Source organism: Mixophyes fleayi, chromosome 3 (assembly GCF_038048845.1).
Source record: "Mixophyes fleayi isolate aMixFle1 chromosome 3, aMixFle1.hap1, whole genome shotgun sequence".
NCBI classification, from domain to species: domain Eukaryota; kingdom Metazoa; phylum Chordata; class Amphibia; order Anura; family Limnodynastidae; genus Mixophyes; species Mixophyes fleayi.
This window is the reverse complement of record NC_134404.1, coordinates 205,958,735-206,247,092: the sequence shown is the minus strand read 5'-3', so window position 1 is coordinate 206,247,092 and position 288,358 is coordinate 205,958,735. Positions and strand designations below refer to the sequence as shown.

General features: G+C 40.2%; 2 protein-coding genes, 1 long non-coding RNA gene and 1 pseudogene across 6 annotated transcripts; 2 read left to right on the top strand and 2 right to left on the bottom strand.

The window, feature by feature from the left end:
• Positions 1–159,308: 159,308 nt before the first annotated feature.
• LOC142142861 (uncharacterized) lies at positions 159,309–191,038 on the bottom strand. The gene is made up of 3 exons (XR_012689366.1): positions 190,963–191,038; positions 162,200–162,317; positions 159,309–160,139 (listed from the first exon to the last, which is right to left on the bottom strand). It is a non-coding gene; the product is annotated as an uncharacterized LOC142142861 (long non-coding RNA).
• A 26,326-nt stretch (positions 191,039–217,364) lies between these two features.
• Positions 217,365–264,974, bottom strand: TRMT11 (tRNA methyltransferase 11). 4 transcript variants are annotated; one of them, XM_075203027.1, is made up of 14 exons: positions 264,824–264,908; positions 264,188–264,293; positions 257,552–257,617; positions 252,445–252,518; positions 249,699–249,780; positions 249,526–249,618; positions 245,103–245,237; positions 243,687–243,843; positions 240,327–240,407; positions 239,556–239,720; positions 238,617–238,686; positions 237,525–237,656; positions 228,464–228,584; positions 217,365–218,799 (listed from the first exon to the last, which is right to left on the bottom strand). In XM_075203027.1, exons 4-14 carry the CDS (start codon positions 252,465–252,467, stop codon positions 218,650–218,652), a joined length of 1,209 nt encoding a protein of 402 aa, XP_075059128.1. In that variant the 5' UTR covers positions 252,468–252,518; positions 257,552–257,617; positions 264,188–264,293; positions 264,824–264,908; the 3' UTR covers positions 217,365–218,649. The 4 variants fall into 4 exon arrangements, with proteins under 4 accessions (XP_075059128.1, XP_075059126.1, XP_075059127.1 ...); XM_075203025.1 differs by lacking the exon at positions 264,188–264,293 and having other exon boundaries at positions 264,824–264,974; XM_075203026.1 differs by lacking the exons at positions 249,526–249,618; positions 264,188–264,293 and having other exon boundaries at positions 264,824–264,974.
• Positions 264,975–265,046: 72 nt separating this feature from the next.
• On the top strand, positions 265,047–278,267 carry HINT3 (histidine triad nucleotide binding protein 3). The gene is made up of 5 exons (XM_075203029.1): positions 265,047–265,154; positions 268,279–268,393; positions 268,816–268,885; positions 273,544–273,670; positions 277,597–278,267. Exons 1-5 carry the CDS (start codon positions 265,047–265,049, stop codon positions 277,642–277,644), a joined length of 468 nt encoding a protein of 155 aa, XP_075059130.1. The 3' UTR covers positions 277,645–278,267.
• Positions 277,268–277,386, top strand: LOC142146566 (5S ribosomal RNA; annotated as a pseudogene).
• Positions 278,268–288,358: the final 10,091 nt, after the last annotated feature.

The window sequence follows — 288,358 nt, the reverse complement described above, 5'->3', positions numbered from 1 at the left end:
CTCGGTGTAGTCTACTTGATTTTCTTCTGTTTGTAAACACAAATGTTCTATATCTGAGGGATTATGTAGGTCTGTTTCTGCCTGCTGTACAAAGACATAGGACGTGATTGGCTTTAAACACTTGAGTTTACTTGTGTTCTTTTTGTCGCTTTCGTTTACTAGCCTCAATTTCATATCACTTACTCATTATTATTTTCACAAAAAATTTAAATGAAATAATATTATGATTCACAATGATATAAAAGAATCCTCACTTGTTCTCAAAACCCACGCTATAATGAGAGACCGTGATCTGAACACTTGTATTGCTTCATAGCTGACTTTATAATTTGATTCTGAGTAGCTTTAAAGCCTCCATGATCTTTACTAAACTGTATGTATGCAACTGTGTAACTGTTATACAGTCATAGACTAATAAGTCACATGTTTAATGTTTCTAAGCAACTGGGCCTAGATAGTAAAATCAAGGGTTCAAGATTGAGTGCGTTCGGCACTTCCATCAATGTGTTCCTTAATTTTGGATTTGTGCTTACACACTAATTTGGCTTAGGTATTCCCCTGATTTTTAGTGTTACAAATGAAATAAAGTTAATAGTAAATTTTGAAATTTTTTTTGTCGGGAGGCCGAGGCACTTTTCTGTTGTGTTGCATACTTTCTGGCTTAGCGAGTGTATTTTTGGCACCACATTGTGTATTGTTTTTATACACAAAGACCTTCATTAGGAACATACAATTTATTTTCTATTTATTTACTCTTTATTTTGCCTCTGGCATTTATTATATTGTACTAGAGTTATCATCAACTCGTCCTACTAAGTTTGATGTGTAATATTTACATTATGTGCATCCTTATACTATGTATCCAAGTATGAACTTCAATCCTTTTATCTACCCTGGTCTCTGAACCACAACACTATGGACTCCGTTTGTGAGCATGCTCTGTCAGATAGTCTCAAACTCTATCTCTTTAGTGTCGGAATAAGCACCTTCATTCAGACCAATCGAGTGACTTTATGCTAATGGCCATAGACCCTATTGGTAAACCCAGGGCTGCCAAGAGGAATTCAGGGCCCCGGTACAACAAATTCATGGGGCCCCCCTTATAGTCGAGTTTGCTAAAAAAAAAATCAGAGGTGTGGTCATGCATTTGGGGGCGTGGCAAATGCGCAATTGCGGCGTGGCTAACACATCAAAATCACTAGGCTCTCAATTCGCCGGAGCGTCACATATGTCCAAGCACTCCTGACTTTCAGGACATCTAGCACCACAGTGTAGTATACAAAGAATGCAGTGTGTACACAAAGAGTTCAGTCTTGGCCTGCACCTTACATTGGGCACAATACTTTTTAAACTACCCTGCTCTCCCCCAACGACCGAGTACCCCCCCTTCCTGCCACCGCAAAAAAAAAATAATAGAAAAAATGTAGTTTTGAAAAAAAAATAAAAATCATCTGCACTAGGACCCGGGCCGGGCCCCCTGCCATGCCCGGTCCCGGGTAATTAGTACCCGCCTCCCCCCCCTCTCGGCGGCCCTGGGTAAACCAATATGGAGGAGTAACCTTTCAAATTGAATTTTTGTTCCTTAAATAGGACTTTCTTATTACATTTTTAATTCACTACAATTCCTGAGGAAGCCCTGTAGAGGTGAAATGTTTTGGATTGAACCACACGTACAGAGAAGCAATTCGGCCGTTTGCAAACATCTCTGCAGTAGCTAGCTCTGCATCACTGTTATTATCCACGATAAGAACTCATGCGTGCCATCCCCTAGTGTTATCTGATTCGAGAACTGCAGTGAGTAAATAACCTGACATCGTTCTCAAGCTGCAATCTACTCTTGCAGCCATCGCTTTCTCCGAGACCCGAAGGGGTGTTATATCATCAGTCCCCGCATCCATTTAGGAACGGAGCTTTTGCCCTGCCATCCGATCCGGAGAGTCTCTGAAGCATTTTCATATGCATATTGAGAATTAACCAGGGTGAGTGTATCTGCATTTATTCAAGAAACTTGTTTCTTGCTTATGATCTTGGAGCTAAGTATATCAGGGGCGCACAGAGGATTGTCGGGGGGGGGGGGGGGGTTTCCCCCCGCCGACCCAAAAAACCCCCAAAAACCCGAGAGAGGGCTGCTGCGTGCATGCGCAGCAGCTCCGTGTCGCCAGCGCTGCCCAATACAGCAGCCGCGGTGCTGTCTAAGAAGCGTCTGCGGCGGTGCTGTATACAATACAGCACCTCCGCGGACGCTTCTTTGACAGCGCCGCGGCAGCTGTATAGGACAGTGGCCACTTAGTTAGCGCAGGGGGGGTTTCTAGAGACTCGGAAACCCCCCCAGCGTGCGCCACTGTATATGGACCTTCAATTCCAAACTATATTGGGTGCCATGAATGTGCCTCAGAAACTAGCCCTATAGAGATTATACAGACTTTCGTGCTCTACCAGCACACAGGATTTATAGGCAGTTTCGGGTCATAATCCTAGGTTATGAACAGCAGTTTATTGTGGTCCGGACCATGTTATGTATATTATGGTGAATGTTTTTATTCTATATCGTACTGTTTGATTTTATGACAATATTATGTACATTTATCAACCCATCACTCATTCTGCGCCAGGGAACTATATTTTTGCTTAATAGGAGCTCTGAGCCCATATGTGAATCCAGCAGCTGCTTGTGCCACACCTTGTCCTGCTTTTTTTCCACTTGTCCCTTCTTAACGCATATCCATCCTCCTCTTCTGCCAGAGTTGAAGTGGTAGGCAGAACCAGTGCTGGTGGCTGCCAATCAAAGTGATGTGAATGAACACAGGCACAACCATGCCCAAAGTCACATATTTGTGCCTAAGGATGATAGGTACAATAGTGAACTTTTGCTATATTATGGATCTTAGTTATCATTCTCTAAATCCCATTAGTGCATGTGCTAATGGGGTTCTGAGACACTGTTTGTTATGGATTCCTCACTGGAGATTTTGCATACACGAAAAGATCAACTTATTAAAGGGTAGAAAGCTCTTTAATAAATCAATTTCGATTGCGATTCAGGGGAGGGGCTGGTGGGGCTGGTGTTAAAGCTAGGGGTAGAGCTTAAATCCCCTTAAGGTTTTGTACCTTGCACTCGGTATGGGGTCATGTGATCGCAGCAGTCACATGGTAGGCAGTGAAGGCGGGCTGCTGGAGTTCCATCACATCTTCTGTTCCTGGCATCATTCATGTGGAAAGAGGTAAGTAGGGTACTTGGCATAGGGGGGACATGTTTGATGTAAGCTGCTGAGGGGAACATGTTTGGAAGCTGCAGGGGGGACATGTTTGATGTAAACTGCAGTGGGGGACATGTTTGTAAGCTGCAGGGGGGACATGTTTGATGTAAGCTGCAGGGGGGACACATGTTTGATGGAAGCTGCTGAGGGGGACATGTTTGGAAGCTGCAGGGGGGGCATGTTTGATGGAAGCTGCAGGGGGGGGACATGTTTGATGGAAGCTGCTGAGGGGGACATGTTTGGAAGCTGCAGGGGGGACATGTTTGATGGAAGCTGCTGAGGGGGACATGTTTGGAAGCTGCAGGGGGGACATGTTTGATGGAAGCTGAAGGGGGGGACATGTTTGATGGAAGCTGCTGAGGGGGACATGTTTGATGGAAGTTGCTGAGGGGGACATGTTTGATGGAAGCTGCAGGGGGGGGACATGTTTGACGGAAGCTGCAGGGGGGGACATGTTTGACGGAAGCTGCAGGGGGGGACATGTTTGATGGAAGCTGCAGGGGGGGACATGTTTGATGGAAGCTGCAGGGGGGGACATGTTTGATGGAAGCTGCTGAGGGGGACATGTTTGATGGAAGCTGCAGGGGGGGACATGTTTGATGGAAGCTGCAGGGGGGGACATGTTTGATGGAAGCTGCAGGGGAGGACATGTTTGATGGAAGCTGCAGGGGAGGACATGTTTGATGGAAGCTGCAGGGGGGGACATGTTTGATGGAAGCTGCAGGGGGGGACATGTTTGATGGAAGCTGCAGGGGGGGACATGTTTAATGGAAGCTGCAGGGGGGGACATGTTTGATGGACGCTGCAGGGGGGGACATGTTTGATGGAAGCTGCAGGTGGGGACATGTTTGATGGAAGCTTCAGGGGGGGACATGTTTGATAGAAGCTGCAGGGGGGGACATGTTTGATGGAAGCTGCAGGGGGGGGACATGTTTGATGGAAGCTGCAGGGGGGGATATGTGTGATGGACAGGGCCCGATTAAGGGTCACAGCCGCCCTAGGCTACTACACTGGTTACCGCCCTCCCCCCCCGCACCAATGTGTGGGTAAATAAAAAATAAAAAAAAATATATATATATATAGATATAGATATAGATATATGTAAACAATATTGTAAAACATTAATTAATACATAAAACACACTTCATTATTCACTTCCTCTCTTACCTGATCTTGCAGCGTAGACTACCTGGTGTTCTCTTTTGCTTGTTCTAGGAGCGTTGTCCGTTGCCTGGCTTCTGAAAACTTGGGAGTCCTGTATTTAAAATGTGCAAAAATTGTATTATAGTGCCAAATTTTAACAAACCCTGAATGATACAAAACAACCCCCTAGTGCAGACATAGACAATAAAATATATGAAATTTATTTACACTCATATAGTAACATTTACCAGCCCTGTCTATCTAGTATTTAGTATTCTAGTGACCGCTGAAACCACAGTCAGCATCCACATCACCGCCACACAATACATAGATCCTTCCCCCACAAGCTATTTCATCACCTCCACCACCAGCTAATTCATCCCCCCTATCGACCCGCAACAGACAGTGTATGACCCCCCTATCCAATTCATTAACCCAACCTTGTAGCCAGTTCATTACCTCCCTATTGCCATTTCATTAATCCCCCCTATCCAATTCATTAATCCCCCTCTAGCCAGTTCATTACCTCCCCATTTTCACTTCATTAATCCCCTCCCCTAGCCATTTCATTAACCCGGTCCATCCAATTCATAAGCCCCCCCTATCCAATTCATAAGCACCCCCTCTAGCCAGTTAATTAATCACTATTTGCACTTCATTAATCCCCCCTAGCCATTCCATTAATCCCCCCATCCAATTCATAAGCCCCCCCTATCCAATTCATAAGCACCCCCTCTAACCAGTTCATTACCTCCCCATTTTCACTCCATTAATCCCCCCTATCCAATCCATACTAGCCAGTTCATTAATCCCCCCCATATCCAATTTATAAGACCCCCCCCCTCGTTAGCCACATTAGCCAGTTCATTAGTCCCCCCAGTCATCTCCCCCCCTCCACATCAGATGTGTCTCCCCTTCCTGATATTTAACAAGCTGCACTTACCTTGCTGTCTTCTGTTCCTCCTCTCACCAGCCGGCGCTTCTGTCATCTTCACACGCAGCTAACAGCATCCGACGCTGTTAGCTGCACTGTCACTGCGGGCGCGCTCTCTGTGATTAGTGTGGTCATGTGAGATGTGAGATCTCACGTGACCACACTAAGCAATACACTGACTAACAGCAGAAGCTAACAGCAAGAGATGCTGTTAGCTGCGTGATTGGGTATAGGAACATGCGGGTCCGCCCCCTTGTGGAAAGGGGCGGCCCCATCAGAGGAGAAAGAAGCCGATCGCCGGCATTTGAAGAAAAAAACAAAAAATAAAAAAAAACAGCTTGCTAGTGTGCCGCGCTGCGCCCCCCAGGACACAGCGCCCCAGGCTGCAGCCTGGTCAGCCTAGTGGTTGATCAGGCCCTGGTGATGGAAGCTGCAGGGGGGGGACATGTGTGATGGAAACTGCAGGGCACATGGCGGGCATGTGAGTTAGAAGTCTGTTCCCCACACGGCCCCTCCTCAGCCAACAATACCCTTACAACTCTCCCCAGATTTTCTTTGACATTCCCCATGATACGTGCTCATTAACTATTCCCTCAATTGACCCGCTGCCTCAATCCTGACACCTCTCTTACCTCAAAATAAAGAGGCACCATTTATATTAATATAATATGTGTGTGTGAGGGGCCAGTGTATGTATATTATGTGTGTGTGAGGGGCCAGTGTATGTATATTATGTGTGTGTGAGGGGCCAGTGTATTTATATTATGTGTGTGCATGAGGGGCTGTTTGTGGGAGGGAAATAGGTTTATTTTTTAAATGGTAACACTATTATTTTAATGTTGGAGCTGTTTGGAGGGAAATAGGTCTATTTATTAAATGTGTATGCTATTAATTTAATGTTTTGGTTGGAGGGAGGTCTACTTATAAAATTTGGGTGCTATATTGATTTAACACTGGGGCTGGTTGGAGTTTACTAAATTTCGTGTACCCATTTTTTTCCAAATAGGGCCTCCAACATTCCAGGATCCAGACAAGCAGCAGCTGATCTAAAGACACCAGCAGCCACAAGTCGTGAAAGTGCCGAGAACAGGTAGGAGAGAGCAGGGCAGTCTGCCAACTATCCTGAATCTGGTGGGATTTATATTATGAGGAGGTCTGACTTGTTTAAATGTTGTACTATGGGATTCATGCAGAAGACTGACATATTAACATAATTATTGCATTCCAGCATTTTTCATGTTTCTGTAGGTAGAGGGCTGCAGTCAGTAACTGTAGAGGCGGTCGGTCTGTGACGTGGTAGTGATAGGAGACTGCTGTTTTTTTATTACTGGGCTTGCTAACCATTAACTGCAGTTTCTTGACATGTTAATTATGATTAATACCTAAGTTTAGTTAAAGAAAAAGTACAATTTGTGTGAATTGAAAGGTAATCTGTGGTGGAAGTGGGGTGTATATGGTAGTAGGCCATACCGCTACTTCTCATACTGCCTTCATTGTAAAATAATAAAATTCCATTCATTTGTTTACATTCCCATTACATTTTTCATACCGCCACTTCTAAATTTCCACTTCAACCACTGAGCTTAATATTCATTGTATGGAGTATATGACCAGCATAATTCAAAATTCTGGTAGATCCTTTGACAAAATATGGGGTCCATGGTCATTATTCTTTAACTGCTGGGACCACAGTGTGACATAGTGTAATGATAAAGGAGAGCACAGTGTGATGAGAGGGACAGTAATGGGGGGCCGCATGGTGATGCAGGAAGAGCAGCGTGATGTGCGGCAGTACATAGCTTACCCTTCTACTTAACTATAGGAGTATGTGCTATGCTAAAAAAAATATAATGCTATGGATTGTTTCAGAGAGGCAGGGGGCTGGGGGGGTCGTGGGGTGGGGGTGTGCGGAGGGTTTGGGGGGGGTGTGGGGGGGGTTCTGGAGGGGGGCCCAAACCAATATCTTGCATAGGGCACCATGAGGTCTAAATCCGGCTCTGCCGCCAGGGATAATGTTGCTATTGCTGGCGGTAAGATTGTCTTTATTTGAGGAAGCCTAATTAACAAGTATTGCAACGGTACTTGTTACACTCTTATACCTGTTCTGTTATCACCATTTCAAGCATTGTTCCCACTTAACACCATTGTGTGCAGGGCTAACGGTCTACTAACCCCGTCGACTTTTTATAAACCACGTCTGCAGTGTTTTTGGACATATCTACATGAGGCCACATTAGAATTTGTTCCAGGGCCCCTTTAAATTCCCAATCCGCCCCTGCTTCCACCTCTGAGTGTAGCTCACTGTCAGATGCTGATGGACGCATATAGTATACCATCTGTACCTCAAAAAGATTTAAATCTGGGCCAGTGACATTTTAAAAGATGTGGTGCAAAAAGTCAGTGCAGCGTGTGAAGGGTCACTCTGGTGGCCACAGCTGCAATTACAGTCAGTACTTTCTGCCCCAGGCAACCAACACCAGAGGACCCTCCCCGAATACACGGGTGTTTAACACAGTCACATGTGGGCAGACTCTAGTGCAGTGCTGTGGTGCAGTGCAAATGAAATATTGGACGTCAGGCCATCTCAGTTCAAAACAGGATAAAACTTTATAACAACTCCTCTTCTCCTCCAGCACAAAAGAGCATAAAGGTAGCATATAATGGTTGTATGTCCACTTCAACTCCTCCAGCACACACTTTGCAGCAATAAAATAAAATAACTCTGGTAGTTCACACACCTCATGTTATAGGGACATCTAATACACTGCATCAGTTAGAGCCAATCATATACACAGGCAGATGGTAGGCATGGTCCAGAGGTTCTTGCACTACGCTCGTAGAAACCATCCCCTACGTCGGAGACCCTCCTTTTCAATTGTAGCCACACAGCCTTCATGCAGTGACCCCCCCCCCCCTCAAGTATGGCAATGCTATCCAAGGGGGCTTCTACTGCAGCTGTGCGGCGTAATTCCTCATTATCCAGCGACCTTCCCTGATCTCTCTGCTGAAGCTGGATTTAACTATTTGGCGGAACAAAATATTTTAGAGTTGTTGTACATCCCAGTTGTCAGGGATTTCTGCATCACCTCATCATAGTCACAAACTGGCTTGCTGACTTACAGTACTCCCCTGACTGCAGGGTCCATCAGTACTATTACACATGGCACTTTCCCTCCTGCTTAGGACACACGAATCAGTCTCACAAGGCATCTGGCCATGAAGTCTCTCCCCGTGTGCTATTACTCATGGGGACTCTATCCAGGGGCTCTCTTTCTCCCCCTGCTGCCGTACAAATGTGCTTCCAGGGTAGCTGCCACTCACTCACCCCTATCCAGGGTCTCTGGCTGCAAATCATCCATGCCTCTCTCTTCCAGGCATATTTCTCCAGCAGCGTCTCCTCCAACGGCTCTATCTTTCTGCTGGCCTGCCTTTGTAGTGGGGGACTCTCCCCCTCTTGTCCATTGTCATACCAGTGCAGCACCTCTCCATGTTCTCTCTCATTCTGCAGGGGTGCCACTTATGGGATACCCCAAATGGTGGGGATCCCCTCTGCAGTTCCATTCTTCACTATAGGGTTCTCTTACATAATTGGAGGCTTTTACCCTCTTGTTTACCACAGGGCATTGTGGGGTTCTTGCTGCCTTTGATGAGCTTTATTCTTAACTGCCCTCACTGGGCTAGCAAGTTTGGAGCATTGCCCCCCCCCCCCCCCACTCCTTACAGGGTTGCTTGCCTCTTATGCCTTTGCACTTGCCAGGGACCTAGGATCGCCTCTTAGGGGAGCCATGCCCCCTTAGTGGGTGTGGCTATAGGCACAGATGTGCCTATAGCCACACCCCTCCTGACACTGCCCACATCCTTCAACGACGAGACCGCTCATTTCATTGGGGGTGGGGTTAGTGGACGTTGTTCTTACATAGCACGCAAGTGGAAAGTGGAGATGTCTTGCTACACTGCCGCTAAGAATTTAATTCTACTTGCACTACTGCATTGCGGGAACCCTCCTACTCCAGTCCCACTGCTGCTAGCCACACTGTCACGTTTCCAAACAACATTCCAATATCCAGAGACTATTAATTACTTGGGAAGCACACTGCTGTTACTGTGCAATTAAATGGAAAGTTAACATGTATTTAGGCAGACCTCTTACAACGTCCCAATAGTGACTGTCTTTCTTGATGTTACTGTTGCACAAACACAGAGCTCTTTCTATACCTCGCAGTGGGGACTCCTTCGCTCCAGAACAGCCATGCTGTATAGTGACAGTGACTCCCCCTCACAGTATGGGGGCACTTTCCAAGAGGGTTCTCATATACAGGGGACCTTCTCTCCTAATTCAGCTCCTACTGCTAGCCATACTGTCCCTGCAGTGACCCCCATTAATGGTATGGGGGCACTCTAAAAGGGGGCTCAAAAAAGGGGGCTCATTCCTTGTGGCTTCACCCATACATACACTCATGAAACCTAGGGTCCCAGCTTCAATATATCTTCACACTCTAAAGTCAGGAAACCTGAGTCTTTAAGACTCTGGTTCCAGCTGACTTGTCTATATATCTGGCATTGGCACTTCCATGCCAAGCCACTAAGTCCAGCCCCTTTTGCAAAAATGCAACTATATTCGTCATTGTATCCAAATCTTGTAAGGCTCATACCTTGTTACTGCCAACAGCTGCCTGCTGTCACCAGGTGGGACTCAAACTGTAATGCTACAGGTATTACAGCAGTCTCACTGTCTTCCCAAATGCTGTGACTACACTCAAATAATGTTCTCTCTTTGGGGTTGTTGGCCTTAGCAAGGTCTACTAGGGGCTGACATGGAAATCCCCTGCCTGTCTCACAATAAAAAAACTGGTGATAACACACACTCACCTGGAAAAAGTCGAAAAGCCTATGGCAAATCCAATGTCAGTAATAACCAAGTTAAACACTTTGCAAGAAGGCTGGTAGCAATACAACAGTATATGTGTCATTCTTTGCATAAACCACTCAATTTAGGATGTGAATAGAGGTGTTCACAGTAGACCTACAGGCCAACACCCCTGCTTATAACTAGTAAGAAGAAGACAATAATGTAGGTCTTAGTCCCAGCAATTAAAATAATTGGTAGTGGGAACAAGGCAAACCTATGGGTAGTAGCCACTTGAAAATAATAGAAATGTGGAGAAGAGGAGTAGTCCCAGCTTTGTTAGGCAGATCTCTAGCTCAGACAGGCTGCAGTACTTGTGAATAGCCCAGTGTGTAGCGCTGTGTAGTATGCACTTGTTTACTCACTCTTGCCACAGACACTGACCAGTTCTGAAAACCTGGTGGACTCTTAAAATACAGCCCAAAAACCTGCATGGCTGCACATGGATGCCCTCTGGTCCACAGTACTGTACCTAGATTATCTCCAGGCCTCTGTATTGGACAGGAACTCCCTGTCAAGGCTTCAGTGTTCCACTGAAGTTCAGAGGCAAGTATCCGAAATTGAATGACATACTGAGCTACGGTGCGAGATCCTTGGCGTAGTCAGAGGATGCTGGAAGCTGCAGAGATAACACGACTAGGTTCGCCAAACACACTTCGAAACGTGGAAATAAACTTGGCACTATCTTGCAACAAAGGGTCATTTCTCTCCCACAGAGGGGAAGCCCATGCGAGAGCCTGTCCGGAAAACAAAGAGATGAGATAGGCCACTCTGGAACGATGAGTAGAGAAGTTATGAGGTTGAACGGAGCATTGATTAAGAAAGCCCCTACAGGTTTTGGGATCTCCATCATATTTAGAGGGAGTAGGCATGTGTAGCGTGGAAGCGATGGACACCTGGGATGGCACTGGGGAAGGAGATGGAGATACTGGAAGCTCAACGGTTGCTGCTACACTTGGGAGGCTAAAGCCTGACAAAATTGCAACAACTGTTGTTGGCGAACATCTTGTTGTTCGATTCGGGTGACCAGATATCTCTTAAGCTGTTGGTTCCGATCCTGGGTCTGTCATGGCCTGATCTTACTGTCACGGGCACTAGGAGTCTTTGCCCAGGATATCACCAGATGATGATCTTACCAGAGTAGTGTGGGTTACACAGTGGTCCTCTGGTAGCCGGGTGACTAGCGGAACATATGACTCAGCAGATGGTGAGAGGATGCAAATAGAAAAGTCAATGACTAGCAGCAATCTGGTTAATGATTAGGTAGATATGAACACGAGGATCTTGATGGACGTGAAGAAGTGCAGGAAGGTAACGGGGAAGTCAGTGGTCTGCGGACAGCAAGTTGTACCACTGCTATAGTGAGAAGACTTGTCCAGGTGTAGGTAGGTAACGGGGAAGTCAGTGGTCTGCGTACAGCAAGTTGTACCACAGCTTGTAGTGAGAGGACTTGTTACTGGTGCAGGTAGGTAACTGGGAGTCAGTGGTCTGCGTACAGCAAGTTGTACCACTGCTTGTAGTGAGAGGACTTGTTACTGGTGCAGGTAGGTAACTGGGAGTCAGTGGTCTGCGTACAGCAAGTTGTACCACTGCTATAGGTTGGGATAGGTACAGGTGTCGATGAGTGGAAACATAGAATGTAGACACTGAGAGCACAAGGAACTTGATCCCAAACAATATGCACAAGTCTATGTTGGTGTGGCAGGCGCTGCTTGACAGAGACGAATTCACTACTGGAATCCAGGCTAATAGCAGAAGGTCAATTAGCATATGTATCTCACGACTGAACAAAGAGGTAAGCTTCCCAGCAGATATGCGGAGTAATAACACAGTCTCAGGGAGATAGAGGATTCCGTGGGTAAGTGGAGAACAGTCCAAGCGGATATGCAGTAAACAAATACAGTCAATAGAAAGTAATCATACTGCGGTTCAGTTGAGCAGGCTGTCCACCAGAGGATACAGGAACAGCTAAGCGGCTGCACGCCAGCACGAGTAAAGAAACCACAGGTGAGTGGTAGCGGTAATCAGGGTCCGGGTCAGCACACAGGCAGAGAACTTGACACGGGTAGAACAACGATGAGCAATGCAGGAATCACTGGAGATAGCGAACACGAGTAGAACACTGGAGGTAATAGCGGACTGGAAGCCGCAGATGATTAGAGCAGGAATCAGCAGGGAACTGAAGACATAGTAGAACACAGGAGACCTGTAGCGGTCTGGAAACCGGCAGGAATCAGCAGGGAACTGAAGACATAGAGAAGTACACAGGAACACCTTCAGAGACTCACAGGGAATGAGACTCCAAGATCAGGCAACGAGGTAATGAACACAGGTGCTTTAAATAGGGAGCGTTGCCTGATCAAGCAATTAACTAAAAGCAAAGGTCAGAAGAGTTCTTAGGAACTGCGCATGCGCAGACCATCAGGATGGCGGGCGGCCACGGTTCAGAATAGGTGCTGGCAGGAATACTGGAGAGCCACGCACCAGTGAAGAGGCACTCACGGTCCGGTGAGTGACACTCCCTCTGAACTGGTCCTTGACTTCATCTGGACCACTGGACTCAACATTAACTCCCTCTGGATCTCCGGGCTGGGCATGGACTCCATTTGGTCCTCTTGCATCTTCCACCACCTCTGACAGCTTACTCTCTGGTCATGGCAGATTTCATTCTGGCAACAGCAGTTCCCTGTGTGATTCTAGCTCCTCTTTCTAGTAACCTGTCAGCTCTCCCAGTTTGATTTTGCAGCTCTTTCAGCAAGATTGACAGCTTTCTCTGTAATGTTGGCAGTCCTCTCTGTCAAACTTGCAGCTTTCTCTGGAAGACTTGCAACTCTCTATATGGATTTCAAAGCCTTCTCATCACCTTCAGTCTCACAATGTGGAGAGGGGAGCTGCAACGGCTGTGCCTGAGGAGAGGGAAGGAGGAAACTACTCACCTGGCCGGTGGTCCAGCGGTGAGTATCTCTCTCTTTTTCCACAGGTCCCGGTGGCAGCGGGCAAGCGAGTCAAACAGGGCTCGCTTACAGCTGCTGGCCAATCAGTGGCCGGAGAGGCGAGCCAATCCTAGCTCGCCTCCGGCCATTTAAACAATTTGCACCACCACAGGCCAATCAGGGCTCGTGGAGATGGGCGATGACGTCGGCGGGCCCGCGGCTTTATAAGCTGCCGGGCACCGCCATCTTTGGAGTCCATCAGCGGAGGAAGAAGAGGGCGCCGAGGGATGGCCAGCATGGGAGACGCCGACGGAAGCGGCAGGGAGCCTTTGTAAGGGCTGTGCTCCACCCGTAGAAAATACAGATCTTGAAGTAGAAAAGATAAAGCTTGGGGGAGATAAGTGATAACCTTTAGAGTACACATATTTGTATTTATTTATGTACTATATTAGTAACCATTTGTGACCAGTGTCATACTGGGGAAACCACCGGAGGGCCCCACCACCTGGTTGATACGCCCCTTACTGTAGGCAGTTGGGCTGCCACCATGTGCCTCCGACCTACCACCACTCCATGCCACTGGCATTTGTGCAGGAAAGGGGCCTTTTTTACCACACTACATACCCTCAGTGTAACTTACCTGGCACAGCTGCTGTCACTTTAGATGATCGACACCAATTATGTGAGCATACCTCCTCCCAGTATCAGACCTTGAAAGCCTCTTTCACTTATCAGCAGACAGTACTTCTTTATGGTGTGCAGTTTGGATGGGTAATGACAAGCAATGATCATCTGTCACTTTCAGAGGTGACCACAGAAAGAGAGATGTACCGATGTGTAAAGTAAGTGGTTTTTGCTGCAGAGTTTTTTAAAATATTATCTGTACAACATTTTGTTCTGTTTAATTTAATTTTAACTGAAGGTACCTTTAACACAAGCACTATATGATTTTAGAGTTTTAGATAATTTGTTTGCAGGCAGTAATTATATATTTATTATTATTACTAATATTTTGTTGAACAGCACTGCTTGGAACAATACAAAAACAGACATGCCTTTTTGTACAATGGACACATGTATTACCACTAGGATGTATCAAGTGCTCAATAACTGTATGGACTGTCTTACAATAGGACAACTTACACACACGCTCAGTCTCGGTGACCTTATAAAATGCAGATTGTCATGGCTTCATAACATGAGGCCTTTAGTAGATACATAAAGTGTAGGTTACTATGGTTGTATAATATGAGGACTAATGTGTTTGTATAATATGGGCTCACTGTATGCAGTATAAAATATAGCATGTGTTACAATGTTTTGCTTACATACATTACTATGCTTACATATCTGGTCTAATAACAGCCCAGAGCAGGTGGGGTCACTTATAATTTTTGGACTTTGGCCTTCTATATTGTATTGATCTGCCACCAGGGGCAGGCTGGGTTGTGGGGCATTTCCAGTCCGGGCCGGTACCATAAAGGACTACCTTAGACTGGGTCACTGGGCTGCCTGCATTTTGTTTCCCTTTAAAATAGGCTGTTGAGTAGAGTCTTGCCCCCTAGGCCAAAATTTGCCAGACCCCACCTGTCTGCCACTGATGAAAACTCTTAAAGACATGCCTGACATTCTATGTTTTTAAATTAATAAAATACATAATAGTTTTAAATGTGTACCTTATTGGTGCAATAAGTGTACAGTATACTTTTACAATTTATATTACACTAGTGCATTAATGTCACATTACTGTCATATTAATGGAACATATACTTTAATTGTGTGTGCATTATACATTCCTATTGTAACATTATCATCATCATCATAATCATTAATTTATAATTCCGCAGCGCTGTACAGAGAACGCACTCATATCAGTCCCTGCCCCATTATAACTTACAGTCTAAATTCCCTAACATACACACACACAGAAACACAGACTAGGGTTAATTTGATAGCAGCCAATTAACCTACTAGCATGTTTTTGGAGTGTGGAAGAAAACCGGAGCACCCGGAGGAAACCCACGCAAAGACGGGGAGAACATACAAACTCCACACAGATAAGGCCATGGTTGGGAATCGAACTCATGACCCCAGTGCTGTGAGGCAGAAGTGCTTACCACTAAGCAACCATGCCGCTCATATAATTAACATGTTTGCAACACCAGTTGTAGCTGACATCTATATGATGCTGCTCCTAATAAAACGCTTACATAAAATGTGTTGGCTTTATTCTATGCCGTCATCCAGACAAATTATGTGGCAAATGTTGTAATTATACTTGGTTTATTTATAAGTTTGAAGAAGTAAGATTGCTGATACCAACAATGTCTACATTGTGGGATTTTGTCTACAATGTCAGCGTTTACTTTTATTTTTCTTTCAGATCAATACAGTATGTGCATTAGCGATAGAACAGCTATTTTAGAGGTCTGTAGCTTGGTCGATGTGGTGTGGGTGCTATTCAATACCCCAATCCTTCCTGACCCAATCCTTTTATGATTTCATGACAATTCAGACGTCTTTGATTAAGTTTAATATCTAATAAGTTTGTGACCTGGCACAGAGATGGAGACACATATTTCCATTGAGTGGGTTTTGTAGCCTTAATCCTTAGAAAGTGTTACTTTGCCAAAATAAACCTGACATTTGAAGTGAAATTGCTTTTGCATGCATTATAAGGAACCTGAGATTTAAGTTACCATGTGATCTCCTTCTGGAACACAGCTACTTCTCAGTGCTAAGTTTGGATAGAATATTCCTCTATTCCCGATTAAGCTTTGTTTATAATAAGACATGTATGATGATAAGTGACAGTATTGTACTAATACACCACTATCTCAGGTAGTTGCTCTTAGGAGATGTCTGTTCAATGATAGCCCAAAATACACTAGCCTAGCCAAAATGAAGACACATTTGATACAGGAAATTGATCACAAGCAATGGACTCAGCATCAATTGAAATATATAATGAAGAAGTCATTATTCATATGAAAATTAATATTTTTCTTGCAATTTTAGTTCACATTTCATTTCCCATGGAAACAGACTGAAAGAAGAATGAAAATATTAGGGAAAGTTTACGAAGCAGCATAGTAGGCTTATGCCATTTTCAATCCGGTAATTATTTTTGCAGATCATACATCTCTTTTTTATTGGCATGAATTTGTGTGGTAAAATTGTATATGCTGCAGACTTGGCACTTTTTTGTGCTATACATGTTTCCCAAAGCAAGAGTGGAGCAGAGATGCACCACAATATGTGCATGATTCTCAAATAAATTTGTAGGTGGATATTTAAATGATCTGATAGGGGTGGGATTTTCACAGTATGTCTATATTTGGTCATTTCTAAATTTTGATATTAAAGGAACAATATTCTGAACTATTTTAAAATAATCATGTCAGCATATACTGGTTCCAAAATGGCATTTTAAATTATGAAAGTAAAGTAAACCCCCTAAAATATTTAGTCTTTTTTAAACAAAAATACAGTATTTGTAAACATATCTGATCCTCACATTTAAGCACTTAATTGCATTAGTTGACCTCATTTAACAAGTAAACCACAATAATGGCACCTTGCAATAATCTGTTCACCAGAAACAACCAAATACAATTTCCTTGAGTGAAAAACATTAGTAGATCCTGCAGTCTATTTAACAAGAATTAAATTTCACAGAATTTAGGACTTTTCTTTCTTTGTTAAATAGAACCTTCAAATTTTTAACGGCAACTCATACCTCCCAGCAATGCAAGAGGAAAAAATAAAGTAAAGACCACTTATGCCACATCCACTTTTCTTTCCTACAAAGAAAAATAAAGAAAAATCAGTGGGGATAAAGAAAAATGATTATATTGTAAAACCATTATTTAGACAAAATTAATTACATAAAGTAATGGCTCAATTGACTTCAATGATAATACTTTTCCTATAGAAAGCTGCGACTGGTATGAAAAGGCACTAGTTTTCTGGGAAAGAGTAGTTGAAACGGCAGCAATAACATGTTGATTTCATGCTATGATCAGTCTTTTCTTCATGTGATGATCCCTCCTTCTGGCACTTGTGATCATTCTGCTTACACCTAGCAATGTACACTAACGAGCTGTAATCTACAGATAAATTTTAATCCACTTCAAATTTAAGAATTAAAGTTGCTTACCATATGCAATACGACTGCTCCACAGTGAAAAAGCACTTTTGGACCCGGCATGAGTTTTAGTTTGCACTAATATTCCAGGATTTTCACTGAAGCTTATAGGTTTGCAGAGCAGAATGCAAGTGCAGATATACATATATAAATAATTTTATCTTTTAAATTGATGTTATTATATTATTAAGAAATTGTTGTGATTTGTTTCAGCTAATACTCTATAAAATGCATTACCTGGATGATTTCTGACTTTATATCATAAACCCTTTCTTGTCATAATTCGCTTAATTTAACATTACTAATAGCAAAGACACTGAGACTTGTATAAGTGACAAAGAAGATCACAGTTTATTAATATTAGATTGTGGCGAAGAAAGTGCACTGCGGGACAGCTAACAAACTCGTATCTGAACCAAGTGTGAAGGGCTAACGGCCTAACTCCTCTTAACACGGAACAAATCTTTAACTGGTTGGCCAGGGCGAAATCTGGCGTTAGGTGCCTACACCCCCTTTAGACTCACAATAGTTGGCTTTATTTACAGCAAGCCAAGGAATCCTCCCTATAAAGAATCATAATGTTTGATATTGCTTATGCAAAATTGAAATTATACAGTGTTTTATCTCTTTGTTTACTAGATTAGATTTGATTAGTGATAAAGTACCTGGTCTTGACATGTCAAGATGTTTAGCTTATGCTCTATACCAGGGTTGTCCAACACGCCTGTAAATAGGGCCCAGAAGGAGTTTTGGTTGTGGCAAAGGGGCAGCACTGTTAATGGGAAAAAAAAAATCCTGCAAAAAAATAGAAAAGAAAATACTTACCTTGCGGTCACGCGGTCACGTCAGCTGGTACTCCGGCTCCCTCCCTTGTCTCCTCCTCCGTGCGGTGCTCGCAGTGAATGTCGGGCGTGATGTCATCACGCCCCCAACATCCATTGCGGAGCACAGCACAGAGGAGTCACCCGCGCGAGAAGAACAATCAGCAGCAGAGAATTGGAGAAAAGAAGAGAAGAGGACAGGAGAACAAGCCGATTAAAAGGTAAGTTAAGGGGGATTTTTTTTATTATTTCAAGGGACGCTGACCAGTGAATAAAAGTCACCTGGTCCTGGAGCATCATGGACCTTATCTCCCGGCTACATACTTCTACTTGTAATACTAATGGGGCATTATATATTATTCTCTTTGGCCCATTATAAGTTGTTATCCCTTAACTAACATAGTGGAGTAATTAGCAAAACAGGTTACAATTTGGGGTCACAGTGATGTATATGTCAGGTACCGCAGGCCTGGTCAGGGCACCCTGATATACAATGCCTGGCTTAAATGCACTTTATTGATATTGCATCGAAACAATACAAAAAGTGATTATAGTATAATAACTAGAGAGGATTTTTTGAACAGAGCGATTGAAAGGTAAGTATAGGGGGATTTGAAAAAAAAGTGATATATATATATATATATATATATATATATATATATATATATATATATATCAATCATATATATATGTTAACTATGTTTTCTATGTTTTTTTGGATGATCAGCTATCGTTATTGTTAGTGTATCTTATGTGCGGCCCAAACCCACTCGTCGTCTTCCAATGTGGCCCAGAGAGGCTAAAAGGTTGGACACCCCTGCTCTATACAATGTTAATGTTTTTTACATTTATTCTCATATACTCTACCACATATGCTGTATCTTATACATCAGCTCAATTGACTTCCCCTTTCCTATATCATTACCCTCCAGATGCATTACCAGCATGTCAGGTGGGCCTCATTGGTCAATAAGGCGAGTCAGCTAGGGCAATAAATCGGGCCAGCAAAGCCCCCATCTACCTAACCAATAGACATCAAATGGCGTGGGGAAGTGCTGATATTGGTTGGCTTCTTCGTGTCTGGCTGCCAGAAAACGTATGAATAGCCGACGATCCAGATACATTTTGTACGAAGCAGGGAACCTGCAAAATAAATTATCCTGGGTCAGGAAACATTGCACGTTACTAGGATAACCGGTGAATTTGGTCCTTTGCACTCTGCGGAACTGCTGTAACCCTGATTCCCGGGTGTTGTGGAATGAATCAAATAATGAAAATAGCAGTAGGGGGGTTGGGGGATATTAAGAGACCTACTAATAGTGAGAAGAAACGAGGGGGGGGTAAAGATTTGTAGACCATTTGAAGGTAAAAAACTCAAAAAACCTCAGAGACACACCACTAAGCCTTGATCCAGAGAGAAAACTGGAAAAATCCCTTCATGTCCTCAAGTAACAGCGACAACCAGTGGAGCCAAGGGTTATCGGAAAGCAAGCAAAGAAAGATAATAGAATGTTAAAAGAGTGAAGAAGAGCTGCAGAAGACATTAAACCACAATGATCATACATTGGGCCTAATATATTTCATATATATGATGGATTTCCAATGCTTCAATGTTTTTATGACTTCCACAGATGACCCTGCTAAAGCTGCTGACACTGCTTCCCCGATCCTGAAGGAATGGGTGCCGTATTGGGATGGATCTAAACTAGGGATGAGCGGGCTCGGATTATCGCAATCTGAGCCCACCCTAACAGTGCGGATCCAAGCCCGATCCGAGCACTGTTCGGGTATTCCCGCCGATGGCCACAATGAAAACGAGGCTTTGATGTCCTAAGCCCGCCGTCGGATCTCGCGAGATCCGGATTCCCCGCTTGCCGCCGCCATCATTTAACGATTTACTTGCAGCCAGAGACAAACCTTGTGACTGCATTTGGAAGCTTCTATTAAGTGAGTGAGATTTCAACTTTTTGCACTATACATTTTATGCTGATTATGTAACATTTGGATGTATATTAAATATGTATTCGCCACTGATTGGTGGAGCTCAGTCACTGTGGCTACTTGAGGCTAGAATCCATCATTTGGATATGTGGCATGTCGGTGCAATGGGTGGTCTCTCACAGTTGTTCTGGGTTGCTCCATTTAACCAGAACCATAGCCTCATCTTCACTCCATGCATGGTTTCAGCAGTTTAGAGATAAGCTATTACTGTGTTACTGTAACAGGATGATATTTAAGGCCCTTTTTTCTTTTTTGCTACATCGTTGTGGTTCTCCACAGAAAGCAAATAAATACCTTCAAATCACTGCATCTTAATGTTTGTAAATATCTATTTGCTGAATACATTGCTTTGCTTTCAAGCGTTTCTAATTTGTGTAGTTACATACATAAGCAGTGTTGTTTCATAAATTAATTTATTTAAAAAAAGAAAAGTTTGTGCTTTAAAAGCAAACTGAGATTTATGTGTACATTGTGGAGTGTTCAACAACTAGCAGGATGATGTTTACTGGTGACAATTGTCATTGTCTTTTTCTGCCTATAAGTTTAAGCACCTGTAACATTAATGTACACCAGCAACGCCAATATAGTGGTGGATGATCTATGTTTAAGAGTCATAGGGGTATATTTAGGATCCGCCGCTTTGAAAATGACTTCAAAGCGCCGGGAATCGGTGGTTCTAAAGTAGCGCCACATAGTAAATATACCCCAGAGTGTTATTAAGAATTGATGAACCCCTAGTGCAAGCCAAGGTATTGATGTCAGCTGATTTCACCACAACGTGTCTAATCAACTGTCTGAAACCCGGTCAAATCCCAAAACATTTAGCCAGTTACACCTGGAGAACATAGCTAGTGTAAGCACTGAGGGATGAGCATCATAGTGGGTAACTGGAAGGACTCCACAGAGCTGCTAGCTGTTGTAGAGGGGCTTCTAATGTATGTATGTGCATATGTATGTATATATATATATATATATATATGTGTATATGTATGTGTGTGTGTGTGTGTATATATATATATATATATATATATATATATATATATATATATATATATATATGTCCGGGAGACTCCCGAAATCCGGGTCGGTCTCCCGGACTTCCGGGAGAGCAGACAAGTATGAATTATAATATATAGATTAATTTGCATATTTTGTGCATATCTTTTGTGTGTCCATGGAATATATCATCTGACCTACATTTTACCTCTGTCTTTCTAGGTTTACCTATATTTATCGTGATACTTAAGTAATAACATTGGAAGACACATGTTTAAAGGCACTGTATTCTAGTGATGAGTAGGCTCGGATTTCGCTAATCCGAGCCCACCCGAGCAGTGCGGATCTGACGGGATCCGAGCACTGTTCGGGTATTTCCGCCCGCAAAATAAGTCCAAAACGAGGCTATGACATCCAAGTCTCGCGTCGGATCTCGCGAGACTCGGGTGTCATAAATTCACCGCTCGCGGCCGCCATCTTCATTCTGGCTGCGATCACTCGTGAGGGATGTTGTAATTAGGGAGCTCCTGTTCTGCTTTTCAGTGGTTTCCTTTGAGATCCTTTGCTCAGTCCTGCTGATCAGTTTAGTGGTGCTTTGTCCAGTGCTCTGTCCTGCTGAGTCCAGTGGTGCTTTGTCCTGTGCTCTGTCCTGCTGAGTCCAGTGGTGCTGCCTGTGTCCTGTGCTCTGTTCTGCTAAGGGCATTGTTATTTCAAAATTATTAAAAATTTATAAAAAAAATAAAAAAAATAATTATAAAAAACTTATACAAAAATAATTTAAAAAAACTTATACAAAAATAATTAAAAACAAATATAAAAAAATTATAAAAAAAAGTCTCTAAAAATTTCTACTGCAATATATGAATAGGTTCACTGTTGCTGCAGACAAGAAATATTAGTACTGCAATATATAAAAATACGTTATATAGTTTATATAAACTACGTTCACTGTTGCTGCTGTACCTTAAAATAGGTACTGCTATTTCAAAGGGGGCGAGGAATCAGAGGATGAGGATGAGGACGACATCTTGCCTCAGTAGAGCCTGTTTAGTTTGTACAGGGAGAGATGCAGACGCGGGCTGGGAGAGGCGTGGCCAGGGGGCACACAGGCGGCCGCATCTCATGAAAAGGAATGCGGCCGCGTCATTGATCCCCTGTCATGTGATGCGGCCGCCTGTGCGCTGACGCGGCCGCATCTGATGCCATCAGATGCGGCCGTGGGGGAAAGAATTGTATTTTGCAGCCGGGGGGCGGCCGGTCGGCCTACCCCCCGGCCCTAATAGTGGCCTGACCGAGCGGCCCGGGGGGGCGATGCCCCCCTACCCCCCGGGCCAGGCCGCCACTGGAGAGATGAATAGCTTTTTTGGTGTGGGGGCCCAAACAAACCAACCATTTCAGCCACAGTTGTTTGGTAGGCCCTGTCGCTGAAAAACAATATTGTGAGGTCTGAGGTGTTCAGAATAGACTGGAAATGAGAGGAAATGATTGTTATTGAATGTTATTGAGGTTATTAATAGCGTAGGAGTGAAAAAAAAACAACAAACTGGATTTTAGCACTTTTTATGCTTTTTTAAAAATAAATCAGATCCCAAAACCCTAAATCAGAACCAAAACCTTTCGTCGGGTGTTTTGGCAAAACAAATCAGAACCCAAAACCTCAAGCTAATCAGAACCCAAAACCCACAACTCTAAAAGTGCCCGGTGCACACCCTTAGTCTAAACTAGAGATGGTCACTGACCCCCGTGTTTTGGTTTTGTATTCGGTTTTGGATCTGGATTACCTTCGTGTATTGGTTTTGGTTTTGTTTGGTTTGTTTTGCTATTTTCGCAAAAAATACAATTTTTTTGGTCTAAAATAACCTAATTTAGTGCTCCACCAGTTTCTTAGATAAGTGGGGTAATTCTAAAGCTAATAAATTATGAAAAAAACAGTTTAATCCCTGGTAGGCCGCCCTTAATTCGAACACTTGTCTGCAAATTATACAGACAAACCTGGTTGTCTACCTCCTCCATCTTTGATTATTGGCAATGTAGCCATCGTCTTTGGGTATATATTACACCCTACACTTGTAGTTGAATATTAAAAAAAGCAGCCTGCACAGACTGTGGAACTAGAAAGTAAAATTAAATGGACCACGGTAGTTTGGTGGCTATCTATGCTCCCCCCGCCCTCCACTTGTAGTTGAATATAAAAAAAAGCAGCCTGCACAGACCGTAGAACTAGAAATTTGAATAAACAAAGAAATGGACAAAGGCAGTTTGGTATCTGTCTGCATCAGACCCCCCCCCCCCCAATCCACTTGTAGTAAAATAGAAAAAAAAGCAGCCTGCATAGACTGTAGAACTAGAAATTCGGATATACAAAGAAATGGACAAAGGCAGTTTGGTATCTGTCTGCATCAGATCCCCTCTCCACTAGGAGTAAAATAGAAAACTATTGAGCCGTTATATAATCTAGAATAGAAATAGAAATTGAGAAAGGCAATTTGGTATCTGTCTGCATCATAATCATCAACATCCTTATTAGCGCCCTCGTCACCTCCACAAATCTACACTCGGGCTGTTCAGGTACACATCAGCAGAACTGCTGAAAGGGCCCTTCTTTATGGGTACACTAACAGAATGCTCATGATTAGACATACCACTGTTGGATGGACTCTCCACAGGGATTGGTGTCATTTGTGAATCAGAGCAAACATTATCCTCTAATGCCTTACTGTTATCTTGCAACTCGGCTTTGACGCGTAACAGTAGTTGTGCACCAATTGTAGGCTGGGTAACTTTTTGGGATCTGCCACTAATAGCCAAAGGTGAAGGCCTCATTCTCTCTTTGCCACTACGTGTGTAGAATGGCATGCTTGCAATTTTTTTTTTATCGTCACTTAACTTTTGCTCAGTTACACTTCTTTTTCGCTTCAATACAGTAAATTTTTTGGGGGGTTTTTGTTTTTTGCACTAATTTGGAAACACTCTGTTGTTTGACATCGCCTTGGCCAGATGACGTACTGGGAACACTAACATCAGGACTGGTGACAGAACCTGGTTGCTCATTCTGATCATATGTGGACTGCTTTGAATCCATTCTGAGCGCAAAGCACTGGGGAGTGCTAAAAATTATTTGGTAGATACTGCTGACAGATGTGACTTTTGACAGCCAGAAATATTTATGCACAATTATGGGGGACACCCCAAAAGCACTGAGGAGTGCTAAAAATTAGTTGGTAGATACTGCTGACAGATATGACTTTTGACAGCCAGAAATATTTATGCACAATTATGGGGGACACCCCAAAAGCACAGAGGAGTGCTAAAAATTAGTTGGTAGATACTGCTGACAGATATGACTTTTGACAGCCAGAAATATTTATGCACAATTATGGGGGACACCCCAAAAGCACAGAGGTGTGCTAAAAATTAGTTGGTAGATACTGCTGACAGATATGACTTTTGACAGCCAGAAATATTTATGCACAATTATGGGGGACACCCCAAAAGCACAGAGGAGTGCTAAAAATTAGTTGGTAGATACTGCTGACAGATATGACTTTTGACAGCCAGAAATATTTATGCACAATTATGGGGGACACCCCAAAAGCACAGAGGAGTGGTAAAAATTATTTGGTAGATACTGCTGACAGATATGACTTTTGACAGCCAGAAATATTTATGCACAATTATGGGGGACACCCCAAAAGCACAGAGGAGTGCTAAAAATTAGTTGGTAGATACTGCTGACAGATATGACTTTTGACAGCCAGAAATATTTATGCACAATTATGGGGGACACCCCAAAAGCAGTGAGGAGTGCTAAAAATTATTTTGTAGATACTGCTGACAGATATGACTTTTGACAGCCAGAAATATTTATGCACAATTATGGGGGACACCCCAAAAGAACGGAGGAGTGCTAAAAATTATTTGGTAGATACTGCTGACAGATATGACTTTTGACAGCCAGAAATATTTATGCACAATTATGGGGGACACCCCAAAAGCACTGAGGAGTGCTAACAATTAGTTGGTAGATACTGCTGACAGATATGACTTTTGACAGCCAGAAATATTTATGCACAATTATGGGGGACACCCCAAAAGCACTGGGGAGTGCCAAATATTAACAAAAAATAATAAACCTCTATCCTCCTCTCTTCTCTAGCGAATTTTGTTAGAGCAATTGCAAGAAGAATATTGGATTCTCTGTCCCTGCTCTAATCAGCCTGTGACTACACCCTGCTCTCTCCCTCTGTCAAATGGCGATGGATTGCTGTGGAGGCATGTATTTATAATGTTAAAGCATCGCGAGAACCGAGCCCCGAGATCCGACGACGTCACGATGACGTTCGGCCTCGATTTGGATTTGGAACGGGAGGGAGAGTACCGAGCTGCTCAGCTCGGTACTCGGATACCCAAAGTTTGGGTGGGTTCGGTTCTCGGGGAACCGTACCCGCCCATCTCTAGTCTAAACCCAGCACTTCTAATGTACTTTTAAATATTAAGTGAAAATTGAAACCTGGTGAGAGCTGAATTGTCTCAGTGAATTAAGAATAGTGGGGGATGAGGAGGTCTAATATTGTGTTGTGATATTGTTTTGCAAATGTCAAGGGACAAATCTCTTTGTCCACATGCGGAAGTATGTGCACCCATGAACCCCTACGGCTTGATCCATTTTGGACCTAGTAATCTTCCATAATAACTAAGAATCTTGTATAATCACGTGACGGGCTAATAGTCAAAAGGTGTTTTTTTGTTTATACTGCGGTACAAGTTCTGATATTCTAAAAGCGCCAGAAAATGCTAGTGCATAGGCTTTCCGTAATATCAATAACTCATGCCCTCTGTAACAACTTGGAGAGACTGTATTCATTTTCACAACAGCTGGATGTCTACTGGATTCTTAGTATCTTCAGGTACTTGCCTGTCACGCGCCCAACCCTTTAGGCTTTTGCTATAATGAAACTTTTTGTCACATCTGCCATTCCATACAGTCGAGCCATGAATGATATTCCCGATAACGTGGCGGCCATGGCGGTCTTAGACACTGCTGCGCTGTATCGCTCCACAAGTGAACTGTGACCTACAGATCAAGGAGGGATGGTGGCCTGGGTATGGTTAACCCAGTGCTCTTTCTTGAGACTCCTCCGCTTTGGGTCCTCTGAAATTTTGGAACATTGCCTGGCTCTCTTTGCATGGGAGACTCTATGTGAGAGGGAATCTGAGGTATAGAAGTGCCAGTGATTGTGGTTGTCCATGGGAAGAGTGTTAAGGGAAGGAAGAGATCATGGACCACTTCTTGTTGAGTGCCCCTTTAACATAGAAATTTACAGGAGAGTTTCCAGGTCCTTGGGCATCCCTTGCCTTTCGGGGCTCAGTTACCCTGAATGGGTTTATGGTGCATTCAAGGATAGGTGACGGGATTTTGATTTTGGCACCCTTTTTTTAGTTAGTTTAGTTACTAGATACTCCACTTGGAATGTTAGGTGTCAGGTTTCCATAAGACAAGAGGTCCTTCCCTGTGAAGCGGTGGTGGGTGACATTCTCCAGGAGGTGTGAAAGTTAAGGGATAAGGAGAAGCGCCGGATGACCAATGCAAACTGGTCATCCATACCTTGGCCTCCGTAGGGGGGCCAAGGTAAGGTATGTCTTCTCATCTGTGGCTGCCTATCTTTTCACCTCCCTTAGATTTTAAATGAATAATTACCGGTATTTTTATATATGGCTTTGTATACATCTAAATGTTCAGTATATTTCTTCTTTGCTTAAGAAAATTTAGAAGGTTTGTTGCGATGTTTGGTGGTTGGGGTGGTTTGAAGTGTTTCTTTGGGTGGTTTGATGTGGTTTGAAATAATGTATTATATTTGTTTTGTTTTGTTTTATTTGGTGTGGGCATCCTTCTAATTTTATGTTATTTTATACTGTTATTTATTATGGACTTATGCTGGACTTTATGGGACATTTCCCCTAATATTTATGTTCTTTTAATTTTGGGTGCCACATCGCGTGTCAGTTGGTTATGATAGGTTGCAAGTTTTAAATAAACAACATTACTAGCGCTAGCATAGTCCATGGGTGTCCTCCATTGTATTGGTTCCCAGGAAGGACAAGACAACCCGGTTTTGAGAAGACTACCGCCGGTTGAACAAGGTGACCGTGTCTGATGCCTATCCACTGCCCCAAATTGACACTCTCTTAGAATGGTTGTCTGGAGTATATTTCCACCTTTGACTTGAGCAAGAAGTATTGGCAGATTCCGCTGACCCAGAGGCTCAGGAACAGTCTGCATTCATCACCCCATTTGGCCTGTTCAAGTTTAAGTCCATGCCATTTGGGATGAAGAATGCGCCAACCACCTTCCAGCATGTGGTTGATTACCTGCTGGAAGGGTGTAAAGGCTTTGCTCAAGCTTACTTGGATGACATTGCCATTTTCAGTAAATCCTGGGAGGACCGTCTGAAACATGTAGGGCAAGTGTTGGAGAAAATACAGTGGGCAGGTCTGACCATCAGAACAGGCAAGTGTCAAATGGGGATGTCAGAGGTACAGTACCTGGGTCATTGTGTGGGGGGAGGTAGGGTTAAGCCAGAACCAGCTAAGGTAGAGGCAATCCATGCCTGGCTCTGGCTCACAATCCAAAGACAAGTACTGGCCTTTTTAGAGGCTTCAGGCTACTACAGATGTTTTGTCCCAGACTTTAGCACTGTAGCGTGGCCCCTGAAAGATCTCACTAAGAAGAGACTCCCCAAAGTAGTTGACTGGACACCCGCTTGTGAGCTGGCATTTCAGTCATTAAAGGAAGACCTGGTTTGTGCTCCAGTACTGTTGGCGCCCAATTATGACAAGTACTTTATTGTGCAAACTGAGGCGTCACAGTATGGACTGGGAGCAGTACTTAGCCGGTGGGGCAAGATTGCCAAGAGCACCCTTTAGCCAATTTCAGCAGAAAACTGCTAAACTGGGAAGGAATGTTTGGCAATTGTTTGGGCAGTGAAAAAACTTCAACCTTATTTGTATGGATGACATTTTACTGTGGTGACTGAGCATAATCCTTTAAAGTGGCTACAGCACACCTCAGGGGAAAATAGCAGATTGTTGCGCTGAAGCCTTGCCCTTCAAATTTATGACTCACATAATTCACAAGCAAGGAAAGGCTCACAGCAATGCGGATGGACTGTCTCGACCAGCAGCCAAATCGTGGGGAAATGGTCCGCTAGTGGCCCTAATGGACTAGGGGGGGAGAAGTGTGGCCGGGTCTGAGTACTCGTGCAGTGGCCATCTTGAAATGGCGCCACAAATAAGCTCTGAGCGTCACAAAGTTACTTGTTTTTTCTGCCGTACCTCTTGTTCCATCTACAAGGCTAGTCTAAGTCCTGAGTACTAGTGATGACAGTCTTGTATGCATGCTATAACCCATGTTTGCAATCAGGAGCAACTGTTTAGTAGACATTAAGAACATCCTAATAAATGTTTTTCATGAGTTTATTTTTTTTTATTTATTTTTTTACTGCTTGATCATGAATGTCTTTATTGTTAACAGGTGGCATTAAATATATACTTATTTTTTTCTGTGCATTCTTTTGCAAATGTATAATCCTCATCCTGCATCATCTATGTAGTAGAGCACAGTAGAGATATACCCAAATTCAATAGCGCATTTATATTGAGATCCATTCCTTGATGAATTTGGGTGTGTGCAAAGCCAAAATATATGCGTTTATAATGGATCAGGCCCACCACCAGAAAAAAATTACGTAGAATTCAGAATACAACCAGGCTTGATGTTTATTATGGATGCCCATTGACTACCTCTCACCACTTACCCGTAAACATTAGTCATAGCAGCACACTTTGCAGTTCAGTTTATCTGATTTTAGCATATAAGTACTTACACTGAGTGAAGTTAAATAATTGTCAGTACTATATATTTTAAAGATGAACAGTACAGTTAGAAAGAGTTAAAAATCAGTGATTAATTAAGTAGATGAAATTTGTGAGCAAAAATGTAATAAATATCTAATTTTTCACAATTGTGAATAATGTCCCCATGAACATTCTTTGTGCTATACTTTACTAAATGGGCTAAACACATTCATAAATATTATATATAGTATGACAAAAACACTGGAATAGTGTTTGCATGTAGGTATTTCTAACCTACATGTTTTACAACCACAGGGAGAGTGTTTATATTTGGGAAATGCTTACCAGAGAGATATTCAGCTTTAGGGAAAAGCTGTAAATGGGACCACGGAGTTGTAGATGGAGAGAGAAGGGTGGGCTCCATTCACAACTCTCAGTCTGGGTCTTCTGTTCTGCTGTGAGACTGGTTAATGCTGGCACATTTAAGCTGTGTTTAAAAGGCTACTAGGCAGTGGATTCAGTATCTCACTACCTTTGGAAAGGGACTGCAGAGCATCTGTAAGAGGAAGCCATAAAAGAAAGGAACTTCAGGGGAAGCAGGTTGGGCATGTAGCCCCTAGGACATCTGCGAGGGATAAGAGTATGCAATAGTGGTCTCCTCTGGGAAATCTGAACCTGGGTCTGCTGCTTCCATTTAAAAGCACTGGCACAGGGACTCAAGAAATATTACTGTGTGACGATATTGGCAGATCAGTGTTAGTGGCGGACTAGTGAGAGCATAGAGAGTCACAATGGTGTCTTATATCAGCCAAGTTTGCCAGAGTGAGTCTGCCAAAAGCGTTAAGATTCTTGGGTTTTGGGCCAGTTGGTGGGAGCTACTGGGGTCCTCTCATTTGTAGAGATTCAATCTAAGTGGAAACTACCCAATAGAGAGATCTGGCGATATCTCCAGCTTAAACATTTTCTCTCCTTTAGTCTCTCAAAACATGATATTAATAGGAATCTGACAGTCTTTGAATCCCTTTGTAGCAAACCTCACCACACCCCACACTCCTTATCGACTATCTACAAACTCTTAATCGAGTTTCGCTTTAGATCTCCCCTGAAATTCCTCTTGGAATGGGAAAGGGATCTAGGAATAGAACTACGAGAGACTGATTGGTCGAAAATTTTCCAGGCAATCCATGCTTGCTCACCTAACGTCTCAATATTAGAGACCCACTTTAAGGTTCTTACCAGGTGGTACAGATGCCCGGAACATCTTGCAAAAATGTTTCGCGGTCTGTCTAGTGCCTGCTGGAGATGTAGTTTAGGACCAGGATCTTTATTACATATCTGGTGGGATTGCCCCGTACTACAACCCTTTTGGTCGCAGGTGATAGACATCACACGGAAGATGCTTGGCCAGGCTATTCCCGATACCCCGGTGTACTGGCTCCTCAATAAAGTAGATATGCCTATTTCCTGCTTTAAAAAATCTCTGTTAAAATTTGTGATATCAGCCGCCAAGGCAGTCATACCTGTGAGATGGAAAACAACCACGCCACCAAATGTTCGGGATTGGATCAGGAGATTAGAATATTACAGGTCCATGGAAGAACTATACTTGTCAGATAGGGACTCTTTTGTAACATATTATACTATATGGAGACCTTGGTTGGATTTTATAGATTCGCCAGAGTTTGCGGCTTTGGGTACATCCGTCTGAAACATGTATCTTTAGGTTACAAGGGTGAACCAGCCGTCTGTAATGGTTGGATTAGGCTATGTTCTATATCTCCTCTGTATATGCTGTAGGCCTTTTATTATTATGATGACTTGCATCATGCTATCCCCCATTCTTTCCTTATGTTTCCTTGTTATATCCCCCCCCCCCCTGTCTGTCTCTATGTGTCAGGTCAGCTACACCCACCTTTCGTGGATGGGAATGTTCGCACTCTCTGACACATTTAGCCATCTTTGGCTTAGTGCTATGTTGTTATGATGTTATAATCTCTTTATCACTCGCCATCCAAAGCGAATACTGAGGAAAATTACATATATGTAACCTGTGTTTGTTGCTAAAAACCTCAATAAAAACTTATTTTACAAAAAAAAAAAAGATTCTTGGGTTTTGGGCTCTGTCTGGTTATCACAGGTCTGCAACCAAAAAGTTGTTTTCATAATTTTATCTGATTGTTATGTTTTTTGGTGCGCTGAATTCGAAAATGACCACCGTTTTTTCCTGGGACGTCAGATTTTTTCACAATCGAAATGCGCCTTGGTCAAACAGGTAGCTGGAAATCGCTAAATTTCAAATTCATCATACTTGGGGAAAAAAAACTGAACATGGAAAAACATATTTATTTTCACTGCCAGTGCTCCCAAAAACATGAAAATACATGTTTATTGGTCCTGATGGATATCACTGCATTGTCGAGTGTGCTTGCTAGGGCCTGCCCGGACATGTTCTTTCATGCATTAACTTGTTCTCTGATTCCTCCACAATCTTGTATTTCATTTCAGTCGTCATCCTGCTATTGTCTGTGTGGTTCAAAATTAGTGCAATGCCTCCAAAAAAGTGTGTAAATTTGCCTGACAGTTTCTGTTTCATATGTGGAGAGTTCATGGTGAAAAAGCAGCAGTTGAATATTACGGATTTTGTTAAGAAAGTTTATTTCGTTTATTTTAAATTAAAACTTGGTGACCAAGATAAACTTTGGACTCCTCATAAAGTATGTAAGTGGTGCTTCGAAGATCTTCGTAAGTGGTCAAAAGGCAAGATGAAAGCTTTTCAATTTGGAATTCCTATGATGTGGTGCGAGCAAAAGAATCATAGTGATGATTGTTATTTCTGTTCCTGTGATGTGAAGGGGTACAATTCAAAGCGGAAATTCACCATCACGTATCCCAATCTTTCTTCTGCTATTCGTCCCATTCCCCATGGTCCAGACGTCCCTGTGCCCGACCATCCTACAAACCTGGATGAAGTCAATTGGCCTGACGAGAATGGAACTGTACCTGAAGATGGATCAAGTTCTTCAGATGTTGAAGTTGACAAACCAAAACTTTTCTTACAAGAAGAACTCAATGATTTGGTGAGAGAAGTAGATCTACCTAAGCAATCTGCTGAATTACTTGGTTCTAGACTTAAAAGCAAAAATTTGTTGATGGAAGGTATATCTGTCTTACTTTTTTCATGAGGGCAATTTGGTGTTTTGCTCTGATTTAGAGGGGTTGATGGCTCCGTTCCACATTCAGTATGATTCTTCTGAATGGAGGCTTTTCATTGACTCTCCCAAAAGAATCTTAAAAGCAGTTTTACTTCACAATGGTGGTCGTTATGCGTCCATTCCTGTTGCTCATTTGGTGTACTTGAAGGAGACTTATGAGAACTTGGAGTTGGTATTCAAGAAAGTGGGTTATCAAAACCAAAACTGGTTGGTATGTGGGGATTTAAAAGTATTGTGTATGCTGCTGAGACAACAGGCTGGGTACACCAAATACCCTTGTTTTCTATGTTTATGGGACAGTAGAGACCGACAAAATCACTGGAAGCAAAAAAATTGGTCACCAAGAAGTCTAGTTGTTGGTGAAAAGAATGTTCTCAGAGATACATTGGTACCCCCTGAGAAGGTTTTATTACCACCATTCCATATAAAATTAGGATTAATGAAGCAATTTGTTAAGGCACTTCCCAAAGATAGTGAATGCTTCAAGTACTTGGGATCCAAGTTTCCAGGTTTAACGGAGGCAAAACTGAAAGAGGGGGTTTTTATTGGCCTGGATATTAGAAAGCTCATGTCCGACAAAGACTTCATCAGTTCAATGACTCCAACTCAAAAAGAAGCGTGGGTTGCCTTTACTGTGGTCATAAAAATCTTTTTGGGAAACCAAAAGGACCCAAATTACAAGGAAATGGTGGAAACAATGTTGAAAGCGTTCCACAAGCTTGGTTGCTCCATAAGCTTAAAAATCCATTTTCTCAACTCACCTTGACTATTTTCCTGAAAATTTGGGAGCAGTGAGTGAAGAGCAGGGAGAAGGTTTCCATCAAGTTATAAAAGAAATGGAAAGAAGGTATCAAGGGAAATGGAGTGTTGTGATGATGGCTGACTACTGCTGGATGTTGTACAGGGATCTTCCGGAAGCCACCTACAAGAGGAAAAGCTCAAAAAGAAGTTTAGAGTTTAAAAAAAGACGATTTCACAAGCAATCTACTTGAGTGTGGTGTTAATTTTGTCGTCACCTGTGCAAATGAATTAATATTTTTCATGTAAATAAAATATTTGTGTTAAGAGATTTTTTTAAACGATGACCATCCGTTTGTTCGAAAACGTGATGTCCCAGGACAAAACGGCTGTCATTTTTGGATTCAGCGCACCAAAAAATGTAAGAATCAGTCAACTAAACCAAAACAGCTGTCCAAAATTTTTTTTAATGCAGACCTGTGGATCAGGGAAGCAGGTAGGGTGTGAACCCTGGATATATTGGGGCCTGCGGATCAGAAGAAATTGCCTGTTGTTGTTCAGGGTCAGTGGTAAAGCAAGTATAAACTAGTTTGTACTGGCTTCTGTCTGAGCTGTGATTCCTTGCCTACACAAGGACACCTTTTTTCCCCCCAATGAGTGGTCACCCAGGTGTCTAGCTAGGTTGGGTTACCAATCACTAGTATACAGAGGGGAAATTCACCTATGTGACAGACATCTATCCTCACAGTATGTGCTAGCGTTTTCTACTGTGTAGTCTCCATCCTGATTGTGTTATACATCAACAGAAGATAATAAAATACATATTTACGTGCCTTTGGCAGTGCACACTGTGTATTTGCCATCTTTCTGTCTGCACATTATATGGCCTGAGAAGTATGTGGGATGTTGCCACTGCACTACAATAGCTACATGTGTTAGATTAATGGTGCTACTCAGAAGAATGCAGATATGCTTAATAATGCCAAAGAAATACAATTAACAGATGTTATTGGCGAGAATAATTATAAGAAGAATTTTCTATGCCATTCATCGACATGCAAGGAACACCCAGAGAAGTCACCTTTTTCACTTTGCAATAGCAAAAAACTCCATAGAATTTCCAAGAAAAGTTACAAATGAAGTGTCCATATGTTTTTTACTGCTTTGGTATGACCATATTGAAAAGATTGTCAAATTTCTATTCACATTAATTGCTGCAATAAAATGTACCACTAAATGTATTTGACCATCAGTGTTTTCTCTACCTGATTTGATTTGTGGACTAATTACTTAAACGTAACATACTATTATTTGGAGTTATCTGCGAGGAGTTTGTATATTCTCCCCGTGTTTGCGTGGGTTTCCTCCGGGTGCTCTGGTTTCCTCCCACACTCCAAATACTGATAGGTTAATTGGCTGCTAACAAATTTACCCTAATGTGTGTCTGTCTGTCTGACTTTGTCTGTGTGTGTGTGTTAGGAAATTTAGACTGTAAGCCCCAATGGACAGGGACTGATGTGAGTGAGTTCTCTGTACAGTGCTGTGGAATTAGTGGCGCTATATAAATAAATGGTGATGATGATGATTTATCAGACATTTCCTATGCTTATATGGTGACTGTATTACTATAATGTGAATGCTGTATTTGTCACTAAACAGATGACTACCTGTATTACTTGTGGTATAACCAGGGGCATAGCGTGGACAGAGGAGCAGGAACTTCTGAACTGGGCACCAGCTGCCCCTTTCGGGGTCCCACGGGTGTCAATTTATATTCCTACTCAGCATTGATTCTGACTCGTATGGGAGTGAGTATGATAGTTGCCCCATCAGATAAGATGTAACAGGAGACAGTAAATCGCTAATGTTAGGTATATTAATAGCGATCCCCTTTGTTAACATTAAAATATGCTATTTATATTGTATTTGTTTTGCTCATAAGTGTTATAATCCCCTTGTAATACAACCTTGCCTAAAGGTCTTATAATCAGTAAGCAATGAACTTTCTAAATCGCTCAATATAGTGAATGAACTCCCTAAGCTAGTACTGTAGTTAATAAGATATACAGCTTTATCAGGCCAAATATGGTAGTAAAACTGCTGAGGAAAATAATTGCCTTGACTCATAGCTTGCATTCAAATGGGTCATTGTGTCAGGCAATATAAAACCATCTTCAGTAGCCAGACATAATGGACCCAAAAACCTACATATTGAGTACTGTGCAGACAGCTGAGGGGCAGAGAGGCTGGGACACACAGGGGAAGGGGGAAGGGCAGAGAGGTTGGCACAAATGGGGGAAGGGCAGATAGGCTGGCATAGACAATAGAAGGGCAGAGAGGCTTGCACAGACAGTGGAGGGGCAGAGAGGGCAGGTGCAGACAAAGGAAGGTCAGAGAGCACAGAGGAAATGCAGAGAAAATGCCACAGACATGAAAGAAGATAAGAAAGTGAGAGAATGATACCCCATTGAAAAGTGACAGTAAGATTTGTCTATCTAGACAGACTTACTGTATTTGGTGTCAGTACCTCTTCCCTTTGCAGGGTGAGGAGGAAAGGTTTTCAAGTACTACGGTCCATTGGAGAAGTAGAGAAAGGGTCAGGGAGCCACATCAAATGTTGTAGCAGATCCCCTCCAGATGAAGAGCGCCTGACATATGGTTCCAATTCCTGTGCAGGTAAATTAATTTTTCTTTACTTTATTTTTAACATAATTTGAAACAAATGAGGCACAGTGAATGTGGAAGTGCCCCCAGCATGTTGTGTACCTGGGTAGCCTCTCAGTCATATCATGCCTCAAGACATCACTGGGTAGTGGGTGGGGCCCTTAGGCAGTTTGACGCATCATGGATTTCCTTAGTACCCCATTGCTCCAGATCAGCCCTGCTGGCAGCCGTAAGTTTTTATAAAGGCAATAAAATTGAATGTCAATATATTAACATAATAATTACCTGTTCAATCCCCAGAGGCTTCCGCAGGATATATCAACCATCTAGCATGTTTCACCAGGCACAATCTCCAGGGGAGCTCAACCAATGTATACCTTTAATTTAACTTTGTACTAGTCCAGTGATGGCTAACCTTTTCGCTTGGTGTGTCAAAAATCGGAAAAAAGTGTAGCCTTCCTCGGGTCGCGTGTCACTTCAAAAAAAAAAAGTATGTATATATATATATATATATATGTATATATATATATATATATTTGTCATTGGGCTACAGGGTGAAACCAGATACTGGCCACCAGCAATGTTATGTAGTGTTTTTATTAATAAACAAAAGACTCCATTTCTGGTGAGCCTGCAGGGTATGCAGAGCTGTGTGATTATATATAAATATTGTATTATAGAATAAAAAAGTAGAGGATTCATAGGTTCGCCATCACGGTACTAGTCCATCCTGGTCAGTATACATCCAAATCTAAATATGGCCCCAAAGACTGTTTCAATACTCCTGTTGAAACAGACACATTGCCAACATGTGAAAATAGGTCTCGTTATGAAAGGAGAAACACATCATTAATTCCTATGTTGTTTGCTTGTGCAAGTCATACCATCAAGTGTATAGAGACACGCATGGTAATGTTTGCCACAAGCAGTCCCTATTTCCCATAGAGCCCTATGTGTTCATTAGTCCTCAACAGTTCCCAGGTCCTGTGAACAATAGATTAAGTATGGACCGATGCAAACAGCAGTGGCACACGCAGGGGGGGTTTCTGAGTCTCTAGAAACCCCCCCCTGCACTAACTAAGTGGCCACTGTCCTATACAGCAGCCGCAGCGCTGTCAAAGAAGCGTCCGTGGTGGTGCTGTATTGTATACAGCACCGCCGCAGACGCTTCTTAGACAGCGCCGCGGCTGCTGTATAGGACAGCGCTGGCGAAACAGAGCTGCTGCGCATGCGCAGCAGCTCTCTCTCTAATTTTTTTTTTTTTGGAGTCGGCGGGAAGAAACCCCCCTCGACAATCCTCTGTGCGCCCCTGAACAGAATATAAGAGACTAACCCCTAAAAGCCTAAGTGAATGTTTATGACTTGGCCTACTAGGTGTAGGAAGAAAACCCTAAACTAGCAACAGTAATCAGATATGTCGAAGTCAGCAAATTGGATAAAGTCATTTTAATTAAAGTCGAGCAAACTTGGTTGTCTTTGTCTGAAAAGATGCGTACGGTACGCTACGGCGTACAAGGGCCCGCTATGGCGTGAAAGGGCGTATGCATCCACTACACATGGCAGCAACAGTAATTGGTCTTTTACCATACATTCGCACAAACACGCATACTTATAAAATAGTACACATTAATGGTAGTTGCAACACATAGTCAGTTATGACGAAATATAGTAGTATTTATATGTTATATTAGAGTTACATGCATATTAGTGAAATACACGGAACAGGTTGAAGGAATCATATCATGAGTGGTATCATAATAAACCTCTTTACATATCCTACTGTTTGGTTCACTCTGCGAGGGAATCGCAAAGTGCATACACAAGTTATGAATGATAGGGAATTATGAACTACTTAAGAGTAAGGAATCTTGGCGGGAAGAGCCGAGCATACCCCCTGGAGAGGTGACCCCCTCCTTTGGATTCCTTAGGATGAACTAGCCAATGATTGACAACCCCTTGGACCTTCCTGAGACCTGGACCAATAGATGCAAGCTATACCATCTTCATTGTGTTACTGTATTTTTGTGTGTATATAAGCAGCAGCTTCACATCTAGTGTTCAGACATCTTGTCCCCAGACTTCAGGATTGAATGCTGCACACTGGATCCAGAGCGCCTGCGATAAGTAACGGCTGTATTTATTATCACTTCGCTTGAGCATATTATTCTACTATTTGCGAATAAATCTTTGTGCGTTGGAAACACAACTCGAGGTTCGACAATCGTTATTGGTTAGCGACAATACGCACATAACAATTTGGGGGCTCGTATTTGTGCATTGGAAACACAACTCGAGGTTCGACAATCGTTATTGGTTAGCGACAATACGAACATAACAATTTGGGGGCTCGTGAGCTTTGGAGGTTTCGTTGCCGATGATACGCAAGACCAACAGATTTCGGTTCCGCAACAAAGTGTGGAGACGCGTCATATACGGGTAAGAACGCAATGTGTTCAAAACCTGAATTTTACTCTGTGTTGTGAAACCGAATGTCCGTTTTGCATTTTCTAGGGCACGCTAACTAGAACCTAGGGACAAAAGAGAAAACTGTTTCTTTTTACTGTCATTGTGCGTTTTAACTGTATTGCATTGCTTAGCGTATGTGTATTTCCTGCTGTGCGTACGCAAACTTCCGGTAGATTTGCCACGTGGTTAAACAATCGTCTTGATAGTTATTATATGTGCATAATATAATTACTTGTGAAAGCCTCTGAGATATTACTGTTGTTGAGAACTTTTGATTTTCTGCACAGAAAAGGTGTATAGTGTGTGATTTTGTAACGTAGATACACTGTTTATTATTCATTGTGCTCAGTTGCTGTCTGACGAGGCGGATTGCCCAACTGAAGGACGGTATACAGGGCAGGTATACCGAATGCGAAAACAGGGTTTTCGCAAAGCACTACCAATAGATCGCAAGGTTTGCTAATAATTACTATTGGTAGGCAGTGCGATCTAACCGCACCGTTAGTGCGAATTGGTGAAGCAGCTAGGAGGAATTATATTGGAAAAGCTGGTTGATTGTATCGACTTTGTTCTCCCAGATATAATAAACTCAACAGATTTTGTGGTTTAGCCAGGGTATCGAGGAGCTGATAGCCCTTGGGTCCCACAGTGATATTGTCTGTGTTAGGGGTCCTTGTTTAATACAAGAGGAAGTGAGTGGACGCGGCTTGAGCAAATACGTCCACGGCCAGTAAGAGATCTCTAGTGGTAGAGTGTTTGTAGCAAATTGTTGAAAGCGTTCTGCATATATTGGTGTTGTTCAACATGGGTGCTAAACATACGCTAGAGATGGTCAGTGTACTGCCTAAGGAAGGTCCTATTGGTTTAGCGAGGTTTCTCATGTGTAAGAAATATGGTGCATACGCAACTGTGTATTGTGACACGTGGGTCAAGATGACCAAAGATTGTGATAGGCCTTTCCCAACAATAGGAAGTTTTAATGCAGAGGCACTAAATACTGTAAAGGATAAAGTATGGTTGATCAAGTCAACGAAAAAGAGAAATAGACAAAATGATTGTTTAAAATTGTGGCAAATGGTAGGTAACACGTGGCAGAGCAGCGAATGCAAACCGGAAGTAGGCGTGGCGAAAAGCGCGCGCATGGCGGAAGTAGCCGTTGAGAAGCGAGGCGAACTCAGCGCAAGCGCGCCCCCACCACCTTATTTGGCGGGAGCGGTAAGTACAGCCGGTATTAAAACTGAAAAAAGAAAATTTGCTAAGTTGTATCCTGTTTTAAGCCAGTTTAAAACAAGTGTATCAGAAGATGAAGATGAACCCACTGTGATTTCGGCCATTGCCCATGTTGTTAGTGTACTAGAGGCTCAGCGCAAGTATGAGAAAATGGCTGAGATAGGTGAGAGTAGCGTGATCACTAGGAGTGAAAGCGTTCTAAATCTTGAACCAGCAAATCATGTAGTGTCCCCTGAAGTCAGTGAACCAGAGGGTGCGTACCCAGTCCGCACAATATCAGTTCCCAATGGGAAACCGGATAAGGATGGTGTAGTTCCTTTAAGAAATGTTACAATGCATTGTCCCTGGACTAGATCAGAATTATGTTCCATTATGACTGAATTCCCAGATCCTAGAAAGGAGGTAGCTAAATGTCAGAAATTTGTTAAAGACTTAGGAAATGCCCACGAACCAACCAATAAGGATTGGCGTGTAGTGTTGAGGACGTGTCTTCCTCCCAATACTAACATACAAAAATTTATTGAAGATTGTTTGTTGGAGGAAGATGACATCTTGACTGATGAGATTAACCAAAAGAATATAGAACAAATTGTCAAACACTTAGCCATCTATTTTCCAGTAGTAGTAAATTGGAGTAAGATTTTCACCATTAAACAAAAGGATAGTGAAACAGCAGCAGATTACTTCATTAGAGCTATAGCAGCGATAACACGGTTCACTGGGCTATCCAACATAGGGGAGGACCCACATCATAGGGAAGTAGCTGTAGGAGTATTAATGGATGGCCTTAGAGAAAATTTAAAATCCAGAGTACAAACCACATTACCTAATTGGAGAGGCATCACAGTAGATTCTCTTAGGGAGTCTGCTGTGGAGCACGACAAAAACCTTTTTAGACAAAAGGAGGAGAAAGGTGATAGGTTAATGACGGTGAGTATACAGGCTCTAGAGGGGATGCATACACGACCACCAGCATACAACCCACATAATAAGAAACATAGAGTGATCAGATGTTTCAATTGTAATGAAGAAGGACACATGAGGAGAGATTGTAAAAAAGACAGATACAGCCCTAGAGGTGGGACACATAGATATCCTCCAAGGAAAAATTCACATAGAATCGAAGACTCACATCTACCCGCACATATTATAACCACAAATATTGTGCGGGAAAATGATAGTCAGCGCTAGGGGTCAGGTCATACCTATAGTCTACAACCAGTGAGGTTAACTGAGAGTCAGAGTGAAGAACCAACAATGATAGTTGACATAGCTGGTAGGAAAGAAACTTTTCTTGTAGATACAGGGGCGGCCCGGTCTGTGATAACCTCTCCTTTCAATCTACAGGTGACCAGTAAAACAATTCCAGCCATCGGGGTAATGGGAAAAGTGTTGCATTATCCACTAACTAAACCAGCTGAGGTTACTATCGGGCCCCTGCATACCAAGCATTGATTTCTCTTGGCTGCGGCGGCTCCTACTAACATGCTAGGGAGAGACTTGTTATGTAAAATGGGATGTGTCATGTACTGTACTTCTGATGGTGTGTTCTAAGATATACCGGAGAAGGTCGCACATGAAGTACAGGATATATTGGACACCCCTCAAAGGTTAATGTTACACTCTCCTGTTATAGAACAAAGTCCATCTCAAGTAAAGGGGATGTTGCTGGAAATACCAGGTTCACTATGGACCAGAGATGGACAGGACACTGGACTGATGGCAAACGTAGCCCCTGTCATGGTCAATCTAAAAAGTGGTAGGATAGCTCCAAAAATCCCACAGTATCCATTAAAACCGGAGGTGGAACTAGGGGTATATCCTGTTATTGAGAGGCTGTTACAACAAGGGATTTTAATTCGTACAGCCAGTACAGCAAATAGTCCCATTTTCCCTGTGAAGAAGAATGGGGGGAGGGGCTATAGATTAGTCCAGGACTTAAGGGGAATTAATAAAGTTGTTAAGAGCCAATTCCCCGTAGTGCCGAATCCAGCTGTCATCCTCATGCAGATTCCACCATCTGCCAGTCATTTTACTGTCATTGATCTATGTTCTGCTTTCTTCTCAGTCCCTCTTCACCCTGACTGCCAATACCTTTTTGCATTCTCCTACAGGGGAGTGCAATACACATGGACCAGCCTACCCCAGGAGTTCATTGACAGCCCCAGTATTTTCTCCCAAGCCTTACATTACTGTTTGCAATCCTTTCAACCCCACAATGGGTCTGTTCTAATTCAATATGTGGACGATTTGTTGTTGTGCTCTGATTCTTTTATGTCATGTTTACATGATACTAAATTGTTGTTGCTTCATCTTTCACAAACAGAGCACAAGGTGGCAAAGGATAAATTACAGCCATGTCAGACTAAGATCAAATACTTAGTACACTGCCTCACTAAGGGGCTAAGACACCTGACAACCGACAGAATTGAGGCCATACAACACATGACTCTGCCGCAGAGCCAGAAGCAGATTCGTACTTTCTTGGGGATGTGTGGATACTGTAGATCCTGGATCCCAGGTTTTTCTATTCTGGCATTACCATTGCAGGAGCTAGTCTCTTCCTCAAAACCAGAACGTGTTGTACACACAGAAGAGTCAGAGCAAGCGTTCTTTAATCTTAAAGACAGTCTGACTAAAGCACCTGCATTGAGAATACCTGATTATGAAAAACCTTTTGAGCTATTCTGTACAGAAGCTGATGGTTGTTCAACAGGTGTCCTTGCACAGAAACATGGAGACGCTAGCAGACCAGTAGCATACTATAGTGCACAATTAGACAATGTGGCAAGATCACTCCCATTATGTCTCAGAAGTGTAGCAGCTACGGCTCTTCTGGTAAGTAAGAGCGAGGACGTAGTATTAGGACATAATTCAACTGTCTATACACCCCATGCTGTATCAGCTCTGTTAAATTCAGTCCAAACCAGACATGTTTCTTCAGCTAGATTCACAAAGTGGGAACTAGACTTGATGGCACCCTCAAACATCAACATCTAACGATGTAGCACCTTAAATCCAGCTACATACCTTCCGTATGTGTCTCTAGAGACACAAAGGGTGGGAGGTGAGGAGACCCTGGTTGATGATGAGTTAGGCAAGAATACTGACACGCATGACTGTATGGAACACCTGAATCAGACCTTTACTGCAAGGCCCGACATACGTGACACCCCCTTAGAAAATGTAGATTTTACGTTTTATACAGACGGAAGTTGTCATAGACAGACAGAGACAGGAGAGCTATGTACTGGTTACGCTGTTGTAGACGATCAGGATGTGGTAGAAGCTGAACCCCTTGGCCCACCTCACTCAGCCCAGGTGGCGGAACTAGTAGCACTAAGGAGAGCGTGTGAATTGGCAGAGGGTAAATCAGCCAATATATATACTGACTCTAGGTACGCCTTCGGGGTAGTGCATGATTTTGGGGCCCTTTGGCGTCTTAGAAACTTTACAACCGCAGCAGGTACACCAGTGGCACACTCACAACACATAAAAGGACTTCTGACAACGATACAGTTACCCAGAACAGTAGCCGTCATAAAGTGCAAAGCCCATACCTTTGAAGAAGACCCAGTGTCATTAGGCAACAACAGGGCAGACGAAGCTGCTAAATGGGCAGCAGGGCAACCTATGACTGTATCGACCGAGACTATGATGGTTTTTCAGACATTAGACAGGCAGAAATTAATTGAAATGCAAGATTTGTGTTCCCTGCAGGAAAAGGCGGTCTGGAAGGCGAAGGGATGTGGTCAAGAGTCCTCAGGACTCTGGAGGGATGGACAAGGTAAGCCTGTAGCTCTCCGAACATACTATCCAAGCCTGGCTGAAGCAGCACACGGTCTGACTCACCTGGGTAAAGAAGGTATGTGCAAACTGGTGAGAGCATACTGGTGTGCTCCCGGATTTTCCTCTCAGGCTGGTAAGAAAGCAATGTCATGTCTTACTTGTTTGAGGAAAAATGTTGGGAAAACTATTCCAACTGAGACATCCCACATCCCTCCTACAGACGGACCTTTTCAGGTAATACAAATTGACTATATCCAATTACCACCGTGCAGGAATTTAAAGTATGTGTTAGTTTGTATTGATGTGTTTTCCGGTTGGGTAGAAGCATATCCGGCAGCCACTAATACTGCTGTGTTCACTGCAAAGAAAATTGTACAAGACTTTGTGTGTAGGTTCGGTATCCCTAGAATCATTGAAAGTGATAGGGGTACCCATTTTACTGGTGATATCTTCCAAAATATGTGTAAACTCATGGGAATCGGTAGCAGACTTCACACCCCTTACCGACCACAAGCCAGTGGTAAGGTGGAGAGAGTAAACGGTACTATAAAGAACAAGCTTGGTAAGATAATGGCTGAAACTGGGTTGGCATGGCCTGAGGCTTTGCCATTGGTCCTCCATAGCATTCGGACCACTCCTAGACCTCCTCTTAATCTGTCCCCCTTTGAGATACTGTTCAGACGACAACCTCATTTGATCGTGAGTCCACAAGACGACTTGAAGTGTAATAATGAAGTGACTGTACAATATCTTATAAGAATGAGTAAACAGCTAAAACAACAACAACAAAAACTAAAAATGCTGTCACCTGGTATGCCAGAAACGAACTGTCATGATGTTGAACCTGGAGACTATGTTATCATCCGCAATTTCTTACATTCAGGTTGTTTAACAGACCGTTGGGAAGGCCTGTACCAAGTGCTGCTGACCAGTACTACATCACTGAAGGTTGCAGAGAGAGACACTTGGGTCCATTCCACCCACTGTAGGAGAGTCCATAATCCGGAGAAAGTGCAAGATAAAGCTAAGACCAACGACATAGATCTGTCACTCGTGAGTCTGTTTTGGGAGACCTAAAGCCTGCAGTCGAGACACCTGAACCAGAGACGTTGCCCCAGAACTATCTTACCAGCAATGGAGTGGCGGTTTTTGTTTTTCTTTTGTTCCAGGATTTTCCTTGTTTTTATTTTTTTTAGGACATTCTATTTTTGTGAAGGAGAATGGAGGGCGGAGGAGAGTTCTGGGAGTGATACGGATGAAATGGAGGCAGAAGAAAAGTTATTAGGATACTCAGAGCATCCCATTATCAAACTTGGTCCGGGAGTTATGAAAAGGTCTGCTAGCTCAGGAACTCGGAGGCAGTGTGAGGGGCTATTGTCTGATGAGTATTGTATCTGCAAGTTCTGCAACTCCCTAGTTGAGGAGAGATGCATCCAACGATGCCAGTCCCCCAGTACTCTGAATATAGGCGGGCATCCTTTGGAGGATTATCACTCCCTGGTGGGTAAGGTGCTAAACCAAACCGAGTGTTGGGAGTGCTCTCAAGTGCCGCAAGGGCAGCATAATATAGGACTAGTGCCATTCCCTCTAAACATATCTGAAGTACTCGAATTGAGGGGTGGGAGGCCCATAGACGGGAGGTACAATAACACTAGGTCCCCTAGTCTGACGCTTCGACAATACTCCATAAGCAGATCTTTGCTGTGCCTAAATATATCTCATGCAAAGCGCCTGGAGAATTGGGAGGCTGACCTATCAGATCAGACAATGGCTCGCCACACTCATTTTAGAGTGAGACTCACAAGGTCACTACTAGGCAGGAATGTTGATGGAAGTCACAAATTAGGGCGTATAACCAAACATAAGAAGTTATCCATTGGAAAAGTCTCTACATATAAATGTAAAAATGTCATTAATGCCGACACGTGTCTAGAGCAAATGGAGACACTAGGCATGGGTAGTTTTATCAAAACTCTGTGTGATATAATTCATGGGCATACTGTTCCTTATGTTCTCCCTGATGATGTGTATTTTGTTTGTGGGAGGAAAGCTTATTCCTGGGTGACTCCGAGTTCCAAGGGCTTGTGTTTCTAAGCTAAACTGGTTCCTGAAATCATGACTATTACTCCTGAAGAAATGGTTGGTATTCACAAGACTACATCACCACCATACATACACACACAGTATGAACACCGTGGCAAGAGAAATATGATTCCTGGTGAGGAACCCATAGCTACAAAATTGATTAGTGAAACTGCTGGTTTTCAAGTTATGGTTGCTCTAGACCTCACCAGGACCGCTCGGGGAACATTAAACTTTAAATATATCCAAGACCTAGCTAAATTAATAGATAATATCACCGAGATGTATGATGACACTTTCAGGTATACTGGAAGGGAGCTACAAGCGTACAAGAAGCAGTTGGTGCAACATAGACTGGTACTAAATTACCTCACCTCTATCACTGGTGGGTACTGTGTGACACTGGCTACCCAGTTCGGTGTCAAATGTTGCACGTATATTACAAATAATACGGATGACCCTAAAGAGGTTATAGACCAGAAGATGGATGAAATTTTGCAGCTAAAATGGGAATTTCGAAAGAGCCATAATTCTTCGTTATATGAGGTCGGGGAAAAGGTGGCGGGTTGGTTGTCGTGGTTGAACCCTGTGAAATGGTTCTCCGGTCTGGGGGAGTGGGTACAGGAAATGGTTGCTAGTGTAGGTAAGCTCCTTCTCCTTATACTGGGTGTCATCTTAGCAATCGGTTTAGTTGTCAAATGTGTTCCTACTGTGTTGAAGTGTGGAAAATGGTCTCATAGGAGTAACACTGAGAAAGAGACTGAAAGGGTGGTACCAGATACCGAGATCATGGTCTGTGAAGAAGTATTGTATAATCCTGAACTTGAAACGGTGATTGGGTGATAGTTTATTACACTATCAAAGGGTGGAGCTGTCGAAGTCAGCAAATTGGATAAAGTCATTTCAATTAAAGTCGAGCAAACTTGGTTGTCTTTGTCTGAAAAGATGCGTACGGTACGCTACAGCGTACAAGGGCACGCTACGGCGTGAAAGGGCGTACGCATCTACTACACGTGGCAGCAACAGTAATTGGTCTTTTACCATACATTCGCACAAACACTCATACTTATAAAATAGTACACATTAATGGTAGTTGCAACACATAGTCAGTTATGACGAAATATAGTAGTATGTATATGTTATATTAGAGTTACATGCATATTAGTGAAATACACGGAACAGGTTGAAGGAATCATATCATGAGTGGTATCATAATAAACCTCTTTACATATCCTACCGTTTGGTTCACTCTGCGAGGGAATCGCAGAGTGCATACACAAGTTATGAATGATAGGGAATTATGAACTACTTAAGAGTAAGGAATCTTGGCGGGAAGAGCCGAGCATACCCCCTGGAGAAGTGACCCCCTCCTTTGGATTCCTTAGGATGAACTAGCCAATGATTGACAACCCCTTGGACCTTCCTGAGACCTGGACCAATAGATGCAAGCTATACCATCTTCATTGTGTTACTGTATTTTTGTGTGTATATAAGCAGCAGCTTCACATCTAGGGGTAAATGTATCAATCTGCGGGTTCATCAACACCCGCGTGTTCAGCCTCTTCCGTGATTAAATTTCAAGCGGCGCTGCATTGTAAAGGGAAGTTAACCCTTTACAATGCAGCGCCGCTTGAAATTTAATCGCGGAAGAGGCTGAACACGCGGGTGTTGAAGAACCCGCAGATTGATACATTTACCCCCTAGTGTTCAGACATCTTGTCCCCAGACTTCAGGATTGAATGCTGCACACTGGATCCAGAGCGCCTGCAATAAGTAACGGCTGTATTTATTATCACTTCGCTTGAGCATATTATTCTACTATTTGGGAATAAATCTTTGTGCGTTGGAAACACAACTCGAGGTTCGACAATCGTTATTGGTTAGCGACAATACGCACATAACAATTTGGGGGCTCGTCTTTGTGCGTTGGAAACACAACTCGAGGTTCGACAATCGTTATTGGTTAGCGACAATACGCACGTAACAGATACAATCCAAAGTCGGGGCAGGCAGCGATCAGAATCATTGGAGTCACAAACCAGGGTGTGAGCAAGCGGCAGACAAGGTCAAACAGTAACAAGTAGAGGTCAGTACTAGTGACAGACAGGATGAATGGTAAAAAGCAGAAGTCAGTACGGGTGGCAAACAGGATAAATGGAAACAAGCTGAGATCAGTATGAGCAGCAGACAAGATAACTGGTAACAAGCAGAGACAGGAAAGAGTGGTCAAAAACAACCAGGGTCAATAAAAAGCAGACAACAATACGCTACAGAGCACAAATTTCTAGACAAGCTAACGCTATACAGGTAATGAGTGAATGGTGCTGATAGCTTAATAAACCCACCATTGACCAATCCCAACAGCAGGTCACTTCAGCCCTCTCAGTGTGATAAACAATGTCTGAGTGAGAGAATGTTATGGCAACCAATATACACAATATAAGCACACTGATAAGCAGTGGTTAACTTGAGTCTGCCATTGTTTCTATCCCAGCCTCTGTCCACAATTCTGTGATGCACCAGGAAGAAAATACATGCTTGTTGTTTTGCTGCATGTAAGTTCCTTGTTTGTATCACCACAAACTCATGTGGAAGACCCAAGTGTCGGTTTTAAATAGTTTTAAGCATGTTGAATATGTGTGTTATGTGAGAAACGTGATGGAACACACACATGCTAACTGGGTCCTGTCTGAATAACCCCTTAATGTTTTCTGCTTGTTGTAGCATTGAATATTTATAGAGTCTGACACAATGAGCAATAAATAATTCACAATGTTGTGTAATGAGTTCCAGGACTCTATGTACTAAGGTCTGTGCTCTGACACAAGACCAGTAAGTCATGCTGAAAAGACAACCAGAAAATAAATTAAAAAAACCTTAAATGGGAATTAGTCAATCATAAGTTCATCCCTTTTGATTCATTGGGCTGTGTGAACAAGAAATAATACCTCTAAATCCCAGCTCACACATGGTAATTGATTTTGCAGTTGTAATTATTACATAAACTCCTGTTTTTTTCTGTGTGCAGCAAATCAAGAGTACAAGTAGATAAATTTAAATGGACAGTGAAGACCCCCTATTTATTTTTGTGAAATTTACTCACTTAGGGACTCTGAGCCCAATTCCTTTAGGGTGGTATTGCCGCATAGAAATTAGGGATGTGCACCGGCGACTTTTGAGGTCTCGTGTTTTGTGTTTTGGATCCGGATTTTCATTATTTTTGGGGTTCGGATTTGTCTCGCAAAACACTTGACGAAAGGTCTCGGTTCGGATTTAAGGTTTTGGATTCGGATTTTTTTTGGAAAAAACATAAAAAGTTTAAAAATCAAGTTTTTGGTCTTATTTTCACTCCTATGCTATTAGTAACCTCAATAACATTCAATAACAAGCATTTCCACTAATTTACAGTGTATTCTGAACACCTCACAATATAGTTATTAGTCCAAAACGTTGCAACGAGGTATCTTTCTGGACTGCGTAGAGGAGTGGGTCACCACAATATATATAATAAGAAAACCATCAACTTGTATGATTCGCACCAATAAATGTACCTGGACTGCGTAGAGGAGTGGGTCACCACAATATATATTAAAAACCCTGAACTTGTATGATTCGCACCAATAAATGTACCTGGACTGCGTAGAGGAGTGGGTCACCACAATATATATTAAAAACCCTGAACTTGTATGATTCGCACCAATAAATGTACCTGGACTGCGTAGAGGAGTGGGTCACCACAATATATATTAAAAACCCTGAACTTTTATGATTCGCACCAATAAATGTATCTGGACTGCGTAGAGGAGTGGGTCACCACAATATATATAATAAGAAAACCATCAACTTGTATGATTCGCACCAATAAATGTACCTGGACTGCGTAGAGGAGTGGGTCACCACAATATATATTAAAAACCCTGAACTTTTATGATTCGCACCAATAAATGTACCTGGACTGCGTAGAGGAGTGGGTCACCACAATATATATTAAAAACCCTGAACTTTTATGATTCGCACCAATAAATGTATCTGGACTGCGTAGAGGAGTGGGTCACCACAATATATATAATAAGAAAACCATCCACTTGTATGATTCGCACCAATAAATGTACCTGGACTGCGTAGAGGAGTGGGTCACCACAATATATATTAAAAACCCTGAACTTTTATGATTCGCACCAATAAATGTATCTGGACTGCGTAGAGGAGTGGGCACTGGGCACCACAATAAAATATATAAAAAACCTTCAACAGGTCTGCATTACACTGCACATACGGCTGCTCCTCCATCCTCTCCATCATATACATGTGGGAGTTTTAGCGTGTGACAACCTCTTGTTTTTGATAATGTCAGTGCATTTTGAATATTTTTCAATTTGCCCCACACCACTGAATGTACTTTATCTATGATACGCATCTATCTATCTTGACTGCGTAGTGTGGTGGCCCCGGTACACAATTTGGTACCGAGGCCACAATATAATTAAAAAACCCTCCACGGGTCAGAATTCCACCAAAAAAGGGTATGGACTGCGTAGTGTGGTGGCCCCGGTACACAATTTGGTACCGAGGCCACAATATAATTAAAAAATTGGGCATCAACTGTCACCGTTGTTTAATATCTGATACACCTAAATATGGACTGCACAGTGGAGTGGCCCCGGTAGTAAATTTGGTGCCGGGGCCACAATACCTCCTCCAACTTCCAAGTGTAGTGTTTATAAAGACAGACAGCGTCGAAGTGTTATTAGTTGACTTTCTTAACCCTAAAATTGTCCCTGTTGCAAATATTCGTGCAATGGACAGTTACTTTTTTATTGAAAGACTCAAGCTTTCAAGTGTAGTGTTTATAAAATATAAACAACAATACAGTAGTTTTAGAGCACGTCAATACCTCTTGTTTTAAATTATGACAGGGCATTTTACTTTTGGTTTAATTTCTTGAATTTGTTTAAATTTGGTTTTAATTTTTGAACATGGCAAACGACTGTTGATTGGTCATATAATGCAAAAAAAAAAGTTCCAAGATGGAATTGTCCTTGGGCCCTCACACCCACCCTTATGTTGTTGAAATAGGACATGCACACTTTAACAAACCAATCATTTCAGCGACAGGGCCTACCAAACAACTTTGGCTGAAATGATTGGTTTGTTTGGGCCCCCACACCAAAAAAGCTATTCATCTCTCCCTGTACAGACTAAACAGGCTCTACTGAGGCAAGATGTCGTCCTCATCCTCAACCTCTGATTCCTCTCCCCCTACAGTGTGTACTTCCTCCTCATCACACATTATCAATTCGTCCCCGCTGGACTCCACAACCACAGGTCCCTCTGTAGTATCTGGAGGGCAGTGCTGTACTTCATTGAGGAATTGATTATTCATTTTTATAAACATCATTTTTTCAACGTTATGAGGAAGCAACCTCCTTCGCCGCTCACTGACCAGGTTCCCCGCTGCACTAAAAACTCTTTCCGAGTACACACTGGAGGGGGGACAACTCAGGTAAAATAGAGCCAGTTTGTACAGGGGCTTCCAAACTGCCTTTTTTCCTGCCAGTAACAATATGGACTGTCTGACATGTCTACTTGGATGGTGTCAGCAAAGTAATCATCCACAATTTTTTCTATTGTGACAGCATCCAATGCAGCGAGAGTAGACATGTCTGCAATGGTTGGCAGGTCCTTCAGTCCGGACCAGATGTTATCAGCATCCCCGCCAGTGCCTCTTTTGGGAAAACTGAGCTTTTTCCTCGCAGCCATAGATGTGGAAGAAAATGAGGGTGGAGCTGTTGGCATGTCACGGTCCTCTTCAGAGGACAATCTCCTGACCAGCAGGTCTTTGCACCGTTGTAGACTTGTGTCCGCCGGAAACAGAGACACAACATACGCTTTAAACCGAGGATCGAGCACGGTGGCCAGAATGTATTCCTCTGACTTTAAAAGAGTGACCACCCTCGGATCCTGGCAAAGCGTACGAAGGGCTACATCCACAAGAGCTTGGTGTAATCGCAATGGCTTACCAGCTCCTCCCTCACTTTCTCCAGCTGCTTCTGCAACAGCCTGATCAGGGGAATGACCTGACTCAAGCTGGCAGTGTCGGAACTGACTTCTCGTGTGGCAAGTTCAAATGGCTGCAGAACCTTGCACAACACGGAAATCAGTCTCCACTGCGCTTGACTGAGGCGCATCCCCACTCCTTTGCCTATGTCGTAGGTGGCTGTGTAGGCCTGAATGGCCTTTTGCTGCTCCTCCATCCTCTGCAGCATATAGAGGGTGGAGTTCCAGCGCGTCACAACCTCTTGTTTGAGGTGATGGCAGGGCAGGTTCATGCTTTTTTGATGTGCCTCTAGTCTGCGGTAGGCACTGGCTGAATGCCGAAAGTGTCCAGCAATTTTGCGCGCCACCGCAAGCATCTCCTGCACACCCCTGTCACTCTTGAGGTAATGCTGCACCACCAAATTAATGGTGTGGGCAAAACATGGGACGTGCTGGAAATTGCCCATATTTAATGCCCGCACAATGTTACTGGCATTGTCTGACACCACAAATCCCCATGAGAGTCTAAGTGGGGTAAGCCACTGGGAGATAATTTCCCTCATTTTCTCTAATATGTTGTCAGCGTTGTGCCTCTTATTAAAGCCTGTAATACACAATGTTGCCTGCCTTTGCACGAGCAGCCATTTTGTAGATGCTGCTACTGATGCAGCTGTTGCTGTTGTTGCGGAAGGGGATGCATCTACCCAGTGGGCTGTCACAGTCATATAGTCCTTCGTTTGCCCAGAACCACTTGTCCACATGTCCGTGGTTAAGTGGACAGTGGGTACAACCACATTTTTTAGAGCACTGAGGACACTTGATCGTACTTCTCTGTACATTTTTGGTATCGCCTGCCTAGTGAAGTGGAATCTCGACGGGATTTGGTACCGGGGACACAATACCTCCATCAACCCTCTAAATCCCACTCCACTGATGGCGGACACCGGGCGCACGTCTAACACCAACATTGCAGTTACAGCCGCAGTTATACGCTTTGCAATAGGGTGACTACTATCGTATTTTGTGGTCATGGCAAACGACTGTTGGACGGTCAATTGTTTTGTGAAAGACTTAGCGGTCTTACGACTTCCCCTCTGGGAAGATGACCGACTAACAGCAGCAACAGCAGCAGTGGCAGTAGTAGGCGTACCGCTGCAGGATTCCTCGGATGAATCCCGTATTGATGAGGACTCAGTCTGGCTGCTGACTTGGGCTGCAGGACTGAATCTGATGGAGATTGTGGAGGAAGTTGACGAGGAGGGTGTTGCTGGTGTGTATCCAACTGGACCACGGGATTTAGGTGTCCCTGTACCGATGAGGGTCCTAGCCCCAGTTCCTGAACTAACCACTGAACTATGAAGGTTATTCAGGTGACGTATAAGGGAGAATGTTCCTAGGTGGGCAAGATCCTTACCCCTGCTTATTTGAGCTTTACATAAGCTACATATGGCCATACATTGGTTGTCTGGATTTGGATAAAAATAACTCCAGACCGAAGAGGTGCATTTTTTGGTCTTCTGACCAGGCATGACGATGGGCTTTTTCATCCCATGGACATCAGCTGTTTCCCCCCCTGGTGCCTCATTTACAATAACCACATCACCATCCTCATCATCAAGTTCCTCCACAGCGCCAGCTACATCATCAATAGCCTCCTCCCGAGCCACCTCTTCCCGTACAGTGATGGGAAGGTCAGGCTTGACAACCACCAACATCCTTGGACTCGCCTTGTGGATTTGTGATAATTTCTCTTTAGAAGGCAGAGTTGTTTGCTGTTTTGTTGCTGACAGCATAACTCTCTTCAATTTTTTGTAGGGGGGGGAGGAGGAGGAGGGCTAAGATCCGTGGGTGAAGCTGAACCACTAGTCATGAACACGGGCCAGGGCCTAAGCCGTTCCTTGCCACTCCATGTCGTAAATGGCATATTGGCAACTTTACGTTTCTCCTCAGATGATTTTAAGTTTCTCTTTTTGCTACTTTTTCTTAACTTGGGCTTTTTGGATTTTACATGCCCGGTACTACGAGATTGGGCATCGGGCTTGGAAGACGACGTTAATGGCATTTCATCGTCTATGTCATGACTAGTGGCAGCAGCTTCAGCATTAGGAGGAAGTGGGTCTTGATCTTTCCCTACTTTATCCTCCAAATTTTTGGTCTCCATTATATGTAGCACAAGATACTGCAGAATGTGTGAACTTGGTAATATTGCAGTACCAATGGACTTATACTGCTGGATTGGTTTTGCAAATTTGGTTATAATTATATATATTTTTTTTAATTTTTTATTTTTTTTTACTTTTTTTTTATTTTTTAAAAACTTGGGAATAATGGGGAAATAACTATGCCCTTAGAAGCACAGAGCACAGGACACAGCACCACTGGACTGAACAGGACACGGCACAGGACCCAGCAGCACTACGGAACTCAGCAGGACAGAGCACAGGACACAGCACCACTGGACTGATACTGCAGAATGTGTGAACTTTGTAATATTGCAGTACCAATGGACTTATACTGCTGGATTGGTTTTGCAAATTTGGTTATAATTATATTTTTTTTTTTTAATTTTTAATTTTTTATTTTTTTTTACTTTTTTTTTATTTTTTAAAAACTTGGGAATAATGGGGAAATAACTATGCCCTTAGAAGCACAGAGCACAGGACACAGCACCACTGGACTGAACAGGACACGGCACAGGACCCAGCAGCACTACGGAACTCAGCAGGACAGAGCACAGGACACAGCACCACTGGACTGATACTGCAGAATGTGTGAACTTTGTAATATTGCAGTACCACTGGACTTTTACTGCTGAATGTGTGAACTTGGTAATATTGCAGTACCAATGGGCTTATACTGCAGGATTGGTTGTGCAAATTTTGTGGTAATTAAAAAAAATTAAATTAGTTTTTGGTATTTTTTTAAATAACTTTTTTTTATTTTTTTAAACACAGGGGAATATTGGGGAAATAACTATGCCCTTAGAAGCACAGAGCACAGGACACAGCACCACTGGACTGAACAGGACACAGCACAGGACCCAGCAGCACCACTGACCTCAGAAGGACAGAGCACAGCACACAGCACCACTGGACTGATACTGCAGAACACAGCACAGCACAGCACAGCACAGAACTAAACAGCACAGCACAGAACTAAACAGCACAGCACGAGATCTACCAGGACAGAGGACCACCTAACACACCCTCCCTCTACCCTGATCAATGCCCGAGTGAAGATGGCGGCGACTAGCGGGGAATTTATAGGATCCGAGTATCGCGAGATCCGACAACGGGATTATGAGTCAGAGCCTCAGTTTCAGATTTGAATTTGGCGCCAATACCCGGATCTGTCTCGGATCCGACTCGGATCGGCAACGTTTGGGTGGGCTCGGATTTCAGAAATCCGAGTGCGCTCATCTCTAATAGAAATGTGGGCAATTTAGAGTAGCTGTCAGGCTTTAAAGTAAATCACAGCTATGGAGCCCGGGATGGGATAAAGAATAAAGGTATTTATTGATCAAAATACAGATAAATAGTATGAACCAAATAATGCTGAAACTGCACAGGAATATCTGAGATGACTGGATACTGGTTGCAAGGAATACTGTGGATGCAGACGGAACGTGAAGTCCGAGAGCACAGGAGAACCAGGAGACAAATCATAGGGGAAGGCAACAAAACAGCAATAACCAGCACAGGAGAGGGAGAGAGGCAGGTATAATTGGGTAACACCCAGATGCAGGAGATAATTTGTGCAACAAGTTAACCCCTAGTACTAGAGATGGTCACTGACTTCTGTGTTTTGGTTTTGGATCTGGATTACCTTCGGGTTTTGGTTTAGGTTTTGGCAAAACTGCCCTTGCGTGTTTTGGTTTTGGTTTTGTTTGGTTTTGTTTTGCAATTTTGTTTAAAAATCAATATTTTTTGGCCTAAATTAACCTAATTTAGTGTTCCACCTGTTTCTTGGATAAGTAAGGTAATTCTAAAGCTAATAAATTATGAAAAAAACCAGTTTAATCCCTGGTAGACCGTCCTTAATTCTGCACACAATCCTGATTGTCTTCCTCTCCATCTTAGCCTATTGGCAATGCAGCCATCGTCTTTTGGGTGTATATTACACCCTACATTTATAGTTAAATATATAAAGAAATGGACAATGGCAGTTTGGTTTCTGTCTGCATCAGCCCCCCCTCCACTTGTAGTAAAATAGAAAAAAAAACAGCCGGTATAGACTGTACAATATAAAACGAAATGGACAAAGGTAGTTTGGTGGCTGTCTATCAGACCCCCCCCCCCCTCCGCTTGTAGTTAAATAGAAAAGAAGCTACCTGCATAGGCTGTACAATATAAAACGAAATGGAGAAAGGTAGTTTGGTGGCTGTCTATCAGACCCCCCCACCCCCTCCACTTGTAGTTAAATAGAAAAGAAGCAGCCTGCATAGGCTGTACAATATAAAACAAAATGGACAAAGGCAGTTTGGTGTCAGTCTGTATCAGAACCCCCCTCCACTTGTAGTTAATTAGAAAATAAGCAGCCTGCATAGACTGTACAATATAAATAGAAATGGGCAAAGGCAGTTTGGTGTCTGTCTGTGTATGACACCCTACCCTTATCGTGAAATTAACAAAACAGCAGCCTTTCAAGACTGTACGTGATATAGAAATGCCCCAAGTCCCTTTCCTATTTGGGGGTAGATTGCACCCTACACTTATACTTATACTTATAAGTATACTTATTTTTTTTTGGGTGTGTTTTTTTCCCTGATTTAAAAAGACTATGTACTTTTACATAGGCTTTACCAGATGACGTACAGGGAAGACTACCATCAGGACTGGTGGCAGCAGCTGCTTGCTGCTCCTGCTCACCTGTGTACTGCTGTAAATCCCTTTTAATAACACCCTACACTTTGTAGTGCAAATTCAGAGAAATACAGTGCAATGACTGCTATACTAGGATTTCCACCCTCCTATTTCTATTCTATCACTTTGCCTGCTCTATACTGTGACCTAACCCTTCTCTGTCCCTCTCTCAAACTGCGCTAGATCGCTGTGGAGGCGGGTATTTATTGATTCCAAAACTCGCGAGATCCGACAACGTCACAATGACGTTTTGCCTCATTTTGGAATCTGAATAGGCACGAGAGTACCGTGCCGACTCGGCTCGGTACTCGGTACCCCAAAGTTCGGGTGGGTTTGGTTTTAAGGAAACCGAGCCTGCCCATCTCTAGATATAATGCAATTTCCGTCTTTTTTGCTATTTTAGTCACGTCGAATAATACGCACCTGTGACATCTTAGATGTACTTTAGAGGCATTATTTCATACAATCTTTTGCGCTTTCGCCTCGTACCGTGCCAAATGTAAACAAGGTATCCCAGTTGTTATGCTTACGCATCCCAAATGGAAATCCGTAAGAGTGACTTACGAAATCTTTCTGTTTGGCAAGGCTATGTACCGCCTAAACACATCTGCTTGCTGATCCTGCTCATATGTGGACTGCTTTGAATCCATTTTAATGAGCCAAACCACTTATAGTGCTGTTAAATATGACTTTTTGCAGCCAGAAAAATTAGTGTTTCATACTGGGGAATATGGGACACCCCAAATCACTTGTAGTGCAAAATATTGAAAAAAAAATACCTCCTCTATCCTCCTCTCTTCCTGCTCTAACAATTGCTAATAGAATTGGTATCAGAATTGAAATAATAATAGAAAGAATAAGGTGTACAATTATTGCTTTGTCCCTGCTCTAATACAGCCTGTGACCTAACCCTGCTCTTTCCCTCTGTCAAATGGCAATGGATTGCTGTGTAGGTGGGTATGTATACACTTCAAATATCGCGAGAACCGAGCTCTGAGATCCGACTATGTCACAATGACGTTTTGCCTCGATTTCGAATCCGAATGGGCGGGACTGTACCGAGCCGGCTCGGCTCGGCTCGGCTCGGTACTTGGATAGGTTGGATAAGTTCGGGTGGGTTCGGTTCTCGGGGAACCGAGCCCGCCCATCTCTACCCAGTACTGACAAAGGGGAAAAGGTACAATAGTAGCACCTCTGGTGAATAGAGGTACTGCCAGATAAATATTAATGTAACAAGTACAAGGTCCTGGAGGCAGGAGCTGCCAATACAAGCAGCATGCAATGCAGAAAGCTGCATGCAGATCCTGACAGTAGACTACATCTCTAGATAAACCTCTTAGGAATAGTATAATTTGCGGCTTCTGAGTTATAATCTGCACTGGTTACCGCTAAAGCAGAGGGAAAAACAGTTAAGGTTCATTTTAAGTAAAACAGGCCAGACCAACCTGTGGTTCTCCAGGTGTTATGAAATTACAAGTCCTAGCATAAGATTTAATCATTTTCGGCTCAACACACTTGGTTGTATATTCAGCAAGCAGCGTGGTGACGTGCCAGGAAGCATTCTGTGTTCTACCGATGAGAGAAGTCGGTAGAAATTCATCGGGAAGATCCAGACTTACGAGGAAGGTACCACCTTGTGGACACGGTATTTCATGCATTTATGTTTACTTGCTATACCTGGAAGTTTGCATACATCGTACAACATCTAGTACTGTAGCATCCTGTGTATATGCTGTAAAAGCTTAGCGATTACACCTATTTTCCATCCACATGTATTCTTTCAGGTGTGGAAGGCCGGATGCAGTTATTTACAACCCAGAAGGCTGTGTATCAGTGAATTTTCCATTGCTTGAGTACTTGGACATTATGATGTGCTGAACCAAACCATTATAGATATCTAAATAAGGTTATGTAAAGAGACATTTTTATTTATAATCATTCCAAGGAGGCTACAATTTCTTATGGTATTACATCTTGATACCTATTTATGTCAGCACAAGCTAGAAAGTTTTAGCTAGAAAGTTTTATTACTGATATCATGCATGCAGTTTTCCTGTATATGGTGTTTAAATCAGCACACTGATTAATAATTTGCATTTTTAGTAGGAATGTGTTTTGTATTTAATGTTTTTAATAAAGTGTATCTAATTTTAATAGCTTCACGGATTCATACTTTGGGTTGGTGATATTGTCATGGTCCAGCGCTGTCTCCACTCTTTTACTTTTTACCTGAGAATCCACAGGTTCTGCACAGCAGCAGGTATTGAGTCACCAACCCATTATTTATTGGAGTACCTAGTTTTCCAGTGCCAGGAATATTTTTGCTTTGTTTTTTCTTACAAGTCCCAGCATATTTTGCCAGTATATAGCCAGCTGATAGCAGGGCATGCTAGAACTTGTAGGTTAACCAGGCCTGATGTAAAGACTTGTAATAACAATGGAGAAATCCAAGATTTCTTCTATTTGTTAAAAGCACAATCTTGATGCGTTTCTTCACACTATTTTATTCTATTTTGTAAGGAGAATAATGGATTTCTTGATTTAATTCCTTATTTAAAGAATCAGTAGCCAATCAGTGTGCACAATGTAATGAATTGTGTTTAAATCAAAAAAAGGAAATTTATCCAAAATGAAATATCTAAAAAAAAATTAAAAAAATATTCTGATTTGTTGTAATAATGAATTCACTATTACTTGAAATTCATGAAAAAATAATACATAAAACTTGAAAAAATAAAGATTAATCATCCACTAAATATATATTGTATGCACATTTCTCCATATGTTATTGTATGTTTCTCCTTAATATTATTATTCATAGTAATTATAACAGTTTTGTTCTGATACAATATTACAAATACTAGAAAAGATGGAAGTCCTTTGATTCCTGCAACAAGTCTTTACTTCAAAGCTGTGATTTATTAGTGATTCAAGAGTCTTGTAATCTAGGCGTATACATATCTATTTGTTATAGCCAACTGAATTTTTACAAATTTGGAATAGCAGTATTTGTTCCTATAATATGTTTATAACTATGTTTATTATAATAATTTTTAACAATATTTTAATAGATATTTGTATATATAATTTCTAATAACATTTTAATTGATATATTACGTTTAAATTGTATATATTGACATAGAAAATGTTGATTCATTCATTTAATACTATACTACGAGGCTCATTTAACGTTCGCCATATGTCTATGCATATGTCTGTGGAAAGAAATGTATGTATGGTTGGCTTGCGAATAATGAGGCGGAGCAGGGGAGAGAAAGTGTAGGTCATGTACAGTAAGGTTCTGTTTACATAATTGTGACTCAATACACGCGGACACCTTTGCAGGTACACATTTTAGTAGGTGTATCTCTTGTGGGTACTGGAGGCAGGTGCAACAAAATACAGTGGGGTCATTCCATGTCAATTCAACCAGGGTTGTCTATCACCCATCTCAGATTTCTACTAATTTTTTTTAGTTAAGAGAGGATGTCAAAACAACTATTTCTGCCAAATATCTCGACTGTGTCTGACAATTAGTTGATTAAATATTGATTTTTCAATTTATTAAATAATTTACTAATCTCGACTTCTTTATCCAGTTTATTTGAAGTATCGCGGGTGTTTATTAAGGAATCTCCACAAAATTTGGACCTCTAAGGTAACTCTTCCTCCCGAATCCAAAAATCCAAACCAAATTACTTTATCTGCCTTTTGTTTTGCGTTACGGCAAAAACGCACTTTTTTCGAATACAATTAAAAACCCTAGGTTCAATTGACATTAGGGATCCCATTTTTTATTTTTTTTTGGGGGGGGGGGTGTTTAAAAAGGTATAAATTACTACCACAAAAAAATCAGCAAGGTAGTGGAGAAAAAATAATAATGAAGTTGATGTTCGATTACTGTTGTACATCATCATCACTTGATGATGATGATGATGATGATCAGCAGCACTGTGTAGCTACTTACAATTGTCTGATTGCATATTGACCCCTCCAGCTGATCGTACTTAATTCATATATTATATGAAGTCATGCCCATTTATTCACATTGCTTTATTGATTTTTCTATTCAAAATGCTACTAACTCAGTTTTTAATAACACTGTTATGATACTATTCTCTCTTGGGTATGTGACATTTCATTAAATTAGTATATTTTGTACAAACAGGGTAATGTATCTTTAGCAATTACTACTAACTTGTACGTCTAACGTACGCCTGACGCAAATGCTACTGTGTATGAGCTGGAGACATATCGAAAGGCGTCCGACTTAACATATGCTCATAACTATGGTTATTCTGAGAATACAGACATGGAAATTTATGTTAGGCTCACAAATCTTCACCTTACTCTAAATGAGGCACTGGATATCTTTATTGTTTAGCTTTAGATTTCTGATTAAAAAAAATGCCAGTAGCTTGTGTTCCTCTGGACTGGACATGTTTTTTAATGTATAACTAATATTTTTTCTTATGTGTGCATTCACAAATAAAAGATGAGGTCCAGTTTTTGACAGCCAATATTACAAGCAATGGAGTGTAAAGTACATGTCAACCTAAAGAGACATAAATTCAGCATGATTCCTTATCTCTTATTATGATGCCCAGTTAAAATAAAAACGATAAAGTACTGATATGCATGACCAGATAGGTTACAGTTCATCTAAATATATATCACATAGTGATGAATGTTTAAACTCAATTATATACTTATTTACAAAAGTTAATTATTTGCAAGAGTTAATTTTTATAAAGCACCACTATTCATTATAACACAATACTGGCAATTTGTAAAATATTTTTTAATATTGCAATAATAGTTCTGTTTTCTGAAAATTGATTTACAAATGTTTGTTTAGAGATACAGTTGTTTTATAACACAATGTTGATCAATTTGCTTTTGATATTTACTTTTAATTTATTTTTAAATTAATTTGTTGTTAAACAGACAATTGAGACTTAATCATACTTGCCAACTCTCCCTGAATGTCAGGGAGACTCCCTGAGACAGGGGTGATCTCCCTCACTCCCTGAAGAGTCTGGCATTCTCCCTGATGCTGAGCCAGTACAAGACATGGTTGGCTTCGCTATCTGTGGCATGATGACACAGTTCAGAAATTGTGTCCCATGTATTGATGCCTATGGAGGTGGCCATTTTCATGGAGACCAATATTTAATTAAAGACTGACAGGTAAGACAACATGACTTTAGTAATGGAGACAGAAATGTAAAAGACACTTCAGTCTCTAGAGATTCATTAGCTGCTTTTCTTTAACGCATAGTTGCTTACTCTACCGGGATGTCCGGGAGACTACCGCATTTCTGTGAGACCCTCCCGGTTCTCGACCCCACAATAGATAAGTTGTAGGTGGAGCTTTATGACGCAAATATCGAGTCATCTTAGCCCCACTCTCTGTTGTAATTGGCCCAAATTGTGACAAACATTTAGGGGGGGGCAAAATGATGTGATTTGTCAAGCCCCGTCCCTTCACGCCCACTGCCCCAGGGATCTCCCTGAAGCCAACAAGGAAAAGTTGACAAGTATGGACTTACTTACTTCAATTTTGAGAAAATTAACTTTTTAATTTGTGGAAAAATTTACCAGTGGAACTAATAACAGCAATATTACTAAACATATGATAGTTTTAAGCATCAAGAAACCATTAGCAGTCATATAAAAGCAAAAAGAAAAAAAAGAGTATATGTTATAAAACCTCAATATAACTATAGCTTTAAATAATTAATGAAAATGCGATTTTCACATTTAATAATATTGTAACATAACACAAATACATGTTTTTATTGTTTGTTTAATGACTAATGCAAATGGTTATTATAACGGTATACAATGAGGTTTTATAATTTATTGTCTTGCTTTTCTTTAGGAATGATTTTATAGCTGGATTATTTATTTTGCAGTTATGCATTACAAATATTTACTTATGTGGATTATCAGCCCTCACTTACATGTAACATGAAGTCATTGATTGTCTATGATATCTGGGGCAAGCGCAAGACTGTGATGGAACTCTTATATCGCCGCTGATGATGCAACCGCGGTGGGAGGAGCTTGAGTCATGCATAATAGCCACTAGCATTTCACTGCTGTTTGCACGTTCTGAACTTATGCGCACATTAAGATATGAACTGGCTGAAAGCCAGAGCACATCAAACAAGCAGAATTACATGTGGTATTTGGTAGAGAGCATTTCAAACAAAGAAAACGTACTCACAGGACAAGAAGTCACAGCTAAGAAACACAGAGCAGTGAGTCATCATTTCTGGCAATGTCCATTTGTGGGAGGTGTGGCAGAGGTCAAAAACCCCCACCTGAAGCAATTCTGGGTGAAGGTTTATAAACAGCTGAAGCAGGCCAAACTGTCTCTTTGCTACATACACCTCTCTTCACTGGACATTACACTGCAACATTCCACTGTAGGTTTTAGCCTGTTTCTCTGTATTACCTAACTTTTACCTGCATCTTATATATTCTGCCCATCTATTTCTATTAACTTTCCTAATATTTGCTTGCATGTATTTCTATTAACTTTCCTCTGAATCTTTAACTCTAATCCTGCTATCTAACTATTTTCATAAGTGACTGTTTCTTAATCTTTACCTCTATTTATCTTATCTATTACATTTTATATACAAATTTATATACCCTGCAATTTAATTAACTTTTACAAAGGCTGGCTTTTTATCTTAATGGCATGCTTCTCACACTGCCCCTCCCCCCTCCTCAGGCAGGCTATTGTTTTCAGGCCTGTATTATCCCTTAGGCCTGACCACATATTACACACACATGCACCATGCTACCTTTCTATTTCACTCATTCATGTCTTTCTCTCTCTCATTTAATCTTTCTTTATCTCCCACTTAAACACATTTCTCTTTACACATTTAACCCATACTTGCCAACTCTCCCGGAATGTCCGGGAGACTCCCGCATTTTGTGAGAGTCTCCCGGACTCCCGGGCGAGTGTGGCAATCTCCCGAATTCTGCCCACTTCACTAGGAAGTGCCCCACTTCCTAGTGAAGTGGGCAGAATTAGATCCCAAACGCCGCGATTCCCGGTGAATCGCGGCGTTTGGCCCCGCCCCCGCTGTCAAATGACGCAATTTGCGTCATGACGTCACAGGGGGCGGGGCCGAAATGACGCGATTTCGGCCACCCCGCCCCTTCACGCCCCCCTCCACTGGCTGGCTCCCGGAAGGGAGCTGAAGAAAGTAGGTAAGTATGATTTAACCTCATACAACCATGTGCTTGCAATCTTTCTTTCTGTATCTTTCTCATTTAAAACACATACTCTTCCTATTTAAACACACACAAACATGTGCTTGCTTAAACACATTCTCTTCATACATTCTTTTCTTTTCCCCTTATTACATTCATACACCGGTGACACAAAGAGCAATGACTGATAAATACCCAAATACAATTTCTGTCTTACAGTATATATACAGCATATACACACATATATATAATATATATATATATATATATATATATATATATATATATATATATATATATATAAATTTACAAATGAGGATTGCTAAAGTATAAGGTTAATAACAGAATAGGATATTAAATGACCGCTTCTGAAATAACATCATGCCTGTTGCATCTATAATGTATTATCTGTATTGTATGTATGTATGCATGTATGCATTGTATGTTTGATTATCTTTGTAAAGTCAAAGTTTTGTACCTTTCCGCCTGTTTTGTATGTTTAGATAACAGGAATGAATAGGATGAATGGATGTTTATAAAGATAATGCAGTATAGTGAAGTAAATGGTAGATTGGTATTTATTTAGCGATTAACACATAATGGTGGGCTATCTGGCGTGGAAGTCAATAGATGTGTTTAGGCGGTATATAGCCTTGTCAAACAAATGGATCGCGTAATTCGCTCTTACGGATTTGTAGTGGGGATGCATAAGCATAACAACTGGGATATCTTGTTTATGGTTGGCATGGTACGAGGCGAAAGCTCAAAAGGTTGTGTGAAATAATGCCTCTAAAGTACATCTGAGATGTCACGGGTGCGTATTATTCGACGTGACTAAAATAGCAAAAAAAATGCAAATTGCATTATATCCCAATAATTAATGAGATTAGTTATTAATAAGACCAAAGGCATGGTATCATTATCATGGCAGCATGCAGGATCCTATTACAAAGACCATAGGTAAGTTTTCATATATAATATTAAATTTATATTACACAGGATTTCAGCACTCAATCTTGCACTCACCTATCACACAGGTTACAGATCTCACTGAATCACCCCCAAAACATTTTCTCTCATCCATACACACTTGGGGGCCTATTTAAGACCCATCGCAGATTTTGCCCATTAACTAACGTCTCTAAGATTTATAGTAATGGAGCAATTTACCAACATGCTGAATGCAGGACATCTGCTTCGATAGGCAGCTGTCCCTGTGAATGTTAAAAACCTACAGAATGTATTTCCGCACTCTACACTCTGAGCATGTGCAGAAATGATGAACTGGGGGAAGGAGGGGAAGAGAATCCAGCAGTTAGGAGGGATCAGAAGATTCCTCTCCAGCTAGGCTTTTCTATAGGGCACGAGCAGCTAATGCCATCTGAAGATGGTGTAGCTAACAGAGACAAGCTCTGAAAAGCTTAGCTTGTTAAATTGGACAAGACAGCGCAGGATATGGGGGCTGCAGCAATGAGAGATAATTTAGTGAACGCTGGAGATATCTGTGCTATCTCTGGTATTACACTGTTGTTAAATTGCCCCAAAATTAAAAATTGCCTTAATTGATTTAAGGCAAAATAAAGTTTGATAAGTAGGCCCCCTAATCTCAATAGGACCAACTGGTACACATTATGCTCCTTGTTAGCCAAAAGATTTAACAATTTACACACCAGCATTCATACGGTTTACATGGAGAAGCAATATTTCTTTTAATTTCGCTTATGGATTCGCTAGAGTATCAAGGACAAAACTTGTAAACTTGTAGATTTAATAAAAAAGATAAAGGGCAGAAATATGATGAAAGGCATACAAAAAAATAAATGCAGTACAGCCATAAAAAGGATACAATTTACAGAGAATGAACACTTAAGTATCATAATCTGCATGCCTGGGACAAGACAGAATAAGATTATCAATCCTCAATTAGATAATTTGCAAATTTCATACATGAGTTTGAAAATTTGTCCCTCTGGGAAGTCTCTAAGAGGGGTAGGGTATATGCTAAAATTTTTCAAAATTAGTCCAAAATCTTTTCCTTTCCATATTTTTCCTCTAATACCTCCCAGGGACCTGATTCAATAGGCATGTTATAATTTTATATATTATTACATATTTAATATAACATTATTATGATGTCAATAGTTCTCGTTCTGTAAGATACACAACTACTGTTGGTTCTCTAAACATTAATATTATCATTTATTTATGAGGCTCCACAGACTCTGAAGCGCTGAACAGTCAGCAATACACAAAGAGCAAAGAGAACAAACAATAACAGAAGACATACCTTTACAATCAATAGGACAAGGCCCTGCTTGTGAGTAATATTCTAGAGGGTTGAGGAAACAGGGACAATGGGGTGGTGGAAAATGAGTGGAATAGGCAGGAGGAGCATGAGGAGGGAGTTGTTTTAATATGGGACTGGGAAGGGTGAGCTACATGGAAAAGTCCTGAAGTCAGGAGTGTGAGGTGGTGATAGGAAAGGAGAAGAGGTGGAGGCCATTAGCAGAATAGAGTGGGTGTGTAGGGTTGTATTTCTTGAAAGGGTAGAAGAAGCAGGAGAAGTATTTGTTAAATAGGGCTTCATGGGTGCGAGTAAGTAGCTTGAATTATATTCTGTTTTGAATGGGGAGCCAATGGAGCGCTTGCAGAGAGCTACAACAGAAAGGGAACATCAGGAGAGGAAGATTGGACATGATGCCACATTCAGGACAGACTGCAGCAGGGACACAGTCCTCTCAGGCAGACTAGAGAAGAGGAGATTGCAATACCAATCAAGGCGGAAAATGACAAGGGTGTAGACAATAGTCTTGGTCACATCCAGGGAGAGAAAGAGTGAACCTTGGTTTTTATGTGAAGGCAATAGGATTGCATGATATGGGGAGTAAAACTGAGAATGGAGTCAATAACGACCCCTAGGCAGCATGCATGGATAACAGGGGAAAGGGTCACGTTATCAACGGGTGGAGAGTAAGTGACAATTGCAGTGGAACGATGTCAAGCTCAGTTTTGGATATGTTGAGCTTGAGGTAGCTTTCAGCCAACCAAGAGAAGATGGCAGAGAGGCATTTGGACATACAAGATAGGAGAGAGCTAGAGAGGTCAGGGGCTTAAAGGTAGATAAGAGTGTCATTGGTGTAGAGGTGATATTGCAGGCTGAAGGAGTGAATGCAATGACTAAGCTAATAGGTGAACAGGAGAAAAGCAAGGGACCAAGATCAGAACCTTGGGAAACCCCGACAGATAGTGGAAGAGGAGGAAAGTAACTGCCTGAGGAAGAGAAAAGATGCAGAAGGAGCGATCAGAGGGGTAGGATGTAAGCCATGAAAGGACTGTGCCGCAAAGGTCAAGGGAGTGAAGTGTGTGATGGAGGAGAGGTTATCAACAGTGTTGAAAACAGCAGAGAGTTCAAGGAGCAAGTGCAGGGAGAAGTGCCCCTTTAAGTTAGCCATGAGCAGATTCCCTTGGTGAGAGCAGTCTTGGTGGGATGAAGAAAGCAGAAGCCCAATTGTAAAGGATCAAGGATAGAGTGAATAGTAAGAAAGCGTGTAAAACATTTAAAAAGTAGGTAGAGGGGAGGTGTCTAGGAGGAAAGATGAGGATAAGGTTGGAGTGGTTAGAGGAGCATGCGATTGAGGGGAGGGTAGCAGTGGGAGGATGGCAGCGGGCAGATAGCGGGGGCAAGACAGAGTCAAAGGTTGGGGGAGGTGGTACCACCTCACCCTCAACACAGGAAAGAATAGAAGTGGCCGAGATGTTAGTGAGGCACAAAGCAGGGTAGTGAATGGAAGGCATAATTGGTAGTTAGGCAGGAAGGTGAAGAGAAGTGAATGGAAAGCTAAAGGTCAGTAAGGATATATATATCAATTATTTTAATAATATGCATACCACATGCATTTTTTGACCCTAATTTAGACTGCCCACCAAGATTTACCAAATCATGAAAGAAAAAAAATATGTTTCAAAGGTTTAAATGTTTTTCTATATGAACACTTAATTTGTCTAGAGTCCCTTTGTCTACACCACAGGGGAACCTTACTGAGTTACACCTCCTTGTTAATTAAATAACCTTCATATGCCAGTGTTTGCATGTTTGTACAAGACCTCTAACCTATAACATTTTTTTATTATTATTGGTAATGGAATTGGTATAAATTACTAGATCCTAATATTTGTCTCACAAATTTATTGTATTTTATTTTATATTTTATTAATTATAGGTTAAATAACACATTCATTGTATTCAATTTTATATATTTTTTATAATTATTTTGATTAATAATTTTCTTTTCTTTAATTAGACTATCATTATATTGGATGTTTTTAATCATTGGGGATATCCAGTATAATCAATACTAATATCAGAATGGTAAGACTATACCCATTTTTCTGTGTTGCTATTTTGATTGGAAGCTTCCTCTAAAGCAGGTTCACTTCTATTATGTGGTTTCTCACGGATCATTAGCTGTATTGTTGTATTTGATTAATGATTTGATGAGCGCCACAGGTTTAAATAGGACTCAGAGCACAACTGTGTCATTCCATTTTTTTGCCTCTGAAGAAGTTACATTGTAATGAAATGCGTTAGAGAGTTTCATGGGTACACAGACTTTTTATCAAAGTAAATTTTCAATCTTACACTTATTCTATTCCTGTAAAAGACTATCTGACAGCGGCATCTGCGAATCCCGCAGGCCAATACACAAGAGACATTGGGATTAACGGAACCCCTTTTTGCGTTCACTCACTCTTGGGTCTGGCCGGCCAGCACACAGGACTTTGCAGCACCCCTCCACAGACTTCGCTCTTACTTTTTCCTCAGCTGCCTCCAAATTTATGAAACGATTCCAGGATCACTAGCTGAGCAGCATAAAACTGCCTACAGGTTTGTCAGGAGTTTCTTCCATTACAGCAATTTAGATATCAGAGCAAGTAGGGTTCATCTAGACCGGATTATCAGTTTAGCAGTAGTTGTTGGACTTTAGATTCAGCCTGCATTTCTTCAAATTGGAGGTTAGTGACCTTAGAGGTTCTTTTTCGGGATCGATGCCAGGTCTGTGTCCAGGGCCGGACTGGGACTATAAATCAGCCCTGGCATTTAAAGTACCCAGGCCCACCTCAGTTCCAGCCAGAAAGAAACCATGTGCCGCTGCGTAGCGTCGGCGCCGAAAAGGGCATGACCACATTGTGTTGTAGGTGTGGCCAACATGGGGCATTGATACATACATTAAAATAAAACATTACATTTATCACGCCCTCCTAGCCACATCATGCCATACCCCCAGGCACATTATGACACCCCCAGCCCTCTGTACTTATCTATGCTTCTGGAGCTACTGACATCCATAAGGGTGGGAACTTCCTGTAGAGTGAGTAGGGTAGCTCTTTGTCTCACGAGATTACAAAATCTTGTGATACTTAGAGCTCCTCTGCTTGCTCTGCAGTCTGTGTCCTGTGCTGGAACTGGGAACAGCTATCAGTTCCCTTCCCCTAATAAGAGCTGGATTATGTTACATGGTTTTCATTTTAGACAAATGTTTAGGCTCTACTGTTAGAAGCACACAGCTCTGCCTTCACAAGCAGTACGTTGTGAAGCGGGATATACCTCCCAACTGTCCTTGCAGTCGGACCAAATCCTGACTAAGTGATACAGTCACCCAAATTCAGGACTGCCCCCCCCCAGATTTAGAACAGTTGGCAGACTGTCCTGCTCTCTCCTACCTGTCTTGGTCACTTTCACCACTTGTAGCAGCTAGTTTCTTTACCTCAGTTTCTTCTTGTCTTGATCCTGGAATATTGGATGCCCTATTTTGAAAAAGAAAATGGGTACATGAGATTTAGAAAACTCCAACCAGCCCCGGTGTTAAAACAATAGCACTCACGTTTTATAATTAGGCCTCCCTCAAGTCCCCGCGATAATAATATTCACATTTAATAAGTATATCTATTTCCCTGCAAACAGCCCCAAAATTAAATTAACAGTATACCCATTTACTCAAAACATATTTCCCTCCCTCCAAACAGTCCCAGCAATAAATTAAATAGCACTAAAGTTTAATAAATATAGTAATTTTCCACAACCATCACCGGCAATAAATAATTCATATTCACATTTAATAAATAGCCCTTCTTCCCAAAATCAGCCCCGTATTCAACTGATAGCCCTAAACCACCCCAGCATTAAAGTAAAGGTTCCTTCACCTCACCTTAAATAATAAGCCACCACCTACACTCCACCATTAAATAGTTTACCTCCCACACTATATTAAGACCCTTCCCTCACATATAATATTAAAATACTGCGCGCGCACACACACACACACACGCTACATTTAAAATACGCACACTATTAGCCACACAGACACACTATTAGCCACACAGATAAACTATTAGACACACTGTACTATAAGCCACACAGACACACTGTACTATTAGCCACACAGACACACTATTAGCCACACAGAGACACTGTACTATTAGCCACATAGACACACTGTACTATTAGCCACACAGACACACTGTACTATTAGCCACAGACACGCACATTAGCCACACACTGTACTATTAGGCGCACAGACACACACTAACAATCAACAATAGTGACCCACTGCACTAGAAAGTGGAAAAAATATCTAATATCAATGCTCACCACAATAAAAATGCTAATAAAGAACAGCAATAAACGTGAATATATAAATGTGTGAATGAACCAATCTGTACTCTCTATATTGATAAAAAAAAAGGGGTTTATAAATGAACTAAATAGGAAAAAGAGAAAGTGGATAGATCCCAAATGTCCAGCAGAAAAAATATGCAATCAATAAATGTTTCAAAAGTAATCCATGGAATGGGTTACAAGAAAGAAATATAAAAATAAAAATAAAAAATATATAAAAAATATAATAATAGAAAAACCTCAAGTAGAGTACACAAAAAAGGGTACTATAAAGTCATAAAATACAATCCCCACGATATTAACATGAACAGTATGGATGAATGTATAAAAAATACCTCAAAGAAAATGTCCCAATGATGTTTCAAAAAAGGTGCCAAAGTCAGTTGAGCCCTCCAGTGCTGCATAACCACACAGACACACACACTGTACTATTAGTCACACAGACACTATTACACACACACAGAGACACTTACCTGTTACATCCGAGCAGCAGCACCTCCTTCCTGCGCGCTGGTCAGCGGAGAGTCAGTGATTGCCGCCTATGCAAGTACGGTAATCACTTGGGACGGCACCTGTCACGTGATGCTGTCCCATGGGATTACTCACATAGGCAGCAGTCACTGACTCTCCGTCCGCCGAGCAGCGAGCAGAGTGATGCTGCTCGGCGGGCAGCGGACCAGCCCATCTGGCCATCAGCCCTTCTGGCATTTGCCAGAAGAGCCGGCCATGTCTGTGTCCATTTATATTTCAACATACCAAAAGGTGATTTGTCCTTAAATACTGTGATATATTAGTCCTACAAGTGAATGTAGCAGCATTTATTTTACCTTTATTGCCGACCAGCACGCCATCACTGGCTACAATTAGTATATATATATATATATATATATATATATATATATATATATATATATATTTATATATATTGATGCTGACTTTGTGTTTTCTAGATCTATCCGCATTTTATAAGATCCATGAATACCTATGATTTTATATTATTGATCGTTGTATTATTTTTGTGTTTTTATTTTTAGGAATTGTTCTGATATATATTAAATGTTTTATGTTTATTTATGTGGTGATCCGTGAGATACTTTAAAGTCAGACTGTTCAATTAGGTTTTTAGCGCTGTATGATTTTGCTTTTTCAGATTGTTTTTACTACAACATCACCTCATAATTACTGTGATTTCCTAACACATAGGGAGGGATTCAATTGACCGCGGTATTTTTTTTTTTTGCAGTGTTAAAAAATTTCAGTTATTGTTTATCAATTAAAGTTTTGACCTTCAGGCACGACTGTTTTTAGGTACAGCAGCTAAAAAAAATAGTGCTATTCAATTTAAAAATAGTTAACGCTGCCCCTACGCGTTAACCATTGGTGCTTGCAAATTTTTAGGGAAGTGGAGTGGAGGGTTTAACGTGGTGATCTATAATTTAAAAAAAATGCATTAGCATACATTTATATTGCATTACACAATCTTCTATTTTATAATATCTACATTCAGTACTTTTTTTTACTATACTTTTTTTTTTACTATATAATTATCTATACCATGACAAAGCACATTGGTAAATACATATTAGTACATACATGCATACATATATACATATATTAATTAGTGATTATTGTGTTTATTAATTTTATTTACATTTTTTTACATGCTTTGTAAAAAACAAATCACCTTTCCATGTTATACATTACAGAGAAACATAATTTTTCTTTTTTGTTTACATCATTACATGATTTCAATAGTTTCTTATGTTTTTAATTTTTTGTACAGCTATGAGAGGTGCAAGATAAAACTGCCGATTTGACAGTTTACTGCGCCTCGTTGAAAAAGAATTGAATAGCTTTTAATGCTTCTGCCTCCCTCCCTATACTTTGAATAGATCATCTACTTGTCCGCAATGGTATCGTTTTCGCTAACTAAATGGTGCATTAAAAATAGATCTGAATAATGGGTAAAGTTAGCGTGCTCTAGAATGAGTGAAAACCGCATTAAAAATCACTTACCACTGTGTTAAAAATATTACCGCTGAGAATTTAATTCCCCCCATAGACTCTAGTACATGCTGCCCACTTAGGCAAGTTAAAGAGTTTGCTGTGAGCAACACCAAAGGGGACATCTTTCTTAGCACAAGCAGACATGATCACCTTCTATAATTGCCAATGTAATGCCATTTTTAAAAGATGCATACAAGCAATAGGCCTCTTGGCACCAACAGGCGGTAAAGGAAGAGAAGAAGGAGCTGAAGTAGAAAGAAGTTAAGTAGCTACCATGGTGTGTGATGAGAGATATTAGAGGTTTAGTTTGGCAGATGGAACTAAAACAACTACAAATCCAACATTAGGTCAAATAGTCTAGCTGAAAATACCTCATCTCATTGCTCAAGGTTTGATCCAAGAGATAACTCTACTGGCCAGCATTGATGTGGAGGCAGGAAGAAGTTTATAAAATTTCCTCCTATATAAAGAGTCTCAATTTTCCAGAGGCCTAGCAGGTTTTTTTTGTTTTTTTTTAATACCTTCCTCATGATCAAACTTTGGCCTCCACCCAACCACCTCTCCTGCACTAGAAGTTCTCTATGTATTACAAATATATGTCATCGCATTTGTTGACATCATGTGTTGCTTTTCTACTGCATGTGATGGATAGTGTTGAGGTACTACAGACATGAAAAGTCACTGCAGCACTACAGCTGGCAAAAGAAGACAGTAATCAAGGACCGAAACCAATCCCAAAGGATCTCTTTATTTTGCACTACAGGTTTACTGAGAAGAGGTGACATAACCCTAAGGATGTTGCCTTAGTCCAAGCACTGAGTAGATGAAACAATTGTAATGCATTGTTGTGGAGAGGAGCTGCAGTTTCAGTAACCTGAAGGCATTATAGAAAAGATTTGTTCTGTCAATGCAGCGTGCTGAACAGAGAGAGATGTCATGAATTGGGTGACGATGGGGGCATGAGACACTTGGCATCTTCTGTATTTTGGTACATGATACCTGAAAGATAACCACATAAAAACACATATTCATTTCTATTGATACCTGTCAAAGAAGATTTATTCATTCAGTGAATTAAACATAGTCTTTCCTTTGCATAAAGCAAACGCAGCTTCGGAACTGGCGGCTTTTTGGCCAGATGGCAGAACTGGGTGTAGTACACTTTAACGACACTGACTAACCCGACAGTGAGTAGAACAACGTGGGAAATCCGAACACTCATACCCCGACATGGAACAAACATTGACTTAGCATTACACAGATGCACTGGTTTTACGTCCGGATACCTTCCTGACTGTTGTAAATGACGTCAATTAAAAAGGCGACTGATATTAAAGTGGCAATACACGGACCCGACTTGTAATGGTAAGGTTAACTGTAACCCTAACCCCTAACCCTTAAACCTAACCCTAATACATAACCCTAATCCCTAGCCCTAACAATAACCCTAATCCCTAAAAAATAATACTTACATTAGATGAATGACAGCTGGGTCCGTGCATCAGCTCTTTAAGAGGAGTTGCGTTTTTAATTGACCTCATTTACAACAGTCGGCAACAGATCCGGTCGTGAAATGAGTGCATCTGTGTAATGGTAAGTTGATTTTTGTTTAATGTCGGGATATGAGTGTTCGAACTTCCGACGTCGTTGTTGTCATTGTCGGGGTAGTCAGTATCGTGAAACTGACTACCACCGGCAGAACTTTTAGGGGAAAATAAGGGTAGGGGGAAGGAGTACATTTTAAAACTGATACTTTAAAACAATTGTCAGATAAACATGAGGACTTATTAAGCCCTATTTTATGTTTGTGTATTTCAACAATTTCCGGGATTAATAATCCTGTAATAAATTAAGGTTTTATTACTTAACTTAACTATATATGTCTATCGTGCCCTCTTTCGCCCCTCTGGAACAGTTTGCTGTGTTATGGGGTGGTGCTTCTAACTGTGCAGGCACTTTGTGAGCGAAAGATTGACAGGCTTTGTAGAAATACACAGTGTGGATTTGTAGAATAACCCACAGGGCCAGGGTCAGTGCTGTCATAGAAGATCAGTTAGTTTCAGCTTTTTGGCATGCATCAAATTAGAGATGAGCGCACTCGGATTTCCTGAATCCGAGCCCACCCGAACGTTGCCGATCCGAGTCGGATCCGAGACAGATCCAGGTATTGGCGCCAAATGAAAACTTGAAACCGAGGCTCGGAGTCATAATCCCGCTGTCGGATCTCGCGATACTCGGAATCTATAAATTCCCCGCTAGTCGCTGCCATCTTCACTCGGGCATTAATCAGGGTAGAAGGAGGGTGTGTTAGGTGGTCCTCTGTCCTGGTAGATCTCGTGCTGTGCTGTTTAGTTCTGTGCTGTGCTGTTTAGTTCTGTGCTGTGCTGTGCTGTGCTGTGCTGTGTTCTGCAGTATCAGTCCAGTGGTGCTGTGTGCTGTGCTCTGTCAATTTTGAGTTCAGTGGTGCAGCTGGGTCCTGTGCTGTGTCCTGTTCAGCCCAGTGGTGCTGTGTCCTGTGCTCTGTGCTTCTAAGGGCATAGTTCTTATTTCCCCAATATTTCCAAGTGTTTTAAAAATAAAAAAAAGTACAAAAAAATAATTTAAAAAAAAATTTATTACAACAAAATTTGCAAAACCAATCCTGCAGTATAAGCCCATTGGTACTGCAATATTACAAAGTTCACTGATTCAGCAGTATAAGTCCAGTGGTACTGCTATTACAAAGTTCACTGATTCAGCAGTATAAGTCCAGTGCTACTCTCCTGTGCCGCATATAATTTTTAAAGGCTTTGCCGAGTGTGTGTGGCTTAGGGGTACGCTCTCTTGTGCTACATATAATGGAAAAACAAAATTTGGAGTATAAAGTAGGGAAAGATCAAGACCCACTTCCTCCTAATGCTGAAGCTGCTGCCACTAGTCATGACATAGACGATGAAATGCCATCAACGTCGTCTGGCAAGCCCGATGCCCAATCTCCTAGTACATGGCATGTAAAATCCAAAAAGCCCAAGTTCACAAAAAATAGCAAAAAGAGAAACCTAAAATCATCTGAGGAGAAACGTAAAGTTGGCAATATGCCATTTACGACACGTAGTGGCAAGGAACGGCTTAGGCCCTGGCCCGTGTTCATGACTAGTGGTCCAGCTTCACCCAAGGATCTAAGCCCTCCTCCTCCCCCCCCTACAAAAAATTTAAGAGAGTTATGCTGTCAGCAACAACAACAAAACAGCAAAGAACTCTGCCTTCTAAACAGATGACATCACAAATCCCCAAGGCGAGTCCAAGGGTGTTGGTGGTTGTGAAGCCTGACCTTCCCATCACTGTACGGGAAGAGGTGACTCCATCCAGCATTTGCAGCACGCCCTCTGCATATGCTGGAAGGATCACCCACAGTCCAGTTACAGATTTGGCTAATGAAGGTGTGAATGTTGTACACCGGGAGGAGGATATTGATGTAGCTGGCACTGAGGAGGATGTTGATGATTATGATGCAGACAGATACCAAATTGCCTTTCTCAATTTCTATTTATATTCTAGATTATATAACGGCTGAATAGTTTTCTATTTTACTCCTAGTGGAGAGGGGATCTGATGCAGATGCCTTTGTCCATTTCTTTGTATATTTGAATTTCTAGTTCTACAGTCTATGCAGGCTGCTTTTTTTATATTCAACTACAAGTGTAGGGCGGGGGGGGGGGGGGGGGGGGCATAGATAGCCACCAAAGTAACGTGGTCCATTTAATTTCACTTTCTAGCTCCACAGTCTGTGCAGCCTGCTTTTTTTATCTTCAAAGTATTTACAAGCCTTGCAATCTAAATTAACTAGAGGTAGTGACGTGCTAGAACTCCACCCTCTATATGCTGCAGAGGATGGAGGAGCATCAAAAGGCCATTCAAGCCTACACAGCCACCTACGACATAGGAAAAGGAGTGGGGATGCGCCTGAGTCAAGCGCACTGGAGAATGATTTCCGTGTTGTGCAAGGTTCTGCAACCATTTGAACTTGCCACACGAGAAGTCAGTTCCGACACTGCCAGCTTGAGTCAGGTGATTCCCCTGATCAGGCTTTTGCAGAAGCAGCTGGAGAAAGTGAGGGAGGAGCTGGTAAACCATTGCGATTCCACCAAGCATGTAGCTCTTGTGGATGAAGCCCTTCGTACGTTTTGCCAGGATCCGAGGGTGGTCAGTCTTTTAAAGTCAGAGGAATACATTCTGCCCACCGTTCTCGATCCTTGGTTTAAAGCGTATGTTGTGTGTCTGTTTCCGGTGGACACAAGTCTACAGCGATGCAAAGACCTGCTGGTCAGGAGATTGTCCTCTGAAGAGGACCGTGACATGCCAACAGCTCCACCTTCATTTTCATCACTGTTTGTGCAGTTCCAAAAAAGAGGAACTGCCATTTCTATTGCTACCATCTTTCTTTCTCTATTTAAAAAAAAAAAAAATAACTGCCATTTCTAGTACTACATTCTTTCTTTCTATATTTTAAAAAAACAAACAAACTGCCATTTCTAGTACTACCTTCTTTCTTTCTCTATTTAAAAGAAACTAAATAACTGCCATTTCTAGTACTACCTTCTTTCTTTCTATATTTAAAAGAAAAACAAAACTGCCATTTCTAGTACTACCTTCTTTCTTTCTCTATTTAAAAGAAACTAAATAACTGCCATTTCTAGTACTACCTTCTTTCTTTCTCTATTTAAAAGAAACAAAATAACTGCCATTTCAAATACTACCTTCTTTCTTTCTATATTTAAAAGAAAAACAAAACTGCCATTTCTAGTACTACCTTCTTTCTTTCTCAATTTAAAACAAAAACAAAAACTGTCATTTCTATTACTACGTTAATTGTTTGTGCAGTCACAAAAAAGAGGAACTGCGCCCTTAACTGCTATGTTGGTTTTAGACGTCCATCCGGTGTCCGCCATTTGTTCCCTGGAATTCTGACCAGTTGAGGGTGTATTTATTATATTGTGGCCCCGGTATCAAATTGGGTACCGGGGCCACCCCAATACGCAGTCCAGAATTTTTTTTGGGGGAATTCAGACCCGTGAGGTTTTTTTTATAAATTATATTGTGGTGACCACTCCTCTACGCAGTCCAGGTACATTTTTTAGTGCGATTCATACCAGTTAATGGTTTTCTTATTATATATATTGTGGTGACCACTCCTCTACGCAGTCCAGATACATTTATTGGTGCGATTCATACAAGTTCAGGGTTTTTAATTTATATTGTGGTGAGTGACCACTCCTCTACGCAGTCCAGGTACATTTTTTGGTGCGATTCATACCAGTTGATGGTTTTCTTATTATATTTATTGTGGTGACCACTCCTCTACGCAGTCCAGATACATTTATTGGTGCGAATCATACAAGTTCAGGGTTTTTAAATTATACTGTGGTGACCACTCCTCTACGCAGTCCAGGTACATTTTTTGGTGCGATTCATACCAGTTGATGGTTTTCTTATTATATTGTGGTGACCCACTCCTCTACGCAGTCCAGATACATTTATTGGTACGAATCATACAAGTTCAGGGTTTTTAAATTATATTGTGGTGACCACTCCTCTACGCAGTCCAGGTACATTATTCGGTCCGATTCAGACCAGTTGATGGTTTTCTTATTATATTGTGGTGACCCACTCCTCTACGCAGTCCAGATACATTTATTGGTGCGAATCATACAAGTTCAGGGTTTTTAAATTATATTGTAGTGACCACTCCTCTACGCAGTCCAGGTACATTATTCGGTCCGATTCATACCAGTTGATGGTTTTCTTATTATATTGTGGTGACCACTCCTCTACGCAGTCCAGATACATTTATTGGTGCGATTCATACAAGTTCAGGATTTTTAATTTATATTGTGGTGAGTGACCACTCCTCTACGCAGTCCAGGTACATTTTTTGGTGCGATTCATACCAGTTGATGGTTTTCTTATTATATATATTGTGGTGACCACTCCTCTACGCAGTCCAGATACATTTATTGGTGCGAATCATACAAGTTCAGGGTTTTTAAATTATATTGTGGTGACCACTCCTCTACGCAGTCCAGGTACATTATTCGGTCCGATTTAGACCAGTTGATGGTTTTCTTATTATATTGTGGTGACCACTCCTCTACGCAGTCCAGATACATTTATTGGTGCGATTCATACAAGTTCAGGGTTTTTAATTTATATTGTGGTGAGTGACCACTCCTCTACGCAGTCCAGGTACATTTTTTGGTGCGATTCATACCAGTTGATGGTTTTCTTATTATATATATTGTGGTGACCACTCCTCTACGCAGTCCAGATACATTTATTGGTGCGAATCATACAAGTTCAGGGTTTTTAAATTATATTGTGGTGACCACTCCTCTACGCAGTCCAGGTACATTTTTTGGTGCGATTCATACCAGTTGATGGTTTTCTTATTATATTGTGGTGACCCACTCCTCTACGCAGTCCAGGTACATTATTCGGTCCGATTCAGACCAGTTGATGGTTTTCTTATTATATTGTGGTGACCACTCCTCTACGCAGTCCAGATACATTTATTGGTGCGAATCATACAAGTTCAGGGTTTTTAAATTATATTGTGGTGACCACTCCTCTACGCAGTCCAGGTACATTTATTGGTGCGAATCATACAAGTTTAGGGTTTTTAAATTATATTGTGGTCACCACTCCTCTACGCAGTCCAGGTACATTATTCGGTCCGATTTAGACCAGTTGATGGTTTTCTTATTATATTGTGGTGACCACTCCTCTACACAGTCCAGATACATTTATTGGTGCGATTCATACAAGTTCAGGGTTTTTAATTTATATTGTGGTGAGTGACCACTCCTCTACGCAGTCCAGGAACATTTTTTGGTGCGAATCATACCAGTTGACGGTTTTCTTATTATATATATTGTGGTGACCACTCATTCTACGCAGTCCAGATACATTTATTGGTGCGAATCATACAAGTTCAGGGTTTTTAAATTATATTGTGGTGACCACTCCTCTACGCAGTCCAGGTACATTATTCGGTCCGATTCAGACCAGTTGATGGTTTTCTTATTATATTGTGGTGACCACTCCTCTACGCAGTCCAGATACATTTATTGGTACGATTCATACAAGTTCAGGGTTTTTAATTTATATTGTGGTGAGTGACCACTCCTCTACGCAGTCCAGGTACATTTTTTGGTGCGATTCATACCAGTTGATGGTTTTCTTATTATATATATTGTGGTGACCACTCCTCTATGCAGTCCAGATACATTTATTGGTGCGAATCATACAAGTTCAGGGTTTTTAAATTATATTGTGGTGACCACTCCTCTACGCAGTCCAGGTACATTTTTTGGTGCGATTCATACCAGTTGATGGTTTTCCTATTATATTGTGGTGACCCACTCCTCTACGCAGTACAGATACATTTATTGGTGTGAATCATACAAGTTCAGGGTTTTTAATTTATATTGTGGTGACCACTCCTCTACGCAGTCCAGGTACATTTTTTGGTGCGATTCATACCAGTTGATGGTTTTCTTATTATATATATTGTGGTGACCACTCCTCTACGCAGTCCAGATACATTTATTGGTGCGATTCATACAAGTTCAGGGTTTTTAATTTATATTGTGGTGAGTGACCACTCCTCTATGCAGTCCAGGTACATTTTTTGGTGCGATTCATACCAGTTGATGGTTTTCTTATTATATATATTGTGGTGACCACTCCTCTACGCAGTCCAGATACATTTATTGGTGCGAATCATACAAGTTCAGGGTTTTTAAATTATATTGTGGTGACCACTCCTCTACGCAGTCCAGATACATTTATTGGTGCGAATCATACAAGTTTAGGGTTTTTAAATTATATTGTGGTGACCACTCCTCTACGCAGTCCAGGTACATTATTTGGTCTGATTCAGACCAGTTGATGGTTTTCTTATTATATTGCGGTGACCACTCCTCTAAGCAGTCCAGATACATTTATTGGTGCGAATCATACAAGTTCAGGGTTTTTAAATTATATTGTGGTGACCACTCCTCTACGCAGTCCAGATACATTTATTGGTGCGAATCATACAAGTTTAGGGTTTTTAAATTATATTGTGGTGACCACTCCTCTACGCAGTCCAGGTACATTATTTGGTCTGATTCAGACCAGTTGATGGTTTTCTTATTATATTGTGGTGACCCACTCCTCTACGCAGTCCAGATACATTTATTGGTGCGAATCATACAAGTTCAGGGTTTTTAATTTATATTGTGGTGAGTGACCACTCCTCTACGCAGTCCAGGTACATTTTTTGGTGCGATTCATACCATTTGATGGTTTTCTTATTATATATATTGTAGTGACCACTCCTCTACGCAGTCCAGATACATTTATTGGTGCGAATCATACAAGTTCAGGGTTTTTAAATTATATTGTGGTGACCACTCCTCTACGCAGTCCAGGTACATTTTTTGGTGCGATTAAGACCAGTTGATGGTTTTCTTATTATATTGTGGGGACCACTCCACTACTCAGTCCAGAAAGATACCTCGTTGCAACGTTTTGGACTAATAACTATATTGTGAGGTGTTCAGATTACACTGTAAATTTGTGGAAATGCTTGTTATTGAATGTTATTGAGGTTAATAATAGCGTAGGAGTGAAAACTTGATTTTTGAACTTTTTATGCTTTTTTGAAAAAAAATCCGAATCCAAAACCTTTCGGCAGGTGTTTTGCGAAACAAATCCGAACCCAAAACATCACGAAAATCTGAATCCAAAACACAAAACACGAGACACCAAAAGTCGCCGGTGCACATCCCTTCATCAAATACCATTAGGACACTGCCCTAAAGATGTTAGAGGGGCTTCTGCTGTCTATAACAGAGTATGAGGATAATGATTCCCTTTTTAACAGAGTTGCTGTGGAAAGTCAATTTATTGCTGAACAATGTATTGTCCCTTCATGGTTCACAGGAATGTGTTATAATAATATGCAAAAGACAATTGAAAGTCAGGAATTATAGAAAATTATTTATTAAACATGCTGATGGCTTATATTAGAAAATGTTAATTTTTGTACTTTTGTGGTCCTTTAAACGCTGTGAAACCTACACATTCCATTAATTTATATCTTGACACATGTTTAATAAGGTAGCAATTACTAAAATGGATTTTAACAGTTAGTAACCCCACCCCATAGTATATTTTATGGTAAGTCTAAATGTGTAATTCTACAAATCACTAGTAAATATATACTGTAATAATATATTATATATCTTCACATGTAACACATTAATAAAATTAATATTTAATAAATAAAATTTTAATTTTTCTCCTTTCTCTATGGTTGTGTTTCCTCTTGGTTTTGAGGAACCCATGCAACTGGGTACTACTATTGCTGCTCACTCTAACCCAGAAAATAGTCATAGACACTTACATTGACTATGTCTGTGTCTTTAGAAAATAAAAGTTAAGTAATTGTATGAGAAATGACTAATGTCTTTTTTTTTATTCCTGTTATGTGTCCAAAAGTCTCACCAATGAGAAGAAGCATGTATAGGTCTGGCACGGTCTACAGTTTATATACTTGAAAAAGTTACAGATTAGCAGTCATATTGCTTTTAATTGCCACAGATGGTTCCTTTTAGCTTCTCAAATCACTGTTTAATATAAATACATTCCATAATGGATACTCAGTTTATCACCGCCGTGGGGTCACATGTATGATAATTGGGTTGTTTGGTGAAGTCCGATTATTTTTGTGCCTGGCAGACAAATACTAATCTTTTGGCAAGTTTCTTTAGTAAACAAGACTTTTAGGTTTAAATTATGTTTTATGACTGTGGGCTGCAAAGTGATTTTACAAGTATCAACTAATGAAGTAGTTTCATAGGTGGATATTGTGTTTCCACAGCTATATTTCGCTATTGCAAGCGAAAATCTATCTGCACTAGGCAACGCTTTATGAACTCTGGCAAACCTTTTAGCGAGGACCTGGCCAGCAGAAACATTCTCTTGCACAGCTGGACAAGGAAAAGTGAAACAGGGATTATAATGAAGGAATTAAGAATGGTGGTTGTCCTTGAACTGGCCAAATTCACTCAAAAAATTTCAATTATTTGAGAATGTCCTTAAAACAAAATGGAGAATAGGCTGTGGAGGTAATGGAATTTAGTGATTTGTGAATGCCGGTGGCTTCACTGCTAATTCAACAATGCTAAAAGGGCAGTCAAAGAAATAACCTAACTGTCTTCTTTGTAATTCTCAATGTTGATTAATCAAAATATTAAGGTAATGCTTAATGCATAATTTAAAGCATAGAAATTATGCTTTTCTAGAGTATGCAATGCATTATTAAAGTGGTTGTTAAATGTGGTAATTCAACATGATGGAATGGAAAAATTCTTATATGCAATTGCTGCCAGGGAACACAGATGACCCACCCACAAGATCAAAGTCTTTAACAATTTATCCTGTCTTTACATATCCCTTATAATTTGATGTTTCGGCTCAGCCTCCATAGCCTCAGTCCCCCTGTTGAAGCAGTGGAAACAGCACCATTTGCCACCGATTGGATTCCTGCACTGAAAATAAAAGTGTTATGGCTGCAATCCTGTTGGATACGGAAGAATCCATAAACTGTGCTGGCTTTAATTTATCCTGAATACTCCTTGACTCAATATGTAGCATGTGTGGGTGGCATATATTTTTTGATAGCTTGCTAACATGGCTCTGTCAGCAAGTAGAAAAAAGTCTCTGCTTTGTTATTGCCTCATAACCATAAAAAAGCAAAGTAAAACAAGTAATAATAACTTGGACCTAAGCTAAGCATCTTCTCTTGTGGAACCCTTGCAGGTGATTCTCATTTATTTATTTAGACTATTAGACTTTTAGTGATCCTTCTGCCTCACTTGCATGCTTATAATCTTGGGTAGAATTGAGAACATTTGATTATGTGCTATCTCCACTGAGACTGGATGGAACACTAAGGTCATAGAAGGTGCTTTAAAAAATGAGAATAAAATCCTACTAAATAATGATCTTGTTTTATTTTGTCTGACATGATCTTCCTGCTGAGCTTAAGAAATTAAGTTACTGTCTGCACATGCAATATACAGTATCCATGTAAATAATGTAGAAAAAACAACTTGGTACAGTTTTTGTAACAACTACTGATGTGATAGTAATTTCTCTCCTCCCTCTAGAGATGAGTATTCCTCTTGCCATGTCTAAACTTTATCGGTCATTGATTTTGAGGAACACATGCATTTGGGTACTACTATTGCTGCTCACTCTAACCCAGAAAATATTCATAGACATTCAAATTGACTGTGTCTTTACTATGGCCTTCCTTCTTACTTTGGATGTTGGTTATCATGCATATTAAGTAATATGACAGGGTCATTTATGGATGGAAAACAGGCATTCTTATGCCACCACCTTGGATTTGTCCTTTTCTTTTCTGAACAGGGTCATAAAGTCAGTTAACCTCCACTCAGTCTTTCTGGGTTCAATTTTCTCATGAGACATGCCTCCATCTGTTTCTTATTCAGCTTCTGTTTTGTACTTAGCTGTTCATTGCCCTGGATTTCTGTGTGGCATCCCTTGACATCCTGTAGCTAGATGTCTGGGGTGGTGTTGCTCCTGAGCCAGTGACCAGCAGTAATATTGTCAAGGATGAGAGTAGGGTTGTGGATGTGGATGTTGTGGGCTGCTAGGCAGCTCCAGAAAGGTGGAAGCTATGGGAGGTGGAGAACAATGTGAGTCAAATGCACTAGTGAAAACAAGTGGGAATAAGGTTAGGTAAAGGGAGATTGAAACATTTTGAATGAGGTTAATAGGGAAAGAGTAGAAGAAGAGATTAAAAAATAATGAGACACATAAACAAACAAGAATTGGTATGGAGTGAAATGGGAACTTAGAGAGAGGGAGGCAGATGGGAAGGAATGGTTAACATGGAGGAAGGAATAGGAATGAATGGTAAGCAGGAAAAAGGAGAGGGAAAAAGAAAGTAGGAGATTGGGGAAAAAGAGAATGAGAGTTGAGGGTACAACACAAATGGTTACAGAGAAGAGAAAACAGTGAGTCAGGGATACTGGAATAAAAAGGGTATTAAAACCAGTTGTAGAAAAAAAAGTTGTGAATGTAATCGATAGTTGAAACATGTAATGAACATTTATGAGCTGAAATTGTCCAATAAGTATATATAATATCATAAGCGTAAGGGCTGACACCTCCCCCACAGCACCCCAATCCTTTTCCCCGAGCTTATTAAAGCTCCATAAACCAACCTGAAATAACGACACAAACACAGTTTTAGCTTTTGGCGCCCTAAGGTCACAGTTTTAATTATTAACAAAAAATGGTGGCAACGAAAAGGCGTCAAAAAGACTCCACTCCTTCTTGTCTCTGAGGCACGTTCCAACAAACGATACCCCGGGCACATAAACAAGTGACCATGAAAAGACTAGAGCGAAAGGGTGAGGCTACTGCGGCAGAACATAAACACTTGCGCCCTTGTATTAGACCGCTGACTGCACTGCTTTCCCGCTAAAGCTGATGACCCCTAGAGGCTAAAAGAAAAGGGTCTCCTTCTGCTCTAAGGCCAGTACTTTCCTCAGTAGTTCTACCTCAGGAAATAATTAAGAGGTTTGGTGTGAGGGGGTGCTCTCCCAACTTGAAATTATAACTAAAGAACACAAGTGATAACAAGTATCACCTAAGAAGAGTTGGCTAATGAGACACTCCAGTCCCTTATCTATACATAAAAACAAAATTTATTGGAATTATATTAAAATCAGACAACCAGGTATCAATAGAGTAAATACCCCTAGAGGCTGACAGCAGACCACCATAAAACCCTAGAAATCCGCAAAAAAACAAATATCCTGCCGATAAACATTTCCAGACCTACATCCGTGAGGTGTACCCCATCGGGTCTATAAAGATGAGGGTAAGTAAATTTACTATCAGGGGGTTGAATCGACAAACCACTAGAGGCCTTCAGAAATTTTCTCACACAACGATTAACCATAAGCAAACCGCCATGATCTCCAGTCCAATTTAACCTCTGAATAATGTCTGACCAACAAATCTTCATGCCAGGCCATCTCAAAGCCAAAAACCATAGGTCATCAATAGTCCTCCGTATCAGATCGATAGTCTTAACCACACCTAAATCATTACCGCCCAAATGTATAATAATAATCTCAGGGTCCTGCTTTTTATCTATCAATTCCGAAACCATTCCTTTAAAGTCGTGCCAGCACATTCCCCTCCTACCAAACCATTGAACATGTACGTGGTCACTATGTGAAGGCAGATCATAAGCAGCCGGATGCCTGGCTGCCCAATAAACGAAGGAGTGGCCGACAACCCAAACTAGAAGGGGCTTCACAAGGCGATCTGTAATACCAGATAAAATGCTAGATAAATAAACATCATATCAAACTTTAATAGAAAAACAATCTAACAGAAGTCACTGACATCATCAACAAATTGACAATCATCCCTGTGACACAAAGAACAGCTCTGGTAAGACAAAATTGAGTATGATGAAGTGTGATTGGGGAAAGAAATGGGGTAAGCGGCAACCCATATGAAGGTAAAAACCTTAAAAAACCTTGAAGGTGCTCCGTGCTATGAGGACCTTCTTTAGAGGTAAAATTAAGGAAATCCCTTCATGCCCCCACAGCCAACAGTGACGATCGACGAATCCTGGGTTGCCATGGTGGGGGAGAATTAAAATTTATTGGGTCTAATATATTTTTATAAGCTGAAGATTTCCAGCCCCCCAACTTCTTGATGCACTCCATGGAGGACCCATCTACTGCCGCGGAATTAGCTGCACCAATTCTGAAAGAATGTGTATAGAAATCGGCTGTTCCAAATTTCTTAAATATAAATTGGAATTGATATTTCGTAAGTGGCGTTCTGTCAATATGAAGAAACCACAACGAATTGCCAGAGGGTCTAACACATAAAAAAGCTCTGGTCAAGGCTACTGGGCAAACTGTCTGATCAGTGTGCCTTCTCAAAGTGACCCAACGTCCCCTACACAATTGGTCTGTTTTAGATTTATGGAGCTTGCATAACAGGGATGCCTTTCATAGTATCACATTTCTTGCCTTTAAACTCAAAAGACAACCTAGACGCTGCCACCAACTCACCGATCCTAAAAATACCAAAATACGCCATTGCAAAAACGGAGTAGAACAGCAAGGCCTCGAAGAGGTCACATTTTGTACTGCAATCATCAATTTTCGCAACATGTCAATGTTAATGGGCGGTCTATTGTCAGGTGTAACAGGATGGAACCTGGCCCACCCCGCAGCGCTTTTTTGACTAAAAAACCTTTGGTAAAGTCCTGTCCACCTTGAACTGCGCCATAAAGGTTAAGCCCGCTAAAGTATTGCTCATTTATGCTCTAGATACCCCCAGGCTAAACTTGTGCCAGAGAAATTCCAGGAGTCGATGTTGTTGATCCAAATGCTGATGTCCAGGGTCGTCGTTAATCTGTCTCCAAACGCGCCATGCGGCTCTGTAAGCTTTCAAAGTAGTCGGCGCCAGCGATTGCTCCACAAGTCCTACTATGCCGGCTCGACAATCTGCCAAACATAAGAAGGACAGGGGGTACCATCAGCGTCAGCACATGGAGCCAGCTCCCTAAATTTAGCCCATTGGAAACATGACAAGGCATCGGCCAATGAGTTCTCCACACCCGGTACGTGCCTGGCTCTAAAATTTATATTATGCTGTAAGCAGCGTAAGACAAGGCGTCTAATTAAATGGATAGCTAGAATTGATTTAGCACTCTGGTTATTCAGAGACTGCACTACCCCTAAATTGTCACACCAAAATATTAAATATTTGTTCTGTAAATGAGCTGGTCACTATAATGGGGAAAAGTTCTAAGACCAAAAGACTGCCTGTCAAACCCCGGGAAACCGAGCTTGAAGGCCATGACACTGCACACCATGAACCCCCGAGGTAGGCTCCGAAAATGGTACCACCTGCAGCATCCGTGAACAATTCCAACTCAGAACAAGGCGTGGGGGGCTGGGCCAGATTCGCATTCTATTAAAAGTGTCCAGAAAAGTAGAACAGACAGCCAAATCCTCTGCAATTTTCGGCAGAATATTTTACCTATCGGAATAATACGGCAAGCGATATCAAAGAATCCCAACAAGTATTGAACTGTCCGCAGGGAGACCTTACTCCCACGATGAACCAAAAGGATTAGCTCTTTCAATTTGTGCACCTTATTCAGAGGTAGGCGACTACAACCTGTTTCAGAATCAATCTCAATACCTAAATATGAGATGCATGTGGATGGGCCCTCGGTTTTCTCATGCGCAACTGGTACACCAAAACAATGGAAAGGGGCCTGAATGTCAAACAGCAAATTTGCACAAAGCTGTGAATTAGCGAGACCTACCATCAAAAAATCATTCAAGTAGTGTGTCTTCCCCCCTTGATTGGATCATGTCACAATGCACCAGTGCAAAAATTAAATAAAACGTTCGAAGTATGCAGAGAAGATAGAGAGTCCCCCCATAATATATATTGTGACTTGTCTGGGGACTCAATAAAGTTGAGCGCACCTGACCAAAAAGGGTGTAGCAGGGTAGGTTGTGGGTTATTCAGGTAACCTGATGTTCCCTCATTTTCTTTTGTGCATAAAAATAAAGAAAAAAAAAAGAGTTAAATAAGCAGTATTTGAAAATGACAAACAAAATATTAAAAATAAATGCAGAGACAGGCACTAAAGTGATTTGCAGTTGTCAGGGACTATTTTGAACTCAAGCAGGATTAGACCCCAGTTACTGATAACCTCTGGCACCAAGTAGCACAATACTGAGATGACACAGGTTTAAAATGCTAAAGGTTCGGGGCCTGATTCATTAAGGATCTTAACTTGAGAAACTTCTTATTTCAGACTCCTGGACAAAACCAAGTTACAATGCAAGTGGTGCAAATTAGCATTCTGTTTTGCACATAAATTAAATACTGCCTGTTTTTTCATGTAGGCATGGAAATCTGTGGCTTAGGTCATATTTGTATTTCGTTGAAACATGCCAGGAAAGTCAACCAAATGTGTAAATCCTCTTTACTCTCACGTAGCAGTGACACCCAAGCATGTGACCGGGTGACCCCTGCAATCGCCATTTGCAGCTTCCTACAAAACACTTTCTCCTTAGGTATAATAATGCAAGCAAAATTAAACTATCCCAAAAGTGACTGTATTTGTCAAACTAAAGGGACTGCGACTGCAGAGCTAGTTGAGCTAGTTGAATCAAGCAAACAAGTTTGTCAACTTTATCAGAGGTCAATCTACAGCATCCTGCTGCCATGTCTATTTCTATATTTAATGCATATATATCGGGGGAAAAGAAAAAGAGGAATGGGCAAACCTAATTCTATCGCACCAGTGATACAGAACATATTCTCATTGATTCCTAAACAAACAAGAGGGAATATATAGGGTGCACAAATGCTCTGAGTAATTATCATGCTCATGAGAAAATAATGGAACTAATATATAAAACTTAACTTTTATTGGCTGTTGGAATTCAGCGAAATATAAAACCAAATAAACCTTAAAAACAACTGTGTGCTTTAAAATCCGCTGGATGAACCATAGGCATATATTGAAATTATCATGGGGAATAAACTAAAGGTACCATTCAAGACTAGACAGATAGCTAAAATGTAATAAATTCTCAGCAAGATAAGTCTCAGATTTAAGCAATCACTAATGCTGGCTGTCAATATTAGCATAAAAGAATCCTAATTGGACAGAACGTGCATTGCTATCTGTCTATCTTATGCTTCATCTAGCTTTGGGTCTATTAGAGCAAATGCTGCATGATCGCATAAATTGATCTTATGAAATAGATATATTGTGTCTTGCTAACTACCTATCTATTGCTATTGCGGTTCCACTGGCTGTATCCATTGCCTCTCATCACCTAAAGGGAATCTTTTGAATCTGTTTGCTCCATTGGATCCAAAGCTAAATGGAGCAATAGATAGGTAGTTAGAATTTGCCACAGCCCTGCCTCTCCCTGACCCAGCTTTAAAAATTCGTGGCAGTCCCGCACAGGGTGCAGACCATGGCAGAGCGAGCAGGTGTGCCTATATTTGCAGACAGCACCTAGCGAACATGCGCCATTGTTAGAGCTGAACACTTATTTTTGGGGGGAGGTTGGCACCGTGCCTCCCCTGGACTGGAAACCTGGTTACTGCTGTAGTCTGTGGGACTGAACCAGTCGGATGAACCAAGTCCACCCTTATTTTGTTATGTGCGTATTGTCGCTAACCAATAACGATTGTCGAACCTCGATTTGTGTTTCCAACGCACAAAGATTTATTCGCAAATAGTAGAATAATATGCTCAAGCGAAGTGATAATAAATACAGCCGTTACTTATCGCAGGCGCTCTGGATCCAGTGTGCAGTCATTCAATCCTGAAGTCTGGGGACAAGATGTCTGAACACTAGATGTGAAGCTGCTGCTTATATACACACAAAAATACAGTAACACAATGAAGATGGTATAGCTTGCATCTATTGGTCCAGGTCTCAGGAAGGTCCAAGGGGTTGTCAATCATTGGCTAGTTCATCCTAAGGAATCCAAAGGAGGGGGTCACCTCTCCAGGGGGTATGCTTGGCTCTTCCCGCCAAGATTCCTTAGTCTTAAGTAGTTCATAATTCCCTATCATTCATAACTTGTGTATGCACTCTGCGATTCCCTCGCAGAGTGAACCAAACAGTAGGATATGTAAAGAGGTTTATTATGATACCACTCATGATATGATTCCTTCAACCTGTTCCGTGTATTTCACTAATATGCATGTAACTCTAATATAAAATATAAATACTACTATATTTCGACATAACTGACTATGTGTTGCAACTACCATTAATGTGTATTATTTTATTAGTATGCGTGTTTGTGCGAATGTATGGTAAAAGACCAATTACTGTTGCTGCCACGTGTAGTGGATGCGTACGCCCTTTCATGCCATAGCGTGCCCTTGTACCCCGTAGCGTACCATACACATCTTTTCAGACAAAGACAACCAAGTTTGCTCAACTTTAATTGAAATGACTTTATCCAATTTGCTGACTTCGACAGCTCCACCCTTTGATAGTGTAATAAACTATCACCCAATCACCGTTTCAAGTTCAGGATTATACAATACTTCTTCACAGACCATGATCTCGGTATCTGGTACCACCCTTTCAGTCTCTTTCTCAGTGTTACTCCTATGAGACCATTTTCCACACTTCAACACAATAGGAACACATTTGACAACTAAACCAATTGCTAAGATGACACCCAGTATAAGGAGCTTACCTACACTAGCAACCATTTCCTGTACCCACTCCCCCAGACCGGAGAACCATTTCACAGGGTTCAACCATGAGAACCAACCCGCCACCTTTTCCCCGACCTCATATAACGAAGAATTATGACTCTTTCGAAATTCCCATTTCAGCTGCAAAATTTCATCCATCTTCCGGTCTATAACCTCTTTAGGGTCATCTGTATTATTAGTAATGTACGTGCAACATTTGACACCGAACTGGGTGGCCAGTGTCACACAGTACCCACCAGTAATAGAGGTGAGATAATTTAGTACCAGTCTATGTTGCACCAACTCCTTCTTGTATGCTTGTAGCTCCCTTCCAGTATACCTGAAAGTGTCATCATACATCTCGGTGATATTATCTATTAATTTAGCTAGGTCTTGGATATATTTAAAGTTTAATGTTCCCCGAGCGGTCCTGGTGAGATCTAGAGCAACCATAACTTGGAAACCAGCAGTTTCACTAATCAATTTTGTAGCTATGGGTTCCTCACCAGGAATCATATTTCTCTTGCCACAGTGTTCATACTGTGTGTGTATGTATGGTGGTGATGTAGTCTTGTGAATACCAACCATTTCTTCATGAGTAATAGTCATGATTTCAGGAACCAGTTTAGCTAAGAAACACAAACCCTTGGAACTCAGAGTCACCCAGGAATAAGCTTTCCTTCCACAAACAAAATACACATCATCAGGGAGAACATAAGGAACAGTATGCCCATGAATTATATCACACAGAGTTTTGATAAAACTACCCATGCCTAGTGTCTCCATTTGCTCTAGACACATGTCGGCATTAATGACATTTTTACATTTATCTGTAGAGACTTTTTCAATGGATACCTTCTTATGTTTGGTTATACGCCCTAATTTGTGACTTCCATCAAAATTCCTGCCTATTAGTGACCTTGTGAGTCTCCCTCTAAAATGAGTGTGGCGAGCCATTGTCTGATCTGATGGGTCAGCCTCCCAATTCTCCAGGCGCTTTGCATGAGATATGTTTAGGCACAGCAAAGATCTGCCTATGGAGTATTGTCGAAGCGTCAGACTAGGGAACCTAGTGTTATTGTACCTCCCGTCTATGGGCCTCCCACCCCTCAATTCGAGTACTTCGGATATGTTTAGAGGGAATGGCACTAGTCCTATATTATGCTGCCCTTGCGGCACATGAGAGCACACCCAACACTCGGTCTGGTTTAGCACCTTACCCACCAGGGAGTGATAATCCTCCAAAGGATGCCCGCCTATATTCAGAGTACTGGGGGACTGGCATCGTTGGATGCATCTCTCTTCAACTAGGGAGTCGCAGAATTTGCAGATACAATACTCGTCAGACAATAGCCCCTCACACTGCCTCCGAGTTCCTGAGCTAGCAGACCTTTTCATAACCCCCGGTCCAAGTTTGATAATGGGCTGCTCTGAGTATCCTAATAACTTTTCTTCTGCCTCCATTTCATCCGTATCGCTCCCAGAACTCTCCTCCGTCCTCCATCCTCCTTCACAAAAATAGAATGTCCTAGAAAAAATAAAAACAAGGAAAATCCTGGAACAAAAGAAAAACAAAAACCGCCACTCCATCGCTGGAAAGATAGTTCTGGGGCAACGTCTCTGGTTCAGGTGTCTCGACTGCAGGCTTCAGGTCACCCGGAACAGACTCACGAGTGACAGATCTATGTCGTTGGTCTTAGCTTTATCTTGCACTTTATCCGGATTATGGATTCTCCTGCAGTGGGTGGAATGGACCCAAGTGTCTCTCTCTGCAACCTTCAGTGATGTAGTACTGGTCAGCAGCACTTGGTACGGGCCTTCCCAACGGTCTGTTAAACAACCTGAACGTAAGAAATTGCGGATCATAACATAGTCTCTAGGTTCAACATCATGACAGTTCGTTTCTGGCATACCAGGTGACAGCATTTTTAGTTTTTGTTGTTGTTGTTTCAGCTGTCTACTCATTCTTATAAGATATTGTACAGTCACTTCATTATTACACTTCAAGTCGTCTTGTGGACTCACGATCAAATGAGGTTGTCGTCCGAACAGTATCTCAAAGGAGGACAGATTAAGAGGAGGTCTAGGAGTGGTCCGAATGCTATGGAGGACCAATGGCAAAGCCTCAGGCCATGCCAACCCAGTTTCAGCCATTATCTTACCAAGCTTGTTCTTTATAGTACCGTTTACTCTCTCCACCTTACCACTGGCTTGTGGTCGGTAAGGGGTGTGAAGTCTGCTACCGATTCCTATGAGTTTACACATGTTTTGGAAGATATCCCCAGTAAAATGGGTACCCCTATCACTTTCAATGATTCTAGGGATACCGAACCTACACACAAAGTCTTGTACAATTTTCTTTGCAGTGAACACAGCAGTATTAGTGGCTGCCGGATATGCTTCTACCCAACCGGAAAACACTGCAATACACACTAACACATACTTTAGATTCCTGCACGGTGGTAATTGGATATAGTCAATTTGTATTACCTGAAAAGGTCCGTCTGTAGGAGGGATGTGGGATGGCTCAGTTGGAATAGTTTTCCCGATATTTTTCCTCAAACAAGTAAGACATGACATTGCCTTCTTACCAGCCTGAGAGGAAAATCCAGGAGCACACCAGTATGCTCTCACCAGTTTGCACATACCTTCTTTACCCAGGTGAGTCAGGCCGTGTGCTGCTTCAGCCAGGTTTGGATAGTATGTTCGGGGAGCTACAGGCTTACCTAGTCCATCCCTCCAGAGTCAGTAAATCGCTAATGTTAGGTATATTAATAGCGATCCCCTTTGTTAACATTAAAATATGCTATTTATATTGTATTTGTTTTGCTCATAAGTGTTATAATCCCCTTGTAATACAAACTTGCCTAAAGGTCTTATAATCAGTAAGCAATGAACTTTGTAAATTGCTCAATATAGTGAATGAACTCCCTAAGCTAGTACTGTAGTTAATAAGATATACAGCTTTATCAGGCCAAATATGGTAGTAAAACTGCTGATGAAAATAATTGCCTTGACTCATAGCTTGCATTCAAGTGGGTCATTGTGTCAGGCAATATAAAACCATCTTCAGTAGCCAGACATAATGGACCCAAATACCTACATATTGAGTACTGTGCAGACAGCTGAGGGGCAGAGAGGCTGGGACACACAGGGGAAGGGGGAAGGGCAGAGAGGTTGGCACAAATGGGGGAAGGGCAGATAGGCTGGCGTAGACAATAGAAGGGCAGAGAGGCTTGCACAGACAGTGGAGGTGCAGACAAAGGAAGGTCAAAGAGCACAGAGGAAAGGCAGAGAAAATGCCACAGACATGAAAGAAGATAGGAAAGTAAGAGATTGATACCCCCATTGAAAAGTGACAGTAAGATTTGTCTATCTAGACAGACTTACTGTATTTGCTGTCAGTACCTCTTCCCTTTGCAGGGTGAGGAGGAAAGGTTTTCAAGTACTACGGTCCATTGGAGAAGTAGAGAAAGGGTCAGGGAGCCACATCAAATGTTGTAGCAGATCCCCTCCAGATGAAGAGCGCCAGACATATGGTTCCGATACCTGTGCAGGTAAATTAATTTTTCTTTTCTTTATTTTTAACATAATTTGAAACAAATGAGGCACAGTGAATGTGGAAGTGCCCCCAGCATGTTGTGTACCTGGTGTTATGTGCATATTGTCGCTAACCAATAACGATTGTCGAACCTCGATTTGTGTTTCCAACGCACAAAGATTTATTCGCAAATAGTAGAATAATATGCTCAAGCGAAGTGATAATAAATACAGCCGTTACTTATCGCAGGCGCTCTGGATCCAGTGTGCAGTCATTCAATCCTGAAGTCTGGGGACAAGATGTCTGAACACTAGATGTGAAGCTGCTGCTTATATACACACAAAAATACAGTAACACAATGAAGATGGTATAGCTTGCATCTATTGGTCCAGGTCTCAGGAAGGTCCAAGGGGTTGTCAATCATTGGCTAGTTCATCCTAAGGAATCCAAAGGAGGGGGTCACCTCTCCAGGGGGTATGCTCGGCTCTTCCCGCCAAGATTCCTTAGTCTTACGTAGTTCATAATTCCCTATCATTCATAACTTGTGTATGCACCCTGCGATTCCCTCGCAGGGTGAGCCAAACAGTAGGATATGTAAAGAGGTTTATTATGATACCACTCATGATATGATTCCTTCAACCTGTTCCGTGTATTTCACTAATATGCATGTAACTCTAATATAACATATAAATACTACTATATTTCGACATAACTGACTACGTGTTGCAACTACCATTAATGTGTATTATTTTTTTAGTATGCGTGTTTGTGCGAATGTATGGTAAAAAACCAATTACTGTTGCTGCCACGTGTAGTGGATGCGTACGCCCTTTCACGCCGTAGCGTACCGTATGCATCTTTTCAGACAAAGACGACCAAGTTTGCTCAAGTTTAGTTGAAATTACTTTATCCAATTTGCTGACTTCGACAATTTCCACATCCTTGTAGCCAAATGGGATGAATGTGTGCCCGCTGACTTTGTGTCTAAAGCACTTGCTTACTCTCTCCATAAATATGGACCGTCAGATTCAACATGCAAGTTTTCAGGTGCAGATGCCACACATCAATATTAGTGTCCAGCTTGCTTTCCAGGTAAATAACTGGCTCATGCGCAGAAGCCCATAAGCCAGTTGGTAAAAGACCAATATGCGTCCTTGCGTCATTGCCTATACCGCTTGCCTCTGATGCTGTACAACTTTTTGTTTTTAGGCCCAGATTCCCCTACAACTTTTCCATAATAAACTTTCCATCGCAATTGACTTGCATATCAGCATGAATGCTCTCCTCTATTGGCTATACACCTTGTATGCTGGTATGTTATGTGATTGTGCAGGAGACAACCAAGGATCATAAAAAAGGTCATTTTACCCTAGTGAAACACAACTTAGAATAGAGTAAAGTGTATTTTAACGAATGCAACACTTTTATTGAAGAAAAAATAACTTAAAATGTCTGGCTTTATATTTACAAACAATATTAATCTTAATTTTAGAATTTATGTCAGAAATTCTGTACACAAAAATGCGGACACAAAATTGTGGTTGTACTTAAGTATTTTGAGTTGCATGTTGTATAGATAAGACCAATGCAAAGATGCAACTGTCATCATTAACAACATAAAACGCAGCCTATGCCTGGGGATGCACTAAAATAACCATCATAAAAGGTGTACCTCTAAATCAGCATCTCCATGCCTGTAGAGCCAACAACTCATACTTACATGTCCCTTTCTCACCCATCAACTTATGCTTACATGCAAACATCGTTAATATGCCTTTCCAAGTGCCAGGATACAGTCAAGTATGGCCGCATATTGGACTTACATTCAACTGTAATAGGCATGCAGCCGGGGAGGGGGGGGTCCAGATGCCTAGAAACCCCTCCTGGTCTGGGGTGTGACATGCTTCCTGGTGGCTGGCCCCTCCAACAGGACCAGCCCCTTTACCATTCGTGGCCACGGATTGTTATGGTCTGTTGCTCCCCTCTCTTCCCTGCTGTGTACCCCCACCGTTTTCTTACCCACTGCTGACATGACTCTAGTGTGCAGGCAGTAGGTGACAAGGTAAGGTGCCAGATGAAGAAGGTAAGTGTGGGGGGTAAGGCGGTTGAGGGAACTTTTCATAAAAGTGTGGGGAATTTAATGTACAAGTACAAATTCTTCCACTGTAAATATAACTTGCTGCATTTGGTTTTGTTGCGATCTCCATAAAACACTAAACTGAGAGGTAATTTTTATACTTATTTATGTACATTGCAGTTCAAAGTTATGGCTACAGAGTTATTTTATCATAGATGCTGAACCAAAAAAATATCCCATTCAACTAAGATCTTGTATTGAAAATGGACCATGACTTTTAAAGTGTGGGGGATGAGGGGGGGCTAAGGTATTTTAATGTAAGTGTAGAAGGGGGGCTCTTAATGTAATGTGTGAGGTGTGAGCTAATAATGGCATAGTAGGGTGCAAGTGGGGGCTAATAATTTAATGATGGTCTGGATTTTTAATTTATTGGTGGGGCGAATGGATATTTATTTGATAGTGGGAACTGTTTATTTTAATAGTGGGGCTATGGCAGACCTATTTATTTAGGGTGGGATGATGGGAATATCACTTCAATGCTGGGGTGGTTTGGAGGCTATTAATTGAATGTGGTGCTAAGTTTGGGGAGAAGTATCACTATTTCTTAAATGTGAATGCTGATTATTTAATATTATGGAGGGAACAAGTTTATTTATTATGTGAATAGTATAGGCCAAGGCACATAGGGTTATCCATGTTTTCCCATGTAGAAAATGTAACTGAATGGCTGAGACTGCCACCCCCCCTTTAGGTAATTTAATAGGCTTAAATTAATGTTAGCCTTAATTTTAGGTGCATTCTAATGATATTTAGTAAAATGCAAAGATATAGTAATGCACAGTTATACACTCTGTGTCCACCATATCTCCCATGCTTCATATACACATAATGGGACACAAAGACCTACACACAGGGAAGAGAGATCTGGCTTGATCATTAAAATAGTAAAATGTTTACCTGCTTATGTCATGGGATGGATGCTGAGCATGGCATGTAGTAGAAATAAACAGGAAACCTCTAGATTTTCTTCATTCTGCTAAAGGGAATAGACCTTTCCAAAGCACATAATTTTCAAGCGAATTCATTTGTATCTTATAATGTGTGTCTATTACTTACTGTGTTATATTAGGCTGCAGCAACTTAGTGGATGCAAACAACTCATCAACTTTGACTTCTGCATTAGAGACAAATTTGTATGTGACAATTGATTACCAAGTGGTGAGTACTGATGAAAAGTGCTGGTATGATGTATCGCTGCACAATCCATATATATATATATGGATTGTGGAAGTATTTAACATTACTATATACATACCTAAAGCTCTGTATTCATGAACTGAATGATATGCATGGAATAGTTGGTGTTTATACTTAGCTAAGTATGTAAATATTTCCACCAATTTGTGCAAATTTTTGAATTGACAGTGTCCTAAATATGTGAGAAGTGGCTTCAAATGTTGGTAATAGATGGGAGGAAAAACACACACATATGGTTAACCTTTTACTTTTTTAGAACTGCAGTGTAAGAATGGATAATACATTTAACCTTAATGCTACATTTATGAGAGTTTCAGTGTTTGTATTTAGTTATATTTGAAATTATGATTGTAGCATTTCATTTCTACTGTGTACATGATTTAACATACCCTTTTGCGTGTCAAGGTTATTCATGAGTCATTCTAGACAAGTGCTAATAGAGAGGAGTATAGAGCAATAATAACAAGTAAATCATTTGTATCCTACTTCCTTCCAGTGACTTACACCAGAAACAGAATACAAAAGTATATAGACTCCTTAACTCAGTGTACATATTATGTGATGACAATTTATATCTGTATTGGGACAGAAGTTTAACAAAATACTCTGGAATGTTTCAAAAATTCCATTTTACTTGCTAAATGTATATTCAATTATTATACCTAACTCCCCTGCAGTTATTTATGCTTTGTAACATCCCTTGTGAGAATTTTCGAAACTGAGAACATTATGTGGGAGAGAAGAGCTCATCCTTATCATGGACATTAAACTGTTTTTATTTAGCTCTTACTTAAAAAAAATGGACTTGTAGACACATTTTTGGATAGGTTTGGTATATGAAACAACAAAATAAAATCATGCAGCAGGTTTTACTCTTTACCCCACGCAAGGCAATAAACCATAGTAGACTGGCCTGTAGAGTAAGAGAATAGAGTTACTAAACCTAATTGTTGTTCTGTAGATAATATAAACTGATGTAACAACCTGAGAGTTATCCTGAAATTCTCACTCCCTTTTCGGAGACTTCTTTACACTTAATTATGATTTAAAGCAGTGCTGTTCAAGTTTTTTTCTGCAGTGAGCTATATATTTGTTATAGCAAAATGCATGCCAAATCCAGTTACAAAGGAGAAAACAAAAGGGAAAAAAATCATGCAACAAAGACTGTCTAATATGGCGTTCTCAAGGCGGCTAAGGGGTAAATTTATCAAGCTGCGAGATTCCTAAAGCAACCAATCGGATTCTAGCTATCATTTTTTTTAGAATGTACTACATAAATGATTACTAGAATTTGATTGGTTGCTATAGCCAACATTTCCACTTTTCAAAACTCGTAGCAGAGCAGCACTTAAAATTCTCATGCCCCCTTTAGCCCTTCTAGCCACTGGCGTTAGAAAACATGCATTTTAATTGCTTTTTTAATGCTAGTAGAATGCATGTAAATGGCTAAAACTAAAAAACATTATTTCTAATGTAACCATACCCATTACTGCTATCACTAGCATTTGATAGCATTGCCGCAGTGTTACGTTTTATGGAACACATCTTGTTTTAAACACATGAGTTACCATGGGTAAATACTTTGTAGAAGTCTGCAGTAAGCGCCAAACCCTAGTAAAAATGCTAGTAAAAATTGTATGTCAAACATATTTACCTAGCTACACAGCCACTTGTACAGTTCATCCACCAAAGGGGTATTATTCTGTTCTGCATTCATCGAATGTAATCAATCGGTCAGTTTGAAGACCAATCTGTCAGTACTCAAGGTACTAAATTCAAATAACAGACAGCTTGATGCATTTTTGGCCTATCTAGTATTTTAAGTCATTACAATGAGTACTGACAGTGTGGTCCTCAAAGTGTTCTATTGATCAATATTCTAATGTCCAGCCATGCCGCATTCACCTTCCAGGTAAAAATTATTGAAAAGCTTTGCAGATCACTAAGGTCATGGCCAAAAGTTTTAAGAATGACACAAATATAATTTTTTACAAAGTCTGCTGCCTTAGTTTTTATGATGCCAATTTGCATATGCTCCAGAATGTCATGAAGAGTGATCAGATGAATTGCAATTAATTTTAAAGTCCCTCTTTAACATGACAATGAATTTTATCCCAAAAACAACATTTCCACTGCATTTCAACCCTGCCACAAAAGGACCAGCTGACATCAGGTCAGTGATTCTCTCATTAACACAGGTGAGAGTGTTGACGAGGACAAGACTGGAGATCACTCTGTCATGCTGATTGAGTTAGAATAACAGACTGAAGCTTTAAAAGAAGGGTGGTGCTTGAAATCATTGTTCTTCCTCTGTTAACCATGGTTACCTGCAAGGAAATATGTGCAGTCATCATTGCTTTGCACAAAAATAGGACTTCACAGGCAAGGATATTGCTGCTAGTAAGATTGCACCCAAATCAACCATTTATCGGATCATCAAGATCTTCAAGGAGAGAGGTTCAATAGTTGTGAAGAAGGCTTCAGGGCACCCAAGAACATCCAGCAATCACCAGGACCATCTCCTAAAGTTGATTCAGCTGCGGGATCGGGGGACCACTAGTGCAGAGCTTGCTCAGGATTGGCAGCAGGCAGGTGTGAGTGGATCTGCATGCATAGTGAGGCAAAGACTTTTGGAGGGTGGCCTGGTGCCAAGAAGGCCAGCAAAGAAGCCACTTCTCCCCAGAATAAACATCAGGGACAGACTGATATTCTGCAAAAGAAACAGGGATTGGATTGCTGAGTACTGGGGTAAAGTCATTTTCTCTGATAAATCCCCTTTCAGATTGTTTGGGGCATCTGGAAAAACGCTTGTCCGGAGAAGGAAAGGTGAGAGCTACCATTAATCCTGTGTCATGCCGACAGTAAAGCATCCTGAGACCATTCATGTGTGGGGTTGCTTCTCAGCCAAGTGAGTGGGCTCACTCACAATTTTGCCTAAGAACACAGCTATGAATAAAGAATGGTACCAGTATATCCTCCAAGATCATCTTCGCCCAACCATCCAATAAAAGTTTGGTGACGAACAATGCCTTTTCCAGCATGATGGAGCACCTTGCCATAAGGCAAAAGTGATAACTAAGTGTCTTGGGGATCAAAACATCGAAATTTTGCATCCATGGACAGGAAACTTCCCGGACCTTAATCACACTGAGAACTTGTCCTCGAAAAGCGGGTGGACAAGCAAAAACCCACAAATTCTGACAAGCTCCAAGCATTGAGTAGGCAAGAAGAGACAGCCATCAGTCAGTATGTGGCCCATAAGTTGATTGACAGCGTGCCAGGGCGAATTGCAGAGGTCTTCAAAAAGAAGGGTCAACACTACAAATATTGACTCTTTGCATAAACTTAATGTAATAATCAATTAAAGCCTTTGACACTTATGAAATGCTTGTAATTTTTCTTCAGTATACCATAGCAACATCTGTCTAAAAACACTGAAGCAGCAAAGTATGTACATATATATATATATATATATATATATATATATACATACATACATTTGACGATCCCTCTCCAAATGTGGAAAATCCAGCTCACAAACCAGCAGTTGGTAAGTTTAATTCACATACAAACAAGTTTAGTTCACTTATGAACAAATCACAGTTTCTTCTTTCTATGGACAATTCCAGCCTCTTTCCCCAGGTAATTGGTCAGTGTCCACAGCCAGTGGCAGTAACCCACTAAATACTGTACCGCACCATACAGGAGGTTGAGCACCAGTACAATGGCCCATCTGCGCTAAAGGTCTGGCCTAAAACTGCTTAGCACTGCCAAGACTACTTCTATGCTCAATATCTATACATATTTGTGCTCATTACTATTATTATGATTACTTCCTTCATCTGCATCATCTTCTTCATATCAAGTCATTGTCATTGTTGGGACTGTTCTTCCCATCATCATGTTCCAGAGAGACAGAGACACACATTATCCTTATGCTCATATTATACAAGGACTCAGTATAACTCATTGTCTTTGTATTTCAATTACTTTAGTGGTATTCAGCACTTCATATTGCTACATCAGCTTTTTGTTAGAGTATGGGTTCACATCCAGAATTCAATTCTTTCATCCCAGTGTTTTTCCATTTCATGTTGTATCCTACAAGTCACAAGGTTACATGCTGAACCTTTGTTAAAGTTGTAAACAATGTTCATGCTGATACCTTCAATGTGTAATTACTGAATGTCATGCAATTGTGTTACTGTTTATGCTAATATTCTACCGAAAGTAAATTTATACTATTGTCTTTTATATGCAAATTATATTTAAGGGTCACAGTCACTTATCTCACTTTACCTTACCTGAGGTCAAGTTCCTTTTTGTTCATTCATTACCTATTGATTTACCGCCCCTCTAGTTGTCAGGCCATTTAAATAACATTTATTTTTATTTTTCTGGTTGCGCATTCAATTGTATACATAATTTTATCATAGAACCGCGGTTGGGTTTTTTTTCACTCTAATTTCAGTACTGAAGTCTTTATCCTGATATTTTAAGACGTGTAATATTGTCTATATAATATACACTTTTAATTTTGATATGTTACTTGATATATGTTAATATTTTGCTGACAAGTTTATATAAATATCTATTTGTACTATTGTGAGTGCCTCTCTCTACATTTCAGGAGAACCTCCGTGATATTAGGCTTTATTTTACACTTTATGCCTATTTTTCATATTTAGATCATCAGCAGCGCAACCTTCATTTTGTGTTTTTTGTGTATATGATTACTATTGGTGGCTGTTAGCAATCCACCACGGGTTTGCAGCAGCTGAGGATTCTAATTACTATTGGTTTCTCCTTTTTTATTATTTTATTATTTTTTCCCTTCACATTAAATTCTATTATTAGGTATCATCCCCAGGTGGTCTCTAGTGTGTGCCATTAACCCCTAGTGGGTTTACTGTTTCATTTAATTACCATGCCAAGTAACCTTTCCCTTTTTACCTGTTGTGTTTTTGTGAGTCATCACCATTCATTTACAGTCACTCAGAAAGGGATTTCCCAAATCAACCCCTGGTAGGCTTTGCCAATATCTGCAACCCTGTTGAGAAAAGGTGAGACTAACCTAACTGTAATATTATCCCAACATCCGCTCCAGGGGGTATATTTACTAAACTTCGGGTTTGAAAAAGTGGAGATGTTGTATATAGCACCAATCAGATTTTAGTCCTCATTTATTTAGTGCATTCTACAAAATGACAGCTAGAATCTGATTTGTTGCTCTAGGCAACAATTTCCACTTTTTCAAACTCACGGTTTAGAAAATATACCCCCAGGTATGCAACGGGACTTGGCCTGCTAGGGACTACATGTAAAAAAAAAGTTAAATTTTGTTCCACTAACTGCAGATTTGTCCGCAGTGACATAATTAACTCCACAAACATCAGGATTTTTCACTGCTACAGCTAAATAGATAATGAAGCCATATAAATGCACACACATTACATCATAACATGTATTTGCATTTTTCACTCAGATTAGATTAGAGATCATTCATCACTCAGGTCAGAAACATTTGGGCGTGAGAACATCTGAAGTCAAAAATACTTGCTTTTTATTGTCCAATGGATGCCATGGAATAGTTAAATTAAATTTGTAGTGTCTTCAGAAATATATACAATATTTTTACTGCCAAATCTTGCTCTGAAGTTTATCATCACTCTCCTGCAATACTGAAGTTCATATTTCTTGAAGGTGGATATTATTTCAAGGTCATTACAATAACCTGATAGTCATATCTTTGCCAGAAAGCATGCACATAAAAGCCAATACTGCAAGGTAATTATAAAAGCACTTCACATTTGCTAGCACAAAACAAGCAATTTCTTTACCTCCATTATAAACAGATATAAAGCATTTTTGGCAAATGGGGCCTGTAACTGTACAGACTTCACAGGAAAAAAAACGTTTGGTTTTGGGTGTCTTGGGGCCAAGAAAAAGTAATTTATAATGTTTAACTGTAACCTACAGTGTTTTCAAGTTAACAGAGAAATCAAATATGTTTACTTTACAAACCTTGAAATTAATTCTCTCAGTAATATTCCTCCAGAGTACAGTGGGTTTCTCAGAATGTAAAATGATTACTTGTTCATTACATGTTGCTCTTAGCAATGTTATGAATGTATGAAGAGTGTTATCGGTCAATAGTAATGGAGAGGGAGAAAGGAGGAGGAGGTTATTATTATTAGGCAACTCATGCAACACAGCCCCCAACTTTCCCCAACACACACTTCCATAGGGTGATCATATTTTGGGAAATTTTGGATGCAAATGTTGTATTTATTTTTTAGGTGTCGTCCCGCTGTCTTTTCGGGACAGTCGCCTACGTCACTGCCCCGCGCGTCTGGTTACCAGGCAACCAGACATGGAAGTCCCGGCCACCCGGCGCGGCCGTCTGTGCATGCGCGCAATGGGACGCTATTGGATAGCGCTGCGGCAGCTAAGCACAGCGCTGCCGCCCATTACAATTCTATTGGTCCCCTGGGCTTTATAAGGCACTTCCTGTCATGACACCTGTGCCAGAGTATCAGGTCTTCCTGGCTCCAGCGTTATAGTGTGTGTTGCCAGTTTTCTGCATTGTTCCTGACCATCCTTGTTCTGCCTGTGACCTTTTGACCTGGACCGTTTGACCACCCCTATTTGGATTCTCCCTTTGTACTGCGCTACCTGAACGTTATCGACCTGGCTTGTCTCATCAATTTTCTAGATATCCTTGTGTACCTCTTACTACCAGAACGTTACCGACCCGGCCTGTCTGACACCACTTTGTATCTCGCTGTTGACTCGTGGAAGGACCGCGACCTGCGTGTCCCTGCAGCGGAGTCCATACTTCCTTGCGGGGGTTTCTGTTGAATACCAGGGGAACGTTAAATTCCGCACCTTCCTCTGAGTTGCGCCAACAATAGCAGGTACGCAATATAGTTGTGACAATATAAAGGATTGGCAGCAAGGTTACAGGTACAGGCGAATAAGTATCCTCCCTCTACTCTTACTAACTTATTGATTAATTATATAGAATGCTCAATGTGAGGCAGTATGTGCCTCTCTGATATCCCAGCAAGTCTTCTCCCCACCCCCTTTTGAGCTGCACACAAGCTCTGCTTTGAGTGAGGGTGTTACATTTCTGAAATGAAAATACCCGGAATGTCTTTACACTGGCCAAAGGGGAAAGTCTATTTTGTATGGATGTTGCGTGTGGACGTGACTCTTCTATATTGCTGAAAGATTGTGGGGAAAATAAAACATGGTTGTCATAAACGGCATTGTGCCGCTGCACGTTCTCCTGGGAAAAATGTGCTCAGCATCCCAGAGGCCATGTGTTTAGCGCAGAGGAGCTGCCTGGATTTTTGACTTGGAGCAAGCAGGTTAGACGGAAGCTAAATTAGATTTATAGTACTTCTTCTGAGCAAATATTCTATCTTGGGATATTTATATTAGAGATGTACGCACACCCCTGTCTTTTGGTTTTGGTTCTAAAACCATCCTCGTCTTTTGGTTTTGGCCCAAACTCTTCTTGTATTTTGGTTCAGTTTTTGGATCCGGATTTAATAAAAAAATGGTGAAAAATAGATCTAATCATTTGATTTTTAGCTGTTTTTGTTCCTATGTTACTATTTATAGCATTAACAATCATTGACAGTAATTTACAGTCTATTTTCTAATGATCTCTCCATTATTGCTGCCCAAAAAGTGAAATGGTTTGAGAAAATCATTGAAGCATATAAAGTGTGGAATTCCTCCTCATTACTACCTGATGCTGGAGTGATACAAATGTTCGACAATAATGACACTGACAGTACTATTAGGCAGACAATTTGAATGTAGACAGTATTTTTAGGTTGACAATAATTTCTCTATCTCCATATACCTAACCCTAAACCAGTAATAATGTTGTCAACTCTTGAATTGTCAACCTAATGTTTTCAACTTTCTTAACAGTGACCAAATGAATGTCTAGCTGTTTACCGCATACCCTCTTCTTCAGCTGGTGGAACGGCAGGTCATTTTTTTTGTAGTTGCTGCAATGATCTAGATGCGGTGGCTGAATGCTGACAATGCACAGAAATTTTACAGTCCACAGACAGCGTCTCCTCTACCGACCATTTTTTAAGAAATTCTAACCAACAAAGTTTTGTGTGCAAAGCAAGCAACAGTCACCATCAGCTATTTATACTGCACAACTCATTCCGCAGCGCTATACAGAGAACACACTCATATTAGTCCCTGTCCAATTGGAGCTTACAGTATAAATTCCCTTCCATACACACATAGAGACAGAGAGAGAGACTAGGGTCAGTATGATAGCAGCCAAATAACCAACTAGTATGTTTTTCTAGTGTGGGAGGAAACCAGAGCACCTGGAGGAAACCCACGCAAACACGGGGAGAACATACAAACTACACACAGCTAAGACCATGGTCGGGAATCGAGCTCATGACCCCAGTGCTGTGAGGCAGAAGTTCTAGTCACTAAGAGACCGCTGTACAATCCCTATGAAACATAGTGGCTGAGCATTGGATGATAGGATGGTCCATTTAAACCAGTAGATGATGAAAGTGGCCTGCACCCAGAAGAAAAATAGTGGGAGAAAGACCACGGACATAATATTTTTAATGTTAGACAGCATGCATCATGGCAAGTAAAAGGCAATAATCAGAGTTCATTAGATGGTCAGCAGCCTCAGTAGGAATTTAGACAAAGGTGGCCATAATGTTAAATAGTGCAAGATAGAATTGTCCTTGGGTCCGTCCACTCATCCATATGTTAAAAAGGACATGCACATAGCTTAATAACCCAAACAATTCAGCGACAGGAACTGCCACTTTTGTAGCTGAAGTGCTTGATTTGTTTGGGTGTTGGGCCCCAACGAAAGCAAACATTTTGGTTATTGTTTGTTGAACTGGAGAATAGATAGGGATTTAAACAATTTACAAATGGACATTTGGCTAACAGTGGTCATGTTCCTCAATGGTGATGTCATCACTATCATCATCATCATCCTCATCACAGATGTCTACACATATTACATTTTCATTTTATAAAAAAATATACACCAAGTAGGTAACCGTTAGGTAGCATATGTAACACATTGGAGAGGGACAGCAGCTACACTTTGAAGAGTAACAGCAGCGACACATTGGAGAAGGACAATTTGGCAGTGTCAGAGCTCATAAGATGGACATAAGTAGACATTTAACAGATAATGATAGACCAAGGCCATAATGTAAAATGGTGGAAGATGGAATTGTCCTTGGGTGATACATAAGTTCGACAGTTATATGATCAACATTTATATGGTGGACACCTTAATGTAGATAGTAAACAATAATGACACGGACAATATTATTAGGTCAACGACTGAAATGTAGACAGTATTATTAGATTGACAATAACATCCATAATCCTAACAGTATCTCTACCCCTATTCCTAACTATATCCCTAGCCCTATCTCTATTCCTCTCTAACACTATACCTAACTCTATACCTAACACTAACAATACAATAACCAAGCACTTCAGCAACAGGGACTGCCACATTTGTGGCTGAGGTGCTTGGTCAAGATCATTATCATCACACAATATTAGTTCATCCCACTGGAATCTAGCTTTCCAGATTATGTTTGTAATTGGCTGCAAGAACGGTATTCCTTATACAAGTTGTAGTTAATTGACGATCACTCTTAATGTTCTCACCTGTGCTAAACACTCTTTCCAAGTATATACTGAAGGGTGGGCAGCTTAAGTATACAATACCTAGTTTGTGCAATGGGCTCCAAATTGTATTTTTGTCCTCCCAGAATTAAAAAGGGACTGTCTGAGATGCTAATTTGTGCTGACACATGACCTCAACTAATAGGCTAAAACCTGATGCCTTGATGGAGGAAATTGGATGCACATCAAATAATAACACAGCTGTCATGGCTTAAATGATCCGCTGTACAACAGGATGCTGAATGTCATACTTGGATTCGACATTGATTCGACATTGTACCGGAAATTACATTTTGCCTTGATGTTGGTTCCGAATTTGGCACAGACTTAGTTATGGCTCAGTACGACTTGGAATCACAAAGTTTGGATCTGTCAGATTTCTAAGAATCCGAACCGCTCATCTTTAATTTTTATAAAAATGTGTTCTGCATCGCACACATCTGCATTCCTTACTGTCACCCATTTACACTTTTACAATTTCAGGAGTGCTAGGCCTAGGCAGACCCCAGTTCCCCAGCAATTCTCTTGCTTTTCCATTCCAGCATTTCTAATTTCCCATTGCAGCCACTATAACATATGCAGATTCAATGAGAACAAAGTTTGGTTTCTAAAAGCAGACAATTTCCATTATCAAAATACCACCGATTTATGCCTTTACAAGGCAGCGCCGCTTTAAATTTTAGCTGTCAAGTCGCCGATTTCCGGCGACTTGTACAAATCGGAGTATGATACATTTACCCCCTAAAGTAGCTTTGTTTTACATAACTAAATAAATGGAGTATGTTTTGCTAGCAGGCCATGCCTAGATCGTGAACTGTAAACACCGACTCTGCAAACTATCCATTCCTCCATTTCTTATCTTTCTTGTTTTAAGTTTTTAACAAATATACATATCTAGTCTTACAGCTTCAGTGGCATATGGCATTGTATATTTTATCTTTTGCTGTTCTGAGCAATTCTGCTTTGGCATTTCAAATGTATTTTTTGCAGTTAATAGTTGGAAAATTGTAGCTTATATAAATTAAAGCAACCCCCTGAATGTATATGTAGTGTGTCATTTATGTATAAATTAGCAGCAAACACAATTCTGCTCCTTCCTCTATCATTTTGCCTCTCAGCACTCACTTAGAATATTGCTCTGCAGCAATTGGTAGCTCATGATGAGCAATTTGCTGAACTACAATCACAGCATATACAGGTTTAGGATGTCCATGTCATGCGTCCACACCTCTCTCATAGGACCGTTACCATTGTTGGGATCATTAGCAGCCTTACATCAGTGAGCCGCTAGAGGCAAGACAGTTCCTAGTTGTATCAGCTATCCACCGTTCTGAACGTCTGGCAGTGAAGCAGAGTTGGTGGCATTGCGCAATTTGAAAGCAGGACCAATGGGAAAGGTTAATCTGGGATCCTCTTTGAGAGCTTAGATTGCTTAGTGGATAATTTGGCTCTGACAGCCGAAACAGTTTATAGTATTGCAGTGCCGGTCAGTTCTTCTATCGGAATGGCTTGCTGTCATTATGGTGCTTTCTTCGGTGATGTCCAGCGTCGTGTTGAAGGTAAGTCTGATTATTTTCAAATCGCATTTTCATTCTTTCATCTTTTTTTTGTAGGAATTGCCCATGTCGGACTTCTCGTAATACTTGAACCGTACCCAACCCATTTTAATGGTGCCCTTTGCAAACGAACACTTTTTTTTATTCTGGGTGATGGGCAGTTTAGGCAGGATGGTGATGTCGCTTTGGGTAACAATGAAGTCTCAATTATGCATCATTGGGAGGCATTTAATTGCCCGTGATGTGGTGCGCGGTCATTGTGCCGAGCACATTTACGGCAAATACGATAGAAATCTCTGCTCATTTTTCCTCGCACCTCTATCTCCGGAACGTCCATGAGACACTTTGTGGCTAATTAAATTCTCCCCAATATACATGCTAAAATCACAAAAACAATATTTCATTATGTACATGCAATAGTAAAAGAAAATATGGTTTCTAGATAATATAATTATTTAAATAAAGCTTATATTTGCCCAAGAAATGTGTTTGCTAGCTTTTTGTTTTAATATTATGTAGAGATGTGTGCTGGCCCCTGTGTTTTGGTTTTGAATGTGGTTTTGGTTCTAAAAAGTCTTCCTGGTTTTGCACCAAAATCAAGAAATGATTTGGTTTTGGATCTGGATTTAATGAAACATTGTCATTTCCAGTCTATTTTCTAATAATCTCTTCACAACTGTCCAAATTTTCACCAATTTTGGCCAAAGTATCGCTGCTGGCCCTCTCCAATGTATTGCTGCTGACCCTCTCCAATGTGTCACACATGCTGCCTAACAGTTACCTACTTGGTGTATCTACTTTTTTTAAAATGAAAATGTAATTGATGTAGACATTTTTGATGAGAGTGATGATAGCACTTGCATTTGCCACCATTGAGGAAGATGACCAGTGACCATTGTTATCCAAATGCCCTTGATTCATTTGATAACATCCCTATCTATTATCCAGTTCAACAACAAAATTTTGGCTTTTGTGGGGGCCCAAACAAATCAAGTACTTCAGCAACAAAAGTGACAGTCCCTGTCGCCGAATTGTTTGATTTGTTAAACTATGTGTATGTCCTTTTCAACATATCGGTGGGTGGATGGGCCCAAGGACAATCCAGTTTTGATTTGCACCATTTAACACTGTGTCCTCTCATCTTCTAAAACTCTACTAATGCTGTTGTACGTAGTTGAGGTCTCGTGTCCATTCTTATCTTAATAAAGGTTTTTGTAACTTTGCCTTTATTGTATTTGCTTTTTCTGATTCAATTAAAAAAATAATTAACCAGTCTATAAGGTTCTCCAACTCCATCACATAGCATAAATCATTAGCCATCATATCTCCATCTATACATGAATTCTTTGCCAGTACCAAATTCTGTACTCTTAATGTGGACTTTCAATCACATGGTCTTGTTAAGAAAGATGTTTTTAGCAACCAAATCTGCATCAATGTCAGTTATACATAGATATACTTATGTGGTAATGCCAATTATATCCTATTTGAACTGTCTGTTTTAAATATTTATTGCACTTCACTAATATAACATATATACACTATATGGACAAAAGTATTAGACGCTTGCCACTTCACCAACAGGAACTGTAATGACATTGTATTAAAATACATATACTTTAATATGGAGTTGGTCCCCCTTTTGCAGTGATGGCAGCTTCCACTCTTCTTGGCAGGCTTTCCACGAAATGTTGGAGTGTTTCTATGGAAATTTGTGCCCATTCAATAGAGTAGTTTTTTAGAGGGGTTCTGCTGCTGACCCTCACACACAGACACCCAGTTTTTTCCCACTTAATACAGATGCCACTGCCCCACACAAGATTACGTTCACTAGAAAAACTTTAGGGTATCCTGACAAAGCTCAAGCGAAAAGCGTGTTGATTAGCAGCATCGCTAGATGGTGAACCGAGATCCTGATTAAAAACAATGTCACCAAATGTGTATTAACATAGAGAGGGGCATATTCAATTCCGATCCCGATTCGCGAAAATCCGCGTTATTGCGATACCGTATTACCGGCAGTATTGCGCATTTTCCGCGGTAACGCGCGTTACCGCGGATTGGATCGGAATTGAATATGCCCCAGATAATTAAATATATTTACTATCATAATCAATTTATGTAACGCATTGGGACGTGAGGCAGCAACAATGAGAATAGGATACACAAAATTTAATACAAGTGTTACTTTAATTCATTCTATTGATATGCAGCACAGGCAGTGTCGTGACTACAGTATTAAGGACGGACACTAGTTAACATGTACCATACTTGCCTACTCTCCTGGAATTTCCGGGAGGCTCCCGAATTTTGGGGAGTTCTCCCGGACTCCCGGAAGAGTAGGCAACCCTCCCGGATCCAAAAAATGCAGAAATTCACGGCATTGAATATCGGGGGCAGGGCTTAATCGTGTCATTAAACCCTGCCCCCGCTATCCAATGCCATGAATTTAGGCATTTTATAGTGGGGACATGGATATGGTGATGCAAAACATCACTGCGCCCCCTCCTTCCATGTCACATGACCTGTCCTCCCAGAGGACAGAGTCACAAAGTCGGCAACTATGACATTTACACTGGGAAAATGGATTATAGACATTTTTATTATTCTAATAATACCAGAAGGATTTTTTATCTGCGTCAGCATTAACAGAAGATAATAGGCAGCAATGTTGAGAACTTGACAGTTTTAGTCCCATATGAGCGCAAACCCTAGCTATTCACTGTGCAGCACATATACCAGATCAGAGTCCTATCTGGGGAACAATGAGGAGAAACACCAGGCTTGAATGCCCATCACTGCACTTACCTTTATGGGTTAAGTATTACAGGAGGATGGAATCAGCCAGTGGATACCAAGGGGTGGGGTAATGCAAGCCTTTACAAGGATAGGAGACAAGAAGTCTCTCTCTTCGTCCAGGATTTCAACGCCTGAGATAGATAAACTAAATTATACCTAGTTCTTGTTTTCTGCCTTTAATTTTATTTTGTTTCCCTTCCTTTTAACCCTCTCCTCCACTTATGCCACTCCCCTGCCATCACCTGTATTTTTGCTCCCCCTCTACTTGCTCATTCTTTCCCTTTCTCACTATCCCTCCACATCTTCCCTCGTCTCCCTTTGTGCTGTACTCTTCTGTTTCACACTTCTCCAGCTGCACCAAGTATGCCTTGTCCCCTGCACTCTGCCCCACTGCCCGCCAGTCTATGCACCAACAGCCCCCCACCCGGTATTCCCCCCATGAGGTCTACTCCATCCATCCTTATCAGCCGTGGACACACTGTGAATAGAGTGCAAGTGTGAATACAGTGCTACCTGTGATGCCAGCCACAAGCCCGGCGCTTGTTGCTGGAGGGGCACGAGGAGATGAATGTAAAGCAGAGTATACATGGGGCACACAGAACTTGATCCCACGGTGATATCCACAATACAACGATAACTGACAAGCACTGCTAGAAGAATACAAAGTCACAATAGCTATCCAGGCAATAGGAAACAAAGTCAATGGTAACAATAGCTTCAGTGGATAGGAGGCTCCGGTGGAGAACACAACTCAGTCCAGATGGATATGCAATACAAACGCAAAGTCAATGGAAAGTATGCATACCGCATTTCAGGAGAGCAGGCTGTCAGAGAGACGTGCAGGAATACCTGAACGGCTGAAGGCCGGCAGGAGGAGAGACCACTGGAGGGTGGAAGCGGTAATCAGGTTGGTGCAGCGCACGGCAGGTAATCCAGAATCAACGAAGCAATACTCAGAAAGCAGTAGTAAGTGAAACTGGAAACATGATGAACACGGGAGAGTTGAGGCTGTCTGGTATCCAGTAGTAGTGGTGGAGGCAGCGGAGAGAAGGCACGCTGAACACGGGAGAGTAGAGGCGGTCTGGAACCCTGTAGTAGTAACGGAGGCAGCGGAGAGCTGACACGATAAACACAGGAGAGTTGAGACGATCAGGAACTCTGAAGTAGTAACGGAGGCAGCGGATAGGAATCAGCTGAGTGCAGACACGATGAACACAGGAGAGTTGAAGTGAACAGGAACTCTGTAGTAGTAACGGAGGCAGCAGATAGGAATCAGCTGAGTGCAGACACGATGAACACAGGAGAGTTGAAGTGAACAGGAACTCTGTAGTAGTAACGGAGGCAGCAGATAGGAATCAGCTGAGTGCAGCCACGATGAACACAGGAGAGTTGAAGTGGTCTGGAAACCACAATAGCAGTAAACAGGAATCAGCAGAAGCTGAATACACGAGGAACACAGGAACACCTTCAGAGGCTCATGGGGAATGAGACTCCAAGATCAGGCAACCAGGTAATGATCACAGGTGGTTTAAATAGGGAGGGTTGCCTGATCATCCAATCAATTAAAAGCAACAGGTATTGAAGGCTTGATAAGGGCTGCACATGCGCAGGCCCTCAGGATGGCGGACGGCCACGGTTCCTGAACACACGGGAAATGGCACTCACAGTCCGGTGAGTGACACCCTCCCAGGCCTGCCAAGGTTTCAATGTTTTCCAACAACAATGTCCAGGCCCCTGTCAGTCTCACTGGGGGCTCCCCAACCACATTTTCAGTCTGCATATAGTCGAGTCTTGCTTAAATTTGTCAACCCTCCCCTGGCCTTTACCATGGGAATACGTCCAGAGTAAAATCTTACTACATTTTACTATCATTTTACTATCATGTTTTCTTTTTACTTTGGAGAACAATTATTCTGTTATATTTTGAAATATTTTGAAATTAATTTTAGTTCATACCTTAGTCACAATTTTGCACTCCCAAAAAATGTTGACCCCCCCCAACCCCAAAGCATCTCAACTCTGGCTACAGCCTAGTCAGTCTATCATTCTATATTTACTGTGAAAATGCTGTGTGTTCTATAAACACAGTATCCTCAACCTAATTAAAAAAGAAAAAGTTATATTAAGGCATTTGTTTCTGTGCAATGTAAGGTGTGTCTGAAGTCTTGTGTCAGGCATGTACAGAAGTGACACCAACCTCTTTGTGCTGGAAACTAGGTGACCTACTCACACATACCCAGGTATTCGATTTTCTCCTCCTATGACCAGGGAGTGTTACAGCATGGTCCTAAACTGGAGATCTGCCTCTATATTATCTGGCCTACCCAAACTAAGCCTACCAGCTGTCATGCCTGACACTTCCCACTGGTCAATAAGGGGTCCACTCAGACATAATTCCCAGGAACTGTAGGTATGGTATGCGCTGAACAACACAAGCCTCGGCTTTACCTCGTCACTATGTTCACCATAGTTGAACACCAGTATCATAGTGACCCCTTTCCAAGTTCATCACTGACCTTAGGTTTAGAGGTCCACTATCTATCCACTTCCATCAGCTATGCCTCAGCACCATCTGGGCTCTGCTCCGGGTCCCTGTATTATCCAGACCTCAGTCAGCTGGGCCTCTGCACCATCAAGGAACCACACTGTACCCTTATACTATCCAGGCCTCTGCCAACTAGGCCTCTGTACCACCCAAACCTCCTACACCTAGACCTCTACTCCATTTATTACCGCTGCTACGTGGACAATATTTCAAGGCGCCATCTGCACCTAGACTATTTAAGCACCAAATACTTTGAACCTCCACACAGTCTAAGGGGTATATTTACTAAGCTGCGGGTTTGAAAAAGTGGGGATGTTGCCTATAGCAACCAATCAGATTCTAGCTTTCATTTATTTAGTACCTTCTACAAAATGATAGCTAGAATCTGATTGGTTGCTATAGGCAACATCCCCACTTTTTCAAACCCGCAGCTTAGTAAATCTAGCCCTAAGTCTCTACACCCCTGCACCAACGTGGCCCCTGCACCATTGAGGCCTCTGCACCATAGCGGCCTCAGCATCTTACAGAACTCGGCATGATAGCAGACCACATTATGCCCATTGTACCATTTGTCCTTACTGTCTTTCATTATCCTACCTATAGAATGTACTCTGTCAGGTTCCTCTACCCTGTGTCTCATGTCTGCCCACTCTCGTTCTTCCTTGTTTGTCCCTGTCATGTCTTATACTGAATTGTTTCTGTATGCTATGCAATTTGTTCAGTTAAATGCATCTATCTCTTTATTATTCTGCTTATTTGTACCCAACTATGCTTACTATTCTTATGCATGTCAGATGAATGAAGACGCTACGTAATCGGTGTTCGTATAGAGTGCTACGCTCCATCTCCAGGGTTTCCCTAGTGGTCTAGTGGGACAGGAAGTGGTGCAGTGACACGTCCGTCTGTATGATGCTACTGTGCATGCGGGGACCGGACATTCAGGCTTCTTCTGAGATATGTGAAGAAAGAGTCTTTATAACAAGAGGAGCCTGTCCCATAATGCTACTGTATGGATGAGAAGTATACAAAACACTTATACCCTGCATAAGACTGTTATATAGTTATCCTCTGCCAGTACCATTAACCCTGTGAGTACCTGCATTGCTATTACTGTTACAAGTGTTCAATAAACCAACACCGTGGTTAAGTTTAAACGTGTGTGGCTTAACATTAATTTCCAACACTGCTGACACCTTTTACAGACACCCAAAAGGATCTGTCAATGATATGTGTCAGGGTTAGGAATCCTGTAAGGTGACCTAGCCCTTTGCTGAGTGCCACCACACCCAATGGTGGGCAATTGATGGGGACCTAGATCAACTACCATGCCCCCCATTGCTCTGCTTCCTCCTTCCTTTTTGCTTGCTATTCCCCCCGGACCAGTCATTAATGCTTTGCACAGCAGTATGACATGGTAGTGTGGTTATTATTGCAATAAATAAACAATAGTTCTTGCAGATGACACGTATGCTTTTATAGGGTGGGGTACATTAAAACGTCACTGTGAACCCCGACAATGTTTTAAACGACAGGAGAATCACGATGGCTCTAATCCCTACAGTACTGAAATGATTACTTACCAGATGTCAGACCTGCAGTTTTTCGGGACTTTGAAATCACCGTTGAGCGTGGAATCCGAATGAGCTAAACACCTACACTATGAAATGACGTCTTTTACTATGGACAGACTGAAAATGCCGGTTTTGAAGGGGCAATACCCGGACCACAGGCCTGGATAATGTAATACAGGCGTGGGGTCCGGGTATTGCCGCTTTATAGTGTAGGTGTTTAGCTCATTCGTATTCCACAGTGGATGGCGATTTCAAAGTTTGGAAAAACTGCAAGTCTGACATCTGGTAAGTAGTCAATTCAGTACTGTAGGGATTAGAGCCATTGTGATACCCCTGTCGTTTAAAACGTTGCCGGGGTTCACAGTGCCGTGGTAGCGAGTACCACCGCTTTATAAGTAGTTTTAACTTTTCAAAGATTATCATGCAATTAAAATATAAGATAATATTTGAGCACTTACGTATTGACATATTTAAACATTGATTTTAGTTTTGTTTAACTTCTTAATTTGCTAATTCACATACTTCCTTAACATCGTCAGCCGCTTTCCACTTCAGCCTCTTTTACGCTCTGTTTGGTGAAAAATGAACCCTTAGTTCAGCTTTCAATGAATGCACTGATATGTATAGCTTTTTCAGTTGCCAATATAAAATGATCATTTAAGCCACAATCATTTGTAATAGGGAATACCATGTGAAGGCACTAAAGAGCAGTCAGTAGTTGTGAATGTCAGAAATAATCAATCATATGCTTTTTGAATTTTTATTCATAATGTTTATTCATAATATACACAGGGCCGGACTGGCCATCTGGCACCTCTGGCAAATGCCAGAAGGGCCGATGGTCAGATGGGCCGGTCCACAACATGCCCGCCGAGCGGCAGCACTCTGCGCGCTGTTCGGCGAACGGAGAATCAATGACTGCCGCCTATGCAAGTAATCATATGGGACGGCACCACGTGACAGGTGCCGTCTCATGTGATTACTTGCATAGGTGGCAGTCAGTGATTCTCCGTCCACAGAGCAGTGCGCAGGAAGGATGTAACAAGGTAAGTGGCTGTGTCTGTGTGTCTACAGTGTGTGCATGTCTGTGTATCTACAGTATGTGTGTATGTGTCTGTGTAGCTACAGTATGTGACTGTGTGGTTACAGTGTGTGTGTGTGTGACTGGGTAGCTATAGTGTGTGCCTCTGTGTGGCTACAGTGTGCGTCTGTGTGGCTATAATGTGTGTGTGGTCCCATGTGGCTATAGTGTGTGTGTGTGTGTGGCCCCATGTGGCGATAGTGTGCGTGTGTGGCCCAATGTGGCTATAGTGTGCGTGTGGCCCTATGTTCATATAGTGTGCATGTGTGGCGCCATGTTCATATAGTGTGCATGTGTGGCCCCATGTTCCTATAGTGTGTGTGTGTGGCCCCATGTGCAATATTTTAATATAATATGTGAGGGAAGGGAGGATCTTAATATAGAGTGGGAGGTAGGCTATTTAATGGTGGAGTGTAGGTGGGGGCTAATTATTTAAGGTGAGGTGAAGGAACCTTTAATTTAATGCTGGGGTGGTTTAGGGCTATTAGTTGAATATGGGACTGATTTTGGGGAGGAGGGCTATTTATTTAATGTGAATATCAATTATTGCCGGGGATGGTTGTGTAAAAAGGCTATATTTATTAAACTTTAATGCTATTTAATTTATTGCTGGGACTGTTTGGAGGCAGGGAAATATGGTTTGAGTAAATGGATATACTGGTAATTTAATGTTGGGGTTGGTTGGAGGGAAATAGGTCTACTTATTAAATGTGAATATTATTATTGTGGGGACTGGAGAGAGGCCTAATTATAAAATGTGAGTTCTATTGTTTTAACACCGGGGCTGGTTGCAGCTCTCTAAATCTCATGAACTTTTATTTTTTCAAAATAGGGCATCCAATATTCCAGGATCAAGACAAGAAAAGAACTGAGCTAAAGAAACCAGCTGCTACAAGTGGAGAAAGTGACCAAGACAGTTAGGAGAGAGCAGGACAATCTGCCAACTGTCCAGAATCTGGTAGGGCAGCCCTGAAGTTGGGTGACTGTCTGCCTTAGTCAGGATTTGGTCCGACTGCAAGGACATTTGGGAGGTATGTCATGCTTCACAACATACTGCTTATGAAGGCAGAGCTGTGTGCTTCTAACAATAGTGCCTGTATATTTGTCTAAAATGATAACGATGTTACATAATAGGGGCCCTTCTGTCTTAAATACCCTGGGCCCCTGAGCCTTAATCCCCCTCTGGTTAGGGGAAGGGAACTTATAGCTGCTCCCAGTTTCCGGACAGGACACAGACTGCAGAGCAAGTCGAGGAGCTCCAAGTATCACAAAATGTGGTAATCTCGTAAGACAAAGAGCTTCCCTGCTCACTCTACAGGAAGTTCACACCCTTATGGATGTCTGTAGCACCAGAAGCATAGATAAGTACAGTGGGTCTTATGATAATGTATGTATCAATGCCCCATGTTGGCCACACCCACAATGTGGTCACGCCCTCTTCGGCGCCGCCTCTGTGCGATGGCACATGGTTTCTTTCCTACTGGAACTGAGGTGCGCCTATGTACTTTAAATGCCAGGGCTAAATTTTAGTCCCAGTCCGGCCCTGAATATACATATCTGAAATTCTCTATTTAAGTTCAACCACCTTTGGAGTTTAAAAGTCCCTCCTGTTCTATGCAGCTCTGTCAGTGATAGAGTTTCACTCTGGGCTCTGTACTTTTGTACAGTCTCCTTTCTGGGATTCTTCACTTTTCTGATTGCAGCTTCAACTCTGGTTCTATTACCTTGGTTGACAGCATTATAACTCTAAGTCAGCTTTATGGCATCATGCATACTGTGGCATCTCTCTGTGAGTAGAGTATTTTAGACAGGAAGGAACTTTTTCTATATTACTCTGGCTGCTATTTACTGTACTGTACAGGGGGGCTCTGGGCTCTTCTCAGTTGCACTTGGACTTGCTGTTTCCAGGTTGATCAGGAAGACTGGATATTCTCCATTACCAATATTGAATCTTGGGAGTACTGTGTCTGTGAATTAATTATTCTGTGTGAACAACTACTGGCTGTTAGTGCCCTTTGCAGAAAGGAAAAAAAATATGTGGTCAGAAAACATGGTTTGCTCCTCCTTCCCAAATATACCTTCTCTATGCCTTGATATAATTTAAATAATCTTGTGGGTGCATAGGTAAGCACATTCATGTGCCTAGCCTGCACCTAGCAAGATCACCTCCAATCTGTCCAGCTCTTTCCATCAGGAACAATGATTCTTCTAAGCTGCACAGCCAAGTGGATACCTACGACATTTTAGTAATCCGCTAACAGATGCGAAGGATCCGAAACTATTGTATAGTGGTCGCTAGCAAGCTCTCTGTGTTGTATATGAGTCACTAGAATTCACATTGCACAGTATATTGGTCACTAAAATGTTCTCTGTATTGTAAATTAGTATCTAGAATAGCCTTTGCATTTTATACTGGTCAGATGAGGCTATTTTATATATGACTACAGCGCTTTGAAATACTGTATAGAAATGTCCATATATTTCAATGTTTTGTGAAAACCATACCCACTTTAGATAAATCATTTAATTTTGAATGTACTTACTATATTGAATCCCTTTTCTATTTATTGATTTTGTTTTTACCTTACTGAATTGTATTCTTCTTAGGCATAGCTCAAATAGAACCACATCCATCATTTTGCATAACCACACCTGCCTAAGCTTTTGTGCAAAGCACTTCGTACTCAGCACAGGTCTGTACTTTGCCACAGCTAGTAACTACCAACATTTTTGCTCTTTGGAATAAACATATGCTGACATATTTCAAAATTAAAGGGAACATTGATCACAGGAGGCAAATGTTGGCACCCCCACAGACGTCCTCAGCATAGCCCGCAAATCTATGTACTTCCCATTAAAAATGGGTATATTTGAGCTCTTAAGTATTCTGAATGTGCTGAATGTGCTTTCATACTAGTTGTACAACAACTAAAAAAATAATAAATGATGTCTTTTTACAATTGCATTTTTCCTTTAAAAATGCAGGCTTAAGTGGTGGTAAGACTGCTTTCCAAAGACTGAGACACATTCCTATGTGTATATCGTGAATAATTGTACGTGAAGTACATTACAGTATATAAAAGCTTGAGATGGTTTCTCACACAGCATTACTTAAACACAATCGTAGCCAGAAAACTTTATTTTTTTCTATCATGTCTTTGTAAGAGTTTTTCCACATGGGATAAAAAGCTGAGTAAAGCGGAAATTCATAAATAGAATAAAAAATATATGTATTTTCCATCTGCGGCATTGAAAATAAGATTTGTGGCATTTCTATAATCAGTTGAAAATAAAATATGCAAAGAACAAAGCGTATAATAATTTTTATGTATTAGACTTTTGCTCTTGATGTCGGTGAGTGCTACTAGTTTTCAGTGCACAGGCCAAGGGAAATAAACATAATCCTTAAAAGTATTTAAAATAACATTTTCTCACAACGCAAAGTACTTTGACATAAATATTCCATTGTAAGGAGTTTAGAAAGGGCAAGGTTTGATTGACTTTATTAAAAAGATGTTGGTATGCGCCAGATGAGCAAGGACTAGCTATAATAGGCTTGGGAGTAGAGTCTTGCTTATAAGAAAATAAACAGCACATCAAAAGATAAAGTGTATTTTGTACCACTAGTTTAATTTCCTGCTCATAATGAAGGTATTACACATGTGATGGGGAAATAATAATAAGACACTCTCTATTAAGCACGTACGAGTTTGGCCATTTTCTTATTTATACTTTTGTCTTACATAGTGCCAAGCATTGATCTGCTTTGTGTGAGCCCAATGCAGATATTTTGATCGCTTGATAGAACTGTACAGGCTCTGGTTCCTGCACATTGCACTAACACTCTGATAAATTTGATAAAGTTAAAAGTTGGACCATGTGTTGTTTTCAATTGGTTGGAATATGAAAAGAAGAGAAATAAAAGGTCATTGGAAGGATAAAACCACAATTGGTAAGTTTAGAAAAAAAATATAAAATAAATTCTTTATATGCCATAGTATCTGAAATGTTGCTTACTTGGACAATCTCTGGACCTCTAGGCAACCGCAGTGCTTGAAACCTGCCAAGGGCTCGGCTAATGAGCCTAATATGTTGCACAGCCCCCTCCCCACACACACAAATTGAGCTTTATAGCTAACATACTCCCAAAACAGAATCCACAGAGCATTTTATTTCAGGGCACTGTGCAGCTATATTCCTGGAACATTGGAGTAAAGAAAATAGCTGTGCACGTAAGTGTGATATGTGAAAAATGTTGGTGTCGTTAAGAACACACGCTTTCACAGCTTCAGTTCAGTAGTTGGCACAGCTGAGTTTCTCAGCAGGCTTGGGTGAAATGGGGGCACTTCTGTGTAAGATCAACAGGGTCTGTCTCATGTTGTTATTAAAAACAGATTATACAGTCTTTGATGGAAATAAATACAGTTTCTTATGAATAAAATAAGTTTCTTTTAGGGGTCCATTTATCATCCGGTGATAAGCCTTAAGACTTAATTTTTGCATCATCTAATTTATTTAATGGTTAACGCCGGCAACAGCACTGATTTCTCCAGCGGTAACCCCATTTTTGGAGCGTATCGTCGCCTCCGTAGAGCTCTGTAGGGAGGTTACAGTGAAAATGGTTACGTTATCAAGAAGCCAAAAGGTTAAATGTGGTATTATAATCTCTTGATATTAATGCCGTCTGTGGATGGTATTAACCATAGAAATCTACTGTTCAGACCCCTGGCAGAGGATAAACAGAGAAGAGGCAGCTCACCTCTTTCTGCTTCCACCTCCACAGTCTGCTAGTTCCTCCCCTCCTCACTGATAACATCTCCACACAGAAACCCGATAATGTTCTCACACAAAAGTGTGCCAGATGTTACATGATTAGGGAAATGTTTTACTGTTAGGGAGTTAACCTGAATTTACAAACCTGTGACGGTTTAGGTCACAGCAAGAAGCTGAGGGCTGCAGTGCTTATAGTGCCTTATAATGCACACTAATAATAATACACTGGGATGTACCTGATAATATACTGCTGTCCCTGAAACACAGATAATCACATTTTTGTATCCCATTTCATCACTTATCTATTCACCTAGAATATTAGATTGTCAGCTCTGCAGATCAGTAATTCATCTGCATATGTCAAGAAGGCACCACATTATATGATTGATCAGACCTACAAATGTTGCCGCCTCATCCCCAGCTTTGGATATTCCCAAATTTCTTACTCACCACACACACCCAGGCAGATATATCATCATCATCACCATTTATTTATATAGCGCCACTACTTCCACAGCGCTGTACAGAGAACTCATTCACATCAGTCCCTGCCCCATTGGAGCTTACAGTCTAAATTCTCTAACATACACACAGGCAGAGAGAGATAGAGAGACAGACTAGGGTCAATTAAGTTACTAGTATGTTTTTGGAGTGTGGGAGGAAACCGAAGTACTAGGAGGAAACCCACGCAAACATGGGGAGAACATACAAACTCCACACAGATAAGGCCATGGTCGGGAATTTAACTCATGCGGGTGGGGGGGTTGGTGATCTCTGCAGGATATACAACTTGCTGGGACTGTCACTTTTCGCTGGCATTGTCCTGGAAAATTATATTCTTAAGTATTGGGGAAAACATATATTTTTTTTCACTGTGATAAGCAGCAATAAAAAATGTTTAGTTCTTTCCAAATCGGGAATCACTGTTCGTTGAGTTGCACATGAATAGTGGAAAGATGATGTCTTCATTGTGTCACTGTTAAGTTGACAAGTGAAAACAGTGCGTACATTTTTCCTGAAACCTATCAAACTTAAATTTGGGCAAATGACACAAAAGTCTGGGCCTACGGCAGTAGAATTGCCGCAGTTTCAGGCTTCCCTTTACACAGGGCCCGATTAAGGATTCCGGCCGCCCTAGGCTATTTCAGCAGTAGCGCCCCCCCCCCCCCTCCCTCCAGCCACCTCACCTGTCCCCTATAGTCACCCTCACCTGCCCCTTTCAGCCACCTCACCTGCCCCCTTTAGCCACCTCACCTACCCCTTTAGCCATTTCACCTGCCCCCTTTAGCCACCTCACCTACCCCTTTCAACCACCTCACCTGCCCCCTTTAGCCATTTCACCTGCCCCCTTTAGCCACCTCATCTGCCCACTTTAGCCACCTCACCTGCCCCCTTTAGCCACCTCACCTGCTCCCTCCAGCCACCTCATCTGTCCCCTTTAGCCACCTCACCTGCTCCCTCCAGCCACCTCATCTGTCCCGTTTAGCCACCTCATCTGTCCCGTTTAGCCGCCTCATCTGTCCCCTTTAGCCACCTCATCTGTCCCCTTTAGCCACCTCATCTGCCCTCTTTAGCCACCTCACCTGCCCTCTTTAGCCACCTCACCTGCCCATCTGCCGTCCCTACACCCGAGACATTAGAACGGACCTACCTGCTGTGGAGTCCTCTCTTCAGCACTGTGTGTGAAGAGAGGACATGGAAGTACTGATCTCACGTGACCAGAGAAAGAAGCACCCGCAGCCACACTGACAGGCAGCTAGCAACGATCGCTGCCAGACTGGCTGTCATGTGACAGTCGGGACTGCTCCTTTAGACCAGGGGCGGTCCCGATTACTCCAGCTGCCACATTTAGAAAAAAAACAACAACAAAAAAAAACATCTCGTGACGCTGCGGCCCCCTGGCTGCATCCTGGTCAGCCTATTGGCTGATCAGGCCCTGCCTTTACATTCCCAATGGCAGGTTGTACATCAATCTTGTCTTTTTTATTTTCCTTTTATACATATGTTGTTTAATTTTGCAGGGTGGAACAGTAGTGATCCATGACCATTTTAATTACTGACAGAATATATGTATTTCTATATTATAGATCAAATGTGGTGGAATTTAGAGGCATGAGGCTCTGTAGCAATTGGGTGGTTTCAAATATCTATATCCAGACATTCCTGTAGCTATATGCTATTGCTGAACTCCACACCACTTGTATACGTAGGTGCCCACAAATTCTATTCTTATTGGATTGGTACAAGTATGTTCATCTGGAAAAACCTTTATTGTACAAAAAGTGGGGTGGGGAAAGTTTTCAGGAGCAGGCTTGGCTGAGGGGCAGGGAGACACCTGTCCCCTAGGCTGGTTCCGTTGTGGTCTAGCTTGGGCTGGGTCACTGGGCTACCTCCATATTTTTTTCTTTTAAAATGTACCAAATAGGTTGCTGAGCCATAGCTCACCCCCCTGAGCTAAAGTTTGCCAGTCAGGCCCTGGTAGCATTTAATATTGGAAAGCTGTTTATACATGTAATATGCATATAATCAGAGCCGTAACTAGATATTTTAGCACCCTGTGTGAGAGAGATCACTGGTGATCTTAGTGGGAGTGAGATCAGGAACCAGGGGGGTGCATGCCTAGACCACAATGGGTGTGGATAGCCCATTATAAGCACTAGACCACCCTCCTACCCCATCCCATGACATTCAATCTTCCTCGTGTGACTTCTTGTTGGGCATATGCAGAAAAAGTGTATTTACATTTGTATATTAAATTGAACATATCCCAAGATGAAGAAGTATTTGCACCATGCTTATAAGTGTGTATATACTTATACCTAACTATAGAGATGTGACTTGATAGTTAGTTGTAAATGCTTAAAACGCTTTATCCTATTTGTCCATATTATAATGCTTGAAAGTGTGTTATAGACAAAACAGAATAGTGTCTTAATAGTCATTCATAAATGTGAAAGTGACTTTTGAAATATAAAATCTAATTGAAGACAATCTTCTTTCCTGCAGAAGGCCAAATGGAATATCAATTAAGTAATGCGAATAGAGAGCCGCAACTTGATATAATGCAATGCTAATGAATGAAGTTCTATTAGCTATAGAGATCAATACATAATGAGTCAATCAGAAGCACCTATCTATTGTAACAAATAGACCTCTTGAAAGGCATTTCTGGGGATGTGTCTACTTCTAATTATGTCACAATTACGTGAACACACACTTACATTACTCAGTTTATACTTTCCCTACAGGAGTAAGGGGCACAAGTCACTAACTCACATAAATGTAGATACGAAGTATATATATTGTATGCAAAAATTGGAGTGTGTCTAACTTTAAATGAACCCCTCTGAGTCATTTTGAGTAGAGATGCAAATCACGTCATTAAGCCCCTGCCCCCACCCATTTCAGTAGGGAGTCCAAGAGAGCTCCATGAAATTCCAAGACTGTAGGCATGCATGATAAAGACTAATTAAGAAAAGCAGAGGCATAGCTTCTCCAAAATCAGGGACATAAAAGCATCGCCAGAGCTCTGTATGAACTACCCAATACCTGGTCCTCCAATGTATCCTGCCGTAGTCACAATTTCCCTTCATGATTGAGTCAAACACTTGGATTCCTTGCCAGTCTACCTATTAAGCTCTGTCAATGGAAAACTGCACTCTAGCACCCGCCATATTGCACTGGGAGATGGAGACTCTAGCTCCAGTAAACTAATTTCAAGGCACCAATGCCTCTATTGAATAGAGCCCCTGGTGCCGAGAAATCTTTCCACTCCGAATCTGCAGAAAAGAACTCTAACCCATTGGAAAACAGGCTTAATTGCCTCAATACTATCTCCTCGGGACAGATAGTGATATTAGCAAATCAACCCCTAACAAGACTATCCAACTGCAAAATGTCTAAACCTGCACTTGAGGGGGGTGACTATATAGCTTTGCGATTCCCATCATTCCAATGCTCAGAAATATAGTCATTTGGCATATTAAGATGTATTACATGCATAAAGTACACATAGAAATAAAAGTATCAATAATTTAAAGTTATTTTTCAACCAGTAGGCTGTAGAAGATAATTAACAAAGTTTGCCTATTGACAAATGTGAATTAAAAAGATGAACGGCTGTCTTCTTTTAATTAGACTTCCTGAACACATTTTATGATTAGAATATCTTCTCCCAAAGTTTAACATCTGAAGCAGTTTACAGACAAAATCTGGGTTTTTAGTCATTTTTTAAACACATTGGGGAGAAATTCCAGAATTGCTGAAACATAAGCTGATACAGAATATGTTTCTGGAAGTGCACCTATCAACCTTTTTGTAGACTGAATAAGTGGGCATTTTTTGTTATTCAAAAGGATATACTTTATTTAAAAGGATAGGCTACCTTTAATAGAGTCATTGTCTTGTAAGCTGCAGTCTTTGATTAATCAGGACCACAAGGTCAGCCTGTTGGTTGCTTGGTGATTAAGGGGTATATGTATTAATATCATGCCGTGCCAATAAATATGCATTGCTACAAATCGCAGTGATGCATATTTAAGCATCGCTGAAATGTAACATGCTGGGGCTACTCTGGGAGCTCCGGTGAAGTCCTGTGAAGTCTAATACCTAATGCTGCCGGTGAATGGAGAAAGTGCTCTGAGCACAGAGAGGGATCCAGCGAAGCCGGAGAGACTTCAACTGGATTCCATTGAAAATAACAGGTGATGCCATCCTGAGATGGCGTTACCTTTCTGTGAAATGCAAAGCCTTTCAAAGCTTGATGCATGTCAGAACTTTGCAGTCCCCATATTATTATATGGGGACTGCATTAAGAAATGTTAATTGGGTTATAGCAGGAGAAAACCCTTCATACATTTTGCTGCTTTCTCCTATTTAATGGCTGATCGCAGTTTAATACATGGACCCCCTAAGTAGGCCTCAGTGGAAAGATTGGGTGAACCACTATCTTGGATGATGCTATTATTATGACCACAATGCTATCCTTCTGGATTTACTTTAAGTTTACATGGCATTGCGCATTCTGGGCCAGAGTACCTATCTCTGCAAAGCCTGTATGAAGGATGATAACATTTTCACTGGACCTGGAGACTATATTACCGAATTCTGCGGTGACACAGATATTTTTATGTTCTGAAACACTATATAATTTGACTAATCAAGAGAGTCTCCATCTTCTTTCCCAGCTGCCTGTGTGGATTTTTTGTCTACCATCTGGCAGATGTTACCCTGATTCTAACACTTAATAAAAAAACACATCTTTTTGAACCTGGAAACCAATTTATCATGGTTCACCAGTTTGTTCACCAAGGGCCTGATTCATTAAGGATCTTAAATGAAGAGGTATCTTATTTCAGTCTCCTGGACAAAACCATGTGACAATGCAAGGGGTGCAAACTAGTTTTCTGTTTTGCACATAAGTTAAATACTGACTGTTTTTTCATGTAGCACACAAATACTTGATAGCTTATTTGTACACTGAAATTTAAAGTTGATATTTGTGTGCTACATGAAAAAACAGTCAGTATTTAACTTATGTGCAAAACAGAAAACTAGTTTGCACCCCTTGCATTGTAACATGGTTTTATCCAGGAGACTGGATAATAATCAGGCCCCAAATATTTGAGTTCCCAAAAAAGAATTACATTCAAAGGGTTATTCTTCCTGGTGTAGACCAATCTGCTGTCCTAGCAGACATACACATTCTCTCAGTAGAAGTATTACACAAATAGTCAGCAACTAACCTCATAACCAAATATATACTTATAAAGAAGTTTTATTCGGTCCTCAACTGGTTCTTCAATTGGTTCTAAATACCAACAAGATACGTCAAATTCATAGAAATCTTTTTTTTACTTTAATTCAATACAATAGTAAAAACCCTCATAAAATACTCACCATACTATATATATATATATATATATATATATATATATATATATATATATATATAAAAAGAGATACAATTCTCTAACATAGATATGGTAACATCTGGTGGTGAATCATAAATGGAGTGAAATCTACCGATAAACCGTTAGTCTATTCAAGGGAGATCTGTGAAATAAGGCACAAAATATAAAACTTAAATTCCTGAAGAACAACCCCCTGATTGAATTCAGAACTGTCAAAGTGCCTCTATCCAAAGTTCCATTCCTTCAATGCTTGGTGGCGTGTTGTAAAATCAGCAGTAAGGATATTAAAATCTGATCGTAAAGAACATCTTTATTAACATCATCATCCATAAATGTGGCCACATTCTCTGGAGTGGAAACTGGGGCGTAGCATTCAAGACTTTGCCTAAGCGGTTTTCACTTTCATGTCTATAGTTTCTAGAGCCATCCTGCACCAGAATTTTCTCCATGTTCACTGTGCAATCCAGTTGAACATCTATGTGCGGATGATGCTCCCATAAGTTTGAGTCCTTAGGATCAATGGGAAAAACAGATTGCAAAACATCATCTATCGAAGGTAAAAGCAGGTTTGTACCCGCAGTATGTCCGAGTTTGTGCAACTACTCCTACACTTCAACCTAGGTTCATGGCTTTATGGAGCAAGATTGCGGCATTTACAGAGGAAAAAAAATTCTCATAGACTGGGGGGAAGATTTGGGCATAGAGAGGGCATTCCTAGCAAAATATGGAGTAGATGCACTGGTGTTCTCTGCTTTGTGGAGCAAGGCAGAAATGGCAAAGCACATTTTTGTTGTGTTAGATAATTGAAATGAAGTAAAGTGGTGGAGAGAACATATTTTGGGAACATTCCTCTCTGTGCAGAGGGACGTACCGGGTTTTCCATTCCACAAAATGACCTGGCAGACTTTGGGCTTGCCCTATACTTTTTTTTATACCAGTTTTGCACCTCTATGTTTACTTTGGTAAAGAAGCACATTTACAGGGGGCAATTTGAGCAATGTATTCAAAAGTTTCACACACAAAATAGCCACATGTAATAAAGACACTGCCTATATCCCCTCACTACGATGATTAATTTGAGGTATTTAATCTTTTGCACACTGTACCTCTGGAGATTGTCTGGAGATAAGACATACACATTGATGTGTGCTTTGCAAATGACCCCCAGTATCCTCTTTCCTGTTTTACTAACATCATTACTAATAATGACATGAATAAAATCATGCTCCATTTAATGGTCTTTACCGTTCCCCATGAACATTTGGTTCTTCTTGGACTAGGGCTGTATTGCTCTGGACGTCCCTCATAGATAAATAATTGATTAATAGTTTCAGAAGGTAAAATATAAGCTTGCATTTTCTCTTCCATGCATTGCGATCAATCAGTACAAAACATTTTTCTGAAAAAGGTACAGAAAGAGGCAATGGAAAATAAGAAGTGGTGAAAGGTCATCGTATTATAAATTGGTCAACTATTGTATAGAAGATTGGTATCAAAGTAGACATCTATCAGTGGACGCCACTTAGGGTTGCAAAACTTTGAATTAGTGTGAGCAGGGATCCCTTATTATACATCTTGTCACATAAATGGCAAGTAGACCCCTTCTTAGATTTACTCTTGATTAGATCTTTCTGAAAGACCAGATCTTGGAGTTATCTATATAATGCAAATAAAAAGGGAACATTTTCCTACAAAAACTTTCAATGAATACATTTTAAAGTATTTAATAATGACTAATGCTAAACAAAGACACCATGCTCCACATTGGGAAAGGTACTGCAGACAGTGGAAATTGCTGCCCCTTTAAGAACAACTCTAGTTTAAATACATGTCAGGTCTTAAATGCCAGAATTCCAAAACTTGGCCCTTGCCTCTGGTGCTTCCTAGTGCTCTGACATTGAAAGTGGTGACCAGATGATGATCTGTTTAACCAAGTGTACCAAACAGACTAGACAACCATAAATGTCTTCACTTTCTGGGGAAACAGCTTGCTACTGGACTGAAGCAAGGGAGTTACGAGGGCATCACCTAATGCAAGAAAACAGTATATATACATACAGGTAAAGAGGTCAAACAACAAAGTCTGCCACCTCCCAATAGGACAGGACAGGAATCTTAGCCAGAATCCTGCAAGAAAGAACAGACAAGTCAAATGGTATAGGTAGTGGTGGCCGTGGAAATAAACTGCGGCGTGCATTTTTCCTGTCCTACCTTGATGAGGTAGCTTTTCTGACGTATGCTGCTGGTAGACTTCAAGGGATCATTATTATTTTCACATGCTCACAATAACATTGCATTAAGTGCAATCATTGAATCAATCAACAATTACTTTTTATCTGTCTAGGACAAGTTAAACAATGAAAGCAAGTGTGTCATTGGTGTCTAGGGTTAAAATTTTGCAAATGCAAAGTTCGGAATTTAGCCCTTGTATCTGTATAGGTGTATCTCCATGTACAAAATAGTTTTAACTGACTGATCTTTGTGGATGTATGTAGATGACTCCACAAATGAATGACCAATAGTGAAGAAAATATAGCAACCAAGACCAAGGATATATTATTACCTCCTTTCTCAGTGTCCGTTGTAATGGAAATATTTAGTCATGTCCTACCATACATTTTAGTTTACCAAACCACAGTTAAGAACGTGGAACCTGATATTCCCTAAATGAGATTGCACTGAAGTGTTACCAATATTATCCTTTTCACTAGCTGTGCCATATTCTTGCCACTACTGCTATACAAGGCACAAGTCCAACAGAACAGCTTCCAACACATACACATATGTGCACACTGCACTGCTTGGAAAAAATCATTCCCATAAAATTAAATGGAGAATAAGCTCATTTCGATTATCCGCTTGCCAAAATCTAATGAAACAGTAAAAGCAGAAATCAGTTTTTATTGCTTGTGAAACATGCAGAATATCCAATACATGTAACTCATTTTAATTTGCTAGCAAATTATGCTTAGAAAAAAGTTGAAGCAACTTAAAGACCTAAATCCTTCTGCTGAAAATTGGCTGCCTGTTACAAAGTAGAAAGGTGGGATTTCAACGAGGAGGGGAGCTGTTCTTGTGGAATGTTTTAGCACACGCAGTTAACTGTCTCTGGGGGGAGATTTATGTAACGGCTCACAATAGAAAACTTAACAAAGGCCATATAGGAGTGAAATACAGTTTTCTATGTGAAGAACTGGAACTTTGTACCAATATAAAAAGAAAATATTATTTAAAACAACACTTAATGTAGCCATAAAAAACTGAGCAGCCTGTATTTGTATAAAACAAAAAACAGGTTAAGTCGGTTAATTCTTGCCCATTACGTAGTGCTAAATAGCACTGTGATTCTAGCTGCAATACCTATAGTTATCACCACTGTCACAGGCTGCAAGCGAGAAAAAGAAATAGAAATATTTTAGAAATAAAATTTCTTTCCATGTGACATATATTACAATTATTACTATTACTTACTTATACAGCATCAACATATTCTGCATGCTGGAATAACAGGAACTATTATTCAGACACATCTGTCCCAGCCCCAGTAAATCTTCCAAACTATTTTTTTTCTAACATAGGTACTTAAGCACATACTAGTGCCAATTTAATCAGAAGTAACATTATATTTTTGTACTGTGGGGGAAATCTAGAGCATTGGAGAAACCCCATGCAAACGAGAGGAGAGTATACAAATTCCACACAATAGTACGTTGGGCTGAATAACATAGTGAACATGTCAAGGGCCAATGCAACCACTAGGCAAACCTAGGTGGTTGTCCAGGGTGCCAGGCTGTAGGAGGCATCTAGCTGAATGAGTGACATAATGTCTCTTACTCAGTGTATTCATTGTCACCGTGAACGCTGACATGAAAGGGTAGCAGCTAACAGCGGCTTACCTGTGAAGCTTCCAATAGTTGCTCATTCATGTCTATAATAAGCTGTGTCACACTCCCAAGAATCAGTGGGGGATTGTCCCACGGAGGTGGGATATTACAGTCCGGCACCCAAGGGGATATTTCACTCTCACCGTATCAAGGCCCACCCCTTGCAATGGCTTATGTTTAGCCATTGCACATGATGCCAGTCCAATGGCAGAAAGTAACCCAAGACGAGCTTGAGAGAGAGAGGACAGCAAGATCAAGAGAGGAAGACAACATCAGGTAGCGGAGAGTCAGCGATGCCAGGATCAAATGAGAAGACAGTGACTGGACTTGAGGACGGAAGTAGCCGGCATGGCAAGGTAGAAGACGTTGGGATCAACAGTGGTGGATCCAGAAAGACAGCAGGGGACGGCAAAGAGCTGGTAATCATGGTTCCTTCCTGCTGACACCGAAAGCTACAAAAGCAGACAAGGCCATTGGGCACCATTCTCACAGGGTGACTCTGAACTCATCTTTTTTTATATTTGGGCACAAGGCTTGTGGGCTCATTTTCAGTCACTATTCCCATGGCAAAGGTATTCAGGCACAAGGCATATTCAGCATACTTTAGATTAATTTTCCCATCGTTTGGCCACATCAGGCCTTAAGCCTGCCGCCATCTCCCTATCTAGGCTTAATGACTACTTGAGCATCTTTCATCCAGTAGTCTGGGACCACATTTTACCTCATTTTCCCAGCAAAATTCCCGGCAGCCATTTTGTTTAGAGGTTGAAGATTTTTTTTGTCGACTTTCCTTGTGTCTTACATTTTTGGGAAGTTCCATTAGATAGGCTGAGGTGAGCAAATCTTGGTTGCACATTGTTCCTTTGATATTGCCTACCTGCATTGTGATACATTGTTTTGTATGCATTGTATTATATTGCATTGTTCTGTACTGTGTTGCCTGTTGTTTCATGTGGAGTGTTAGATTTGGTCGTACACTACACGGAGTCTAGTTGTTAGTTGCACAGCATAATGACCACATAATTGTTGTTAGGGCCATTGAGCCTTTTTTGACTAGTATGGGTGTCACGCTCTACTGGTGTTAATAGTTTGGAAGACTGAGGGTGGGTTTGTTGCATGTGTGGTTTACAGGTGCAGTGGTGTATAAGATTGATCCATGATTAAAAGGAGCCAGTGTGGTCCATGGTGAGTAGGATCTGTTTTGCGACACTACTGGCTTGCGCTCTGGCACCAATGCAAATAAGGTGTCCATGCAGAAATAATTTCCATGGCGAACATCTGTAGTACCCCATGCCCAGGCTAGCATAACTGTAACAGTAGCAACAGGGTGTAGCAAAGGTGCCTTACCAGTTATATACCTCTAACACCCAGCCCAGCCAATCCCAGATTTTCATCTGTGTTTCTTGTTACAGGGGATGAGACCCAGGTTGGTAGTTCTCCACAGGTTGGCACGTTGAGTGAGGTAGGACTCACTTCAGTGGTGTGCCAGGGATATAAATCACATGTAACACAATCTACACAAGGTTTAGTGGTGCTGCTCCCTGCACCTTTAAACATTGAACACATTAACCAATGGCGTTGGGATGTTCTCAGTGGAGAGGAGCTGGGAGGAGCCAACCAGACAGCAAAGAAGAAGAGAAGCTCATAGGAGCCTTAAGGATAATACTAAAGGAGTTTGGAAAGAACTGGGGGAAGGGGGTTGGAGAGAACAGAAGGATGGTAGAGGGCAGTTTGGAAAGAAGGTATAGAAAGCATATACTTCCTTGTGTCCATGATTGCAACACAGTATTGCATTTCTTAAACCTTTCAACCCCAACCATATGGATAAAAAGTTTTTTCCATGCAAGTCCTGCCTATAAGTATTGGGAACACATTAATCAATATACATTTTTAAGAAGAAGTTTATGAAATACAGCAATAAGACCCAGCCATGATTCCTGGGCAAATAAATATGTTTGTAGGCATTCAATTAATGATTAAAAATATCAGGGTAGTTACAATTATGTAAGCAGCTAATGTTACAATTTTTAGCAGCTAATGGTACAACTTTAAGTATCTACAGCAAACTGTTCAAGAATACCCCCCGGCCCTAATAGCGGCCTGACTGAGCGGCCCGGGAGGGCGCTGCCCCCCTGCCCCCCGGGCCAGCCCGCCCCTGACTATCAGGGACCTTGCGCCCCTCTAAAACAGAGGCCTAGGGGTAAATGTATTAAGCTCTGGGTTCTTCAACACCCGCGAGTTCGGCGTCTTCGGCGTTTAAATTTAAAGCGGCGCTGCCTTGTAAAGGGAAACTTCCCTTTACAAGGCAGTGCCGCCTTAAATTTAAACGCAGAAGATGCCGAACTCACGGGTGTTGAAGAAGCTGGAGCTTAATACATTTACCCTCTAGTGTCTTTCTATTCCAGCGGGCCTGGTTACCCTGCTTAAACTACAATGGCCTTATGTTCCACTACTTAACTATTCAAAGGCCTTGTGCCCCCCTACTTAACTATGCCAGGGCCTTGTGTCCCCCTAAATAACTATGAAAGGGCCTGGGGCCGCTACTTAATCATACAAGGGCCTTGAGCCCCCTACTTAATCCTACCATGACCACCCTATCTGTGACTTGTGCCTAGTGGCCAGTATGAGGCTCTGGCCTAATGCCCATTGTGTGGGAAAGGGATAGAGGATGGTGCAAGTGGGGGCTCGGTAGAAGGGGTGCCCAACAGGGCCCTGGTGATATATATATATATATAGATATATATATATATATATATATCTATAATATAAATGGCTAGTGGCGTGTGTTAGTCTGTCTGTGTGTGAAAAAAAAAAAACAAGCTGCAGCGCCACCTGCTGGGCGGAGTTATACACTGACCTACTAAATTCTTAGTGTGTGTGGGGAAAAAAATTCAGAAAGGGCTGAAATTTGGTATACTAAGATGTTTTTAATTTGTTAATTTAATTTGTTAATTGTTAAAAGTGTTTAGAAAGATTTAAAAAAAATATATATATATTTCTTGAAGTAGAAGTGACAGTTGGGAGTGGTTGGTGGTTGCCGGGGGTGACAGTGGGGAGTGGTTGGTGGTTGCCAGGGGTGACAGAGCGAGAGGAGTGTGGTACTCAGGACCGCTGAGAGAGATCCCTATGTCTGGATAGACATCTGGATATGAAAATGAAGGATGAGGTGATGGAGAAGAATGATGAGGTGGTGACATGTGGACAAAACCACGTTAAAAAAGGGTGCTTGCATCGGGTAGTAACGCTCTTCCCCTGAGGAGGCCTGGCCTAGCCCCAAATGCATGACAAGAACCTTTTTAACACCTTAAGTAGCTTGATTTGACTAGAATGCATGAGAATCATGCACGGGTTAACTTGTGTATATATATATATATATATATATATATATATATATATATATATACACACATATATACATATATGTATGTATGTATATATATGTATATGTATATATATGTATATATATATATATATATATATATATATATATATATGTGTGTGTGTGTGTATACACATATATATGTATGTATATATTTCTGATATTTATTTTTATGAGTGTAAATATTTGAATGTTTATTTCTTAAAATATGTCCTTTGTGGGCTCGACAAACCCCCTCTAATGGTTGTTAATGCCTTTCTTGTGGCTAACCACATCTCTCTGACAGCTAGCCAGCCACACCCCCTTCAGCAGTGGGCCACTGTACATACAGTATTTTATGAGCGCTTACCATGGCATTCCTCTGGTGGGCTCTTCATACCCTAGACTGACACTGCTTTTGGATCTTGTCTAATGATTTCTTTGACCTCAATCTTACAACCAAATATTTTAAAAGTTAAACTGGAAAATGAAGAGCCACAGGTAAATGTCACACACACATAATCAATTTGCCCCTCACCAAATTATAAATAACATCTTGAAATGATTAAAGATTCAAAAGATTATGCCCACACAATAAATTGAGTCATATGAAAATAAGTATCCTGAAATAAATGGAACATGAGTTTGACTTGTTATTTAATTTCTTTGACAGCAATGATTGTCAAGTGGTTTTCTATGGTGTCCATTAGGCAATACAAATGCATTGGGAGCATATGCGTCCCTAGTAAAGAGAGAAAATGTCAGACCATTTTTATATTGCAATTCTCAGCAATTTTAACAATGCCTGCTTCAATACAGGTGTAAGTGTTATTAAAGTTTTAAATGCGCGAAAATCCATAACGGTAATAATCCATAATCCTATTATGGTTGAGTGCAGTATACTTGTCTTACTAGCAGATTCAGATGAGTTGGAGTTCATAACAAGGCTCAAATGAGAGTACAGGGTCCTACAACCACTTTGAAGGCAGTGTAAATAACTAGTAACTGTTTCATGAAAGCAGGTTTAGCAAATTGATTTGAAAATGATGATAGTAAAACAATGCTTTTCCTGTGTCAGTATAAAGCTATGAGTTAGGATGTAAAGTGTGCAGCTTGAAAACAGACCGAGACAATTGTAAAAAAATAAATAGACGGAGGGTGATTACAAAGATTTATTGGTTTCCTATTAGCACCATGAGGTTCAATACCCAGTGTTTTATGGGTGCTTCCAGAATTAGCCTGGGGCCCCTGCAAGTAACAGGGCTCAGTCTTTCCCTATTCAAACTAAGATTCCTCGTCTGCTGCCATTCAGTATTACAGGGAGATGAGCACCACTGAGCTGCCACGGTGAGGTTTTCTTAATAAATTGCAGGGTAAGTCAGTTCTTAATAAATAGATCCCTAAGTCATACTTGCTAACTTTGGCAAGAGGTGCTCCGGGAGATAGGTGGGTGTGTTGGGGTGGGGCCTGGCGGGTTGCGTAATTTGACCCGGCCCCTAAACGGCCATTATCATTTCTATCCAATCACAGGAGGGGGTGAGGCCACGGTGATGCGAAATTCGCGTCATAAGCCCTGTCCTTGCCACTTTAATACAGTGGTATTTAGGTTGTCCAGCTCTCCCGGGAGTCCCAGAGGAATCCCAGAAATTCCGGGAGAGTATGCAACTATGCCCTAAGTGTTTCAAATATAATACTTTGTGGCCTAGTGGTTAGCACGTCTGCCTCACAGCACTGGGGTCATGAGTTCGATTCCCGACCATGGCCTTATCTGTGTGGAGTTTGTATGTTCTCCCTGTGTTTGCGTGGGTTTCCTCCGGGTGCTCCGGTTTCCTCCCACACTCCAAAAACATACTGGTAGGGTAATTGGCTGCAATCAAAAAAATTGACCCTAGTCTCTCCCTCTCTGTCTGTCTGTCTCTGTGTGTGAGTGTGTGTCTATAGTAGGGAATTTAGACTGTAAGCTCCAATGGGGCAGGGACTGATGTGAATGAGTTCTCTGTACAGCGCTGCGGAATTAGTGGCGCTATATAAATAAATGATGATGATGATGATGATGAAAACACAGAGTGAGCTTGTGGTGGGGGCTTGCTGTATATCCAAATAAACTTGGGAGTGAAGTGTGAAGCAAGCTGTGTGTTCTAATGAAAATGTAAACCCAAAAGTATTCAGTAGAGAATATATTTAAGGGCTGTTTCATTGTGTAGTCAGGCACAATAAATGTAGGGGTTGCTAATGGCTTGAGCACCACCCAGGAATCATAGAAGATTTAGTTCACCACTGGAAATATCACATCAGACAGTAATGGTTATAGGACTCTCATATATAAATAGGCTCAGAAATGTGGTTCAAATATATAATCTTTCAGGTGTACTTAGTGATCTGAAATATAGAAACTACTTTCAAACAATGGACTTTGCATTGTGATTATTGTTCTTATTTGAGCAAAGTATTGGATAGACGGTACAATTATGAGCATAATTGAATTGTATCCCTCTTGATTATAACATATGCAAAGTATTCACACTTAGTAGGGTTGTAATTCTGTTATTTTGAGTCTGTTTCTTTAGCATTTTTGCAAGGTGTTGCTGAATATTTTAATCCTACAATTGAGTGGACATGCTTCTCTCTCCTTATGATTTGAACAAGTTTAACAGTTTCACACAAATAGCAATGTAAAGTGTAAGAGCTCCCCCTGGCTGCGAAATGTAATTAAACAGTATGTTATCCTATCTACCAGCAAAATGCCAGACGCAATTGTTAACTTCTGGTCATGCTGACCCTGTTTTCGATGCAAACAAGTATCTTGGTGCAAACTTCTGCTTTTCTTTACTAGGTCCAGATACTAGAGAATACACAGTTACTGTAAGAGAATTGTATTAGGTATTGTTTAGTTTGCAGGCTTTCTCTACAAAAAGAGAAATATAGATAGTAATGATATAATAGCCTTTGTACTGCTTTCAAGGGAAGGTAAAAGGACAAATTTTGAATAACCATTATCAGTTTTTAATTTGTGTATTTTGTATTTTCAGTGCTCTCTAATGTCACTTCCTTGTACCTTATTTCTGGTCTTTGAATTTAAGTTACCCACAATGGGATGCAGTGATCTGTGTTATTTAATATGCTGCTTTGACAAGTTTCAGTTATTTACCAAGGATCAAAACTATTCAGCTCTGTTCAGAATTTGCAGATTTTGTTCCTTTTTGGTTCTTTAAAATATAAGAAATTTCACTCACAGGAGCTTATTTGAAAAGTTGAATTTATAAAAAAACAAAGTGTTTGAACAGCAAATCCTTTATAAAAAAAAAAAAAAAAAGAAAAGAAGAAACCATTTACATTACAAGTATTTTTGCTCTCAATGAAAATTGAGGGCCTTTGGGCTGGACTTTAAACTTTTTTTTTGTTTGAACCAAAACAAAAGTGCCTTAGATCCATTCTTAAGTCTTGGTCACACAACATTGGGCATAGTCATATGAATCTACACACAAGAGGTTCTAGCAACTCTGTATGCAGTTGCTGGGAATAGAATAAAAATAAATTAAATCACTGGTGAAAATAGCAATAATATGGGTTGCTATTGGTTACAGTAAATTTGTGCCATTACAAAAGGCTATTAACTAAGCATTTCTGTGTTCATTGGCAAGTTCATAGACCAATAGTCCCCCTTTTGCATACATCTCCACTGTCCCGATTTAAGAGGGACATTCCTGATTTCAGGGGGTAGCCCTGTGGGTCTCGACTTTTGTCCCGATATCAGAACAGTTAGAAGGTGTGCCTAGTTGACGTGTGCTTCTCCAATACTGCATGTACTAGAGGCAGGTGCGTGCAGTATTGAAGGGTTATGCATATGCTGCACAGGGGCGGGCTGGGCCGGGAGGGCACGGGGGGCATATGCCCCCCAGGCCGGACAAAAAAAGATTATTTTGGGCCGGTCCGTAGTCTGTACTTGGTGGCCGGCTCCTCCCTCGGGACCCCCCACCTTCTCCAATTGGCTGCGGATCCTAACGATCCATCCCCCCTCCCTCCCTTCTGCTATGTGATATGCTCTCTATTGCTGTCACATGAGACGCGCACCACGTGATAGGTGCTGTCCCATGTGTGGAGAGACTACACAGCGTGCGGGTGGCTGGAGCAAAGTAAGTTCCTGGGCTGGCTGACAGATTTTAGCCCAGGGGGCAAGCACGTAGCACTGGCTCATAAGTAGTGGCCAATCCTTAAAGGGTAGTTTATTTACTAAACTGCGATTTTGGAAAAGTGGAGATGTTACCTATAGCAACCAATCAGATTCTAGCTGTCATTTTGTAGACTGTACTAAACAAATGATAACTAGAATCTAATTGGTTGCTATAGGCAACATCTCCACTTTTTCAAAGCTGCAGTTTAGTAAATATACCCCCTGCTCTTTCCTACTTGTTCTTGTCACTTTCAGCACCTGTGGCTGCTGGTGTCTTTAGATCAGTTGCTGTTTGTCTGGATCCTGGAATTTTGGGGACCCTATTTGGAAAAGAAAAATGGGTACATGAAATTTAGAAAACTCCAACCAGCCCCAGTGTTAAATCAAAATAACACACACGTTTTATAACTAGGTCTCCCTCCAGCCAAAATATTAAAATAATAGTATTCACATTTGATAAATAAGGGCCTGATTCATTAAGGATCTTAACTTAAGAAACTTCTTATTTAAGTCTCCTGGACAAAACCATGTTACAATGCAAGGGGTGCAAATTAGTATTCTGTTTTGCACATAAGTTAAATACTGACTGTTTTTTCATGAAGCACACAAATACTTGATAGCTTATTTGTACACTGAAATTTAAAGTTTATATTTGTGTGCTATATGAAAAAACAGTCAGTATTTAACTTATGTGCAAAACAGAAAACTAGTTTGCACCCCTTGCATTGTAACATGGTTTTGTTGAGGAGACTTAAATAAGAAGTTTCTTCAGTTAAGATCCTTAATGAATCAAGCCCTAAATCTATTTCCCTCTAACTACCCCCGACATTAAATAACGTAAACATTTAATAAATAAACCTATTTCCCTCCCTCCAAACAACCCCAGCAATAATTAAATAGCATTTACGTTTAATAAATATAACAATTTCCCAAAACTCTCCCAGGCATTATAAAATAGACCTCATTTTCCCCAAATAGCCCAACAATCAATTAATAGCTCCCAAACCTCCCCAACATTAAAGTAAAGGTGCAATTACTCCATCATAAATTCATAGGTCCCAGTATTAAATTAAATTGCTCCACCATAATCCCACAAATAAAACAGCACAATAAATACCCTCTACCTCAGGGTTGTCCAACCCGCGGCCCGCGGGCCACATGCGGCCCAGCACGCCTGTAAATGTGGCCCAGCATGAATTTTGGTTGTGGCAAGGGGGCAGCGCTGTTAATGGAAAAAAAAATCCTGCAAAAAAAGAAAAGAAAATACTTACCTAGCGGGCATGCGGTCACGTCAGCTGGTACTCCGGCTCCCTCCCTTGTCTCCTCCTCCGTGCGGTGCTCGCAGTGAATGTCGGGCATGATGTCATCACGCCCAACATCCATTGCGGAGCGCAGCACAGAGGAGACACCCGCGCGAGAAGAACAATCAGCAGCACAGAATTGGAGAAAAGAAGAGAAGAGGACAGGAGAACAAGCCGATTAAAAGGTAAGTTAAGGGGGATTTTTTTTATTATTTCAAGGGACGCTGACCAGTGAATAAAAGTCACCTGGTCCTGGAGCATCATGGACCTTATCTCCCTGCTACATACTTCTACTTGTAATACTAATGGGGCATTATATATTCTTCTCTTTGGCCCATTATAAGTTGTTATCCCTTAACTAACATAGTGGCGCAATTAGCAAAACAGGTGACAATTTGGGGTCACAGTGGTGTATATGTCAGGTACCACAGGCCTGGTCAGGGCACCCCGATATACAATGCCTGGCTGAAATGCACTTTATTTATATTGCTTTGAAACAGTACAAAAAGTGATTATAGTATAATAACTAGAGAGGATTTTTTGAACAGGGCGATTGAAAGGTAACTATAGGGGGATTTGAAAAAAAGTGATATATATATATATATATATATATATATATATATATATATATCACTTTTTTTCTCATATATATATATATATATATGTTAACTATGTTTTCTATGGTTTTTTGGATGATCAGCTATCGTTATTGTTAGTGTATCTTATGTGCGGCCCAAACCAACTCGTCGTCTTTCAATGTGGCCCAGGGAAGCTAAAAGGTTGGACACCCCTGCCCTACCTGCACTCCACGGTTTAATTAAGACCCCCCTACCTCACACACACACATACACACACACACATTCATTTAGTATACTGGCCCACTTTCACACACTACATTCATTTAGTGCCCCCCCCCCACACACACACACACAATACATTAATTTAGTGGCCCCCCCACACACACACTACACTCTTTTAGTGCCCCCACACACAACCTACATTCATTTACTGACACACACACACATCTAGTATACTGGCCCCCTCACACACACACTATATTAATTTATTGACACACACACGCACATTTAGTATACTGGCCCCCTCACACCCACGCACATTTAGTATACTGGCGCCCACACACACACACACATCGCAGTTTCCGCATATGGGGTGGCATAGCCACATACTGGTCAGAGTGTCGATGCTGATACTGACCCCTGTCCACTACTGAAAGCAATGGGCATGTGAGTGCCAGAACTGGACCATGGAGCAATGAAAGAAGACGGCCTGGTCTGATGAATCATGTTTCCTTTTACCACATGTCGACAGCCGGGTGTGTGTGCATCATTTACCTGGGAAAGAGATGGCACCAGGATGCACTATGGGAAAATGGCAAGCCAGCGGAAGCAGTGTAATGTTCTGGGCAATATTCTACTGTGAAACCTTAGGTCCTGACATTTATGTGGATGTTACTTTGACGCGTACCACCTACCTAAACATTGCTGCAGACCAAGCACACCCCTTCATGGCAATGGTATTCCCTGATGGCCTATTGCCTCTTTCAGCGGAATAATGCGCTGTGCCACACTGCAAAAATTGTTTAGGAATGGTTTGAGAAACATAACAAAGAGGTCAAGGTGTTGACTTGACCTCCAAATTCCCCAGAACTCAAGTCGATCAAGCATCTGTTTGATGTACTGGAAATACAAGTCAGAATCATGAAGGCCCCACCTCGCAACTTACAGAACTTATAGGATCTGCTGCTTACGTTTTGGTGCCAGATACCACAGGACACCTTCAGAGGTCTTGTGGAGTCCATATCTCAATGGCTAAGAGCAGTATTAGACAGGTGGTTTTAATGTTGTGACAGCTCCTAACTCTAGCAGTTGGCGATAGATAGATCAAAGTCCTTTCATTCTCTCTGTGGATAAGAACAGCCCATTTATTTAATCTTACCTACAGTTCATTCATGGTGGCTTATTGGCTCATCTCTGCAAGTGCCACATACGATAGGGTAAATACATCATTTGGAAAACATAAACGTGGGCCCTAAAACAGTCTTTCCTGTAAATGGAAACCATAAGTGTAAAATCAGTCCCAGTAATAGTGAAAGCGTAAGTTTACAATCACCATACTATAAAATGAAATAGTAAGTAACGAAACAAGAATAACAGTAACATTATACAAAACTAATATTATTTTATGAATCCTTGGAATAGACGTTTGGAACTTTCAGTGTGTAATTTCCCAACAGATGTCTAAAGAAAAAAGAAAAGCGACATTGAAACTATTCTTTAGAGAGTTTTAGGACATTTTTGTTGGTTATGCAATATTAAAATGATATCCATCAAAATATAGAAATGAGTTTTCTCCAATATCACAGCTGGGTGATTTTGATAAATCTGCTTATAATCCCTGTCTTCCACTGCCAATTCATCCTCAATGTAAACCACAATTTTCCAGCATTTCTCCCAGAAATCTTTACATTATACTTAACAAATTGTATATATATTTCCTCCCACAACAGATCATTTGGTTTTACCATGAAGCAGACTTAGAATGTGTAGTTCAGAGAGAACAACTGTAGACAATTAACAAGAAATATATTTTTTATGCAATACTATAAATCAGTATGTCCTTATCTTTAGCCAGAGAACAAGCAGTCTATGTAGGGAGGAGAGACTTTCTTATTAGACTTTAACATATGTACACAGTGATGAAGGATATCTCAGAAATGATTCCCTCCAGATAAATGCATGTTAAAGTAGTTCCACCACACACACGGGTCAGGCATGCCTTGTCAATTTAATGTGGTTTCTGCTACTGCTTTTCTGTAACCTACTAATTAGGTGTAGGTCACAGCCACACATGGCATTGTTAGTATACACATTTTATTAAATAATTTCAGACTGAGTTTTTACCCAAGCTCAATGCATTAAAGGAAGTAGAATGTGCTCAGTTATTGAGAGTTTGAGTTGTATTTTAACAATAAGAAACTTAAAAATATAGGACCTTATTCATTAAGAATCTTAACGTAAGAAACTTCTTATTTAAGTCTCCTGGACAAAACCATGTTACAATGCAAGGGGTGCAAATTAGTATTCTGTTTTGCACATAAGTTAAATACTGACTGTTTTTTCATGTAGCACACAAATACTTGATAGCTTATTTGTACACTGAAATTTAAAGTTGATATTTGTGTGCTACATGAAAAAACAGTCAGTATTTAACTTATGTGCAAAACAGAATACTAATTTGCACCCCTTGCATTGTAACATGGTTTTGTCCAGGAGACTTAAATAAGAAGTTTCTTAAGTTAAGATCCTTAATGAATCAGGCCCATAATGCATAATGTGACCAATTTATAACATTAAAAAAGGGTGGATTCCATATGTACATATAGAAATTATTTTAATATATTGATAATTTATTGAAATGCTCAGCTAGAGTGATAAACACATGTTGAAGCAGAAGTCCACCTTGTATTTATTTTAATTCTTCTTTTTAAAATACACAGAGGGTAATATTTGTTTCCAAAAACAATGCTGAATCCTTCTGCCTTCTGTTACATATTCTATATTAACCTGCTACCTTTAGCTGCTTGAGAAAACAAAAGTAGCCAGTACAAACTCTTAAAGCAAAACAAAGTGTATAGAGTAACTGAACCTTAAACAGAATGACCTCATGAGGCAATACTAAGGGGTAGATTCAATTCAGTGGGAGGTCACTGTGAGATGTGAGCAAAAACTATATAATAGGAGTCCCACAAGGGCCCTGCTGCTGAGAGAGAGGCATAAGAAAGCCTGACTGAAGGTTGTCAAAAAAACACATGAACAAGCCAAATACCAGCTGGGAGAAAGTGCTTTGAGCTGGTGAAACTAAATTAGAGCATTTGGGTAAAGCACAGTGGCGGAACTACCATTGGCTTGGTCTCCGTCGAAGGTCATGGGTCTTTCAACAGGACAATGACCGCTTCAAAAAACACCCAGGAAAATTTCAAGACAAGGCTCTGGATTGTTCTGCAGTGGCCAGCAATGAGTACACATCTAAATCCCATAAATCAGCTGTGGTGAGATCTGAAAACAGCAGTTGGGAGAAGGAACCTTCAAATCTGGGATAATTACAGCATTTTGCATAAGTAAAATGGACCAAACTGTCAGAGAGGTACAGGAGCTCGATCATGGGTACATGAAGCAGTTGATTACAGTTATTTTGACCAAAAAATATGATCGCAAATATTTAATAGAAAGTGTCAATAATTTTGTCAATATAATTCCTTTTAATTTTCTGATTTTATATGATTTACAGTATTAAGTTTAGAGTTAAAAACAAAGATTATGTATATTAACAGAGAAAGGATTGTGTAGACTAAAAACTATTGTTAATGTCACCTTATATTTAGATAAAATTGTGAGCTATTTGAAAAAAGTGTAATGGTGCCAATATTTTTGTCTACAACTGTATGTCTATGGTTTACAGCATCAGCAAATAGAGTTATGTGGGTATATTATATGATATTTATGGAGAGGAGAAACATTTGGAAATGCTTAAGGTCTATTATCTGCAATTCTATCAAAAGGCAAGAAATTATATTTGCATTCTCCCATTAGAAAAAGGAAATTTATTATCAAATGTTTAAATCGCTGGCACGTTTTTAAATAATTCTGAAGTTGAAAGTTCTATTTGTAATATTGGTAAGGCTATTAACATATGCAACAATGTTGAAAATGTAATTCAAACTAAATTCAAAGGAAAAGTCACTGTTTTAATTCCAGTTCTAATGGTCCATATTAATGGAAAATATGTTGCATAGATGAGTAGCTTTACAAACACTCTCTCTTTTGGGAGGTATAGTACATGGACGGCCACCAAGAGAAATTTGGGAACCCAGTACCCAGTACGGCAACCGTTTGTGCCCCCCTCCATAGGAGAGTGGAGAGAGATGTGTGCGGTGCATTAAGGGGGCGTGGTAAATATGGGAGTGTCTGCACTTTTTTAGACATAACATATTATGTATTAAAATGGTGCTGCTCTCACCTACCTGTTATTGCAACTTTCACAACCTGGTACTGGATCCTTATATGGAGACTGTAATGTTTGGATCTGTTGTAAAATGTAAATATGGAAAGCCGAGCAATATGTGAACACAGTACATAACACAGATGACACAGCATATAATACACACATTAAAATAAAATATTATGTTTATCATGCCCTCCCCAGCCACATCAAGACCCCCAGCTGTGTCACGCAACCCCCCTAGCCAAATCACGCCACCCCTCCAGCCATCTCATGTCATATATAATACATACATCATAATAAAACATTAAATTTATTACGTCACCCCCCAGACACATCATGCCAGCCCCCATACAGATCACTCCCCCCATTAGTCACATCACGCCACTAGCCAGCCACATCATGTCGTATATAATACATACATTGTAATAAAACATTACATTTATTACACGACCCCTCCAGACACATCACGGACTTCTTCAATTCATGCAACCTGCCCCAGCTGAGCAGAGCAGATCTTACTAAGTTTAACAGACCCATTACCAAGGAAGAACTATCATTAGCCCTGAAACCTCAAGCTCAGATGGATTCCCTATGGCTTACTATAAAACATTTGTCCAATCACTCTCTCCTAGCCTGCTACTGCTCTTCAATATAATATTACAATGAACTTATTTCCACCCTAAAGCTACTCATTCTAAGATCATAGTTATCCCAAAACCAAACAAGGATCCCTAGAATTGTGCCACTTACAAACCAATAACCTTCCTGAACACTGATCTTAACTTATTTACCAAAATCCTGGCAAATAGCTTGTGAACACAATCAACCTCATATAATATATAAACAACCGTCCTTGAGTTGGATGCCGAAAAAGCATTTAACAGGTTATCCTGGTGCTTCATTCAGGAGACTCTTAAAACTTTTGGTCTACAAACCATACAAGCACTCTAACACAAGTCCTACTCCTCTGTTACAAGGAATGGTTGAGCACTTCACCTCCTGCCCACACAAAGAAATTACAAGAAATCAACTTTGACTTACTTTGGAGACCCTATAACCTCTATAACCAAGGACTTTAATCTATTATTTCAATCCAATGTTCATACATTAAATAACGCAATACAAATAGACCTAATTTCTTGGAAAACTATATCTCATGGAAAGTAGAATTAATGTAATTAAAAGTAACATTCTCCCCAGGTTACTCTACCTCTTCTAAACTCTCCGCATATTCATTTACGAAACACACTCTCCAATCCCAGTGCACCAAATTTATATGGGCTAGCAAAAAACAGGATATGCGGACCAATCCTGCCAAAATCCCAGTCTCAAAAGGCTTTTGTCTTCCCCAATTAAAAAAATATTATCAAGTCTCACAGTTGAGCCATATGATTGCATGGCATTCAAGTCCAGAGGGTAAATGTATAAGCTGCGAGTTTCCGTGGGGTGCGAAACTGAAGACTTTAGCAACCATTCAGATTCTAGCTATCATTTTGTAGAATGTACTAAATAAATGATAACTAGAATTTGATTGCTTGCTATAGGCAACATCTCCACTTTTCAAACCCGCCGGAAACTCGCAGCTTGATACATTTACTCCCAGGTATAAAATCAATTGGTGGAATTTGAAAAAAGCTTCCTGGGAGAGAACCATCTAGATTACCCTCCTTGGCTTTCAAAAGGTCTTAGACCAGTTTCAGCCTATGAAATCCCAATGATTAAATTTACAGTAACAATTTGGATTGAAACATTACAAACTTCCAACATATCCTTCCCCCCCACCTCAATCTGGCGACACCTAATGTTTGGCTTAAAGCAAGGATTAAACACTCCCTTTACATCTCTATACAGTTTGCTCTAACCACTTTTGCTGATTTACAAAATTAATATGGACTTGGTATATTGACTATGGCATACAACCTTTTTTCAATACTTGCAAATTAAACATTTCATTCAAATGCCGATGAAATCACCCAAACCAACAAAACACATCTGTATATATCAAGTAAACTGCAAAGTACTGATCTACTTTGCTATACATGCATACATGTAGCAAGTTGAGAAAAAAACTAAACATTCATTAAACCATTAATTTAATATTTAGATGAATTTCATTGATAACTTGCCATTCAGTCTTTTTCTGTATTAACCTGCTTATCATTTTTTCCAAATAAAGAAATAAAAAAATATATATACAGAAAGTATTATTTTTTAAATAGTTTTTATTTGCAAAATTGATATTTAAAATGTTTTTTTTAGCAACTATAAAAAAAATAAAAAAAAAATAAAACAATTTAACAAACTGAAACTTAACATTAAAAATATTTCATTATACCCTTTTTATAGAAAAAATTATTTACTGAAAATTAAACTACTGGCTCAAAATTGAGAATTGTCCCCAAACTGAACAGTTTATTTCTATTTATTATAAAGATATTAACCCCCAGATAGAGGTCCCAAGTTGTCTATCCAAGCACCATTATTTTGCATCAGACACAGCAATCATGATAGAACATATGGGCATTTCACTATACAGCACTGCACTTAATTTAAGGGTAATATCATACACTTGTGCATGTGCGAACACCTCCAAACTTCCAACACTGGATGGCTAGGTCCTGATCATTGTCAGCACAAAGGATAACATAACTAGTCTGTCCCTTTCCCGTCCAAATTGTTACTTTTTTGTTCTGACTTATAGCTTTACGAGGATAGTCTGCTGCATATGCTCTTAAGTCTGGTTGGCCCCATCTTCATAATATAATCAACCCTGTGTAGCTGTAAATGTTTTCTTACTTTTCCATGTATATGAACCTATGTTTTATGTTCGCTTTCTTGCAATCTTGCTGAGGTGTGTTTACTGCATTTTCCAAAATTTTTTGGACTGACAAGTTGGAGAAGGGTCCTAAGCTGTACCTTGTCTAGAGGCACATCATCATCATCATCATCATAATCAAATTATAATTCATAATGTTTCATTTAGTATAGACTAACACCCCTTCACTAGCTTCCAAAAGTGTCTGTCAGATTCCAGTATTCAATATATTTATATTGATGATGTAGTGTTTGTGGATTTGCATAGTAGATTATGTGAATTGTTGCCTAGACATCTGAGTTGTGTATATACTAAAGTTTTGAATACAAGTAAAAAAAACTGTTTATAGTAATTTATATGACTAATTTGGGGCATTTGAAATGTTTGGACATACAGTTAAATTAATCTTGTGATTCAAGACCTTGTGAAATGACCTTAACCATCATTATCATGTTACATCTACATTTCTGCCAAATTTGCTGGCTAGAAAGATTCCTTTTTTTCTATGAATAGATATAACTGATAACACAGTAGGAAAGGAACATATGGTTATGCTGAAGACCAAGCCCCCTATTCACAAACAATTGCTAAACGCCTTTAAACTCCTATTCAAATGAAAGGCAATGTGTGGTGTCAACATTATATTATATTCTATGTATTGCTGTCTACACAAATTTACTTCATGTTGTATGAAGCTAAAATCATTTATTCAAGTATTGTCTCATTTCACCTCAGTAATCAGACTAAATGTCCATTAACAGCCATCAGTATTAACCCATACTCTGTTACTAGACCACTAGAGCAGCTCTGATCCGAGAAAAGGATATCATTTTCATTAATATCCATACATAGTCATCTTAAGGATATACAGTAAGCTGGACGCTCTCTTCCTTGATGTCTGTTTATCCATGATCAAAGACCTCTGATGGATGTAAATAGTTGCCCTTGTAGAACAGCTGGCCAGGGGAACTGTTTGCAATTATAACAGTCTGGATCTCATTCATCAGAAAGGATTTGCTGGAAGCATTGGGGCACCCATCCTTTTTTCATCATTAGAAATGTCCATTTAAATGAACCAAGTTTTTGTTTCGCTTGTTTTTTTAATTTAATTTACCAAATACTATACATGATGTTGTCTGCCATTATTAACTATGATAGGAGTATATCTATAATTGAATGATCTACGGATTGCATATGGAAAAGGTCTAAATAATATTACATATTTTTCTTTTCATAAGTAGTGTGTACATTTTAAAAGTAAGGTAAATAACCTTTCCTGTCCATTACCAGTAATGTCAAGTATAATTATCCAGTAACTAGCAGGACATGTGAACAGTGCAAAGTTGTTAAGGCAGTAACCAATGTGAGTGCCATAATTTATAGCACTCTATGCCAACACTGCTCCCTAAGGCATTACCTAGTGTTCTTACCAAAATAGAAAGCAATTAAGAGTACTTCATCTAAAACCTGGGATCTGTTTGCAGAGTTAGTGAGAGATTTGAGAAATACACTTCTGGGATGAATTATAATTGCAACACATCACCAGTAATTAATCTTCTCTTCGGTTTAACAACATAATATTCCGTAAAAAGAAGTTACATCAAGCATTTAATCAGTCATATTGCCTCCATACCCTTCTGGCTAAAATCATATTATTCAGTAAATAGTTACAGTACATGAACTGTAAATACATCTTGTATAAATGTTTTCTTTTCTTTTTTTTATTTTACTTCAATTACTGTACATTTTTAACCACTTTGTTTAAATGGTTTCCTTATAATTATTTCAAAGTTCTGTACTTACTGGAAACATATATACATTCCCTGTTCCCTGGACTGGGCCTACTCATTCTACATCATAAGAAGACAACTGAAATGACTCCATTGCCATCCCTCCGAGTAACGAACATAAACATTAGCATAGTTTTTACTATAAAAGACAGATAGTGGCATATTATTATATTATATTATTATTATTATTATTATGCTATTTAGGTGGTTGTAACCCAATTCCACCTTTCAACAGCTTTGGAACATATTACATATGCTGTAGAAGATATCCTATAACATGGGGCTTACCTGACTTTCTCTCATATATTATTCTGTAAACAGTAATCTACATAATTACACAATTAGCTAAGTCCATATAATGTAACATTTTAGCAGAGTATTACAGGGTAATTGGTGATTCATATTGAGGCTGAGAGAATCATTTAAAAATCACATAGACATTTAACTTTGGTAAGTGCCGTATCAGTATATATAATGTGTAATCAAAGACGACTGAAACTTATAGCTTTCACCTACAATTACAGCAAGTTGCAGTGTTAAGGGCATTTGATAATGCTGCAATGTAACCACATGATTTTAAGTTCCCTGATTGAAAATTAGGACATAACAGGGGAGCTATGTTCGGCTTAACCCAGAGCGTATTACTCCCCATGTGAGTGATTCATAGCTAAACTGCAGAGATCATTATGAATCACTCGCCAAAATGGGGAAGTAAAATGCTCTAGGCTAAGCTTCACTTAGTGGCTATTACTCATTACATATTTTTTCTTTTTTCTCTCACATATGAAATACAGACGGGGTCAGAACTTTGTAATTTAATTATAGTAAACGTTTCCTTCAGAAAAGGTCGGCTAGAACAAGTCATTTTCTTAAAAGTATATTTGTGACACAAAACAGGTATACAAAGATGTAGAATGTGAACAATCATACATTTAGTTTTCTTTTTTTAATTTTAGATTTCTTGGCTTATGAAAAATATTCATGTGATTTAAAAATAATCAAATATCTAATAAAAAGAACGAAAACTTATAAACTTGAAAACAATAAAATGATGAACATTTGTACATTCAAGATATAACATATGAGGAAACCATATAGGCTATTTACAAAATGCTGTTTTGTGATGTTCCATCTAATTTTGTGCAAAACCGGGTGTGACAGAATGGACCACATATGCCACCTGTTGTTGCTGGGAACCGGCTGGGATCACTTTGCCACTGTTCCCTTTTCATTATCCCAAATGCGCTTTCTAACCGCAGTAGGAGGGACTTACAAATGGTGCCACCACTGGACTCCTTACCAGCTTCCAGTACTGGGTTTTTTCTAGGTAACTGGCGCTGCGAGTTTACCCCTTTACTGGTGTACCTGGCTGGTACCCCTGACCTATTCCTATGGATCAGGGTCGCTGTGGATGGATCCCCCCTGGCCTATCACACTGGCAGAGCTGCTGGGTAGTGGGCAGAGCGGTGGTACTGGAAAGCTGGGTTCAAACCTCAGAACAGCCGGGAATGGATTAGAGTTGGGTCTAATCTGTAGGTCACAGGGATAGAGAAGTCTCCAAGCAGATCTTTCAAGCAAGTGATGTTTATTTGCTCATACTGGTTGAAGGTAACAGTGAGTAGGTCAGATGACACAAGAAGAACATCTTTCAATACAAAACAGTGTTTTTTTTATACAGTTTTCGACACAGCCTCACAGGGTAAGCCAGCCCTCTGAGGTCTGAGTTATTTTTAGTATCAGGATGCAATTTGTTTACCCAAACATGAATTTACATGCAATGCAAAGCTAACAATATTTACACTTATCTGTGATATCCTAAAACTTGCTGTGATTTCCTGCATCTTGTTTTAGACACAGAGGAAATCTAACAGCAAGTCTAATTAAACCTTCCTGTGCCTCCAGGTGTGTTTGGACATCACACATCAAAAAGTCTAATTAACATGAGATTAACATGGGTCTTTTCTTCGGACAGTTGCAGAATACACATTTCCTCCACTACTCCCAAAGAGAAGTTACAAAACCCCAAACAAGTCATTTCTCTACACAAAAATACACAATAGACTTCCTCAACAAATGCTTATTGAATCAGATATATACCTCAGAAATAATTAATTTCCTCTAGCAATGTCAATACAAAATGAATTTCCTGCCCTGGTCTCAGAAATAAAGAAATTTCCTTTACCAAAATACACACAATATCAAAAATAAGTGCATTTGCAATCATATAAATAAGCGCCCTGCGCTATTTCCTTTAAATACATTTATACCATAAGTTATTTATAGATAGTGGTGTAGAAAGGAGTTGTTGCAGCGCTACTGGGTTTTCAATTATCTAGAAATACAGAGACAAAAATTGCTAAAATATAACTGTTATTCTATAGATAACACACTATTCCAGATTCAAAGAAAAAACACATGAAAATAATAAATGGAGAATCAATGAAATAAAAGACTTGACTGGGCATTCAAGCAACTACTGACTTCAAATGGTAGTCGTATTCTTCACACGCTAAATAAGATTTCTCAAGTTGCGGGCTATAAGAAATAGACTTACAGTCAAGTAGTGGTTGATGTTCACGTAGCAGTTACTTGTACAAGATGATAGACTACCGTATTCTCCAAGAAGTTCAGTGTCAATCATCCAAGATCAGGCTGATTCCCGTATTCGGATTAACAGCAGCTGATGATGTTTAAACGTCTTTCCAATCTTCACCTCTCCACAGAATCATGAATGAAATATAGAGACAAGAGAGACATGCTTGTGTAGTACGTAAAACACAGTTTAATAAAACATCTTAAAAACCCATAAGACCGGGATTCAATTGCCCGTACCAGAAGGTGAGGGGGTCACAAACTCAATGAAATCAAGTGTCCAACAAAAGACTTCAGCGTTCTTCAGCAGACTATCAATTCATCGCCGCTTAAATCCGCCACTAGAGAACAGTCAGTGCTTGGATGTCTTGGATGGTAAAGGCCTTCCTCGTGGAAGATGTAGTACATTTTTATAAACATAATTTTCTCCACATTTTTGGGAAGTAACCTTCTGCAGTTCCCTGCTGTGCTGAACACTCGTTCAGAGTACACACTGGAGGGTGGGCAGCTTAAGTATTGCAAAGCAAGTTTGTACATGGGTTTCCGAATGGCCTGCTTTTCTTCCCAGTAAGGAAAGGGACTGTCTGACATTTCCATATCAATTACCTATTGAAAGTAATCCTCCACCATCCTTTGCATGTTTATACTCGTATTGGATGGAGTTATGGGCAAAGTGACACGTTTTTTTGAAAAATCTTTCAAACCAGCCTAGACGTTAAATTGTTCTGGTCTGCCCCCTGTGTCTTCCCTGCTTCTTTTTGGGAAATTTAATTTTTTACGAGCAGCAGCAACTTGAGAAAGTGAAGGAGGACACGTTGTCAAGCAGAGGCCCAGTTCAGCGGCCAACTTGCTGAGCAATAGCTCCTTGCAAAAGTTCACATCTCGCTCATTTACAAGTAAAGACTCAATGTAGGTCTTAAACCTTGGATCAAACACAGTGGCCAAAACGTACTGATCCGAGTTCAAGATCTTAATAACTCGAGGATCATTGTGAAGCGAATGAAGTACTTGATCGACAAGGCCAACATACTTTGCTGTACTGCTTGCTTTCAGCCCCTCCTTCATTTTCTCAAGCTGCTTTTCCAATAGTCTAATTAAAGGAATGACTTAGCTCAAACTAGCACTCTGCACTCACCTCACATGTCACAACTTCAAATAATTTCAGCACCTTGCACAGCACTGAAAGGATTCCCCACTTTGCAAGAGTGAAATACATCCCCCCCTCCTTTCCCAATGTCATGGCTTGTGCAATATGCTTGGATGGCTTTGCGCTGTTCCTCCATCCTCTGAAGCATGTACAGGGTGGAATTTCACCTAGTTGCCACCTCTTGCTTAATTTGGTGGCAGGGCAAGTTAAACTGCTCTTGGAGCTGCTGTAATCTCCTACATGCTGTGGCTGAATGCCTGAAATGGCCTGAAATTTTACGGGCCACCGAAAGCATATCCTGCACCTCATGGTTATTTCGTAGGAAGCTCTGCACCACCAAGTTGATGGTGTGAGCAAAACAGGGAATGTGTTGGAAATCACCCAGCTGTAATGCTCGCACTATATTGTTGGCGTTATCAGAAATGACATACCCTGGGGGGAGGCAAAGTGGTATAAGCCATGTATCAATCCCATATCTCAGTTTGCGTAACAAATTATCAGCTGTATGCCTGTTAGTGAAGCCAGTGATACAAAGAGTGGCATGCCTGTGACAAATGTTACGTAGTGGTGTACATGCTGCTGCTGTTCCTGCTGGTGAAGGTGAATGACCAACCCAGTGGGCTGTCACAGTCATATAGTCTTTGGTTTGGCCACTTCCACTTGTCCACATATCTGTGGTTAAGTGGACATAGGGCAGAATGGCATTTTGCAGCGCAATCTCTACATTTTTACACACTTTTTTGTATAGTTGTGGAATTGCTTTACAGGAGAAAAGGTGTCGCGATGGAATTCTGTAACGCAGGCACAAAACTTCAATTAACTGTGAAAAACCAGCTGCGTTTATTGTGGAGATTGGACGCAGATCTAACACTAACATTGCAGCCATGGCGTCTGTGATTCGCTTGGCGACTGGGTGACTGCTGTCATATTTGCGTCCCCTAGCAAATGATTGTTTCACAGTTAATTGCTGAAATGTAGGACTGCTCATTTTCTTGACCTGCCTCTGGGCTGACGATTCACCCCCAGCAGCAGCAACAGCAGCAGCAGCAGTGGGACTAACGCTTTCTTCAGAGGAATCAATAATAGTGCAGGAGTCATCCAACCTTAATAAGTGGGATGACGGGCTAACTCCGAGCACTACTGAGGATATTGATGAGGATGGTGCGGTGGGTGTATTTTGTAGCCGTCGGAATGTCGGTGAGCGGAGGGTCTTAGCTGATGATGGAGTGCTTGTAATTTTTTGGGAAGAACTTTCAGCTTTTCCCAACACTTTGCCATGAACTCTCGTTAAATGGCGTAACATAGACGAGGTTCCAAGATGGTTAAGGTCCCTCCCTCGACTGACTGTGGCTTGACATACACTACAAATGGCTACACAATTGTTGTCTGGATTTGGGTAGAAATAATTCCACACATAAGAAGTGGATTTTTTTGTTTTATGCCCAGACATGACAATGGCCTTTTTCATGTCACGTGCCAGAACTGCTGCCACTGGTGCAGGACTTACACAAACAACCTCATCCTCATCAACATCCTCATTAGCTCCCTCGTCGCCTACACAAATCTCCTCCTCATCCTCTTCTAATTCCAAAATGGCATCCTCAATTTGTGTATCACCGGCTACACTCGGGCTATTAAGGCACACATCAGCAGAATGCTCACGATTAGACATCCCACTGTTGGATGGACTCTCCACAGGGATTGGTGTCATTTCTGAATCAGAGCAAACATAATCCTCTAATGTCTTACTGTTATCTTGCAGCTCGGCTTTGACGCGTAACAGTAGTTGTGCACCAATTGTAGGCTCGGTAACTTTTTGGGATCTGCCACTAATAGCCAAAGGGGAAGGCCTCATTCTCTCTTTGCCACTGCGTGTGTAGAATGGCATGTTGGCAATTTTTTTTTTTTATCGGCACTTAACTTTTGCTCAGTAACACTTCTTTTTCGCTTCAACACAGTAAAAAAAAAATAGTTTTTGTTTTTTGGACTGATTTTGGAACACTGTGTAGTTTGACAGCGCCTTGCCCAGATGACGTACTGGGAACACTAGCATCAGGACTGGTGACAGAACCTGGTTGCTCATTCTGATCATATGTGGACTGCTTTGAATTCATTCTGAGCCCAAAGCACTTGTAGTGCTAAAAATTATTTGGTAGATACTGCTGACAGATAGTAATTTTGACAGCCAGAAATATTTATGCACAATTATGGGGGACACCCCAAAATCACTGGGGAGTGCTAAAAATTATTTGGTAAAATACTGCTGACAGATAGTGTCACTCACCGGACCGTGAGTGCCTCTACGCTGGTGCGTGGCTCCCTAGCCTTCCTGTTGGTACCTATCTTGAATCGCGGCCGTCCGCCATCCTGATGGACTGCGCATGCGCAGCACCCAAGAACTCTTGTGACTGTTGCTTTTAATCTAATTGGTTGATCAGGCAACTCTCCCTATTTAAGGCACCTGTGCTCATTACCTCATTGCCTGATCTTGAGTCTCATTCCCTGTGAGTCTCTGAAGGTGTCTCCTGTGTTCTACTAGTGTCTTCAGTTTCCTGCTGATTCCTGTTCTACTCATCGCTGGTCTCCATACCCGCTACTGTCTCCTATGTACTACTAGTGTCTTCAGTTCCTGTGGATTCCCTGTTCTACTCATCGCTGGTTTCCATACCTGCTACAGTCTCCTGTTCCCTGCCTGTGTCCTCAGCTGGACTCTGATTACCGGATCTACTCACCTGTGGTTCCTACACTCGTCTCTGCCGTTCAGCGTCTCTGCATCTCCCTGTGGACAGACTGTTCTACTGAATAGCGGTATGCCTATCTGTTATTGACTTTCTACGTTTACTCTGCATATCCGCTAGGACAAGTTTCCACTCTCAGCAGCGGTATACATACCCGCTATAGACTGTTATTGTTACGCTGCATATCTGTTTGGAATTAACCGTACTACTCAGTCGTTATATGCATAATTGTGATTGACTATCCTTTATTGGCCTGCATGTCTGTGCTGAGCAAGTCTCTACCAAGCAGCGCCACACATACCGTTATAGACTTTGCTGGATACGCTGCATATCTATTGGGATCAAGTTCCCCTGTGCTCTCAGTGTCTGCATCCTATTATCCTTTGTATGCCTCCACTCATCGACACCTGTACACATCCTCACCTATTAAGCAGTTGTACAACTTGCTGTACGCAGACCACTGACTTCCCCGCTACCTACCTGCACCTGGACAAGTCTTCTCACCATAAGCAGTGGTACAACTTGCTGTACGCAGACCACTGACTTCCCCGCTACCTACCTGCACCTGGACAAGTCTTCTCACCATAAGCAGTGGTACAACTTGCTATACGCATACCACTGACTTCCCCGCTACCTACCTGCACAAGTCTCCTCACCATAAGCAGTGGTACAACTTGCTGTACGCAGACCACTGACTTCCCTGCTACCTCCCTGCATCTGCTCACGTCCATCCTGATCTCAATGTTCAAATCTGCCTTTCCACTATATCAGCTAGCTGACTCATTGATCAAGATTGCTGCAGGTCACTGACTTTCCTATTCTTTATTGGAATTCTCTCTCCATCTGCTGTGATATATGTTCCGCTAGTCACCCTGCTACCAGAGGACCGTTGTGTTAACTTCACAACTCTGGTAAGCCCAGTCATCTGGTGAATTCCTGGGCAAGACTCCTAGTGCCCGTGACAGATAGTTATTTTGACAGCCAGAAATATTTATGCACAATTATGGGGCACGCCCCAAAAGCACTGGGGAGTGCTACAAATTATTTGGTAAGATACTGCTGACAGATAGTGATTTTGACAGCCAGAAATATTCATGCACAATTATGGGGGACGCCCCAAAAGCACTGGGGAGTGCTAAAAATTATTTGGTAGATACTGCTGACAGATAGTAATTTTGACAGCCAAAAATATTTAGGCAAAATAATGGGGGACACCCAAAAAGCACTTTGAGTGCCAAATATTGAAAAAAATAAAAAAAACTCCTCTATCCTCCTCTCTTCTCTAGCAATTTTTGTTAGCACAATTGGAATCAGAATATTGTATTCTCTGTCCCTGCTCTAATCAGCCTGTGACTACACCCTGCTCTCTCCCTCTGTCAAATGGCGATGGATTGCTGTGGAGGCGTGTATTTATAATCTTCAAGTATTGCGAGAACCGAGATCCGACGACGTCACGATGACCTTCGGCCTCGATTTGGATTCGGAGCGGGCGGGAGAGTACCGAGCCTACTCGGCTCGGTACTCAGATACCCAAAGTTCGGGCGGGATCGGTTCTCGGGGAACCGAGCCCGTCCATATCTATTTATAAGTAATCCAGTCACAGCGGGGAAGCGCATGGATTTGCAAACCAAGACGGTTGTGTTATGAGGTGCAAAATTGTCATGTTCTGATGGGTGGAGCTAGACTTGATGCATGAATATGCCTATTTATGTATCCATTAACAATAATGAGAATTGTTTCTTTTAATGAGGTAAAAGAAGCATTAAAATGGGTGTACCCTCATCTTTTGCAATTTCTCAAATAAGCTTATATGTATTACACTAGGTCGTCAATGCTTATTGTACTAGTTTTTAGGTCAATGATGACAATGCTTCCTAACTTATACCCCTTTCACGCCAACCAGGAACAACCCAATTATTGTGTCAATGTGAATGGGTCAACCTGGGTCATGTGACCGGTGTGCGCGACCAGATTTATTCCTGTGTTGGAGCCAGATACGCTGCGGTATGAAAGGTGTTCCTAGGTTATTCTACCCGGGTTCTGTTAAAAGCAGCTCATTGGTGGATTGGAATTGCTCTCTGATTATGTCATCTACATGCTGCAGAATGTCAGGGATGGCAAATCGTCAGGACCCCAAAGTGAGAGAGTTAATGGTTTTCAGAGGGAAAGAGGAGATCAAAAAAACAAATTACTGCTACGATAAAAGATGCAACTTTTTATGGGAACATTGCAAAAATACTGACGGACCAGGGGATCAAGCGCTCACAGCATCAAGCTGTCAACAAACTCAAGGCCCTCAGAATGCAATACAGCGAAGTGCATGACTACAACAAAACGAAAATTGGCAATGGTCGCATGGAGTGGCCATATTATGATTTGTGCAACGTTGTATTTGACAACTTAGCCCTATCCAACTCCATTCGCCTTTCTTCATCAAGCTGTGCTAACATTAGTGTAACCCCTGAAAGCAGCTGTGCTGGCTGGCCCTCGTCAGAGATGGTGGCTGAAGAGAGACAGTAGATAATAGTGAACATGATAACTCTATTAATGAAGACCTAGGGAGTAGTATTGAAGAAACAGCGGAACCGACTGATACACAGCATTTGCGTTCAAACAGTAAGTTAACTACCTTTGGGACCTATGTATTAATGATTATTTCACTGCTGTGCTTACTTGCGATACATTTTCCACTGGATATTTGAAATCATAATGAAAATATCCACGTTATAAAGTAAGTGTTACTTATCAGCGTTAACATCTGGAGCTGTAAGTTACGTGCCTCCATAGGCTTACTGCACATTTTTATGTGTTATTATTACTGTTATTACTGTTATTATTACTAATATACCTTTTTTTATTTTTTTTAAAGTCTCTTCTGTACCATCAAGGAAAAAAAAAAAAAGAACAAACCACTAAAGCAATGTCTAACATATTGGTGGAGCAGCTGAGGGAGATAAATTCGGCTATGCAGGCGCAAGAAGACGCCCATCTGCAGAGGTTCTTGAAGCATAAACGGGAGCAGCAAAGCACTTTCATGACTCAACTAATGACCATGCGTGAACGGATCAGTAGAGAAAATAGAGAGTCAGATGTTTTCCTAAATCATTAGAATAATAGAGTGCAAGGTTCAACTGCACATCCACACCCTTCCCACCACTGTTCTGCGGGAAATCATTTCAATTACGATGGTGATCCAAATTATTTTGAACCCGGCACAATATACACTCCTCCTAATTCTAATTTAAAGATGTACAGGTAGTTACAATAGTTTTATTATTTTTCCATTGTAATTGTGCTTTTTTTAAATACTGTTGGTTTGTTATGTCTAAAATAATTATAAATGTTTTGTTGTTTAAAAATGTTTCAAGGTGTGACTTGATCGCAATTAAAATATAAAAAAAGGCAAATTCTAAACAATGCGTCTCTGATACAACCATTCCGAATGCTGTCTATAAGCCAGTCATTAGGGAGAGCAAAGCAAAAAACAGGAGTAAGTTTGTTTCTGGACAAACCATGTTACAATTCAAGGGGTGCAAATTAGTTTATTATTTTGCAAATAAGTTAAATACTGGCTGTATTTGTCATGTAGCACACAGATACTTGACGGCTTTATTTTTATCCCAACTATAAATCTGTCCCCACATTTTAAATTTACCTACCCCTCTAATGCAACATGGTTTTGCCCAGGTGCAAAGTTACTCCTTTATTCTGCTTTACTCTTCTTAATGGCTCAGGCACTATGTGTCTAGCATTTCTGTCATGTTGCAGTAAAAATGTTCCAGATTAGTTCAGCACTGTTAGGTCACTCTCCCTCATAGGTGACTGCATCTTTCCGACTGCCAGGCAGTTCAGGTTCCTCTATATTCCACTCTGGAAGAAGGTGTTTTTTTTGCATTTCACATATATTATGTAAAACACAACAAGCAGAAACTATATCTGGCATTAGGTTGATGTTAATGTCATTCCTCTTTAACAAATAATACCAACGTCCTTATAGTCATCCAAATTTATTTTCAAACACCATCCTGGCAGAGCTAAGGGTGTAGGTGAAGCTGTGTACTCCTTCATTAACCATTGCCTCAAATGGATACACAGCATTGCCAATAATATGGACTGGGATCTCTATGCCTTGGACCGTCTTGGATTTCTGAAAAGCAATAAAGCAGTTTTAATAAAACAGTAGAGTAGGTACAAATATGCACAGAGAGAATATACAAACTCAGTTGCTTTTGACGTGTAAATAGAACCCAAGATCTTAGTGCTGTAAAGACTAGAGATGGGCGGGCTCGGTTCCCCCATAATTGTGCATAAATATTTCTGGCTGTCAAAATTACTATCTGTCAGCAGTATCTACCAAATGATTTTTAGCACTCCCCAGTGCTTTTGGGGTGTCCCCCATAATTGTGCATAAATATTTCTGGCTGTCAAAAGTCATATTTGTCAGCAGTATCTAAAACAATTTGTAGCACTCCCCAGTGCGTTGGGCTCATAATGGATTCTAAGCAGTCCACATATGAGCAAAATCAGCAACCAGGTTCTGTCACCAGTCCTGATGGTAGTAATCCCAGTACCAATAGAACAGATTATGGGATGAGGCGCAGTGTTCCCAGTACGTCATCTGGGAAAGGCGATGTCAAACTACACAGTCTTTTGAAATCAGTCAAAAAAACACACACCAAAATTTTTTTTACCGTGTTGAAGTGAAAAAGAAGTGTAACTGAGGAAAAGTTAAGTGGCGATAAAAAAAAAAATTGCCAACATGCCATTCTATACATGCAGTGGCAAAGAGAGAATGAGGCCTTCACCTTTGTCTATTAGTGGCAGATCAAAAAATGTTACCGAACCTACAAGTGGTGCACAAGTACTGTTACGCGTGAAAGCCGAGCTGCAAGAAAACAGTAAGGCATTAGAGGATAATGTATGCTCTGAATCAGAAAGGACACCAATCCCTGGGGAGAGTCCATCCACCAGTGGTATGTCTAATCGTGAGCATTCTGTTAGTGACAGTGTACCCATAAAGAAGGTTCCTTTCAGCAGTTCTGCTGATGTGTGCCTGAACAGCCCGAGTGTAGTCGGTGATACACCAACTGAGGATGCCACTTTTGAATTAGAAGAGGATGTGGGGGAGATTTGTGTAGGCGACGAGGGCACTAAGGATGATGTTGATGATTATGATGCAGACAGATACCAAATTGCCTTTCTCAATTTCTATTTATATTCTAGACTCTATAACGGCTGAATAGTTTACTATTTTACTGCTAGTGGATGGGGGTCTGATGCAGACAGATACCAAACTACCGTGGTCCATTTATTTTTACTTTCTAATTCCACAGTCTATGCAGGCTGCTTTTTTTCTATTCAAGTACAAGTGGAGGGCGGGGGGGCATAGATAGCCACCAAACTACCGTGGTCCATTTATTTTTACTTTCTAATTCCACAGTCTATGCAGGCTGCTTTTTTTCTATTCAAGTACAAGTGGAGGGCGGGGGGGCATAGATAGCCACCAAACTCCGTGGTCCATTTATTTTTACTTTCTAATTCCACAGTCTATGCAGGCTGCTTTTTTTCTATTCAACTACAAGTGGAGGGCGGGGGGGGCATAGATAGCCACCAAACTACCGTGGTCCATTTATTTTTACTTTCTAATTCCACAGTCTATGCAGGCTGCTTTTTTTCTATTCAACTACAAGTGGAGGGTGTAATATACACCCAAAGACGATGGGCTGCATTGCCAATAGGCAAAGATGAAGAGGAAGACAACCAGGTTTGTGTGGAGAATTAAGGACGGCCTACCAGGGATTAAACTGTTTTCTTCCTAATTTATTAGCTTTAGAATTACCTTAACTTATCCAAAAAACAGGTGGAGCACTAAATTAGGTTATTTTATGCGCAAAAACATTGATTTTTAAACAAAATTGCAAAACAAAACCAAACAAAACCAAAACCAAAAAACGCAAGGGCGGTTTTGCAAAACCAAAACCAAAACACGAAGGTAATCCAGATCCAAAAACAAAAACAAAAACAAAACACGGGGTCAGTGGCCATCTCTAGTAAAGACAGTAATACTAACCATGACACCATCCATACTGTTAAATTCTACAACTGGTAATACTATAATTACTAAATCAAATATAATTACTCAAAATTTCATGACCAACACTGTAGATTAAATATAACTTGAAACATCCAATACTTTAAATGTCAGACCTCTCTGGGGAAAAGCCAGTCATCGTGTTTCTCCTCTGCAATTTGGTAGAGGTCAGAATTGGAAAGAATTCTGGCAACGTGTGCACGACAAGGCCGGCCAATGTAATTTTCTGTGAAACTGAAAAGAATATGTTTTAAATAGTATGCATATATAACGGTACAGGAGATACGTATTAGCTATATTTTAACCTAAGCATCAAGAACATATTATGCTTACTCGAAATTGTTGTCAACTATAGCCTGTAGAATAATTGAATGACAGCCTTTTGGGTCATAGTAATCTGCCAGGTTGACTTTGGGGCAATAATTGGGATGTGTGTCCCATCTATGACTCTAGCACACTGCGGATATCTGCGTTGTTTGAAACCTTTAATGGTGTCATCTAGGTGCTGTCCATGTAGCATGCAGATGAAACGGTGGTTCAGAGTTTTTACCAATGCTGCATTCACATCATGCAAACAGTGGATAGCCCTAGTCCAAACAAACACAATTTTTTGTAGTATTCTCCTAGGGTTGCATACCACTACAAGACAATGGCTAGTCTCCTAATTGGTTGAATGGGTTTGCAGCAGTTTGTCATTTGTTTTGCTAGAGCTGGGGTGATGAGATCTAACAAATAGTCAAATGTTGCGTGTGACATACAAAAGTGTGCCATACACTGCTCATCATCAAAACCTTCCATAGTACACCAGAAAGCTTGTCCATGACGTTGTTCCCTGACCAACATTCTTTTGTTTTTTTCGCAGTGCTGAAATTGACTATGGTGCCAACTATGCACAACATAAAGGCTCTCCTCCTTTGTAAGTATTGGCGTCGAGTTTTAGCCCTCTTAGCCAAAAATTCCGCCCTTCTCCTCTGGAAATAATACTGGGCCAGATTACTGACTGTACCCAGCTGCATTGTGCTGTTATTTGCATCCAGAAACATAATAAAAGAAGAACTGCACAGTAGCTGCTTATATCTTTTGTTGGCCATGATTTTTATGACTCATCTATAAGAGCCTCTGATACATCATCTATATGACCCTCTTCTGTGCCCTTATAATAACTCTGCTTGATAATGCAGGGCAGACACAGGCCCAGTGTGAAAGGCAGCGACCCGGGATTTACCCGGTTCCAAAGTGCATTGTTTGGGTTGCAACACAGGAAACCGTGTTAATTATCCTATGTCTGACCCGGGATTTTGGTGAGAAAGGGGTATAACAATCATCTGTGAACAGTACATGATATGGATGTGTAACACACCTCTATTATCATCATCATTTATTTATATAGCGCCAACATATTCCGTAGCGCTTTACAATTGGGGACAAACACAGTAAACTAATAAACAAATTGGGTAAAACAGACAAAGAGGTGAGAAGGCCCTGCTCGCAAGCTTTCAATCTATGGGACAATGGGAGTTTGACACATGAGGTTAAGTCTGCATTTTGTATTTTGGCCCAGCCAGACTGCAAAGGTTAAAGTGACTCATATGAAGTACAGTTCATATTTCCACATATGTTGTATTTCAACCAAATTGACTAAATCACAATACTGTTTTTTGTGTATTAGCATTACTGTCCCAAAAAGCTGAACGTCACTGGCGTAAATCTCGCACCTCTAATGACTTCTTCACATATACTTCTGTCTACCACTCCTATCGAAATGCTCTGGACTTGGCAAAGCAAACATACTTCCAATCTCTTATCTATGCTCAGGCTTCTAACCCCAAACGCCTTTTCAATACATTTAAACATCTTCTCAATCCTCCCACCCCGAACCCTCCATCTACCATCAGTGCTCAGGATCTTGCTTCCTACTTCAAGGACAAGATTGATAAGATCAGACTAGAAATGGTATCCTCTTCCTCGACAAGCAATCTGCTCAATTCCTTCCCACTACCCTCTGACACCCTCTCTTCATTTGACCCCACAAATGAGGAGGAAATTTCTACGCTCTTCTTATCTTCCTACTCTACCTCCTGTCCTCTTGATCCTACTCCCTCGCAAATTGGTAGATCCCTGTCTCCTGTGCTCATTTCACCTCTAACTCAAATCTGTAATCTCTCACTCTCTACTGGCATCTTTCCATCACTATACAAGCACGCAGTGATTACTCCTATTCTAAAAAAAACAAAACTCCGACCCAAACTATCTCTCAAATAACCATCCCATCTCTCAGCTCCCTTGCCCCTCCAAGCTTCTAGAGAGACTTTCCTACACTCACCTCACACGCTTTCTTTCCACTAACAACCTGTTGTACCCTCTTCAGTCTGGCTTTCGTTCTCAACACTCCACAGAGACTGCGTTGACCAAGGTTGTCAATGATCTGATCACTGCTAAAACTGAACTCCATTACTCTCTCCTAATTCTCCTGGATCTCTCGGCTGCATTTGACACCGTTGACCACTCTCCTCTCATACAAACGCTGCAATCCCTGGGTCTTCAAGACACTGTTCTATCCTGGTTCTCATCCTACCTCTCTAATCGCTTTCACTGTTAATTTCTCTGGAGCCACCTCTGTTCCGCTTCCCCTATCAGTTGGAGTACCACAAGGCTCAGTGCTAGGTCCTCTGCTGTTCTCTATCTATACCGCTTCTCTTGGAAATCTAATAAGTTCCTTTGGCTTTCAGTATCATCTCTATGCGGATGATACCCAAATCTATCTATCCTCTCCTGATCTCTCGACATCTGTGTTGTCCCGTGTAACTGACTGTCTTTCTGCCATATCATCTTGGATGTCCTCTCGCCAACTCAAACTTAATCTTTCTAAAACAGAGTTAATAATATTCCCTCCCACCAACAAGAGCATACCTGACATTTCTATCTCCGTTGATAACATGACCATAAATCCCACCCCACAAGCTCGCTGCCTAGGTGTAATCCTTGACTCACACCCATCCTTTGTTCCCCACATTGACTCTATATCTAAATCATGCTACATACATCTAAAGAACATTTCCAGAATTCGCACATATCTCACGCAAGACACTGCAAAAACCTTAATCCATGCACTTATCTCCCGCATTGACTATTGCAATTCCCTCCTTACTGGTCTTCCCAAAATCAGACTCAAACCCCTACAATCTATTTTGCATGCTGCGACAAAACTGATTTTCCTTGCAAATCGTTATTCCTCTGTTGAATCACTCTGTATGTCTCTACACTGGCTGCCTGTCTTCTACCGAATTCAATATAAAATACTTTTACTAACCTATAAGGCCATCAACAAAGCTGCACCAACATACATCTCCTCTCGTCTCAAAATATCTCCCAACTCGGCAACTCCGTTCTACACAAGATCTGCGTCTTAGATCCACCCTCATTACATCCTCCCATTCCCGGTTACAGGACTTTTTTCGGGCTGCACCCACTCTATGGAATTCTCTCCCTCGCACAATAAGCCTCTCCTCTGGTCTACAAACTTTCAAGCGTTCTCTGAAAACCTACCTATTCAGACAAGCTTATAATATTCCTCAACCACCCTCTTAACCTCATCGCCTTTAGCCTGTTACCGCCTGTTACACAATTTCATACAAGACAACTACCCCCTGACCAACATTGTTGTGTGACAGGATCATTTAGCTTATGAGTCACTTTTACCTTTGCAGTCTGGCTGGGCCAAAATGCAAAATGTAGACTTAACCTCATGTGTCAATCTCCCATTGTCCCATAGATTGTAAGCTTGTGAGCAGGGCCTTCTCACCTCTTTGTCTGTTTTACGCAGTTTGTTTATTAGTTTATTATGTTTGTCCCCAATTGTAAAGCGCTACAGAATATGTTGGCGCTATATAAATAAAAGATGATGATGATGATGATGATTATAATCTTTTACTTATATAGCATCAACATATTATGCAACATTATACAATCAGGACAGGGGCAAACGCAGGATTTCTGGGTTTTCCGCGTCACACCTCCAGTTTTGGCATGACCATCATGCATAGGGCGTGGCTATTATTTTAGCCAATGCTAGGCCACCCTTCAACCCTTTTGTCATCCACTTCAAATACATGGACAACACTGCGTGCACCACTTTTGGGTACACACAGCTCCCAGAAGCCAAGCATTGTGCAGCAGGTCCTATTACAAAGTCCTGATTGAGCAGAAAAGCCACACCAGAATCAGAACAGTTGGCAGAGTGTGCTGCTCTCTCCTACCTGTTCTTGCAGCTTTCACTCTGTAGCTACTTGTCTGGATCCTGGAGTGCTGGGGCCCTGTTTGGAAAACGGATAAGTAAAGGAAATATGGAAAGCCCAACGATGAGTGAACAATCCTCCCCCCAACCAGCCCCAATGTTTAATCAATAGCACACACATTTAATAATTTGGCTTCGCTCCCTGAAACTAGCATCAACGTTGAATTAATAACATTCACTTTTAATAACTAGACATATAACCCTCAAACAACCCTAACATTAAGTTAATAGTATTCATATTTAATAAATAGTCCAACTACCTCCCAAACAGCTTCAACATTGATTAGTGTGACTGAATCACTTATAGATAACTTATGGTATAAATTGATTTAAAGGAAATAGCGCAGGGCACTAATTTATATAATTGTAAATGCACTTATTTTTTATATTGTGTGCATTTTGGGAAAGGAAATATCTTTAATTATGAGACCAGGGGAGAAATTTTTTTTGGGGGGTTTTATCGTTGCTAGAATAAATCTCAAATTAGGCATATGTGGGAAGGGAGTCTGATAGCAGGAAATGCTAACAAAGTCTTTTGAGATGGAGTGTCAAATGCTTGCTCTGGCAGAAGATCCAGCATGAGGTCGTTACTGTGTGACCTTTTGTCCTGAGTGTTAGAACCTGTCTGAACATTGTACACAGTACAAGATGCAGGAAATCACAGCAAGTTTTAGACTATCACAGATAAGTGTAAATATTGTTTGCTTTGCATTGCATGCAAATCCATGTTTGGGTAAACTAATTGCATCCGGATTCTAAAAATAGCTCAGACCGCAGTGGGCTGGCTTACCCTTAGAGACTGTGTTCAAAACTGTATAAAAAGTAAGGGTGTGCACCGGCCACTTTTGGTGTTTTGGGTTTTGGGTTCTGATTAGCTTGAGGTTTTGGGTTCTGATTTGTTTTGCCAAAACACCCCACGAAAGGTTTTGGTTCTGATTTTGGGTTCTGTGTTTTTTTTTTAAAGAGCATAAAAAGTGCTAAAATCCATATTTCGGGTTTTTATTCACTCCTACACTATTATTAACCTCAATAACATTCATTTCCACTAATTTCCAGTCTATTGTGAACACCTCACACCTCACAATATTGTTTTTAGTCCAAAAGGTTGCACCAAGGTAGCTGGATGTCTAAGCAAAGTGACACAAGTCGGCAGCACAAACACGTGGCCCATCGTAGGTGGCTGTGTAGGCTTGAATGGCTTTTTTGTTGCTCCTCCATCCTCTGCAGCATATAGAGGGTGTAGTTCAAGCACGTCACTACCTCTTGTTTTAGTTGATGGCAGGGCATGTTCATGCTTTTTTGATGTAGCAGGAACAGTGAACGTATATTAATATCTGATACTAATATTTCTGCACTGCAGGAACAGTGAACGTAGTTTAATATCTGATACTATTCTTTCTGCACTGCCTATTGAAGTGGAATCTCAACGGGATTTGGTACCGGGGACACAATACCTCCATCAACCGTCTAAATTCCACTGCACAGTAGGCGGACTCCGGACGCACGTCTAACACCAACATAGCTGTTACGGCCGCAGTTATCCGCTTTGTCATAGGATGACTATATAGGAGTGGCACTGCAGCGGCAGACAGGATGGCTGTTTGAAAAACTAGGCCCCAAAGAGCACATAATGCCAAAAAAAGAGTTGCAAGATGGAATTGTCCTTGGGCCCTCCCACCCACCCTGATGTTGTTGAAATAGGACATGGGCACTTTATCAAACCAATCATTTCAGCGACAGGGCCTACCAAACTACTGTGGCTGAAATGATTGGTATGTTTGGGCCCCCACACAAAAAAAGCTGTTCATCTCTCCCTGTACAAACTAAACTGGCTCTACTGAGGCAAGATGTCATCCTCATCCTCTGATTACTCTCCCCCTTCAGTGTATACTTCCTCATCCTCACACATTATCAATTCGTCCCCGCTGGACTCCACAACCACAGGTCCCTCTGTAGTCTCTGGAGGCCAGAGCTGTTCTTGATTGAGGAATTGATAATTCATTTTTATGAACATCATTTTTTCAACGTTTTGCGGAAGCAACCTCCTTCGCCGCTCACTGACCAGGTTCCCCGCTGCACTTAAAACTGTTTCCGAGTACACACTGGAGGGGGGACAACTCAGATAAAATATAGGCAGTTTGTACAGGGGCTTCCAAACTGGCTTTTTTTCCTGCCAGTAAAAATAAGGACTGTCTGACATGTCTACTTGGATGGTGTCAGCAAAGTAATCCTCCACCATTTTTTCAATTGTGACAGCATCCAATGCAGCGACAGCAGAAATGTCTGCAATGGTTGGCAGGTCCTTCAGTCTGGACCAGATGTTCTCAGCATCCCCGCCAGGGGGTGTTTTAGGAAAACTGAGCTTTTTCCTCGCAGCCACAGGTGTTGAAGAAAATGAAGGAGGAGCTGTTGGCATGTCACGGTCCTCTTCAGAGGACAATCTCCTGACCAGCAGGTCTTTGCACCTCTGTAGACTTGTGTCTGCCGGAAACAGGGACACAACATACGCTTTAAACCGAGGATCCAGCACGGTGGCCAGAATGTATTCCTCTGACTTTAAAAGAGTGACCACCCTCGGATCCTGGCAAAGCGTACGAAGGGCTTCATCCACAAGAGCTACAAGCTTGGTGGAATCGCAATGCTTTAACAGCTCCTCCCTCACTTTCTCCAGCTGCTTCCGCAACAGCCTGATCAGGGGAATCACCTGACTCAAGCTGGCAGTGTCGGAACTGACTTCTCGTGTGGCAAGTTCAAACGGCTGGAGAACCTTGCACAACATGGAAATCAGTCTCAAATGCGCTTGACTAAAGCGCATCCCCACTCCTTTTCCTATGTCGTAGGTGGCTGTGTAGGCTTGAATGGCCTTTTGATGCTCCTCCATCCTCTGCAGCATATAGAGGGTGGAGTTCCAGCGCGTCACAACCTCTTGTTTGAGGTGATGGCAGGGCAAGTTCAGCCTTTTTTGATGTTGCTCGAGTCTGCGGTAGGCACTGGCAGAATGCCGAAAGTGTCCAGCAATTTTGCGGGCCACCGCAAGCATCTCCTGCACACCCCTGTCATTCTTCAGGTAATGCTGCACCACCAAATTAACGGTGTGGGCAAAACATGGGACGTGCTGGAAATTGTCCATATGTAATGCACAATGTTACTGGCGTTGTCTGACACCACAAATCCCCAGGAGAGTCTAAGTGGGGTAAGCCACTGCGAGATTATTTCCCTCAGTTTCTCTAAGAGGTTGTCAGCGTTGTGCCTCTTATTAAAACCGGTGATACACAACGATGCCTGCCTTGGAACGAGCAGCCGTTGTGACGATGCTGCTACTGATGCAGCTGCTGCTGTTGCTGCGGAAGGCGATGCATCTACCCAGTGGGCTGTCACAGTCATGTAGTCCTTCGTTTGCCCTGAACCACTTGTCCACATGTCGGTGGTTAGGTGGACAGTGGGTACAACCGCATTTTTCAGAGCACTGAGGACACTTTTTCGTACTTCTCTGTACATCCCGGGTATCGCCTGCCTAGTGAAGTGGAATCTCAATGGGATTTGGTACCGGGGACACAATACCTCCATCAACCGTCTAAATCCCACTCCACTGATGGCGGACACCGGACGCACGTCTAACACCAACATAGCTATTACAGCCGCAGTTATCCGCTTTGCAATAGGGTGACTACTGTCGTACTTTGTGCTCATGGCAAACGACTGTTGGATGGTCAACTGTTTGGTGAAAGACGTAGCGTCCCCTCTGGGAAGATGACCGACTACCAGCAGCAACAACAGCAGCGGCAATAGTAGGCGTACCGCTGCAGGATTCCTCGGATGAATCCCGTATTGAAGAGGACTCAGTCTGGCTGGTGACATGGCCTGCAGGACTAAATCTGATGGAGAACGTGGAGGAAGTTGACGAGGAGGGTGTTGGTGGTGTGTATCCAACAGGACCAAGGGATTTAGGTGTCCCTGGACTGCTGCCGGTCCTAGCCAGTTCCTGAACTAAACACAGAATTATGAAGGTGACGTATAAGGGAGGATGTCCCTAGGTGGCCAAGATCCTTACCCCTGCTTATTTGAGATTTACATAAGCTACATATGGCCATACATTTGTTGTCCAGATTCGGATAAAAATAACTCCAGACAGAAGAGGTGGATTTTTTGGTCTTCTGACCAGGCATGACAATGGGCTTTTTCATCCCATGGACAACAACTGTTTCCCCCCCTGGTGCCTCATTTAAGATAACCACATCAGCATCCTCCTCGTCAAGTTCCTCTCCTCAGCGCCAGCTACATCAATATCCTCCTCCCGGTGTACAAAATTCACACCTTCATTAGCGAAATCTGTAACTGGACTGTGGGTGATCCTTCCAGCATATACAGAGGGCGTGCTGCAAATAGTGGAAGGAGCCACCTCTTCCCGTACAGTGATTGGAAGGTCAGGCTTCGCAACCACCAACTCCCTTGGACTCGCCTTGGGGATTTGTGATGCCATCTGTTTAGAAGGCAGAGTTGTTTGCTGTGTTGTTGATGACAGCTTAAGTCTCTTACATTTTTTAGAGGGGTGGGGAGGAGGAGGGCTTAGATCCTTGGGTGAAGCTGAACCACTAGTCATGAACACGGGCCAGGGCCTAAGCCGTTCCTTGCCACTCCGTGTCGTAAATGGCATATTGGCAAGTTTACGTTTCTCCTCAGATGATTTGAATTTTCTTTTTTTGCTAATTTTTGTGAACTTTGGCTTTTTGGATTTTACATTCCCTCTACTAGGAGATTGGGCATGGCCCTTGGGAGACAAGGTTGATGGCATTTCATTGTCTATGTCATGACTAGTGGCAGCAGCTTCAGCATTAGGAGGAAGTGGGTCTTGATCTTTCCCTACTTTATCCTCCAAATTTATGTACTCCATTATATGCAGCACAAGAAAGCATACCCCCAAACCACACACACTTTGGAACTGCAGAAACAGTGAACATAGTAATATAGATTGCAGTTCCTATTTTTTGGACTGCAAGAACAGTGAACGTAGGTATTGCAGTACTAATATTTCAGGACTGCAATAATATATTGCTCTAGAATTTTTTTATACTTTTTAAATTATTTTTTTTTTTTAATTTTTGTATAATTTTTTTTTATTTTCTTAGGGTTTTTAATAATTAATAAATTTATATGGACTTAGCACAACAAAGCACAGGACTAAAGCACCACTGGACTCAGCAGAGCAGACACTGGCCAAAGCACCACCGGACTCAGCAGGACAGAGCACAGGACCAAAGCACCACTGGAGTCAGCAAGGACAGAGCACTGGAGACAAGCATAAAGCACCACTGGACTGATCACGCAGGAGCACCACTACCCTACAACCTCCCTCTTCCCTGATGTCAGGCGAAATGAAGATGGCGGCCGCAAGCTGACATTTTATGACATCCGAGTCTCGCGAGATCCGACGCGAGACTTGGATGTCATAGCCTCGTTTCGGATCTTTTTGCCGGGCGGAAGTACCCGAACAGTGCTCGGATCCCGTCGGATCCGCACTGTTCGGGTGGGCTCGGATTAGCGGAATCCGAGCCCGCTCATCCTTAATGTATACCCGATTTACGGGACCTTTAAAACTAAAGCACATTGCGCTCCGTATGTGTGCCTTAATGAATCAGGCCTGCTGATGGTTAAGATGACATAAGAGGATTCTGGGTAATGCATCTACTTATATGCAAGGGGACATAACAAGGAGTGATAAGTGGTTAGCAAGTAGAGGAAATTTGTCATATGGAATGGACTGTTATTAACCACTTCCTGAATTGTGAAACTTTACCTTCAAACCAGACAAATTGCAACAGTCCTTAGTCTGCTACAGCCATTCTCAGCCTTCTGGAAAGGATCTTATTATAGATGTCCATCTTGTGTTGATTTCAGTTTTGACTCATATTGGACAGTTTACCTATGATTGCAGTCTTTAAGCTCTTTTACATAATGTTCAGTTACCTTCCATTAAAGCAATAATCTTTGCTACATAGTGAATTATATTATACTAGCAGGGTCACCCAGTGTTGTGCGGTTCCGATCTGTAGCAGTTTTTAAATATTAGCAAATTATTTGGTAAATAGACCAAAAAATGCTATTTAGAAATAATATTTGTTGCTTTGTCGTTATGTCTTGTTTTGGCAAGGTCTCCTTCCAGCAGTCAAACAATTGTTTACAACCAACCAAAAAATTATGTTTTCAATATTTGTCGCTCTGTTGCTATGTGGTCTAATAGGCTACTTTTTCGATACTAAATAACTATGTCAGAAGTGGCAGCTTGACTTTGAGGGCTGTGGAAAATATTCACCAACAAAATTATATATATATATATATATATATATATATATACACACACAAATCTAAATCTAAATATTTATACATACACACAGTACTGTGCAAAACGTTTAGGCTGGTTTGGAAAAAATGCTGCAAAGCAAGAGTGCTTTCAAAGATAGAAGTATTAGTGGATTATTTTTATCAATTAATAAATGCAAAGTGAATGAACAGAAGCCAAATCTAAATCAAATCAATATTTGGTGTGACCAACATTTACCATAAAAACAGCATAAATGCATAAATTCTTCCAAGTACACTTGCACACAGTTTTTGAAGGAACTCGGCAGGGAGATTGTTCCAAACATCTTGGAGAACTAACCACAGCTAGCTCAAACCCTTCTGTCTCTTCATGTAATCCCAGGCAGACTCGATGATGTTGAGATCGGGGCTCTGTGGGGGCCATATCATCACTTCCAGGACTCCTTGTTCTTCTTGACGCTGAAGATAGTTCTTAATGACATTGGCTGTATGTTTGGGGACCTTGTCCTGCTGCAGAGTAAATTAGGAGCCAATCCGACGCCTGTCTGATGGTATTGCATGATGGATAAATACCTGCCTGTATTTCTCAGCATTGATGACACCATTAATCCTGACCAAATCCCCAACTCCATTTGTTGAAATGCAGCCCCAAACCTGCAAGGAACCTCCACCATGCTTCACTCTTTCCTGCAGACACTCATTATTGTACTGAGAGAGGGAGAGGGAGAGAGGGAGAGAGGGAGAGAGGGAGAGAGGGAGAGAGGGAGAGAGGGAGAGAGGGAGAGAGGGAGAGAGGGAGAGAGGGAGAGAGGGAGAGAGGGAGAGAGTGTGTGTGTGTGTTTCTATACATACATATATATATAATTTATTTGGAAGGAAGTTTGATTTGGAAGTCATTTGCAATTATGTAGTAGTAGCAATTGTTATTTTAGAAGACTATAATATTGTTTATATATCAATCATTATGTTAAAATTAAAACTATTTTATTCAATGTTAGTTTGTTTCTGGTGCTTACTCCAGTTCACTACCATATTATTCCTCATGATAGAAGCTAATTTTAATACATCTATACTAATTTTAAGATTGTTAACATATCCTGGATAAAGCACTGACTTGTTTTGTCCACAAACATACTGGAATATTAATTGGTTGCTGACCCTAGATTGAGTATGTGATGGACAATTTTTGATTTTAAGCTCCACTGGGGCAGGAGCCGATTTCAGTGAATAAATATTCTTTGTAAATGCTGTGTTATATGTTGGCGATATATAATTAAACAAAGATAATAATAATTGTAAAGCCACCAGAGATTTGTGGGACCTTCACTGTAAAACCACCAGAGACTTGGAATTTTGCAACCCAGAATAGGGTTGGCATTGAATAGAGGCCACTAGTATACATTATGTTTAGACTGTTGGTCACGAGAATGCTCTTGTATACTGGTCATTAAGAAGCTCTCAGTGTTGTATAAAGATTACTAGAATGCTATGTATTGTACAGAGGTCCATAGGAAGCACTCTCTATTGCATATTGGTCACACAGATGCACTCTGTATTGTACAATATATATTGTACAAATATATTGGTCACTACAATGCTCTGTGTATTTTATAGAGGTCAGTAAAATAGCCTCAGCATTGAATAGTAGGTGTTGTACTTGATTATAGCTCTATGACATTTTTCATAAATTGCATTGGCTTTATAAAACCACATGAACATTAAACAAATCATACACACAGTTTCGTCATGCAAATTTTTCCATTGTACTGAGCTGGTAGAAGAAAACGAGAAACATCAGCAGCAACCGTAGCTGTTTATATAGCACCACTAATTCCGCAGCGCTGTACAGAGAACTCACTCACATCAGTCCCTGCCCCATTGGAGCTTACAGTCTAAATTCCCTAACATACACACACACAGACAGAGAGAGAGACTAAGGTCAATTTAATAATCTGTACATGGCTGTGGAATTAGTGGCGCTATATAAATAGCTGAGGATGATGAATAGCAGCCAATTAACCTACTAGTATGTTTTTGGAGTGTGGGAGGAAACTGGAGCACCCAGAGGAAATCCAGGCAAAACACGGGTAGAACATATAAACTTGTGTGCCCCAGAGTCAAAAGTCTCCTCTGATCAAGAGCCTACTAAATTTTAAAGACAGGAATAAGATTCTTCAATCAGATCACCATAGAAACGAAAAAATAACAAAACAAAACATTAAAATGATATATTTATCAAGCTACTGGTTTGAAAAAACTAGAGATTTTGCCTATGGCAAGCAATCAAATTCTAGTTATCATTTATTTAGCACATCAGGGCTGGACTGGCCATCTGGCACTTCTGGCATTCGCCAGAAGGGCTGATGGCTGTGTGGGCCGGTCCCCTGCGCAGCGATCATCGCATCCAGGACAGTCAGTGTCGGAGCATGCACCGACACTGACAGCCTGTCAGAGGCTTTCTGGTGGCTGGCTCCTCCCCAGGAACCAGCCACCAGATCACATGTGCCGCGCGCAGGGCTGCACATGCCCTGGCCGGATTGGGTCCTGTCAGCTGTCAAAAGAGCGGACAGCAGAAAAAAGCAGAAGACAAGCAGAAACAAGTAGAGAAATTAGAAGGTAAGTACGGTGGGAGGGGAAAGAATGCCACACAAGGTGGGGTGCGGAAATGAAAGGATGCCACACAAGAGGGGGGGGGCAGAAGTGACAGGATCTCACACAAGGGGGGGGGGCAGAAGTGAAAGGATGCCACACGGGTGGGGGGGGCAGAAGTGAAAGGATGCTACACTACTGTATGGCATAATATGATTGTGATACTACTGTATGGCATAATATGATTGGGGCACTACTGTATGGCATAATATGATTGGGGGCACTACTGTATGGCATATCATCATTGGGGCACTACTGTATGGCATATCATCATTGGGGCACTACTGTATGGCATAATATGGTTGGGGGCACTACTGTATGGCATAATATGATTGGGGCACTACTGTATGGCATAATATGATTAGGGCACTACTGTATGGCATAATATGATTCAGGGGAACACTGTATGGCATAATATGATTAGGGCACTACTGTATGGCATAATATGATTCAGGGGAACACTGTATGGCATAATATGATTTTGGGACATTATTGTGGCATAATATCAACTGGGGGCAGTATTGTGGTATAATATGATTTGTAGGCTCTATGGTGGCTTTATATCAATTGGGGGCACGTACTCGGACATGAGGGAAGGGAGAGAGTGTTAATATAATGTGGGAGGTAGGCTATTAATTTAATGGTGGAGTTTAGGAGGGGGCTAATTATTTCATTTGCGCTATTTTATTTGTGGGGTGATGTAGGTCACTTTCATTTAATATTGGGGCTTAGCAATTTAAGAAAGGATGATTGGACCTTTAATTTAATGTTGGGGGGGTTTGAGGGCTATTAATTAAGAGTGGGGCTCTGGGAAAAAAAATAAGTCTATTTCTTAAATGTGAATATGAATTATTTAGTGGTAGTGATGGTTGCGGGAAAGATATATATTTCTTAAACGTAAATGCTATTTAATTTATTGCTGGGGTTGTTTGGAGGGAGGGAAATAGATTTATTTATTAAATGTGAATACTAGTATTTTAATGTTGAGGCTGGAGGAGACCTAATTATAAAACATGGGTTGTACTGATTAAACACCAGGGCTGGTTGGAGTTTTTTAAATTACATGTACCCATTTTTTTCCCAAATAGGGCTTCCAGCATTCCAGGATCCAGACAAGCAGCAACTAAAGACACCAGCAGCCACAGGTGGTGATAGCGACAAGAACAGGTCGGAGAGAGCAGGACTGTCTGCCAACTGTCCTGAATTTTGGTGACTGTCTCGTTTAGTGAGATTTGGTCCGACTACAAGGACAGTTGGGAGGTATGTCCCACTTCACACTGTACTGCTTGTGAAGACAGAGCTGCGTGCAACTAACAGTAGAGCACACAGTATTGCCTCTGTATTTGTCTAACATTTGTCTAAAATGATAACCATGTTACATAATAGGGGCCCCCTGTCTTAAATTCCCCGGTCCCTCCGATTGTTAATCCAGCTCTGGTTAGCAGGAGGGAGCCGATAGCTGCTCCCAGTCCCTGGACAGGACACAGCCTGCAGAGCAAGCCGAGGAGCTCTAAGATTGGTAATCTCGTGAGACTAAGAGCTTCCCTGCTCACTCTACAGGAAGTTTCCACCCTGATGAATGTCAGCAGCATCAGAAGCTTAGATAAATACAGTGGGCTGGGGGTGTCATAATGTGTCTGGGGGCATGGCGTGATGTGACTGGGAGGGCGTGATAAAGGTAATGTTTTATTATAATGTATGTAACAATGCCCCATGTTGGCCACATTCTTTTCGGCAGCACCGCTACGTGGCGGCACACTGTTTCCTTCCTGCGGGAACTGAGGTGGGCCTGTGTACTTTAAATGCCAGGGCTGATTTTTAGTCCCAGTCTGGCCCTGTAGCACATTCTACAAAATGAGAGCTAAAATGAATCTGATTGGTTGCTACAGGCAACATCTCCACCTTTTCAAACCTGCAGCTTGATACATTTACCCCTAAGGCTTTTTCCAGAAAAGAAGTCACTTTGGGATAAGTGGCCTATTCTACTATCTGATACAAAACGTATTGGTGAATATATGGACATTTTAAAGGACCTAAAGGCACAGTATTTAATTATTAAAAATATGACCTGTGTCATGAAGTAGAAAATGCTGAAACATATTACAAGCTGAATATGTTTCTTGTGTTACTTGATTCCATCATTAGTGAGCTGAACCAATAGTTTCAACTGATGGAAAATGTTTGCAAATTGTGAACCACTGCAATACATGATGCTACATTTTAGAGCCACTCTGGTCCACTTGGCAGAATACCATATACAGACTACAGCTTGAAGGAATAGTTGGAGATGTGTGCATTGCTATAAGAATTTTCAGCATTCTTACACTTTCTGTGGTGGAATGACAATAAGCCACTAGCAAATTGGCCTTGTATAAAAACGATCTGCTTTTAAGAAGTGAGAAAAGTTTGAACAGTCTAGATATGTCCGATTTCAAATGACCCCGATGTATTTAAATTGTAAAGAAGATGTGAAGTGGGGTCTCTGATCTCATGCGTAATAGGCTGGACCATAAGCCTTTCTCTCTAGCTAGTGAATTGAACATTGATTTCCTGACAAGTTTCCATGAACAGTGGCAGACCTAGTGGTCTATTGGAGTCTGGGAGGAACTAATGGTATTCAGCTACTGGACATCCATGCCAGAGCCTGAGACCCATAAAGCAGCAACACCAGAGGTCCCCTCAGCAGCTCCTGAAAGGTTCTAGTAAACCTAAAAGGACCATTACCTCCTGGGAGTCCTAGAAGGGCTAAGCAGTCCATGTGAACTGTACATTCTTGTGGCATATGTATGTGCACTTGAAACAGCTGTAATAAGAATTGCGCTTATAAACACACTACTTACTATTAAGATCCTGCATGCTCTTGTGAAGATGTCTGTTTGTGTGACCAATAAATTACAGGTCACACTTTATTCCATACATGTGCATTGAGCCCAGCATTACAGATTTAGTCCTCTGTTAGATATACAGCAATCCTGATCCACTATAAGCTGTCAGGCAGGATTCAGCCATAGTCCAAATTTATGGATGCACTCAAAACCTTTAAAAAAAATGTCTGGTCACAAGTGTGTGCTGCAGGACAGTAGAAGGTGCAAAGTATATTTGATGTTGTCTGGTACTGTGCAGCAGAAATGCCAGATGAAGGCTGAGAACTTTAGTATTGGAATGACCTTGCCCAACATGGGTTCAGTAGATCAGGACACATTTTCAGCAGATGGCATGGCCTGATTTTTAATCAGGAATATTGGCAAGTATCGGTGCTTTCATATATGGAGGCAATAAGAACAAACAAGTAACAAAGCATAAAAATAATACACTCTCACATTTAAAGAGAACACCTGTACTGACAAACCAGGTTCCATATGAATTGGTCAATTTCAATGTAAAAAGGTCACTAGTAGACTATGAAACGTACGTGCCAGGTAAAACGGATTGAAATGTTAGCATGGCCACCCACATGCACCAACCAATTCCAGGCAGACCTCACTTTCCAATGAGGGGGAAGGTCATCAAATGACTTGTCTTTCTGATCAGCCCAATCAGATCTCTTCTAATCATTCAAAATAAATCATTTGTGGGGTCACATACTGTGTGCTGTCTTATTTAGAAACTACTAGATTCATCAACATAATCTGCATATTAGTTTTGTGCATTGTAATGTGCCTTCAAGAGAAAGAATAAATTATCTTCTGAGTCTGGCTATTATTAATTACATGGTGCGTTGTTGTATTGGAAACATTGATTATTAAGCCCCTTACTTCTGAGTACAACACTTTCTAAGATAAATGATTTTACATAGGCATGCAGTGCTCCAGTGTTTGGTCAGAGCAAGCAGTTGGGGAATATGATACAGAACTTGACCTTTTACCATTAAAGTAACTGAAAAGTTCTATCAACAAAAGTGGACATTTATCTTTAGAAAGAAGAAGGTGATACTGAAAGAATCCTGCTGGCCCTGTGCAGGAGCTTCCCATACATCCCCATTCATTTCCCACGCCGTGAAGCAGCATCCTGTAAGGACGGCTTAGCAGCCTGCTTGAAATGTTGTGACTCCTTTATCCACACCTTGTCACAGTTTCATTGAGTGACAAGCCAGGCTGTGAATAGGCCGTTATCTCTACACAAATGCGGTGTCAACATGTTTCTAGATTTCAAATTTTGGCTGGACTTGTAGAAAAATGATCTAACCTAGCAAAATGTTTAATTTGATATTAGCATTTGTGAAACTCAATCCTCAACCAGAGTTCATTCTATAAATGTGTATAAAAAGATAAGCATTGCACATCACTGGCACATACAGGTCTTTCTAGTGGCAGTCATTAGCAATTTAAAACAGTGGTGTTCAGCCGTTTCTTTTGGTAGCACCGCAAATGTTAGCGAGTCATTTTAATAGGACCCCAATAGAATGGATTACACATCAATCATGGACTTTAAAAAAAATTATTTCTGGGAACTCACTTGTTGTGATCCATTGATTTAGCATGTACTGCATAACATTTTTTGTTAATACCTGGGTTTATAGTTTCATTCCATGTAGAATTATTTTGGAAAAATTCACTGAATTGGCTGAATGCTCAATTCACTAGTTTAATTAGAAGTACATTTTGAACGAACCGAGTTGCAATTGCAGTTGGTTGTATATGGAGAATCCTGTATGTGCTTTGCAGTTTTTTTTTTTATCTAGAAAAATATATCTACAATGTTTTTTACATTGAAGCTTTATGCTATCATAAAATTGCTGATTGCTAAAATTACATCTCTTAAGGACAATTCCAAACATAGATGAGTTGTCATTTATTAAATATGCCACCCACACACAGCAATAGGGGGAAGTCCCCCTCCAGGTATCCCTCCTAAACCTGAAGCCGAAAGCTAGATTGCTGCAGGCTCTATGAGCTATGAAGTGCCATCCATAGCTGATAGAGATATGGACAGAATTTAGTCCTCCACAAGTAGTCGGCTTTCACCTTCAGATAACATGGAGCACTGCGGAAGAGAGGGCATATGGAACTAGTGATAAAGCCATCTGTAAATAATATCCATAGCAAAGCCAATAAATGTTTGTTTTGAGCTCATAAAATACCTTTTGTAGGAGCTTCTGTGATTCCCAGTAACCAATATCTGGCTTTGAATCTTTTCAAAATTAAGTTCTGGTGGGAGTAGGCCAGCTTTCAGCAGTATCACACACTGTGCAGTGATTGTGGCAATAAACTAAAACTCACATAAATCATTGTAAGCATGCCGCGATTGGCATGCTGGCACTTGTAGTGTTACAAGATCCAACATGCATAAGCAGTCATTGACTGGCCGGGCTGGGGCTGACTTCACAATATGACTGGGGAACCCCATATTAAAGTAATTCTATCGTTTTAAAATAATCATTGCCCAATCAATTGAATGTGTGTCCAAAGCACAAAGTAATTTATTTTAGCAGATGTAAATAGTCAACAATTCAATACATTATTATATTATGATAAAGTACAGTACAGCACAGCCAATACCAAAAGATAAGTACATACCAATGCAATCGCTTGCGCACGCTGCGCACCCACCGGACCCGATGGACAATATTCTGTATAGAATATTGTGTCAGAGTTGACTGAGGCCCCAGTGAGATGCAGCTAATATATATACAATCAGTGTTTCATTGTGAACAATAGAGATGACGTAGATTGTTTCTATAGGTCCAGACGTTGGGTGGGTCCAGGCCAGACAGGTAATAGGTTGATTCAATCTAAGGAATCCAAAGGTGGGGGTCTTCTCCCCAGGGGGTCTGCTCCTTTTCATAGCCAGTATCATACAAAGGTTTACTCTCTAATATCAATAACTAAAGTATGCAATGTGCGATCTCTTCGCCGACTGCACCGGACAGCTGCTGATGATTAGGGCTTCAATATGATATCAGGCATGACACCTTTCCTATTACCTAAACCTTTAATAACACTACAATGTACATATAATCACTATATATATATATATATAATCACTATATATATATATATATATATATATATATATATATATATATATATATATATATATATATAGACTAATAATAAACCGAATACTATCTGCTCCTGAATTACAGTGTAACAGAACCAATATGAAATTATATAAATAACTAACTGTTGTAATGCGAGTGTGTGCGTGCGTATTTTACCGTGCGAACGCACCACGTCACGTAACACGTGGCGTACGCTTCGCAATACGCACGGCAAACTAATATTAAACCAATATACTTTCGTTCATCCAATTATACGACTTCAACAGTCCACCCTTTGATAGTACAATAAACTATCACCTTAAAGATGTTATAAGCAGGATCTCAGTACCACGTTTCATTGTTATGTAATACAAATCCCCCTTGGTGTATGTCCACGCTGTTTGTAGATCTAAACAAGTTATCATAAGAGAGTCTTAATCCTCTAAACGACTTCTTTTTTTACTATAAACCGTACACTTCTGGAGCTTGGAGATAACCTTTTGTATGCCCTTCAAGGGTGCAATAAAACACTTAATACATTATTTGGAAAGGTACAAGGTACAGTAGAACGTGTATCAGCTATACAGAATTCTCTACTACAGTTCTTCAAGTTTAACAGGTTCTTCTGTCCAACGCATGTCTTTAAGCTCAGAATACATTTAAACATTTCATGTTCATCAATAGCATCATCCTATGTCTATCAATAATGTCACATGCAATCTCCTTCAGCTTGCGTTCATATACACACATCTAATAATGTCACCAGTTCTTTTCATCAACACTTGTGGGCGGGCTATTGTCTGTTCGTTCTTCCCAGTCTCCCAATACCCAGATTTAACAGTGATCGGCTTGTAAAGCATTGGGAGACTTCAGACTAAGGGACCTAGGTGTCCTACTTTTTCCCCTAGTGACCTCCCACCCATAGTTCGGGTACCTCAAGAATATTTAGTGGAAAGAGAACTAATCCTACTTGATAAAATCACTGAGGTACGCGTGAGCACGCCCAGCACTTTGTTTGGTCTAAAACCTTACCCTCCCAAGAATGATAATCATTCTCAAGGATGCCTGCTCAAGTCCGAATATTACTGGACTGGCATCGCTGGGTGTGTCTCTTTTTTTTTAACTATGGGGTCGCCGTACTTACGGACGTAATGCTACTCAGACAATAGCCCCTCGCACTTTCTCCAAGCTCCAAGGTTTCTAAATTTTCCTTTACCCCTGAATTGAATAGAGTAATTGACCGGACTGATTATGCTACTAACTTCTTCCTCCCCAATACCTCCTTATCATTACCTGAACCAGTCTCTGTCACCAGCTAATAATCAAAAGAATTAACCATCCTGAGAAGAGAATGAAATGAGAGAACACAAAAGAGGAAAAACTACAACTTCATGCTGGACAACAGTCTTAGCCTTTGGCTCAGGTGCTACTAACTGCATTCGAGGCCTTCCAGTACAAACTCATGAGTGCCCTTGGACCCTTCTCTGAGTGTTGGCCCCTCAGCAGTGGGTGGAATGGGCACCAGTGTGTCTCTGCTACCCTTGAAGCCGTGAGGCTGGTAGCCTACACCTGGTACCTGTCTGGCAAATAACCTAAGCTTAAGAAATTACTGCTCCACAACTTACTCTCCTGATCCAACATCCTGACAGTTAGTGTGACCTTTCAGGAAACAGTGTTTTGGACGTTCTCGGTTACTGTCTCACTATTTACCTTCTCTCAAGGTCTAACCTAGCCTCCCAGTTACAATCTCATCTCACGAGGGGTCGAGAACATTTCAAAAACTGACAGGTTAGGAGTCTGCCCAGGGGTGATCTCTTGGTAGCGGGAAAGGACTAGTGGCACTTCAATCAAGTTCCAACTCTTATTCTATTCAATTCATTCTACCGAGTACCACTACTTTATGTTCACACTGGTTTATGGCTAATTGAAAGTATGTGATTTGTTACCACTACTCATACATTATACATCTATTATCAATAACATGAATACCCCTATCATCTATTATAACTCTAGGACTATCACATTGAATAACAAAAGCTTTGAGTATGATACAGTAATACATTAGACACATTTCAATACACCTCTACCCAGACATTTTTCATTGGTACACCTGTGTATACTTGAGGATCCTGCATGGTGGTAATTGGATGACGTGTATTTGTTTTACCTGGAGGAAAACCCATCAGCAGGAGGGATATGGGATGGCTCCATTAGTCTACCTTGTCCATCTCTCCAGAGTCCACCAGACTCCTCACCACATCTCTTCACCTTCCAGACAGTTTATCCCTCAGGTAACACAAATCTTCCTATATTAACCAATATGTGTATGCGTGCATGTGTGTGTGTGTTCACCTTTTTAAAACTAAAACAATACAACAAAAAACAAACAAAACATAGATTTGTTAGCTGTCACATAAAACCCTGTTGTCTATTTGACAGCTATGTTCTCCCTGGTGTGACAGCCCTGTATGGTTGTGCGTGTAAGTGTGGACCTTACTAGCAGCTACTTCAGTTGGTAACTGTGTCACTGTATAAAGTCCTCTATGTAGTGTCCTAATCATGTGCTGGTATTGCTATAAAACGATTTCTCAGTCACCTCAACATCGCCCTCTAGACTAGAAAAATGCTAAAGACCAATGTATATCAATCGATTTTCCCTCTGCCAACTCACATGTCATTCTCAGTACCTCATATTCAGCTACTTGACTAAGTGGGAAAGGCAAAGAGGTCTCTTTCTATAACACTTTCTTCAAATATAACAGTATCCAGTACATGCCTGTCTAACAGTGAAAATTATAAAACATGAAAATTCGACATTTTCTAGGGTTTCACATTATGTCGTATCTTGTGGTAAAAATCCTACTCCAATGTTCTACACAGAGATGCATATCTGTATGCCTATCCTCTAGCAATCTCCTGTCTCCACCCTTTGTGCATCCATAAAAAGGCACATTTTTGTACAGGAGGCACGAACCAAAACAACAAAAAAAACAAAAAAACAAAACAGATATGCAATCTATAAAAAATGAATCGTATTTCCACAACAGAACCTTTCTGCTTAAAAATCAGCAGTTTCTATACACATGAAAACAAAACCCCTGACTGTTTCTGTAACTTATGTCAATCTAGTGTGTGTATCTCTGAATTTGTCTTATGTAAAATCATAAAAATATGTTTTAGCCCCATTGTTGAGACTGTGTCTGATTTTATCTCTACCAGAGCAGAGAGAGAGAGAGGGAAAGAGAGAGTGAGAGAGGGAGCGGGAGAGAGAGAGAAGTAGAGAGAGAGAGGGGGGGAGAGAGAGAAGTAGAGAGAGAGAGAGGGAGGGAGAGAGAGAGAGAGAGAGAGAGAGAGAGAGAGAGAGAGTAGCGTTTGTGTAAAGAATGAGAAATAGGAAAGCAATGAATGATGGGAATACAAAGGTTTGAATACAAACATACATGTAGAAAGGGAGATTTTTACAACAAAATGACAGCTGGATTGGACTCTGACTCTATGGGGAAATGGCTGTATTCATTCCACTGTTTCCCTTAGCTATTTGCTAACTATGACCCCTCCCCATACTTGACTAGGGGTTCTTAACAGTGCAATCCAGTGTCGTCCGTCATTTGTTCATTAAGAACTCGGTATCTCATTGACTACATACCTTTTCAACGGACTTTTCTAACTTATAATAGAGAAATGTAAAAATGTACTCTTAGTGACTCATATTTTCTCTGAAATACATAAAACGATATTTTGGAGCAAAGTATGTACATACTTCATTGTTGGATAATGATTCTCAGCCAAACAAATTATCATGAGTCACTGCAGCCTAAAACAAAAGAGTGTTCCAATTGTCTATTGTTAATTAGTCTTTCAAGAGTAATTCTTCTATTTCTCTATCTCACCCCTTTTAAACACTTGTCTATACTTCTTTTGTGTCCCCTCTATCTGTGAAAAGAAAAACAAGATAGTTATCTTAAAACAGCAAACACAACAAACATTTCTATTCTTTGCCGTCGGCTAGCAATTTAGGAAAACAAACATTTCACAACATAAATGAACAAACAAAATCAACAAAGGTTACCTTTTAGAAATCAGTTTCTTGTACACTACTACTTACCACAGTTTAAACCCCACCTGTTTGTAGGACTACAGGTCTGACCTAACCTCCAGGGTTGACTATGGTTCTCCCCCAAGGCATTGGCTGCTATGAGGTGCACAGGAAACTGTTGAGAAGTCTCCGAGACTTGTGTGCGCCGTCTCTGTGGGTGTCTATGTGATTCCCCCTTAGGTGGGCCAAGTCTCTTTGCTTCGTGTCCCATTTTCTTAGCCTTGGCTCTAATATTTTCTTTGCAATCTTTCCTCAAATGTCCCTTTTTAAGACAGTTAAAACACTTCAAAGATTTCTGTTTCTTTCGTCCCTTATAGTGGTTTTTATAATTCTGAGGTTGTGGATGTAGTTTTTCTAATGCCTGGATACTCAACATCATTAACCTATCACTCTGTGCTTTTTCCTTTTTACATATATTTTTATCATGTTCTATAGCATGCTCTCTAATATCAGTTACCGTGAGACCTCTCCAATTAGGAAAAGAGGTTTGTATCCAGGTCCTTAGATCCTCCCGGAGGCCGTCCATTAGTACTGCAACAGTTACCTCCCTGTAATGTGGATTTACCATTATATCCCATATTCCTGTGTACTTAATAATGCCCGCTAGCGCCCTTGAAAAATAATCAGTTGTATTCTCATTACCTTTTTGTTTGATGTTGCATATTTTGCCCCATTCCACAGTCACTGGAAAATATACGGCCAACTCTTTGATTATACGTCTAATATTATGCTGATTGTTATCCTCAGTTAAGGGTTTATCCTTCTGCAAGCTACAACCCTCAATGAACTTCTGTATATCAGTATCAAGAGGAAGACAAGCTCTAAAAGGCACTCGCCAATCTTTATTAGTAGGTTCATGTGCATTACCTAAATGTCTAATAAATTTCTGACACTTAGCCAAATCTTTTCTAGGATCAGGGAAATCAGACATAATTGTAAATAGTTCCGTCTTAGTCCATGGAGAATACACTGCTACCTGTTTCATGGGAACTACACCATCTCTGTCCGCTTTCCCATTGGGAACTGCTGTTCTGCGGATGGGATATAAGCCTACCAAATCACTCTGTTCTGACCTAGTTGCTGGAATTGCTGTTGCAGTACAATGAATGTCTCCCCCTGTGTTAACCTTTTCATTATTCTCACCACTTTCAGCAGCTGCCCCTGCTGGTGGGACCGTTCCTCTTCTTTGTCCTGAAACATTACTTTTAACATTACTTAAAACACCATACAAGTTACTAGTTACCATTTTTACATTTTTGGTATTGGCTGTACTTCCCGCCCCAACCGAATTTATCGGGGGCGTGTTTGCGCTCAGTTCGCCACGCTTTGCAACGCACACTTCCGGAATGCTTGTTTCCGGTACGCTTACTTCCGCTGAACACGTGTTTTTCCTTACACTCACTTCCGCTGTGCGTTCGCTGCTCTGCCACGTGTTACCTTCCATTTGCCACAATTTTAAACAGCCATCATGTTTAATTCTCGTTTTTGTTGATTTAATCAACCGCACTTTATCTCTAACATTATTTAACACCTCTGAGTCAAGAGTACCTATGTTTGGGAAAGGTTTCACACACTCCCGGGTCATCTTGACCCATTTGTCGCAGTATGCCGTAGCATACGCACCGTATTTATTATACATAACATATTTTGCCGAACCAACCGGCCATTCATTAGGTAGCACAACATGAACTATCTCTAGCGTTTGCTTCGTATCCATTGTGAAAACAACCTATTTCTCAACGCTACACAAAAAGACTTTTACCTGTTCTCCTTTGAAACAGAACTTACTAGAGATTTTTTTTTTATTCATGGACGTTTTCAACAGGCACGTCCCCTTAAGATATCAATGCCCTTCCTAGTTTGAGTACTTTACCACTGTCAGCACCAGATATCAATCAAGAATATCAGTGGTTGCAGCGTATTTCCTCCCACATCTCCCAAATCGCAATCACGGCTGTACTAAATCAACCATGCAGTCCGAACGCACGGCTTACGGATACTAACTATCGGTAAGCTTTGCGATTAATATTTGGGAATGCCGCGAAAACCTGTTATTTTCGCTTCGAGTATGCCATGCATACTCTGTGGTGTCTCTTTATCACCTGCTCTTATTAGAACAGAACACCACTCACACAAAGGTTTCTTTATATCCTGCTCAGCCCTAGAACAGAACCTTTGTTGTCAGGTCACCTTTTTTTTAACATGCCCCGTCAGACACACCTGAACTACAGCGCTATGAATTTTTAAATAGTACCACACTGCCCTCCCAATACTCAATCACGGCCTTGCCATGCGGTCGATTTGCACCGCTCAATGATTCATTATGCGGACCACAGATAACACCGCAATGCTCTGTCCCTTCCAGCAAACAATACCCTTTATCAGTGAATGTCGTGATTAGTATTGGGTGCACGTGCGAAAACCTATAGTTGCCTATAGTTACCAGTATACTTTTTCCTTTATGTATTTATTCACATACATAACATACATAACCTTTGTTTTCTGTACAGAAAATAACTTTCCCAAACAATGGCACTATCTTTTCAGAGACTTTACCAAGTGCTTACAGTATGCATATAACAACTATCAAAACTATTGTTCAACCACGTGGCAAATCTACCGGAAGTTCGCTTACGCACAGCAGGAACTACACATACGCACAGCAATGCAATACACTTTAAAACATAAAACGACAATAAAAAGAAACATTTTTTCTTTCTTGTCCCTAGATTCTAATTAGCGTTCCTTCAGTCTATGCAACAACGGACATTCGGTTTCGCAACACACAGTGAACCACAGGTATTAGACGCATTACGTTCTTTCCTGCTTTATGCGACGCGTCCGTCCATCCACCCTTTGTTGAGGAACCGAATATCGTAAGCGTTGCATACCTGCCGGTAACGTAATTCCTAACTCACGAGCCCCCAAATTATTAAAGTAATTCTATCGTTTTAAAATAATCATTGCCCAATCAATTGAATGTGTGTCCAAAGCACAAAGTAATTTATTTTAGCAGATGTAAATAGTCAACAATTCAATACATTATTATATTATGATAAAGTACAGTACAGCACAGCCAATACCAAAAGATAAGTACATACCAATGCAATCGCTTGCGCACGCTGCGCACCCACCGGACCCGATGGACAATATTCTGTATAGAATATTGTGTCAGAGTTGACTGAGGCCCCAGTGAGATGCAGCTAATATATATACAATCAGTGTTTCATTGTGAACAATAGAGATGACGTAGATTGTTTCTATAGGTCCAGACGTTGGGTGGGTCCAGGCCAGACAGGTAATAGGTTGATTCAATCTAAGGAATCCAAAGGTGGGGGTCTTCTCCCCAGGGGGTCTGCTCCTTTTCATAGCCAGTATCATACAAAGGTTTACTCTCTAATATCAATAACTAAAGTATGCAATGTGCGATCTCTTCGCCGACTGCACCGGACAGCTGCTGATGATTAGGGCTTCAATATGATATCAGGCATGACACCTTTCCTATTACCTAAACCTTTAATAACACTACAATGTACATATAATCACTATATATATATATATATATATATATATATATATATATATATATATATATATATATATATATATAGACTAATAATAAACCGAATACTATCTGCTCCTGAATTACAGTGTAACAGAACCAATATGAAATTATATAAATAACTAACTGTTGTAATGCGAGTGTGTGCGTGCGTATTTTACCGTGCGAACGCACCACGTCACGTAACACGTGGCGTACGCTTCGCAATACGCACGGCAAACTAATATTAAACCAATATACTTTCGTTCATCCAATTATACGACTTCAACACCCATGCTGCTGGTCTTTTGGTTAAAGTGTGACCAGCACAACCTGACATAGCATGATCATCATCATCATTTATTTAAATAGCGCCAACGTATTCCATAGCGCTTTACAATTGGGGACAAACATAGTAAACTAATAAACAAACTGGGTAAAACAGACAAAGAGGTGAGAAGGCCCTGCTCGCAAGCTTACAATCTATGGGACAATGGAAGTTTGACGCATGAGGCTAAGTCTACATTTTGCATTTCGGCCCAGCCAGGCTGCAAAGGTAAAAGTGACTCATAGGCTAAATGATCCTGTTACACAACAATATTGGTCAGGGGGTAGTTGTCTTGTGTGAAATTGTGTAACGGGTGGTAATAGGGTAAGGTAGTGAGGTTAAGTGGGTGGTTGAGGAATATTATAAGCTTGTCTGAAGAGGTAGGTTTTCAGAGAACGTTGATGTTATCCGACATGATGACTGCTGTATCATTATTTTGGCCGTATCAAGATACGCTCAGAGCACATGTTGTTGCAGCTGCATATTTATACTCTATTTATGAGTTGCACATATTTTAAGATATGTGTGACTCAAAATACACATATAAGATCACAATTTTGTGGCCATAGGTTTGCGCCTATGTCCAGGCCGGCATTTGTGGGCTACTCTAAACCAGGTTCTATCTATCTGTCTCTCCCCAGTATTAGTAGTATCACCAAGTTGCCTGCAGTGTTCGCATAAGCTAGTTTGTCTATACTGAAAGCTAACACCTAAAAAGAAGATAACATAAAATGAAGTACAGAATGGGAGTGGGCAGGCCAGAGTGTCCCAAAGCTGCATAGCATTGTTTGTTACTCAAAGCAACCAAACTACACAGAAGGCTTGATGCCAGACAGCACTGAGGTCTTCTAAAGATCACAGGGACCATGTTGTAGAAGCAAATATCAATGGTAGGCAAAGTATATTTAATGGAAGCCAATAGATTGAAAGTGGAATTATACTTTAAGGTCTCATGAATGGATTCATGGAATGAGTTATCACATCATTTGCATTTCACCAACTTTTAGTTTACATTCACCTCCAATTTTAAATATTTCCTTTTCACCAGGCACATTGGTTTGCAATAAATTACCATTATTTTGCTGCAAAAAGACACCATATAGACCAGCATTATGTCAGAGCAGATATTCTGTGTGGTGGTACAATGCTATTTGGGTTCGATCAAAGCAATGTCAAATACGTCTGGTCCATTTTTAATATGAATTCAGTAATTTAAGCTTTATTTGATCTAAACAGGATTTGCTCTGCTGAAAGCTAAATATTGTTAGAACTCAAAAGAATTCCCCACTTGCAAAGCGCTACAGAAATTGCTGGTGCTATATAAATGTTGCTGTTGATTTTCTACAACTCTGCCAGCAAATTACCATAGACTACTATATAGTGCTACTTTTTGTGTGGTGGAGCAATCCTCTGCACTCGTTTACTCAGTGTAATGCTGTTGCAGTGCTAAAGCAGAGTAAAGATCTGATGCACTGTGATAAAATAATACATGGTTTCTAATTGGACGGCCCAAACTAGAAGGTCATCCTTATGTATGTGCCTGGAATAAGGGCTTTATCCTTCACGTAATTATTACCTGTCAATAAAGAGATTCCCTCTTTTAAGTAACACCTTCTCAGAAAGACATCAATACAGCAAATATTGGGATTCACCCCCATGAAAAACCCCATTACCTAAAGCCGAGAGCCAGTTCACACTGTGGTTCTCCACACTGGCAGCCAAAGTCCATCCATAGCTCATAAAAGCGTACTATTGTAGTGCTATGGACAGCATGTAATACACTCAGACATTACAACAAAAATTAGCAACATTACAAGTCTGGTAGAGTGGTCGCCTTCGACAAGGCCAGCATTACTATTAGTCAAGATCTAGATGGTCGCCTAGGGTGCCACAAATTCAAGGGTGACTAATATACTGAGTTATATAATGTCACTTATTCAGTGTTCTTACTTACCCCATGGTGTCTACATACTGGTTGCGAACCACTGACAGAGTCAGTAGCTGGCAGATGTTTACCTCTGAAGCAGCCCGCTGCTACTCCTCCATATTGATAAAGGGCTGACAGTGTGGTCCTGGGCTTTCTGTAAGCACAGTGTCACACTCCCAATCAGAGTGGAGCAGAAGATCCTCTGTCCACATAAGATAAGAAGTGTGTGTGTGTGGAGGAGTGTTCAGTGCAGCAGTAGAGAAAGGCACCAAAGGAGGGAGTGAACAGCTTAGAACACCCAGAAGCCTGTGCTGTCCCTGGCCCTAACACATGATGTAAGGTGGTGACATGCTTTTTTGCGAAGGTGTTGTCCAAAAGTGGACAACTCTTTTAAGCTGAATGTCAGTGAAAGGCGGGCTTAATTGCAGTCCTACTCAAAACAGGTAATCATTTATACTATCTACCTTTAGGAACAAAAACACTGAAGATTAAACTTGATGTTCATCAAAAATACCAGTGTTGTATTCTTCAGTATATAGTGGACAGCATGCACTTGGGTTCAAGAAATTACTCCACCATAAAGCACAGTCAATATATTCCTTTTATTTTAGAAGGAAATGCTGCATCACAGAAAATGAATCAGTCCAGGAAAAACTTAGATGACTCCACAGGCATTCAGTTCACTTGTTACATGCAATTGTAACAAGAAGGTGTAGGAAAACACCAAATAAAAAACAAAACACATAATATATAAATTCCCCCAAGTGCAAGTTGAAACATAAATAAACTCTATTCATAATGTTTTCTTTAATGACAAATATATCTCTCTTCAAATAGAATAATTCATCACAACATTTATCAGCCCAGCAGGAATAGAAATAATGATCTACTAAATTAAAAGTCCTGAGCATATTTTGAGGTCTGCTCTCAAAGGAAATATCAATAGTCCTCCCAGTGGTTCATTATCAAACATATGCTGACTTTACCCAGCCTTACTTCCATATGTTTCAGCCATTTGTTCCATATGCTTCAGCCAACTGCAAAATAAAGGCTTAAGCACTCACATATTGTTTGAAAACATTGTAATTCCCAATTCTATAAAATAGTAAGTCAACCTTCACACTGTTGATAAAACACATTTATATATCCATTCAAATCACTCGGCAGGTGATGATGGTCCAACAGTGTGTAATGGTGTCAAAAAGTTTGCAAGCTTAGGTACATGTATAGCATATATTTAAACGTCAATAGACCAAATCTAGTTATAAGTCAGTTCAACAGTATAGTTATGTCATGGATGAAGAGTAATAATTTAATAGTCACTGATGACGGACCCCAGAGGTTTATAAAACAGTTCTACTTATCAGTGGTGTTCGATGTTGTAAACATGAGTTCTTTTTGGGCTTGGCTTCACAGATTTCCAGGTGGTTCCTGCTTGTAAAAAGAACACTCAGGCTGTGGGCGGTCCAATTTAACAGTCCCCAGCTGCTATAAAACTCTTTTATTAAACTAAAACCTCTCCTCGCTTGTTTGATAATTTATATTCACTAAGCAAAAGCACCTTTGGTAACTAGAACTGTATAACACATTAGCACAGACATAATAATGTTCATATTACTTAATCAAAACACAAAATACATCCCAATTTTTTATGCCGGCAGAAAATATAGCACTTTCATCCCAGACAATTTACTAAAGTAACAAGCCTATAGATTGCCAAAGAATCAATAATGCCATCACTTTAGAAGAAAGTTGGTTACTTCTGTTGAAATTGAGTAGGGATATAGCAAGAGGGTAAATACTAATGCAATTATTTGTTTCAGTTCTATGTCCACAATTAATTTGGATAAATGTGTGGTTAATAAATACAATAAAGAGTGCTAAACAAATAACACAAATACAACTAAATATTAAATAAATTCAGACAATATTTGAAATCACCATTAAATCCTATACATGGGTACAGAATATTAAAAATGCTTGTAAGTGCTTATTAGTAAATATAAGTTAGATCTGGAAGTATATCAAATACAAAGTCCTAGACTAGGCCAATGATAACCTTACCTTGGGAAACAGCAATCCAATATGGAGAGGGCCTGGTTAAGGGTCACAGTGTATAGTTTATATATATATATATATATATATATATATATATATATATATAGCAAAAAAACAAGATACAACAAATGGCGCTTTGTAACAAATCACCAAAAGTCCAGCAAACAAAAAGTCTATGTTCTTCTCAATAAACACTTCCCATGTGCGGGTGGCCGCCAATCTTCCTTAACCAAGCGGTGTAGCATGGAAACAACCTATAGAAGAAAAATGGAGGAAGAGGCGCACAATAGTGTAGTATGTTGGTAAAATGTTGGGATCACACAGAAACCCACAATAGGACCAGGAACACCAGTGGAGAAGAAACCAGCAAATGAATGCTGTAATCAAACACCCAATGTAGAGATACAAGTTACAACTTAATCTCAAATAAAGGTGGCTATATTCACAGTATTTCCATATAATATATGTGAAAACACCCAGGACACATTTATGTAGATATATGCGTACCAGATAGCGAAACTTTACAGCTTGTTGATGTAGATATCCTGCAGCTCATCAGAAACAGGTTACATGACTGGATACACAACTGTCAGCCTCAGAAATAGGGCACACAAGGGACCATAGATGTGATATCAAAATAGTACACTTTAATAATAAAAATGTAGTAACTTACAATTCAAGTAACAAACACAGGGATCAACTCCCAATGCAGTGTAATGGCAGTAACAGCTTCTCAACGCGTTTCGTCTGTCTCCACAGACTTCATCAGGAGAAAAAAAGTCTTTTGGGTGTTTGATTACAGCATTCATTTGCTGGTTTCTTCTCCACTGGTGTTCCCGGTCCTATTGTGGGTTTCTGTGTGATCCCAACATTTTACCAACATACTACACTATTGTGCGCCTCTTCCTCCATTTTTCTTCTATATATATATATATATATATATATATATATATATATATATATAACATTTTTTACACATACATACACAGTGCTTTTTTTGGGAGGAAAAAAGGTACCGGAACTCACATCACGTAGTCACTCACAGTACATACAGCAACACCCGTCAGTTGTGTAACGAAACATAACGGTTTCTGCTCGCAGTAAGCACTCAGCACACAACCACATGACCAATCACAAGCTGAGCAGCGCCATAAGCCAAGCAGTGCCATCACAACCAGCGTGAACGAAGTACGCATGCATCGGACTTGACACACAAGCAGCCCGCATGCACCGTTTTAACGATTTTGCCACCGACAGGGCGATTCAAGTCCATGTGTACTAAACATCAAATTTTCAAAAGTTACTTTTAAAACTTGGAAAATCCGTGGAAGAAAGGTTCCGGTGAGTTCTATGACAAAAAATAATAATAATTTTATATATATATATATATATATATATATATATATATATATATATATATATATATATATATATATATATATACATATACACATATACACACACACACGCAAAATTGTGAAATATTAATACATAAAAAAAACACTTCATTCTGCACGTCACTACCTGATGTTCTCTTTTGCTTGTTCTTGGAGTGTTGTCAGTTGGCTGGCTTCTGGAAACTTGGGAGTCCTGTGTTTAAAATGTGCAGAAATTGTATTATAGTGCAACATTTTAACAAACCCTGAATGATTCAAACTCATCATTCCATTATAACCATATAAAAACAACCCCCTAGTACATATATAGACAATAAAATATATGAAAATTATTTACAATCATATACTAACACCGCCACACAATACAGAGATCATGCCCCCCACAAGCTATTATTTCATCAGCTCCCCCCACCAGCCACTACATCCCCCCAGCCAGTTGCATCAATCCCCACCAGAAGGTTTATGACCCCCACCATCCATTTCATCACCCACCCACTCATTTGATAACCCCCCCCCCAGTGAATTCATTAACCCTCCCCTCCTCAAATCATTAAACCCCCCCTAATGGTTGATCAGGCCCTGAATTTGGAACTTAAGTTCTTGTCTTGCTTACCCTGTAGGAACAAGAAAAGTCTCCAATTAACAGGGCTCATTAACATCCTCCTCAATTAATTCACACTTCCTTAAATACCTTGATCCTCTATATAGCGTAGTTCAGCTATTAAGTATTGCGCTTGAGCAGCCGACAGGCATCTCCAACAGATAGCAATAAGATCACTCTGGCTAATGCAGTTAAGTGCCTTGATCCTATGTGTAGCACTACAGCAAGTGTGTTTAGTTTAACTCTCAAATGAGGTGGTTTTTCAATGTGAACTAAAAGGAGAAGTCCTTATAAACTTTAATGGATAAAAGTGTGAGATTATGTGACGATGTTCCAGTGTATAATAGATGGAAAGAAAATAACAGTAACATAACATGCAGGCAGGAGTTAATACAATAATGCAAACATGTAGAAATTCAATATAAATAATAATGATAATAATGTATTAAAGATATAGGATTCCTTTGATATAGGTATTAACGGATGTGCCAAGGTGACTATTCTATGCAGGGAACTAAAATGTTTAGTCTGTATTTCTAAACTTCAATGGTATTGGTGGTATATCACTGGTCCCAGTAGCCTAACCGAAAAACTGATTCTTACTGCTTGTTGAGTGGTATTTGTCAGAATAAATAAATATATTTGTCAAAAGAAAATTTATATATGAATTGTAAATACAACTCTAGTAACTTACACTAAGGATTCAGGATTTGCATAAGTATAATAGCAGTGCTGCCACCCGGGTGGTGGCGATTGAGTGGGGGTGGAAGGAAAGGAAAAGGAAGTCCGCAACCCTGTGTTTGTGATGCCGTCCCATCGTAAACTCAGTGGTGCAGCCACAGGTCAGTACAGAGCCTGTGATTGGCAAAAGGTTTCCAGCAGAAAAACACCGGAGAGTGGTTAGTGTGTAACATTAAGCGTTTCGGCAATACTTTGACTTCTGCAGGGGATTTACTATGCGGTGATAGGAGAGAGGGGATATTTACAGGGAGTATGGTAAAGTTACTTTAATTGATCATTTTAGGTGAGATAAATAGTTGTCATTATGTAAGGAGCAAACTGTCTGTGTGGCACGGTAATTCTAAACATTAAAATGTGTATACTTTGCATATTCAATAGTTTTCTCTTACCTGCCTACAATACATAGGAACTCCAGTCATCCACCCTGGATTCATACTGACACATACTTTTGAGGTCAATTATTGCTTAGAGATACAAAGCACCACTATGTGAACTTGATTTTCACCCATCTCCTTGGTGGGAGAAACACACCAGACAATATCATTTTAATCTGTAAAGGCTCTCAGGAATCACTAACTAAATTTACCAATAAAACATTTCAAACCTGTAAATTATAACAGTTTCATAATAGCTACCAGCAACCACCACCCTAACTGTCTCAATAATATAACAATGGAACAGTCCACCAGATTGAGGAGAAACTGCTCAAACTTTGATATCTTCAATAAACAAGGAGTTTTAAACAGACAAATTCAAATAGAAAAATACAAAACATCAAAAGATAGAAGAGTCATTCACGAAAACTATGTCAATCAACAGAGAAACTCAAGTAAACAAACAGCAATTAAACACCATCACAAGCAATCAATTTTATACCATGTTGGCTGCACGATGGCTTAGTGGTTATCAGTTCTGCTGCACTGCACTGAGGTCATGAGATTGATTCCCAACCATGGCCTTAACTGTGTGGAGTTTGTATATTCTCCCCGTGTTTGCGTGGGTTTCCTACTGGTGCTCCAGTTTCCTATCCACACTCCAAATATATACTGATAGGTTAATTGGCTGCTATTAAATTGCCCTTAGTGTGTGTGTGTGTGTGTGTGTGTGTGTGTGTGTGTGTGTGTGTGTGTGTGTTTCTCCACAATGAACTAAAATCCTACATAAAAAAAAATCTCCCAAAGCACACTAGAAATATAAAAAAAATTAAATAAACTATAAATTATAAACACATACATCGATCTGCCACAAAATTAAAACCCCCTGCCTAATATTCTATAAGTCCCCACAAGAGCTCTGAATGTAAACTGTGATATCTGGCACCAAGACTGGGGGCTCCATGTCTCAGACATGTTTTTCCAGCACATCAACAGATGCTAGATTGGATTGGGGTCTGGGGAATTTGGAGGCCAAGTCAACACCTTGAACTGTCATGTACATCAAACCATTCCTGAAATTTTTTTGCAGTGTATTGGGGTGCATTATCCTGCTGAAAGAGGCTACTGCTATCATGGAATACTGTTGCCATGAAGGGGTGTACTTGGTCTTCAACAATGTTTAGGTAGGTGGTGCGTGTCAAAGTAACATCCACATAATTGCCATGTGACCCAAAGTTTCCAAGCAGAACTACCTCCGCCACCTTGCTTTCTTCCCACAGTACATAGTGGTGCTATCTCTTCCCCAGGTATACAATGCACATGCACCCGGCCATCCACATAATGTAAAAAAAAAAAACCGTGATTTATCAGACCAGGCCACCTCCTTCCATTGCTTCATGATCCAGTTCTGGAAGTCACATGCCCATTGTAGGCACTTTCTATAGTGGACAGGGGTCCGCATGGGCAATCTGACTGGTCTGCACTGACACAACAAGTTGTAATGCACTGTGTGTTCTGACACCTTTCTATCATAGCCAGCAGTAACTTTTTCAGCAATTTGTGCTACAGTAGCTCTTCTGTGGGATTGGACCGAGACGGTCTAACCATTGCTTCCCACATGAATTAATGAGCCTTGGACCACTTTCGGTTATTACTAACCACTGCATACTGGGAACACCTCACAAGACCTGCCCTTTTAGGCTTTGAAGATGCTATGACGCAGTCCACTAGTCATCACAATTTGGCCCTTGTCAAAGTCACGCACATTCTTATGCTTGCCTACATTTTCAACAAATCAACTTCAAGAACTGGTTGATCACTTGCTGCCTAATATATCCCACCCTTTGACAGTTACCATTGTATTGAGATAATCAATGTTATTCACTTCACTTGCCAGTGGTTTTAATGCTGTGGCTGATCATTGTAGACTTTCCATTACAAAATTCATCAGAACTGCAATCCCTATGGTTTACAGTTTTTAGGTATTCAGGAAGTCATGAGAAACTGGAGAGACTTTCATCCTATCCAATTCATTAAAAACATTATTTAAATAGAGTCCAAATGTAGTTACACACTAAAAACATTAGCATTATGCACATGATCAACCATTGGCTGCTTATACCCTCATCATTTAACACAATTCTACTAAATACAGTTCTGATTGTAGAGTGACCATTTATTGTCTCTCCTTAACACCATCTGCAGTTCTCCTTCTTTGTTTAAATATTTATTATCTAAAAACATCCTTATCTATTCAACTTTAAATCAGTATATACTATTAACAAAGATGTACGTACTTATTTATTCCTTGTTATACAACTTTGTATATTTCACCATATAGTCCATCATATCCCTTATTATGATTCATGTGTACTCAATATTGAATAGTGTAATTTGATAACACATGTCTTGAGGTTGTAATTAAGTATCAATTAGTTGTAGGGCCTGATTATCCAAAAGGCTGACTAGGTTGCTGAATAAGGTGCTAGGCTTAAGGAAAAGCACAACATTTTTTGGGGTGCAAAATCGTGACAGGAGAAGTATAAACTGAAATTCGTTTTAAAATATTAGAGAAAAATGGTACTACAAATTAAAAAGAAAACATGAAAATAAAAATGTTGTAAATTTATTAATCTTGAACCCTCAGTAGTGCTTACTAATGCCTCCATTTTGCTATAGTTGTGATCATACCGAAAATTAAATGTGTGACAAAGAATTCCAGGAGCCTTTAAAAAAGTCAAGTGGTGTTTACATTAAGGATGGGTTTGTTTTCGCCCTACCGTGTATTAGCCTGGCATGAAAGGTGAGGGGGGCATTACAAGCATATTAGCCTATTTAGGCTAATATGCTTGCAATGCATCCTCACCTAGACCCAACACCAGGTTAACAGATTTTGCTCTTTTCATACGGACCAAATATTGATCTCACCCTTAATGATTAATTTAAGTAACTGTACCATAGTATATCTATATATGCCTTCCCTCCTGTTACCACAAGGTAAATCCCCTAAGGAAGTCAAAGTATTTATGAAATGCATCAGAAACATTTTGCCATATAGAGTCTTTCATAGCAATCTATAGCTGCACTATGGAGTTTGCAGCATGACTACATTGCAAGTACAGACAAGTGGACTTCCAGTTCCTCTCCTCCTTCCACCACCACCCAATCTCCACAGCCTACGCTTATGGAAATCCTGAAACCTTAATGCAAGTTGCTGCAGATTTTTTATTTACAATTGATAAATATATTGTGTTTTGTCATCTTTTTATCTGGAATTATTTTGACGAACACCACTTTCACTTAATCTCGCACTCCATGAGACAGTGCTCTGCTCAGAATTCCTTCCGACATGGAGCAGTGGTGGATGAAACTGTTGTGAAGATTAAAGCCCTCCTCTATCAGACATTGCAACTGGTATGAACTCTGTGGGCCACCGAATATTTAAACTTCCAACTGGTGCTAAATGATTTAAAAGCTACTGTCAGGGAATCCTATTGTCCAGACAGATTTGTTTATTGCGTTGCTCGTGGTTGTAAAATCAGATAAGCCGATATGTGCATTGTATAAATTTATATTTAGACAGCAATTTTGTTGTCATAGCCAAGCCCAACTAAAATAAAGCTGCATAGTGGATGTCACAGAAAGCCCCTGGTTCTTTAGCAGTGCCCTGGAATCATTACATGTGATTTCAGATTCTAAAAAGAAAGAGATAAAATCAATAAGAATGTTATATTCCCTAATGCACCAGGGAATTCCTCTACCAGGGGCTGGAAAATAAAACAAGGGATAATGTGATTCATATTAATCCCTCCCACCACCACCACCACCACCACCACCCCAAAGCTTTATATCATTTGATAATCGTGGTTTTATATGTAGATGACATTCTAATAACATTTTCTCATATTTAAATTTTGATTAGAACATGGGTAGCAGAAAACCACTGAGAAAATATCTGAAGACTAGGGAATGTTGAACACACTGCTAAAATGCAAGTGTAGTTCACTTGAATGGCAGTGCTAAACTTAGGTTCTAGGACAACAAAAAAAATCTTTTTCAAGTAACAGAACAAGGCATATCTCTTCTAATACTGAAACAAGGTTAACAGCCAGAGGAAATTACCATAACATCTTTACTATTTAAAAACAAAAGTAGTATCTAATATTGCAATGCACAATTCATTCCGGTGCCAACTGTTCAATTATGTAATCTACATTAGTCACTCAAACGACTGGTGGGCTACAGCTAAAATTGTTATACTGTACATCATAACAAAACACAGCTTTCTTTTTTTAAACATGGTCATGTCAGCCAAATGACTAAAAGTATCCTGCCTTCCGTTAACTTCGCACCAATTAGATTTTGTTCATGGACACCCATTCGGTACGGGGCATCCACACCGCCATAGCCTCCATAATAGCTTCCTCCCATATCCCCAACACATACAATGTACTTATTAGTCTAGATGCCCACAGTGCATTTGATACAGTGTCTTGGTCCTTTTTGTCAGCAGTACTGGACGATAGAAATAATTGATCAGTGCTATAAAGTATGCTCCAAATTCCCTATGACACCTCCATCAACCTCTTCAATAATTAACACACTAATAGGAGACGCTTTGGTGAAGACGAGGGGCACTTGACAGGGATGTCCGATGTCCCCCCTGTTATTCAACCTATCATTAGATCATATGCTAAGTCATTCAACAGTGGCCTCAACTGAAGGGTATATATATTAGCATAAAATGCACAAAAATCACAGCATTTGCAGACAATATTCTGTTTCATATTTTGAACCCAGAAGCGTGTCTAGGCCCCCTAATAAAAAAAAATTGAGAAATTTGGCTCAGTGTCAGGCTTTGAGATTAATCTTGACAAATCAACAGCTATTTTTCTGGGACGGAGTCCAGTAAAACCTAGGTCGACTCAAGCCTTTTTGTTGCAATGGGCTAGTAATTCAATACTGTACCTGGGGGTCCAGCAGCCGCAGAACATGGCCACTATTTACAGTCGGAATATTAGTAAAACCATAGCTGACATGCAAAAGAAAATATCAGGATGGGAGCAACTTAACCTCTCTTATCTGGGTAGGGCTAACCTCTTGAAAATGATAATATTTTCTAGGCTGTTGTACCCTCTGCAAACATTGCAAATCTTGCTAATGAAGAAAGATGCTCAACATATCAATTACTTATTCCGATCATTTATATGGAAAAAGTGTACCCGAATAAGTTTAATTAAACTCCAGCAGCCCAAAACAAATGGAGGTATAAATTTTCCTGATATAGTAAACTATAGCCATGCTGCACAATTGCATTACCTAACAGACTGGCTAATGGATCAGAGTACATACACCAATCTAGAGGTAGAGAAACAATTTCTCCCGGAGGCTTTTCTTCACCTCCACCATCAAGAATTACCTTCCTATGTCCTTGAAAAACCCCTTGTCACCTCAGTCAGGAAAATCTGGCATAGCCTAATAAATAAATGTACCTTAATGGCCATAAATCCATTCACTTACCTTTTCTTAAGAACTCTGCATTACAAAATGGCATGGTGGCCCACCCCTTCACCACATGGGGGAGGGAAGGACTGCGGACAGTTGGCCAATTGCTAGACAAGACTAACAAAAAACCATACTGTTATAATAAAGCACAGGAAAGATTCCCCTTTTTAGGCCCATGTGGCCTTTTATTCAAGCCCAGCATTACGCTCATGAAGTAATCTCCCTCTTTACCGCAGTTGACTGGGACAACCCTCTTGACACACTTATTAGCTACTACCCCCCTCCCTCCCCCCAAACGAGGAGCAATATCCTCTAATTACACCTTCCATAAGGACTATCCTAGACCATACTAAAATCAAATCAGGTTTGAGTAGGTGCATGACCTACTTTCCCCTATTGGCGGAGAAGTTATTCTTAAAGGCATTAGTTCTCTCCATTAAACTTTTTCCGGACTCCACATACACTGAAATGTTCCTAAATATATTGCATAGAGGATAACGATCACCATATAACAGGAACACAATTGGTCTCTCTGATAATTCTAGATGACTTAAATGCGAGAAATCCCAAGCTGATCTATACCACTGTTTATGTTCCTGCCCCGTGATTAAGGCCTTCTGGACCCCCATATGGAGATTTGCAACAGAGAGCTGGTAAACTACCTGCTGCCACGGCTCACTTATATTCTCTGTCCCTCGTCCCGGCCATCGTCATGATGACTGGGACATCACTTCTGCCTCTACCCAGCCGTTGCCAAGGCAAAGGTCAGGACGTTTCACCAGCCTCTGTACGCGTCCTGGCAGACAAACACAGCCGGGCGCGTGAGTTAAAGTTAATTCTATTAGCAGCAAGCTGTTGCCCGGGCGCATGCATGTTAGTATGACAGCTGGGTCCTATTAGCTATTTATGGAGCTTGCTCCTGACTGGCCACTATCAGCATTTAAGGCAGGGAGGGCTTAGCCTCCGTGCCAGTTAGAGCGCTCAGTTACCTGTCTGCTTGCCTGCTCCTATTGCTTGGGAAACCTTTGAATTGATTACAGTGTATGACCTTTTGCCTGGAACCTGGACCTTGATTGTTTGCTCATTGCCCTGACCTTTTGCCTTGTTACCCAGACCTCCATTGATTGCTGCCAGCCCTGATCATTTGCCTGTACCTGACCACGTTTCCTGCTTCAGACCCCAAGACCTTTGGCATACCCCTTACTCCGCTTGTACCATCTCCCGCTATCTAGGGTGCATGCACTGTTCACGGTTTTTAAAAATATAAAATCAATCTACACCTAGTTTTGAGAATTTTAGATGCTCGAAATAAAGCTCATGAAACAAGCAGCAATAAATGTCATTAAGTCCAAACTACTCCTGCTTTAGGACCTTACCCTTTATTAATTTTAACACTTACACTTTCCTCCTTACATACAGTCATGGCCAAAAGTTTTGAGAATGACTGATGGCTGCCCATTCTTGCCTAATCAATGTCAGAATTTGTGGGTTTTTGTTTGTCCACCCGCCTCTTGAGGATTGACCACAAGTTATCAATGGGATTAAGGTCTGCGGAGTTTCCTAGCCATGGACCAAAAAATTTCGATGTTTTCATCCCAGAGCCACTTAGTTATCACTTTTGCTTTATGGCAAGATGTTCCATCATGCTAGAAAAGGCATTGTTAGTCACCAAACGGCTCTTGAATGGTTGAGAGAAGTTGCTCTTGGAGGATGTTTTGGTACCATTCTTTATTCATGGCTGTGTCTTTAGGCAAAATTGTGAGTGAGCCCACTGGCTGAAAAGCAACCCCAAACATGAATGGTCTCAGGATGCTTTACTGTTGGCATGATACAGGACTGATGGTAGCGCTCACCTTTCCTTCTCCGCAAAAGTGTTTTCTCGGATGCCCCAAACAATCTCAAAGGGGATTCATAAGTGAAAAATTACTTTACCCCAGTTCTCAGCAGTCCAATCCATGTACCTTTTACAGAATATCAGTCTGTCCCTAATGTTTTTCCTGGAGATAAGTAGCTTCTTTACTGCCTTCTTGACACCAGGCCTTCCTCCAAAAGTCTTCGCCTCACTGTGCATGCAGATGCACTGTCATCTGCCTGCTGCTATTCCTGAGCAAGCTCTGAACTGGTGGTGCTAGATCCCACAGCTGAATCAACTTTAGGAGACGGTCCTGGTGTTTGCTGGACGTTCTTGGGCGCCCTGAAGACTTCTTCACAACTATTGAACCTCTCACCTTGAGGTTCTTGCTGATCCGATAAATGGTTGATTTAGGTGTAATCTTACTAGCAGCAATATACCCGTTAAGACCGTTTTGTGCAAAGCAATGATGACTGCACGTGTTTCCGTGCAGGTAACCATGGTTAACAGAGGAAGAACAATTATTTCAAGCACCACCCTCCTTTTAAAGCTTCCAGTCTGTTATTCTAACAGACACAGCATGACAGAGTGATCTCCAGCCTTGTCCTCATACTCACCTGTGTTAATGAGAGAATCACTGACCTGATGTCAGGTCCTTTTGTGGCAAGGCTGAAATGCAGTGGAAATGTTGTTTTTGGGATAACGCTTATTGTCAAGGCAAAGAGGGACTTTGAAATTAATTGCAATTCATCTGATCACTCTTTATGACATTCTGGAGTAAATGCAAATTGCCATCCTAAAAACTGAGGCAGCACTTTGAGAAAAATAATATTTGTGTCATTCTCAAAACTTTTGGCCATGACTGTAGTGCTTGGTTTAGTCTCATTTAGGTCTTAAATCCCCTAAAAACTACTGGAAGCAGTTTATTACAGGTGGCATTTTTGTCATTCGTAAAAGTATAGAAGACGCCTGATATAAAGCATCAGGGAAGTTGAGGGGGCAAATATAGTTCATTATAGGAGGAATTTTTTTTTCCACTTCAGTGGTCAATCAACTAAAGTGCAAACTTTATGCATGGTCACAAATGAGCATTAGTGAAAACAAATATCAAATTGGCAGCTATATTTGTGCCATTTGGCAATGATTGATCAAAACAAACTAACAAAAGCCCTTTAACAGAGTACATAGGTTTAAACAACACCTATATAAACAAATGTTTCAGGGAATTCTCAAAAATCTGAGACTTTTTCTGTGTCACACACATGTCAAATGTCATACAGAAGTGATCTTCATGTCTGGCAGCAAAGTCCATACTGATTCATATCCACATCCTACCAGGAAACCACATTATTTGTTTTCTATTTTTTATTACACAAAATCCCAGGCAATGATTCAGTGGTTGTATTAACATGGGCATGACTTAAAGCACTGATTTCTGCACAATATTAAACGCCTACACAAAATTACGGTATACCAAAATTTGTCATGCTAAATAAAATGTTATTTTACCGTAACTTCAGAAACATTCCTCAAGAAGTGTAATATAGTGAAGACATCAGCGAGAAATGGAAACAAATTTTCCCGTTAGGCAATAACTTCTTCAGTATTTTGTGTGTATTTTATGTGGGAGTTGTAATGTAAATATACTAGTAAAATATATTTTACAATTCAAAATAAATGTTACAAGTGATTTCAATGGGAAAAAACATTGTATATATATTATTTTTGCTTGCCATATCTCGTCTTTTAGTACCATTGTGTCTTATAGCATCTTACTATCGATGTTTATAAAGAGGTTTAGTGTGATGTCTGTGGTTAACTACTGAACAACAGGAATTAATCTGGAATGAGTATCATATTAAGTATAGCATAAAAGAATACAAAGACCCATTATTAACTCTCCTAATATAAACATTTAAACACCAGTAATATATAATACACCGTCACCATGGAACCAATTGTCCTGCACAACAAAGATGGCAACTCATCGGTAAAGTGTATGCTCACTAATGACTTGGAGAGAGATTGACCGGTTATAGAGAGAGAAAGACCAAGCAGATTAAATAACTTTAAACTATCTTCCAAAAGAAAGTAAATCTTCTGCTTATAAATTTTGTTTGATAATCACCTTAAAATGTCCATCTTTTAAAGGAATTTCCCTTTACAGGATTAGGATACTTCACATTATATATCTGTGACAGGATGAACCTGTCTGTTGTGTTGCTTTTCCACGTCCCCTTTTTTTTATTTTATCCCAAATGTGCCCACTAACCGCAGTAGAAAGATGTTTCGCTGCTACAAAAACTAGGCTCCATAGTGGCACCTAGAACCACGACCTTCTGGGTCACTGTCGCTGCTAGTGTACTCCCTTGCAGGTACACCTGGGCTGGTACCCCTGACCACTTACCTTCAGATCAGGATTGCTGTGTATGGTTCCCCCTGGCCTATCACACTGGCCAGAGCTCTAGGGAAGCAGGCAGAGCGTTGGTACTAGGCTGGGTTCCAACCTCAGAACAGCCGGATAGATAGATTAGATTGGGTCTAATCTGTAGATCACAGGAATTACAGAAAGTAAATAGGCATCAAAGCAGATTCCTTAAGCAGTGATGTTTATTAGCTCAGGAAGTCCTAAAAAGGACAGTTACACTAGTTTGCGGGAATAGTGATCTCCAGAAATGTACAGATGGCATAATGATACATGTTCAAACAGTGCTCATTGTTATACAGTTTTGGCCACAGCCTGACAGGATGTAATCCAGCCCCCTTTTCTGACAAGGCCCCAAAAAGTCTGAAATATCTCATTCTAAGATTAACATAAGGATGAGATGTTCTTTAAACTTGGATTTTAAATGCAATTTATACTAATCTGTGATTTTCCACATCACGTGCTGTTTACATTGTTCAGACAGGTTCTAACACACAGGACGAAAGGCCACACAGGAAAGAAAGGCAACGGCCCCCTGCTAAAAAGATGTGTTGGACATTCACACATGAAAAGGCCTAATTAACTTAAATAAGAATTTCCTCTCGAAGTTACACAACAGATGCTCTCAAACAAATGCCTATTGCATCAGAAATCAATACATTTCTAATACAGAGTATCAAAAATCAGCACATTTGCAATGATATAATTAGCGCACTGTGCTGATATTGTATAAATATGTTTAAATTAAGTAATCCAGCCAATAAGTGATCCAGCCACAGTATCAATTGACAGTATTGCTGATGCCGCAAGATATAACCAGTATTACATGTTCAGCCTTTGTTGTACTTAAGAGCAAGAAAAGCCACTATTTGACATATCAAAGGTTGTTCATTATTGAGCTAATTAATATACAATAAATAACTGCACTGTTTAAATATCATTACAAATACACCCCCCCCCCCATGTTCTTTAACCACGTTTGTTGCCATGTTAGGAAAGTGGTACATCTTCTGAAAGAACAACTGAGCAGGCACAATGTGAGTGACAGCTTGGAAGAGTTGCTTTCCAAAAATTTAATGTAAGGATATGTTGGTTCACACACAGGGACAGAGCCAGTGGTGTCACTGCCGTCTCAGCCTTTTGATCCCATTTTACAACAGTCCCACAGATGAAGCAATGCTGTGGGAAGGTAATAACATTTTTAGCAGAAATATATGGGAATATCATGTTACTGCACTGAACAATGTATTTTACCTCCAAAGTTGATGTTTGAACAATTCAATTTTAGGGTTCGGTTGCAGTTTAATAACAACCAACTTATGAGTTGCCCCCTGCTTCCATTAATGGTTAGGTTGTTGACAGTTAGCACAGTGCAATCTTATATTATGCCCTCAGCTTTTCTTCCCAGACAAAGGGCATAAGCTCTAAACACTTTGTGACAAATTACACAATTAGTTGTCAGGTTACTATGTGCCACCTTCATTATTTTTTTTATTGGGTTATTCATACTCTCCACGATGTATGCCATGGAAGAATCATATTGCATGACATGAGTATATAACATGCAAATCATTCTCTCAGGAAATATTAAATAAAATTGATATGACTAAAGATGTGTATTCAGAAATAAATCTCTGCAATAAATTTGCAGTAAAATGTTTAAGGTAATGTAGCACAAATTAAGTGTGGATTATCTTATCACTGTAGCTTTAGCTATATGATATTCACACGTTATTGCATTAAGATCTTATTTTAACCTTGAGAATTGCAATTTGACTAGAATTTGGTTTGTAAATTACATCATGCATTGTAACGAAGGACTTCTTATGCATTAATGCTCATGTGCTGGATCACTGAAAAGCTATGTGTATGCCATAACAAGAGAATGCTTGTTTGCAACTGGTCAAATAAGGACATTATTTCTTTCAAAAAGAACCTTTGATCATGGATGTCAAACTGAATTTTTGGCAGGTCATTTCTATGAAGCAACAGAAACATTGTGTCAGGTTCATGGTGAGTTTTCCTGCCGACTGTTTAGGTTTAACAGAGTGAACTGAAGCTCAAAAGATAATAGTTGATGAACACAATACAAAATGATCTAAAGATTTTATATTTACAGACATTGTCCTAGCAATACTTTAAACAAGGAAGTGAGCAACAGATTAGAACCACTTGGAACACAAAGTCTGCACTATCCCTTTAAAAACATTTTTTTTTTAGACTATTCACTGCACTACAGTAAAACAAGAAGTGGCTATTGTATTGCAAAATTTCTTATAAAAGGATAGTTATTACAGCTCACTTAAGAACAGCACAAGTATAAATTTGCAAAGTCATGTACCTGGTTGTGCACAGGTTGGGTACGCAGGTTAAGTGTTTAAGCCCTTAACCTGCGGGGTCCGGACCTTGCCGCTTTAAAATACCATTGATGCAAGACGCGCTGACGTCAAACTGAAATGCCGGAGTCCTGTGTGTTCGGAATGACAGACTGTCAGCATGCCGCTTCCATGGGAGAGCTGGAGCTTCGGTGTTCAGGTAAGTCTCTTTATATTGTATTCGTTTTTGTCACATTTCAGGTTTTTGTTGTAGGACTAAAGCCTGTCGGAAATTTCATCATCGTAAATACGATTACCACCGGTTGTGGGGTTGTGCACAATGTACTCGATTTAATGGGGAAAACACATAAGCCAACATAGCTGTCTACAGCATTGCAAAGGTTGTACTAGCCTATGGGAGGAATTGGGCCAATTGGATGATTTACTTGCCATGTATGGAGCAGGCTCACTGAAATTAAGAAATTTCTTTTGTAGGATAGGTGGGGATGGTGCATTTACAGGGGATTGTGTTGGGAGGCATAACCTTTTCTCTCCACAAACTTCTCTGGCACCTCTGAGTTGCTGGAGATCAGCTGACGTCTCTAATGGACACATTTTGCAGCTTCCTTCATTTTGTCGGAAAAGTGCATTCTAGGCACACATTCAATCAATGTAATAAAAAATTTCAAACACATAAAATTTCAACGGAACATTTGCAAAATATTTTAAATTAATGAAGGGCATGGTAATAAAGTGACATTTTTACTGTTGCCACTGTTGATTTTATGGGTGATTTTAAAAAGTCTGAAGTGGGCCAGGCAGATAAGTAGGCTCACGTGCACATTATTATTTAGATTATTTATAGAACGCTACAATATTCCACAGTTTCTTATTTGGAATCCTGTATTTTAAATAAAATGTAGCTATACAGCAAGCAAAATACTTAACTAAATATCAAAATTACTGGACAAACAAAGTTAATTATGGAACATACAATTTCAAACTTTTTGATGAGATTGGAACAGAGAAGAAAACAGAATGAAAGAAGGCCCTGCTCCTGAGAACTTACCATCTTGTAGTAATATTAAAACTATATCCAAGGAGAAAAATTGCACTGAGGGTCGGAAAAATTAGCAGACTATCACTGTATGAGCATTCCTGTAACATCACAGCATCTGACAATTTCTTGTTGCCCTAGAACAGTGATAGGCCACCTGATACACTTCAAGGGCCACATGGATGCCCCCTCTAAAGGTCGCACAATACCCTTAACTGCAGTAATAAATGAAAACAATACAATTAATCACAGGAAGAGACACCTGTCTATAACATACTTATCAACTTTATGGAGTTGTCTTCCGGGAGCCTGCAGGAGGGGGTGGGCATGAGGAGGGGCGGGGTGCCAAAATCGCGGCATTTTGGACCCGCCCCCTGTGACGTAATGACGCAAGCGTGTCATGTTACACCGGGGTCAGGGCCAAATGCCGCGATTCGCGGAGAATCACGGCATTTTGGACCAAATTCTGCCCACTTCTCCATACTCTCCCGGGAGTCTCCCAAAATGCGGGAGTCTCCCAGACATTGGCAAGTATGATCTATAATAATATATCAGCGGGTATTTTAAGCAAATTAAAACAAACAAAGCTGCCAATAAACCAGGAAGCAGCAGGGGCTGCAGGGGAAGGCTCCTCCTTCTAACTTGCTGGGATATTACTGTCAAGTACCTGAGTGAATCTACCAATTTTAGTTAGAGAGTAATATTTAAATACACAAAAAAAAAAAAAAAGATTAGTAATCTTTAGTTTATATGTTTTAATGGTTTTTTTTTTAATATTTAATCGAATATTGTTATGCGCATAAAGAAACTGTTTGTGTCTACAAATGGCCCTGACACATTTGCCTGTGAAATCCATACTTTTCAAGACACAGACAGAGAAGAGCACAGTGTGCTGCAGATGCACTGCTACCTCCAACTTCTGTTCTCAACTACTGCAAAATGGACCAAATGCTAAGGCTGTTTCAATCATAGTGCCAGCAGTTGGTTCCCAACTTTTCAGTAGATCACTTAAATTCACTACTTGCCTTCTTCTGGGTTTCCAAATATAGGTAGGTAAGCAATTATAGAATCCTAGTAATTCTGTTAACACACATACATTAGGAATTTGATAAAACATACATTTCTATTTATAGGTTCCCAATGGCAAAACACACTGTCATGTGAAATCTAGGACACATGGAGGCTGTGGCTGCAGATGAAGAGACTAGTCCTACACAGATGTAAAATATGTACATATGATATCACTCGTCCTATGCAACAGACCATTAAAGCATAATACCTATATTTAGCAAGGGACGTTTTAGCTTTGTTTCATCTACTCCTTGATCCTTAGATGGCCTAATCTGTCTGCCCGAGAACACCTTTTTTTCCCCCCAAAGCTAGCTCCCTTAAGCAATAAAGTCATACTGTTATTGTTAGGTAAATATAGCTTTTCTACAGCCTGATACTAAGCGAGAGATTCAATTCAGTGCCATGTGTCTCCAGAGACACACTGCACTAATGTTAAGGCTGAAATCTCTGCACATATAGAGGTGTGAGGAAAAATGAATGGAGATTCCTTACTGTAATGGCCAGCACAATGTGTGAAGCTGGACATCGCAGCCAACCGAATATCTCATTAACTGTAATACTGTCCCTCTACACCTCAGCCCCTTTATCAACATTTTGTTGACAGGTTTACATTACAGAGCCTATTCTGATGATCTTTTACAGTAGAGTTCATTATGTTGATTGGTATAAAGTACTGTTCCAATTATGTTGAGTAGACAACACACAATTACATGCCCATAGAATAGTACTATAGACATGAATATGTCCATTAGTAATAATATGCACAGTTCTATGCACAGCAGTAGTAATGCCCTATAATATGCATATCACTGGTAACTGTTCTGACCACAATTGATCAGATTTACAGAAAGGTACTAACACCGGTCAATGGACATATAGGGGGGAATTCAATTGTTCTGTGGAACATCACGGCTGCGCACTTTTACCGTTACTATGGTAAAAATCTCAGGTCAGTTTTCCTTGTACCTCTATGGGACGTGAGGAAAACTGAGGAGCGATTTCATTTAAAATCTCTGCCGGAGTATCTCCGTAATGCCCGCCATACACTACGCAACTAATTGAATTCCCCCCATAAAATACAAAAAGGAAATAGTACACTTTAGGTTCCAAAAGCATAATAACTACAATATGCATAACAAGCGCTGCAACATTGTTATACAAAATAAAACTTAGGCTCTTAGAGCACATTTTAAGCAAATTGTAGTTGCTGGACCACTGTAATAATGCACAATAAGGTGCAAATATGTAGCAATGTTTAGTAACATGCCTAGTAATAATGTTCAGATGGAGTAACCACTAGACATGTACCCAGATGTAATACATAACAGCAAAGGTGCCCAATAACACAATTTTAATTCATAGCAACTCTCAAAAAAATCTATAGCTCTTTGTACCCCTTTGCCTTTTCCTCATTAATCACCCTTACCTTTCATTAATTAATGTAAAACTTATGGCAATAAATGCCTCATCTTGTAGTCTTGTATTATATTATACACCTAAAGGCAAAATGTATCCCATACTGAATCTACTGCTGTCATGCTTATAATTTTGTCATGTGATATGTATTCTATTGCTGTGTATCTGGGTTCGTGGCACACAGTGATTTAAAACAAACAAAAAAACAAAACAAAAACCTATAGCTATGATCAGATGCGGAACTACCGCCACTGCAGGGGGCATGACCATTATGGGGTCAGAGGTTAGGCGGTCCAACAATTGCCAGGTCGCCCAACCAATGCCCCTGCTCTGCTCTTCGGAGTATGTATGTGGTCGGCACATGCTCAAAAGCCGAAAGGTGAGGTGTTACAGAGGTACACATTTAGGGTAGAAGAAGATTAAGAAGAACAGTTAGTGAGGAAGATGAAGCAAGTGACAGTTAAGTATGATAGTAGGGGAAAAAAATAATCACAATAAGCAAAGTCAAGGGTAGCAAACAGATCTCATTAATAGCCAGCCAAGCTAAATTATTTAAATATCTTTTTAGATATTAAATGGTAGCTGGCCCAAAGAACAGTACAGCTAGACAAAATACCAAAGTTTAGCTACAGAGCTTTCGAAGTGCAGCATGAATGGGCCTCATGCCTATTCTGACTCTGCATATCTACTATTATGTAGATTGACCAGTCACAGAGGCACATAAATTGTTTTTATAATGAACACTGTACTTAAAGAATGAAAAACCCAAACTGGATACATAACTAAGAGAAATAAGAAAATAAAGAAAATTCATAGTCTGACTACACTGATTTAACAACTGAATTAAGATCCATCCTGGGATTTAAATTATAATATAAATAAATTATAAAGTGTTTGACAACTAAGGATTTTATTAAGTATGCTATTTGATAAGTTAAAGGCTAGCATCAATGTTACTGTTGTTTGATTACAAATATTGATATATAGACTGGGAGCTCCCAGATTTCCATAAACCCTGGGTTGACCTGAAACAGGTCCCTCCATTTCTCCTTCCCTATCGCAGATATGAAATGGCTCCCCCAATTCATTATGATTATGTTCTCTCCATTCCCCGTCTTCCACCCTAGATGCTCTTGTGATAGGACCATTGGGACAACCAAAGATTTTGTTCCCCCCAACTAGAAATCTTACCTTATCTAGAGTTTCTTCACTTATCCCTGATCTTAACTTATCCAGTTGGTCTACCAAGGAGAGCTCTTCTCTTGCCCACATATTCGCAGCTGGGGATCTGAGCTCCTTTGCCCAGCTGCAGGAGAATTTTCACATTCTCTCCTCTGACTTTTATAAATACCTGCAATTGTGTCATTGGATCGCCGACCTCCTCCACCCCCACAATTGCCCTTTTAATCTACCCCCACATCTGCTTCATGCCAAATTAACCAAGTGTAATAATAAAAGAGACAACACTTTTTGGTACCAACATTTGACCCACTTATTAGATATTCCCAGTACAAATGGGAATCGGACCTTAACATCCCTTTCCCTGGACCAATGGGACATTATCTACAGTAATCTACATAAAATGTCCAAATGCAATAATCACTTGGAAATGCTATGAAAGCTCCTGTATAGTCTGTATTGTCCGCTCCCCACTATATAGCCCCTCCTTTTCTTTTCTGTACCATTCCCATTTTCCGTGAAATATTTAAATAAAAACCAATGATGTTAAAAATATTAATAATAATGATTTAGGTTAAGCCAAACTTTTGAAATGCGGGAAAAAACCCAGCGCTGTCTGTCTGAAATAATATACAGTGAGTAAATCTGGGGTGCTGCCTATGGGGATGAAATGGTGCCTCTACTATTCGTAATAAAGTTTTAAGTAACCCCTGGCGCTCCACCAGTTTGTGTGGCTAGTATATAAGAGTGTGTGCAATCAAGATAGCAAATATCGGTTTAATAGATTGCTACGGAGTGCTGTACATAAAACAATGCACAATTTGGGCCCGAGTATTCAAACAATCACTTATCCATGAGGAAACCTCTAAGTTTTATGTGAAATGCATTGGAAATTATACCTTTTGCATGCACAGACACATAGATTTCCCCTGCTTCTAACTGCGAGTCATTTCTTTCCGATATTGGGACACTCATTGTTGAAACATTATTTCCCGGAAAAGACTTATTTCAGAGTTATAAGAGTCCATCCAAGGGACCTCTCTTACCCCGCATTATTATGCATACGTCTGAACTTGAATTGAGCCTACCTATAGAACCAGCAGGATTGAGGGTGCTATAAAAGGACTCATGTTACAGGATGCCTAGCAATTGAATGAGCATGATTTGTTCTGACATACCACGTATTGCCTATGATTTATATGGTGGAGCGCCAGGGGTTACTTACAACTGAGCCAAGCTATTCATCGTTATTGAGTAGAAAATGTTTAAAATCTATACATTATGTAATAAATGGATTATGACATTACATTGTCAACATGGTAGCATCAGTGTCTGCATTAACTCTACTTGTTAAACTGCCTAGAGGATAAATACTTACAAATAAACACCAATATTTGAAAAGCAATTATTTATGTTGTAGTAATAAACAAATTAATTTTAAAGTTATAGTAAAATAAGGTAAATTTCCAGGTGTGGTTGCTTGTTTTATGTTTCTCTAATTTCTACTGGGGTCTAGTCAGTCCCCCCGAGTTGGGGTCAATAACGTTTCTATTGCTCAGTCAACAAAGAAGTGGCAAGGTAGGATATAGTAGTAGTGTCTTATATATGCACAATATCAGCGCTTACAGAATAGTGTTATGTTTTTTCTTTTTAACTAGCCATTGGTTAGTAAGCCCAGGATTTGATCCCCCCTGCAAGTAATGAGACAGGGCATTGCCTGTTGAACTTGCAGGCAGCAGATTTCTTGATCCAGCCTTTTCTGTAACAGTCACTGCTGGGCAAGGATGCAGAGCTGTATATCCTGGCATTGCTTTTTTACTGATCCAAAAAATCTATATATGTTTGCTAACTATACAGAGCTCTAGGATATATAATGGTGTACATTACAAGGCAGAGGCAATCAAATAGTAATGGGATAGTAGAGTAAAATGGTGCTTCACAGATAAAGCTTTTCACATGCAGACTGGGCACCAGATGGCACTCTGTACATTATACTGGAAACCAGATAGGGATCCTGAATGTGCTGATTGATCATGTAAAATGGATTTTTTAAACTGGCTTCCACCGTTTCCATTAGATCTGATTGCCTGACAATTCCAACCAACCAATTAGTTTTTAAAAGTGGCCCATAGATGGACAAGTGTTTCTCCTCTGTACAGTGCATACTTTTCCATACCACACATTTTAAGGGTCATTGTTTTACAGCTAGAAAAGTGCAATCACTCCTGTGGTTATAGCTTTAAGTGAACCCTGCCTGACCTGTCGCACAATAGTCATACTACTGTGATTAAATCAGCAATACTGTTTTTTGTTGGGTTTTTTTTTTTTTTTAACACTGTGGCAGGTTAAATTAAGGTTGGTATTTACCACTTTCCTTTGCTTTTTTCTTCAGGCTGTTATTAGTAATTTAAGATTCTGGACAACCATGGTAACCACAGTCATATGGCACCTTTTAAGCTCCATCTGCACTATGACCTCTTCCTTCTGCCCCTCTGCCATCACATTATATGCTGAGAGTTGTGAGCAGTGTTTGTGTAGCAGACTGCCATTATTGTTTGCCAACCAAAGAGCTTTTGAAAAGAAGATAATGGTTTGTAAGAATATAGCTAAGACAAATTACAATCAGATGCATGCTTAAAAAATTACTTAACTTGCTATTTAAAAGGAAAAAAATTCTAGTGCTGGAGACACTGCATGCTGTCATTTTACAGGGAAAGCGTTTCCTCCTCACTGCAACCAGTCACATGAGAGCAATTCTAGTTGAAAAAAAGCAGCATTCAAGCGCTTCTGTCACACCACCCTAAGCAATTACATTTTATGCTGCATAATGTGCCATACTATACACAGTGCACTAAGTGTATATTTTCTGGATGTATCATGCTTGCTTAGCATTTTGCTTACTTTAAGTACTTGAATTAAACCTAAGTTAGCAGGTCTGGAATACACATTAAAAACTGTTTAGTGGAGAAATGTGTAATAAAGAAAACAATATACAGCTTGGTAAAGTTGTATATTCAGTTAACTCTTAAGATTCTCTATGTATAGACAGTAGTGTATTGACATGCACTTTTAACACAAACACTATTAACATTAACGAGCAACATATGTTCCTTTAATGTATGTTAAATTCCACATTAATTTTTCTAATAAAGAAAAGGACACATTTATTTCAGATAGTATTCTGTTGATTTGTAAAATGTGTAGGTCTGGTCACTATACGGTTATCAGCTTCCTTTCCACTGGGAAAGTAGACATCAGAACGGATTTCTGCAAAGTGTTTTACTTCCGGCCCTGAAGAGAGACTGCCCCAGGAAACTATAGATTGAAAATGTAGGTGGAGCGATAGGCAGCCATAACTAGCTATCAAATGTAAAAAGCCAGACATGCATGCTTGTATGTCAAAACAAATGCTATCTTTGTGTTAAATTCAAAAAGTCCTGTTTTTATTTGTTATTTTGCCAATGGTGGGCACTGTTAAATGAGAAGGATGCTCAGCAATTGCACAGCCCAGCCAGTCGGTACCAGGAACCCTGATTTTGTGCATTCTTTCTTGTTTTCTTCAAATGCCTACACATTTTTCAAAGTGCATGCTATACTAGGTTAACTAATACAGGAGTCACTAGTTTCACTGCAGTCCCGCACTGCATGTCCTTTTCACCTAGAGTGTGCTGGGCTAACGTACAAGGAAACTAAATCTTGCTGACCACTGTACCTCCTATTAGCGATTCATCTTTACAGATATCTACCCCAGGGTGACAAGAAGAAAAACAGCACAGTGTTATCCCTGCATAAAAATAAAGAAACGCAAAAGTCTAAACACAGCTTCAATTTCAAAGAGAGCATTTCAGTGCAGACGCAAGAGTAGTCACACACCTATTTGTTATGGCTCTACAGAAAACATTTTTTTAGTTGCGAGTAATAAAAGAAAGAAAAAAAAATCCACAAACGCCGTTGTCTTGAGAGAGAGAGAGGATTTTAGGAATGTAAAAACAAATGAAAAGGAACAGATGAGCTTCAGATGTGGACAGGCTCAACAGAATGCCATAGCCTTCCAAACCCTCAGTCAAGTCCTTTGGGCTTAACATAACTTGCCTGGGTTAGACCAATAACAAACCACAAAGGGCCTTTGCATGCAACACTGCTGTAAGAAGACAAAGCAAGATTGTGTGTGTTTAATGTGTATCAATTACAAACAATAACAAATGAAAGCAATCTCCCTAATGAGGGACACTTCATCACCCTTACATGTGAAGAACAAATTCCAGAGGTTTGAGACTAAAAAGCAAACAGTACAACTTCCTTCTGTAAAAGACAGACGCAGCAGCTAGTGAGCCTGAGCTCTGTGGCCACTTAGCAGTGCTAATTCCTATTAAAAAGACCATAAATACAGAGCACAGGTTTATATACAATAAAACAGGAGAATGCAAACCAGAAACCTTGCAGTTCTCCAAATGAATATGAAACTGATCTTGCTGTTAGTTTAACTCTTTCATAAACTCAGTGACTGTGGTGACAACCTGCAGGGTCAAAGGCAGGATAACAAATCATTTTATATACACCACTGAGAAAACTCTTGATTATACTCATATCAGCCATGTTTCGCTTCTTCTGCAGCCTGCCTGCACACAATTACAGAGAACATACGTATTTCTACCAGCGCAGCTCCTCCTGATGATGATGGCCAAAGTATGTGAAGTTAAAATATTCTCTTCGCATGTCAACTAATCATCAATACAAAGAGAATGGAGCATGTGCTTTCTGTGTGTGGGCCATACACACCTGCCAATTATTTAGCACTGTGGAAATACGTACATAACTTAACTGCTTAACAGAGCTTGGGACCTGTTAAGCAATACTTATCTGTTTGCAATATGACCATCATCACCAGATATTTATATAGCACCACTAATTCCGCAGCGCTGTACAGCGAGAACTCACATCAGTCCCTGCCCCTTTGGAGCTTACAGTCTAAATTCTCTAGACACACACAGACAGATAGACTAGGGTCAATTTGAAAGCAGCCAATTAACTACTAGTATGTATTTGGTGTGTGGGAGGAAACTGGACTACCCAGAGGAAACCCACGCAAACACAGAGAGAACATACAAACTCCCCACAGACAAGGCCATGGTCAGGAATCGAGCTCATGACCCCAGTGCTGTGAGGCAGAAGTACTAACCGCTAAGCCACTGTGCTGCCCATAAAAAAATATTTGGAAAGCATCAAGGGAACTGCTTAATAGTCCTGATTTAGCATTGCGTTCCTTATCACACTGCATATGTTGACAGCGTACAAAGTTCTTTATAGTCCATCCGGAATGCAAACATGAAATGCAAATCCCTGCTCCTTTACCAAGCTGCCCTGAATTTAAAAATGCATATAAAATGGTTGGTGCCCTCCGTTGCCTGGTGTCAGACATCATGTTGCACTTCTGTGGATTTTCTAATCTTTGGTGTTCTGCTCCCCAGCTCTGGCTCTCTCTTCCCTGGCAATTCTCTTTGTTAAGCCACTAAAATACTTATCACGAAATGAGTTGTGGCCTTGGTATTGTAAATACGGCCCGTCCTCTAGATGAGCATATTGGTCTTTGTCCTGTGCAGGAGGGAAAAAAAAGACAAATTTACTGAACAATTTTTGTCTAATTACATTTATGGTCAAGCACAATCAATTTGAAACAGTAAAGCACTTTGTAATAATTTAAAGTATTCAAGTGCTTTATCATCAGGCAGGTTCAAGAGCAGCAAAATAAACTATGGATCTCCCCCTGCTGGTACACTACATCATGGTTTACTATATGTGTTACAAACCATTCCCCTGAAGTGCCTACACAATAAGATGGGGCTAAGATGAATGATGTATCCCTTCCCGTTGAAAATGGTGTGACCACAATTAACAACTTCACTTTTAATATGTTTAACTCTAATGCTTTAGAGACATTTTTGTAATAGACCACCCACACCTACCGGCTTTTCTGTTACAGTTCATGTACATAACTAGAAGTATGCATACCACCCCCCTGCTTCCCAAGTCATTCACATGGCATCATCAACTTCAAAGTCCAAAGCTGCATTTTAAGACACTGAATTCAATCACGTTGGTTGAATGACACAGCTTGGGCGACAGTGGCAGTATATCCGTTTTCACAGAACTATGCAGGAGGTTGTGTTTTTGGTCTATGGGTGATGGAGAAGCATGATCAAATATGTTACTCCATTTCAGAATTACTAGTATTTTTACATGTGAAAAGCCTGTCACTCTTAGTAAGCACTTTCATGACAAAAAAAAGTGTTTTCTTAGTTTTCTTTGATTTGTCATTCTGTGGCTGACAGCCATTCTGCTGATTTTACAATGTGTTGGTGGTCAATACATAAGATAATAATCTCTGTCTTGTGAATGGAAAATAAGTACCAGGTGTGAGGAGACAGGAACCACTTCAACTAACAATCTACAGCAGACAGAAATATACAAGATCCCTTGTTTAAATGTGGTATAATTGAGAGCAAACACTCATGGAATAGCCCAAAGTAAACTGTTGTTTTCATTGCTTTCTGATTAAAAAGAGCCTCTTAGAACCCAACTGACATAATTCCCCATTTAGTGGATTAGGAGGAGAGCTGGAAAGAAGGCTTGAATAACAGTTTTATCCTGCAGTCAAATCAACAACTGTGAAATTAGAGTGTGTGAGGGAGGATCACTGTTGGGAGCCAATTCCAAAGTGTGTCTAAAGATTTGGATCTTGACATAAGGCAGAAGAGAAAGTTTCTATACTAAGTGAATGGTTTCCAAACAATCTGGTGCAAACAAATGTTTAAATCTACTGCAGTTAAGTAGTACAGTCAATTACCAAGAGGGTCATACAAATCTCACTTCTTTCACAGCCAAATTAGGCTCTGGCAATATAAAGAGGGTTATTGCCTCCCAGCATACTGACCTGAAAAATATCTAAAATGCCATGGAACATTATGACATTAGAAATGTAATTTAATTGCAGAAATGAATACTACAAGACTATGGCATACATAGTGTGCTAATGAAGGCTGACATCTTAGAGAGAACCCTAAAGGTGGTCTTTGCCAAGTCTGCTGCTTTATTGTTAACTTACAGATGTAATATCCATTAACTATGAAGTTCTAGCACAAAATGCCAGCGGATAAAAAAAAAAACAATAAAAAACACCATATATCTACTCTAGCCGGATTCTCTCTCTCTTATATACAAGTAAGTAAACGCTGGGCAAAGTTAATAGTGTGTATTTTTATGCCAATTTATACTAGAAGTAGAAAAAAGTAGGAGTTCAATTAATTTCTGCAGCACATCACAGACATGAAGTTACCAGAAAATATGTTAAAACATGTTTGAGAGATGTTTGTTTTCACATACCGGTAGTTTTTTTTCATTTGTAAGAGTGAATGTAGCCTTAACCCATCATATTTCATTAGCAGATTTTCCAAGCCCTTGTTCTTCTGTTTTTGTTTATTCTAATATTTTTATCTTGTTGTTTCTATCATTATTCAACTAGCACCTTTTAGAAAGATGTACTGGGTTCTGTTGGTGCATAAACACTTGTTCCATTCAATGAAGTCACTGTGCCTGTGAACAATCAGATGCTGCAGACACCTGCACACCCTTTCTTACACTAAATACTAGCAGAACAAATGGTCGAAGTGGAAATTTGGAAGGAGCAGTATGGAAGTTTAGAATTGGCAATATGGAATATGTAAGTAAATTAAATCTGATAGTTTTACAATGAAGACAGTAGGAGAATGTATGGCATATCACCCCACTTCAACCATTGGGAAAAAATAAACTAAAAGGTAGTACACTACTACGCTCAATTTTGGGCCCCGTCATATGCGGATACTCCCCCCGCCCTCACTAGCTGTGCATTGAGCTTACTGAGTTACTGTGCTTTATGTTTACTGTACTGTGCTGTCTCACATTGTATTGTAATTCGTTTTTGTCCCTGTACGGCGCCACGGACACCTTGTGGCGCCCTATAAATAAAAATTAATAATAATAATAATAATAATAATAATAATAATAAAGTACAAAGCATCTATGACAATAGTTACTGATCTCTATAAAATATTTCCTTGCTGAATGCAAACTCCCATGATGATCTTAAAGTATAAAGTAAGATTATCCCTATACTTAAAGCATATGAAGTGGGGTGGAGTGGAGAAAAGGCCTCTTCATATATTAAGAAGGATGAATTATCATAATCTAGTGTAGAACATATGTATAAAAGAGGATTTATATACTTACGTTAAATCCGTTTCTCTGATTCCGTCTGGGGGACACTGCTTACCATGGGTTGTGGAGGGGAGCACGGGGAGTTGGCACCTAGCTAGTTAATCTTTAGCACTGCTGACAGACCCCTTTCCTCTACAATCCCCCCGCCTCTTCCTCCTCAGTTTATTTAAAAAGCCCCAAGGAGATAGGACAATCAACCAAGAGTATACAGAGGAAAGGCAGAAGGGAGGGATCGCAGTGTCCCCCAGACGGAATCAGAGAAACGGATTTAACGTAAGTATATAAATCCTCTTTTCTCTTTCATCCAGTCTAGGGGACACTGCTTACCATGGGGGTGTTCTAAAGCAGCCCCCTAAGGGTGGAAGCGCTCCAAAAGCCCCGCTCGTAGAGCACTATGAGCAAAATTTGCATCCGCGGATGCGAATACATTAAATTGATAGAATTTGGTAAATGTGTGTACAGAAGACCAGGTGGCTGCCCTGCAAAGCTGGTCAGCAGAAGCCCCATTTCTTGCTGCCCATGACGCCCCTACCGATCTGGTGGAATGGGCCGTAAGTCTCTCCGGCACAGGACAGTTAGCCTTTATGTAAGCTTGCTTAATGGTTGCCGTGATCCACCTTGCAATGGACTGTTTTGAGGCTGGCCAGCTTCTTTTATTAGAATCATAATGAACAAGCAGAGAATCTGTTCGTCTAATCTGAGAAGTTCTTTTAACATAAATGCGGAGAGCCCTAACCACATCTAACTTTTCCATAGACTGCAGATCAGACTGAGAAGTAGATGAAAAATACGGAACTACAATTTCCTGGTTCAAATGAAAAGAGGACACCACTCTTGGAACAAAGGAGGGAATCGTCCTCAAAACCGTTCTGTCCTCATGAAAAACCAGATATGGTTCCCGGCAAGACAGAGCTCCCAATTCCGACACCCTGCGTGCCGATGCAAATCGCCAAAAGAAAAACAACCTTCCAGGTCAGACACCTAAAATCTGCCTTAAGTAAAGGCTCAAAAGGAGGCATTTTAAGCATGTCCAGTACCAGGTTAAGATCCCATGGTGCTGTAGGCGTAACATAGGGAGGTTGAATATGTAAGACCCCCTGAAGAAAAGTCCTGATATCTGGCAAATCAGCTAATTTCAGGTGAAAAAAGACTGAAAGTGCAGATACCTGAACTTTTAGGGAACCTAAACGAAGCCCTGCTTCCAACCCATCCTGAAGAAAAGCCAATAAGCGAGGGAGACGAAAGGAGGATGTGCGACATGTCCCATATTCACACCATCTGATATAAGCTTTCCAGATACGATGATGGATGCGAGCCGAAACTGGCTTTCGAGCTCGCATCATTGTGTTCACTACACTGGAGGAAAAACCCCTCGCCCTGTAGAGGCTGGCTTCAACAGCCATGCCGTTAAACTAAGCTGAGGTAAATTCTGGTGACGAAAAGGACCTTGGAGAAGAATATCGTCTCGTGCCGGAAGACGATATCCTTATCCCACCGCTATGGATATTATGTCTGCGTACCACACTCCACGCGGCCATGAGGGAGCTATTAGAATCACCGGCCAACCGCCTTTCCTCACTTGTCCGAGTACTCTGGGAAGCATGGAAATCGGGTGAAACAGATAACCCAACCTGAATTCCCATAACATGGACATCACGTCCACCACTATTGCTAAGGGATCTCTTGCCCTTGCGCAAAACCTGTGAACCTTCCTGTTGTGTCTGGAGGCCATGAGATCTACATCCGGGAGACCCCACCTCTGAACTAGACACTGCAATGCGAAGCATCATCGCATTGCGACTGAGGTAATCGGCCTCCCAATTTTTTATTCCTGGAATGAACACCGCCGATATTGCTGGAACATACTGTTCTGCCCAAAGGAATATCTGAGCTGCAACCCGCATTGCAGCTGCACTCCTGGTTCCTCCCTGTCTGTTGACATATGCCACAGCCGTGGCATTGTCGGACTGAACTCTGACTGGGTGGCCCTGAAGGATAGTCTGGGCCCCCCGAAGAGCTGAAAGAATTGCCTTCAACTCCAACGTATTGATTGATAGGGCTAATTCCTGAACTGACAAGAGCCCCCCAACCTCTCAGGCTGGCGTCTGTTGTGGCTATGATCCATGACCATGGAGCAAAGGACCTGCCCACCGCCATGTGATCTTGAATGAGCCACCACTGGAGCGATTCTCTTGCCCTCAGAGACAGCAAGATCCTCTGGAGATCCAAGCGTAGGTGGGATCCTGACCATTTTGTCAACAGATCCCACTGAAAACATCGAGAATGAGCTCGACCGAAGGGGATGGTCTCGAAGGAGGCCACCATCTTTCCCAGCAGCCGCATGCACAAGTGTATTGAGGGGTTGGAAGAAGACAAGACCTGAGTTGTAATACTCCGAATTGAAACAATCTTCTCGGCAGGCAGGAACACCTTTTGCTGGCTGGTGTCCATGATGAGCCCTAGGAAAACCATGCGTTGACACGGAACCATCTGGGATTTCGTCATACCTAGTTACTATTTAAGCCACACACTCTGTATCCCGTGTACATGCCTTGAGAAAGGCTCTTGACGAGCCAAAACGCGTTGGATGATGGGATACGTGTGACGTCAGACGTTTCTGATACTGAACAGCAGGGATTTTTTTCCTTTATCGGACTCTGGTGTACTTTTGCTGGTAGAACGGTTATCGTTAGTGTGAGCTTCCCGGGAATTTGCTCAACTCTGAACACGCTTCTAACCATTCTGAGGACGGTAAGGGTCCATCTACTGCCCAATTTCAGTGTCCGCCTGACGCTGCCATTATTTTGGTTTTTATTGCTGTTTGTAATAAATTTTTTATGTATGGTTTTACACTATGAAGTCTTCCTTTCTCTTGGGATCTCTTTATGAATGAGTGGGACTACATGTTAGAAGATCTTTTTGTGGAAAGAGCGACATTCATATTAGAGGCTTGAAGTTATATACCTTTTGGTGAGTGCGTACCCCTCAGGGGTTAAGTCTTAACCCTCTAATTCACGTGGTGATCCAGTCCTGCTATTGAATACACGGAGATTATAAGGGGTTTTTTTGTCCCTTTAATTTTTGTTTACATTTTAAGTTTTGCACTATGTTTTGTCCTCTTTTTTTCTTTTGTATGTTTGATCTACGAGGATTTATGAAGCTTTGTGGAGTTTATCAGCCATCCATGGCCCTCGAGAACCGCCAAGGTGAGGGATAAGTGATGACGTAAGCAATTCTCTGAAGAGGATTTGATGAGCAGATCATCCAAGTAAGGCACGACCTGAACTCCTTGTAGGTGAAGACATGCTGCCATCACTGACATGATCTTCGTGAAGACCCTTGGCGCTGTGGAGAGGCCGAAAGGGAGAGCCCGAAACTGATAGTGGGAGGGCCCCACTGTGAATCTCAGGAGAAAAGTATACCGACGCACCAGGTAATCATATACCCAGTCTATTATTATTTATATATGTTGTCAATTTAGCTGGGTTGGTGCACCCTACACATGTGAAACTAATAGTCGCATATAGAGGTAGAAAGAAAGGAAAACATGTCTTATAGGGGCACTCATGATTATTTGTTGATATAAAACATACATTTTATTGATTCATTTAAAAACTGTGTTAAAGTCCCAAATTAGTACCATAGTACCACTAGTAGCGAAATAAAACCAAAAACCCGCAGCCACAAATATAGATTTTAGCTGGGATTCCACTCTGCGATCATTGGCATCCTGCAGAGTTGCTGAACCAGGGGCTGGTAGTAAAGTGTGTTTGTGCTTGTCACTCGCTATTCAGGCACCCCATTCTTCTCTCTCTGGCTCTCATTTGACAGGGAAGTGCCTGCGCTGCTCTGCTGTGAGTGTGTTCTCTATAATAGAACACACTCCCAGTCTGTCACCTATAAAAAAGTTAAAATGAATAAAATAAAATTAAAGTGAAAAATAAAAAAAAAATATATGCAGTAAGCTAGAACACTGACTGCCCAACTCCATGGGCACCTAAAAAAAAACTGAGGAGGAAGAGGCGGGGGTATTGTAGAGGGGAGGGGTCTGTCAGCAGTGCTAAAGATTAACTAGCTAGGTGCCAACTCCCCGTGCTCCCCTCCACAACCCATGGTAAGCAGTGTCCCCCAGACTGGATGAAAGAGAAAAGTATTTCCTGTTTAACCATAGAACAAAAAGTTATACAGTGTGCCAAACTTTGCATTTTGGCTATATGTAATATAAATATTATTTATGATCTATATATTTCATATCTACTGGCACGTTAACCACATTTCGACTGCAGGCTTTGTGTACTACACTATTTTATAGATTCTAAATTTTTTAATACGATTTTCATGTAAAAGGTACATACTTTACTGCGTCTCCATTGAGGATGTGGCTGAGGTGTCCCAGATTTATTTGTAAGAATCTTGTAGACATGCAGCTATTTTCCCCTGTCTTTCCTTCAAAAAGTGGTGCAGCCAAAGCTCAAAGACAGCCCACCCAAATGATGTCACAGGCAAAAGGAGACACAAGAGGTCAGCTGCAGGTGTATAGTGTACACTACAGTGTCCCTGGTGTGAAGGAGGGGAAATGGGCTTCATGTTTAACACCTGAGTAGCTCTAGGGCACTAATCAAGTGTTTTTTGATTCATGTAAAGCACTCTCTGACATGTATTTTCCACATAAGGTATAATTTTTTTATTCATTAAATTCTGGCAAATTGAGCTTTTTTTTTTTTCATTTCTTTGGCGATTTCATTGGCACTGCTGAACTATGAGGTGTTCGCAAAATAGATCACTATATAAAATTACTGCAATCGTTTTCTTTATACATATTACTTTGAACGCTACATTTTGGCCTACTGGTCCATAACACAGCCGTATAATACTCATGCTCTGTAACATTTGAAAGTATGCTTATATAGAAATATGCAGACATTTTTAAAAACACTTTCCACTTGGAACTGTGGATTTCAGGGCAGTAAACCCCTAAAAACAATAACCTGTTTGATAGATGAAAACATAATTCTAAGATAAGATACATTTAGGTTAACTAAGAATGCATTACTAACATGTGTTTAGAAGAATGGATTCACTTTGTTGTAGTTAAAGGTTTCTGACAAAATGGACTTGTCTCCACTAAGAAATCCAGTGCTCCAAATCTATAGAACAAAGCTGTATCCTTGTACAACAGAAGACATTCACGGGGAAGAGGAAGTCATTCATAGCTCCAAGTACCCTTGAGCAGAGCGTGCAATGTAAAGTTCTGGTGTCAATGTGCAAAGTATCTGCAAACCATCTGGTCTGTGAATTAGAAGCACCTGTCCGCTTGCCTGCCAAAGAGCAGTAAGTCATTTGTCTTTGAGCCAAGATCAGGTGCTGTAATCCAAACAATTAAAACCACAAAGAGTTGCTCAGCTAAACAGCCAAGGATACAATAACAAAACAATAAAAACAAATTCCTACACAAAATATTAGACGGAAATTGAGAAGGGACAAGGTCCTCAAGGGGTTAATGTGAAATAAACTACTGAATGTTGTGCTTCTAAAAAGATTCTCCATTTAAAACCTGCCCATGAATTACAAATAAAAACCAGAAAGAAAATAAACAAGCACTAAGGGTTTAAAGTGGAGAAAAACACAGCAAGCTTTTTGTTTGTGCCAAAGTCAACACTGTTGATCTGAGAAGTAACAAGCACAATTTGTTATGTTAATGCTGTGGCTATTTATCATTTCTGCTCTTGTTTTATCCTAGCCCTGCCTGAGACGTGGTGGCTTGTTGCGCACATCATAGAGGTTGATGACCTTGCAGTGGGTTCCCTCAAGATGTAATGTTTTGACAAATCAAATATAAACCACAGATGGTTGAATCTTTGTATACTGCACAGGTTTGGAATACTTGCTACAAATACAGCCTTTCAAGAAATACAGGGAGGAAAAAAAAATCCATATTGATAAACCTTTTGACCTATATATCAGTTTCATCTCTACTTGTCAGCAGTTTGGAGTCTTCAGTCAGCCTTGACAGGGCTTAGTTTAAAGGGCAGTTATAAAATGTGTATAAATCAAATATTATGTGCAAAACCCAGCTCTTTGACAGAGACAAATTTCATTGCGCTCATGATATTAACTTAAATGCAATGTTAAATCCACTGCTGTAATCACGCTTGAAGTGACAATATGGCTCCATACACCTTAAAATGAAAAACCAGGACACCCCTGTAGCTTGAAGTTGATTCAGACCATACATTTAATCTTTAGGGTATTAAATTAAGTAAAGTAAATAAATAAAAAAGTAAGCAATGAGGTAAAGTTTAGTAAAGGCAACTATGTCCCTTAAGGAGTCCATGTACACAAACACATTACTTGTGTTACAAACATATATAAGGTGGTTTTATATATTTTTGATACATGTGTGGCACAGAAATGCCTTTGTGCTGTTTGTTGTTGGTGGCTGTGGGTAGGGGTGGGGGGGCGGGGGGTATTTTCATAACTTTCCATTTAGGAGCAGATGTCTCGCTGTGTGCAAGGGAAGATTAAATTATCAAAATTAAACCTTAAAATGACCTTTGTACCATTCACACTCAAAGCCTCAAGTATAGCATATTTAGATAATTCTCATTTAAATAATTCAATTAAAATAATAAAAAAAAAACAAAAAAAAAACAATGCATATATAGGTAGTGCAAATATAAAAGCTTGCCAAAAGGAATTGACAAATGTACCACAGTGACAACTATAAGAAGTCATTCAGGCAAGTGGAGATTTCCACAGACATATGGACTATCTGAGGCACAGGGATGGGGAAGAGCAATAATGCCAAGAAATGTGTCTATTGGATGTAAGCTACTATACAATCAGTGGAGGAGCCAAGTAATATTTGGGTGTCATCTGTTAAAATGAAGCATAATATTCACAATAAGACAGATGTAAACATGCTTGCATTTAGCAATTCTGGCAGATGAAAATGTGATAATACGTCCCTCTACCAGCCCCTGCCCTGTCTCAGCACTCTTACCTCAAACTCCTTCACCTTTTCCATTGTTATCAGGCGACGAGACGTGTGGCTGGAAAGCATCTGTTCACAGTTGCTAATAAGTTTCAGGCATGGATGCCGGGGTACAACCTCCTCTGTGTATCTACAATTATGCAATGAACCATGAGGAATTAGTCTTTCAAGAGCATTTCAGTCCACACTAACACGTCTTAATAGTAACAGAAACACTAAAAAGATTTACTGCAACTAATACATTTTGTGAAACATTAAAAAAAACAAATAGCAGGTCACACCACTGCTAGAGGAGACAAACTGGCAATGTGCAGAAAATATTGTATGTATTCTCAGGAGTGAAAAATGGCATAAATCAGCAAATAACATTGGCAACAATTGGAGAGAAATAAATTTGCAGGGCATAGTTGTACATTGGAGACTATTGCACTGCCACCAACCTGCCTCATGCCGCAATGATGTTATTAGCTCCTAGTGAATTAATCAGCCGAATATTGGTTAGGTGTCGCTCATTCTATGATTCTGTAACAATGAATGGGGAGGTCACTGACTTTGACAACCCAAACAAGGTCCAAGTAGAAGGTAGAATCTCATGCATGGTCAATATTTGCATCAGAAAATCTGCCAGATACACTGTTAACCAGCAATTAACAAGAAGTAGATTATTTGAATGCACCAAATTAATTTTTCTTTTTGGTGGATTGAGCCTAACAAACAAAATCACTGCTGGGAGCAAAACTGAACATATTATGAGTCATTTATCAAGGATAAAACTTGCACTCAGCTACACAACAAAGGTAATAATGTCCCTCACAACATCTGTAAAAAGTAGGGACGTTTATTCAAGTTGCATTTTAGGTCTAGTAACCTTAGACAGATACACCTTGAAAAGGCTTCTTATTTTCTCTCTGTAAACTGTTTTGCTAAGTTTTACAAGGAAGAAAAAGTGAATGTTACAGCGACAAAACGGAGTAGCTTATAGATTACAGCAAAAATAATACAGTTTGGGGGGGGTCAATACTCAATACACATACAGCTTAGCTGGCTATAGAATTCTCTGATAAGCAGCAACTGCTGTATACTTTGATAATCAGCAACTACCCATTCAGGATTCTAAACCCAAGTATGATGTGTGTGCTGGATAGAGGCATTTATAATCATGTCTGATGTAGTTGTTTAATTTAATATAGCTCCCTTTTAGAATGGTAAAGAACTTAGCATAAAAAAAACAATATTAATGCCTTCGCTCAAAACATTTACTTGCTGATGCTGCAATATTTTAAGTACTACTTTTGGAAGGATTTATCTTCTTTCCACAAAAATGACCTCAGTTTAAATAGACTTATTCATTCGTTTCAAGCCTAAACAAAACAGAAATACTTTGGGATGACAGTCGTTGGGGAAGGAGAAATGTTAGACTTCTAATTAATTTTACATCTTAAGTCTAGGATTTTCTGTTTCTGAGAAGTCTAAAGTATGTCTTATTCAGCAACGTTCGTGGCCTTCCCTTGCTGTTATAATGTTGTCTGTTTTCTGGATTTGCTATCTGCACGTTCTAAGCATACCACATTCAGACCGATTTCTCACTCTCAGCAATAAACCAGAACAAGCGCCTAATCCCTTTATCCAATACTTGTCAAACAATATTAACTTTAAAAGCTGTTGAAAATGAGTGTTTGGTTTTAAAATATGGCAACTTGTCATAGGGTGAACTTCATGGAAAAAAATAAAACCACTGCCAGGTTTAGAATTAAGGGAGCAAAAAATCTGCCCTTTATACGATTATGGAATAATGACACTGTCACGGTCTAATACATGCTCCTAAGTACTATGCCTTAGATTTGCAATGACAACCATATATACAAGTATATAATAATAGTAATAGTGGTAATAGTTAAAATCAGCAGTCAGTCTGCAAACAGACTGTTTAATAAATGCCACACTTGAATCCTTAGAAAGTGCTCCCTCTTTATTCCGCCAGGTTAAAACAAACACCAAAACTGGTATTATTACAGCAAGCTGGCGTTATAAAGAGGTTAACATATGATGAAACTCAGATTTAATTTTTTCTTACATAGAATACACATTGTGATAAATGAGAGTGGATGGGGACAATATTCTAAATAGGGGGGTTATATATATCTATACACACAGGTTTTTACTTAGTCATGACTCATGTCAACTTCTTAGTAATCTTCAGAAACGCATGTCAAACTAATGTCAGAGGGAAAAGTTTAGAATGTAAAACAGTGAGGGACACTACCGGTAATTATAATGGGAAATGCACATATTCTGGGGAAGATATGATACAATATGTATATAACGATGGAGTGGATTACAATTGTGCTATACAAATTGTAACCATGGGCTCCAAATCTGCCTAAAGGTAGAACAGACCTGATGGGCGAATTATTATTATTATTATTATCATTTATTTGTTAGGCGCCACAAGGTTTCCGCAGCGCCGCACATAGTACAAACAGTAGACTATACAGGGTATAACAGTACAGAACAATAAACAAAAGTACCAATACTTCAGAAACTCCAGGCAGGCAGATGCAATAGACACGGAGCAGAAGAACAGGTAAGGAGACAGGAGGGAAGAGGGCCCTGCTCATGCGAGCTTACATCCTAAGGGAGGGTTAAACAGACCAGGCACAAGAGGAGCCAGTTGAGGGAATGGGAGAGAGGGGAGAATGAGTGGAGAAGATGGGGGTTAAGTGAATGGTTGGTAGGATGGAGGATATTTTAAAAAGTGGCGACAGCTTTCTTTGGAGAGAGAGGGGGGCGGGGGGGACATTTTTTCTTGTATTCACGTAATGTAATCCATCAAGAGTCAGCGTTTTTGTTAATCTATTATTTATTCAAAAGTGGGTGTAGTATTGCAATACAATGAAAACTTGGAAAAATAGATGGCATTTTACAAGTGTGGTCTTGTCAGTTTCACATGTAAAAAATCCCATTCTTTCATTTTTAGTGCTCAAATGTTATATTTATTCTTTTATTATTTATTTTAATAGCATTTTTTTCCTTTAACATATTTAACAGCCACACAGTAAAAACTGGATTACAAACTGTATCTATAATACTACAATTCATATATGTGCTATTGTAAGACGGTAACATTTGAAAAAAAGTGTGAATAATGAGGTTACTACAGATCTAAAATGTAGTCTGCCAAGTGTGATAATGTATACAATGAAAAGTGGTGAACAGCTTTGCAAAAAAAATAATACCATAAATACATGTTGCTCTATTTTTATATCGTTGTAAAACATTTAATGTAAATCTCTCATCTTGAAAGTGGAACAATATTAAACATCTATAAATGTTTACTGTATGTTGTCACTGTTTTATTTTTATCATAAATGCAGGTGATTAGTGAAGAGGGTACTAAAGGCATCAATTACAAGGCTGTGAACAATAATATTGTTAAAAATTAATACCAATGCTCATGAATTTTGTTCACATGGAGGTAGGTTTAGCTGGGTACGTACTTACGCAATTATCGTGCAGATCACACAATTCACGACCACTTGGTTAGATATTACTAGAGTGTGTACATACCCACAATCAGGTTTTATTGTACCAAAACACATTGCATCAGTTGATTTTGATTTTCTAAACTTCCTAAAAATCTCACTCACTGATGGAAAGACGCTGGGCAAATGTGGAAGTGTACGCACTCACGACTAGCAAAATAGGGCAGATATCTGTAGCGTGTGTACAATCACAATCTTTTCAGCAGATGGTTATGAGAGATGAAGATCTGAAGGTAACTTGTGTAGGTGTGTACGCATGAATCGGCATGCTCATCAGGACTTTCAATCATTGATGAAATTGTTAGAGACGTTGCATCTTGAGTATTATTGCGTAGGTGTGTATCCAGCCTTAGATAAATGTTTCACAACCCTTTTTTTTTTTTTTTAAACTATGAACACAGATACAGAGACAGAATACCCAAACAACGTACACATTAAAACATTTTTTAACCTTAGATTTATCTGAAAATTTAAATTTTTCTTATATTTGGATGTCATTTTTCCACCACTCGCGGAAAAACAACATCAAATTATTATTATTTAAAAGATAACTGGAATTTAAAAAAGGAAATTGCCTCTATATCACCATCAAGAATTAAATGCCATAGATCATTACATTTTTTTCCTCCAATGTGAGCATATAAAAAGTTAGGGAGTTTTTAAAACTGCCTATATAATATTGGATAGGGAAGGAAACATTTAGGCGTTCTCCAATTTAATCACTCCTTTATGACCAGAGGTAGTTAACATTTTTAGCTGCTTTGGGCTGATGCCTTCTCCAGGAATAAAAAAAAAATTAAATAAATTTCAAAAGCCTAAGTAAGCAAATGTTGTATTTTTTTCAGTATTGATAAAGCTTTTATTGGTAGTATATTGAATTAAACATATTTTTATTTTATGGGTATTTTATAGGGAAAAAAAATAAACCCCAGAAACTTAATAAACATTGTTTAACACCTAGATCTCACAAGTATGGTTTGGTCTAAATAGTTTGACATATATCGAGTAACATGTAATTTTTAGAAGTGTTCAAGGAAAGGCTGTATGTGGCCCAAAAGTCGCCTGCTAAAATATAGAATTTCCGCATGCACACCTAAAAATATTTTTCACATACCTTTATTTGCAGTGTCTCAGGTTTACTGGGAATAACTTAATTTACTCTATTGCAAGTAAATTTTAAATTGTTTGTTTATTCTTCTGAGGCAAGTGGGACTCCCTTTTGGTAGCAGAATGGAATATTTAAATTGTATGAAATTAAAAATTAAGACAAAATGAAAAAGAAACACACAAGATTTCACCAAAGGTTAAATTCACACTAATAATTACGTATAGGGTTCAGTTTGGGCTATTACTGACAGTGGAGCACCAACAATAGTGGCATGCTTGGCAGAGCATGGTCGCCATCTTTAATGTCAACTTATAAATGGGGATTTAGAGATATGGTATCCTCAGAACGTCATTTATAAGCAGTCCATTAGTCAGGAGTCGGATCTTTGTTCCTAAAGGATAATTCCACTCAAAACTGAATATTCAATTGTTGGTCAAATAGCCTAAATGTTAATTACCTACTTTCCAGTGCTCAAGTTCTCCAGCTAAATAAAATAAATTTACATTATATTTAAACTGATATTACAGCATGTAAAACATATACTCTAACAACAGAGGGTGATGTGGCAGAGCTACAGAACTAGGAGCTACAAGACCAAGAGACTCAGAGGTTTGACTTCACAAGGGTTTCTTCAGAACAAAGGAAAAGTATGTCAAGCCGCATGGTAGAAAAATACAGAATAGAGATAGCAGTGCCTGTTTTAGAGCAGTATTCTTTCCTGCTCTTTGAAGTCCTTAATCACAGCTAGTGACTAATTTAGAACAATCAATGTCTTTTCCCACCTACAGTAAATGTGGGACAGTACTGATGTGAAACCTTGTTGCCCGTAGAAGGGTTTAGGATAGATTGCTGCACAGCGAGAACAAAATTACAACTATATTTGTGACGTGTGCTCTTTAGCAATAGGTGCACGTACTCTTTATAAACTTCTCTGTAACTGCACAAGGGTTACAACTGGAAGAATGTTAAAAATTCAGACATAACAATGATGTCAACGTGAGATTAAATAAATAATCTTCTTTGTAGTTTGATGCTATCTTTCAGACATAGACGGTTATTGCTTCTCGTTAAAACTTTTCCCGTCTTTCGCCAATGCTGAATACATACTGCTCTTCACAAGTAATGAGGTTTGCTTGGTGAAAGTCAAAATTCAGGAATTGTGCCTAAATGATATGTTAAAAAAAAATAAAAAATAAAAGCTGCAGGTGCACTGAAAATAGTTTTCATGCAGGAATAGGCCATTGTAAGGACATTTTTAGTTTCTGACGACAGTGAACAAATTGCTCCTATGGGGTGAAGTTCATACTGAAGTGCACCTTTATCTTAAAGTATATTAATACCCAAACGTTCACAAGCTATAAAGTGATTTAGGTCAGGACTTTACATCATGTTTTAATAGTTTTATTTATTTTTTTATTAAACTGCATCAATTTGTAAGTTTTGTTGCTTTTGTAAACTGTGAGTGTCCCGTACCAGTTTAACTAATGCTTTACAGAATTATTAGGACAAACATGAAGGCAGTACATTGCCGTTGTTTATGTAACTTACTACTGTATTAATAGAATGCACTGGAACCTACCACATTAATTGAGTTGGCTCCCCACTTGGTTATTACCAATATATATTTTATTCCCTCACTTGTTTATCATATTAACATGGACAACCTTGAATAAATGTGCACCTCGAATGTATCCCGTCACAGACATTAGACTTTCAGCACCCACCTTTGCGGATATGAATAGATGTATGTCACAAGATTTCCTCTAAAGTTCATATGGCAAACGCCCCTTTTCCAAAAACACGTCCGATAAAACTACACAGCAACAATTACCTGTGCAGCTGGCAGACTTTTAAAAAGAATAATAAATCATTGCTGCTCAATTCTATCATTTTAAAAGAATAATATAATAAAAAATAGCATGCAATGCAAGTGGCAGTGAAAGTTAGGAGAGTACAGCAACCCCCCTCCTCCCTGGCACCCCCAACAAAAAGGGAGAAAAAAAAACAGAAGAGGAAAAAACAAACCACAGACATATTTGAAGGAGTATATTGTGTACATGTGTATTATACTCCAGTGGTTGTTTATTTTTCATTCACAATTCAATGTAATACTCTTTAGTCATTTTACCAGATATTTAGTAGTCTGTGCTGAGGTTACAACTTTCAGAAAGTTACATTTCTACCAAGAAGTTGCAAAAAGAGTTATCTGTTCTCTGATTGGCTGGAATATAAAGCATGGGAAGTGCATGTACATGATGAAATGGTCTACAGTGAGCAGTCCCCTCTACTGACATGTAAAGGACAATGCAAGGAACAATCAGAACCTGACAGGGATGAGGACAGTAAATGATAGAAGAGAGGATGATGATAATGTTACATAACATTTTTCTTTCATGATGTGTATACAGTTACATATAAAGATTTATGAATATTTCAATGTTTTGGCTTTTCATATAAGAAATATTTGTGCAGTTTTCTGTAAACTTGTTTTAAGATTGAAACCTTACTTCCATCTTTTTAACACTGGATTTTAGTTAGTGAATAACACTGTTCCAATACATTGTGTTTTACCTTAGCCCAATATAATGTCTACATCAATCAGCACTAAGAAAATGGGAGGCATATAGAACACAATCGCTTAATTTAAAAAAACAACAAAAACCACACAGCCAGTAAAGCGTACTTTGTCCCTAATTAACACTGTGTGTGTTAATGTTTGAGGTTTAGAATGTTAATGTGCATTTACTAAGTTAGTAATCCAAATGATTATCGAGCTATGGGAAAAAAAAATGATCTATAGGTAAACACATTGTATGCAGAAGACACCTACTGTTCCAGTACATTAGGAATGCAAGACACTGCTATCATAGTTTCCTAGTAATCATCCTGTGGGAACTCCATTGCTAGTCCACACTTTTAAGGCTTGTAATACACAGATAACTACTGTATTATGAATGACATAATACACAACACAGTACAGGCTATTTAATTCTTGCTCTCAAATAGTCTACATGCCATGAAGTGCATCTGGAGTGGTGAACATGCCTAAGTGGCACCTTAAATCTTGATTTACTACTTAATGTTTCCAACTTGTGTATCTGGTTTAAGTTCAAATTCTTCAAGAAACTGGTGTCATACTGAGAAGTCAGATTAAACCAAGGTTTCCAAATCTTTTTGGAATTGTACCTTCTGATTTTCAGAACCATTGTGCACCACAAAAGCTAAACTGACATATTGGGGGGTATTCAATTGTTGCTCCTGACCGCGAAAAAACGAGCGCATTAAAACTATTACCGTTTATACGGTAAACTTGCGCGTAAAAACTGTTAATACGGTAGTTTACTCGCTGAATTTCATCTCGCTGCGAGATGAAATTCAGCGAGTAATTACCGTATAAACGGTAATAGTTTTAATGCGCTCGTTTTTTTGCGGTCCGGTGCAACAATTGAATACCCCCCATTAAGTGCAATAATTACAACAGCGTAGCCACCAATCATCCCCACCCCTGTTGCACCTTTGATTGGCCGGCTGAGGGCGTATTAAACTCCACTCAAGCAACAGACAGCAGGGGTTGTCTGTGAGGCTGGGGATTTTGCAAATAAACCTTTTTAAGAAAAGTTTGTTGTTTTCTGGTTGTTTGTGCAGACTTTTTTGAAGTTTCAGTGTCTTCTTGGTTGCTGAAGAAAGGGGATTTTTTTTATATACTGTACTTTTAGCAATCTCTGTGATTTTGGCAACTATACATTAGAAGAAGGGGCACTGTATATGGTAAGATTTTTTAAATTAAAGCTTGGGAGGAGCCTGTCCAGCACTGCGGACCCCTTGTGGCTCCTTATCAATAAAGGATAATAATGATAACCATTTAAAATTACCATATCCCACAATGCAACAAGAATCCATTCAAGAATCCTGAATGCGATTTTATTTTACAGCATCTCCTGCTAGTTTACAAATCTGGGTAAGTGCACAGCTAGGTTCAATGGTCAAAAGATCTTCAGTTTTAATGCAGATCCTCTATTTATACCTACCTTTGAACTACTTAGCACTCCCCCCCCCCCAAACCTATGTGTCAGCAGGGAGGTCAGACACCCCTGCTCCAGTGTTCTGTCTGTTAATGTGTCCACTCGAGAAGTCAATAGTAGACCAGACAAATGCTCAAAAACTGCAAGAAAAGATGTGCATAGCTGAATGAAATCCTGCTGAACACGTGAATAATGCACCAACACTTCACAGCGTCCTCAGCTGTTATGTGTATATCCTTGTGTATTTGCACTTCAGGAGTTGGTACATACAACCCTCAGTGACCTGAAAATATTACAATAGGCACAAACACCATAGTATAACATCTAAAAAAAATACCTCAAGTCACTGGAGACATGATTTAGTTGTTTGAACACATCATTAGAAAATGTACACTTACTCTGGCTTGTAAACAGGTAACCAGTAGACAAGCCTCCCTCCTACAACCAGAAACTCTGCCGCAAAGTTCAAAAGGTCCAAGAAGATGTCGTTTAGATGATAGGTTAACTGAACAGGAACGTGACTTTCTGGACTGAAAGAAAGAGAAAAAAAAACCAAGTCTTTCGATGGGATATTTTCTCATCCTAAAACAAATCCGCAAAAAACATATTTCAATGGAAGACTTATGGAAACAGTCAAAAAAAATAGCAAAACCACAAACATCTAATTTATTAATCCTAAATTATTAATATAAACGAGTGATGTAACTTGCACAACATGCTATTGAGAACCTTGTTATCAACTTAATCAATATTATTGTACAGTGGTAAAAAACACCAGATGCAGAAACTGAAATGTTCATGTGAAACATGACGGCAAACTACATAGTTCAATGTTATCATGACTCGCTTCTCCAACTGTACTAAAGTATAAAAACACAAAAGCTCACAACTCTACAAGTGTGCTGCGACAATGCAAGCAGAAAGCAAGGCATTGTGTGCTAGCTATGGTTGATAGAAACATGACCAGTGATACCCTATATGCAAATCCACCACTGTGCAATGACAGAATACTTAACAAGCACCCATCATCTAGACACAATGGAGGAAGCTATCTGCAGGCTGAATACTCATGAGAATGCAGCTCATCAATTCACTAGAAACCCAGGGACATGACTGAGGCATTTTATTATTAATAGGATGCCGATAGGTGGCGTTTTCATGAATATGGCGGCCTCCACCATGCGATTGGTGCTCTTTTTACACCTTTACATTGAGCAAAGGGAATTGCGCTTTTTATACTACATCATTTTGTGTTGATTGCACATCACTGTAGCTTTTCATGCAAGGCTAATCCTAAATGTAGCAAAATGGTTAATCTGCAATTAAACACAGAAGAGCTGCCTTCTTAATGATTCATTGAAGAAACCAGTCTCTGGCATGTGTTACTACACAGGCAGTGATCATTTCATCAGTGAGACTAATTCCACTTGTCCCCCACACACACTGCAAGGAAACCCTGCACATGGGTAGAAGTTCATTAGGTTACTTACAACTGGTCCGTCTTCATGATTTCTTTCTGTGTGCCGGTTTTTCGAGTTGACTCCCGAATGCCATAAGGGGCTACACAATAAAAAAGAATTATGGTCATTCTGCCAATAGTATGTGAATGGTGTATTTAGAAAACTCTGCGTGATTTTGATTTCTGTCAGACCTTACCACTCTGATTTCTTTTCATTTTTCCTTATTGGAATGCATTTCAAGGTTTTTAATTTTCTGTCAGCTTGTGAAGACAAGGTCATGGTTCGGCCAGAAAACAGCCCCCGCCAGACAAAGGTTTTTCAAACAGTGAACAGTCCCAGCTGTTATACAGACGTATCCCTATTATATCTCCCACCAGCACTATTTAATATCTGTGACTTCATCAGATAAACACGTCATCCACTACAGACATAGTTTGGCTCATAACAGGTGTTCATAAGACTCATTTGTGCAGCTTTGGATAGACTGATGTCTAGATTGTTTTACAGGAACATATGGTTATGTGCTTAACTGTATGACACCTTTAAATTTCTAATAAAAATATTACTTGCAATTCAAGCACACAATACAATATTTTATGTGACTGTTCTTAACACCAATACTTGGCCAACGGTACTATAAAAAGTTAGCTTTCTTGCATTTACATTATCCATTAAAGGTCATAGAGCATAACTAAAGGCCTGAGCTGTGACGTTCTCCAGCTGTAGTCAAGTTATAAATCACCCTTAATTCCTATTTTAATGTTGCAGACTTATTATTTACGGATATAAAACTAGTCCAACCAGCATTGTATGAACCCCCCCCACCCCAAAAAACCCCAGCTAAACCACACTTTTCTAAATGCTTTAGATCTGTCACACCTCTTCTCATCTGTCCTCCATTATCTAAAAATATGATTCTTCATGTCAACCATGTTCCTCTACTTCTCGCCAAACATGTTATCAACTTACGGTCTGTTATAATTGCATCAAATAGTGGCCCTTTTCTCCAGATGGGCTTGGATGCATCAGATACCAGGACATCAAGGTAATGTTTCTCTAATCCGTACTGACGCAAATTGGCTCTAATATTCTCATCAGGCCCTCTCCACTTCTGGTTCATCCTGGTTGCTTTACCTGGTGGAAAGAAGGATATATCATAAAACTACAGACTAGGTCTTGCTGGAAATTGAGGAATCAAAACTGAAGAGAATGTGCTCAGCTGCAGCTGAAAAACAGACTTGAAACAACCTGTTTTCCAGGACCAGTTGTACCAAAATAGCAATGTTTTGTTAATCTCACTTTAGCATGAAACTCTTGAAAGCCTTAATGTAATAAATGTTTCCAGCGAGCAGTTGTACAGTTCTGGTAATAATTACTGCGTACGGTTCACGACAAACACTTCAGACTGAAAATTGCACAACACAGAAGTTTTTTTTACTGTATTAAGCGAACAATGATAACTGATTATTTAACTGTTGGCCTAAAATTTATAATCATCAAGAACAATGTAATTCTGCCCCATATTTTGGAGGCTATTAAAAGAAAGGAGCATAGATCACAAATTGTTTGCCCTGGTAATTCGCTGAGAAAAACCAGCTTCATATGAAGACTTTAGTTTATATCCTTTGGCATCCAACATCTATTATTTCAGACAGTTACAAGACTTTTTAATGACCTAATGACCCTAAAAACAGTCAAAAGATTGCTAGATATAGATATAAATAAGTGGTAGTCACTCACCCCGGCCATGGACTGTGTTGTAATCAATCTCAGTGCCACACACATAAGCCCCAAAGTGTGCACAAGGTACCAAAAGACCGCCTGTGGGAGAAAACAATCCAAAGTCACCTGCATGCTGCTGGCACCCTTACTATTGCCTTACACAATGAATGATGTTAGTTTACTTTGCAAATCCTAATGGGTAATATACATTCACTATAAATGCACATTTACAATCAGACTATACACGGCAAGAAAGACTGGTATTATGAATGTGATTGCTATAAGGAGGGAAGACTATACATGGTTCACATTTTAACCTACATTCATACAGACTAAAAAATAAGGTTTCATCATCTGTAAAGATAATGAAAAAACAAAAAAAAGAAATATCAAAAACGATCATTTATGTCTAAATCGGATTTAGACATTGGATCTTCTTAAAGTTCTCCAAGACAGTGGAGGCATTTAAGGAAATGTGTACGCCTCATACAAAATGAAGATATTTGCCCAATTTGCTTATAGAAACAGACCCAAATTATAATTAAAATAATTAACAAGTGTTTTTATGTCTATTTATTTTATATAGTTGTATACTGCATTAACTGCTGAAAACTGTTTTGGGAAGATTAATATTTTTTGTTCAAAAATAAAAAAAAAATAGACACTTTGAAAATTGTATATTTTCAGAATCTCAAATATTCCTTTCAGCTAGATGCTCTTCATTGCATTGCTACTCCTTACATTTACTTGGCAGTTCATATTATTCCATCCAGTCTTCAACTCCACTGTTCACTTTGCAAACACAAAAAAGGGAAGCCCACCCAGATACATCATAACATTGTCTATGTGATTAATACATAAGAACGCAGGTGCTGACAAACATGTTTATATATATTTTTGTATAAGGAAATAAAACCATATAATGAGCTGATGAGAGCAACACTTGAAAGACGGAAGACAATTAAGTGTAAACTTCCCCAGATTTGTCTTCCATTTGTCAAGAACTATAAAACTGCACATATGAAAGAGGACTTTCTAAAATTAAAAAAAAATAATAAAAAAAATTATAGCCAACATGGCAAATTACACCCATGACCTTTGCATGAATGTATACAAATAAATATGTAGATAAGGAATGTCTTCTGAAAACTGTAGCAAAGTTAAATTGCTATCCCTCCTATCCTACCTAGTCTACACACTTCTGTTCTGTAATGTGCAGCTTCCACATGTGACCCAGGCATTGTAGCTCATGTGGGCCAAGCTTACATGCTTAAGACAGCATGAATATAAACTACATAAATGTAACAGGATTGACTACTGGTCAGTATGGCATAAGGTGTAAAGCAATTCTGGCAGCATTCATTTATGATTAGTTAATGGTAGCTCTGAATACTTGCTTACTGCAACAATATTAAAAAGAAAATGTTGTAGTTGTACTGCAGTGAATATGAAACATAAGGCTTCCACTCATGAGTCTTCTAACATCCTATACAAGACTGCCCTCTTGTGGACAAAAGTGTAGACAATCACTCTCAGTAATAAACAAATTAAGTTACAAAAAAGAATAACCATTTAACACAATTAGCTAGGGACCTAAAACACAATTACAAAACCAGGCTTAAACAAAAGATACCAAGTGAGATATGTATTTGTGTAAATCAGAGGTACAATTGAAGTTTGGTGCTACTCAAATTACAGACAGAAGTGCTTATGTGCTAGTGATCCCAGGGTCTGTCTGGGAGTGGGTGATGTCAATCCTCTGGGATCCCCTATTTTCATTCCAAAGAGACCACAATAGTTTCAGTTTTCCATATTGCAGAGCACAACACCTCTGAGACCCAGGGGTTGGAACACCCCACCACCACATAGGAACGCTATATGTGGGGTAACTGACTTATCATGGGGAAATGTCATTTTGCATAAATACCAACATACCATACTAAATTGGCCTTGCATCCAATGCAACCTGTACAGACATCATCCTTCTCCATACAAAATAAAACAAACAAAATATTGTTCCCACTTTGTTACTGTCCTGGAATACAGTTATACTGGACTCATAATCCCAATTGAAAATGACCATTTTAGTGTGTAAATCAGGGGCATCCAATATGTGATGCAGTGTAGATTTTGTTACAAGTTACATTTCATGCTTGCTGTATTTTTAATTTTATATCATTTAAAATTTTATTTTGTCGCAAGAACCTCACTGAATTACGGGGTCCTCGTCCTTATTTTTGCATTGCATGTAAACTGCTGCAGTGTCTGGTCTATATCTCTGTTAGCCCACCCATGTTTCTACATTTAACTACAACCATTTGCATTCATCATTAGACAAGTGGAAATCCCAAACCTGCCTATATACTGAATAAAAAATGTACAATTCACAATATTCCAATCACACACTGATTTTGTATGTCCAAGGAAAACCTTGCTGATTGTTTTACTTTACTTTATGGAAAGAAATGGCCATCTGCTTAGTGTCATTATAACTGCTGATAGCACTGGCACTTTCATGAAGCTAATATACGGCTCTATAGCATAAATTAAACTTATTTCCAGTTTTAAGTAACTATGCTCCTCTGTGAAAGTATAAGTGTGTCTTTTATCCCTCACCAGGAGCTGGTAAACGGTTTGGAGCTCTACTCAAGGTAAATGAATAACTTCAAAAAACAGGGACATAATTGTGCCTCACGAAAATACAAGAGGATTGCCCTATGAAAACAAGTAAAAGTTATGTAAATTTTCACTTAATGTGTCTCATATCTTTTCAAATATACAGATTTACACAATGTTACAACTGGGCTAAAGTGATGTAAGCTAAAATGTATATTTATGAGACAAGGTGGGATTGGGTAACAGTAACTACAAAAATAAAGTTCTTTTTATAGAAATGGTGTACAGCTCAAGTTAAATACATAAACAACTACTCCAAAAATGATCCCCCTAAGTTAAATGTTTATTGAGGATTTTTTACTTGTTTATATCTATCGTTTAAATACAACTTGGAAAAAAAACAACTAAAATAATTGCTTTTTGAACATGCAGTCCAACAATTTTATTTTTCTAGAATCTTACATCCATAACAAAAATTTAATCGAAGGCCAAAATTAAAAACTGAACCTAACTAAAAATCTGCCATATGCATTGTTAAAGAATCTAGCCTTATTAAACAAAATATATTCGTTACTTTATTCTTCTAGCCATCAATCAATGTAGGATCCACTAATCCCAGAAGAAGCAGGACTAACAGTCAAGTAAGGTGTCTACGCATTTAGCTAAAACTATGTTTTGCCTCTTCTTCAGGTAGGACAATAAAATATAGAAATGTTATGATAACTGAAATGACATTATGCTGGAAAACTGCAGGATACTTACCAGTGCCAACAAAAGGATCAAACACCACATCATTGGGTTTAACTCTTGCGTGGTTTGCCATAATGAAGGACAGGCCAGCGTCCATGCTGGTGTTTCCAATAAAGTGTCTCTTTTTTACGCTATAGGAATCAATCAGCTCCCTCTGTCCATCAGCAATCTTAAGAAGATAAACATTTATCAAACTGAATTACAGATATATTGCTAATTATATGCATCAGGCAATTATTCTCCATTTGACCATTTTCTCAAGTGCAAGTACAGCAACTGACAAATATGGTGTCTGTGATCCCATTCTCCAGCAAAACATGTTGAGATGTTATTTCCAAGGTATCACAATGGCTTAAGTCCAGGTACTGCCATGTGTCCAGGGAAATGGGTTATTTATCTGTTAAGCCACATCCTTTTCACCAACTTAATCTACAAATAAAATGGCACTATGACTGTCTGGCAGAACTTCAGCATTCCAGTGTCCATGACCCTTGCCATCTGTGAGATACTTACTCCCTAACACCAGTTCAGCAGTCAACTGACCTGCTGGGGGAAGCAGAAGTTTGAAAGTCAATGGGTGCAACAATTATTCATGGTGAGCAGGTTTGACAGCTTACCAATCATCTACTTACCAATTTAGGCACAAACAAGAAAGCGCTAGGGTGTAGAAGTGCTTGCATTTCAAACATCTCCTGCCTTCTGACCACTGAGGGGTCACTGTGATCAAGGTGTATGGTAAATGGTGGGGTCACAGACACTGAAAACTGGTGGTTCTAGTAATTGGATGTGGTGGGTGCCCCAGTACAATTTTAGTTTGGTGTAGCGTTCGTCTTTAATTATGCTCTACAAGTGATGAATGAAAAATAAAATGTCGTCCTACTAAGTGTGTTAACACTCCAAGGAAGAAAACATTTTATTTGCTATCAAAGGTTCATAGGGGGGTATTCAATTGTTGCTCCGGGGCGCCGCCGGAACGAGCGCGTTAAAACTATTACCTTTTATACGGTAATATTGCGCGTAATTACCGTTCATACGGTAATTTACTCGCTCAATTTCAGCTCGCTGCTCAGGGAGCTGCGAGCTGAAATTGAGGGAGTAATTACCGTATGAACGGTAATAGTTTTAACGTGCTCGTTCCGGCGGCGCCCGGAGCAACAATTGAATACGCCCCATAGTGTTTTTCATATTATTTCTGTTACATTCCAAAACATTGGGATCATTATTGTGTACAATAATATCTGGCTTCAAAACTACACTATTGATTGGCCACTAGTCCAGGTGTACTAATCTAAAGAATCAATTCCAGTCCTTGGAGTGCCTTAGATAAAACAAATCACCTATGCTAAAAGAGTTTACCATATTAAATGAAGAATAGTGTTGATTTGATGAAAAATAAGGTTAATCTCATGAACACACTGTAGTACTCACCCACCGGCCAAAGTAGATGTGTAGAGGCTCTTTAGGCGCACTATTTGGATCTGGACCATAATCTTCCAGCACGTAGAATATATGCTCAGCATTCTGTAAACTCACTTTCCCTTTAAATGGTAGGAACTCCATTGCCTGTTTTCATCATTTGAGAGCAATACTTAGAAATGTATTCACAGCTGTTAAATATTCATTACAACCAAAATTTAAATGCTGCCATGACCATGTTACTTCACAGCAAGTGTGAAAATAAATTATTGAAGCAGAACCCAAAATAATACTTTCAGTTCAAGTACAAAACCAGGCGTTTCCTCCGATTTACAATATGTTCAGATTTTAACATCTGCTGACCAAATAGTTTTGAGTATACCATATTTATGGCAATATATCAAAATACTACCTGGGTGACAATCTCAAACAATTTTAGACATTTTTCAGTAAAGAACAGCCTTTTTGTTTAAAAACAAAAAAAAACTATTTCTCCAAAACTGTGGGAAATGTGAGACTTCTTGGGCTATACTTTCCAGTCCACGATCACATACCATTATGTTTTAACTTATTTCCTCTTTGCTTGTTGAAGAAGAGTATATATAAACTATTTTATATTTCATTTTATAATATATGATCAGAATTCTGCCATGCTTGAATCAGAAGGGGCTCTGAACAAAACTCTCCTCCCCCAATACAAATATGAGGTTTGTGAATGCTTGTGCAAGTCTTGAGTAGTTGCTCAGAATTAGCATATGAAATGTTGCAATCTATTTCCTGTGGAAAGGCAAACTGCACCCAGAAAAAAGGTTTTGATCTCATGTAACAAGAGGAAGTGAAGCTCTCTTGGTTGGCTGCTTTGGTCTGGATAAGACAGGCAAAGATAGCTCCCGGAAGCTAAAAAGTTTAATGGAATGGCGCTCTCTATATGGGGTTTGGGAAGGCCATGGCTAGCAGGAAAAATGTTATAATGGAGTTTTGAATGGAAGATGGTTGAATCTGGATGCAGATGTTTAGTATGTGAAAATGAATGTGGTTTGCAGATGGTTAGTATGTGAAAATGAATAATCATTTGTCTTTGGTTAGAATATAACTGAGATATGGGAGTTTGTATACAGATAGTAAATGTGAATGGAATTGTCTAAGTTCAGATAAAATGGAGTTAGTGCAAGAGGTATTTGGAGTTTGTGTTGGTTTCAAAAGTTGGATTTTGGTTTGCAGATGTTAGGATATTTCTGAGATATGGGAGTTTGTAAACTATTTGTTTGTTAGGTTATTTGGTATGGATGGTGCTACATAAACTGCATGACTTGTAATAGTGTTGCAATGCTGTGTAGATAAAACTAATTGTTGTAACATAGGTAATTGTATAGTGTTAGTCTGATTTAAATATGTTGTCTAATAAGAACTGGGCCCTATTACTGTTGCATTGGCAGTAAATTAGGTCATTACAAGCACATGTGGTTAAGAAGGCTGACAATGTGTTAACGCCTGTAATGCTGTACAATTCCTGTGATGTTTAGGATGGATTGTTGTTTTCAATGGTAGCATTTGTGTATGTTGCAAAAGATATTTGGAATAGATGTCTTTAGTGTAATATGCCTTGCTGGCTCTCACTAAATAAATGTCTTGTGTAAAATAGATATTTTTGATGGACTTACAACTATAATACTAGAGGTTTAAAAACTGGGACCTGTTCATTGGTAGTTATTTAGGCCATTGAAAGCACACGTGGTTTAGAAGCCTGGTATGAAGTCAGCAATTTTAAGTATTGTGAGCTGTTAAAAGGCTAATGGAGTTATGTGGTTACAGGGTGAAGCCTGCTACGCTGTTTGTTGAAGAGTGTGGCTGAGATCAGGACTTAGATGCATAGCATATGATAGGATTGTTCAGGAAGTGGTCAGTGGTATAAAGTTTTGTTAGCATGATTGGACAAAATGGCTCCGGTGCTGTGATGCTAGAAGTTTATACGCAAGATAAATGTGAGAATATTTGGAAGGTTGAAATGTATGCTTAAAATTGACCCCCCCTCCGCCCTCCCCATACACACACACACATACACATACACACACACACACACACACACACAAAGCTTTACCTAGAACAATAGGTAACGCTTACTTACCCACACGCCCTTATACACATACAATAACTGGTATATTTCTAAAAACAGGCAATGAATGTAACGAATTGTACAAAAATCTATGCTATACCACCTATGTTAGAAGAGTAAACGAAATCTGTTGAGTTTGTGTAAACTAATGTTACACTTTTATACTGTTTTATAATATACATAAGTTTTGCAATTAGAGTGTTAATTAATAATACAACACATTTTAAATTAAGCTAAATCGTGTGTGTGGATTATCTTGGAGATAAGCATAAGCGATTATATTACTATTGGTCCTGTGGATTTAAGGGAAAATAAGAATTATATATCTTAAGTTGAATCAGAATTACCTTTGCGAGGAGTTGGTTAACGGTAATAGTAATAAATAACGTTATGAAATAGTCATCCTTACATTTGCCAGGCTATTATGGAGATTAAAAACCCATACCCCTAAATTATCACCCTTTTACACTTGTATATGTATTTTTCCAACTTCACATCATTTACAGATATCGTCCATTGAAACTAAGGATTAGTCCCACAAGCCATGCAGACTTAGCCATGTCTTTTCTATCTAGGAATTATAATTCCCTTACAATATGTCCCATAGTGCCATCCGCATTCATACTATCTAGGCAATTTAGGATACAGATTGTTTTCCCCCCTCAATCCTGACTTTGAATGCACAGTTAATTTCACTCAGTACAGTAGACCAGTGTTTCTTATACCTGGTCCTCACAGCCCCCTAACAGTGCATGTTTTCCATATCTCCTTGCTTTAGCACAGGTGTATTCATTACTGACACATTGTAACAGATCCCCAGGTGGTATAATTATTTCCCTTGTCACCTAGAATACCTGCACTGTTAGGGGTCCTGAGGACTGGGTTTGAGAAACACTGGTATAGGCCCCCTGTACTGAAATGCGCTCACCACGGCCTGTCTTAGCTGGAGGTATCTGAAGAGAAGCGGAATATTAAACTCTTCCTACAGGTTGCTGTAAGATTTGAGTGGTCCAGCAATGTGCAACTGTGAAAGTCTGTGTAATTTAAGTGATGCCCACTCTCAGCTACCCCTCTAGTTCCTGTATTGCAAATATGGCTTGAAACAATGGTTTTACATTTGCTCTATACTCAACATGCAACAAGACCTTCTCATGCTAGCCACAATGAAGCCCCTACTGTCCTTTCCACTTTGAAGCCATACTGCCAGAGGTTTGGTGTTGACAGAAAATAAAGTGGGCAACCGGGACCACTCTCCGAGGAAATGAAAGCCTTCAGACAGCTACCCACTCACTATCGTCTGTGCTCTGGGGCAATGATGCAATAGCCCAGGGGTCAGCAACCGTTTTCTATCAGTGTGCCAGCTAAAATTTAGTCAAACCCATGTGTGCCAGTTGTACATATTATATGTATATATTTAATTATTATTATTTTTTTATTATTTTTTTTTTATCATGCTAACAACATAATATTAATAGTATGGTGTTGTGCCTCCCCAATTCAAATTATGCCACAGAGTTGTGACCCCAATTCAATTTCAGAAATATGTATGCAGCTACATTCTTATGTGCTACTACCCTCTGGAGTCAGCACACACATCTTCCTGGAAGGAGCTGCTTGCTACATGCGTAGCAGCTCTGTTTCAGTCATCTTCAGCTGCTTTAGTGAAGGAGCTCCGGCATGCCAGATAAAACTGGTGCGTGTGCTATATCTGGCATGTGTGCCGGTGGTTGACGACCCCCGCAATAACTTAATATAGTATTTAGAAAGAATTGCCCACAGGTATCAGCACTCTTATCCACTTAATACTGCACTATAGTTAATGATATACTATGTATCCCACTCAATATGTAATCCTAACAAGGAAACTAATCTACCCCATCAGCTTTACAAAATACATATTTTAAAGATAAACAAAAAAGAATTACCTTATTAATCACATCTCACGTCTATATTGAACATGTGAAAGGAAACGTTGAGAAAGTATGGCACATCAGTAAAAATCAGTACAATGAAGACAGTAGATTACTTTACTTCTTGGGGACACCACTGATCATTTGCATGTTTTATCAATGTTTTCCCCAAAGAGAGAGAGAAAAGAAAGTTTGCAAGATGATCAATGGAGTCACCAAGAACAGTAAGTCTGGGAGGTTTGAGTGACATTCCACAGCACAATAGTTTTGCAGATGGTGAATGGAATAATCAGGCTGCACACAAGTTCTAGCAAAGAACTAATGATACAGCCGTGGTATCTGATCCTTTAATTCTGTCAGAGACATTTGCTGCACAATGTAAATGTTCAGAAGTGTGTAAAGGTCTACTCACATCTATCTTTGCAAGTTTTTCTATCTGTGTCAAGGCTTTATTGAAGCTATGAATGTTTATTTTGTATGTTGAGTTGGGCTGAAGATAAGGGACCTGAAAGAAATAGAGGATCACTGATTATTAGAACATAGGAATGAGGCATATAACGGTTTCCGATTAAGATATATTCATACCATCTTATCCAAAGAGTAGTTCTGGATTGATTGCTGGAGCTCCGTCAGACTTTTTCCATGACCCCACAACTCAAAGAGTGATCTAAAGAGCAGAAAAACGTATACTTACAATAGCAGGTAAAGCCATATTACCAAACTGAATATGATACTAGAATTAACTGAATGTCCACCATGCACTCTTTTACTCCTTTGCAGCAGGCAGCTAACTTAACAGACAGAGAACCAAACACAGCTTGGCAGACTTGCATTACAGATATACACTCTGTTGATTGGTTGATTCAAACACTGGCAGGGTCAATAGTGTCACAGCAGCTCAACTGCCTGAAGAATTAACTTTTTGTACGAGATTCCATTAGTACACTGATCTAAAGATATGGAAGAAACTTCAGCTTTTGTAATGGGCTGAGGAGGCAAGGCCTGCAGTTGAAAACTAAACAAGGTACATATTTGAACATTTCAGTTTGGGGGCTTAGTAGGTAAAATGTGTTTGGTGTGCATGGGTTTAATGTGCTGCTGCTATGATTGCTGTTTCTTAAAGTAGACCTCACCAACATGTAAAAATCTAAGGAACAGATCTTCTAAAACTGGATATGGGTTGCACATTTTGTTTTAATAAAAATTATTGTTACCAGCAAAATAACTATAAAATAGAAGGGGCAAAGATGGACACTTGATTGAGTGTGCAAAGCATATTCTTATGTTCTTTTCATCCTGTCCTGGAGTTTCAGGGAGTAAAGATATCCACATGAACAATATCTTACATTGACTGAAATGTTCATTATTTTTATCCCTTATGTATATACTTGCAACATATTATGAATCATTTTTACAGAGAACGTTTAATCATTCCCATCAGTCCCTGCCCCAGTGTAGCTAGCGTATGTCTAAATTATCTACCACACAAGCACTAGTTTTAATTTTGTCAGCAGCTAATTAGTCTACTAGCATATATGCTTCACCATTTTATGAAACGGGAGAAAAACATACAAACTCCACAAAGATAGTGCCATGGTCAGAATAGAAAAATAGGGCAGAAATGACAAATACTGCTGCACATCAGACATAAGTGATACATAATTTTGCATTTATTACATAAATCCATAATTTTACAAAAGGGTATTTTGAGGCTGGACCAAGCAGAGCAAAAAAAAGGTATGTTATGAACTTAGTTTCCTTATTTAAAGAGTCCACTTTTAAAACATTAGTATCTTACTGCATTCTGTAAAGGATTGTGAAAACATGGTATGATTTGTGTGGGTACTGCACAGAACAATGACTAACATTGATGTTGGATTGTGACCAGCCGAAAAAGTGCCAACATCAGCACAGCACAGTGGTGGGAAAAACAAATCGGTCAACTCCAGTTAAATTGGAAAAGACCCTTGAGGATGGAAGATGATGGGCCAAATGTAATGGCCACAAACTGATAGCAACAATGCCTAAAAGCAGACCTGGAGAATCTTGTGGGATCCTCTGCCTAGGTCCAAACAAAATGTACTGTTTTTCTCCTCTAAAGATGAACTTTATTTATTGTGAAATTTTCAAGGAATCAAATGTTTGAAGTCTCCAACGGGTTTCTTCTAGTGTGAATGAGACCTAAATGTTTTACCAGATCCCCAAACGCTGCTGCTAGGGAGATTTTTCAGCCATCCCTCATACCAACAATTTCCTACAACTGAAGATTGAATGAAGCCACTTTTCCTGGAAATACAAAAAATATATATCTCTACTGCCTCCTGTGGAGGAAGGCTAGATATGGCATCATTGGGAGGAATCCAGCTTCTTACATCAGCTCTTTTCAAAGTCTACCTGCAAGCTTTGAGGCAGTTATTCCATGGATGGGGTGAAAAGGGGATTCAGTTTTTATTTTTGTTAAAAAAAAGCCTACTTACTGTACAAGAAAGTTAACCAACTCAATCCCTGCACTATACACAGGGCCGCCGAGGGGGGAGCAGGGTAGTAAAAAAAAAAAAAAAAATTCATACTCACGTGATCGCGGCACCGGTGTCCCTCCTCTCTGCTGCTCTGTGCTCCATTCAGACCGTCTGAATGCCGGGTGTGACGTCATCATGTCACGCCCAGCATTCAGTCAGTCTGGAGCAATGGAGCACATAGCAGCAGAGAGGACCAAGAGAGAAGAAAAGGAAAAGGTAAGTAAAGGGAGGAAAACGGGGGGCCTGTCATAGAGGGAATAAAAAACGAGGGGGGGGGCTGTCATAGAGGGGTTAAAAAACGAGGGGGGAGGCTAAAAAATGAGGGGGGGCTGTCATAGAGGGGTTAAAAAAAACGAGGGGAGGCTGTCAGGGGGGTTAAAAAAACGAGGGGGCCTGTAATAGAGGGGTTAAAAAATGAGGGGGGGGGCTGGCACAGAGGGGTTAAAAAAACGAGGGTGGGGTCTGTCAGAGGGGTAAAAAAGAGCCTATTGATTTGATGTGTTAGCCACACCCCAATGGAGCATTTGCCACGCCCCCAAATGCATGACCACACATCCGAAAAAATTTGCACCGCCGCCAGGCCGCGCAATTTTTTTTACCATACTCGACTATAAGGGGGGCCCCATTAATTTGTTGTACCGGGGCCCTGAATTCCTCTTGGCAGCCCTGACTATACAATATATGGTTGAGATAAGATGGCCCAAAGAAGCCCTGCAAAAGTTTGTAATAAAATAAAAGGGAGAGTCCCTTCAATGATCCGCAGAGAAAATGATCTGCAATACAATAATACAAAGAGGTTTAGAAAGTCTTACTTTGCACAGACAGTCCGCTTCATTATTTTTTTTGCCAATTCCTCACATGGAATACTAAGAACACAGAAGGGGGACTGTAAAACAAAAAATAGAAACACAAAGTTAAAACAAAAGTACAGATATGAAGACTTTGGTATCTCCCATCTTCTCCCTCCCATCTTTACATGTTGGGTCATATAAAAGGGAAATGATCACATTTTCACTCCCCTAGTTGATAAGTTGCAAATTATTGTTTTTTGTGCTGCCGTATGTCAGTTATGTAATCCTGCTGTGCTGCTTGCATAAGAATGATGTTTCACCCATAAATTAGTAAATTATGTTATCAATTCATGGATTTGTTTACAAAAAATATCAAATCTGACAAATGTTCAAAAGAGCAAAAAGTAGAAACAGACAGTATGCACACGATAATGATTAACAGAGGGCTCACTTCAGATATGCTTTATTTTCCTGCAAAAGTGCAGAGTGTTTTAGATGATCGGGTAGTAATGAAACGTTATGCGATTTTCATTGTTTGGAGCATAATAAAGCCTTAAATTTTTGATGTGTGTATCCCGTCTATTTCTAATTTTTGTTTGACGACTTTGTTGTGGTGGAGTTTTGACAGTATGTCACCACCGAATAAGAGCACAGAATTTAGTATCCACAGTCTGAGGTCTGGAGGTTGATTTTTCTGTGAATTTCCAATGCATACATACACTGGACACTTTCACACAAAAAGTGCACTTCTAGCATGTTATTGGTGTGTTTTAGCATTGAAACATTTATTTCTGTGCAGAACTCTAAACAGAAATGACTGAAGACAGAAAGAGGTCTGCTCTCATGGTAGACAACTACTGATTTAGCTCTTTAGCATTATTTGTGTATTTTTGTGGACCACGTGAGACACTTTTTGGGCATAATGTATCAAGCATTAATTAATTAATTTATTTTTTAAACAAAAATCTCCAATTTTTGGCGATTTTGCCAGCAGGATTTATAACTGCAATTTTAATAAACACAAAGCCCAGTAAGTTGGGCTGGAGTAAAAAAAAAAAATATATACATTTACCAACCCCACATGCTGGGTTTTGTTTTAATACAATTACAGTTTTAAATCCTCATTTAAAAAAAAAAACAACAAAAGCAAAAAAACTACATGATAAATAATACATTTAGTGGGCATCTTATTGTCTGTTTATCCATGGGAAAAAAAGCTATTGTGACTGAGGAGGGATGTGTCTCCCTGCTTCTTCCATGAACCAACACTTTTATGTTGATGTTCCTGATGAGCCATTATTTTTTAATATGCAGGAGAGCTCACTGGCAAGTTAAGCTTTGTTATTCTGTGATATGTCATTCGTTATCCCACACTTAGCACCATCATCCTGTTTTCATTTGCATAAGGAATAAAGGTGTGTTGTCTCAGATTTAGACCAAGCAAAGTCAGACAATGATGTATATGTTGGGGCCGAAGTAAAATGTAAATAAGATTTTGTAGCAAAATCTTACAGCAATGTTAAAAAAAACTCAGAGGAAATATATAGCTTTATCTAACTTTTCTATGCTAGGCAAGATTTGGGGCTTTTACCCATTCCACTGACACAGGGAATATTGCATTTTGTCACCAAGTCCTCAGCAAATCCTGCAGCTCAATACCTTCATGCCCATACCATTCATATAGCCTTCAGCATTGCTGAGATCAGGCACTAAGCATCTGCATGGATTTAGTGAGCATACAGGCAAGAGAAGTAATTCTGGTCTGGGCAGCTGATCACTAGAAGACACCCTTTATACTTCATGGGGAGCAGGGCCGGACTGGCCATCTGGCACTTCTGGCAAATGCCAGAAGGGCCGATGGCAGTGTGGGCCGGTCCGGTCCCCGCGATACACCGATTAAATCAAAAAAATTTTTTTTTTCATCTTTGTGTGTAGCCGTCATGACGTGTGACGTCATGACGGCTCTGTGCGCCGGCCCGGCTCCCGCGTAGGACTAGCTGCAGTGGAGGCAGCTGTCAGTGCTTTGGTAAGTGTAGAGAATATGTGTGCAGAGAGGGGGGGGGGGAGACAAACGCAGTATGTGTGCAGGGAGGGAGTGGGGGGGGGAGACAAACGGAATATGTGTGCAGGGAGGGAGGGGGGAGACAAACGCAGTATGTGGGGAGGAGGGGTGAAGACAAACGCAGTATGTGGGGAGGAGGGGGGGAAGACAAACGCAGTATGTGGGGAGGAGGGGGGGGAGACAAACACAGTATGTGTGCAGGGAGGGGGGGGGAGACAAACGGAATATGTGTGCAGGGAGGAGGAGGGAGACAAACGGAATATGTGTGCAGGGAGAGGGGGGCAGACAAACGGAATATGTGTGCAGGGGGGGGAGACAAACGGAATATGTGTGCAGAGAGGGGGGGGAGACAAACGCAGTATGTGTGCAGGGAGGGGGGGGAGACAAACGGAATATGTGTGCAGGGAGGGGGGGGAGACAAACAGAATATGTGTGCAGGGAGGGGGGGAGACAAACGCAGTATGTGGGGAGGAGGGGGGGAAGACAAACGCAGTATGTGGGGAGGAGGGGGGGGAAGACAAACGCAGTATGTGGGGAGGAGGGGGGGGTGACAAACGCAGTATGTGTGCAGGGAGGGGGGGAGACAAACGGAATATGTGTGCAGGGAGGAGGGGGGAGACAAACGGAATATGTGTGCAGGGGGGGAGACAAACGGAATATGTGTGCAGGGAGGGGGGGGAGACAAACGCAGTATGTGGGGGGGAGACAAACGCAGTATGTGTGCAGGGAGGGGGGGAGACAAACGGAATATGTGTGCAGGGAGGGGGGGGAGAAACAGAATATGTGTGCAGGGAGGGGGGGAGACAAACGGAATATGTGTGCAGGGGGGGGGGGGGGAGACAAACGGAATATGTGTGCAGGGGGGGGGGGGGGAGACAAACGGAACATGTGTGCAGGGAGGGGGGGGAGACAAACGCATAATGTGTGCAGGGAGGGGGGGGGAGAGAAACGGAATATGTGGGCAGGGAGGGGGGGGGGAGAGAAACGGAATATGTGTGCAGGGGGGGAGAGAAATGGAATATATGTGCAGGGGGGGAAGAGAAACGGAATATGTGTGCAGGGGGGGGAGAGAAACGGAACATGTGTGCAGGGGGGGAGAGAAACGGAACATGTGTGCGGGGGGGGAAGAGGGGCAATAAATGTCTGTGGGGGGGAGAGGGGGTGATTGAAAATGTCTGCAGGGGGGGAGCAATGGCTGTAGGAGGGGGGAAATAAAAATGGCCAATGTGTGTGGGGGACAGTATATGACTATAATGTGTGTGGGGGACAGTTTATGACTATAATGTGTGCTATTAAGTGAATGTGGGGCTGTTTGGAGAAAAAGAGGTCTAATTATTAAATGTGATTATGAATTATTTAATGCCAGGGATGTTTGTGGGAAATGGTTATTTTTATTAAACATAAATGCTATTTAATTTCTTGCTGAGGTTGTTTGGAGGGAGGGAAATAGATTTATTTATTAAATTGGAATACTATTATTTTAATATTGGGGCTGGAGTGAGGCCTAATTTTATAACGTGGGTGCTATATTGTGTTAACACCGGTGCTGTTTGGAGTTTTCTAACTTTCATGTACCCATTTTTTTCCAAATAGGGCCCCCAACATGCCAGGATCCAGACAAGCAGCAACTGATCTAAAGACACCAGCAGCCACAAGTGGTGACAATGACAAGACAGGTAAGAGAGAGCAGGACAGTCTGCCAACTGTCCTGAATTTGGTGGGTGACTGTCCCGCTTAGTCAGGATTTGGTCTGACTGCAAGGACAATTGGGAGGTATGTCCTACTTCACATTGTACTGCTTGTGAAGGCAGAACTGTGGGCACCTAACAGTAGTGCTCACAGTATTGCCTATGTATTTGTTGAAAATGTGTCTAATAACCATATTACATAATAGGAGCCCCCTGGGCCCCCTGAGACTAAGTCCAGCTCTGGTTAGCAGGAGGGAGCGGATAGCTACTCCCAGTTCCCCGACAGGACACAGCCTGCAGAGCAAGCCGAGGAGCTCTAAGTCTCATGAGATTTATTAATCTTGTGAGACTAAGAGTTTCCCTGCTCACTCTACAGGACATTCCCACTCTGATGGATGTCAGCAGCATCAGAAGCATAGATAAGTACAGTGGACTGGGGGTGTTGTAATGTGCTTCTGGGGTGGAGGGGTGGCATGATATGGAGGGCCTGATAAATGTAATGTTTTATTATAATGTATGTAATGTATGTATCAATGCCCCATGTTGACCACGCCCCCTGCATAATGTGGCCACGCCCTTAGCGGCACCCAGTTTTTTCATGCTCATCAACAGAGATGGGCCTGTATGCTTGAAATGCCAGGGCTGATTTTTAGTCCCAGTCCGGCCCTGATGGGGAGACAGATCAGCATCGTGCAACAAGCTGCTCCTTTGTCAACTCATACTGTGTAGGACCTATGGTCAGCTTACCTTTGCTCCCTTTCTGAATGGGCTGGTTTTTGTCTACCTTCAAAATGTATGGAGAAAAGACCTCATAACATACTGAGCAGGCCCTTCTTCTTGCGTTGCCAGGTCATAACAATGACCACATATACAAATATGCCCATTGATGACACTGCTTTGTTTTGTTTTTTTTCCACTGCAGCAGGTTAAATCTGATCCAAGCTGTTCAGATTTTTATTGGGCATTGCCAGACCACACAAGTCTCTTATTGACCAATCAAAATGTCACCATGTACATGTATTTTTCTATACAACAATAGAGCTACACAAAGTTATCAGCATATTTCCTGATATTGCAGTGTTATAGCATCAGCATGCCCATGAGTGATCTGTAAGATACTGACTGAATCCATTTAGGCATACCTGAAAAATCTGTCCAATTTGTCCACCTGCATGTGGCCAATTGCACAGCAACAGGACTGGCTCATTTGTGGCCAGTGTGTAAGAGAACAGATCTGTGAGAGTGGCCAATTGTATGTTTTTATGTTCTCATTATTTATGGTACTTTATAACAGACATGTGATAAAAAATAAAATAAATTGGTTATGACGTAAAAATCCAGATACAAAAATGTACACATGAAATACACTTTTCCATACCTTTCCATGGTTATCTTGTATATTATTGCAATTGCCACAATAAAGCGAGATCAAAGATCGAATTTCCTGTGTGGGCAAATAAAATATTTATTATAAGGAATGACTAAGTGTACACAAATGAAAATGTAGTCATGCAAGCAATATATGGACATCACTACAACTGTACACGGATGTAAACATTTTCGTGTCCGTTACAAAAAATAACTCTGACAATTTTACATGTTTACTAAAGCACATAGGTGAACCCAATTAGATTCTGAGGGTAAATCATCAACATTGCTCAGGTACATTTAATATGCTGCAGACAGCTAGCTATTAGCTTTTATCTTTCTGGTACTAGTTAAGCTGGGTACACACTACAGAAATTTCGACCAACTTTTTATGCAGAGCGATTTTACATGCGACCGATGGTCCGATCGCTCGGTCCATGGCCTGCATACACACTAGCCTTGTTTAGGACGATAAAGGGAAGAGCAGACGTCCCTTTAGCGACTTTTTACAGCCATGCTGTTGTGAGCAATGACTAATCTCATACTCACTGTTGTGGATCGGTCGGAAGTTTATACACACTACACAGCGGAAACGAGATTGGAACGAAAATATTAAACGGTACGACCAACCAAATGAGGCAACAATCGTCCATCTGGGCAGACTTTCGACCATCGTGTCACTGTACACACTGACCCGACTTTTAAACGAGCGGTCGTACGTCGGCTGTTTCAGCCGATTATTGGATGAAAACAGTGTAGTGTGTACCCAGCTTTAGACAATGAAGGCAAATGTCTGATTGGCTGCTGTATTTTAGTGCATAATATGGCATTTAAGCAATGGTCATAAATAGCCTTATCTCAACCATGAATAAAACATTTTCAAAGAAAAACCTGTGGTATTAGTTCACTCAAAAAATGCACACAATAATATGGACATCCTCATTCATTGCGTGCGATTTTATACACTTTAGACATGTGAAAACCAGATCAAACTATAACAAAATTGATCCCAGTGTCACTTTCAGTTTCTGTGCCCGTGCTGCAATTTTTGCTTGGGTTTGTGGATTTTTTGTTTAGTTTATGTATTTATTTACAAAAGAAAAAAATGTTTGTATGTGTCTTTGCAAAGATAAAGGGCAGTTACCTTTTTATACCAAAGAAGCATAAGATCATGAAATTCCCATTAAAAACAACCTGCCCACACAGTGGACAATTATTATTTGACTTATAAGGTGCCACAAAGGGTCCACAGCACCGTACATTACATATACAGAAAACAGAACCAAGACACAACATGATACAAAAATATATACAAACACAGGTGACAGGGTAAAGCAAATCAGATTATATCTGGGACTGATAGTGAAAGGTATAGTAGAAATCAGCAAAAAGAAGGCCAAAGCTTATGGGGACAGGGAAAACAGGGCTAGCGAAGCAGGCCAAGAGGTATAGAGGGTGAAGGAACAGTAGAAGGAGCACACAAGGAAATAGGGCCCTGCTCATGAGAGCTTACATCCTAAAGGGAAGGGGGAGACACAAATAGGGTGGTACTAACTGGGGGAGAGAGCCAGGACAAGAAAGTTAGGAGGACTGATAGACTTGAATAAAGAAATGAGTTTTAAGGGCACGCTTGAAGCCTTTGAGAGTGGATGCTAACCTGATGGAACGTGGAAGTTCGTTCTACAGCAGGGGAGCAGCCCGGGCAGTTCTTTCTGTCACTCACCCCAGAGTTGAGCGACAGGATCATCTTTACATTTGGTCATAAAATGTGTATGGGTATAGAAAGGATCATTATCTGAAAATATCCTCACTTTGAGGCTACACACTGCGACATTGGCCAATTGCCCAATATCAGCTGTGATATTGCAGCATTTGTGGCCATCTTTAAAACTACATAACTACATATGCAGACGTACACATTATGAGATTACAACAGCAGCATGCAATATTAACAAAGCCCAAGATAGTCTAGCTCATAAAGATAGTGAGAAAACAGCACAGACCTAACCAGGTGTATAAACTGTGAATAGACTGCACTCATTTTCCCATCTAATTGAACTTCCTCATAGTTACTGAATACCCCAATATCCCATATTATTAACATTATTTATATAGCGCCAGCATATTCTGTAGCTTTTGAAAATTGTGAACAGAGTAATAGAACACAGCCAGAGAGATAAGAGGGCCCTGGCTTGCAAGCTTACAATCTATAGGACAATGGAAGTTTGATACATGAGGTTGTGCTATACATTGCATATAAATACACGGTGATATTGATAATAATGATATTGATCCAGCCAGATAGCAAAGATAAAATGTGCTTAGTTGGCTATAAGATTTAGTCACACAGCAACATTGTTCAGGAGTCAGAGGGCTGATTGGGTACAGAAAGCTTCTACACATGAAAATCTTATGTGAACTGTAGAGGGTGGTAATAGGATACCCTAGGTAGGAATTTGAAAAGTTAGTCAGAAGAGGTGGGTTTTTAAGAGAACATTGAAGACTAGAGAAATGTCTTGTTATGCGAGGGAGGGAATTCCACAAGGTAGGTGCAGCCCGAAAAAGTCCTGTAACTGGGAATGGGAGCAGATAATGATTGTGGATGAGACATCGAATTTGTGATGAACAGAGGTGTCAAAATATTAAGACAAGTGAAGAGATGTATGTTGGTGCAGTTTTTGTTGATGGCCTTGTATGTTAGTGGAAGTAATTTATATTGAATTTGATAGAAAACAGGCACTCAATATAGAGACAGAGAGTGCATCAGCAATGGAAGAACTATTTGAAGGAAAATCAATTGAACCGCTGCGTGCAAATTAGAATGTAGGGGTGAGAGAGAGAATCAGGGAAGACCAGAAGGAATGATATTGCAATAGTCAATGCAGGAGATGATGAGTGCATAAGTTAAAGTTTTTGAAGTGTCTTGTGTGAGATGTGTGTATGTATGTATGTATGTATGTATGTATGTATGTATGTATGTATGTATGTATGTATATATATATATATATATATATATATATATATATATATATAGATTGGATGTGGGGAACAAAGGACAGAGTCAAGAATCACACCTAGGCAACAAGCTTGTGGGCATTTATTGTAATGTTGTCAACAAGTATAGAAATGTCAGGTATGTGACTTCTATTGGCTGCTGTGAAGAAATCCAAGTTGAAATGGCTGAAAGACAGTAAGTAACGCAGGCCAACAAAAATGGTGAGAGATTTGGAGAAACTAGATAAATTTGTGTATCATCCGCATAGAGTGTACTGAAATCCAAGGGAACTTATTTGCTTTCCAAGAGAAGTGATATAGCTAGAGAAAAGCAGAGGACCTAACACTGAGCCTTGTGGTACTCCAACTGATAAAGAAAGTGGAGAGGAGGTGGATCCAGAGAAATCACCACTGAAAGAGTGATTAGAAAGGTAGGATGAGAACCAGAATAGGACAGTGTCCTGAAGACCTAGGGATAGGAGCATCTGTATGAGAAGAGAGTGGTCAACAGTGTCAAATGCAACAGAAACATCCAGGAGAATTAAAAGCGAGTAATGGCCTTTAGATTTAGCATTGATCAAATTATTTACAACCTTAGTCAATGCAAACTCTGAGGAGTGTTGGGAACAAAAGGCTGACTGAAGATGACCTAATAGTTTGTGTGAGGAAAGAAAGCATGTGAGGCAAGTGTAGGCAATTCGCTCAAAAAGTTTGGAGGTCCATGAGAACTGAAACGGTAATTTCAGGAAGTGTTTGGGCCCGAATTTTGCTTTTCCAGAATAGGAGATATCACTACATGCTTCAATAATGATAGAAAGTTACCAGTAAAGAAAGAGAGATTACAGATTTTTAGTTAAGCTTGGGATGAACACAGGAGACAGGGATCAACTGATTTGTGAGGATCTAGGATCAAGAGTACATGTAGTAGAGTAGAAACTTCATCTTCATTTGTGGGATCAAATGAAGAGAAGGTGCCAGAGAGTGTAGGGAAGGAATTGAGCTGGTTGTTTGTCGAAGCAGAGGGTACCATTTCATGTTGAATCTTATTGATCTTGGCCTTGAAGCAGGAAGCATTGATGGTAGTTGAAGGGTTTGGGGAGGAAAGGATGAGCAAAGATATATATCTATTAAAAAGACATTTCGGGTTAGAAGCCTGAGCAGAGATTAGAGATTGAAAGTATGTTTGTATGGCAGTGCCATGAGCATTTCAAAAGAAGTGATAGGTAGCAGTATAAGTGAGGATATTATTAGAGGTACGAGATTTCCGCCCATGACGTTCTGCTTTTCAAGAAAGCTTTTGAAGATGTCATGTTTCTTTAATATGTCACGGTTGACATCTTAGTTGACATGAAGTGTGAAAAGCAGAATGTAGCAATTGTTGCAGAGAAGTGGAAAGCTGCTGAAAATGAATAGAATGGGTCAACCACTATAAATTATTTTGTACACAATCTTGCCTAAATAAATTGTCCAAGGTAAACTATCATTTTCAAAAACTGTACAAGTACATAGATACTATCAAGCAGTTGCTATAATTAATAGATTTCTTGGCATAGCAGAATTCACTTGCACCTTATAGTGAACATTTGATTTTACATGTGTTCTATGGGTGTATAGGACCTACTTTTTGCTTTCAGTGCAAACCTTAGGATAAGAAGCACATTATTTTTTTTAACATATACTGATACTAGTCTATAGTCTACTAAGTGAGTGTATATACTATAACTATATACTATACAGCTCACAGTCAGCTGAGTGTTCTACACCAAGCAGTGACTTTTATATAAAAGCCGAGAGACATCACAAAGGCTTATATGCTGTAGGTCATTAACATGAACAGCCTAGTCAGGTGTTAAATCTGAACCTGTCTGCACTTTACCACTGAATGTAAGGATTCACATGCCCCCTTCCACAGAAATAATGAATACCTACACCTAGGCGAACTCGAACCTAAACGTTTCTGATTTGCGGTGTCAAATGTGACCTAAATTCTACCGGTGTGACAATTTCAACTTTTTAGGTCTTCCAGAAATGGGTTAAATACTTTTGGGCATACATATATCCATTCATAATAACGTAATACCTGTGAACTTACATAATTAGGGAGGATGAGGGGAGTCATATTTTTTTGATTTCCAAATCAATATATTATAACAAAGAATCAAGTAAATCACAATTTTTTGTTTTGTTTGGTACCAAGAGAATAAATTGTATACTTTGTCCTGGATGACCCTACAATTTTCAGTTTCCTCTTAGTGATTTATTAGGCTATAATTTTAATTTGTATGTTTAAATGGATGATTATTTAAAGTACTTTCAAGTAACAGTATGATATATTTCTGACCCACACCCCAAGTCAGTGACTTGGGGTGTGGAACAGATTTTTACATACATATTTTGCACAATATGATGGTAGCCATGGAGTAGAATGGGTTTCTGAGTAGACAAGCTGTTTTGACATTTGAGAAAATTAAATATAGTAGGGTGACTATTGTCTATGAAATATCAAAATATTTTCTAAGGATTTAGTTACAGAGCCTTGAATAGTCTTTTAACATATTTTACAGCAGAAACAGCTGCTATAAAAATACTAGCCAAGGAAAGGCTTATCACAGAGCAATTTTAAATGCTTTTCATCTATAGTTCTTCACAATAAACACATAACTGTAAATTGTCCTGAAATTATTTTGTTTGTGGCCCTAAAACAATGGAGATGCCTCAGAAAGATCATATCAAATAACAACATTAATTTCTGGCAAACACAAGAATCCAGTCTTCAAACCATCGCTGTATGTGTGTGATAATCTGCTGACCATACTAGAGCAACTACTACTTTTTAACTCAAACAGCAATCTTCTATCATGCAGTAGACCGATTGGCAAATAAGAAATCCAAATAGACGAAATGCAACATAATATAATATAGCCACAATGCTAATAATTTAAATATTATCAGCTACAGGGGGGGAAAAGTAGACAAACAGTGCTTACTGGTATCGTCTTCATTATCATGTACCTACACCAGGCCTCTGACACCCACAAAAAAATGGCCTTCTAAAACATACAAGTCTCATGGATAGGTCACATCTCCTGGAGGTTACAGTTACATACCCTTACTGTACTCAATGCACGCTTGCCCTTCCCCATTCTGACTCTCCAGGTGTATGGGATTGTAAGTCTAATGCTCAAATCTATACAATGATGCATTTTGGTGCATATGTGCAGTATAGAAATGTTTATATTTCCGCCTCAAAAACAAGCATACGTCTAACTCTACAGGGGGTATTCAACTGGCCGCGTTACTGTAAAAAGTAATGCGGCCTGCGCACTATTACCATTATTACGGTAAGAGTGCGCTTAATTACCGTTACTACGTTAGATTCAACCCCAGCTTTTTGCTCACCGCTCAGAAAGCCGAGTTAAATTTACCATAATAGCAATAATAGGTTTAATGCTGCGCTGCTTTGGGGGGAACTGAATTCCCTCCTACATGATGCCTTTAATAACTATAGCAGAATGGTTCTAATTGAGATTGATGGTGGTTTCCACACATTTATTTCATGATGTACTAGTGCGATTAAAGAAGTCACGTAACATCTAAGACATGGTATGGGACATCCTTTTCCCCCCAAACAAGCAGGAGTTGCGATACTCACCCACTGGCGATTCAGTAACGATCTCTTGTGGAGAATTTTTAACTTCAGCGATCTCCATTTCACTGTGCTCTAGTGTTGAGAACACGGATAAGATAGTGAAATTCACCTATGGCACAAGAATATGACCATTACTGAATTGCCAAGTGGGTGAGTATGTCACAAATGGTTGTGCTCCTACTTATTAGACCCCCACCATTCTTGTCGCTAGAGGGAGGGATGTGTTATACTATATTTTTAAGCATGACTAAATTTGTTCTTAAAATAAGTGGAATAATTAATAAAAGTGTTTGAAAACCAAACTGAGATACAGCTAGTATACTTTATTCACAGCTAAAATGTAGTTCACAAATAATGCCTATTAAGTATCTTTTATTTACTTAAATAAATCTTATGGACCATCTGCCTGGTTTGCTGAGGCACTGCTCAGGATCCCCCTTGCAGCAAGGTGTTACTATGTGCCCTTCCATCTCCTCAGGTATGGAGGTAGGAGTTCGCCTAACACCAGACTGGAAGCATGCAGATCCCATGGCCAGGAGTCCCCTCCTCACATGGAGCCACAATAGACCAAGGACAGCGACTGGACATCATCCCTTCATCCTCCCTTGGTATAGTGGTGACCGCCCCTCCCTCACCTACCGGCAACCGGAATTCACAGTTCTCCTGCGCTAGTAACAGCAGATACTTCTTTAGAGCAGCGCCGCTCCGACAGGACAGCGCCATCTTACAGTGTGACGTCACCGGCGCATGCAGGAAGTGAGGGACAGAGGACTGGGGATGGGTGGAGTTGACTCACACAAAGCAAGTACCAGATACCGGAGAGTTAACCTGCTGCTGTCACTGTGCAGTAGCCGGCTGGGGGATGTCTGCACAGGCGGAGGAGCAGGGCACGGACTGCTATGATAGCAAGTGCATCTTCTGCAAGATCTCCAATGAGCCGGAGGGCAGCTCCGAGCTGCTGCACTGTGACGTGAGTAAGCCGCGGCGTGACGTCACGCAGAGCCCTGGCACTATGTGGCCCGGGACAGAGACTGATGTGCTGGGACCGGTCATGTCAGCACATGGGTAGAGTGGGGTGTGAGTGATAAACGGGCAATCCATGCACGAAAAAAAACTATTCGTGAAAGTTTATGCCGGTAGCCAGTGGCACGGATTCCTTCTGTCATGCTGGGCTCTGCTCTAACCTGCAGTTTACATTGGGTGCATCTAATATATTCCTGTATTTTACGAGCTGAAAGCCTTACTTTGTATAATCAGGAGTCATTGTCTATTTCCCAGGTAGTGTTGTGAAAAAAAGAACAGTAAGCATCAATAGAAAACAATATGGCAGCGATTTCACCTCTTATTGGCTGACTTCACGGTGGTCAAAGTTGTGATTTTCTGTGTGCACATCAGATGTGCACTTCTCTTCCCCTCAAAGATACATCACGCCCAGAAATCTGGTTTTGTTAATTTTGTTGTATTACCTCAATCCATTCAACTGTACTTGACAAGTCACAACACTTTGGAAGCTTACATTTTAATCAGTGGTGAATAGTGATGGCATACTTTATGATATATGTTTTACAATGTGCATAATTTAGGTGGTACCCATAGGCAAACTGAGGGAGTTGCCTAGTGCCTGGAAACCCCCTTCAGGCCTGGGGCACTGTATAATTGAGGTAGCTGGACCCTGCCCCTGCTTCACATGGCTCTGCTTGATAAGGGAGAGCTGCGTGCACCAAACAGTACTGCAAGCAGTATTGCCCATGTATATTATAGGGATAGGAAGAGTTGGAGAGCTTCCAAGCACCGTCTAATATTATAGCCATGCCCCCATGCATGCTGGTCACGCCCACTGGTGGCGTGGTGTGGAAACCCCCCTCTACAAATCCTGCGTTTGCCCCTGGTGCCAGCGGTCAAAGTGAAAATTTAGAAGTGGTGGTATGTAAATTTAGAATTGAAAAAATTTAATGGGAATGTAAGTGAATGAAATGTAATAGTTTTCCAATTAAAGCAGTTGGAGAAGTGTTGGTATGACATACCACTGTATGCCCCCCTGCCTCCATCACTGGTTGGTACTTAATATAAAATAACCTGTATACATCGAATTAATGGCTGTTTATCTAAGTGGTTAAGATAAACTGGTATATTTACAATGTTTATAATCCATCTGGTCTAATATTGTTTAAATAATAAAATTTGTTTTATATTGGAAACGTTAACAATTAAGAACATAACTTGTAAATATGCTTTTAAAAATAAAGTGTAGCATGGACAAATAAAATTAAACATGCTGCCATTCAACTGAACTAGCATAAATTGGTTATTTTAATTTTTTAATTTATTTATTTAAATGCCATCTCTCTGGTAGTAAAACAGTATCTTAATCCTTCAACAAGTTAAAAGCTAAAGCAGAGTTGAGGATTTACTAGTATTCTAAAAATTTACGTAAGAGAAAAAAAATGATCGGGACTAATAAAAAGTCTGTGGTAGCATTGAGAAGTTGCTGCCACAATTAGGTTACTTGTTGAATATTGTCATTGACAATATGTACTGTTAACACAATTTGCGTTTCATGTTAATTCATTTTGAGTGGATAGGTCAGTGATGGGCAACCTGATATACTTCAAGGGCCTCCAGTGTTCTTCCAGCATTCAGAAGGGCAACGCATTACCCTTAATTTCAGTAATTAAAAAAAACCAACTCCAAAACAACCTCCGCACCCCCACATGCCCATTACTTGCTCAAAAATTCGACTACATATCACTCCACTCAGACCTCTGCTTTCTTAAACATTACCCCAAATGCACTGAAACCCCCACCTACCATAAAATACATACCTACATGCCACTCGGTCCACCACACTGCTACTCCCCAATTGAACTTTTTGCTATAAGTGTAATATTTAAATTGACTGTATGTGAGAGCTGAAGATCATGTGATGCGAATATATTGAAAGCTGGCAGACTTCATAGTTTGATGCGACAGAATGTTTCTCTGGAATTCAGCAAGCCTTCTCTTTTCAATACCATGGGATGTACACTCTCTCATTAAAGATAATTCCACCGAAAATTTACCATCTACAACTTTCCATAACTAGCAGAAGGTACACCGCATGCAGAGTTGTGTTTCCCCTGAACATCAGGGGTTGTAGCATGGGGCCTCCATGGTTATGTTAGATGGGGGTGGAAGGATGTTAATGTTTGTTTATGTTTGTACAGATATCTGACTAAAGGGTATTTCCATCTAAAAATTATTTTGCTGCCATTTAGTGTCGGTAGAGGCGCGTATGTATTCCCACAGAAATCACTCGCCAGTGCCATCTTCTGGTATTCTGTTCAGTGTGGCTATAGTAGTCCATTCTTTGTGATTACCTGCTGTTAGTATAAGGCAACATTGCTGTCTCTGGATCCCTTATGTGTTTGTTTTAACCCTTGCCCATCCACCCTCATTTCTTCCTTTTGTCTTTTTAATCTCATTTAGTCAAACTTTTCTAAAATATTGGTTAAACAATACCCGGCCTATACAGATTCAATTCCGTGCATTGTTCCGTAAAGCAACAGAGGTGCACGTAATCACTGTTACTACGGTAAAATCTCTGCATTTTATCTCAAAGCTCTATGGGCTGCGAGAGAAAATCGGCAAAGATTTTCTGAAAAGTCCTGCGGGCGCGTTGTTTTTTGGAACTACGGTGGGAACTGAATCTTCCCCTATGGGGGGGAATTCAATTGGCCACGTTACTGTAAAAAGTAACGTGGCCTGCGCACTATAACCATTATTACAGTAATAGCGCGCTTAAATACCGTTATCACAGTAGTTTTAACACCTGCTTTTTGGAGCTGCGAGCAGAAAGCAGGGTTAAACTTACCGTAATAACAGTAATAGTTATTGTGGTGAAGTAGCACCGCGATAACGCTACTGTTATTACGCTAAATTTAATCCGTCTTTCTGCTCGCAGCTCAGTATTACCGTAATAATGGTAATAGTGTGCAGGCTGCATTACTTTTTACAGTAACGCAGCCAATTGAATCCCTTCCCCCCTTATATGTCCATATGAGACTTGGATTATGAATACTTTAATAATAACATAATGCACATGACTTTGTTCACAGGAGGACCTAGTCTGCTTTAAAGACATAAGACCTGGAGCACCACATCATTATCTGGTGGTACCCAAGAAGCATGTGGGAAACTGTAAAACATTAACAAGTGATCATATGCAGTTAGGTGAGACCACAATTCCCAATGGACTGAAATAAGTCATCAGTATCCAAATATGTATGTTTTATTACAATTACTGGCAACATATATCTGAGTTAAGATTTTTTTTGCATATTTTTGTGTTCTTTAATTTTCTTATTTGTTTGTTAAAAATCCAGCTCTGATGATCTCTGAGCACAAGCTCCAGCTTATATATATCTCATGATGTCAGGGCATCTTTCCAGAGTGCTTGAAAGTCCGCATGCAGTACAAAGGCTGGGATGAGAGGCTGCATATTGCAAACCTTCCCACAGCAGTTAATAAACCAGTGTTATGTCATTTAATCTAATGCAGTTGACAGATTGAATTCTGTAAATAACCATAATTCTGTCTGTTGTGTCTCTTCGTGTGGTGTGAACTCCTGCTAATTTTCATGTCTTTTCTTCCAGTTAAGAATATGGTGGAAGTTGGGAAGGATGTGCTACAGAGAAACAATGTTACAGAATTGGAGGATATAAGGTAACTAATGCTGAGTATACATTTTGTCCATGAATTATATTAGTAGGAAATACTAAATAAATCACTGGTCTAGGACAGTCTTTTAAATTTACTTGCACAGTCACAGTTTTAACACTCAGCCACAATAATTATTCCTTCTAATATATTAACTGTGATTTGTTTACAAGAATGTCATATAGGAATATAGAGCAGTGTTTTATATCATTGTAACACGGTTGTATATGGCATTCATAAGCACTTGTAATTGAGTTGTAGTATCACTTCACCACTTACAATTCTATTCCCCCCTGAATTAGCGCGGCGTTAAAGTTATTACCGTTATTACGGTCCTTTTAATCCGGCTGGGAGCTGTGAGCAAAAAAAACGTCGTTGAAACTACCGTAATAACGGTAATTAAGCGCATTGTTACCGCAATAACGGTAATAAAGCGCATTGTTACCGCAATAACGGTAATAAAGCGCATTGTTACCGCAATAACGGTAATAAAGCGCATTGTTACCGCAATAACGGTAATAAAGCGCATTGTTACCGCAATAACGGTAATAAAGCGCATTGTTACCGCAATAACGGTAATAAAGCGCATTGTTACCGCAATAACGGTAATAAAGCGCATTGTTACCGCAATAACGGTAATAAAGCGCATTGTTACCGCAATAACGGTAATAAAGCGCATTGTTACCGCAATAACGGTAATAAAGCGCATTGTTACCGCAATAACGGTAATTAAGCGCATTGTTACCGCAATAACGGTAATAAAGCGCATTGTTACCGCAATAACGGTAATTAAGCGCATTGTTACCGCAATAACGGTAATTATGCACAGGCCGCGTTACTTTTACCCGTAACGCGGCCAATTGAATTCCCACTGTAGTGTTGTCACGTAAGAGGTATGTGCCCTATGTACAAATTCTAGTATGTTTAGAATTTTGAGAATGTTGTTCGTTCTTCAACATTTTGAACCATGTAGCTCACAAGATACAGGAATGCTAGTCAGTTTGGAATATTAGTCAATTCACTAACAAAGACAAAAAGTGAAATTACACTATTTAAAGGGTTGTACTTATCTGTTTGTTGCTGTGGAGTGCTGGTTGCATTCTGTGTGGAGTCATATGGCTCAGGATCTCCTTGATGTGGATGTGCAGAGTGGTATGACAAAAAAATTGGCCCAAAGTTTTGGGAAATGGTAGTGGTGGGAGACTATAGAATAGATAATAGAAACATTAATAAATAACTAAAATCAAATATATAAATGTAATGAAGCGTGAAAATATCCAAGTTAATGTAGTAAGAAATGACTTATTTGCATTTTAGAAAAATTGGTGAATACAGGAATGAGAAACGTAAAAAAAAAAATACATGTATAACAAAACATAGGAGATAAATAGCTAGTTGTGTAAAAGATTAATGAATGTAATAGATCTATATTAGTATGGTGGAATATACTCGGTGTTATCTAGCTGTAAGTCTTTTTACATTTTAAAATGTTGTATGGAGCTGGTGCCGGTGAAGATCTTTTAGGGCCCGAGTCATTAAGGAACGTATATACCGATTTTGTGAGTATCGTCCGCTAAATACCTCTGCGCACGCTCAGAACCGGACGATACGCAATAGAATACAACCACATCCAAGTCATCCTTAAGCACAAAAAATAGTCCCTACATCCTACGATTTTGGGGAGGGAACAGGTTGAGGAATGGGCAGTAAGGACATTCTCGTGCAGACATGTCCAAGTCAGACACAGAAGTACGCTGGTTTTCTGCCGTATCTCTTGCTCCAGCTAGAGGTTTATTCTAAGTGCCAATGACTAGTGGTGATGGCTGAGTATGAATGCTAAAACTGTTTGCAATTAGGAGCAACTGTAAATATGTCTGTTATGTACAGTAGACATTAAGGGGGGTATTTAATTGTTAGCGTTAACCAAAAAAACGAGCTCTCAAAAAATATTACCGTTTATACGGTAATAGTGCGCGCGAAAAGCGTTAATACGGTAGTTTACTTGCGGAATTTCAGCTCGCCGCTCAATTCCGTGAGTAATTACCGTATTAACGCTAAGATTTTTTGAGCGCTCGTTTGAGAGCGTTAACAATTGAATACCCCCCTAAGAACACTCTAATAAACATTTTTCAAGAAAACAAAATATTTTTTTTTCCATTTTCATGTATAATCATAAATATTGACATGTAGCATTAATTGAAAAAAAAATATATAAATAAATGTGTGTGTATATATATATATATATATATATATATATATATATATATATATATATATATATATATATAAAAAAAAATTTCTTTGCATTCTTTTGCGATTTTATATTCCACATGGGTATTATTTGTATACTTCAGTGTCTGGAGTAAACCTACACCCATAGCTTTCACCACACGTATCTTGAGATCCGTTCCTTATTGACTTCAAACACACAATGCTCAGTATGTATGCCTTAATGACTCAGGCCTTTTAGTCTGTATCATTATATGGAAAGTAACGAGACGTTGTTTTTATGAGCCTAAATACATTTTATATGCCTTAGCTTTCTTTAATTATTAATAACATTGCAATATTAAATTAGGGGATTCTTTGTTATGCACTGGCTATAATAACATTAGCGCTCACAAGGAATTGTGTGACCATATACAGGATTGAGCATGCAGGCTGAATGTGTTTATTCATGTAATGGATCACAAGCTGACTTTTTTAATATCCTTATAATTTAAATACTACAGAAAAGTGTTTTCCCTTTTTATTAATAAAATAACATTTGTAAAGTACTTCAAGTAAGTCAAAATAACTGCATTCAGCTGTTTCCTATAGCCATGGATGAGTTTCCTGTACCTCGATTCTTCTGTGCAAACTGCTCCAGTACTTTCCATATTTTGAAGGGTGTCTTCTCCGAACTGCTGTTTTCAGATTTCTCCACCTGTGTTCTGACATTTATATATAAACTCGCTGCTAGCCACTTCAGAACAATTCAGCATCTTGTCTTGAAACATTCCTGTGTGATTTTGCAGTACGATTGGGGTCTTTATTTTACCGGAAGACCCCTGACTTTCGAAGGAGACCCAGCTTTGTGTCGTTGGGTTCAACATTTCAGTCCAAAATGGCCTGGTAGTCTCCAGTTTTTATGATGCCATACACATGTTCAAGGCACCCAGTGCCAGATGCAGCATAACATCTGAGCATCTTCCATGTTTGAATATCGAGACTTTTTTCCTTTGGAAGTGTAATTTTGCTTTCTGAATCCATAGGGATGATGTGCTTTACCAAATAGCTCCAATTTGGTCTAATCTGTCAACAGAACATAACAGGAGGAATTTGGTTTTTCAGGTTTGTTTTGACAAATTCCAGTTGGACTAGGGAGGAGCAGTGAGTTCGGTGACAGGTGGTGCTAGTCGAAACTGTCGTACCTTGTGTCTGAAGGTCATGTTCAATCTGTTTGAATGGTGGAGAAAACACATTGATCAACTACCAAACAATCCTGCGTTGCAATTTTCTTTGAGGTTTTTCTCTCTAGATGGCCACGTCCAGAGCGGTTGGCCTCAGTGCCTTAAACTTCCTAATAATGTTACGTGTGGTGGAAATGGAAACATCAAGGTCTTTGGAGATTGATATGATAGTTTCGTCATAGTCCATGCTTAAAAATCTTCTGTTTGACCTCCTCAGGCAATTTCCTGTCTTTCTTTCTTTGGTCATTGCAGAGTGACACAAATCGGGAGACTGAGTCCTTTTCTCAATTCAAGCTTGGTTATTGAGTGATTATTAAATTGCAGACACCTGCTACTCACTAATGTTAAGTTCAGTTCCAGGGTGAAGGAAAATTACCTGCTTGAAATCGAATTATTTCTAGCTACTTTTAAAAGGTACCAATAATTTTGTCCAGGATTTCTGATAAGCTAAGACTAAGCACGTTTTTCTGCTTTTCGTGCTTTATTCCACTTCAAACCAAAGAAATACATTTGGGGATACCCCCCAAAAAAATGTTTAATTTTAGCAATTTTCTGGAACAAATGGTGCATTATTGGAAAAATAAATGCAAGGGTGTTGCTTGTTTGCTGCTTCAGTGTGCATGGTGGGTGTATTTACCTTACAGATCAATGATCGCTATAATAAAAGCCATTTAAGCTGTATTCATCATAAATTGAACACTGCAAAGTTAACTCTCCAAGTAATGTAAACTAGGACATTACACATATATTCACCATTCAGCAAATGGATTAATTTGCTAGTGTGTGTATTCGTGGTGGAAGTTGCAGTATTGAACATGTAAGTGAATGGGATTTGATAGTTTTTACAATAAAGGCAGTAGGAGAAGTGGCAGTATGATAAACCACATAGAGGTGGTACTAAAGTTTATTTTATTGGTTTTTGGTCTAGCGTTGTGCATATCCCCCTTTTTTTTTTATTTATAGTTTTTAAAAAAGAAATGTCTAATAAGGATTTAAATGCAAGCATATTATTGGCTTTTACAATATGTAATGAATGATATACACAGCAGATATTTTTGTGGGGTTAAATAATAAATATTTTATACTGAATATCAGCTGATACTTTCCAGATGATAACTTGAACAGCACCTTGCATTAGTGGTTCTGCCTGGTGCTTCTTAATGTTACACATGTATTGATTTTTTATTTTTTTTTCATTTATTGTTCTTTCAGATTGGGTTTCCACTGGCCTCCGTTCTGTTCAATAAGCCATTTACATCTGCACGTACTGGCTCCAGCCAGCCAACTGGGATTTCTCTCCCGGATGATTTATAGACTCAATTCTTACTGGTTTATTACAGTAAGTGGTGCCTATCCTACACAAATGTTTATGCTGGACTGTATATACTATTGTATTCATTTATGTGGGAGTTAAAACTGAGGCTTTTGTACTCATGCAGTTGAATTCTCCCTATGGTGTCTTCAATCATAAATTTTATATTTTGTTAATACATTTCCTAGATTGGACATATGATTTTCCTTTTTTGTTTTTGTAAAGAACACTTATGGGCATTTCCAAAGTTGCACCTGTAGCATTTTATAAATAAGCAAAAGAAAATTACAAAATTATAGTAGTAGACAAACGTGAACGTTGCACATATACAGTGGCACCCACATGAGAGGGATTATGGACAACCCCCCCCCCCCCCCACCCCGTCCAGTCATGATCCTAAATACAACCAGATTTAAGGGAATTATTTCTGTTCTTAGATCTAGCCTTCCAGTTTAGCAACCCAATCCACAAAAGTGAGAAACGCGATTGCTGACCTCCACAGTTACTGGATTAAAAAGAGACTACTTGTATAAAAATTTAGAGCACGGTATATAGTAGAATCCTTCAAATGAATATAAAAGTGGCGGTTTGGAGCCAGCGTATCTCCAATATTTGGTAACTGCAAGAATCACTACTTTACTTTGCTTCCTGTATAAAGAATGTAAGAGTGATCTAACCTGGACAAGGCGTGGTCTTAAATCCCCTTCAGAGAGAAATTCTCCCAGACAGATTTACGGCTGTATGTTGATATATTTATTTCCCAAGTTGCTGAAGGCTTGTTACGGTTTCTGACAGGCTAAAACTATTATTCCTGACTCTTTCCAGGCCCAAGTTATATACTTCCAAAAGTGGGTAAGGCAGAAAGGGCCTTTTAAAGAATAGTCTGGATTTTTCTGACTTGTTCTTTGCACACATTGAATTTAGGACCTCATATGCTGAAATAGACTGCAAGTGGCACACCTTCCACAAAAGTATTTCGAACATTCCCTCTTACCAAATTAGACAAGGTGTACTGGAAATGAATTTGCATATCAATATTATTCAAAGAAACCTGGATAAATGGAACATGTCCACTGTCACATGTATAGGTAGAGTTCAAGTGCTCAAAATGTGCTATTGTCCTTGTAAATATAGATGAAATATTGTCTCTCAATATATAATTGTTATGGTGACGAAAAAGTCCTTGTCCTAATTTATCTTTTTGATGTGAAGCAAATGTGAATGAAGAAATTTCTCCAAAAGGAAAAAAAATAAGAACTATGGTCATTTCAACCTTGGTTGCAATTGCCTCGTGGACCACATTTTTGGGTTTGTTTTATATTTTTAATACTTTAACATTGTTGAAGTCCCTTTTCATTCGATATATGTGAGGAACACAAGCCTCCTAGATGTAGTTTCAAGCTCCTAACAGCACTTAAATGCAGCGGTTGCCAAAGGGCCCAGGACCAAGTATTTATTATACTGCACGTCATTTCACTTGTATAATGAACTGGCACCATGAGGTGTCTTTTTAAACTGTGAGTGTCTGGAGATGGCAGTGTGTCCCCTTCCCTTAAATCAATAACTGGGAAACAGTCATTCAGCTTTATGAATACATGTTCAAAAATGTGATTCATTGATCTTTTTATACAGATTGTATGGACCTCATCCTCTTGCAGATAGAGACTAGGGACCTGAGTCATTAAGGAGAGCCAATAAAAAAAAAAAAGAGTAAATTAGCTCTTGGACAAAATATGTTACAATGCAAGGGGTGCAAAGTAGTTTATTATTTTGCACATAAGTTAAATACTGACTTTTTTTCATGTAGCACAAAAATACTTGATAGCTTTATTTTTACACTGACATTTACAGTTGATCTAGGACAGTAATGGCTAACATATGACACTCCAGGTGTTGTGAAACTACAAGTTCCAGCATGCTTTGCCAATATATAGAAGCTTATTGCTGGTAGGGTATGCTGGGACTTGTAGTTTCACAACACCTGGAGTGTCACAGGTTAGCCAACACTGATCTAGGACATGCCCTGTCCCAACTATAAATCTCTCCCCATATATTAAATTTATCTCTCCCTCCAATGCAACATGCTTTTGTCCAGGTGCAAAGTTACTCATTTTTTGTGCTTTACTCTCCTTAATGACTCTAGAACAGTTTAGACATTTAGGGCCTGATTCATTAAGGAACGCTACGCAAATAAGGCAAAACCATGTTGCATTGGAGGGGGAGGTACATTTAAAATGTGGGGACAGAATTATAGTTGGGGTAGGGCATGTCCTAGATCAACTTTAAATTTCAGTGTACAAATAAGCTATCTAGTATTTGTGTGCTATATGATAAAACAGCCAGTATTTTCCTTATGGGCAAAATAATAAACTAATTTGCATCCCTTGCATTGCAATATGGTTTTGTCCTGAAAACTTGAGTAAGAAAACTTACTCAATTTTTTGTTTAACTTTCCATAATGTATCAGGCCCTTAATCTCCATTGTATAAGATATCTACTAAGTTACAAAAAAAATTCAAGACAGACGAATTTTCTTTAGTTATTTACAGTTTTGGCGTAGAAACCAATATAAATTAAGAATATATATTTTTATTAATATAAATATACAGTGCTAGTTACAAGAATATGTAGCAGGCGCCATCTCCATGGGTAGACAATGGCACAATATATTGATTTGCCAGTTCTATATTTCGTTATTGTGGAACCCTGGAAATAACATTTCCAGGTAGCAGCCCTCAGTTTCAGCTAGGGGCAGAAGGTTAGGTAATATGATGTGTAGGTGGTAATGCAGATTTAAAGGGAGTGCTTGTAAACTCCAGATATTCTGATCACATTAACATCAAATGTGCACTGAATAAGCATATGATTATCTTCGTTATCTGTAACTGTATCCATTATGTGATGTTAAATACTTTTGTGTCAAAAAAGACAAAAGTATTATAGGAGTGATACCTTTATTGACTAACCCCAAAAAAATATTATTTGTTTTTGGTTAGCCAATAAAGGTATCGCTCCTATAATACTTTTGTCTTTTTCGACACAAAAGTATTTAACATCACATAGATTTTTCTGGCTAACACGGTACTGCAATAATTTTGAAAAAAAATTGCTACACATCTTCATTATGTGATGATAAAGTTTTCTTTAGCCCTATTAAGACATCTACAGTTTGCGGAATTTACAGAATAAAATCAGCACACTATTCAGAGGTTTTTAACAGTCTTAATAGTCCTCATTACATAAATCTCTGCAGGCATAGAACGCACGGTTTTTAGATGTGCACTTCTCTAAGAACTCTAAGTGAAGGTGGTTTTCCCTGCAATAAATTCACCTCTGCCACCTAAATCAGAATACAAACCTTTCCCCGTTAAAAAAAAAAAAAAAAGTTGCTAAAAAAAAAAAAACAACTCTTCACTTACATGGGAATAGGTGGCAAGTGTCATTATACTTTATTTAAATCATTTTTTGGGTAACCATTGATACATACTTCAGTCTCCCAAAATCTATACCATAGCTTAATACACAGTAAACTGTATTCTCCATTATATCTTAAAAAAACAAAAACAAATAAAGTGTATGCTAGATTGGGACACATCACTTTGAAAGGACATTGTGTTAATATATGTCTACAGCTGCACCACCCTGATCAAGCCCAATCTTGTCTGATCTTGGAAATTAAGCAGGATTGGGCTGGGTTATTACTTGGATGGAAGACCACCTGGGAATACCAGGCACTGTAGGCTAAAGTATAGTTAATTAAATTCTATTCTTATTGCATTGTATAATGTACCAATAGTGCACAGTACACTTTTTTGTTTTTTTGTATATTTTGTAATATTGGTTAAAATTGAATGTTAACCTAAGGTGGTAACCATATTGCTGCAATTGGGGGTAGCGCAGGGGAATCTAAAACATTTATTTATTGCTCATGTATTCTATTCATTGTTCTGTAGGCTGATCAGCTTATTGAGCGTCTTCAAGCAAGCACACCTACAAGCTGAAGTGCAACCTGCTTGCTATTCATGGGTTTTATTCCAGTGGACTTGGACAGGCATTACCAGTTCATAAATAGATAACTGAATTGTATGATTTGTTAATGAATGCAATGTATTTATTGTATGATTGAAATCTAGGTTGTGAAAAGAAGTACTGTATAACTATGATACAACCTAATACATGATTCACTTTTTAGGAAGCAAATATTACCGCCCTTTTAATAGTTAGCAAGTTGTGCTACAGAGGAACTGAAATGTTCTGGAGGACTTGTGCAATGTATGTTATTATTATTTGTCTCATCATCCATCATCAAATCCACTTTCAGAAGCTACACTGTAATAGAAGTACCGTTAAGTCATGTTATTTTTTTATTCTGCTAATTTAGGAATCGTTGAATTTAAGTTTGATCATAACTCTCACATGAGCCCAGTTGTTATTTGGTTATAGTATACAGATTAATTTAATGATCATAACCTATATCTTCTAATATTTCTGAATAGTGTCCAAAGATACTGTAATGCAGGAGGGGGATCTTTAAGTACAACACAATGATGTGTTTTACCCTACTACATTTTTTTTTTTATTTTTTTTATGCTAACATTTTTAAAGTTTGTCGATTTTTTTTTTTTTTTTTTTTTATTTTTTATTTTTTTTTTATTATTTTTTTTGGGGGAGGTATTTTCTTTCCCCTCCCTTCTAAAAACCTAACCTTTTAAGCATAGTTTTCTACTCTCCTGGAATGTTTAAGAGACTAGGGCAACCTCCTGGTTTCTGGCCACTTCATTAGTTAAGGGATGGGCTTAGGACGTGACTTGTATGTCAGTGTCCCACCTGCTGTAATAGGCTAGAAATTGCAATGACCATTCAGGGATGGGTCAAATGATGTGATTCAGACCCCTCCCCCCGATCCCCTGTGGGGGGGGGGGTCTTTTAGGTGATTACAATAGTAATAGTCACACTTATACCTCTAGAAAAACCATATAAATCTAAAATGTATAAGAGTTATACACGCCAAATTTAGGATGTGCATTGTGGAAGATCTAAATGGTTAGATTAGCCACAGTTCCTGTCTAACAAAGTGCCACCTACACTACACACTTTGTGTGTGGACACTACCTGCCCAGCTACTGTGACAGGTCTCTGCTCTCAATGATGTCAGCATGGCTAAACTAACTGATCGGCACAAGTAACATTGAGACTTGTAGGCAGTGTCCCCTACTGAAGGGATACGTAGGAGGGGGCGAGGAGGAGACTATCCGGTGCAGTGTCTGGAGGGAAGCAAGCCTGCATTTCTAGTATGTCTTGTATGAAATAGAAGAACATTATCCATTGCTTTCAGGTGTTCCTCTACACTGCAACAATTTATCTACTCATAATAATCATGATTTAACAAAGGTCCAACAACGCCTATAAAAATATATATTTTTTTTTCTTTATGGGATGTTTGCCCATGCTGTACTTGGCTAGCTATATACCCTGCCTGTTGTGTAATCCATATGAAATCCCTTTTTAAGTGCGGTTAGTTTGCATTTGAATGGACAAATCTTTCTTTGTTACTTTATTGTAAAATATGTAATTAAATCTTAATTTATTAAGCTCATAATGTGTCTTCTTAATTTAGAATGCATTCTATTTAGTAAAAGTGCCTTGTTTCTGCAAGAAAACCATCTGTACCTCAATTACGAAGCACTCTCCATACACTCCCGGTACACTTCACGTTACATGTTACCTTTGTGCAACGCCTTTGCAACCTAGAAGGCAAACATTCTACCACTATGGAACCACCCCTTTCATTAAATAAAATTTCAGTTTTTCTCCTAAAATACTTCTCCGTTCAGCCTCCTGGATTAAATGAATCATGAGAGTGAGGAGACATCAGACTGTCGGTCTTTATTACATAACTTATTGCATTGGCTCTGTTATGCTACAGGAATCATACCTCTTCTTCAACCACTGAGGAGCCAGTATGGAACATCCAATAACAAACGAATCAGACACTGTAACTTGTGTAAAATGGTTACAGTCATTAAGGGAATTATTGCTAATATTTCTCTAATCGAAAAATACACCAACCAAAAATAAACGGTGCATGGGAAAACTTTACAACAAAAAAAAGGCAATCCGTAAGTTACTTTATATAGATTTGAATATTTTAAAGAATACTACAAAAAATATACTTAATAATCATAAATTGCCACCTCTGTGCTTTGATTAATTAGATCTCTTAAATTGTTCCTACAGCAACAGAAAGGAAAAAAGAAGTCCAAGAATATTCCAGATTTGAGGGTACTCTGATTCTAACATAATACTAATTCAATATTAAAATTTCAGATTTTATCATTTGTTAAATTATTGATATTCTATATCTCACAAATCCCCAATCCTTTTTTATTGTGCGAAGTCATTTTTCTTTCCATCAATAGTTTTTATTGAAATTTTTCAAGAGTATATAGGGGTACATAAATCAAAAAGAAGACGGTTTAGTGCTCCGAAATGTATTTACTATAGGACTGTGTGAAGGTTCAATGTAAATCCATCGGTGATGTGTGCTGGTTTAGTCACAACTGCTGGAAAAAAGACAGCTTATTTAAATGCCTGCTTCTGATAGGCTAGCTAGCTTAAACATGCAATTAGAGCTATCTCTGCCCGTAAAAACACCTCAAATTGGCAGTATAACACCACAGTTTGATACATTTACCCCCAAATGTTTATTCATATATTTCTGCAACCAAATTTATTGCTTCAAATGTCCTTTTTGTACTAACAAGATGAGCTAATATGATATGTATAGGCAGTGTAATCATTCAGTTCCACAGTAAGGTGTATCATCATCATTTATTTATATAGCGCCAACATATTCCGTAGCGCTTTACAATTTGGACAAACATAATAAACTAATAAACAAACTGGGCAAAACAGACAAAGAGGTGAGAAGGCCCTGCTCACAAGCTTACAATCTATGGGACAATGGGAGATTGACACATGAGGTTAAGTCTGCATTTTGGCCCAGCCGGACTGCAAAGGTAAAAGTGACTCATAAGCTAAATGAACCCGTCGCACAACAATGTTGGTCAGGGGGTAGTTGTCTTGTGTGAAATTGTGTAACAGGCTAAAGGTAGCGAGGTTAAGAGGGTGGCTGAGGAATATTATAAGCTTGTCTGAAGAGGTAGGTTTTCAGAGAACGCTTGAAAGTTTGTAGACCAGAGGAGAGTCTTACTGTGCGAGGGAGAGAATTCCATAGAGTGGGTGCAGCCCGAAAAAAAGTCCTGTAACCGGGAATGGGAGGATGTAATGAGGGTGGATGAGAGACGCAGATCTTGTGTAGAACTAAGTTGCAGAGTTGGGAGATATTTTGAGACAAGAGAGGAGATGTATGTTGGTGCAGCTTTGTTGATGGCCTTGTAGGTTAGTAAAAGTATTTTATATTGGATTCGGTACAAAACAGGCAGCCAGTGTAGAGACATACAGAGTGATTCAACAGATGAAGAACAATTTGCAAGGAAAATCAGTCTTGCCGCAGCGTGCAAAATAGATTGTAGAGGTTTGAGTATGTTTTTGGGAAGACCAGTAAGGAGGGAATTGCAATAGTCAATGCGGAAGATGATGAGTGCATGAATTAAGGTTTTTGCAGTGTCTTTCGAGAGATATGTGCGAATTCTGGAAATGTTCTTTAGATGTATGTAGCAGGATTTAGCTATAGAGTCAATGTGGGGAACAAAGGATAGGTGTGAGTCAAGGATTACACCTAGGCAGCGAGCTTGTGGGGTGGGATTTATGGTCATGTTATCAACAGAGATAGAAATGTCAGGTATGCTCTTGTTGGTTGGTGGGAATATTATTAACTCTGTTTTAGAAAGATTAAGTTTGAGTTGGCGAGAGGACATCCAAGATGAAATGGCAGAAAGACAGTCAGTTACACGGGACAACACAGATGTCGAGAGATCAGGAGAGGATAGATAGATTTGGGTATCATCCGCATAGAGATGATACTGAAAGCCAAAGGAACTTATTAGATTTCCAAGAGAAGAGGTATAGATAGAGAACAGCAGAGGACCTAGCACTGAGCTTTATGGTACTCCAACTGATAGGGGAAGCGGAACAGAGGTGGCTCCAGAGAAATTAACAGTGAAAGAGCGATTAGAAAGGTAGGATGAGAACCAGGATAGAACAGTGTCTTGAAGACCTAGGCATTGCAGTGTTTGTAGGAGAAGAGAGTGGTCAACGGTGTCAAATGCAGCCTGCCAGTTTCCATAGGTTACATGAGTATACCATTGATTACAGTATTTCCCAATCTTATTTCATTTAAAAAGTTTATATACAATGTGTGCATGAAAACACACTTCAAATAGTGGAATAAATTAGCCTGATGTCCCTAACACTCCACTTCAGAACAGTTTTTACAACATCTTCCCATTCCCACTGCATTCTGTGTGAGGTAGTTTAAACAAAATGGCCGCAACCAGGCTCACAAATAGGCTCACCAAAGATGGCCGCCTCCAGTCTCACAATGTAATTCTCAAGGATGGCTGCCATCAGCAAGAACTCCTGCATTGAAGAACAGGTGAGCGATACTCTGCATTAATGGGGTATCACATAAGGGCAGCAAACCTGTTGTACCACAGAGAACGTAAAAAGCGTTGGTGCAGCTCAGTCGTGGATTAACATACTTGGTCCAATTGGTTAAGGCCAACTGTTATGTTCCGGCTTTTTCACACTAAAAACGAAATTCTGTGCTAGTTGTTTAAAAAAAAAAAACCTGTGTGCACTGTTTGTACCGAACCAGCACACCTCCCACCTACACAAGTACCTTTGCTCAGACAATCAAAATTGACATTCAACTCTCAAGAATTATGTTTTGGTATGTGTAGATTTATTTTCAGGATGGGTCAAGGCTTGGCCATTAGCCACAGGAACAGCAAGTATTACTGCTAAGAAGAAGTACAGGAATTTGTGAGAATATGATGCCACTAGTGCTCTCCACAGAGCAAGTGACTCACATCACAGGTAAATGGATGTGTGATATGATGGGTATTAAACAACAATTAAATACTTACTACCGCAAACAGGTCAGTGGGAAAGTTGAAAGGTATATTCAGACACTTAAAGATAAACTGACTAGGGGGCGTGGCCTGACTGCCATTTGTCCTAGATCTATTCAATTCCATACTTTGTGGCAGGAAATTTGATGGGGACACCACCAGAGCGGATATAGTGGTTATACCCAAAGAGGGCTGTCACCCCCTTTTATGTTCCAGTTATGGATCCATCTCTCTGTTTAACGTACAGTAGATCTCAAACTTTTTGCTAAACTGCTTGCTAACAGATCGGGCTTGGTCAAATAGCAGACAATACCCACAAGATGATTGATTTGATTCATGTTGCCAACAAGACCTTGACCCCCGCTCTGGTGTTGGCCCTTGATGCCAAAAAGGTGTTTGATCCTGTAGCCTGGTCTTTAATGCAAAACAAATGTAGGGAATTGGGCTTCACTGGACCGTTCCTTAGGGGTATCTCGGCACTCTACTTCAACCCCACAGCATCCATCCTTGCTAATGTTTGCTCATCACCTCCCCTTAATATCAGAAATTGCACCAGACAGGAGTGCCCTCTGTCTCTCTTTCTTTTTGCACTTACGATGGAACCCGTCAGCCACTTCGCAATAATCCAGATATCACAGGTATTAAGGTTGGCGCCTATGACCATAAATTAGCCCTCTATGCTGATGACACCCTGCTTACATTAACCAATCCCCATACCACTGTTTCGATCGTATTAGATGCAATTAATGAATACGGCGAACTTTCAAACTTCAAAATAAATACTGATAAGTCCGAAGCACTCCCCCATTCTCTAGCAACTCTTGCAAGGACTAAAATCTAAAAGCAAATTCCAATGTTAATCACAAAAATTGAAATATCTTGGTATACATTTTACCAAGCACTATGACCAACTGTTCCTGGCAAATTTTCTACTGCTAATTTATGCCCTTAAAAAGACCTCTGCTCCTGGGCTTTCCAACACATCTCTTGGATTGATAGAGTATTGGCGATTAAGTTGAACGTCCTCCCCAGACTCCTCTACATTTTCCATCCCTGGCCTATCAGAGTTTTATCCAACACTCTCAAAGACCTCCAGACAAGCATTACATGTTTTGTCTGGGCTTCCAGGAGACCCAGAGTCCGTCTCAAGGCCCTTTATAGATATCCGAAAGATGGAGGTTTGGGCCTTCCCTGCCTCCATAAGTATTATTTGGCTGTGTATCTCACACAAGCAGTACTAGCCAACTCACACACCCACACTAGACTCTTGGTCGACATTTATAGTCACTTGCTCCACATGCACTCTCCCTACTCCCTTTTTTGGATTGATCCAATGAGTCACCCCCCATCCTCACAACTCCCCCAAACCCTGTGATTCTTGCTGTCAGTTTGGAACTTCTGCACCCATGCCTTTGATCTAATATCTGACTCTCCCCGCATGTCCCCTCTCTGGAATAATCCCAAACTAGCAGCAGGATTTAACCCCAGCACCTTTGAATGCTGAATGGCACACAACATTACATTTTTCTATGACAAAGTCCCTGCGAACAACTTCCCCCAGTTTTCCAGGCTCCGGGATCCCTATAAGCTACTATAATGGATTTTTTTTACCAATACTTGCAGATGCTGCATTTCTATCATGTTAAATCAAACACAGGAACCCCAATTTCCCCTTCATGCTGGAAGGTTTTTGCCTGGATAGGTCCTCCTCCAGCGACCTGATTTAAACTTTTTATTCTATTTTCATAAAACATGGCCTTCTGATCAAGCAGCAGAACAAGATTAGGTGGGAGGATGACATGGTTGAATCTCTCAGCCCTGAGGACTGGTCCTGAATACATGTCGGTCTTCTGTATTCTCCGAGTTTGTATATTATAGGCCTAATTCATTAAAGAAAGCAGAGAAAAACAAATGAGTAACTTTGCACCCTGGCAAAACCATGTTACATTGGAGGGGGAGGTACATTTAAAATGTGGGAACAGATTTATAGTTGGGGTAGAACATGTCATAGATCAACTTTAAATTTCAGTGTAAAAATAAAGCTATCAAGTATTTGTGTGCTACATGAAAAAACAGCCAGTACTTTCCTTTCGTGCAAAATAATAAACTAATTTTCGCCCTTGAATTGTAGCATGGTTTGTCCAGGGGCAACTTTACTCCTTTTTTTGTGTGCTTTGCTCTCCTTAATGAATCAGGCCCTATGTGTTTATTTCTGGTTTCCTTTGACTTTGTAAACCCAACCCCCACCACCCTCTTCCTTTCTGCTCACCCTTCACCCACTTTCTTTTGAAAGGAAAAATGTAATAAATATATTTTCAAATAAATAAACTGACTAAGATGATGAAAGAAACCAGCCTTGCCTGGCCGACACATTGCCTCTCACACAGCGTGACAGTCACAACTAATACCCCATTCATACTGCACCAAAAACCCAGGTTTTTTGCCGGGGCAAGCCCAGACGACCCGGGTCGAGGTGCAGTATGAATAGTCCCAGGTCTAATTCCCAGGTCATCAGACCCAGGAATTAAACCCGGGTCTTTTGGTGGGGTAATTCCTGTGTCTGCCCCGGGAAGCCTGCACTATGGATTGGTTCAAACCCAGGTCTCACCAGACACAGTGTTAAGGTTAAAAAAACAAAACAAAAAAACATCACGAGAGGAGCACGTTTTCTCTTGGACAAACCCATGTTACACTACAAGGGATGCAAATTAGTTGATTATTTTGCACACAAGATAAATTCTGGCTGTTTTTTCATGAATAAAAATAAATAGCAATAGACAGTGCAGAGACTAGTCAGATCAACACGATGCTAAAAAGTAAACATTTTATTAATTATTAATAATGTGACTTTGATATCAAATCAATATTTATCAAAAAATTACATCCATATAATAACACAATAAAAATATTTTCTTTCTGAATCCAATGCCTGTAATAATATATGAGAATAGATATCTATATAGTCAATAAATATAGCCCAAATGTTTAATATCCCATTAGGGTTTTGTTGCATAGAGTCCAGATGACAGTCTTGTATTAACTCCAATTTAATAGGTTACTCACAATTAAAACATGGGCCGTTAATCTTTGTCTTTTTGCAACTCAGAAAAGATCACTTAAGTTCTACAACTTGTCCACAAGAGGGAGCTTCAAGAAAACTGTATTAGATGCAATCATATTATATGTAGATTTTACTGCAGTCCAGAAATCTGTGGCTGTTATTTTATGGGCATTATTGAACAGAGTCTAAATTATGATTACCTCGGCTCAGCAGAGTGAGTATCGGGCTGACTGTAAGAAGAATGGAAAAACGGACCGTTGCTCAACAACGGTCCGTTTTTCCCATCAATGTTGGAGAGACGTTGATGTGGATACATGCCTTGTACTGCAAGAAGGCAATGTCTCTAACACTTTCTCTTATTTAAAAATAAACAATAAATTGGGTTTATTTAGGTGTCTCTAGGCAAAAAGGGTGAATAATAATGCAATTAACTATTGCCTTTTTTTATTTGTAATTAAGAAAAATGCTTATTTGTTATTTAACAGTACTAAGTATTTTGTGTTAACCAGTGGTAATTTCCCCAAAAAATACATTTAATTCCATGTCCTAAGAAAATAAAATGTGAACAATACCAAAGAGGTTGAATACTTTCTATAGCTACTCTATTTAACCACATAGGCACATATATTATCACCATCAGTTACTAATGAATGAGAAAATAAAACAGATTTTATTATAGCAATGTAATAATAATCTGGTCATCTTTTCCTTGCCAAAGCATCTCTCCCTCAAACTGCAGCAGCCCATGCTTTCTGCCTCTCAACAACAATCCTACTAGTTTGTTAGAAATAGTCACATAGGTATCAAACAGCCTCCCAAATGTGACTGTAACTAGTCCATCTTCTCCTGTTACCCCAATCTGTCTTATAACCAGACACAGTTCTTCCACTTCCTTCCCTAGGTGCTTGTGAGCATCCTTGCCCCTCTGCTCTGTGTTGGAGCCAGCTTTTGGCTTTCCATAATCTGAATGCTGTATGTCAAGACAAGCAGTACCGGGACGTATGACATTGCTAAAAGGGTTCTGTCTCTGATAATCCACACGTTCTTTTGCCCAGATTTGCCACGTCTTCTTTAAGTCACCCACTGAGCTGTTCTCTTGCATTCTGCTTTTCTGTTCACAATCACCCATTGTTTATTTGGGGCCAGTCTCATTTATGCGACTGATCTAGGACAAACAGAAACAGTTATACAAATACATATAAGTTTTGTCATTTATGTAATTGTAGTACCTATGTTAAATGGGAACCACATGCACTTTTTCCATTTATTTTTTTATGTGCACTCTATCTCCCTCAAGAGAAAAATGGTAGAGACTTCTGCAAAGACATTGCCAACCACACTCCTCATTTTTAATTGTCAAGAACGAAAGTCGGAGGTTCGAAGACGATCAGATACCGTCGTAGTTCCGACCATAAACGATGCCGACCAGCGATCTGGAGGCGTTATTCCCATGACCCGCCGAGCAGCTTCTGGGAAACCAAAGTCTTTGGGTTCCGGGGGGAGTATGGTTGCAAAGCTGAAACTTAAAGGAATTGACGGAAGGGCACCACCAGGAGTGGAGCCTGCGGCTTAATTTGACTGTACAATTAGGTGACTTGGTCAGTCATGGCCTGAAATATTGGCATTCTTGTCCATTTTTCAAATAACTTACAATTTCCTCTAAACAGAAGTTGAAATGAACAACAATATTTGTTTCTGTTATTATTACAACTATTTTGTTTCTGATTCTAAATCTAATTTAATATAGCCTTTTAAATCAGGCATATGGTGGCAACATCAAGGTCTGCAGACATCGATTTACTGCCTTGAAATTGTCTATGTTTGGCTGCAATCCTCTGTCTGACCTCCTCAGACAATTATCTGGACTTCCTTCTTTTCCTCATGCTCACTGCAGTACACACCGCGACACAAAACAGGATAATGAATCATTTTCTCTACTTAAGCTCATTCAATCAGTGATTTTTGTATTGCAGCCCTCTGCTACTCACCACAGGTAAAGGAGAATCTCCTGCTTCAAATCAAATTATTTCTAACTACTTCTAAAAGGTGTCAATAATTTTGGCTGATCCGTTTACAGATTTCTGTGTGGAGTAAGCTACAACACAGTCAATTTTTTATTCCACTGTAAACCAAATAAATACATATGTGGATATCAAAATATATATTTTTAATTTCAACAAGTTCCTGGAAGAAATGGTCCATTATTAGGAACAACAACAAGGGTGCCAATATTTATGGCCACAACGGTAGGATGCAGATGGTGTTACCTGTCCAATAGAGGTTCACAAATGTAACAATTAAACAAAAAGTACTAAGAAGCTTTGCATATTATGTTACACAGCAGGAACGAGACAAACACATGCATATATAATATTTCTACTAAAACATAACAATTGCTGCTGTGAACGCAAATCCTCCAACATCACCCCTGCAACACAAACATCTCGGATGAACTTCCACTTAGATAGCTATTGCAGATAGCTAGGATAATTTAATCAATGTTTAACAATTGACAATGATGTTTTTAAGTTCCAAGAGCTGGCCACGTGGTATCCTGCACATGTGCACTGAGTGCAAAGTAACAAGATCAGTGTCACATATAAAGATCACACACATAAG

Excerpts from the sequence above, each read along its gene's own strand:
- HINT3 (XM_075203029.1), top strand. The coding sequence starts at position 265,047 with ATGTCTGCACAGGCGGAGGAGCAGGGCACGGACTGCTATGATAGCAAG. Across the intron at positions 268,394-268,815 it reads AAGTGATCATATGCAGTTAG|TTAAGAATATGGTGGAAGTT; the intron begins GTGAGACCACAA and ends CTTTTCTTCCAG. Across the intron at positions 268,886-273,543 it reads ACAGAATTGGAGGATATAAG|ATTGGGTTTCCACTGGCCTC; the intron begins GTAACTAATGCT and ends TTGTTCTTTCAG.
- TRMT11 (XM_075203025.1), bottom strand. The coding sequence starts at position 264,907 with ATGGCGCTGTCCTGTCGGAGCGGCGCTGCTCTAAAGAAGTATCTGCTG. Across the intron at positions 249,619-249,698 it reads ACTACTCTTTGGATAAGATG|GTCCCTTATCTTCAGCCCAA; the intron begins GTATGAATATAT and ends TATTTCTTTCAG. Across the intron at positions 239,721-240,326 it reads CAACACAGTCCATGGCCGGG|GTAAAGCAACCAGGATGAAC; the intron begins GTGAGTGACTAC and ends TCTTTCCACCAG.